Source organism: Stenella coeruleoalba (genome assembly GCF_951394435.1).
Source record: "Stenella coeruleoalba genome assembly, chromosome: X".
NCBI lineage: Eukaryota > Metazoa > Chordata > Mammalia > Artiodactyla > Delphinidae > Stenella > Stenella coeruleoalba.
In genome coordinates, this window is record NC_137152.1 from 67,738,625 (window position 1) to 68,026,982 (window position 288,358).

General features: G+C 36.9%; 2 protein-coding genes and 2 pseudogenes across 9 annotated transcripts; 3 read left to right on the forward strand and 1 right to left on the reverse strand.

The window, feature by feature from the left end:
- Positions 1-14,730: 14,730 nt before the first annotated feature.
- Positions 14,731-39,688, forward strand: ZNF711 (zinc finger protein 711). 6 transcript variants are annotated; one of them, XM_079909810.1, is made up of 10 exons: positions 14,731-14,861; positions 16,612-16,739; positions 17,687-18,418; positions 24,932-25,495; positions 30,715-30,870; positions 31,570-31,707; positions 33,846-33,983; positions 34,851-34,898; positions 36,313-36,456; positions 36,978-39,688. In XM_079909810.1, exons 3-10 carry the CDS (start codon positions 18,340-18,342, stop codon positions 38,153-38,155), a joined length of 2,445 nt encoding a protein of 814 aa, XP_079765936.1. In that variant the 5' UTR covers positions 14,731-14,861; positions 16,612-16,739; positions 17,687-18,339; the 3' UTR covers positions 38,156-39,688. The 6 variants fall into 6 exon arrangements, with proteins under 6 accessions (XP_079765936.1, XP_079765937.1, XP_079765940.1 ...); XM_079909811.1 differs by having other exon boundaries at positions 18,314-18,418; XM_079909814.1 differs by lacking the exon at positions 33,846-33,983.
- A 4,943-nt stretch (positions 39,689-44,631) lies between these two features.
- Positions 44,632-145,019, reverse strand: POF1B (POF1B actin binding protein; the record flags this gene model as incomplete). Its single annotated transcript, XM_079910980.1, has 17 exons — positions 44,632-44,637; positions 46,145-46,259; positions 52,731-52,772; positions 68,379-68,461; positions 69,277-69,405; positions 71,057-71,176; positions 71,519-71,671; positions 72,698-72,811; positions 73,641-73,733; positions 79,456-79,530; positions 80,698-80,725; positions 85,345-85,475; positions 106,530-106,631; positions 120,926-121,102; positions 123,444-123,524; positions 125,823-125,897; positions 144,735-145,019. 17 exons carry the CDS (start codon positions 145,017-145,019, stop codon positions 44,632-44,634), a joined length of 1,809 nt encoding a protein of 602 aa, XP_079767106.1.
- On the forward strand, positions 95,116-95,937 carry LOC307180996 (small ribosomal subunit protein eS1-like; annotated as a pseudogene). The gene has a single exon. The product of its transcript is annotated as a small ribosomal subunit protein eS1-like (transcript).
- On the forward strand, positions 112,760-113,841 carry LOC307180185 (etoposide-induced protein 2.4 homolog; annotated as a pseudogene). The gene has a single exon. The product of its transcript is annotated as an etoposide-induced protein 2.4 homolog (transcript).
- Positions 145,020-288,358: the final 143,339 nt, after the last annotated feature.

The window sequence follows — 288,358 nt, forward strand, 5'->3', positions numbered from 1 at the left end:
CTCTTTCTTGATCATCTCTAAATTTTATATTTCTGTCCTGGACTTTTCCCCTAAAATCCACACTACATTTGGATATTTAACGGGCATCACAAACTTAACCAGTCTACAACTGGACTCCCTAAAAGCATTCTTCCCTTCTATCAGTGTCTCCACTTCACTTGGTAGCAACTCCATCCTTTCAGTTATTCAGGCCGAAAATTTTGCAGTCATCCTTGACTTCTCTCTTTCTCTTAGCCCCATACCCAACCTATCAGTGAAACATATTAGGTTTACTTTAAAAATATATCTAGAATTTGACCATTTCTCACCACCCACTGCTGCCACCATGGTCAAAGCCATCATTATCTCTCATCTGGATTATTGTAATTCCTTCCTAAATGGTTTCCTTGCTTCATCCTTTGCATTGCTATAGTCTACTCCCAACACAGCAGCCAGGATGATAAACCATATATTAAATCATGTCACTTCCACAGTCAAAACCCTCCATTAGGTTCCCATTTCCCCCAGAGAAAAAGTCAAAATTATAATGATAAAAGGCCCATGATCTGATCCATTTTTCTCTCTCTTACTCCAACCACACTGGCTTCCTAGTTATTCAGTGATACACTAGCCAACTCTCTGTCTCAGGACATTTACATTTGCTCTTCCATCACTTGGAATGTTTTTATCCCAGATAGCCACCTAGATCACTCACTCATCTCTTTCAGGTGTTTGCATAAATAATATATTCTCAGCAAGGTTTCCCCTGAATATCCTATTTTAAATTGCAAACCATCCTGAAACCATCATCCTTGTTCCCTGTTTCATCACTGCCTATCACACTACTCATTTTATTTAGTCATTTGTTTACCTATTGCCCCTCTCCCTCCGCAACAGAATGAAAGCAATATGAAGTCATGGCTTTTTGTCTTTTTTGTTCACTGATGTACTCCCAGTACCTAGAACAGTGTCTGGCATACAGTAGGTACTCAAAAAATATTTGTTTGAATTAATCAATGAATGAATATAGAGAGTTATGATGGAGCTATATCACACTAACAGGGGTGACATACTCATTAAGTAAAATAGGCACCATGCCTAGGGCCCATGATACCTATAAAAGTCGTGAAAATGTTTTAACCTTATTTTAAAATCAGAAGAAAAAGAGGAATAATAATGAACATACAATAATGAATCCAGCCTGAATTATATTAGTCTTTATAACAACTCAGTCAAAAAATGTAATTTTTAGTATATTCTTACAGAGGAAGGCAGAAGTGCCTACGGCTCATGAAAGTCATGATGTGGTCTTGCACTAAGTTTTATAGGCCTGGTTAAGGAGTTGAACTTCATCTTGTAGAATACATGGGAATCATTGAAAGATTTAAATAGGATAGCAGAGTGATAAGATTTGCATTTTTAAAAGATCTCTTTTATGGACATGAAAAGGATAAACTAAAGGAAGGGGGCAGATGTGTTAGGAAATTATTGCAGTAACCCAGGTGAGGGATGATGACAACATGGAATATGGATGAGGAATATAAAAAATACTTAGAAAGTTGAATCAGTAGGATCTTTCAATGACTTCTCATTGTGAATAAAATAAAATACAAACTCATTACAGGGCCCTGAAAGATCTGAGATCTGCATGCTTTCAACTTCATCTTGCATTGCTCTCCCCCTCACCTACCATGATCCAGCCACATTGGCCTTCTTTCAATTTCTTAAGTGCATAAAGATTTTTCTGGTCTCAAGGTCTTCACATATACAGTTCTCTCTGGGTGTTGCTCTTTCTCCAACTCTTCTTCTGACTAAAATGTTCTCAAACTTGAAGTCTCAGCCTAAATACCACTTTCTCAGAGAGGCTTTATTTACCTGAATACTCACTCCTTTTCCTTCATAGCAGCTTTCACAATTTGTATATATTTGCTTGTTAGTTTATTTTGTTTACTATCTGTATCCCTCAGCTAGAATGTAAGCTCCAAAAGGCAAAGACACACTAGATAAGGGCCTGGCACATATTAGGCACTCAAAGAATATGAATGAATGAATGAATGAATGACTTGATGACATTTGGTTTGTTTCCAGTTTTTGACTATTTCGAATAATGCTGCTATAAATGTTCTTGGACATATTTTTGTTGTTATTGTTGTGCTTATGTATGCACTTTTGATGGGTATATACCTAGGAGGGGAATTGTTAGGTATCAGGGTATGCATATGTTCAGCTTTAGTAAATACTGCCAAAGTGTTTTCCAAAGTGGTGGTAACATTATGGAAAATAGTAATTCAGTGGTCACAAGTTGCCTAAGTTTTACCTGGTTTGAAGTGAGATGGATTCCTATATAGGAATTCAGGAAATAACAGGAGTATTTCAATGGTGTGCTAGAGCTGTATGTATTGACTCACTGAAGCCATTTTTAGTACATCTCTTTCAAGGCCACATTCAGTAATGTCACATTAGTAGTTTAAAATTACCCATGGTGGGAGTATTTACACCATGGAAATCAAGAAATACTATAATTCAAGGTTCCCATCTTCCCTCAGACTGTTTACCAGAATACCACTGGACTATTCTAAAGCACAAAGACAAAGCTTAAGCAAGTATATGGCCACTCACAGATATTTAGCCTTGAATAAATCATTTCAGATTCCCAGAGAATGTAGGAAAGGGACATATTCAAATTGTTCTGTTAGTAAAGATGATAACAAGATTAATAAAAACAGTAATATTTATTGAGCTTTTACTGTGTACCAAGCATTGGACTGCATTTATAAGGATTCCCTCTTTCAGTTCTCACATCAATTCTCACAACCCTATGAGGTAAAGTACTGTTTAAATCCGCAGTTTACAAATGAGGCACAGAGTTTTAAAATTTTGTCCTTAGTCTCTAAAATGGTAAGTGGTTCATATGAGTTCACTCCTTCTTTGGCTTAAATATTAGATCTTTAGGAGCATGTAAGCTCCATGAAGGCAGAGACTTTCTTGTTCATATCTCTATTGCCAGCGTCTAGAAGTGCCCGGTACTAAATCTTTATTGAATAAATAGGTGAATGAATGCGTGAATAACTGCTTGACTGAATGAATGACTAATACTAAGCCTCTATGCCTCAGGTTGATAAAGCCTTAACTTAGTAATCCAAGAGTTGTCCTTAGTCATTATATTTACTTTTTCTTATCTAATTCTCTCTTGAACCCATTCTAACTAGGCTTTTGTTCTCACCACTCTCCAAAAGACGTTTGGTTGAGATCACCAATAACTTTCATATTGCTCAATCCAATCATCAAATATTAGCTGTTATCATACTCAAAGTGTCTGTCAAGAGCATTTGATATTGATACAGTTGATCATTCCTTGCATTTTTGGTAAAATTTTTTAAAATTATTTTTGAATAAATTTCAAACAATTGAAAAGTTTACTTTCAAGCTTCTTCTCCCAGGTAAGATGGAGTAAACACATGCTTCCCTTTATCTCCTACTGAATTAAAATATAAAACGTGGACAGACTGCACAGAAAGCTGTTTGAGAGCTCTGAAAAGTAAACAACAACAAGAGGATCAGGGAAGAAAATCAGAAATCAAAGTACCAGTGAACCAGTGATTAAGTTTACCCTTTTTTACCCCATCCAGTATTCCCTGGCCTGAAGTTGATATAACTTGAAACCCAAAAGTGAGAACTGGGAGTGCAGAGATAGAGAGCCATGAGAAATCCACTAGCTCTAGCTTGAGAGAGAAAAAGAGAATTCTTAAAGCTCAAAGAGAGTAAGGTAAAACACCATTTGTTTTTTTCTCTCTCTCATTTTCTTCATTCTTCATTGACCTAACCAAAACAAGTCTTTGTTAAAACAAAAATGTCAACATACTCCATAGGATATAAACAAGACCCAGAGTCTCAATGTATTACTCAAAATGTACAGGACACAAACCAAATTATTCAGCATATGAAGATCCATGAAAATCTCAATGTACCTGGGAAAAGACAATCAACATGTGCTAATGATGAGATGAAGAAGATGTTGGAATTATCTAACAAGGACTTGAAAGTGTCTTTGACAAAAATGTTCAAATAAGCAATCATAACACTCCTGAATCCAATATTAAAATAAAGTATCATCAAAGAAATAGAATATACAAAGGAGAATCAAATGGAAATTTTAGAACTGAAGAACACAATAACCAAAACAATTACAAACCCACGAAAAACTCAGTTTCTGGATTCAATAGCAGAATAGAGATGACAGGGGAAGGAATCAGTGAACTTGATGTTAGACCAGTAGAAATTATCCAGTCTTAACAACAAAAAGAAAAAAGATTGAAAGAAATGAACAAAGCCTTAGGGACCTGTGGGATAACAACAAAGTGTCTAAACTTTATATAATCCAAGTCTCAAAGGACTAGAAAAAGTTGATGGTGCTGAAAGAGTATTCAAAGAAATAATGGCTGAAAATGTCTCAAAGCTGAGTGGACTCCAAACAGGACAAACCCAAAGAAATCCAAGCCCAGTCACATTATAATCAAAGTGCTTAAAGCTAAACACAACTAACAATTGGAAACCAAATTTAAAAAAGAAGCAACAGTTACCCCAAAATGAAATATTTAAGTGTGTATCTAACAAAACATGTACAGAAGCTGAATTCTGAAAAATACAAAATGCTAATGAAATAACCCAAGAAGATCTAAAGAAACAAACATACTGTGTTATATGAACTAGAAGAATTGACAAAGTAAAGATGTCTATTTTCCTCAGAGATCTACAGATTCACAAATATCAATCAAAATCCCAGCAGGTTTTTTTATAGATATAGACATGGTGATATTAAAATAAAGGAGAATAGTTAATACCATTTTGAAAAAGAAAAAGTTGGAAAAATTACACTACCCAACTTTAGGACATACTAAAAAAGCTAAAGTAATCAGGTCTGTGTTGTGAAGGGTTAGATATACACAGATCTATGGAACCTAATAAATAAGACAGATATATACCTACATAAATATGGCCATTTGATTATTTACAAATGTGTAAAATTTCTTTGGAGAAAGGATAGACTTTTTAACAAATGTTGTTGGACTCTTTACTCATCGATATATGTAAAAATGAACCACAACTTAAATCTCACACTTTATGCAAAAACTAACCCAAAATAGATCATAGATATAAATGTAAGGCCCAAACAATAAAACTTCTGGGAAAACACATAGGAGAACATGGTTGTGAGCTGAAACTGGAAAAGAATTCTTAGAATTCACACCAAAGTGCAATCTATACAAGAAAAAGTTGATAAATTGGACTTCATCAAACTTAAGAACTTTTGCTCTGCCAAAGACACTTTGAGAAAACAAAAAGACCAGGTGACAATGGAGAGAAAATATCTGCAAATCACAAACCTTATAAAGGACTTGTTTTCACAATATATATATTTAAAACTATGAAACTCAGCAATAAGGAAACAATCACATTAAAAGATGGGCAAAAAACTTGAAAAGACACTTCACTGAAGAGATTATGACAAATGAGCATACGAAAGATGTTTAACAATATTAGCTACCACACAAAGGCAAATTAACACCACAATGAGGTATCACTACACATATAATAGACCAGCTGAAATAAAAAATAGTGATAATACCAACTGCCGGCAAGGATGGGGAGAAACTGATTAGAGGGTCCAGGTTATGACAGCCTGAACTCCTTTATAAAGTTTTCCATCAGCACTTCATCTAATGTTTCACCCACTGATGATTACTGCCTGGATCTGTTACTTCATTAAAGGTTGTAAAATGGTGAATTGCTATATTTATTTCTATGTTTATTCCATAGTTACTATATTTCTTGTGAAAAAAGAACTTTCCCTCATCAACCTAGATTTATTTGGTTGTAATAAAATAGTGTGTACAGGAAAAGCAGAATAAAATACTGAGTTATTTTCTTTTAATTGTTAATTGTCAGAGAAAGGAGTTGATGTTTTCTTTATTTCAAATGGTATCCAATGAGGTTTATCTTTGGTGGGCATAGGGGGGTGACCTCTATTTCTCTTCCAGTATCCTTAATAAACTCATGATTTTTTTACATATTCAATGTGTTTCAATCACTTAATAATCATGCAGTTACTATTATTTTTTGATGCTCCTGTATATTTTTTTAACATCTTTATTGGAGTATAATTGTTTAACAATGGTGTGTTAGTTTCTGCTTTATAACAAAGTGAATCAGCTATATGTGTACATATATCCCTATATCACCTCCCTCTTGCACCTGCCTCCCACCTTCCCTATCCCACCCCTCTTGGTGGTCACAAAGCAAAGAGCTGATCACCCTTTGCTATGTGGCTGCTTCCCACTAGCTATCTATTTTACATTTAATAGTGTATATATGTCCATGCCACTCTCTCACTTCTTCCCAGCTTATCCTTCCCCCTCCCCGTGTCCACAAGTCCATTCTCCATCTCTGCGTCTTTATTCCTGTCCTGCGCCTAGGTTCTTCAGAAAAAAAAATTTTTTTTAGATTCCATATATATGTGTTAGCATACGGTATTTGTTTTTCTCTTTCTGACATACTTCACTCTGTATGACAGACTCTAGGTCCATCCACCTCACTACAAATAAATCAATTTTGTTTCTTTTTATGGCTGAGTAATATTCCATTGTATACACGTGCCACATTCTCTTTATCCATTCATCTGTCGATGGACACTTAGGTTGCTTCCATGTCCTGGCTATTGTAAATAGAGCTGCAATGAACATTGTGGTACATGACTCTTCTTGAATTATGTTTCTCTCTGGTATATGCCCAGTAGTGGGATTGCTGGGTTGTATGGTAGCTCTATTTTTAGTTTTTTAAGGAAACTTCATACTGTTTTCCATAGTGGCTGTATCAATTTACATTCCCACCAAAAGTGCAAAAGGGTTCCCTTTTCTCCACACCCTCTCCAGCATTTATTGTTTGAAGAAATTTTTATGATGGCCATTCTGACCGGTGTAAGGTGAACACTCATTGTAATTTTGATTTGCATTTCTCAGATGATTAGTGACGTTGAGCATCTTTTCATGTGTTTGTTGGCAATCTGTATATCTTCTTTGGAGAAATGTCTATTTAGGTCTTCTGCCCATTTTTGTATTGGGTTTTCTCTTTTCTTGATATTGTGCTGCATGAGCTGCTTGTAAGTTTTGGAGATTAATCTTTGTCAGTTGCTTCATTTGAAAATATTTTCTCCCATTCTGAGGGTTGTCTTTTCGTCTTCTTTACGCTTTCCTCTGCTGTGCAAAAGCTTTTAAGTTTCAGTAAGTCCCATTAGTTTATTTTTGTTTTTATTCCCATTTCTCTAGGAGGTGGGACAAAAAAGATCTTGCTGTGATGTATGTCATAGAGTGTTCAGCCTATGTTTTTCGCTAAGAGTTTGATAGTGTCTGGCCTTACATTTAGGTATTTAATCCATTTTGAGTTTATTTTTATATATGTTATTAGGGAGTGTTCTAATTTCACTCTTTTACATGTAACTGTCCAGTTTTCCCAGCACCACTTATTGAAGAGGCTGTCTTTTCTCCAGTGTATATTCTTGCCCCCTTTATCAAAAACAAGGTGGCCATATGTGCGTGAGTTTATCTCCAGGCTTTCTATCCTGTTCCACTGATCTATATTTCTGTTTTTGTGCCAGTACCATACTGTCTTGATGACTGTACCTTGTAGTATAGTCTGAAGACCAGGAGCCTGATTCCTCCAGCTCCATTTTTCTTTCTCAGTATTGCTTTGGCTATTCGGGGTATTTTGTGTTTCCATACAAATTATGAATTTTTTTGTTCTAGTTCTGTGGAAAATGCCATTGGTAGTTTGCTAGGGATTGCCTTGAATATGTAGATTGCTTTGGGTAGTATAGTCATTTACAAAATGTTGATTCTTCCCATCCAAGAATATGGTACATCTCTCCATCTATTTGGATCATCTTTAATTTCTTTCATCAGTGTCTTATAATTTTCTGCACACAGGTGTTTTATCACCTTAGGTAGGTTTATTCGTAGATATTTTTTTTTCTTACAATGGTAAATAGGAGTGTTTTCTTAATTTCACTTTCAGATTTTTCATCATTAGTGTATAGGAATGCCAGAGATTTCTGTGCATTAATTTTGTATCCTGCTACTTTACCAAATTCATTGATTAGCTCTAGTAGGTTTCTGGTAGAATCTTTAGCATTCTCTATGTACAGTATCATGTCATCTGTAAACAGTGACAGCTTTACTTCTTTTCCGATTTGGATTCCTTTTATTTCTTTTTCTTCTCTGATTTCTGTGGCTAAAACTTCCAAAACTATGTTGAATAATAGTGGTGAGAATGGACAACCTTGTCTTGTCCCTGATCTTAGGGGAAATGGTTTCAGTTTTTAAACATTGAGAATGATGTTGGCTGTGGGTTTGTCATATATGGCCTTTATTAGGTTGAGGTAAGTTCTCTCTATGCTTATTTTCTTCAGGATTTTTTATCATAAATGATGTTGAAGTTTGTTGGAAGTTTTTTCTACATCTATTGAGATGATCATATGGTTTTTCTCCTTCAATTTGTTAATATGGTGTATCACATTGATTGATTTGTGTATATTGAAGAATCCTTGCATTCCTGGGATAAGCCACACTTGATCATGGTGTATGATCCTTTTAATGTGATGCTGGATTCTGTTTGCTAGTATTTTGTGAGTATTTGCTAGTATTTCATCTGTGTTCCTCAGTGATATTGGCCTTTAGTATTCTTTCTTTGTGACATCTTTACCTTGTTTTGGTATCAGGGTGATGGTGGCCTCATAGAATGAGTTTGGGAGTGTTCCTCCCTCTGCTATATTTTGGAAGAGTTTGAGAAGGATAGGTGTTAGCTCTTCTCTAAATATTTAATAGAATTCTCCTGTGAAGCCATCTCGCCCTGGGCTTTTGTTTTTTGGAAGATTTTTAATCACAGTCCCAATTTCAGTACTTGTGATTAGTGTGTTTATATTTTCTCTTTCTTCCTGGTTAGTCTCGGAAGGTTGTGCATTTCTAAGAATTTGTCCATTCCTTCCAGGTCGTCCATTTTACTGGCATGTAGTTGCTTGTAGTAATCTCTCATGATCCTTTGTATTTCTGAAGTGTCAGTTTTTACTTCTCCTTTTTCGCTCCTAACTCTATTGATTTGAGTTTCTCCCTTTTTTTCTTGATGAGTATGGCTAATGGCTTATCAATTTCTTTTATCTCAAAGAACCAGCTTTTAGTTTTATTGATCTTTGCTATTGTTTCCTTCATTTCTTTTTCTTTTATTTCTGATCTGAATTTTTTTATTTCTTTCCTTCTGCTAACTTTGGGGATTTTTTGTTCTTCTTTCTCTAATTGCTTTAGGTGTAAGATTAGGTTGTTTATTTGAGATGCTTATTGTGTCTTGAGGAAGGATTTTATTGCTATAAACTTCCCTCTTAGAACTGTTTTTGCTGCATCCCATAGGATTTGGGTTGTCGTGTTTTCATTGTCATTTGTTTCTAGGTATTTTTTGATTTCCTCTTTCATTTCTTCAGTGACTTCTTGGTTATTTAGTAGTGTACTGTTTAGCCTCCATGTACTTTTATTTTTTACATATTTTTTTCCTGTAGTTGATATCTAGTCTCACAGTGTTGTGGTCAGAAAAGATACTTGATGTGATTTCAATATTCTTAAATTTACCAAGGCTTGATTTGTGACCCAAGATATGATCTATCCTGGAAAATGTGCCATGGGCACTTGAGAAGAAAGTTTATTCTCTTGTTTTTGGGTGGAGTGTCTGATAAATATCAATTAATTTCATCTTGTTGAATGTGTCATTTAAATCTTGTGTTTCCTTATTTATTTTCATTTTGGGTGATCTGTCCATTGGTGAAAGTGGAGTGTTAAAGTTCCCTACTTGATTGTGCTACTGTCGATTTCCCCTATTATGGCTGTTAGCATTTGCATTAAGTATTGAGGTGCTCCTATGTTGGCTGCATAAACATTTACAATTGTTGTACCTTCTTCTTCGGTTGATCCCTTGATCATTATGCAGTGTCCTTCTTTGTTTCTTGTAATAATCTTTATTTTAAAGTCTATGTTGTCTGATATGAGAATTGCTACTCCAGCTTTCTTTTGATTTCCATTGGCATGGAGTGTCTTTTTCCATCCTCTCAATTTCATGCTGTATGTGTCCCTAGGTCTGAAGTGGGTCTCTTTTAGACAGCATATATACAGGTCTTGTTTTTGTATCCATTCAGCCAGTCTATGTCTTTTGGTTGGAGCATTTAATCCACTTACATTTAAATTAGTTATCGATATGTATGTTCCTATTAACATTTTCTAAATTGTTTTGGGTTTGTTATTGTAGGTCTTTTCCTTCTCTTGTGTTTCCTGCCTAGAGAAGTTCCTTTAGCATTTGTTGTAAAGCTGGTTTGCTGGTGCTGAATTCTCTTAGCTTTTGCTTGTCTGTAAAGGTTTTGATTTCTCCGTCGAATCTGAATGAGATCCTTTCTGGGTAGAAGAGTCTTGGTTGTAGATTTTTCCCTTTCATCCCTTTAAATATGTTCTGCCACTCCCTTCTGGCTTGCAGAGTTTCTGATGAAAGATCAGCTGTTAACCTTATGGGGTTCCCTTGTATGTTATTTGTTGTTCTTCCCTTGGTGCTTTTAATATTTTTCTTTGTATTTAATTTTTGATAGTGTGATTAATATGTGTCTTCGTGTGTTTCTCCTTGGATTTATCCTGTATGGGAGTCTCTGTGCTTCCTGGACTTGACTATTTCCTTTTCCATGTTAGAGAAGTTTTCAACTATAATCCCTTCAAATCCCTTTGGCATAATCCCTTTGGCATAAGGTGTCCAGCACTGTAGCTTGCTGGTCACTGAGTGGAGCTGGGTCTTAGCGTTGAGATGGAGATCTCTGGGAAAGTTTCGCCATTTGATATTATGTGGAGCAGGGAGGTCTCTGGTGGACCAGTTTCCTGAACTCGGCTCTCCCACCTCAGAGGCACAGACCTGACACCTGGCCGGAGCACCAAGACTTTGTCAGCCACACGGCTGCTAGTGTTGGAGGGTCTCCTGCAGAGGCGGGGGGTGGCTGTGGCTTACCATGGGGACAAGGACATTGGCAGCAGAATTTCTGTGATGTACTCTTGGCGTGAGCCCTCCCAGAGTCTGCCATTAGCCCTCTCTGACCTAGGTTTTTGTCTTATGGGGTAAAATTTTCAACATGTAGTTAAAGCTGGTCTTCCTAAAGCTGGGCCGCCTTCAGCAGCAACTTTTTCCAGCCCCTCTTGCTCTTGTGTACTTTTGACATGATCTCACTGTCTTTGATGGTTGTTTTGCTCATTGACACAACAGTATAACACAATTTCATCTTGTTTATTTCCTATCTCAAACCTGGAATTAGCTATTACCCCCAGTAAGTCCTCATACTTTTTCTGTGGAATAGTATTTAGAGAACTTTTTGTGCATCATTTTGTATATTTTTATCATAGACTAAAGGAAAAATATTTGTAGTCAATGTTGATTTAAGCTAGCTTTATTATAATGTTACTTAAACATAAATAACAGTAGAGCTATGTATAAATAAATATCATAGGCTTATGGTGCTTATACAATTAGAAAACCAAAACAATAAACAACAAAACTAATAAATTAACAGCATTAATGCTATGCATTATATTGTTTTCCTGAAAGTAAATTACATTTCATAACATGAATATGGCTCCACAATAGCATATTGAGCAAAGCTTATCTTATTGTATACTATGGGATGACTCACTTGCCCCACCACTTTATTCCAACTACCAAGAAATTATACTATGTACAGCACACCTGGTATATGACCAGACCATACAATTTACAAAGTCTGACTCCTTCATTTCATATCAACCTAAAATAATTAAAGTGGTACTCTCTGGTGTTGATGTGCTTGTAAATACAAAAACAAATGTGAGTGTTGCTAATGTATGACAGTGTTCAGTTACAAAGCAGTCTTCCAGATGATTCTGAATATGCTTATGTTAATTTATTTTAGATTATTTCCTTGGGAGATGGCCAGGTGCTGGTTAAAGCAAGAAGTCTAAGAGTTTTCAGAGAACAGGTTGAAGTTAAAGGGAATATATCTGATGACAAACTGTGACTTCGGAAGTACATGAGGAAGGAGGGACAGCAACATGTGGTTTCTAAATGTACCATAGCAAAACACTATTAGTTAGCCAAGACTATCAAGGGAAGTAGAGGGAGTGAAGTGAGAAAGCTACAAAACAAAGCAAGCTACAAACTACAAAGAGTTTATAGCACCTAACTAATATTGGTCTAGGGGCTATAGGGTCTCTGTCACAACTATTCAATCTGCAGCTGTAGCCCCAGTGCAGCCATAAACAGTATGTACACAAATGAGCATGGTTGTGCTCCGTAGAACTTTATTTATGGGCACTGACATTTGAATTTTGTCATTTTAAAGTGTCTTGAAAAATTATTTTTCTTTGAATGTTTAAAAACTATTTAAAAATGTAAAAAACATTCTTAGTCTCAGGCCATTAAAAATGCTGAAGCATGACTATAAAAGCAACACTTACTAATTAAAATAATAGCACAAACAGCCATCCTTAACATAGTAGTTAATTTACCCTTCAAATAAATATTGACCAAATATCTAAAAGATGTATGTTGGATCGTCTTCCACATGGTTGCCCAGCTGGGAGTCCTACAAGTCTCCTTCATTCCTTGCCTGAATATCATCCTTGACTTCCAGTGGGAATTGACAGTAATGTTTAAGCAGGGGAATGAGGTATCAGTTTTGTTTGGTTTGTTATGCAAAGTGATCTTTGTGGTGGTGTAGACTCTACACAGTAAAAGATATCAAGTGGAGTAAAGAGAGACTTGTAGCCGAGAAATGAGTTAGGAGGCTATTGCACAGACCTATTTGCTGAGGGCCTCAACTGAAATGAAATTGAAGTCAGGAAGCTTTATTTGAGATATTTTTCTGATCTGGTGATTTTTGATTTCAGGATTTGATGGCAAATGGACCAGATGAACAAGTTAGGAAGGTGTTGCAGTAATCCAGGTAAGAAGGGATATGAACCCAAATAGGGTAACGATATTAGGAATGGAAAAAATTGGATGAATTACACAGATATTAAGGAAGTAGAAGTCTCAGGACAGTTTGATGGAAGAGGTGTTTGGAGAAAGAGAGAAGAGCAAGGATGATCTTCAGGTTTTAAAAATTATCTACCACAATGTACTGTTCACAAAGGTTTTTAATGTAGAAACCCCACATCTTTCTCAGATTTTTCCATGTCGCCTATTGGAATTGTCACTGGGAGAAGACCTTTCAAATAGTATTTGCCAGGGTATCCAATGCAGAAACACAGCATGGATGGGAATATACTCATAAAAATACCTTTCTTCATCTAGGAGGGAAAATAAAAGTGTAAACAAGTAATACCTACAGGGGTCAGCAAACTATTGTGCACAGGCCAAATCTGGACGGCTGCCTGTATTTTTAATGGCCTGAGACTAAGAATGTTTTTTACATTTTTAAAATTTACATTTTAAAAATAGTTTTTAAACATTCAAAGAAAAATAATTTTTCAAGACACTTTAAAATGACAAAATTCAAATGTCAGTGCCCATAAATAAAGTTCTACGGAGCACAGCCATGCTCATTTGTGTACATACTGTTTATGGCTGCACTGGGGCTACAGCTGCAGATTGAATAGTTGTGACAGAGACCCTATAGCCCTCAAAGCCTAAAATATTTACTACTTGGCTCTGTACGTAGACAGTTTGCAGACTCCCGGTCTTCTATAAGCCAGATACTGTTCCAGGGCTTTCACACCGTGTCTCTTACTTTTCTCAAAACCTTTAGTGGTATATTAGGTTATAGAGACATGGAGAAAATATCTAGCTGATGGAGAAAAATAACGTTTTATTTGTAAAATATTCAAATTATTTAGGCAAAGGTAATGTTACTTTTTCTTTTTCTTTTTTTTAAGGATCATACCCTTTCCCTCCTTAAACTCTGCTATTCATTCCAAATGCTCATAGTACTAAAGCTAAATTTCCAGAACATAAGGCCCTTTGCAAATGCAACCTTTTAGTCACATCGCATCACTCTTTTCCCCACCTTTCACCACTGAACTTCTCACTGTTCTCCCATTTTGTTCAGACACAAGCTGAAAGTGACACATTCAAGATATTTAATATTCACTTCATTTAGGTCCTTTGTCCACCTTTCCCTTCTATGCTTTTCTTCACTTTACTTTCTTCATCGAATTGTCTACCATTACGAAATATAAAAGAAATGAAGGAGGGAAACTGCAAAACACACAAGGGTTTCATTTGGGGAGGTAAACCTCTTATCACTCTGGTCAGCCTAATTGGTCAAATCCTCGAGGGTAGGGCCGATTTTTTCTTAACGGTATCCAACATCTATGAGAGGTTCAGTGAGTGGCCATTCAGATATTAATTCTCCCCCTCCCCCTCTTCCTCTCCTTTGAGAAACCTGGAAAATAGAAAATCTTCCCACGGAAACTCCTCAGGGTCGCGCCAAGATCGAGGCTTGCGCACTGGGTCTCGGCCGGTGGCACAGCCCCGGCTTGCAAGTCCGCGGGGTCTCCGGGCAGAAACCCAGCGCGGGCTTCTGGATCGACCGCGCGCGCGTGCGCGCTCCTCCCTCGGCCCCCTACCCTGCAGCAAGGGGAGCGTGACGTAATGCAACCTCAGCAAGTCAGCCGCTATATAAAGGAGGACTAGGCGGCGCGCCTCCCAGACGCAGAGTAGCTTGTGATTGGCTCGAGCTGCGGAACCTCGGAAACCCGAATGTGAGGAGCTTACGGATCCACAGCTGCCGCCCCCCGCAGAAATCCGGAGCGCGGTCAGAAGCCAACTGGCGGTAGCGGCTGCAGGTAAGGAGACTCCTGAGGAGAAAGTAGAGGGACTCGGGTCCGCTGCGCTCAGTGTCGTTAGCGTGAGTTGAGGAGAGGCTCCCACCCAGCGTGTAGTGTAGGACGAAGGGAACAATGGAAGTGGCGTCTAGTCCCTAAGCGTTCCCTCCCCCTCGGGCAGACAGTGTTTCTCCTCAGCAGCAGCGGGTGGCTGGAGGAATTGAGAGAATTACTTCCCCCTCAGCCGATCCGTTCTTCCCCAAGGCCAGAGCCCCCGGGGGCGAGAGCCGTCGTGGAGGCCGTCGGTGGTTTAGGGTGACGGGAAAATGGCGGAAAACAAAACAGTGAAGTGAAGAATGCGGCGGCCCCCTGGCATTTTCTCTCGGCGACCCCCGCCCCGCAATATTCCTCTCGGTTGCACTGCCCCTACCTCGCCCCCGCCCCCCTTCTGCCGCGAATGGTAACCTTGGAACGCGCGAGGGATGGCGGCGTTTGCGAGAAGGTGGCACCGAATCGGGCATTTTAGGGGCTAGGGAGCCGTCAGAGCCTGGGGTGGGGGTGGGGGGCCGTGTGCGGCAACTGTCGCCTCCGTTAAAACACCACCATTTTGGTTCCCAGCCGCCGTCTCCCGTGTAGCGGGGCAGAGGTAGCAGGAGGAGGATGAGGGGTTGGGCAGCACGGCGTGGGTAGCAGCGGTGGCGACCGCTGCACCAAGTGCGGGAGGAGGGGTAAGGGTATTCTTGTTTCTTCGCTCTCTTGACTTTCCACTGCGAAGGTTCTCTTGTTTGGTTGAAGATCCAGGCATATGGGTAATATATGGGAGGGCACATGTGTGCATTCTGCTCAAAATGATTGAAACTTGGCATGATCATGAGAAAGGGAGACTTCTGCGGGAAGAGGGCTGCGTCCAAAGCTGCAATACTGCTACTTGCCAGGGCTCCTTTGTCTCCTATCTCTGCTAATACTACTTTCACATTCTCTTGCTCTGCCGCCTTAGGATTTCTCTCCTGTCCTTCACCCTATTTACATTATTGAGAAGCTAGGTCCTGAGTGAACTATGTTTAGAGGAGACGAGGAGACAAATGAGAGTAAAATGTGGGGGTGGGGTTGTCTTGTTTTGATTTGTGATTTCTGCTCCCCACATATTTATGGAAAGATGTTTACTTGAAGAGTGCTTGGTGGGTACCTCCATTCAATAAGGATGGGAGATACACTCTTGAGAAGACTGAGAAGCCTAGCTATCTATTGGCTGCTGAATCCTTAACACACTGCTGTTCTCATACCTCATTCATTATTGATCTTATTGAAACTTCCTATATGGGAAAAAGGTGCTCCAATTTATTTATTTGGTATTCTTGCAGTGTGATACTTCCCGTAATAGTTGCACTGTGTGTTAAAATTTTTACACTTCATTGAGCACTAGTGCAGATTTTTCTCTATGAATTTGGCAAGGGTAACGCTTGCCCTTGGTTGGTTCTCTTTTACTTTCCAAAATAAGGTATTGCTAGTGATTATTAAAATATGCTTTAGGGAAGATTTTGGTTTAATCAGGTGGTCGAATTCTAAGTGAAATAACGTTGCTTATGTCGTTTTAGGTAGTTGTTTCTGTTGCAATCCCTTCGGTTGCTTTTTGGATTAGCAGTTTTGAGCATATGAACCCTTCCTAATCTCACCCTGAACATTAAAGTGTAAAGAAAAATTCTTAAGTTGTGTAAGAGATTTGGTTTAAAATGTTTTAAAATATCTAATTGTGAATGTATTTTTACAATAGGTAAAAAGAACGTTTTTCCAAAGAAAGTAATGTAGTTCAGAAGGAAAAATAACAAAAAGAAAGTGCTGCAGATTTTATTTTACAATATGTAAGAAAATCAACAGTTTCTTCAGGATACTCATATTAAGGTGATTAACAAATTACTTAATGTTTTATCTTTAATAATTAAACAAAATTAAGTGTTAAAACATTTTAAAGACATCTATAATTGTTCTATTAGTTATGTGATAAAGAAAGCAATTACTCTAATTAAATTTGGAATAGTACACTGTTTTAAATGTTAAAAATAAGTCCTTATGGCATTTTAATTTATCTCTCTGAAGCCCCAGGTAGTTTATTGTGAACTCTCTTGGCCCCTCTTGACTTCATTTTGAAGGCAGAAAATAATGTGGTATTTGAAAAAATATAGAGAAATATAGCTAAGAGTTTCTAAAAATTTGTAATTTTGCTCACACATGAAGTAATTTTGTTAGAATCATTTTAATATACAGATAAATAACCTACTGCTGTAGAATTTTGATATACATGACTCAAATGTTAATAAAGATTACTCTGTGAGACTTTCTTGCCTCTTTTACACCTATCAAATTTTGAGACAAGGGAAAAAATCTTAGTGATCTCTGGTACTTAAGGATAGATTAAGTTGTCTTACATGGCAGCTTTCTAAAAGTTTCTAAAACTTAATGATGCAACCTCATCTTTTGTGTGGTATAGCCCAATTTATTAAACATTCCTAACTAAAAATGAGGAAATGTTTTATAAAATTGACAGACTTTTTGGTTGATTTACTTAGAATCTTATGTTTGAAAGCAAAGTATACATGTAGTTGTAAGAAATACGTTGAGTTACAGAACCTGACTTTAGGTTCCATACGATCTGGTGATCTTAAATATAGGATAAGTCATTTGAAATGAAATAGGTTGAGCCCTTGCTTTCAAAACTAGCATGAGGCTAGTGTGACTTTATTAATCATTAATGAAAAAAATTAGTCATACAATTACAAGTAAAAGATATTCTGAAAGAACCAATTTACTAAATGTTTGTATGTGATTGATCTTATCTCCACTATATTTAGGAAGCAGTCATGTTTCATGAGTCCTCAAAACTGTGAGACAAGAGAATGTAGTAGAATAAGGCCAGACGTCCTTACTGGCTCAAAGAACTCCAGGGAAACTGGGATAGAACATTTTACATTATAAGTAGAACCCCGGGAGCCAGAGGTGAAACACACGTTTATCTGCAGAACTACGCTGCAGAGCTGAGCTGGGTCTGGAAGAAATGGATGAGAGCCACTGGATGAAATTCACTAATACTAGACACCTGAGTCCTCTAGTAATGTATAAATATCCCAACTATTGCCTGTTGTCATCTTGTTCTCTTTTTTCTTCTTATTTAATAACATTTTAAGTGGAACCTCAGTGCTACAGTTTTGTTCTTTTGCTTGCTTCTTTCACTTCCCTATGGCTCATCACCCTTACTGTGCTTATTCTCCATTATCTTTGGTTTACTTCCATTTGACCCTTCTTTTATTTATGGTTGTCACGTAAAGCATCTAATCAAGGTTTTTGCTTGTTTTGTTTTCCTTTGTAATAAGATTTGCACACCTGGTTGAGAGGCACATTTTCAATTGCATCATTTTCTCAAAGCAACTGACTTTGGCCTAAATGTATTTAAACTATTTTTAAAACCGTTTCTTTTACAGAGATTTGTGAATGAACTTTGCTAAGTATGGATTCAGGTGGTGGAAGTCTTGGATTGCACACATCAGACTCTAGAATGGCACATACCATGATTATGCAGGATTTTGGTAAAGCATTTTCTTTGTTATATTTTTTCTTTCTTTTTTAAAAGTCAAAACATACTAAATATCAAAACTGTATTGGGGAAGGGGAGAAATTACAATGAAAAATTGTTCTTTTGCCAGGAAAATACATTTGTAGGGCTTATTTTCTTAAAGTAAGGCGATTTGTCAGTAGTCTAGATAAAATCATTCTTATAATTTTGTGGGAAGGTTGAGGTAAGGAAACTTGGAATATAGTGGTAATATGTCATTGGAAATGAAAAACTCAGTTTGCATAAATACCTGCATCAGTTCTCATGTGTAGGAAATATTAAAATATAAAATACATTTTAAGTTGCATTGTTAATAAAGCTGAAAAAGGAAGTACTTCAGTCATTTCAAAGAAGTTAGTTAGATGCTTATATAGTGATAGAGGAATATCTTACATTATGTGATTAATTATATTCTGATGCCATATCCTCAGAAAGTTGTTACTAATAGCATTACCTTTTTATTTTTTTTGAAAAAAAAATTACCTACTTTTGTGGCCAAGTTTTTCAGTAGCCTCTTAACAGTAGTCATTTTGATGAAGATGATAAGACTCGCTTGACAGTCAACAAAGAAACTGAATTTGGACAGGTTCAGTCTGAATGATAGAAGAGAGAGGTATCTGAAGTGTAAGAGGCGGGCATAGAGTGGTAAGAATTAAAGAAAAGATCAGAATGAGAGTAAAAAAGATAAATGGTAAATTGGGACCAAAAGTAAACAGAAACATGAGATACTGTGGAATTGTTAAAGATGAAATTAGGAATGGGGGATTACAACAAGTGATACTTTACTCAGTTAAGAAAATGCTCCTACTGTTTTCAGATAATATGGTTGAATATGTTATTTTGTCCTCTGTTGTAAAGCCCACAGTAATGAGAGCCAGAAGAACTAGATTCTAGTCTTGGCAGGCCTATTAAATTATCTGTGTAAATGGGCAAATTACATATTTCACTTTTATGAAGGGGTTGGACTAGAAAACATTTAATGTCCTCCCCAGTTCTCTGATTCCTTGACCTTTCTGTCTGATGGTAAAGGTGCAATGCGTAGATTAAGATTTAATATGGTGGGAATCGAGATGACTGTGTAGTTCATGAAATAGAAAGGAATTATGGATTTATTCTGCTGAAAGAGTCAGAAGTGAGTTGTGTTGATTATTGATGACTTAGAAGTGATTTTATGTGAAAAAAAAGTATAGGAATAAACTCTAGAAGAAGGACAAAAGGCTGAAGCATAAGAGATTTCACAAATAATTTTGTGAATTCTTTACTAGAGATAGTTTTTCAAATTCTGGAACACTTGAAATTCAGTGTGATAAATTAAGTTTTGGTTGAAATTTCAACTTTAATTTTTTACCTTTTAAAAGTAAGATATTTTTAAATGGAAGAAAGGCAGTATTTTTTCCATTTAATACAAAATATTACCTACCCTGTAGTATCTGGTAAAGTGCCAGAACCACCCTCACTCCTGAAGAAGTTGCCCATTGGCAAGTAAAACTTGATTCATTTCAAAGAGTGAAAAAAATGTCTGATTGGTGCTGGTGAATATTTGCTTGGTGTTCCTCTTACCTTTCTTTCCACTGTTCCTCCTCAATGTCTTGAGGTTTAATTAATCCCTTATTTATCTAATACTAAGCTTTCCAAATTCTAAAAATTGATTAGAAATTAGATACATTCTCTTTAAATTTTTGCTAACATCAAAACTTAGATATCTGCAATGCCATAAATTAATTATACTTGTGAAACATAAGAGTTTAGCATACATAGGTAGACCTAGCCAAGTAAACACATTGTGTGGCTCAGGATCTCTAAATTCTGTAAGGTTTTTGGTTAATATGAAATGGCTACTATATTAAGAATCTAGAAACAATAAATGCCGGGGAGGGTGTGGAGAAAAGGGAACACTCTTGCACTGCTGGTGGGAATGTGAATTAGTACAGCCACTATGGAGAACGGTATGGAGGTTCCTTAAAAAACTACAAATAGAACTACTATATGACCCAGCAATCCCACTGTTGGGCATATACCCTGAGAAAACCATAGTTCAAAGAGAGTCATGTACCAAAATGTTCATTGCAGCTCTATTTACAATAGCCAGGAGATGGAAGCAACCTAAGTGTCCATCATCGGATAAATGGATAAAGAAGATGTGGCACATATATACAATGGAATATTACTCAGCCATAAAAAGAAACGAAATTGAGTTATTTGTAGTAAGGTGGATGGACCTAGAGTCTATCATACAGAGTGAAGTAAGTCAGAAAGAGAAAGACAAATACCGTATGCTAACACATATATATGGAATCTAAGAAAAAAAAATGTCATGAAGAACCTAGGGGTAAGATGGGAATAAAGACACAGACCTACTAGAGAATGGATTTGAGGATATGGGGAGGGGGAAGGGTAAGCTGTGACAAAGTGAGAGAGTGGCATGGACATATATACACTACCAAACGTAAAATAGATAGCTAGTGGGAAGCAGCCACATAGCACAGGGAGATCATCTCGGTGCTTTGTGACCACCTAGAGGGGTGGGATAGGGAGAGTGGGAGGGAGGGAGACGCAAGAGGGAAGAGATATGGGAACATATGTATATGTATAACTGATTCACTTTGTTATAAAGCAGAAACTAACACACCATTGTAAAGCAATTATACTCCAATAAAGATGTAAAAAAAAGAAAAAGAATCTGAACTATTAATTTAATTGAGAAGTTTATTGGACCAGTTTCTTTTGAAGGATACTTTAGAGTTTAAATTTTACAGTAGTATGATTTATGTAATAACTTGTGCGTGTCTCAGTGTAATAGTTGCCCTTGGAATCTGTGCCATTGAATTTAATTGTTGTTTAAGTTTTTATTGCTGAAAAGAGTCCATATTGCTTTGGGACTTAAGTAGCAGAAAACCTTAGATGGTGGCCCAAGATGGACCCAACAAATACCAAATTTTATGCTGTCCTGGTGAAATTCCAGGTATTCACATTTAAATTAAATAACTTTAGTAAAAAAGGAAATGCTTGAAATAATGACTTGTTTCTTACTGTTATCTGGTTATCTAATTGATTTCACACTTTTTAAAAGTTCTTCATATCATTTATAATTTGCTACCTAGTGAGATAAATTTTAATGCCCTTTAATGTTGCTTACTAAATGCCTTAAATTTTAAACGAGTGACTCTATGGTAGGTCTTCTTATTCTTTCTCTTTCAAACTCTTCCTTTAGTAGTTACTCACTTGATTAGCCCTATAAATTCCTTAAAAAATAGTCTCTAGAATAAGTAAATTCTATTCTCCTCATTTAGGCAAGTTTAAAAAAAAAGCCAGTCTGGAGTAAAACAATGAGTTCAGTTCCCAGCTTGAACCTTGGGCAAGGTTATTTATTTATTTATTTATTTATTCATTTATTTATTTATTAACATCTTTATTGGAGTATAATTGCTTTACAATGGTGTGTTAGTTTCTGCTTTATAACAAAGTGAATCAGTTATACATATACATATACCTCCATATCTCTTCCCTCTTGCGTCTCCCTCACTCCCACCCTCCCTATCCCACCCCTCTAGGTGGTCACAAAGCACGGAGCTGATCTCCCTGTCTGTGCTATGCGGCTGCTTCCCACAGCTATCTATTTTACGTTTGATAGTGTATGTATTTCCATGCCACTCTCTCACTTTGTCCCAGCTTACCCTTCCCCCTCCCCGTATCCTCAAGTCCATTCTCTAGTAGGTCTGCGTCTTTATTCCTGTCTGGGCAAGGTTATTTAATCTCTCTAAACCATAGTTTGTTCATATTTAAAATGGGGATAATAACACTCACCTTATTACAGAGTTCTGAGGCTTAAATGAGATAATATATGTAAATGTATTAGGTTGCTTGGTGCATAGTACTCAATAAATATAGCTAGAGTATAGCTAAAATAAGTGACTTTGTTTAGAAAGTCAGTGAAATCTAACAGATGAGTTGATAAGAGGAAAGTGCAAAATTTAATAAAAGACATCTTGGATCTTGGTCTGAGTAATGTGCCAGTACCCTGTGAGGAACCCATTAATTCTTGGTCTAAGATCCTTAAATTATTTAGTTCAGGGCAAACAAGGATGTTTGGAGTTTTTTTGGTTTAGATCTGATTTATTTTGACCTGTAATTTCCTGCTAGAGTTAAAGACTAGGTAAACTAAAAAACACTTATTCCTTCTTCTTAGAACCCTCCCAAACAGATTAATCTGAACCCAAGCCAGCACTAGCATTATTCTATCCTTCCATCCTTCCCTAGTGTCTATTCTCAGAAACCAAACTACTCTCCAGCAGTGTTCTAAAATAAATGAGATTTCCCATATTTTACGTCTAACTTATGAAAAGATTTTATAAAATACTAATTTCATTGTTCATATACATAGAATTGCAATCCTGTGAATTTTATAGGGTTAACATTTAACTTTTCCCTGGTAAAAACCATATTTCCAGTCTGGTTGAATACTAAATTTGAACCCTCACCTTCTCCCTGTCTCCAAAAATGGCCAGTGGAGTAACAAGTGAATAGAAAGTACTTGTTCTGTACGTACTCCCTTTGTCTACCAGATTTTCAAGGTTGAGGCTGTGTCCTTTTGGGTAATATGGTGGTTTAGGTGAGAGTTTGAGAATAGTGAGAAGGCTACAGAAGGGTTGAAAGGAATATAATTCTGAAAGGCAGCTTTTCCCTTCTCACCTTATTTTTTGGTGTGTTAGGGTATTAGTAGTGTTTACTGGTCTCCATCCTAACTTGCTAACAAACTTCCATAATGAATTGGTTAATAATAGTGAACAGTGTATAACAAATGGTACTCTTTCAGGTATTACTGTATAGAAAGTGATCATTATGAAGAAAAGGCTTTGTACTGGATTATTTCATGTAGGTAATTTTGTTGTAACCTGGTCCACAAACTCTGTTAATTTGTTTACTATACCACCTCAGGGAGAATGTAACAGAATTACTTATGAAGGAATTTTACACTCTTACAGTATTTACAAGGGGGGTAGGAGTTGGTGTTTACCGTGCTGCTCAAGAAAAACGTTATTTAAAACTTTATTCCTGCAGATTTACTAATTTAGAATTTAATGCAATTTAGAGTTTGTATGTATGTTTTTTAAATAAACCAAATCTTTGCCTAAAATGAGTTGGTTCTTTTTCTCCTCAAATCAGATGTTAAAGGATGCTTTCCATTTTTGAATATAGTAATTCTTGTACAATAAAGAAGTTCAGGGACTTTTATGTTTATAATATGTATTTCTAATGTATTAAGCTTGTCATATTTTATTAACTCAATTTAACATATTAGCAACCTTTTATGTTTGTGTGCCCTTTTTATTTTAATTTTAATTTTTTGAAATGTTAAACTCACAGGAAGTAGAAAAAATAGTATATAGGGTCCTGTATACCCTTTACTCATCTTCCTCCAATGGTGACATCTTTATAATAACTGTAGTACAGTATCAAAAGCAGGAAATTAACATTGGTACATTATTGTTAATGGGACTACAGATCTCATTCAGTTTTCGCCATTTGTGTGTGTGAGAGTGTATATAGTTCTATGCAGTTTTATTTCATATATAGATTTGTGTAGACACCACCACAATGAAGATACAGAATGGCTCCATCTCCATATATATGCTATGCCAAAATAGTCACACACACCCCAACCCTTGGCAACTGCTAATCTGTTCTCCATCTCTATAGTTTTAGAATTTTGAGAATGTTATATAGATGATTCCATTTATACATTATACAGTACAGTAACCTTTGGTAATTGACTTTTTTCATGCAGCATAATTTTCTAGCAGTTGATTCAGGTTGTTGAATGTATCAATAGTTTTGTCCCTTTCTTTATTGCTGAGTAGTATTGCATAGTAAGGATGTGCCAGAGTTGGCTTAACCAACCATTTACCTGCTAAAGGACATTTGAGTTGTTGTATTTTTGTTTTTTGCTACTAGAAATAATAGCTACTATGCACTGTTATGGATATTTATGTATAGCTTTTTGTGTAAACATATTTTAATATCTGTGGGAGAAATGCCACAGAGTACAGTTGTTAGGTTGTATTGGTAAGCACATGTTTTTATAAGAAACTGGGCAAATTATTTTCCAGAGTGGCCGCTGCCATCACGTATGAGAGATCCAGTTTCTCTGCATCCTCACCAACCTGTGGTGTTATTGTTTTTTATTTTAGTTATTCTAATTGGTGTGTAGTGATATCTCATTGTAGCTTTTTTTTTACTTGAAAATAAAGTACATTATTTTTAAGGTCTTAATTTAGATTTTACTAATATTGTTTTCACCCATCTCCACCCCAGTTCCTGGTTGGTGATGATTTTTATTACAGTTAAATTGTCAGTGGTTCTTTAAAATGATAGTTTGCCCAGGACTGTTTCATATTTAAAAACTATTTTATGTCATCTGATATATACATACAGTACTTTTAATTAATAAAATAACTTTACTTTTTTTGGATAATTGTTTGTATTGTAGTGGCTGGAATGGCTGGTACTGCGCATATCGATGGAGACCATATTGTTGTTTCAGTTCCTGAGGCTGTATTAGTTTCTGATGTTGTCACAGACGATGGGATAACTCTTGATCATGGCCTCGCAGCTGAAGTTGTCCATGGGCCTGATATCATCACCGAGACTGATGTAGTAACAGAAGGTGTAATTGTTCCTGAAGCCGTACTTGAGGCTGATGTTGCTATTGAAGAAGATTTAGAGGAAGATGACGGTGATCACATCTTGACGTCTGAGCTAATTACAGAAACTGTTAGAGTACCTGAGCAGGTTTTTGTGGCTGACCTTGTTACTGGTCCTGATGGACACTTAGAACATGTGGTCCAAGATTGTGTCTCAGGAGTTGACTCTCCCACAATGGTATCAGAGGAGGTTCTTGTAACTAATTCAGATACAGAAACTGTGATTCAAGCAGCTGGCGGTGTTCCTGGTTCTACAGTTACTATTAAAACTGAAGATGATGATGATGATGATGATGATGATGATGATGATGATGTCAAGAGCACTTCTGAAGACTACTTAATGATATCTTGTAAGTGAAACTTAAAGTCCATAATTACTTGGTAGAAACTGATTTATGTATAACACCGACAGGTTTTCTAAGATGGGGATCTATTCAATAAAAGTCATGGGGGTGATCTTTTTGAAAAATAATTTTTTTCAAAGCTGTGTTGTTGAGATGCTTTTTTGAATTTGTTCATGTTTTTAATTTATGAAAATTTATACCCACAATGGAGTAAAATAATGCAATTTATTAATATCTTAGAACAAAAATACAGATTTGGAAGGTTCAAAAAGAACATTAAGTGATGCAATATTTTAATGGTAAATATATATATTTCAAAATGGGAAGTTTATTTCATGCAACCACTGCTTTCTTTTTAATATGACAGGTACTGGAGATGTCAGTTCAGTTTTGCTTAGGAGTTTAAGCATAGTATGTTAAGAAATGTGTGATTAGTTTTTTGAATTAAATACTTGAAAAGTAAATAATCAACTCAGATTGTGTTCTACAGTTCTGCCTATGTTTGTTTTCTGTTGTCTATATATGTGTCTTTATAGTCCATGCAAAAATACTTTAAACATATTTATTTCAGACTGCTTTACGATGTCCTTAAGACATTCTATCTGAATGAGGAAGATAGAAATATCTTATTCTCATTTTAAGTGGTAAGTTTGCCTGAACAGCAACAATAATAAAAATCTCACGATAAGTTACTGATGGAGCTTGAGGAAGAAGTGGGTCTATTCTTTATAAAATTTGAAGGCATTCCTTTATTTAAAAAATCCCTTTAAAACTTAAATAATTTTTTATTTTAGAAAATAGAATATACAAAAATTAAATATTTTTTATATCATTCATTCTCTTGCCACCCAGATCCCTAACTTTTTATAATGGTTAGAATATTCAAATTGAGACTAGTTACTCTTTTTAACCATTTTCATTTATTTTATTTTATTTAGTTTTTCCCTTTTTTTCTTCATCACTTAATCTTTAATTCATTTTTTTACCTCTTGGTTTCTGTTGACCATTGAATCTTTCAGGAGTTAGAGAATAAATTGCCTTGAAATGTCTCAATGGTAATTTTAAAAGTCCTCTGTTTTTTCCCCAAGATATCTTCAAACTACTCAAGGGATAAAATTGAAGACTTAAAACAGACTGTTATCTTATTCCTAAATCCCTAACTATTCCTGTAAGGAAATCTTATCAGCAGCTGAGTTTGTCTTCTCTCAGTCTCTGAGGTGCATCTGAGATTTTTCCACTTTCAGACCAAATGTCACAATTTCTTTATCTTAGCAGTTGGTTAGGCTCTTCCACTTGTGCTAAGTAACTTGGAAATTAATATAGGATAACTGTATCTGTCTAAAGTTATCCCAGGTGTGCTTTTCTTTAAAAATACCTAACACCCTCAAAACATTTCTGGGTGATGATTTGCTTTATGAAAAGCTTCACCGGAGAAGGGAGGTTCCTTTAAATAATGAACCAATATAATGCATTCAAATTATTTTTTTTACCTATAAAATCAGTTTTTATTTCTTCCAGGAAAATAATTTTGTATAAAGCAAAACATATTGGTAGGGTCATTATGGGAGCGGTCATGAAACCTCACCAATTTCAGGGGTAAAAGAGAAAAGTTAACACCTTTGTATTTTTTTTTTTAGTATAATAGCTTTATTGAGATATAATTCACATGCCATACAATTCATTCATTAAAGGTGTGCAATTCAGTGGTTTTTCATATATTCACAGAATTGTATCACCATCACCATAATCAATTCTAGAATTTTTCTTCCCCCCAAAAGAAACCCCCATACCCTTGAGCAATCACCCCTGCCACTCCATTCACCCCTCAGGCAACCACTAATCCAAATTCTTTCTCTATAATTTGCCGGTTCTCAACATTTCATGTAAATGGAATCATATAATATATGGCCTTTTGTGTCTGGCTTCTTTCTCTTAGTATAATGCTTTCAAGGATCATCCATGTTGTAGCATGCATCAGTCCTTCATTCCTTTTTATTAATGAGTAATATTTCATTATATGGATATACAGTTTATTTATCAGTTCATCAGTCGATGGACATTTAGGTTGTTTCCACTTTTTGGCTGTTATGAATAATGCTGCTCTGAACATTCATGTACAAGTTTTTGTGCACATAGGTTTTCAGATGTCTTGGATATATACAGCTGGGAATGGAATACCTTTGTAATTTAAACATTACTAATTTTTGTTTGTTTCATCATTGCATAATACGGATCCATTACACATTGCCTCACCCCATCCCTGTGGTACATCAATACAGAGTTGACCCTTGAACAATACAGGTTTGAACTGTGTGGGTCCACTAATATAAAGATATTTTTCAATAAATATATACTACAGTGTCACATAATCTGAGGTTAATTGAGTCTGCAGATGCGGAACTACGGATACGGAGGGGCAACTGTAAAGGTATACATGGATTTTCGACTATGTGGAGAGTCAGTGCCCCTAAGCCCTGCATTGTTCAAGGGTCAGCTGTAGTCTATACTGATGTCATATTCACCATATAATTTTGGTAGATGTAACATGAAAGGGGTACAGTAAAAAGCCTACTTAGTGTTTAAAAGAAATATTATACTGTACATTTTGCTAAAATGAAATTTTAATCAAATTGTACCAATGGGCTATAGAAGAATATTGAACGATAGCAAACTTTGTAGGGTTGGCAAATAATGCACCTTACTGTTTTTTTTTTTTTAATTTTTATTGGAGTATAGTTGCTTTACAATGTTGTGTTAGTTTCTGCTGTACAGTAGAGTGAATCAGTTATACGTATACCTATATCCCCTCTTTTTTAGATTTCCTTCCCATTTAGATCACCACAGAGCACTGAGTAGAGTTCCCTGTGCTATACAGTAGGTTCTCATTAGTTATCTATTTTATACACAGTAGTGTATATATGTCAATCCCAATCTCCCAATTCATCCCACCCCCGCACCTTACTGTTTTAATGTTATATTTAGCACCAGTAGAATTCTGCATTTTATATACTATTACCCACTTATCACTGGCTGGGATGTCATGTGGGTTGGGAAACAACACCGTGGGACTTGAATGTTGTAAGCCTTATAACAAAAAGGTTAAGCTTGAATTTTGGGTATTTTGAGTATTATCTGTGTAAAGAAGAGTCTTTGAGGATCTATTTCTAAAATCTGTTGATTGCCTGTTAAATCTTTGTTAACTTTGTACTTTCTATAACAAAGGGTATAGAATAAATCTTGGTGAAGTTGATGGTTTATCTCTTAAAACTGTACACTAACATATTTAATAACTTTATCATCTTCTATGAACTTAAAATACAAAACAAGTTTAATTACTCAATACATTTCAAAATTGTTCATTCTGAGGAATCTAATTAAGTAGAAAATAATGGATGCATTAAACTGTGGACCTCGAGGAAAGGTGTAAATGGAATCAGAATAGCACCAGTAATTTCAATACTTAAAGCAAAAATTATGGTACAAAACTTTTGAGAAATGACCAAACAAATGTCTATTTCATTTCATGAGCTTTAGTTTTGTGAATTACAGTTTTAATTCAGTTTATCCCAGGAGGAACTCTGATTACTTTTAACCATTGAAGTGTAATAAAGTAGTATTTATCAGATGAGAGTATTTTTTTCATTAATTTACTGTTAGTCCAACCTAAGAAATTCATATTTTGGACACTTTTTGAGTGTTTTATATCCTATGTCTTTATTTCCAAGAATGAGAAAGTACTTTTTTTCTGAAGACTTAACTTGCCTCTTAATTTTTTTAATGATCTCATTGTTTTATTCAACGTATTTTAAAAGAGAGGCTGTTAAAAACCAGTAATATCAGATTCTTCCTCATCCTTTTTTCTTTCATTTTAATCTGTCCCATTGTGAAAAAAATATTTGCCAAAAAAGTACTAACAGAATTAGGTTTATGATGGAATGAAAATATTTTTTTCTGTTTATTTTGATCATTTAGGTACTCTCTTTCATAGACAATAAACTATTTGAACTCTTAAATAATGTGGAATCATTTATATTTAACCACAAAGTTAAAGTAGTTTTACATTGTAAGAAGAATTTCTGAAATTCTGGTGTTTTCACCATTTTGAAAGGCCAAAGGAATATTTTTGAATTTGCATGTATCAAATTTGAAACTGAGGTAGAGAAAATCTAGACTTTGACCCACTTAGATCTTACTGAAATTCATATTTTAAGAGTACTGAGTTAAAAACTTTTTAATGTCACTTTATTCTGTTTTCAGTAGCTCTGGAATTGTTTAGATATAGTCAAGTCTTCATGATTTTGTTTCATATATGATACTATGATACATATAGTAGGGAGGAGCAGATTTTCAGTTTAGGTTACATTTCAGTTTTTATGGGGACAGGACAAGCATTGAAATAAAAAATGGTAGGCATATAATCTTTGGGGGAGTATATTGTTTAATATTTATGTTCAAAGAGCAAACTTTATGAATATAATGTATTCATTGCATAGTTTATGCACAGTATTCACTTGAAACTAAATGCTATTCTTAAAGAATCAAATTTTTAAGTATACTTAAAATGTAAGTAATTATTGTTTCTTTATTTTATATATGATTTGAAGCAAATCATACAATGGTAAACCTGGAAGTATACAAAATTTCTGATTTGAAGTAGCCTTCCATTGACTCAACAAGAATTAAAAGTATTTACTAAGATTTTATTTTCATGATTTCTGAAAAGCCCTTTTTATAAAATAATTCAAGTGTTTTCTATTTTCTCTTTTTTAAATACTAGATTTTATATGTTAATTGGTTTTAGATATACTGCTATTTAATTTGGGAATTGTTTATGTCAGCTTATTTCATGAGTACTATATATTTTATGTTGTAATTTTTGTTATTAATTTTGGTGTTAGGATTTAGCTTAAAATGTTGAATGTAATGGAAGATTATTTAATCTTTTCCCAAACCACTTTAATTAAAGCTGTATGGTTAAGAGTATTTCATATACATAAATTGAAATCTGTGATTATGTCTTTTATATAATTACAATCATGTAGTATATCTGTCTTGTATACATTTTTTCATGAAATATACCATTCTTAATGGTTGCATAATAGGTCATTAATTGAATATAGTGGGTAGGTGGTTAACACATTATTTCACATTGCACTAATACTTAACACCGACTAAATGTCAATGGTACTTTTTGACTGAAACAGTTTCCCGTTTATATTTTACAGTGGATGATGTTGGGGAAAAATTAGAGCATATGGGGAACACACCATTAAAAATCAGCAGTGATGGTTCACAAGAAGATGTTAAAGAAGATGGATTTGGTTCAGAAGTAATAAAAGTGTATATATTTAAAGCTGAGGCTGAAGATGACGTTGAAATAGGTACAAATAATAATTTTAATTTATTGCTATAATGGTTAGGAATTAGAACTTCTCTTTTCTGGAGACTAAGTTCTAATATTGCCTTCAAAGTGCAACTCTTATAAAAGGTTTCTTTGGGGATGGAATATTTAAAAATTATATATAAATATAAATCACGGATAGAGAACAAGTCATCTTAGATATTTTTAAACTTGAGTAGAAGATTCCAGTTGAAATTTCAAAACATATGAGTGGAGGGGATTTGGTTTAGAGAAGGAAATTATGAGTATTTAAGGGCAGGCTAGAGGCAGGGTGCTTTGGATTTTAATCCTAGTTCTTCCATTTAGCTGAGTGGTCTTTGGTGAATTACTTAACCTTCTTCTGCCTCAGTTTCCTCATCCATAAAATGGCCATAATGGTAGTAACTACCTTATAATGCTATTGTGAGGATTAAATGGGTAAATACATGTAAAAGACTTAAATAGTGCTTGGCATATACAAGTGTAATGTAAGTGTTAACATTTGTTGTTATTTCTTAGTGATGACTGAAAATTTAAAGTGCAATTTATAAGAAAATTCTCTTGACACTTAGAACTTTATGTTTGAATATTTGAGGGGGAATATTTTTCTAAAGGAAAATATTTTTATGTATCCTTCTTATTAATTTAGGGAATTATTCCATGATACTTACTGATTTTGATACATGTTTTAACTTTTAAGGTGGAACGGAAATTGTCACAGAGAGTGAGTACACCAATGGGCATTCTGTAGCTGGAGTGCTTGACCAGAGCCGAATGCAGCGGGAGAAGATGGTTTACATGGCAGTTAAAGATTCTTCTCAAGAAGAAGATGATATCAGTAAGGAAAAAAGGCACTGTAGTGACTTATCAGTAGTCATCATGCGTTCTTAAAAAAAAACAATCTCATATTCAAGCACTACATAGGAACAAAGTTCAATAAAATAAATCTGACCCTTCTCTATAATTAATTTAAAGGAAAAGGGTCCTTTTGACAATCCGTGCATGCATGTATTGTTCAAATGAGCAAACGTAAAATACTGTGTCTGAGATACTAGGGATACAGAGATCAGCTAAATATGGTTCCTGACTTTAGGATAGCCCACAAATATGTAGGGAATTACTGAGAATCTACTTTGTGTGTGTTATTGAATATGTTGCATATGTATTATCTCATTTAATTCTCATAATTCATCTCTGAGGTAGGTGGTATTAGCCCTGTTTTATGGAAGGAAAAAGTGCTCAGGGAAATTAAGCAGTTGCCCAAGGCCATTCCAGTATTAAATGAGGAAGATAGGATTTGAACTCATGTCTGCCTAACTCTGCTGTCAGTAATCTTTGTACATGGCAGTGAACACTGTTGAACTCTCTCTGAATTTAGCAGTAGAAGGGCTAGCTGTTTGTTTTCCTTCTGCCACTGAGAGATTAGCTGAGTAAGTATTCTTCCAAGTCAAGCCACCAGGATTTTTACTTATTATGCCGTTGATGGTCTCCAAGTAGTTGCTGTTTAAGGTTTCTTGCGGCTGAGTACCACAGGGAGTAAAAAGCTCCTCACATTTCCTTTCCTGCCATGGTACACATTTCCTTATGAAGATGTTTTACTTTCTTCCTACTTTCTCCTCACCTCAGTGTAGGAATGCAGCCCTTCCTTAAGGCTTTTTCTGTCTTCTTGCCATGCTGAGACAAAAACGACTTTGTTTTGCCCTAGAAGAGCAAGAGCCTCCACTTCAGTGCATTACCTTGATAATAGTTAGCTTTACCTATACTGCACTATGATCCCCACTCCTCAAATTTCCTCCCCTAGAAGTCATAGGGAGCTGAATTCCAATCCCAAACAAACATGAATAATATACCACAGCTGAAAATGTCAAAACAAATGAGTCTAGAGGATTTGGTTAGAGAGAAAAAGAATTAATTTCTATTTGGTCTCTAGATTATTTCTTTTCTGTTTTGCTCATTGGTCAGGAGACTGAAGGTTAGGTTAGCTGATGCCAGAATTCCATAAGGATGTGCAAAACTTAGACCAATGTTTCCTTCTGGTTAATTGAAAGAAGGGAAACCTAGGAGAAAAGGGATACTTTTTCCCCACATTTTTTCCACATTTTTCAGTAGTGAGTAGGGAATTCCCTAGTGGTCCAGTGGTTAAGACTCCATGCGTCCACTGCAGGGGGCATGGGTTTGAGCCCTGGTTGGGGAAGTTCCGCATGCCGCACCTCGCGGCGCGGCCAAAAAAAGAAAAAAAAATTTAGTAGAAAATCCCAGTATGTGAATCAAAGGAAAAGCATAAATTCAAGCCAATTTTCTACTTAACACTTCAAATCCAAATGGATTATTTCACATAAAATATACTTACTGACCTTCTAGGTTTAAATTCTTTTATACTAATACTATGTTTTTTTAAATGTCTCACTTAACGCTTTTGTCTTCAGTAGGGTCTCTGAAAATCCTGCCTCTTAATGGGTGTCCACATAGCCTTGAGCCACCAGCATTTTATATTATAACCATATATTATGGTTTTACTTTCATTTTTAATTCTTTTTCAATTACTAATATTTTTGACAATTTTTCACTGCACGTACAGTACTGCATTTAATTTACATGTGGGATAGCATGGACCGCTTTTTAGTACTGATTCTATGGGAAATGCCTTCTGAGTTCTGAAGAACTGTCAGGCAGAATTATGGAATACAGCTTTTCTTATAAATTCCTAATGCCCAATGGACTGTGAAATCAGTCAATATATTTCAAGCGCACGTTTTATATAATCTAGAAGTCATTTTCGTAGGACTAGGTTTTAAGAGGAGGATAAGAACTTTGATAAATTACTGTTTCCTAGTGGCACCAGCCTGCGAAGTGCCTAATGTAATTTTTAAATTAACCAAATTGAAATCTTGAAAGTTGAAAGATAATCGTTTGGAAATTTTTACCCATTTATTAAATACTTGGGGTTATAAACAAGCAATTATTTCTAAAATTTAGGTTGCGCTGAAATAGCAGATGAAGTTTACATGGAAGTCATTGTAGGGGAAGAGGAAGGAACTTCTCTCCCTGAGACTCAGCTTGAGGACTCTGATGTTAATAAAACAATTGTCCCTGTTGTCTGGGCTGCGACATATGGTAGGACACTGGCATTTTTTCACCTGATAAGTACATAACATATCTATTTGATCAGCCTTTAGGTCATTAAATATGCTGTGCTAATGCCCCCATGAGTTGGCTAATACTATAAAATGTTTTGCTGTGGACTGATTCATCTCTAGTTACTTACATAATTTTTGTACCACATATCTTGTGTTATTTACAATGAACCTTGCTTAATGCATTTTGTTTTTCAGTAGGATTTATTTTAAATCCTACATGTATAAGTGAGTGCCATAAAAAGTTTTATTTTTCTAAAATAGGAATATCCTTTGAAAATTGATCCTTCCCCTTTTGGAAAAACTTATTTTATGTTTTAACACCACAAATAATAAGATATTGGGGTTTTGAAAAGGAACAGAAATCCAAGTGTGCTCTTCTAGGAAGTACGTAATGAAAGGTAAATTTATCAAGTTATTTTTTCCCTTTCTATTTTATCTCATTCTTACTTAATTTACAAGATGGTCCAGGTATACTCTTTACTTTGAAAAATTTTGTTGTTCAAATGCATTAATTTATCTTTACTTGGTTTTTCCAAAGGTTCATTCATTCAACAGTCATTTATTGAGCATCTTCAATTTTGAGGGTATTCTGCAGAAATATCTACCCAGGTTTTATTTGAAAAGTAAGGTTGTCCTAGATGTTAGTAGTTCAAAGGATGCTGACAGCAGCCCTTATTTTCAGTGTGTGATATTATCTAATCTATGGGAGTGGAAGAACTCAACAACAAAAAAGTTTAATCCAAGGAACGGTGATCAAAGTAAGATTTTGTAGATTTAAGATGTGATCTACTAGTAATCATTATACTCAGTCTATCAGTTTTTAATTAGCCTTTTTTTTTTTAAGGAGATGAAAGAAGAGTTTCTCGAAGGTATGAAGATTGTCAGTCATCAGGTGAGAGAGCATTATATGTGAGATGTAAGTTAAGTAGCTGGTTTTGTGTACTGCTTGGTAGATACAGAGTTATTAGTTTGTGTGTACAGACCCATTTGTTAGACTCTTACTTGCCCATATCTAGTTAGTTAGAAGAGTTTACCTCCTTGGGAAATTGATTAATTTATATAGAGACATAGCGTGTGTTATTCTGTGAATGCAGTTCATTTTAGATTTACCTCGTGATTTCCCTGGTGGTCCAGTGGTTAAGACTCTGCCCTTCCACTGCAGGGGGGCACGGGTTTGATCCCTGGTTGGGGAACTAAGATCCCATATGCCACATGGCATGGCCAAAAAATAAAAAATTAAAATTAAAAAAATAGATTTACCTCAAGATACAAATATCAGGCCACTTACTACATGGGCCATAAAAAAGTTACTATGGAAAAAATTATAAAATAGAAATTACTCTGACATGAAAGTAAAAGTTGCCCATGATATCAACCACTTGTTAATGTCTTCCTTGGGATGGAACTATTTTTTTAATTTCTATGGCAACCAGTAGATTTATATAGCTGTTACATAAAGCTCATGTGTCAGCGTAAATTTTTCTTTTTTAGTTTTGATACACTTCATATAGTGTTATTTATTCCATGGTTGATAGTTCTTTTTATTTTCTTACACAAGGAGACTTTTTCTAATGATAAAGTGTCTATTTTGTTTCTATCTTTAGGAGGTATTTGACTCTCTAACTGTAGATTTCAGGGGAATTAATGAGAGGCATATATATCACAGCATTTAAGCTAAACAGTTTCTTAGGGCTACATTTTTAAACTAAATTGCATAACACAAGAGACTGTGAGAACTGAGATTTTATTAAGTACTTTATTCCATATACACTGATCCCACTGAAATTGCAGTAGATTGCCTGCCACTTTTATCTTAACACTTAAAAAAATCAATCTTAATACTTTTAACATTAAGTAAACTATTCTAAAGCATAAATACAAGAAATCTGTTGTTTGTCATGTATTACAGTTACCATGATTGTACTGGATAACTGACATGTGTAAATTTCTTTGCTAAATCTCTTTAATTTCATCAGCCTTCATCAATGAGAAATTGATCTGATGTCAAGATTTTGTTTAGGATCATAAAATTCAGTTTCTTATGTTTCATTCACCTTATCAGTTTGTTCCTTTAGGATGAATAAATTGGGATATTTTAAAGTTACTTCCACATGGTATCGTATTTAAAGATTTGCATATACACGTGTGTGTAAGAGTATAAAAGACAGAGAAGGAGAAGATGGGTGTACTTTGTGAAATTTAGTACTGCAATGGCAACTGAATGCCATGTCTTCTCTAATTCCTCTAACTAAAACCAAAAAAGTATAAATATATGTAGTTTAATAGTGTATCGATTTTTTTTCCAGGAAATGCTTTGGACTCAACATTAGAAAACAGAAGTAGTACAGCAGCACAATACCTTCAAATTTGTGATAGCATTAATACAAATAAAGTACTTAAACAAAAAGCTAAGAAGAGGAGAAGGGGAGAAATGAGGCAGTGGCAAACAGGTAAAATACTAATACATTACTCGATGAATATTATAATTACTTGAAATGCAGTAGTATTTTTTGTAACCCAAGAATATGCCAGTTGTTTGTAGTGTAGTTAGTCCTACTCCCATGTACCTACTTGTGTTTGATCTAAATAGTTGGGGTTTTTTAAATGTTCTACTGGTACTTAATAAAACTGTGCTTGTTTGCTTTTTACCCAAATGATGTTTTTAAAGAGAATTTTCAGGTTGATTTAACAATAAAGGGTGCCTATTTCTAGTTTACAAAGTGCATGTGATATAGCATTTTGGCAGGTGAATAGTCTAGAGTGCTGCTCATTACTTTTTAGTGAGCTACTTTATTATAAATTGCTTTCAATGTGCATTTTATCTTACGGGATCTTATTCTACTAGTACAGTTCTCACATTGTGAATGTCAGCTAATTTTGCCGCCTTTGTGGTAAAACTTTAAAACAGTCTGGCCAAATTTCACAACTTCCCTGTTTTGTTTTGTTGTTGTTGTTGTTGTTTTTAATCTAGCTGTTATAATAGGTCCTGATGGACAGCCCCTGACAGTATACCCTTGCCATATTTGCACGAAAAAGTTTAAATCCAGGGGATTCTTGAAAAGACACATGAAGAATCATCCTGATCATTTGATGAGAAAAAAATATCAGTGTACAGATTGTGACTTTACAACTAACAAGAAAGTGAGTTTCCATAACCACTTAGAAAGCCATAAGCTTATAAACAAAGTTGACAAAACCCATGAATTTACGGAATACACACGAAGATACAGAGAGGCTAGTCCATTGAGTTCAAATAAACTTATATTAAGAGACAAGGAGCCGAAGATGCACAAGTGCAAATACTGCGACTATGAAACTGCAGAACAAGGACTGTTAAACCGACATTTACTGGCTGTTCACAGCAAGAATTTTCCTCATGTTTGTGTTGAGTGTGGGAAGGGCTTTCGACATCCTTCTGAACTCAAGAAGCATATGAGAACCCATACTGGTGAGAAGCCATATCAATGTCAGTATTGTGTCTTCAGGTGTGCAGATCAATCAAATTTGAAAACTCACATTAAGTCTAAGCATGGTAACAATTTGCCATATAAATGTGAGCATTGTCCCCAAGCATTTGGTGATGAGAGGGAACTTCAACGCCATCTGGATTTGTTTCAAGGACATAAGACACACCAGTGTCCTCATTGTGACCATAAGAGCACCAACTCAAGTGACCTTAAGCGGCACATCATATCTGTCCACACTAAGGATTTTCCTCACAAATGTGAGGTCTGTGATAAAGGTTTCCATCGTCCTTCTGAGCTCAAAAAGCATAGTGATATCCATAAGGGTAGGAAGATTCATCAGTGTAGGCACTGTGACTTTAAAACATCAGATCCATTTATTCTTAGTGGTCATATCCTTTCAGTTCATACTAAGGATCAGTCACTGAAGTGTAAAAGGTGCAAAAGAGGGTTCAGACAACAAAATGAGCTCAAAAAGCATATGAAGACTCACACTGGAAGGAAGATTTACCAATGTGAGTATTGTGAATACAGCACTACAGATGCATCTGGCTTTAAACGACATGTGATATCAATACATACAAAAGACTATCCACACAGGTGTGAATTCTGCAAGAAGGGATTCCGAAGACCATCAGAAAAAAATCAGCATATTATGAGGCACCACAAGGAGGCTCTTATGTAATAAGATCAATATAAAGAAAGAAGCTATTTAGAAAATATGACATGCTACATGGAAAGATAATTTCATGAACTGTTTCACCTGGTTACAAAGCTTGATATTAAATCATAAATTTACATTCTTTTTACTAAAGATCTTAAGATATTTGAATTGAGAGGGGATCTCATAGCCCTTTGAAATTAAAGAATTTAAGGAGCACCATAGAATGGTTGCAGAAAACCTTATTGTCTATTTAATAGTATTATAAGCATAATTCAGCTACAGGGGGCAAGAGCAAAGACAACCACTTTATTTGACTGATCATACTAGAGACAGATGTTTCTGAAAAGATCATATCTAATTGAGGAGTTTAGCAATGCTTTGCTATCGCAAGCGTCACTTTTATGCCGTTTTAGAAATGGAGTGGGGAAATAAAATGCAGTCATCCATTAGTCACTTAGTCATTGAGCCTTTATATGGTACCTGGAAATTGAATTCCAGAAATGGCAAAAGTTTTGTGTATTCATCAAAAGAAATTTCACTGGAAAACAGGTTAGATTAATTCAATACTATTTAAAAGAATTTCAGAGCTGCTAAGATTTTAACACAGGATAGGATGTTTAAAATATAGCATTCTGTACTGAAGTCTAAAGATTAAAGTTCCCCTTTTTCTGATGTTCAAGTTGATTGTTGTTCAGTGTGGCATATATGACAGAAGTATATTTGAGTCAAATGTGGCTTTCTAAAATGGATGCAACAGTAATGTTGCAAAGTTAGCACTATATTTCTTAATGATCTAAAGATTACATTGAGAGAACACAGTTTTCTTAAATATTATGTTTAGAGGTTTTTTTAGGACAGTCATAGCAAGTATGATTGTTCTAGTCTTACTTGCTCTAATGTTTAAAGGTGCAATTTTATGCCATTATTGAAAATTTTGATTTTTAAAATCTATATACCATATTATTAACATGAATTTTCAATATGAGGCAGTATTTATGCGGTATTTAACAAAACACTATGCTGCCAATAGAACTTGGAGGTGGATATTCAGTTTACAGTGTATAAATTTAAAATATGCATCCCTTTAACAATGCTTCATGTTAGCATGCTGCAAATCAACATGGCGCTTAAAATAAAAAGCAGGTTTAGGGAAATTTAATGAAAATCCTGTTCATAAATGTAATGCATATGATGTGTATTTTTAAGTTTTAGTTGCTTCATGTTTACACTCATCTGTTAAACATAACTAAAATGTAATTTTACTTCATGCTATATTGTGGCTTTGTGTTTTAAATAATGTTCACCTTTCTGTTTTTGCACCAGATAGGAATCAGTTCCTTGAGAATAAATTTTTTATCTTTCTTAACTTCAGAATATTAAATTTGGAAATCTAAAATTGTGTGTCATGTGATTGTAAATGATGTACACGCTGTAAAATAAGATTGTCACTGTTATGTGGGATTATTATTTCTAAATGTTACTCATTGAAATGAGCATACAATAAAAAGCATTTATTGCACTTCAGGGTTTTATGAGTTTATTTAAAGTTGTGTTGCAGTGTCCCTCATTAAAAGACTTCACTTAAAACTGCTCTTAGGCAATTTTGTCTGCAGTTTAGCGTCTTGTAGGATTTTGTGCATTAACAACATGAGCTAGGAATTTAAACAATTATGATGACTATGGCATGATTATTCCTCAAAATTTTGTGTTTTTGCTAAAACCGTGATGGAATGCTTTAAAGTTGCCCATCTTAAGACTTGAGACTTAGTATTACAGAGGAAACTAAAAATTCTTAACCTGCTTAAGTAACACAATCCTGAAAAATGAATCTAATTATATTCCCAATAGACCAATATACATTCAAAAGGAAAAGTATTAAATCAAGTATTTGGGAAATATTTCTGCAAATGAGCGTAAAAATAACGTGCTGTATTCAAACTAGTCGGCATTCAGTAGAATCCATGTACCTGGATAGAATATATAGCACTATTGCTAAGACTCTTTGTCAATTGTGTTATTCTTTAATGATCACTAAGAGAAAAAGAAGGAATCTGTTAGCCATTACATGTTAGACCGGTGCTTTAAGCTTTAATTCTATAGAGTTCATCTAGGGATCTTGTTAAAATATACTAATTCCATAGGTGCAGGCCGGGGCCTACAATTCTGCATTTCTAGCAAGCCCCCAATGTGTTACCACCATAGAAACAGTAAGGTGTTAGACAAAGCCCCCAGTGTAATTCCCGTACACTTTGCCAACTTTGCTTAAACAAATATCTATGGGTGAGTACATAGAGGAGATCCATACTGAAGACTTGGCATTTGAGCTGAGACATGAGTGGCAGGAAAGAACCAGTCATGAAAATCTTGTGCAAGTGCAAGAGCATTCAAGGCAGAGAAACACACATGCAAATGCGAACAACCTGAAATGGTACCAGCTTTGGCTGGATCATGGTGAAGGGAGACTGATAAGGGATGACACCTGTGAGAATTTGAAATGGGAAGTCATTGGAGGGTTTTAAGGAAAGGAGTGATATGATGTGATTTACGTTTTGAAGATCACTTTAGAGGCTGTGTGAGGAATGTATTGTACAGGGACCAGAGGAAGCAGGCAGCCATGTGAAGAGGTTATTCCAGTTGTTCGTGGTCACAGTGGTGCTGGAGAAAAGCAAATGGATTTTCTTTCTTATAAATTGGGCCTAGAAAACAGCCAAGATGGACACATAAGAATTCAGCCCATGTTACAAACAAAAGAAAAAAACAGCCAAGATAGAACACATGAGAATTCAGCCCATGTTACAAACAAAAGAAAAAAAAAGGCACTTTTCCAGGACAGTCCAGGGTCATTAGGGTCATTATGTGCAGATGAATTTGTCTGATTGTCACTTCTATGCGGCCTATACCATGATGGACAGGAAAATATTTAGAATTATTCAGGTAGACCTCTCCAATTCACGTCTCATACAGGACAACCACCAGTTTGAACCTTGGCCTTCCCTTAAAGATATGTATGATAGATGTAGTATGACAGATAACTTTTATTGTAAAATATCTTCAACCACATACAATATAATGAATCCCCATACAGCCATTACCCAGCTTCAGCAATCATCACCTTATGGCCAATTTTGTTTCACTTTTACTCTTCCTCACTCCTGCTTTCACCAACCTGCCTCTCATTGGTTTATTTTGATGCCCCCTTCTCTCACTGGCTTAATTTGAAGTAAATCCCAGACAGCTTTTTAAGAATTTTTGAAGGAAAACAGCAGAGATTAAGAACTGGACTTAACATCTCATCTACAAGAGACCAACCCAAGATTACCAAGACTGCCTGGCTATCATGTATTATAATTATGTCATACAACGATTCCAGTCTTCCTTTGTAGACTCAAAAGCAGTATGTCTTATTTTGTCACTAAAGATGAATGGTTTTATAAGACAGATGTAGTTGTTTATTCCATTCTTTGTTTTTAAAAAATATATTTTATTTATCCTAGGTTGGGCTTGAAATACGTTGCACTTTTTTATTGGACAAAAAAGTACTATGGAAATCCAATAAATTCAGTAATGGTGTGTGGTGGGAGAGAGAGACCTTGTAGGGAAGTTTTTTCATGGCTTATTATTTACTTTCGAGGGAATTATGTCTACATGTTATCTTTGTAGATTATAACAGGAAAGAAGTGAGAATGGCTTTTTGTTAAAAGTGATCTAAATTGGGTGGTGACATGCAATTTTTTGAGCTTTATTTTTTTCCTTTTGTACTGTTTGTGTAAAGACAAAGTATAACAGTTAAAGCCCCATTACAAAGATAGGAAGAATGCTTTATGGCATCTAGTTATGAACTTAGAGAATTACAGAACTTAGAAGACTAGGTTTGTAAGCAAATAAATTCTCATTTAAAGCAGAAACCTGCATCAACCAGAGGTCCAACTATGTTAAACTGCTGTCTCTAGTAGTCCACATCAGGATTATTTTTATAGTGGTGCTTGTTAGCTCTAACATAAACATTCACATGATAATAACTTCCTGACAAAAGTATACAGCTAAGCTAAAACTCCATTCCGCATGTTTCCTACTAGGACTTCCACAAAGACCATACAGATATATATATTTTATTTACACACTTAAACAAATTACTTTGCATGTCATTGCACAGTCTCCATTTTATTCAACATCTAAAGCAAAATATGCTGGGAATAGAAATTAGATAAACAGGCATTCCTCATCCAACAATATCTTTGCAATTTTCAGAGATAAGCTGTGCGAAACTTGTGAGAGGAAAAAATCACTAGTATTTCTATTGAGCTTAATCAAAAATTGGAAAAGAAATACATACATTTAACTTTGTTAAGTATAATAAGCACCTTGTTATGACCCCCATTTCTCACTATGCATGGATCAAGTGAGCCAATGAAGTGCTGACTTCTTAACTATCCCAAATTTTGGACACTTATTTTTATTTAAGAGTATTTTAGGAAAATCACACTTGTTCTAATTTTCAGACAGTTATGGTGGCACTTTTCTATCAAGCTACTAAAAACTTTCACTTATATGCAATGGGTAGATAACATGGCATAATTACAGTTACACATATGAGTAGTTAGCAGAGGAGAAACTACCCTGTTCTTACACCAAGGGAAAAAATGTAAGGACTACATAGCTCATAAAGAATATTAACATTTTCTATCACAAAATAACTAATAAGACTGGAATTGTATCAATCCACATTATAGAGCTTAACATTTAATATTTTTTAATATATTTTCTTTTTTTGGCCACACTGCACGGCATGGAAGATATTAGTTCCCCAACCAGGGATCAAACCCTTGCCCCCTGCAGTGGAAGGGCAGAGTTTTAACCACTGGACCGCCAGGATGTTCTCAAGCTTAACATTTTAGTTGAGGTATTAAAATAAAATAAGGCTTTTAGCTTCATGTCAAAACTTATTTGGATATTTACATAAGTATTAAAAGCATTTTCTCTCTTCATTTGTGGTTTGATTTCATGTAGTGCCTTATATGTTGCTATCTTAACAGTTTCTTAATATAATGGATAATTATTAGAATATAATTATAAGGAATGACAGAATTCTATATAGTTACTTGCAGAGACATTTCAGTGCAAAATCTCATTCACATGTAAACCCAAATTTATTTGTTATCTTAATCTATACTTTGTCAAATGCAAACAGTTTAATTTTTGCTAATTCTTAACTTTAACCAAAGGCCTTGACATTTTAAAAATTTATTCTTATCTACTACTGTATTTAGAAAATACTTTAGTTCACTTTTAGTAAGGTCATTAGAACCCAATTAATCAACCAACTTCTAAGTACATTAAATATTCTACTATAAAGTCTCTCCCAAGTAGAATACACATATCAAGTATTTGTTTTCGTTATTTTTATTCCTTAAGCTTTTACACAGTATTTCAATGTTGTTTTGTCTACTGCTATAAAAAAAAAAGCCCACCTTCCTTCCACCAGTTACTATAATAGTAGTGTTACAGGTTTTTTGTTTGTTTGTCTGTCTTTTTGCGGTATGTGGGCCTCTCACTGTTCTGGCCTCTCCTGTTGCGGAGCACAGGCTCTGGATGCGCAGGCTCAACGGCCATGGCTCATGGGCCCAGCCGCTCTGCGGCATGTGGGATCTTCCCGGACCAGGGCATGAACCCGTGTCCCCTGTATTGGCAGGTGGACTCTCAACCACTGCACCACCAGGGAAGCCCAGTGTTACAGGTTTTTAAGGAAGTGGGTGGGCTCATTTGGGGATGATATGCTTCAAAAGAACAGATTTGCCAAGCTACTGATATGTACATAGAACCATAATAGCATAATGTACAATTTAGTGGATTTAGGTATTATAAAAAATATGCTTCCCACTTCCCTGCTTAATGAAATTAATCATCACCTTTGATTTAGTTCTGTCTCCAAGAGGTATGAATAGCATGTAATAAATCACCTCTTTTATTCACAAAGTCTAATGTGAGAAAAGCAAATATATGCTGTATATACCATGCACTAAACTGTTGTTTTTAATTCAATAGTATTGCTTTTTGTTGTTGTTAAAACACAGTATTTACTCTTGTAGCTAAATTGCACATCTAATATCATAGAAAAATCTTCTAATGGAATAACTTGTAAAATCTCTACCCCAACAAAGTTAATTCAGTGTCTAGGAAGCACCCTATTGAAAAATAGTGGATTAAGTCCTACAGTGCCTGTAATTGAGTTTTAAAAGTGGTGTCCCTTGTAAAGCAATTATACTCCAATAAAGATGTTAAAAAAAAAAAAGTGGTGTGTTGCTATACTGAATACAAAAATGTGATAGAAAGGATTCAGGCCTTATAAATGGTTGGAGAAACTCTCATCTGTATATCTAATTAATTCCATTAGACTTCCTGGGTAGTAGCTTCGTTCAAAATATTGATTGGCTTTAGTTATGGAAAAATAACAAAGTACTAATGAAGACAAAAAAATTTCTTTTGAGTTGGAGATTCATTCACGGCTAGAAAAGAAAAAAAAAGTCAGTTTAGAATGGGTTATAATTAATTTAAAACATTGTAATTGTATGCACACAGTTGTAAAAATGATTTAAATTGATATGAATAATACCAAGGGAAATGTATGGCACAGTTTGGGCAGTTTTTATATGTATATTCAATGAAACAATGGTTTGTCTGACTTTAGCCAAAGTATATGTTTCAAATGATTTTAAGCACAAGGGAGGGAGATGTGAGTAGATTTACTCCTTGGTGTCATAGTTAGAAGTTAAATATGTCCAAAAGTCTCTGTTAATAAGTACAGATCTATCATCTGTGAATTTACTTAAATATATTTTGAATTTGCTATCAGTATCTAGTTCCTTCAGATATTGAGTTTGATGTTCATTGCTGTATGCTGTTAATGAAAGGAGAAGTAATGACTATTATTCTGTAGACCCTTTATTTGGTAGGTCTTCACATTGATGCCACCTCTGAGACACATGTGGTTAGTAGCAGCAATTGCTTCTCAGTATTAAATTTCAGAATCAAATAAACTTTGAGTGACAAATTTTAAATCCTATGCTGACTTTCTCTTGTTGCTCAACTGGTTCTTGGGCCACAAAGCACCCTTTGTCAATTAATAATTAGTAATAAATAATTCTCAACTAATTAATGACCTAAGAAGCACAATATATTTCAAAGCTTAAATTTTTATCTTAGGATTACTAAGTGTTGGTTGCTTTCAGTGATGATAGATAATCATGTATACAAGATTGATGGCTTTATTGTAGTCAGAGAAGTGCTTCAGAGCTATCAACTTTCTGAATTTTTTGGTTTATTCAAATATTTGAGCTTGTTCAACCAAAAGATAATTTTTTAAAAGTGAGTTATTTAACAGATATTTAATTTTATTAACTACATCTGTAGTAATTTATTAGTTATACATCTGTAGTATTTTATTAATGATAAATCTACATTTAAAAATTTCCTCAAAAGGTTGTACAGAATAATTGATTGACATACATTTATCTATTGCTCATCATGATATACTTAAGCATTTTAAGACTTTTATTGAAGTATAATAAACATAGGAAAAGTGCACATATAGGTGTACAACTAAATGAATTTTCCCAAACTGAACATGTATATGCAACCATCACTCAGATCAAGAAACAGCATATTATTAGTACCCCAGTAGTCCTCCTTTTGTTTCCTTCCAATCAGTACCCGACCTTGAGGATAACCAACCACTTCCTGACTTTAATAACCATGGATTAGTTTTACCTGCTTTCAGTACCTAAGAAGTTTTTAACATAACAAGACAAAGACTGTCATTTTCATAGTGTTAAAAGTGAGATTCTACATCATTTTAGAATGTCCTACAATGTGCAGGGAAGTCCCCCCACATCAAATTATCCAGCCCAAAATGTTAATAGTGCTGAGGTTGAGAAACTCTGCTAACACAACACAATGGCCTTAGGATTTTTTTCTCCCTAATTATATACTCGAAAAATGCCCAAGTGAACTTACACAAGTCCATTTGTCTTCTATTTTCTCAATCACAATAGTCTGTGTGTCACTACCTGGTGGTATATATTCATAGTCATCATACAGGAGGCCTAAGATAGGATATTGTGACCTGTACCTATATAGAAAAAAAAAGTTAGTTTACAAGCTGGACAAGAAAATAACTCTCATTACTTTTTAGTCACTCCTAGTTTGATCCTCCTTATTTAATTAATTTGGCTTTGAATGACTTTTAACTCTTTCTAAAAAGAAAATCACCTCTCAGTGGTACAAAGATTTACTACGGCTATTTTCAAGAGAGTAAGAGGGAAGTACTTTTGCTTCTGGCAATAATGGACCACTGGCTGCACAATACAGTGATCCCAGAGAAGGGAAGCAAATGACATGAGCACTACAAGTGCCTAGCTCATGGCCTGGAGTCAGAATATGTGGAGCAGAATACCAGACAGGAGAGAGCTACATAGTTGGAGAGAGGTCATGGGATCTGTAGAGAGTTCCCCCACAAGTCCTTGGGTGAGCACTGATCAGTATAGGCTTGTGAAAAAGCTACTGAGGCTAGGGAAAGAAGCACTGAAAAAGAGCACTCTTCAAATTCCTGGAGTTCACATAGTAAAGGGAACTCCAATCTGTGTTCCACTAACCAGAGTGGAAAGACCTCCTAATACCAGAGGGCATCAGGCAAATACTACAAAAGACTATCACCTTAGTAGTGAGAAAAATTACCAATGGCATTTTTCACAGAACTAGAACAAAATATTTCACAATTTATATGGAAACACAAAAGATCCCAAATAGCCAAAGGAATCTTGAGACAGAAAAACGGAGCTGGACGAATCAGGCTCCCTGACTTCAGACTATACTACAAAGCTACAGTCATCAAGACAGTATGGTACTGGCACAAAAACAGAAAGATAGATCAATGGAACAAGATAGAAAGCCCAGATATGAACCCACACATATGTGGCCTTATCATTGATAAAGGAGGCAATAATATACAATGGAGAAAAGACAGCCTCTTCAATAAGTGGTGCTGGGAAAACTGGACAGTACATGTAAAAGAATGAAATTAGAACACTCCTTAACACCATACACAACAATAAACTCAAAATGGATTAAAGACCTAAAGGTAAGGCCAGACACTATAAAATTCTTAGAGGAAAACATAGGCAGAACATTCTATGCCATACATCACAGCAAGATCTTTTTTGACCCACCACCTAGAGAAATGGAAATAAAAACAAAAATAAACAAATGGGACCTAATGAAACTTCAAAGCTTTTGCACAGCAAAGGAAAACATAACACCAAAAGACAACCCTCAGAATGGGAGAAAATATTTGCTAATGAAGCAACTGACAAAGGATTAATCTCCAATATTTAAAAGCAGCTCATGCAGCTCAATTTCAAAAAACAAACAACCCAATCCAAAAATGGGCAGAAGACCTAAATAGACATTTCTCCAAAGATATACAGATTGCCAACAAACACATGAAAGGATGCTCAACGTCACTAATCATTTGAGAAATGCAAATCAAAACTACAATGAGGTATCACCTCACACCAGTCAGAATGGCCATCATCAAAATAATCTACAAACAATAAATGCTGGAGAGGGTGTGGAGAAAAGGGAACACTCTTGCACTGTTGTTGGGAATGTAAATTGATACAGCCACTATGAAGAAAAGTATGGAGGTTCCTTAAAAACTAAAAATAGAGCTACCATACGACCCAGCAATCCCACTACTGGGCATATACACCAAGAAAACCATAATTCAAAAAGAGTCATGTATCACAATGTTCATTGCAGCTCTGTTTACAATAGCCAGGACATGGAAGCAACCTAAGTGTCCATCGACAGATGAATGGATAAAGAAGATGTGGCATGTATATTCAATGGGATATTACTCAGCCATAAAAAGAAACGAAATTGAGTTATTTGTAGTGAGGTGGATGGACGTAGAGTCTGTCATACAAAGTAAGTCAGAAAGAGGAAAACAAATACCGTATGCTAACACATATATATGGAATCTAAAAAAAAATTGTACTGAAGAACCTAGGAGCAGAACAGGAATAAAGATGCAGAGGTAGAGAATGGACTTGAGGACACGGGGAGGGGGAAGGGTCAGCTGAGACGAAGTGAGAGAGTGGCATGGACATATATACACTACCAAATGTAAAATAGATAGCTAGTAGGAAGCAGCCACATAGCACAGGGAGATCAGCTTGGTGCTTTGTATCCACCTAGAGGGGTGGGATAGGGAGGATAGGAGGGAGATGCAAGAGGGAGGAGATATAGAGATATATGTTTATGTATAGCTGATTCACTTTGTTATACAGCAGAAACTAACACACCATTGTAAAGCAATTATATTCCATTAAAGATGTTAAAAAAATAAAATGAAATAAGCTGTAAGGATATATTGTACAAAACAGGGAATATAGCCAATACTTTATAGTAACTAAAAATAGAATATACTTTAAAATTGTGAATCACTACATAGTGTACTTAAAACTTATTTAATATTGTAGATCAACTATACCTCAATAAAAAAATTTGGACTAAAAAAAGTACATATAAATGAAAAAAATAGCAAAAAATCATGAAGGGGAAATGGAAGTATACTACCATAAAGTTTGTATGCTACATATGATGAGGTATATTATTTGAAGATAGACTGTGATAAGATAAAAAGAAATACTTTGAAACTTATACCAATTATAAGAAAGTAATATACCCAATAAGCCAATAAAATAGATAAAAACAATAATGAAAGAACATTTAAAATATCACTAAAATTGATATAGTTCTAAGCAGACTAGTTAGCAAAGAAAGAGCACACAATTAACTGATATTAAGAAAGAGAAGCTATCACCTCACACATGTCTTAGAACGGCTATTATCAATAAGACAAGAAATAGCAAGTGTTGGCAAGATGTGGAGAAAAGGGAACACTTGTGCACTGTTGGTGCAAATGCAAACTGGTGCAGCCACTATGGAAAACAGTATGGAGAGTCCTTAAAAAATTAAAAATAGAACTAGCATATGATCCAGCAATGTCACTTCTGGGTATTTATCAAGAGGAAATGAAAACACTATAATATATCTACACCCTCATGTTCACTGTGGCATTATTTACAATAGTCAAGACATGGAATCAATGTAAGTGTCCATCAATATTAGAATGGATAAATAAAATATTATATATATAATAAATGTATAATATATATATACATATATTTACACACATACTGGAATATTCTTTTTAGTTTTTTAAAAATTTTATGTTTATTTTTAAAAAATACAGCCGGTTCTTGTTAGTTATCTATTTTATACATATTAGTGTATATATGTCAATCCCAATCTCCCAATTCATCCCACCACCACCCCGCCCCACACTAGAATATTATTCAGCCAAAAATGAAGGAAATCCTACCATTTATGACAGCATGGACGGACCTTGAGTGCATTAAACAAAGTGAAATAAGTCAGAGAGAGAAAGACAAATACCATATTCTCTCACTTATACATGGAATCTAAAACAAAGGAACTCATAGATAAAGAGAATATATTGATGGTTGCTAGAGGTGGGGGGTGAGAGTGGGCAAAATGGGTGAAAGTGGTCAAAAAGTACAAACTTCCAGTTATAAAATAAATAAGTCCTGGGGATGTAATGAACAGTGTGGTGACTATAGTTAATAATACTGTATTGGATAATTGAAAGTTGCTAAAAGATTAGATCTTAAAACGTTCTCATCACAAGAAAAAAATTTGTAATTATGGATGGTGACGGGTGTTAACTAGACTTATTGTGGTGATCATTTAGCAGTATACACATAGTGAATCATTATTTTGTACATCCAAAACTAAAATAATGTTATAAGTTAATTATATCTCAATTTTTAAAATTTTAAAGGAGATACTTTGTCTTGAAAACATGATAAAGGAGTATTATGACAATTTTATGCCAAGAAAACTTGATAACTTAGATGACATGCACCAATTCCTCGAGAGACACAAACTACAAAACAGAGCTGACAGAAGACCTCAAACTTCCGAAAAGACAAGAAAATCTCCACATAACCTGATAAGACAAAAGGAAAAAAAAAAGGAATCAGGACAGGGAGGGAACTGGGAAAGAAGAAAGATTCCCGCACCTTGGAAAGTCTGCTCACCAGTGGAGAGATCAGACTGGATGAAGGGGGAGTTTCGGAGCCTAAGAGGGGAGAGCAAACAACAAGTTCGTGTAAGGCAAAATGGAGAGTAACCTGCACAGAGGGCTGGAACTGCCACCCTGCACTCCCCAATCTGAAACACTCCTCTGTTGGTGAGGGTGGGAGTTGGGTGCTTAAGCTCAGACTCTGAAGTTCGGTCCCAGGGAGAGGACCAGGGTTAGGTGTGGAAGCAGCCTGAAGAGGTCAGGCAGTGGCAACTGAAGGTATACCATGAAGAAGCCTTGGCCAACCAGAGAAACAAGGCACCATTATTGGGAGGTGCATGAGGAGAGGGATGTGACCACAAGCTTCTTTCCCTATGAGTGCTCCCAGTCAACAGGACACTGCCTAGAGGAGTTCTCAGGGTGGGCGTGAGTCACCACCTCCATCTTGGTCTCCAGAGGCAGGCACTGGCCACCTCTTCCAGACCCACAGGCAGACACTGGAACCCATCTGACTGTCTCAGGAGTGCCCTGATAGCTCTCACTACAAGGAAATCCACCAGTGGGTGCTGGGACTGTCAGCGTGTGCTAGGACTTCACCCGCTGTCCCAGGAGCACACAGAAACCTCTCACTACTAGGAAATTCATCAGCGGGTGCCAGGACCTGCCCCACTATCCAGGGAGCATGTGGATAGCTCTCGCTACAGGGAAATCTGACAGTGGGTGTCCGGACCTGCCCCACTGTCCCAGAAGGAGAGGGATAGCTCCCACCACTAGGAAATCCACCCAGAGTAGGGGCTGAAACCACCACTGAGAGCCAGGGGTTGTGTGACTAAGGAAGAAGAGCTGAAATCTCTCCTCGGAGCTGAACGAACTGTGGAGTTACACCTCTGCTGATGGCTTCCTAAATTCAGCACCTGTGAAACATCCAAAAGGACAACAAGAACTCCTGCACTTGGATGGATATGGCACTAGTAGCTGTGGGATTTGTGGGCATGTACACATGGGGAATGTGCCAGACCAGAGTCTGAGCAGCCTCCATAGCTCCCATGGCAGGTTCAGGTGAATGAATGCTGCAGTCCTAGGAACTGACCTCAGTGGATCTGTGCCAGTGACTGGGTGAAAAGAATGCCTGAGAGTCACCAGGGCCAATTGCTGGCATACCCACAGTTAAGGTGGGACCAAGAGCAGTGCCAACAACAGTGTACTTTGTGAGTCCACACAACGGATGAAAGGGGACACAACAGAGCACATTCACAGTGAACACCTCCAGAGGAGGAACACTCATTAGCTTCTCTCTCAGTGGGAGTCCTCCAATCCCACATACTTCACATCACACCGCAGATCAGAATCACAGCAAAGAAAAAGATCTAGGGACCTCTACTCCAACAAATAGAGAAGACCCCACCCCTCACAGGGCAGTAACAGCCACTGGGAGCAAAGGGGAGGTCCTCTCAATATCCAGGGCAGGCTCTGATCACCACAACACCAATCAAACACCTTACCAACGGGATAACAGCAAAAGCCAATGGACCAACCTCACCCACCAGGCGGCAGACAACAGAAGCAAGAGGAAGTACAATCCTGCAGCCTGTGAAAAGGAGACCACAAACAGAATAAGTCTGACAAAATGAGATGACAAAGAAATATGTTGCAGGCAAAAGAACAAGAAAAAAACCTACAAGAACAACTAGATGAAGAGGAGATAAGCAATCTGTCTAAAAAAGTATTCAAAGTAATGATAGTAAAGATGATCCAAGATCACAGAAAAAGAATGGAGGCATGGATCGAGAAGATACAAGAAAAGTTTAACAAACACCTACAAAAACTAAAGAACAAACAGAGCTGAACAACACAATAATGAAAATAAAAATACACTAGAGGCAGAGGACCTTTAAGAGGGCAGAGGAGTAAAACGTGGAGAACACCTTCCTCCCCACAAATACATCAAAAATACATCTACATGTGAAACAACTCCTACACAACACCTACTGAACACTGGCAGAAGACCTCAGACTTCCCAAAAGGGTGTGTGAGGAGAGAGGATTCAGAGCACCGCCTAAACGAGCTTCAGAGACTGGTGTGAGCCTCAGTTATCAGTGCATACATCACAGACGGGCATGAAACGCTAACACTGCTGCTGCAGGCACCAAGAATCCTGTGTGCAAGCACAAGTCACTATCTACACCACCCATCCCAGGAGGCTGTGCAGCCCGCCACTGCTAGGGTCCTGTGATCCAGGGACAACTTCCTCAAGAGAACACACAGCACACCTCAGGCTGTGGCAATGTCACTGCGGGCCTCTGCCACCACAGGCTCGCCCTGCATTCTGTACCCCTCCCACCCCCTGGCCTGAGTGAGCCAGAGCCCCCTAATCACCTGATCCTTTAACCCCACCCTGCCTGGGCAAACAACAGATGCCAGAGGGTGACCTACATGCAGAGGTGGGGCCAACTCCAAAGCAGAATCCCAGGAGCTCTGTGAACAAAGAAGAGAAAGGGAAATTTCTTCCAGCAGCCTCAGGAGCAGCGGATTAAATCTCCACAATCAACTTGATGTACCCTGCATCAGTGGAACACCTGAATAGACAATGAATTCTCCCAAAACTGAGGTAGTGGACTTTGGGAGCAACTATAGAATTGGGGTTTTCTTTCTACGTCTAATTTGTTTCTAGTATTATGTTTATCTTAGTTTAGTATTTAGAGCTTATTACCATTGGTAGATTCGTTTATTGATTTGGTTTCTCTCTTCCTTATATATATATATATATATATATATATATATATATATATATATATATATATATATATATATATATGTATTTTGTTTGTTTGTTTTTTCCTTTTTCCATTTTTGTGAGTGTGTATGTATATGCTCCTTTGTGTGATTTTGTCTGTATAGGTTTGCTTTTACCATTTCTCCTAGGGTTCTGTCAGTCTGTTGTTTTTTACTATAGTTTCTAGCACTTCTTATAATTGGTGGATTAGTTTATTGGTTTAGTTGCTGTCTTCCTTCTTTTTATTAATTACTTAATTTTATTATAATAATATTTAAAAATTTTTTTTTTACTTTAATAACTTTAGGGTTTTTTTTTTCTTTTTTCTTTTCTCACTTTTCTTCTGAGCTCTGTGGCTGACAGGGTCTTGGTTCTCTGGCCGGGTGTCAGACCTGAGCTTCTGAGTTGGGAGAGCCGAGTTCAGGACAATGGTCCACCAGAGACCTAAGAGCCCCTCATAAGATCAATCAGCAAGAGTTCTCCCACTGATTTCCATCTCAATGCTAAGACAAAGTTTCTCTCAATGACCAGGAAGCTCCAGTGCTGGACACCCCATGCAAAACAACCAGTAAGACAGGAACACAGCACTACCCACTAGCAGAGAAGCTGCCTAAAATCATAAAAAGTTCACACACACCCCAAAACACACCACTGGACATAGTCCTTCCCACCAGAAAGAAAAGATCTAGCCTCAGCCACTAGAACACAGCACCAGTCCCCTCCACCAGGAAGCTTACACAACCCATTGAACCAACCTTACCCACTGGGGGCAGACACCAAAAACAAAGGGAACTATGAACCTGCAGCCTGCAAAAAGGAGACCCCAAACACATCCGGTTAAGCAAAATGAGAAGACAGAGAAACACAAAGCAGATGAAGGAGAAAGGTAAAAACCCACCAGACCAAACAAATGAAGAGGAAATAGGCAGTCTACCTGAAAAAGAATTCAGAGTAATGATAGTAAAGATGATCCAAAATCTTGCAAGTACAATGGAGAAAATACAAGAAACATTCAACAAGGACCTAGAAGAACGAAAGAGCAAGCAAACAATGATGAACAACACAATAAATGAAATTAAAAATTCTCTAGAAGAATTAACAGCAGAATAACTGAGGCAGAAGAATGGATAAGTGACCTGGAAGATAAAATAATGGAAATAACAACCACAGAGCAGAAAAAAGAAAAAGGAATGAAAAGAATAGAGGACAGTCTCAGAGACCTCAGGGACATTAAACACACCAACATGCAAATTATAGGGGTAGCAGAAGAAGAGAAAAAGAAATGGACTGAGAAAATATTTGTAGAGATTATAGTTGAAAACTTCCCTAATATGGGAAAGGAAACAATCAAGTCCAGGAAGCGCAGAGAGTCCCATACAGAAAATATCCAAGGAGAAACATGCCAAGACACACAGTATTCAAACTATCAAAAATTACATACAAAGAAAAAATATTAAAAGCAGCAAGGGAAAAGCAACAAATAACATACAAGGGAATCCCCATAAGGCTAACAGCTGATCTTTCAGCAGAAACTCTGCAAGCCAGAAGGGACTGGAAGGACATACTTAAAGTGATGAAAGGGAAAAATCTACAACCAAGATTACTTGACCCAGCAAAGATCTCATTCAGATTCGAAAGAGAAATTAAAACATTCAGAGACAAGAAAAAGCTAAGAGAATTCAGCACCACCAAACCAGCTTTACAACAAACGCTAAAGGAACTTCTCTAGGCAGGAAACACAAGAGAAGGAAAAGACCTACAATAACAAACCCAAAACAATTTAGAAAATGGTAATAGTAACATACATATCGATAACTAACTTAAATATAAATGGATTAAATGCTCCAACCAAAAGACATAGACTGGCTGAATGGATACAAAAACAAGACCCATATACATGCTGTCTACAAGAGGTCCACTTCAGACCTAGGGACACATACAGACTGAAAGTAAGGGAATGGAAAAAGATATTCTGTGCAAATGGAAATCAAAAGAAAGCTGGAGTAGAAATTCTCGTATCAGACATAATAGACTTTAAAATAAAGACTGTTATAAGAGACAAGGAAGGACACTACATAATGATCAAGGGATCAATCCAAGAAGAAGATATAACAATTGTAAATGTTTATGCACCCAGCATAGGAGCACCTCAACACTTAAGGCAAATGCTAACAGCCATAAGATGGGAAATTGACAGTAACACAATAATAGTAGGAGACATTAACACCCCACTTTCACCAATGGACAGATCATCCAAAATGAAAATAAATAAGGAAACACAAGCTTTATATGATACATTAAACAAGATGGACTTAATTGATATTTATAGGACATTCTGTCCAAAAACAACAGAATACACTTTCTTCGCAAGTGATCATGGAACATTCTGCAAGATAGGCCATATCTTTGGTCACAAATCAAGCCTTGGTTAATTTAAGAAAACTGAAATCGTATGAAATATGTTTTCTGACCACAACACTATGAAACTAGATGTCAATTACAGGAAAAAATCTGTAAAAAATACCAATACATGGAGGCTAAACAATACACTACTAAATAACCAAGAGATCACTGAAGAAATCAAAGAGGAAATCAAAAAATACCTAAAAACAAATGATAATGAAAACACGACGACCCAAAACTCATGGGATGCAGGAAAAGCACTTCTAAATGGGAAGTTTATAGCAATAAAATCCTACCTCAAGAAACAAAAAACACCTCAAATAAACAACCTAACCTTACACCTAAAGCAATTAGAGAAAGAATAAAATAACCCCACAGTTAGCAGAAGGAAAGAAATCATAAAGATCAGATCAGAAATAAATGAAAAAGAAATGAAGGAAACGATAGCAAAGATCAATGAAACTAAAAGCTGCTTGTATGAGAAGATAAACAAAATTGTTAACCATTAGCTGGACTCATGAAGAAAAAAAAGTAGAAGACTCAAATCAACAGAATTAGAAATGAAAAAGGAGAAGTAACAACTGACATTGCAGAAATACAAAGGATCATAAGAGATTACTAGAAGCAAGTGTATGCCAATAAAAAGGACAACGTGGAAGAAATGGACAAATTCTTAGAAAAGCACAATCTTCCCAGATTGAACCAGGAAGAAACAGAAAATATAAACAGACCAATCACAAGCACTGAAATTGAAACTGTGATTAAAAATCTTCCAACAGGGCTTCCCTGGTGGTGCAGTGATTGGGAGACCACCTTCCAATGCAGGGGACACAGGTTCGTGCCCCAGTCCGGGAATATCCTACATGCCACAGAGTGGCTGGGCCCGTGAGCCATGGACGCTGAGCCTGCGCATCCAGAGCCTGTGCTCCACAATGTGAGAGGCCACAACAGTGAGAGGCCCACGTACAGAAAAAAAAAATCTTCCAATGAACAGAAGCCCAGGACCAGATGGCTTCACAGGTGAATTCTTTCAAACATTTACCGAAGAGCTAACACCTATCCTTCTCAAACTCTTCCAAAATATATCAGACGGTGGAAAACTCCCAAACTCATTCTACAAAGCCACCATCACCCTGATACCAAAACCAGACAAAGAGTTCACAGAGAAAGAAAACTACAGGCCAATATTAGTGATGAACATAGATGCAAAAATCCTCAACAAAATACTAGCAAACAGAATCCAACAGCACCTTAAAAGGATCATACACCATCATCAAGTGAGGTTTATATCAGGAATACAAGGATTCTTCAGTATAGGCAAATCAATCAATGTGATACACCGTATTAACAAACTGAAGGATAAAAAACATATGATAATCTCAATAGATACAGAAAAAGCTTTTGACGAATTTCAACACCCATTTATGATAAAAAATCTCTAGAAAGTAGGCATAGAGGGAACTTACCTCACCATAATAAAGGTGATATATGGCAAACCCACAGGAAACATCATTCTCAATAGTGAAAAACAAACCATTTCCACTAAGATCAGGAAGAAGACAGGGTTCCCCACTCTCACCACTGTTATTCAACATAGTTTTGGGAGTTTCAGCCACAGCAATCACAGAAGAAAAAAGAAATGAAAAGAATCCATACCAGAAAAGAAGAAGTAAAGCTGTCACTGTTTGCAGATGACATGATATATACATAAAATATCCTAAAGATTCTACCATTAAACTAGTAAAGCTAATCAGTGAATTTGGAAAAGTTGCAGGATACAAAATACACAGAAGTCTCTTGCATTCCTATACACTAACAATAAAAGATCAGAAAGAGAAATTAAGGAAACAATCCCATTTACCATCACATCAAAAACAATAAAATAGCTAGGAATAAACATACCAAAGGAGGCAAAAGACCTGTACTCAGGAAACTACAAGATGTCGATGAAAGAAAACAAAGATGACACAAACAGCTGGAGATATACCATAGTCTTAGATTGGAAGAATCAATATTGAGAAAATGACTATACTACCCAAAGTAATCTACAGATTCAATGCAATCCTTAACAAATTACCAATGGCATTTTTCAAGGAAGTAGAACAAAAAATTTTACAATTTGTATGGAAACAGAAAAGATCATGAATAGTCACAGGAATCCTGAGACAGAAAAACAGAGCTAGAGGAATCAGGCTTCCTGATTTCAGACTATACTACAAAGCTACAGTCATCAAGACAGTATGGTACCAGCACAAAATAGAAATATAGATCAATGGAACAGGATAGAAAGCCCAGAGATAAACCCACATACCTATGGTCATGTAATCTATGACTAATGAGGCAAGAATATACAATGTAGAAAAAACAGTCTCTTCAAAAAGTGGTGCTGGGAAAACTGGAGAGCTACATGTAAAAGAATGAAGTTAGAACACTCCCTAACACCATACTCAAAAATAAACTCAAAATGGATTAAAGACCTAAATGTAAGGCCAAAAACTATAAAACTCTTAGAATAAAACATAGGTAGAATACTCTTTGATATGAAGCACAGCAAACTGTTTTTCAGTCCACCTCCTAGCATAGTGAAAGTGAAAACAAAAATAAACAAATGGGATCTAATTAAACTTAAAAACTTTTGCACAATGAAGGAAGCCATAAACAAAACAAAAAGAGAATCCACAGAGTGGGAGAAAATATTTCCAACTGAAGCAACCCACAAGGGGTTAATCTCCAAACTATACAAATAGTTCATGAAGCTCAATATCAAAAAAACAAAAACACCCAATCGAAAAATGGGCTGAAAATCTAAATAGACATTTCTCCAAAGAAGACATACAGGTGGGCAAAAAGCACATGAAAAGATACTTAGCATTGCTAATTATTAGAAAAATGCAAATCAAAACTACAACGAGGGAGGCTTCCAGGAAGATGGCGAAAGAATAAAATGTGGAGATCACCTTCCTCCCCACAGATACACCAGAAATACATCTACACATGGAACAACTCCCACAGAACACCTACTGAATGTTGGCAAAAGGCCTCCAACCTCCCCAAACACAAGAAACCCCCACGTACCTGGATAGGGCAAAAGAAAAAAGAATAAACAGAGACAAAAGGATAGGGACGGGACCTGCACCAGTGTGAGGGAGCTGTGAAGGAGGAAACGTTTACACACACTAGGAAGCCCCTTCGTGGGCGGAGACTATGGGTGGTGGAGGGGAAAGTTTTGGAGCCGCGGAGGAGAGCACAGCCACAGGGATGCAGAGGGCAAAGTGGGGATATTCCCGCACAAAGGATTGGTGCCGACTGGCACTCAGCAGCCCGAGAGGCTTGTCTGCCCACTCGCCCCAGTGGGCACGACTGGGAGCTGAGGCTCGAGCTTCGGTCGGAGCTCCGGGAGAGGACTGGTGTTGGCGCCGTGAACACAGCCTGCAGGGGGTTAGTTCACCACAGCTAGCCAGGAGGGAGTCTGGGGAAAAGTCTGGACCTGCTGAAGAGGCAAGAGACTTTTTCTTCCCTCTTTGTTTCCTGGTGCGTGAGGAGAGGGGATTAAGAGCGCTGCTTAAAGGAGCTCCAGAGACAGGCGTGAGCCACGGCTAAAAACACGGACCCCAGAGACGGGCATAAGATGCTAAAGCTGTTGCTGCCACCAGCAAGAAGCCTGTGTGTGAGCCCAGGTCACTATCCACACCCCCTTTCCAGGGAGCCTGTGCAGCCCGCCACTGCCAGGATCCCAGGATCCAGGGACAACTTCCCTGGGAGAATGCACAGTGCGCCTCAGGCTGGTGCAATGTCACACCGGCGGCAGCGCAGGCTCGCCCGGCATTCCGTGCCCCTCCCTAACCCGCCCCCGCCGGCCTGAGTGAGGCAGAGTCCCTGAAGCAGGGCTCCTTTAACCCCATCCTGTCTGAGCAAAGAACAGACGCCCTCTGGCGACCTACATGCAGAGGTGGGGCCAAATCCAAAGTTGAGCCCCGGGTGTTGTGAGAGCAAAGAACAGAAAAGGAAATCTCTCCCAGCAGCCTCAGAAGCAGCGGATTAAAGCTCCACAATCAACTTGATGTACCCTGCATCTGTGGAATACATGAATAGACAACGAATCATCCCAAATTGAGGAGGTGGACGTTGAGAGCAAGATTTATGATATTTTCCCCTTTTCCTCTTTTTGTGAATGTGTATGTGTATGCTTCTGTGTGAGATTTTGTCTGTATAGCTTTGCTTACACCATTTGTCCTACGGTTCTATCCATCCATTTATTATTTTTCTTAATAATTATTTTAATAACTTTATTTTACCTTACTTTATTCTATTTTACTTTGTCTTCTTTCTTTATTTTTTCCCTTCCTTCCCTCCTCCCTCCCTCCCTCCCTCCCTCCCTCCCTCCTTTCTTTCTTTCTTTCTTTCTTTCTTTCTTTCTTTCTTTCATTCTTCTTCTACTAATTCTTTCTTTCTACTTTTTCTCCCTTTTATTCTGAGAAGTGTGGATGTAAGGCTCTTGTTGCTGCAGCCAAGAGTCACTGCTGTGCCTCTGAGGTGCGCAAGCCAACTTCAGGACACTGGTCCACAAGAGACCTCCCAGCTCCACATAATATCAAACAGCGAAAATCTCCCAGAGATATCCATCTCAACACCAGCAGCCAGCTTCACTCAACAACCAGCAAGCTACAGTGCTGGACACCCTATGCCAAACAACTAGCAAGACAGGAATACAACCCTAACTGTTAGCAGAGAGGCTGCCTAAAATCATAATAAGTCCACAGACACCCCAAAACACACCACCACACGTGGATCTTCCCACCAGAAAGACAAGATAGAGCCTCATTCACCAGAACACAGGCACTAGTCCCCTCCACCACGAAGCCTACACAACCAGCAGAACCAACTTTAGACACTGGGGGAAGACACTAAAAACAATGGGAACTACGAACCTGCAGCCTGCAAAAAGGAGACCCCAAACACAGTAAGAAAAGCAAAATGAGAAGACAGAAAAACACACAGCAGTTGAAGGAAAAAGATAAAAACCCACCAGACCTAACAAATGAAGAGTAAATAGGCAATCTACCTGAAAAAGAATTCAGAATAATGATAGTAAAGATGATCCAAAATATTGGAAATACAATAGACAAAAGGCAAGAAACATTTAACAAGGACCTAGAAGAACTAAAGATGAAACAAGCAATGATGAACAACACAATAAATGAAATTAAAAATACTTTAGATGGGATCAATAGCAGAATAACTGAGGCAGAAGAACGGGAAAGTGATGTGGAAGATAAAATAATGGCAATAACTACTGCAGAGTAGAATAAAGATAAAAGAATGAAAAGAACTGAGGACAGTCTCAGAGACCTCTGGGGCAACATTAAACACACCAACACTCGAATTATAGGGGGTCCAGATTAAGAGAAAAGGAAAGGGACTGAGAAAATATTTGAAGAGATTATAGTTGAAAACTTCCCTAAAATGGGAAAGGAAATAGTTAATCAAGTCCAGGAAGCACAGAGAGTGCTATACAGGATAAATCCAAGGAGAAATATGCCAAGACACATATTAATCAAACTGTCAAAAATTAAATACAAAGAAAACATATTAAAAGCAGCAAGGGAAAAACAACAAATAACACACAAGGGAATCCCCGTAAGGTTAACCGCTGACCTTTCAGCAGAAACTCTGCAAGCCAAAAGGGACTGGCAGGATATATTTAAAGTGATGAAGGAGAAAAACCTGCAACCAAGACTGCTCTACCCAGCAAGGATCTCATTCAGATTTGGTGGAGAAATTACAACCTTTACAGACAAGCAAAAGCTGAAAGAGTTCAGCACCACCAAACCAGCTTTTCAACAAATACTAAAGGAACTTATCTAGGCAAGAAACAGAAGAGAAGGAAAAGACCTACAATAACAAACACAAAACAATTAAGAAAATGGGAATAGGAACATCCGTATCCATAATTACCTTAAATGTAAATTGACTAAATGCTCCCATCACAGAAACAGATTGGCTGAATTGATACAAACACAAGACCCATATATATGCTGTCTACAAGACACCCACTTCAGACCTAGACACACATACAGACTGAAAGTAAGGGGATGGAAAAAGTTATTCCAAGCAAATGGAAACAAAAAGAAAGCTGGAGTAGCAGTTCTCATATCAGACAAAATAGACTTTAAAATAAAGACTATTAGAAGAGACAAAGTAGGACACTACATAATGATCAAGGGATCGATCCAAGAAGAAGATATAACAATTGTAAATATTTATGCACCCAAAATAGGAGTACCTCAATACATAAGGAAAATACTAACAGCAATAAAAGGGGAAATCGACAGTAACACATTCATAGTAGGGGACATAAACACCCCACTTACACCAATGGACAGATCATCCAAAATGAAAATAAATAAGGAAACACAAGCTTTATATGATACATTAAACAAGATGGACTTAATTGATATTTATAGGACATTCCATCCAAAACAACAGAATACACATTTTTCTCAAGTACTCATGGAACATTCTAAAGGATAGATCATATCTTGTGTCACAAATCAAGCCTTGGTAAATTTAAGAAAATTGAAGTTGTATCAAGTATCTTTTCTGATCACATGCTATGAGACTAGATATCAATTACAGGAAAAGATCTCTAAAAAATACAAACACATGGAGGCTAAACAATACACTACTTACTAACGAAGTGATCACTAAAGAAATAAAAGAGGAAATGAAAAAATACCTAGAAACAAATGATAATGGAGACACGATGACCCAAAACCTATGGGATGCAGCAAAAGCAGTTCTACAAGGGAAGTATTTAGCAATACAATCCTACCTTAAGAAACAGGAAACATCTCGAATAAACAACCTAACCTTGCACCTAAAGCAATTAGAGAAAGAAGAACAAAAAAATCCCGAAGTTAGCAAAAGGAAAGAAAGCATAAAGATCAAATCAGAAATAAATGATAAAGGAATGAAGGAAACGATAGCAAAGATCAATAAAACTAAAAGCTGGTTCTTTGAGAAGATAAACAAAAGTGATAAACCATTAGTCAGACTCATCCGGAAAAAAGGGAGAAGACTCAAATCAATAGAATTAGAAATGAAAAAGGAGAAGTAACAACTGACACTGCAGAAATAAAAGAGATCATGAGAGATTACTACAAGCAACTCTATGCCAATGAAATGGACAACCTGGAGGAAATGGACAAATTCTTAGAAATGCACAGCCTGCCAAGACTGAATCTGGAAGAAATAGAAAATATGAGCAGACCAATCACAAGCACTGAAATTGAAACTGTGATTAAAAATCTTCCAACAAACAAAAGCCCAGGACAAGATGCCTTCACAGGCGAATTCTATCAAACATTTAGAGAAGAGCTAACACCTATCCTTCTCAAACTCTTCCAAAATACAGCAGAGGGAGGAACACTCCCAAACTCATTTTATGAAGCCACCATCACCTCGATACCAAAACCAGACAAGGTTGTAACAAACAAAGAAAACTACAGGCCAATATCACTGATGAATATAGATGCAAAAATCCTCAACAAAATACTAGCAAACAGAATCCAACAGCACATTAAAAGGATCATACAACATGATCAAGTGGGGTTTATTCCAGGAATGCAAGGATTCTTCAATATACGCAAATCAATCACTGCGATACACCATATTAACAAATTGAAGGAAAAAAACCATATGATCATCTCAATAGATGCAGAGAAAGCTTTCGACAAAATTCAACACCTACTTATGATAAAAACTCTGCAGAAAGTAGGCATAGAGGCAACTTTCTTCAACACAATAAAGGCCATATATGACAAACCCACAGCCAACATCATCCTCAATGGTGAAAAACTAAAACCATTTCCACTAAGATCAGGAACAAGACAAGGTTGCCCATTCTCACCACTCTTATTCAATATAGTTTTGGAAGTTTTATCCACAGCAATCAGAGAAGAAAAGGAAATAAAAGGAATCCAAATCAGAAAAGAAGTAAATCTGTCACTGTTTGCAGATGACATAATACTATACATAGAGAATCCTAAAGGTGCTACCAGGAAACTACTACAACTAATCAATGAAATTGGTAAAGTAGAAGGATACAAAATTAATGCACAGAAATCTCTGGCACTCCTATACACCAATGATGAAAAATCTGAAAGTGAAATCAAGAAAACACTCTCATTTACCATTGCAACAAAAAGAATAAAATATCTAGGAATAAATCTACCTAAGGAGACAGAAGACCTGTATGCCGAAAATTATAAGACACTGATGAAAGAAACTAAATATGAAACAAATAGATGGAGAGATATACCATGTTCTTGCATTGGAAGAATCAACATTGTGAAAATGACTCTACTACCCAAAGCAATCTACACATTCAATGCAATCCCTATCAAAACACCATTGGCATTTTTCACAGGACTAGAACAAAAAATTTCACAATTTGTATGGAAACACAAAAGACCCCGAATAGCAAAAGCAATCTTGAGAATGAAAAACGGTACTGGAGGAATCAGGCTCCCTGCCTTCAGATTATAGTACAAAGGTACAGTCATCAAGAAAGTATGGTACTGGCACAAAAACAGAAATATAGATCAATGGAGCAGGATAGAAAGCCCAGAGATAAACCCACACACATATGGTCACCTTATCTTTGATAAAGAAGGCAGGAATGTACAGTGGAGAAAGGACACCCTCTTCAATAAGTGGTGCTGGGAAAACTGGACAGGTACATGTAAAAGTATGAGATTTGATCACTCCCTAACACCATACACAAAAATAAGCTCAAAATGGATTAAAGACCTAAATGTAAGGCAAGAAACTATCAAACACTTAGAGGAAAACATAGGCAGGACACTCTATGACATAAATCACAGCAATATCCTTTATGACCCACTTCCTAGAGAAATGGAAATAAAAAGAAAAATAAACAAATGGGATCTAATGAAACTTCAAAGCTTTTGCACAGCAAAGGAAACCATAAACAAGACAAAAAGACAACCCTCAGAATGGGAGAAAATATTTGCAAATGAAGCAACTGACAAAGGATTAATCTCCAAAATTTGTAAGGAGCAAATGCAGCTCAATAACAAAAAAAACAAATAACCCAATCCAAAAATGGGCAGAGGTCCTAAATAGACATTTCTCCAAAGAAGATATACAGACTGCCAACAAACACATGAAAGAATGCTCAACATCATTAATCATTAGAGAAATGAAAATCAAAAGTACAATGAGATATCATCTCACAGCAGTCAGAATGGCCATCATCAAAAAATCTAGAAACAATAAATGCTGGAGAGGGTGTGGAGAAAAGGGAACACTCTTGCACTGCTGGTGGGAATGTGAATTGGTACACCCACTATGGAGAACAGTATGGAGGTTCCTTAAAAAAGTGCAAGTAGAACTACCATATGACCCAGCAATCCCACTACTGGGCATATACCCTGAGAAAACCATAATTCAAAAAGAGTCATGTACCAAAATGTTCATTGCAGCTCTATATACAATAGCCCGGAGACAGAAACAACCTAAGTGTCCATCATTGGATGAATGGATAAAGAAGATGTGGCCCATATATACAATGGAATATTACTCAGCCATAAAAAGAAACAAAATTGAGCTATTTGTAATGAGGTGGATAGACCTAGAGTCTGTAATATAGAGTGAAGTTAGTCAGAAAGAGAAAGGCAAATACTGTATGCTAACACATATATATGGAATTTAAGAAAAAAATGTCATGAAGAACCTAGGGGTAAGACAGGAATAAAGGCACGGACCTACTAGAGAATGAACTTGAGGATATGGGGAGGGGGAAGGGTAAGCTGTGAGAAAGCGAGAGAGAGGCGTGGACATATATACACTACCAAACGTAAGGTAGATAGCTAGTGGGAAGCAGCCACATAGCACATGGAGAGCAGCTCGGTGCTTTGTGACCGCCTGGAGGGGTGGGATAGGGAAGTTGGGAGGGAGGGAGATGCAAGAGGGAAGAGATATGGGAACATATGTATATGTATAACTGATTCACTTTGTTATGAAGCAGAAACTAACGCATCATTGTAAAGCAATTATACTCCATTAAAGATGTAAAAACAAAACAAAACCAACAAAAAGACTACAATGAGGTTTCACCTCACACCAGTCAAAATGGCTATCATCAAAAAATTTACATACAATAAATGCTGGAGAGGGTATGGATAAAGGACAACCCTCCTACACTGTTGTTGGGAATGTCAATTGGTACAGCCACTATGGAGAGCAGTATGGAGGTTCCTTAAAAAACTAAAAATAGAACTACCATATTACCCAGCAACCCAACTCCTGGGCATATTTCTGGAGAAAACCATAATTCAAAAAATACATGCAGAACAGTATTCACTGCATCACTAGTTACAGTAGCTGGGACATGGAAGCAACCTAAATGTTCATCAAAAGAGGAATGGATAAAGAAGATGCAGTACATATACACAGTGGACTCTTGCATAAAATAACAAAATAATGCCATTTGTGGCAACATGGATGGACCTAGAGATTGTCATAGTGAGTAAAGTAAGTCAGACACAGAAAGACAAATACCATATCATATCGCTTATGTGTGGAATCTATAAAAAAGTGTACAAATGAACTTACTTAGAAAACAGAAGTAGAGTCACAGATGTAGAAAACAATCATTGTTACCAGGGGATAAGCGGGGGAGGGATACATTGGGAGGTTGAGATTGACATAAACACACTACTATATATAAAATAGATAACTAATAAGGACCTACTGTATAGCACAGGGAAATCTACTCAGTACTCTGTACTGGCCTGTATGGGAAAAGAATCTAAACAAAGAGTGGATATATGTATATGTATAACTGATTCACTTTGCTGTACACCTGAATGTTAACACAACATTGTAAATCGACTATACTCCAATAAAATTTTTGGAAAAAGAAATTAAAGAGGATCTAAATTGAAAAGGATCCCATGCTTATTGACCAGAAGACAGTTTTGTTTACATGGCAATAATACCTGAAGTGTCCTACATATTCAATGAATTTTCTGTAAAAATTCCAGTGGGATCTTTTTTAACAGAAATTAACAAGCTTAACCTAAATCCCATATGGAAAAACAAAAGACCACAAACAGCTAAAGCTTTCTTGAAAAGAAAAGTTTAGAGACTCACACTCCTGCTTTCACAACTTCAATAAAATGCTATAATAATCAAGACAGTATGGTACTAGCATAAAGACAGATAAATAGATTAATGGAGTGAAACTGAAAGTCTACATATTTGCCCTTACATTTATGGTAGTTTGATTGACAAGGATGCCAAGTCAATTTAATGGGGGAAAGGATAGCATATTCCATAAATGAGTCTGGGACAACTGGATATCCCCATGCACAAGAATGAACTTGGATACCTAATTTACAATATATAAAAAATTAACTCAAATGGATCCTAAATCTAAATGTAATAGATAAAAATATAAAACTCTTTAGAAGACAATGTGGGTGTAAATATTAATGACCTTGTATTAGTCAATGGTTTCTTACATATGATACCAAAAGCACAAGTGAGTAAAGAAAAAAATAGATGTATTGGACTTTCTCAAAATTAAAAACTTGTGCTACAAATGATACAATCAAGATAGTGAAAAGACAATCCATGGAATGGAAGAAAATGTTTGCAAATCATATCTCTGATAAGGGACTTGTATCCAGAATATATAAATATCTCTTGCAATTCAACAATAAAATAGCAAATAATACAATTTAAAAATGAAGAAAGACTTTAGTCATTTCTTCAAGAAGATATACAAATGCTCAGTAAGCACATGAAAAAATACTATGCAACACTAATTATTGGAGAACTACAAATCAAGAGTGCAATGAGATACCACTTCCCACCCCTTAGAATGGCTACAATCCAACAGATGGACAATAACAAATGTTTGGGAGGATGGAGAGAAATTGGAATCCTCTTACATCACTGGTGGGAATGTAAAATGGTGCAGCTGTTTTGGAAAAGTCTAGCAGTTCTTCAAAAAGTTAAACAGAGTTACCATGTGCTCAGCAATTCTACTCTTCTTTATATACTCAAAGAAATGAACACATATGTCCACACAGATTTGTACCCAGATATTTACAGTAGCATTTTTCAAAATTGAAAACAGCCCCTAAATGTCCATCAGTTGCTGAATGGATAAATAAAAGGTTGTACATCCATAAAATGGACTATTATTTAGTAACAAAAATCAATGAAGTACTGACACATGCTAAAACATGGATGAATCTTGAAAACATGCAAAGTGAAAGAATTCAGCCACCAAAGACCACATTCTGATTATCCCATTTATGTGAAATGTCAAAAACAGACTTTTGCTGAAACTATTCATAAAGAGTCACTTTCTATTTGGTTTTGCTAAATTGTTGAGATGTAAGCTATGGTCGTACTGCTAACATGAGGAGAGACCCTGCCTAAGAATGACGTCTATCCAGGAAAGAGCAGAGCCAAAAGATATACAGATTTCTGAAGACATATTTTGATCACACAAATCCATCTGGACACCAAGCAATCCCAATTACGTGAATTAACTAATTCCCAGTTTAAGTTGGGTTTCTGGCATGTGCAACTGAAAGAGCCCTGACTAATATGGTTGGTTAAACAACTAATTATTTGCTTTTCACTTTCATTGTATTTACTGTATTGTAAATACAGTAAAAGTGTGCTCTTGAATTTTATTGACCATAATAGCTATGTTTTTTTGTGAACATTCATTCTTCAGTAGAATTATTGACCAGCAGAAAACACCAAACTCTGTCTAGGGGCATATATATCAGTTAAACATGCTATAACTTGGATTATAACATAACCAAAGTCATATCCAAATTTCATTAAAAATACATTACTTTCTAGTGGTAATAGTTGTCCTTCCACCACTGGAGGGTTGGTTATGAGATGAATATATTTCTTGTCTCAACTTCGAGAGTTCCTTACAAATAAAAGACAATATAATCATTTGAAAACCATAGAAACATGAGGTAAGAGGTATGTTTGATAATTTAACAACGTTACTAAAGAATAATTACTTTTTTCCCTTCCTTTTTAGCCTTGAGGTAAGAATGTTCCAATCCCACTTGTTGAATTCCATATAGTCTTGCTTCATGGTACCTAATCAGTTACATTATAAGTCTCTGCAGGAATCCACTAACTGGTTCTATACTTAAGGGATAACATGAGATAGAATGGGCATGATTCTCAAGATGAAGATGTGAAAATTTTTGTTCCAAAAAGATTTAAATGTGTATCTATAGCAGAAAAATATGAAATTTCAATATGGAAGTAGATATTGTTTCATAACAGAAAATCTATCACTGAATGTTACTACAAATACCATTTGTTCAATAACAGCAATACAACATTAGCCACGATTTGGGTAGTTTCTTCCTTCAGTACCTATTTTATGACAGATCTTGGGCTACATGCTACAGACATAGAAAGGAATATAACACAGTCCCTTGCTGAAGCAGCTCACAGCCTTATTGGGAGTTTGACTGCCAATGAGGTAGAAAATCAATGTCTTAAAATTATTAAAGGCACAATAGCACATATTTTTTGCTTCAATTCTAGCTTTCATTTGAATTATTTCTCCTGAAATGTGAGTCTTCTACTTCTCATAGGCACTCACATTCTACTTCATGAATAAAGTAAGTCTCGGAAACATGTCTTTTTATAGTTTGTGGGAAGTATTTATCCTACAGGGCTGAGTTGTATGGTTTGTCTCCACCTTGACCCCTTCTCTGTTACCTCCGATTGATGCTTTATAAGGGAATCCTTCTCTTCCAGCAAGCTTGTCAGTTCATGAATCTTGAATTGGAAGTCACTGCAACTTCCTTCTCTTCTTGAAACATCTTTTTGGTACTGATTTAATTGAGTCTAAGGATTTAAAAAGAACTAAGAATTATTATAATTCTCATTAACAAAATGGGTAACTGAGTTCCAGAGAGGTTAAGTGACATAAAGTCATACAGCTAGTTATGAAATGAAGAGCAAAATACCAATAGTTATAAACATTTAAAGAGCTTTATGAATGTAATATGTGAACTGAAATGCCAATTAGGAATTTCTCACTTTTTTAAGATTTATTGTTTATTTTTGGCTGTGTCGGATCTTAGTTGCAGTACATGGGATCTTCATTGAGGCTTCTACCTAATTGTGGCATGTGGGGTTTCTCTTCTCTAGTTGTGGCGCGCAGGTTCCAGAGCACATGGGCTCTGTAGTTTGTGGCAACGTGGGCTCTCTAGTTGAGGTGCACGAGCTGAGTAGTTGTAGCATGTGGGCTTTAGCTGCCCCATGGTATGTGGGATCTTAGTTCCCTGACCAGGAATCGAACCCGAGTCCCCTGCATTGTAAGGTGGATTCTTTGTCACTGGACCACCAGGGAAGTCCAATAAATTTCTCATTTTTAAAAGGTGACTTTACTATTTAGGCTTAAGCATTACTTAAGTAAAAGTCCTAGGCAACAAGAATTAAAATAAAGCTAAGAAAACAGGTACTTTATATTCCTTCAAATACTAATTAAGGAAAACTCAATAACAAATATTATATCATAATTTGCAGTTCACAACATATTCCTCCTGCATGACTCATCTCAGTCCTCACAGCAGCCCTCCGAGATAAGTATTATTATAATCTTTATTTACAAAACAGGTAAATGAGATCCAGAGACACGAAGGCACAACAGCTACTAAGCAACATAGCTGCAACTCTATGACAAGTCTTCTGACTGCAAATCCTGTCCATTTCCCTTTTTACTGCATTATGTGTGCACAGATGGCTGTTTAGGTTAAAGTGTTATTAGTAACGTTCAGATGGAAAATAAACCAGTGGAGGACATCTGCAAGAAACATCAGCAGACTTTTGAACAAATTCTATTTTGTTTCATTTTGATTTTTGGTAAAGACTGTACATTATATTTGGAGAGAAAAAACTGTGGTCAGTTTTTCTATTAAAATATTTGAGTTTATATAACTACAATTAGGAATCAGTAAATTAAGGGTTAGTCAATTTGACCTAGAATGACAAAATAAGGCAATGTATATTTATTCTCACAAATATCACCTTAATTTTGATGCCAATTACAGGTATATAATTCAACAGTTCTTATCCATGTGCTTGACAAAACTCTTGCTAGCTATCATCCTTCAAAATCAAGTGAGGATATTTATGAAGTCAAATGCGGCTTCACTGGATAATCTTGAAAGTTGCTTGGCTGCATAGAGCAAGCTTTAGGCAAGATCATAAAGTGTTCCCCTGTCACCATAAATAAATAAATAGAAATTAAAAATCAACAACCCTGCACTTAAGGTCTTCTTTTGCTTTCCTAGAAAAGATGAAGCTAAATTACAAGACAATTTAACAATATTCCCTACATAGTGATATGTATTTAAAGAAATGGTTCTATGGCATACTCCTAAAACTCTACCTTTGGTTGATTTTTCTTTGTAGCATTAAACTTGAGACTATCATTATCTTATTAGAAAGTTTGTGCTGAACTGTGTATTTATGCAGTGTAGGATCTACATACCCTTAGTTTGCAGATCTCTCTATCTTTCTCCATTCTTAAGCTTTTTACCATCTCCATGTAATGGTTGCCAATCTCAGCCATTTTAGCCTGCAGCATCGGGCCTGTGCAAGTCTCTGAGAGCTACACAAGACAAAATAAATTTCTGTAGTTAGACTGTTATGAAGGAAACACATATTATATTACAAGACATTAATAGATGAAAACCACTTGATTAAACAAGACATTGAAATAATGAGAGTGATTTTTAGGAACTGCATTATACAGCTCAGATGGCAGTGAGTTAAGACCTAACTGCATGTGAGATCATCAGAAAGCAGTCTACATATTTTCTCGAGATGAATTGGATATATGTATATATATATATATAATATATATATATATATATATATATATATAGCCAATGCTAGGATTACAACCATATAACTAAGACAATAACACACATTTAAAACAAAATTTGAATACCTGCACTCTAAGATTTTTATTCTCTTGCTCTAAATTACGCTTACAGTATTCCAGTTCTTTTAGTTTATATTCTATGTCTGATAGTGTATGCCGAAGAGAAAGATTGTTTTCTTCCAATGCTTGGCATTTTGAGGTTGAGTCTTGAAGTCCTTGCTGTAAAGACACAGTAAATAAGACAAATGGATTCTACTTTTTGGGAGAGAGTGCTTTTAGTTGATTAATTCAATGAAACAAAGCAAATATTGATATTTTTCCATGCCCAGTTTTCTTATATATTTAACCTTAAAAGGTAAGTTAAGGGCTTCCCTGGTGGCGCAGTGGTTGAGAGTCCACCTGCCGATGCAGGGGACTCGGGTTCATGTCCCAGTCCGGGAAGATCCCACATGCCGTGGAGCGGTTAGGCCCGTGAGACATGGCCACTGAGCCTGCGCGTCTGGAGCCTGTGCTCCGCAACGGGAGAGGCCACAACAGTGAGAGGCCCGTGTACCGCAAAAAAAAAAAAAAAAAAAAGGTAAGTTAAATCAGCTATGAAAGACATCATTACCCTCACTTGCCTATCTTGAGTGAGAAGGAATCAAGATCAGATGAATTTTCAGTGTACCAATCTAGCAACCTGACTCTTGCTGCTTTTTGACAATACCGTAACCTGCCTTTTAGTAGGCACCAAAATGACCATATGCCTGATTATGTGACAAATGAAAACTCAGCCAAATTTGGGACTGTCATGGGAATGAATTTTAAGAATGGACTGGCCTCAGAGACTCATTACGATTTCCTAAGAATCCTCTCTGCTCAGGTATCTGGAGAAATCTTCTAGAGTTCATTCATTCAGTTATTCATTGCACAAACATGTGTTAAGATCTACAAAAACTTTTTTATTGACACATTAGTAGATTAAATGAACGAGTGAACTTAGATTTTCAATATTTATACAATTTTTGTCACCCAACAAAACAGATAATTGTGGATAGTATATACTTTATATCTAAAATACTTGGGGTTATCTATTTTTCTGAGAGGGCTTCAGTATTTGGAAATACCTAAAGCCACTCAATTCCCATATGAACAAATTGTTCCATCATATTTAATTTTCTGGATTATATCTCATAACTCCAATGTGCTAGTAATTGTGCATATGAAAAACTATCAAATTTATTATCAAAGAAAATGTCAACTTACCTGCTGCTGGCGATTATTTGCTCTCACTGATGCTAAGAGTTCTTCATACTCTTTTATTTGAGTTTCTTTGAATGCCAAGTCTTTCTCAAGTCTTATCTTGTCATTTTCCAGTGACTAGAAGCAAAATTATTTATGACTCAGAATTACAGAATCCTGTCAACAGTTATGTAATACAAAGACCTGTTTACATTGGAAGGTTTAAATAAGCACTTGTTTCATTTGTAATTGTTTAATAAAACGGAATTCTTAAAAGTTAATCAAACTATGGGATACAAAGGATTGAAAATTTAAAAACCTGCATCAATGGACATTTTGATGAATTGACTAATTGTAAGTACAATGAAGCAGAACCTTTTGAATTATTTTAATGTTTTTCTTCAATCTACAAAGACCCTTGTTAATCCCAGCAGGTGGTGAATTTTCAAATTAAGGTCTAAATGTGTTCATCAGAACCCAGAAACAAGAAAGCCCACTCCAAAGTCCCCAAGGAGTTATTCATTGTATGGAAAGTATTCTGAATGTATCTAGCTGATGTCATGAAGAGCACCAATTAAAATAGAAAATGTTAAGTTCTTAGAGAAAGAAGTTTTCAAGTATTCAAATAAATTCAAAGTATGCTTTATTATTACAGAAAAGGGGAAATTATGAATCAGAGTCAGATTATTGTAATTTTACAAACTACTCCCTGGTTTTAAGCATTAAATTACCTTAGCGGTAAACTAAGTAGTAAGTGTTCACCCAACTTTCATTTTCACATTGGATAATTCTTTACTCCTCTCTCCCAACCCCAATTAACTATTTCAGGAAAATAACTATATCTGGGTGAGCACAATGTTGTTGTGTTGTATTAAATTTTAAAAAGGTATACTGAATGCTTTGATTTCTATGTTATGAAGCTAGGATCTAGAAAAGATTTGGAAAGAAAAATCAAAATAAATGTTACTGTCAAGTCATTCTGAAGATTTCCAAGCTCCTCCCGTATGTTGCTGAATGTGGACAGCACTAGCCGGAGTGATTTATCAGACATACCCCTCATCTGGAGGAAGAAAATTATTGATGGTTTATTTTTACTAGCATTTAAAAATAGGCAGTATAAGTAATAATAATCTTATTTTTTCTATTCCTACAAGCAAACTTATTAACAGTTTCATTTTTGATATGGCAATATTAGAATAGTGATGCAGGGCATTTGGTCAATAACATGCATTAGTAATCCAAGCAATATCCCTGAAGAGTACCTGAAGAGATCATAGCTATGCTATTAAAACAAGGGTCTCTTATTTTTTCCATGATAAAGTATCATCTTTCTCATGACAGAAATGTATCATCAAATTCTTAAATTTACTTTTCTTCTTTATTTAAAGATTAGAAAAGATGAGACAGTCAACCTTCAAGTAATAAATTGCATCTCCCTAAGTGTGTTGTCAAATGCATAGATTTTGCCTGAGTTGAGAAGAATCTAATACAAATTAAGTTTAACCTTGAAGTATAGAAATGTCTCAAAATTTAAAGAGGGAGAAAAACCCTTTAACTAGATTAAACTCATTTCTTCAAAGAAAAGTGGTTTTGAAAACAGGCAACTTCTGTTTCTGAAAAGATGGAGCAGAAATACTTTTCTCTATTTTTCCTGCTAAGTCTAACTAAAACCCCTGCACTTTATGTATAAAACAAACATAAAAAGACTCTGAAAGTTAAAAAAGAAGAATGAAGTCTGGTTGAGAACATTGGGAGCTAAGGAATAATACGGAAGTGATTTCCTGGGTTTTCTTTTTGCTTCATATATGAGTGGTATTGGGCAAACCAATAACAAAGAAACACCAGTGGATACAGACAACAAAAGTCCCTAGAAAAGCCTGCTCTTTCTACCCAAAGTACCATGAAAAGGGCAGCCTAGCAAGGCAGATAGCATTTAGATAATAACCAGTCTACTCCAGCCAAACACCACAGAAAAAACCTGCAACTCTATTCTACGCCCACCCAAACCATCAAAAGCCAAGAAGGGAACGTAGACTCTCTCTCTCAACCTCCCTGCTTGGGTGATGTCAGAGAATTCTTAGTGAAGTGTCAAGACTTTCATCATTGCCCAACAGAAATGAGGCCACTCACATTGCAGTGTCAGTAGAGGCCAACAAGGGAACAGTAACACAACACACCTCCCCATCCAAACCAGGGTGTTTTCAGTGGAAGCCTAGTAGAGAGCCACACTTCCTACACCTGCCAAGGAAGAACAAAGAGCTACTCCCCCAACCTGTGTCAACAGAGGCAGAATGGGAAACCTGGACTTCCACCCCCACGTGGCAGTAACAAGTCATGCCCCTACTTCCCCTGTTGCTCAGTATCAGAGGAGGTCTGCTAAAACAGAAGATGTGAATAAGATCCAAAGTCAGAAAACAGTACCCAAAATGTCCAGGTTTCAATTTTAAAAAAGTCACTTATTCTAAGAACCAGGAAATCTCAACTTGGTAAGAAAAAAGGGTTAATACATGCCAACATCAAGATATCAGAAAAGTTAGAATTATCTGATAAGGATTTTAAGGCAGCCATTTTAAAAAGGTTTCAAAGTGACTAAATGTCCATCAACAGAGGAATGGATAAAGAAGATGTGGCACATATATACAAAGGAATATTACTCAGTCATAAAAAGGAACAAAATAGTGCCATTTGCAGAGACGTGGATGGATCTAGAAACAGTCATGCAGAGTGAAGTAAGTCAAAAAGAGAAAAACAAATATCACATAATATCACTTATATGTGGAATCTAGAAAAATGGTAGAGAAGAACTTATTTGCAAAGTAGAAATAGAGTCACAGATGTAGAGAACAAACTTATGGTTACCAAGAGGGGAAGGGAGGGGTGGGATGAACTGAGAGATTGGGACTGACATAAATACACTACTATGTGTAAAATAGATAACGAATGAGAGCCTACTGTGTAGCACAGGGAACTCTACTCAGTGCTCTGTGGTGACCTAAATGGGAAGGAAATCTAAAAAAGAAGGGATATATGTGTATGTAAGACTGATTCACTTTGCTGTACAGCAAGAAACTAACACAACATTGTAAAGCAAAGATACTCTAATAAAAATTAATTTAAAAAACACACCAAATTAAAAAAAGTTTCAACAAGAAATTGCAAAGATTTAAAACAAATAAAAAATAGAAAGTCTCAGCAACAAAACAGAAAATCTCAGAAAACAAACAGAAGCTATAAAGAGTAACTAAATGAAAATTTTAGAACTGAAAACTCAATAATTAAAAAGCAAAACAAAAACAAAAACCTCAGTGGATGGACTAAAAAGCAGAAAGGAAAGCATAGAGCAAAGAATCAGTGAACTTGAAGACAGAACAATAGAAAATACTGAGTTCTGAACATCAGAGAGAAAATAGGTTGGAAAAAAATTGAACAGAGCCTCAGTGTCCAGTGGGAGTATGACATATATCTAACATTCATGTCATCAGAATCCTAGAAGGAAAAAAGAAAGAGGGGGGAGCTGAAAAAGTATATGAAGAAATAATGGCTGTAAACTTCCCCAAATTAGCAAAAAAAATACACAGATTTAAGAAGTTGAGCAAACCCTAAACAGGATAGACCCAAAGAAATCCATGCCTGGACATATGAGGCAAACTTCTTAAAACTGAAGATAAATTTAAAATCTTAAAAGCAGCAAAAGAAACCTTAACTATTGGGAATAGCAATTCAAATGACAGCCGATTTCTCATGAAAAATCATAGAGGCCAGAAGGAAGTGGCATACATTTTTAAAGTGATGAATGAAAAGAATTGTCAACTACAAATTCTGTATGCAATGAAAACAACCTTTAGGAATGAAGGGAAAATCACATTTTCAGAGGAAAAGAAAAAGAATTTTTCACTAGCAGACCTACCCTTAAAAAAATGGCTGAAGGAAGTTCTCTGAAGAAAAAGAAAATGATAAAAGAAGAAATTTGGAATATCAAGAAGGAAGAAGTAACACAATAAGCAAAAATATAGGTAAATACAGTAGGCTTTCCTTCTCCTTTTGAATTTTCTAAATTATATTTGAAGATTGAAGCAAAATATATATATATATATATAACACTGTGTGATGTGGCTCTCAATGCCTGTAGAGGAAATATTTTAAAAATTATAAATGTGGAGGTTAAAGAAAGATAAAAGAAGCAAAATTTTCTGCAGTTCACTGAAACTGATAAAATGTTGACACCAATACACGGGGATAAGTTATGGGTATATAATGTAATACTTAGAGCAACCCCTAAAAAAGCTATACTACGTGATACACTCAGAAGCACTAGAGGTAAATCAAAATGGAATTCTAAAACATATTCAAGTAATCCACATGAAAGCAAGACAAAGAAAACAGAAACAAAAAACAGAACAAACAGAAAACACAATGGCAGATCTAGCCCTAACATATCAATAATTACAACTTGGTCTAAATACACCAGTTAAAAGACAGATTGACAGAATGATAAGAAAAAACATGACCTCACTATGTGTTTTCTATAAGAAATTCATTTCAAAGATAATGAAAATTAAAATATACATAATGAAATTTAAAAGTTGGGAAAAAAGATATACCATGCAAACATTAATCAAAAGAAAGGAGTGCTATTGATATTAGATAAAAATAACTTCAGAGCAAAGAAAATTACCAGGAACACAGAGGGACATTACATAATAAGAGTCAGTCCACCAAGAAGACATAGCAATCCTAAATGTTTATGCACCAGACAACAGAGCTACAAAATGTATCAAACAAAAACTGATAGAACTGAAAGGAGAAATAGACAAACCCATAGATATAACTGAAGACTTTTATACCCCTCTCTCGGCAACTGATAGTACTGCTTAGAAGAAAATGAGCAAGAATACATAATACAATAATTCAACAATACCATCAACCAAAGGATCTAATCAGCATTTATAGAATACTTCATCCAACAACAGATGCACATTCCTTTCATATACCCATGGAACATATACCAAAATAGATCATATCCTTGACTATCAAACTTAGCCATTTCAAAAAAATTAATCTCATATGGAGTATATTTTCTGCCCACAGTGGAATCAAACTAGAAATGAATAACAGAAAGACAATAGGAAAATCTCTAAACACTTAGAAAGTAAACAATACACTTCTAAATAATCCACCAGTCAAAGCAGAAGTCTAAAGGGAAATAAAAATATATAAAACTGAAAGAAAATGAAAATACATATCATAACTTGTGGGACACAACTAAAGCCATGCTGAGAGGATATTTATAGCACTAAATGCTTACATTAGAAAATAGAAAAGGTGTGAAATCAATAATCTAACTTTCTATATCAAGAAACTAGACAAAGAAGATCAAAATAAACCAAAAGCAAGCAAAGGAAGGAAATAATACAGACGAGAAAAAAAATCAATGGAAGTGTAAACAGGAAAACAATAGAGATCAATAAACTAAAATATAGTTCTTTGAAAAAAATCAATAAAATTGATAAACCTCCAACAAGACTGACAACAAAAAAAGAAAGAAGACACAAATCACTAGTGTCAGGAGTTAAATAGGGAAGAGTAATACAGACCCCACAGACATCAAAAGGATAATAAGGGAATATTGTGAATAGTTACGCACATATAAATTTGATAATTTAGTTGAAATTGACTACTTCCTTGAAAAACACAGATTACCACAACTCACCCAACACGAAACAGATCATTTGACTAGACCTGTAACTACTAAGGAATTGAATTTAGAATTTTTTTAAACTGCTGAAAAATATATATCCATGCCCAGATATTTTCACTGAAGGATTATACCAAATGTTTAACGAAGAGTTAACACTATGTCTATACATTTTCTTCCAGAAAACAGAAAAGGAAGAGACATTTACCAATTCATTTCATGATACTAGATTATCCTGACACCAAAATCAAAGCAAATACAAGAAAACTACAGACTAATGTTTCTCAGGAACTTAGATGCAAACATTCTCAGAGTTTTTTGAGGAAATAGGCCTTGAATGCACTTTGGATGGACATCCTGCCACCAGAAATAATATCAAGGATGTATCCAAGATTCAGGTTCTGCAGAGCATATGTGTTCCCCATACCACTGTCTCTTTATAATACAGACTGTGTGCCACTAAAAATATTTCATTTAAGTTTCACAGATAAGATGTCAGGTCCAATATCTGGATGATCAACAAAGATTTGAGACCAAATATCAAACTTAGAAATTTGCCTCACTAGACAAAACTAGAGTATCTTTAGAATCCTTTCTTGCAAACACATGTACTCTTCATTTTAGCCTTATTTCTTTAGCACCTATCTTGATCTGTCTTGGTCTGTCTCTCCCTTCAGTGTAGGGGAATTTACTGCTGCAGTGGTCTCTAGCATTCCACAATTCAGGAAAATCAAGTCATTGGCCTTTCCATCTGCCAGGGGTAGGGTAGGGAGGTATAGAAAGTAGAATGGAGAAGAGGAGGGCAAATCCTATAAGTTAGAGTCAGGTTGTGCTACAGCAGTGAGGAGAGAATAAGGGCATTCCACAGCCCAGAATATTTCTATAATGATTTCCTGAATGCTAGTCATTCAATACTAGTGTTTGATAGTCTGACCAAACTATAATGCAACCCTTGTTTAATCAAAATGCAATCAACTCTTGTGAAATAGGAATTTTATTTGGGACTTTCTGTCCTTAATTAAAGGAAACATCCTGGGCTAGTGGTTTGTTAGTGTTGCCTTCACAGCCACTCTTGACCCCATCTCACCTGCAGAATATAGCGAATTTGCTGTTTTGTAAATTCTGACAATCCTTTAGGAATCAACGATTCAGTGTCTTCTGACTGTAAGAAAAGAGAGGCTTATCTTTCAACAGATACATTTTAGTGTTTTAATCAGAGGGTCAGCAGACTTTTGTAGAGAGGGACGTGTTTTTATGGATATCAGAAGATTACTTCACTTTCTGGGTAATAGTTGCCACAAACTTTACTTCTAGCATTATCAGTTCTTACTTTTTAAAAAAATCATTGTACTACATACACCATGGAAAGAACCCTGAATTACAGGAAGTTTAGGGGGAAGTTTGGGGCAATCAATCAGATGTCCCATTTCTATTTTTTTAAAAAGAGCAACTTAAAAACAAAAGGGTAGTCACTTAAATCCCATTACCACTTTATTTCCGTGTATTTTTTAACAACTGGAAGTTTAGTTGGGTGGTAGATATGACACTTTAAAGGCTGATTTTTTAAATAATGAAAATTTGAGTAAATAAAATAAAATTAAAGGTTTACTGAGAATTTGCATAGAGCTGTGGTGACTTTTGAAAGATTATGATGTTGCCACAGCAACATTAAGAAGCTTCAACAAATTTTAAGTGAGAAGCTGAATTGAATTCAGTACTTCATAAAGACAATTTAGGGCTTACTGAATTATTGTAACAAATGCAGTACGTCAATACTTTGGAAATAAAGATGAAAATTAACATAAAAGAAGCCATTGTGATTGTTACTTTGAAATCAGTTCTTTCTCTATTTGATGACTTATTCCATTAAAAGTAACTATTACCAAAATGTATATACATAATATTTAGAATTGATACTTGAAAATATTTACTTCAAGTTGCTGGCTATTTGGCATGGGACATACAAGTTTTCGAAATACATTAAAACTAAATTTGCTATTTAATTAGTTAACGTAGATTTCAGTTTTGTAAAACAGAGTATGTAGTCAATGAACTTTTAAATGTTCTCATAAGCAAAGACAAGCTAAATCATAAGGTGACAGCTGATAAAACATTTTTTGTGTGAATGATTATTACTTTTACAATTATCACCTTTAAAGCCATTACAAAGATATAAATGGTTATATCATTTTAAAGGCAAAAGGATCATTATTTCTTTCACTAACCTGTTTCCAGTCTAATAAAAATACCAAACTAAAAACAATATTATTAATGCAAGTATCTGCTTTGTTATCAACTGTATTTGATTTTCAACTCTTTTTGCACTTACCTCATCTGTAGACTCAAAGTCCTGTTTGCTGCAAGAATGAAAAAAAGAAACAGACAACCTTAGGAAAATATATACATTGATCATATATAAATGTTAGTGTTCTAAATATTTTACCTTACTTTTTGATATATAACATATCAAGTGAAATTTATAATCCTAATGAAAAATTTAAAGCTAACTAAAATGGCACTTGACAAAAATAAAGTTAATTTTCCTGGAATTAGCTAATCTATTAAAAATGAACAACATCCAAATAACAAGCCAATATAATATTCAGAATTACTACCATTCATTAACACCAGTTTATTTGTGACTAGATGTAGAAGTCTTCAGTTTGGCAAAAAATACTATCTGAGTGAACAAATAACAATAAGTCATTTTCTATTTCCACCTTATTTTTCTCCTTGTATTGCTCCCTTTTAATGCTGATTCCAGCTTCTCCCTACAGTGTCTTTAAGTTATTCATACCCTTTTAGTCAAAACCAAAACTTGTAAGACTTCGCAATCTACACTAATCATTCAATCTACACTACAGTATGTATAGCAATGACAAAGCTTAAAAGGATATTGGAATGTTTACATAGGGACATAGCCTTAAGCAACATCACCAAAATTCTAGTGGGAAAGTAGAATTTCCAGCATCAAAATGAAGGTTTGTCCATGAGGGTTGGAAGGCCCTTTGTGAAGCCATGTTAGGTAGGCAAATGCTGCAAGCGAATTGTTAGTGGTTATACCAGTCCGGCACTGGCTCCTTTGGGGAATGGTGAAAGCTGGGAAGGATACAGTTCTAGCGTTGCCAGTGGCAACAGATATGCCTTTATTTTTGCCTACTTGTTCCCCCTGCACTTCGTGGAAAAATTGGGTCCAAAATACATACGATGAACATACTTCTCAAACAAACAAACAAAAAACTGTACACATGTTCTGACAGCAAGACAAAGTATGTTAAAGTAAGACTATCTTAGGAAATCATAGATATATGACTGCCATATCGTCAGGTACAACAGAAACATATTTTAGAGATATAAGCTAGTACATTAGCTCCTACCTTTACCTTCTAAGTAAGTGCTTATGAGTAATATATTGCTTACAGAGATAAGTGGGTCACTCACTGTGCGAAACCTCTCGCATGCATTTATAGAAATACACAAGCTAATGTGGAGACTGAGAACTGAAGATTTCATTTCCTGAGGCATGACTGCATATGTGCAATTGTCTGTATGTATGTATGTATGTGGTATTTCCTGGGTTGCTCAAAATATAAGTTTTGGGGAGGCCCTAGCGAAAAAAAATGAAGTATCTTCTACTTTTTTAGTGTGTTACTGAAGTAACTGCATGCATATATTGGAAGCTAAAAGAAGTTAAAATATGACTCACAATGCAGGTATAGTAGTCTTGCATTACTGTTAACTGGAATTATTATCACAATATTAATAGACCTTTTATGTTTAAAATCCCAATTCCAATGCCAACCTAGTACACATGTCCCTAGCCACTTACTTCTTTCTACAAATAAGAAAACAAAACAAAGAAACAAACAAGGAGCAATCAACAGCACTTAATACTGGAATTTACAAATGTAACCAAAATGGTTTCATAAGACAACCTTTCTTAATTCTGACCTTCCAGTCTACTTATTGCTGAATTGCAATTTAGAAAGAGAAGAAAAGTGGAGACAAAGGGGTGGGAGAGAGAGAGAGAGTGGAAACAAAGAGAGCAGAGGCGGGAGGTGGAAAGACCATTGTGGATTATATCTCTATTCAGTACAAGGTGATGGTGACTATAATTACAGTGGGCAGAAAAAAAAAAGAGAGGCACTCACTATGTCATCTCACCTCCTAGGAAGGAAGGAATGTAATAAGGAAAAAAACAAAAGAAGAAATAAAAGGCGGGTGGAATGAAGAGAAAGAAACTGACAACCTTCTGACAAACAAAAACTCTTAAGCACCAAAATTTTATGAGACCCTCTCCACTCTGGAGTGTTTACTAATGTGGAGACCCCAGCTTTCTATTTTCTTTTTAGTATTTTTAGCTACTCTAGAAATTAAACTCAATGTTTTTCAGTGCTTAATTACACATTTAGGTCACCCATATACATTTATCAAAACCCTCAATGACAGGGAGTTATTTCAAAACCCCAGATTACATCTCTACCTGGTTGGTCATTATAAAACAATTTAACTTCCCTTGCTCAATTACTTTGTCTACTTCTAATTAGTATGAGACTAATACATTTGGAATATATTTAACTCTCATTCTATAAACCTTTATTGAGTAGCGACTTTGTCAAGGCCATGTGCTCTGAACTGGATTTCAGCAATCCAAACACAAATATTATCTTGTCCTGTACGTGACACAAACATAAGTGATCTAAGGCAAAATTTGAGCAATGTAAAATTGGTCTAAGTCCTCCAACGTTTTCAAATTTGATGATTCAAAAATTGATAATTTCTTTAATGTGTCTGCAATATGTTAAATAATTTAGAGACACATATCTAGTATGAAAGGTTAAGTGATTTGCCTAAGGTAAAAAGGTTCTCCCATAGGTTCTAGTCCCAGATTTGCCACTTTTGTGGCCTTAGGTCAGTGGTTCTCATACTTTAACATGTATCAGAATCCTCCAGAGGGCTTGCTGCTTGGCCTTACCCCAGAGTTTTTGATTCTACAGGTCTGTTTCCAGACCTGCATTTCACATGATGCTCCTGCTGCTTGTAAGTACATGTCTTAAATAAATCATTTATTGCTTATAACAAATCTATGAAATAAGCATTATTATAATCCCTATTTCACAGATGAAGAAACTGAGGTACAGAGAGGTTAAACAGGTTGCCTGATATTACACATCTAGTATGTAACAAAAGCTGGGACATGAACCCAGGGTATGAACCCTGCATCTACAATCAGCGTACTTAAGAATATATGTCTCTATATGCTCTTGATTTTACCATGTGATACTTTAACAGAAATATTCACAAGACATGATTAATACACAGAAGAGGAACATCTAGACAAAACAGTATCTAGAGAAGGCTTTGCAGAAAAGCTGAGTCATGGCTTATAGGTATAAGAGTACTCAAAACTGTTTGAATCCATCTCAAGCACTTAGTAGCTATGTGATCTTAATAACTTATTCTCTTTGGGTGTCCATTTGAAACTTTCTATGGTTACTGTACAAATTAGATAATATTCAAAAAGCACTTAGCACAGTGTCTGGCACAAGAGTGGACACTCAATACATAATAGAGTACTCAGAATGAGGGGAAAGATTTTAAGGTAGTGACATTATGCAAATGAATGAATGTGTGAAATAGTTGTTTGGATAAGGGGAGAGGATATTGATTAGTATAAAACACTGATGAAGGCCTAGCTGAAGATGGAAACCATGCGTTAATAATTACCATGCGCTTTTCTCTGTGCTCAACTGCATGGATGTAGCATAAAGAAGGCATTCATTCATTCATTCAACAAATATTTATTAAGCACCACACTAAATCAGTCACCACACTAGGCACCAAGGAAACCAGGGTAAATGAAACAGCCCTCGGGGGGTAGTGTCTGAATTCTAGGGGTAGTGGGCAGTGAGTACTGGATAGAGGAAAAAAAGAAAACAATAGATAAAGCAGAGAGCTAGACTGATCCAGAGTTGGGATTTTGCTAAGTGGCAGGGACAATATGATAAAGAGGCAAGGCAGTTGAGGGTGATGCTAAGAGAATGGTTGCAATCATGAATAAGAAAGCAAGAAAAGTTGGGGAGGAGGGAGCTAATAAACAGAATTGTAATAAGCAGAGAGAAAAGAGAGAAGAGATTAAAGATCTCTGAGAAGTAGAAGAATCTAGTTGGTGAAGTTTATACTGACTTTCCTTTAACCTCCAGATTTTTCTGAGTTTATGGAGCTTTCCTAAATTTTGCCTGACAGATGACCACATATATGATGTGACTATGTAGTAGAAGGCAACTTTTGGAGTATAGCTTATGAAATTCATTTCATGACATAATGTGCTCTCATCTACACATGAATAGTTGATAAATTGTTTATGTTTATATATTTAAATAAGTATTATATATTATTATATAATATTATTGTATAATATACATATTTACATTAACTTATAAATAGATATTTGTATAATTTATATTTCATACATTATATGTAATATATAATATTAAAATAATACATGACATTTATAATAATACACAACCCTAAATGTATATTAAACTCTGGTCTTCATATGTTGAGCACACATCAATGGAAGATAAACAGTAGTGTGTTGGCAATGGGACTGTATCTTATATCATCAGTGTAATATCTTAAAACAAGTCATCGTATGCCACACATTTTTGGAGCTCCTTGTCTAAGTGGTTGCATTTTTCATCAAAGTACGTTAGAAAAGAAGATCCACGTAATTCTTTACTGACCCCAAAATAGCTGGTAAGATATCTTCAATGATTTTCATTAAGTACATTAACTCTTAAAATGAGATATTTCCTCAGATCTGCTCATACAGTTGCCTGTTTCCCCATTAAAAGTACTCAAGTTTTGCTGTAAACCTAAAATTGCTCTAAAAAATAAAGTCTATTAAAAAATACCAGGGTATTGTAAAATGTTTGAAAGCTACAACGCCAAGCAAATGATATATTTACAGTACCTTCCTCCAATTCTCTGCAAATGTTCTAATAAGCAGTGATATAGATTTGTATTTTTACGGCATAGATCAGCAAGCAACTCTCCAAAATACTTGGGGTCCAATTTTTCAGGGCCATCATCCTGAATTATCACCTGAAGAAAATATCAATCACAATTATAAACAATATTAAGTTCACAGATATTTTGCTGTGAAATGAAAAAAGTGAAATAACCTATTAATACAAGTAACTCATCACAAAGTCATCACATAAATGAAGCCACTAAATTTTCTTTGTAGCTGATGTATACATTTTTCAATATGGGAGGAATTTAAAGGAAAAGCAACATTGTAATGGCATTTTCAGTTTCATTTCACTCAAGCCTAAGTGATCTAATGAATGCAAACCTTGAATAATTTACATAAAAATTCTTGAATATAGATGCTTAAATGAAAAGTAAAACAAGTAAATCAAAATCTCTGAGTTGCTCATTATCATCACATGGCTTATCCATCTGTCAGTGTCATTCCACTGATCCTCAGGTTATCTCATTGCTATAGCTAGCCAGGTAGATAACGCCTTCCTGCCTCACCTCTCTATATGTGTTCCTTCCAAAACCATTAAATTTCCCAAGTAGAAAAGGGCATTTCTTTAGCCAAGGACATTCAAGTACTGAGCTCCCTGTTAGAATCTGCACACAAGTAATTTGATACACTTAGTATTTTGCCTATTTTTCTCTCTTAGCCAATTATAATGCCCTCATAACGCTGTGAAAACCATGGAGTTTTTTTTTTCCTTCCAGTTTAATTTGACAGAGTAATTTTATAGTTTCAAATTATCTTAAAGTATTTATTCCTTTTTTTATTTTTGCACAAATATTCTCCTGTCATTGCACTGTACACTAGTTAACATGTTGGGTATACAATTCTTTGCCCACATTAGTAATTTGTGCCATTACTAAAACTCTTGCTCTTGTGATTTCAGTGTGGCACCCAAATAAAGAGTCACAGAGTCCAGGACGGGGAACGATTTGCATCAGCCTCGTGTCTGTGTTCATAGATAAAAAGAGGTGTTAAAAGTTACCAAAGGAAAAAAAAATAGTTACCAAAGGGAGGTGATTTTATTTTGAGAAATGATAACAATAACTAATATTTATTTAACTCTTACTATGTGCCAGCCATTGTGCTATGAACTTGACGTAAAGATTAAATGAGGTAATGTTCTCTTGTAACCACTACACAATATTGCCTCCCAGAAGACCTCTTGTGTTTGTTTTCTCAGCAACTTAGGAATTACACTGCCCCTAACTGCATTATTTTGGAGGTTAGCTGGGCTAGGAGTTGAAACAGTCAAGAGTTTGATTTTCTTATTGTGAAACCATGCAAAATATGGCTGAAATTCAGTTAATAAATTTTAATCAGTTAGAGAAAAGGTGAGAGCATTAAAATTGAAGAATGGGTTCTTTTGACCAAACAGCCATCAAGGTAGAATAGCAAGAAACAAAATTTCACTCCTTTGTATATATATTCCTCCTTAGTTGTATACAGTCCACAAGTTACAGTAACATTTGAGTAACACAGTAAAAACCAAAACCCACTTGGGTTCAAAAGTGTGGAGGGGAGAGGACAGACAGAAATCAGATTCTCTTCTGCTGTTAAGTCTTTGACAGGACTACACTCAATAATAAAATGAAATTTCCTAACCATAAACTATGACGTGCCAGTTAGCAATATTTTCATTACTAAATCACAGGTCGGTAGATTTTAGTTTTATTGGAACTGTTTGTAGGTGTGCTTTGACATTTCTTTTAGAGCTGGCTCAAAACCATGTTCTTGTTGACTTGAAAAAGCCAAGTCAGGGAGCCTCCCAAGGAAACATGAATGTTTTCAGTCAGAATGGTAGCTCTAATGGATGGAGGTTTTCTCTCTGTGACAATATTGAGTTGATAGGATACTTGAAATAAAATTACCTCACATCAGCATTTCTGCCTGATGAATGAGAGCTATCTTGAATGTCAATCTAAGATAATAGCTTTAGCTTTCACATAAAAATAGGGCAGGAATACAAACTGTGCTGAAGAATAGTTGTTCCAAGATACACAAAATGTGATATTTCTCAAAAAATTACAAAAATTATTAAAGATTCTTCAGCATGCATCAATCAAATACCTTTAATCAGATCACTATTTGACCATAATAATGGCTAAGCAGTCCAACTCCTTGCGTCTGATTGATAGTAAAAGCCTCTGATTAGAATTACTGCCACAAACCCAAGGCAAGCAACAATGTTTAAGTGTGAAACCAGAGGCAAATCAGCAGTCATTTTTCAGAAAATCTATAGAAAGGAAGTACCTTGTAAAGGAAAACCATGGGCTTCACCTCACTACTGCCTTGGAAGTTCTTGTCCTGTTTCTAGTCTGGAGTTTTGTTTCTTATTTGTGGTCTATGAGATTCCAGGTGTGGAATTTCTTTTGTTAGTATCTACATTATATAAACTTTGATATTCAAAGATGATACTTTTGACCAACCATATTTACAAAGTTCAGTGGTAGTGATTATAGAGTCCTACCGATAGTAGACACACAATAGTTGCAGATTTCAGCTGAGCTATCTATATTTTCTTCCCTGGCCCCCTTCAAGCTTAGTGACACACATTTTTGAGAATACTGTTCAGGACTAGGGATAGCCTGTGATGAAGGCACAAATCACAATCTAGTAGTAATCTCGTAGTAGAGGGTACTGGCTTAATTAAATTTATCCCCACTAGGTAACTGGCTTATGTATGCATTTTTCACCTATTTAGAATGGTTGCTTAGTGGATTCAAAAGTGCTTAAAATGCCATATTATATAAAAGCAATTATACATAAATGCCTAACCCTCTAAAAGGTCATGGACATGTTAACTAATAAGGTCTTCTGTGCTTAGACCCTCCTGGGTAGTAACTTTTTGCTACATGACAACAGAAAACATCACTATTAAGGAAAGTTTACAACGTATAGGTTGTAATAATAGGATAGGATAATAGGATTAATAATAATCCTAATAATAGGATAATAGGATTATTATTAATATAATATATATTATATTATATAATATATATTATATAATATATATAATATAATATCCTAATGATAGGAGAATAGGATTATTATCCTGCAAACCTTATATGGTGACACTTGTAGATAAATAAGGTTACTGCTTCATTAATTTTGCTTTGATTTGGGACGTTTAATAGCTGTCAGATAGATTGAAACCATAGTTAATCCAGTTGGCATTAATCCCCATGAAATGAAATGCATTTTATGTACAATGTCATTTAGCTAACAAGGTAAAAAAAAAGCAATAATTGGTCTCTTCCTATTTTGTACCACAAGAAGAAATCCTAGGAGAAAAAGTATCAGAATTTTAGGTTCTGAAAATCCTCAGTGCTATTTTAATCTCCATAGATATTTTAGTAAAGAAATGTTGCACTATACAGTACCTGGTACACAGAAGATTTTCAATAAATGTTGTCACTGAATTGAATGTACTGTACAATTATAATTCTAAAATGAAGACTTGACTCATAACAACAGTCCTGTACTTGAAATAAAGACCTAATTTAATTTCCTGTGAGTAACTCTAGGCAGAAAAGTGTTGCAATGAAGAAAGAATGGAAATTGGAGCCAAAAGTGGAGTGCCCGCTTCCTAGTTGTGGCCTAAGTGTATGTACTGCTTAACCTCTCTGAACCTCGGGTTGCTCAACTGTAAAATGCAGGTAATTTAGTACTTATTTTATAAAGTTGCTGGAGGTATTACTTTGGAGGGGGGCAGGTAAATTATTAAACTGTCATGTAAAAACCATCATATAAATAATGGTTTTATTTAACTTAACACATATGGACAATTGGTTATTTGAATAATGATAGGAGTGGAAGATGGTTATAAATTTTTTACATGACTCTCAGCTACTGGAAAGTAGAGACACTCTTTTTATACATTTCTTTAATTCCAGCACATACCATAGAGTCTGAGTATAGTAGATCCTCAGTAAACATTTGTTGCATGAGGAAGTTGTCATAAAGGATGCAATTTGGGCTAAATGTTAACTATAATAGATGGAAAAGCACTAATTGGAAGAGGTGCTTTAACAAGGCAACTGAAGGGCTTCCCCGGTAGTACAGTGGTTAGGAATCTGCTTGCCAATGCAGGAGACACAGGTTCGAGCCCTGGTCCGGGAAGATCCCTCATGCCTGGAGCAACTAAGCCTGGGCGCCACAACTACTGAGCCCACGTGCCACAACTACTGAAGCCCATGTGCCTAGAGCCCATGCTCCACAACAAGAGGAGCCACCGGAATGAGAAGCCTGCACTCCGCAACGAAGAGTAGCCCCTGCTCACTGCTACTAGAGAAAAGCCCGTGTGCAGCAACGAAGACCCAATGCAGCCATAAATAAATAAATAAATAATTTTTTTTAAAAAAGCAGCTGAAATTGACTTTATCCGAAACCTAGTCAATGCTGTCCTTGCTCCCTTTTTAGTGTATATGTATAGCTTGTGACATGTTATTATAAAACAAGATGATTCTTCCACTCCTCTAACAACTAAAAATAAGTAGATGGTTTGGATTGTCATTTTATAATGAATCCAGGTGACTAATTTGTAACTGCTTAAATTATTCTCTCTGACTGGAAAATAAAATATATTTTCCTATAACACACGTGACTACTGAAAACTTATGAAGCTTTTTCTCATGAACAATGGGAATTTTGCCACTAATCATGTTTTTCCCCCTTGTGGCTTCCAGAAATCTCAGAGCCAAGTTTTTAGCCCATTTTTACTAATGACATGGAACTCTGTGGCCTGCATTTCTGTGTACTCTATTTTCCTTCTGGTGTTATTGCCCCATTATATTTACACTGTCCTTGACATTTCTTTTTCTGTTCTATTACATCTTATTTGTTCTTTTAAGCCACTCTAAATACTTTTTGTAATGAAGCAGGAGATATATCCCAATGAAATTAATTTTAAATGAATATGTATTTTTTAATGCATAACTTCTTGGAAACATCTTTGTTGCTACTTTTGTCTCTTCTCCACCTCTCTGCCATTTCTCTATTCTGCCATTCCTTAGTATGTAATTTATTCAAGGAATGGAACCAGTTCTTTATTATGTAAGTAAAGCCAATGGAGGAACTCACTGCACATATGTAGTAGCTCTTTCAGTGTACTGATAATTTATCTTACATTCTAACATTTTTTCTTAACACAAAGGCTAAAATCTATACCCCCAAGCCACATGCAGGATTTAAAAGGTCTCAGTGGCATGATGCTTTCATTCATTCAGCACACATTTACTGAGAACTTACTAAGTACTGCCTTATGGTACAGTTTTAAGCACTACTGGGGGAAAAGACATAAGATACTGTCTCCTCCTCTCTCAAGGACCTTATGGTCTTTTAGAAGAGCTAAGATATGTATCTAAATAACTTTATATGATAGATTGCCCAGTTCATAAGAGATACGAAGAGAAGCACAGATCAAATGGTAAAAGAGTGCTCTCTTCTCTTCGGCAGCACATACACTAAAATCGGAACGATACACAGAATATTAGCATGGCCCCTGCGCAAGGATGACACACAAATTAATGAAGCGTTCCATATTTCTATGGGCGGGATGTGAGCCCCGGAGCCTTCTCCCCGTCCTGTGGTGTCTCCCCAGGTCTTCCACAAGCTGGCCTCCTACAAGGGCTGTTTGTTGTCTAGCCTCAGCACGATGCTGAAGACGTGGGTTAGACTGCAGCCCAGGGCAGTCTCCTGAGAGCCCTTGTTGCCGAGAAAGCCAACTGTGAGACACCTTGCTGGCTGCTTGGAGAAAAAACCCTAAATACCTGCTGGCCGAGTACTGCGAGTGGCTCCCGCAGGCCATGCAGGTTGACCTCGAGAAAGCCTGGCCACCCACCCCTGACTGCTGACCCAGTGCCTGCCTGAGGGGCCAAGGACTGGCCTGCGGTCCCAGGGGGACTGGCAGCGGCCGGTGTCCGGCACAGTCACCCTGACCCCAGACCGCGCCCAGGAGGCAAGTCGAGCCTCTGGACACCCTCGTTCATCATGGCTCGATTCTGCGCACGACGTGCTGCCTTCCCTGAGCAGTCTGACCCAGGGGTGACTTTTGTAACTAGTTATCACAGGGTGGATAATGGTTTTACCTCCCATGCTGGCCCCATTTTAAATGTGCTCTATGTACTACATTAGACCCTGTAGAGCAGCAGGGCTGCTGGGCAAAGGCAACCACAGGCCCTTCCTCTGCTCTCCGTTTCCTGTGAGTGTGGTGCACCCTCCCCACAGCCAGGGAGGGCCCCCAAAGCAACTGCTGGCTCCTGTGGAGTGGGTGTCTCCTCCCCAGGGGTCAGCCCCCCACTGGCTATATTACTGTAATAAACCTTAGCTATGATGACAACAACAAAAATGGTAAAAGAGTTATAGGAAGGAAACCCAACTTTCAGCTATATGAGAGTGGTTTTATGTAGGAAGATTCTTCAGACTATGACAACTGATTAGGTGTGAGGTGGCAAATGAGAGGGAAAGTAAAAAATAATCCTAAGGGACTTCCCTGGTGGTCCAGTGGTAAAGAATCTGCCTTCCAATGCAGAGGATGTGGGTTCAATCCCTCGTCAAGGAACTAAGATTCCACATGCCGCGGGGCAACATGCCAAAACGTGCCCGCATGCCGCCACTACTGAGCTCACGCACCTCAACTAGAGCCTGCGTGCTGCAAACTACAGAGCCTATGCACTCTGGAACCTGGGCGCCACAACTACAGAGGCCATGCGTCCTGGAGCCTGCAAGTCACAACTAGAGAAGAGAAAAACCACTGCCACAACTAGAGAGAGGCCTGTGCACAGCAACAAAGAGCCCACATGCCACAATGAAAGATCACACGCACCTCAACAAAGATCCTGCATGCCACAACTAAGACCTGATGCAGCAAAAATAATAATAATAAAATAAATAAATAATCTAAAAAAAATAATGCTAATTTTTTCTTTTTTTGGCGGTACGCGGGCCTCTCACTGTTGTGGCCTCTCCAGTTGCGGAGCACAGGCTCTGGACGTGCAGGCTCAGCGGCCATGGCTCACGGGCCCAGCTGCTCCGTGGCATGTGGGATCCTCCCGGACCGGGGTACGAACCCGCGTCCCCTGCATCGGCAGGCGGACTGTCAACCACCGCGCCACCAGGGAAGCCCAATAATGCTAAATTTTAAGTCTGGTGATTAGTGCACTGAAGATATCATTAATAGAAATGGAGGGCATAGAATGAAAAGCTGGTATATGGTCAGTTGGAGGTGACTGTGGGACAGCCAAGTAGAGACATCAACTAGTCCATTAAAAATTATGGATTAGGGCTTCCCTGGTGGCACAGTGGTTGGGAGTCCTCCTGCCGATGCAGGGGACGCGGGTTCGTGCTCTGGTCCGGGAGGATCCCGCAAGCCGCGGAGCGGCTGGGCCCGTGAGCCATGGCCGCTGGGCCTGCGTACAGAGCCTGTGCTCCTTGGCAGGAGGGGCCACAGTGGTGAGAGGCCCGCGTCCCACACACACACACAAAATTATAGATTAGAGCTTCGGAGGGAAGTTTGGGGAGTTGTCCATGTAAAGGTGATATGTAAAGGTAATAGAAGTCAAGCTTTTACACCATATAGTCAAGGCAGAAGGGGTAGAGAAAGGAGAAGAAGGCCAAGGGGATGTGTCTTTGGGGAAGATCTGATGAAAGAAGGAAGAGGAGCCTGAGAAGAATTAGAAGCAGCAGTACAGTATAATGGAAAGAAAGAATATCAAGAATACAATGGATCAACATTATCAACTATTCCATCTTATTCGAACTGGAATAAGATGAAAATGAAGCAAAAAAGGAAGTGGAATTTGCAACTTAGAGGTCAATAAAAGCAGTTTCAGAAGAATGTTGAAACTAGAAACTGGTTTTCAAGGTGTTAAGGAATCTGTGGGTAATGAGGAAATGGCAGCAGTGAGTATGCCTTCCTCCTTCAGGGATTTTGCAAGTGAAGGGAACAAAAATGATTGAGATCATAAGTCAGTAGATTGATAGGGTTGCTAATGGAGTCACCTTGAAGACAAGGTTAGATTATTAATTCTCAAAGATCAGAAGAATCAAAAGTTCACTGAAAGTACGGTGTTGAAGGAGTTCGCATAGTGAACTCAAATTGTGGTCCCTGGACCAAGTAGCATTAGGATAACGAGTGAACTTGGAAATGCAAACTATCAAGTCCCAGCAATCTATATTTAAGCAGGTCAGCCAACTGATTCTGGTACACATTAAAATCTGAGTCCACTGCCCATTCTTGGTAGAAGGGAAGGCTACCTGCAGAAAGTAAGAGAACAGCAATGGGACCTGGAGTGTGAAGAGGGAAAAATAAAGACTATATACTGAGGACTGGGGTGGCAAGTCAATCAGAATTAACTAAAAGGACTGTCTAGCAACAGAAGGAATCCAGCAAGACAGAGATAATCTGTACTAGACTAAATTGGCCTAGTTTGCGAACTTTCTCTAGCACACGAAGTCAAAATCTAGGTGCAGAGAAAGTGGATGGCAGTCTATCCAAAGTAAGAGATTAGCAAAATGAGGACTAATCAGAGAAGGCAACAATTTTAAGGGTTTCTAGCAAGAGCATTGTTGAATCAGCTGACAGGGGACACCAGCCTGGTTTGGAACTGAGGGCTGGAGAGCTTGTTGAGGGCAAGGCTCAATGGGAATTAGGGAGTAGGAGATGAAGTAAGAAAGTGATGATAAGAGAAAGAGAGATTCGGAATTCCAGATGAAACAGTTTCAAGTGATGTGGAGGTTCAAGGAGTGGCCAAAGTCTATGAGAGCTGAAGATGTAGTAGAAATGAAGAAATTAAAGGTGATGAAGAACCATGAGGACAGAGCATGAGAAAGATCTATCATTTGAGTGGAGAAGTTCTCATAGATGATTCCAGGGCAGGGGTCAGGGGAAAGTGGGGAGAAGATTGTAAGCGTGCCAGTGAAACTGTTGAAGGATGATGAGAGTGACTAGAAGGTCAGTAGTAGTGATAATATGAGCCAAGAGGAGAGGTGTATATGGATTGCAGGGTTTTAAAGAGAGGAAATGGTTGATCAACAAAAACCAGAAGACTTGACTGTATAAAATTGTACTGAGAGGGCTTCCCTGGTGGCGCAGTGGTTGAGAGTCCGCCTGCCGATTCAGGGGACACAGGTTCGTGCCCCGGTCCAGGAAGATCCCACATGCCGCGGAGCGGCTGGGTCCGTGAGCCATGGCTGCTGAGCCTGTGCGTCCGGAGCCTGTGCTGTGCAACAGGAGAGGCCACAACAGTGAGATGCCCGCGTACCGAAAAAAAAAAAATTGTACTCAGAAAATAATTAGCAATAGATACATAGAAAACCAAACAAATGAAAACATTTAGGGAATTATTAACACCAGCAAATAATAGTTATACTAATAAAAGCAGCAAAATAGTACACAAATTGGTTCAGCAGTAAATAATACTTTCATAGCAATAATAATATAAACACTGAATAATGATTTAGCCCAAAATATGGGGATTTAACTATACTGAGATGATGAAAGGGATGTAAACAGGTAGGTGGGTGATTAATAGAACTAAATCCTTATGTACCAGAATTACCAACAGATAATATACAACGTTGATAAATCAAAAAAATAGCAGCATAAGTATACCCATATTATTTAGCTATATGGAAGTAAAGACAAGAAGAAAAAAAGCTGAGTTGAAAATTGTTGCCTCTAACTTCCGCCCTTTTGGCTCTCTGAGCAACACCATGGCAGTCGGCAAGAACAAGCGCCTTACAAAAGGGGGTAAAAAGGGAGCCAAGAAGAAAGTCGTTGACCCATTTTCTAAGAAAGATTGGTATGATGTGAAAGCACCAGCTATGTTCAATATAAGAAATATTGGGAAAACACTATCACAAGAACTCAAGGAACCCAAATCGCATCTGATGGCCTCAAGGGTCGTGTTTTTGAAGTGAGCCTTGTTGATCTGCAGAATGATGAAGTTGCATTTAGAAAATTCAAGCTTATTACTGAGGATGTTCAGGGCAAAAACTGCCTAATTTCCATGGCATGGATCTTACCCATGACAAAATGTGCTCCATGGTAAAAAAATGGCAGACCATGCCTGAAGCTCACGTTGATGTCAAGACTACCGATGGTTATTTGCTTCGTCTATTCTGTGTGGGTTTTACTAAAAAATGCAACAATCAGATTCAGAAGACCTCTTATGTCCAGCACCAGCAGGTCTGCCAGATCTTCAAGAAGATGATGGAAATCATGACCCAAGAGGTGCAGACAAATGACTTGAAAGAGATGCTCAATCAGTTGATTCCAGACAGCACTGGAAAAGACATAGAAAAGGCCTGCCAATCTATTTATCCACTCCATGATGTCTTTGTTAGAAAAGTAAAAATGCTGAAGAGCCCAAGTTTGAATTGGGAAAACTCATGGAGCTACATGGTGAAGGTAGTAGTTCTGGAGAAGCTGCTGGGGATGAGACAGGTGCTAAAGTTGAAAGAGCTAATGGATGTGAGCCACCAGTCCAAGAATCTGTTTAAAAATCAGACTTTTAATGGTGACAAATAAAAGATCTTATTTGTGATAAAACAAAACAAAACAAAAGAGAAAATGGTTTCCTCTGGGCATCAGGCGTGCATGGAAAGGGTTGGGACAGGAACTTGCTGTTTGTTTTATGCCATTTAATAATATTTGACCTTTTATGCTATCTATATGTATTATTTTGATTAAAAAAATAAAAACTTTTTAAAAGAGTAAATAAATAACAATTCTTGTTTGCCACAGAACAAGAGTTCAAAAGGGCACAAGAGCAGGAGGTAGCTGGAGACAGATAAGGGTGGTGTTGGAGAAAAAATGGGTCCAAAACAGATATCAATTAAATTTGGGGAAAGGATAGCAGGGAATAGAGTTTTGCACAAAAGACACTCATTTTCAATAATGGGGATGGAGAAGGCAATAAAGATGGAGAAGAGGGCTTCACTGGTGGTGCAGTGGTTGAGAGTCCACCTGCCGATGCAGGGGACATGGGTTCGTGCCCTGGTCCGGGAGGATCCCACATGCCGCTGAGCGGCTGGGCCCGTGAGCCATGGCCGCTGAGCCTGCGCGTCCGGAGCCTGTGCTGTGCAATGGGAGAGGCCACAACAGTGAGAGGCCCGCGTACCGAAGGAAAAAAAAAAAAAGATGGAGAAGGACTGGAGTCACATGTGACTGAATGAGGGAACAGGCAGAAATGCTGAGTTTATTAAGCTAAGCAGCCCAGAGTTTCCATAATTAGTGAACGACTTATGTTAAATAAACATTGTAACAAGCTTCCTGGATACTTGTCAGAGAAAACACCTGACACTAAGATCTGTGCTGTCTTGATGTTGACAAAAATTAAATTTTCAAATGACAGAAGAAAGGCATCACAAGTTGGAGAATTTTCCATTGGCAATAGCACTATCCAAGTGAGCAGGACTCTTCCCTTGACATCTTCCCATGACTCAAAGTTTTCTTGGAAGCCTCAAGCCAAGTGCAAAAGAGTTGTACATGCAATATATATAATTATTTGAGTCTTTCTTATAAACACCACCTGTATAACAACTTGTAAAACGAGTCCAGCTGAGCTTTTCCCTGTCACTAACATATGTGAAATTATCTGTTCCTTGCTAATGGCAGGAAAATGATCACAGCATGTTATTCTTAATGTCCTCGGGGAAAGAAATGTGATTGGTGCTGTTTCGAATTTGAAACCAAAATAATGATCTTTCTAAGGAGAACCATGGAAAACATACATAAATTAGTTTTATTAGAAATATTTTGGAGCCAGGTTTTTGGACATCTAATTTTCAAAAATATTTTAATGCCTTTTGCTTCTTGGAAAGCACTTTAAAGGTGATTTAGTTTCATTTAAAAATATCATTACAGGGACTTCCCTGGTGGTGCTGTGGTAAAAAAAAATCCGCCTTACAATGCAGGGGACGCGGGTTCAATCCCTGGTCAGGGAACTAAGATCCCACATGCGGAGCAACTAAAGCCCGCGAGCCACAACTGAGCTCTTGCGCTTCAACTAGAGAGCCCGCGTGCCGCAAACTACAGTACCCATGCACCCTGGAGCCCGTGTGCCGCAACTAGAGAAGAGAAAACCCACACACCACAACTAGAGAGAAGCCTTCGTGCCGCAACGAGCGATCCCACATGCCTCAACTAAGACCAGATGCAGCCAAAAATAAATAAAATAAGGAAATAAATAATAAATAAATCTTAAAAAGAATATCATTACAATGGAAACCAATTTTTTATTTTGATGCTTTGAAAGATTTGGGGACTGGGGTTGGGGGAGGAAAAGGCAGAGAATCAAACATTCATTTGTGTACCTAGTATGTGCTTGGCACTAAGCTGGATACTTTACATATTTTACCTCATTTAATCCATTGTAGATACACTGCACATTAAGTGTGATTCTCCCCCTCTTTTATAGATGGGGAAATTGAGGTGCAGTCCAGTTAAGTCGATTACCTCAGTCCAGTTAAAGTCAATTACCTAGGATCATGCAACTCAGTAGAATCAGGTTTTATAAACCCAGATAATTGAATTGAAAGTCTGTGTTCTTTCTACCTTATTATACTACCTCTGAATTACAATTTAACTCTAAACACAAACTGAAAATGGGTCATCCTTTAGTTTTAAAGAAGCCTAACTGACATCTGCTCTATTACTCTTCAGAGACTCTTCCACTCATGTGGAAGACACATGTAAACACCAAGGAGCCTAGGTGAGACAACTCATTCTCTGCCCTACTTTGTCCATGGGATCTGCACAATCGGGTTACCCCATCCCTACTCTGACCAGAAATGGATCCAATCCTGTGTAATCCACATAGGTGGAAATTACCAGCTCTAAGCTTCCCAGGGCACTATTCCATTTTCAGAAGCACTTCAACTTTATCCATATAAAATACTGAAAAACCAGAAGAAAAGTATACAAAAAGCCTCCAGCCTTTAACAAAGCTAAGTCGGAATCTCAAACTAAAAGATGAATAATAAAATAGAAAGTAATATATTAGTTACCAATCTCTGCCTATTTTCTAAACAGACAATATCTGGTCTGGTCAAATATATTATTAGTTGCACTAAGCTAATGAAAGGATATCATAGCATTACCATTGTCACTGTACAAGATTCTTAATCCTATGATATTTTTCCCATCTCTGATAATTGTCCCTCACTCCATTCCTACTGTCATTTTCCTAGTTTAAGTTTTACACTTTGACTACTGGAATATTTAGCTTTTAATAATCTCTCTGCAACTTCTTCTCTGTGGTATTTTTTCATGTTGTAGGCTTTATAGTTTATAAAGCATGTCAAACATATATTTTCATTTAGTCTTTACATCAACCCTGTGAGGTAGACATCACTACCAAAATTTATGGATGAGGATATTTCTGAGAGATTTAGTATCTATTAAGAACACAAAGCTTAGAAGGGACATAGCTGGAACTGGAACCCAGGTCTTCCTACCCTGAAGCTAGTCCACTTTCTGTTATAGAATGAATATCTCCCCAGTGGCAGACTATTAATCCACTGTCCTATTCATGTTTACATTATTGACCAAGGACTCTCCACATTACTGACTCAACTTCCAGAGGGAACTCTCAATAAGCTCTGGAGTCAGGCTACCTATATATGAATCTTGGCTCTACCACATGCTAGAGATATGCAAGCCTTCACAAGTAACTTAACTTCTCTGAACCTCAGTTTCCTTCTCTTGAACAATAAAGGCAACAATGATACCTTCTTCATCTGATCATTGTGAGAAGAAAACTAATCAATATTTCAATCTATCTTGTGCAAAGCTTCTAGAATTAACCTCCTAAATCATACCTATCAATATTTTCCTACTCAATAACCTTCAACCTTTCTCCATTGTCTGCCAAATAAAGTTCAAAATTTTAAACTTAACATTCGGGAATTCCCTGGTGGTCCAGTGGTCAGGACTCTGTGCTTTCACTGACGAGGGCCTGGGTTCAATCCCTGGTTGGGGAGCTAAGATCCTGCAGTGGGAAGGACCTCATGATCTGGCCTTAAGGTATCATTTTAACCCTACACTCTAGTACTCTTCATCTCATGTCTTCCTTGCCATACAAACCAAACCACTATTCCTGAAACCCAAAGTGTACTTTCCCAAATATATGACTTTTTTCATGTGATTCCCTGTTCTTAGGATGTCCATGCCACACACCACAATACCACGTTTGGAAATTCTGCTCACTCTTCAAAACCCAGGACAATCTCTTCTTCCTCAACAAAGCTTTCCTAGATCTCCCAGCTGAAATTAGTTTCTTCTCTCTTCTGTTCCCAAAGCACACTGCATGATCCTCTTTTGTAACAGACAACACTTTGCTTTGTATAATGTTTTATGTGTTTGCGACTTTCCCCTATTAGACAATAAGCACCTAAGAGAAATGTGACAATGTCTTACCCACATTTGTATTTTTCATAGTACCTGGCATGAAGATTTAATGCTTACAAATAATAATTACTACTAAAAATTAGTAATTACCATTTAAGTACTTACCATCAGCACTCAACAATGGTTAAGTGCTTAACATACATGACATAATTTATTCTTACAATAACCCGGTAAGAAATGGATGATGAATCTTTATTTTATGATGAAGAAACTGAAGCGTAATGAAGTTAAGTATTAGACTGAACCGTATGAAACTGTTGCTCTTTGATCAACTTTGACCTATAAAAATGACAATTTCAAATTATTTAACCTAATAAAATGTCTTTCTAATGGCTATTACTAATCCATTTAATTTAAGAAATTCAACACCATCTGGACCATGTTTTAGAGTAATTCTAAAGACCAGTATTTCCATACATGATAATTTAAGGCTTTTTTAGATTGGAAAAACGTGGGTATTAAATTTTTTGTGCTTCTTTTTTGCCAATATGGCCAAAGTGTATATTTCAAGTTTCAGTCCTTAGAAATAATCTCTTTCATATTTAATATAAAACAATCATATTCTTATGTGGGCAGGCTCCCTCTTTATTTTTTCTTATTCTTTTTCTTTTGTCTTTCTGTAGGAGTTGCCTATGAGAGCGGTCAATTTGAGCAAGCTATTCTTTATTAGAAAAAAATATGAAAAAATACAAAGGGTGGATTATTCCCCACAGTTCCAGTTATAATTGTTAGTTTTTCCAAGAAACAAGACAATCTTTTTTCCTTTAACACATGTATAACAGAGGTTTACAAGATTCTAAAGTATTCAGAACATAAATTAGTCACTGATGATTGCATCCCAAGATACTTCTTCTTAGCAAGTAAGTTTTAGTTTCTATTTTGTTGATGTAACAAATAATAAAATGTATGCCTATTCTGACTTAATATGCCATATTTTCAAAGAAAACATAAAAAAAATAATGGTCACATGGTGACCATTATAATCATCTTAGACAATATCACTTCCAATTCATTATTCACTTAAATATCATACTTCATGAAAATATTTAATGTTGCACAACTGTTGGACCCATTTTAGAACTGAGGATCAGCTAGAAATTAAGTGTTCATTGATCAGTTCTTAACTCCCCTCATAGATTTAATGTATTAATAAACCTGAATTATTTTGTCTTCTGAGAAGAGATGGAAAATTTTGTTTTAAAAATGTCATAATACATATACCCTGAGAAAACCATAATTCAAAAATAGTCATATACCACAAGTTCATTGCAGCACTATTTACAATAGCCAGGACATGGAAGCAACCTAAGTGTCTATCAACAGATGAATGGATAAAGAGGATGTGGCACATATATATAATGGAATATTAGCCATAAAAAGAAACAAAATTGAGTTATTTGTAGTGAGGTGGATGGACCTAGAGTCTGTCGTACAGAGTGAAGTAAGTCAGAAAGAGAAAAACAAATACCGTATGCTAACACATATATATGGAATCTAAAAAAAAGTGGCTCTGATGAACCTAGGGGCAAGACAGGAATAAAGACACAGACGTAGAGAATAGACTTGAGGACACGGGGAGGGGGAAGGGTAAGCTGGGACGAAGTGAGAGAGTAGCACTGACATATATGCACTACCAAATGTAAAATAAATAGCTAGTGGGAAGCAGCTGCATGGCACAGGGAGATCAGCTCAGTGCTTTGTGACCACCTAGAGGGGTGGGAGGGAGACGCAAGAGAGAGGGGATATGGGGATATATGTATGCATATAGCTGATTCACTTTTTATACAGCAGAAACTAACACTACACTGTAGAGCAATTATACTCCAATAAAGATGTTAAAAAATAAATATATAAAATGCCATAATAAAACATGAATCTTCATGGTATAACTCCTCAATATTTTGATGAAAAAATAATGTGAGTACCTATACAGTGGTGTGAGCAGTGTTTAAGAGATTATTTCAGTTTTACAAGGAATCAGCTCATTAATCTTACCTGCTCATGTGTATGGTTTGAGTCACTATGATACAGTTCAATTCCAGTGTTTGTAGAAATTGAATCACTTCCTGTGATGGTTTGGATTTGCTGGCTAGAATGGGATTGTTGATAGTGTAGAGAGTGGAAGATCTGGGGCTGTTAGACAATGTGATGATGGCACTGAACCTGAGGATAGCATTCCTAAAATACATGCACATGCCAAAAACAGTCACTCAGAATAAAAATAACTAATAAAAGAAAAGCCAACTGAATCCACTTTAAAAAATTTAATGTGTTCTTTCACAAGATAATTCAAGCCCTAGGATTTATAGTTTTAATAAGTGATATATTTTTTTTTTCCAATTATTCCATTGCGAAAAATTGTATTGAACTCTATTTTTATTTGACCAGGTGGCTGTAAACATCCAAATACTTACCTAAGTTGGCTAGAGAATTGCATGTTCTGATTAAATTAATATTACAGTTATACTTAACACTAAAACTATAATGAATATTAATATTTCTTTGATGATTCAACAGGCACTTCAGGATCTAATTACAAAATAATACTGAAGATGTTGATGGATATAAATTAGAAAATAATATAATGTAGTGATTTTCAATGTCAGGAAGCATATTAGAAACACAGTGGGGGCAGGTGAAGTTCTTATGCTTGTGAAAATCAAGCATAAATTTAAAAAGATTGGAAAACAGTGACTAAGCCTTCAGATTCAGAAAACATGGATTTTAACTCTGATTCTACCACTTACTCTGTGATCTTGAGAAACTGTATATGCAACCTTTATAAGCTTCAGTTTCCTCATGTGTAAAAGTGGAGATAGTATGTACCTCACTGGGTTGCTATGAGGAGTAAATTAACTAATGTTTGTTAAGTGCTTAGTACAAAGTAGGTGGGTAATTAACATTTATTATTATTATTATCATATATTATCATTGTCATCATCATCATCAACTTAATAATCATCCACCCCATTAATTCTGCAGGTGAAAAAAAAATAACCATGAGGTCCAGAGAAGTAAGATGATTTACTTATAATGACACAAATAATTAATGGCAAAATTGGGACTGGAACTCACGATTTCTTGCTCAGAGTTCTGTCAGAACATTAAACTGAATTTGTACTGTCTTCAAAATATTTTGGAACTTCTTTTCAAACTAAATCTTTGCTATCTGCTTGCTTATTTACCATGGCTTTTTTCTGGTAAGTGTAGAGCACAGAATAAAAATAGATATCTGGTTATAGTTTGGGGGATTTCAGGTATGCTTGAATTTTCTATATTATTTTGTTATTATCCTACTTTGAAAGCAGGCACCCGAAAGCCAGTTTTCAAAGAAAAACATACTCTATTTGAATCATAATGCTACATTCATGCACGTACAATTAACTTTGAAAGTATAAATTCAATGCTCTATTTCCTTTTGACTGTTGGAAAGGTGACCTATATTAATAAAGTAAGGCACTTCAAATTTTAAGTTTTATATGGAACAATTTTCAAGCTATATTAAATGAAGAAAGCAAGATGCATAAGGATGAATATAATATGCTCCTTTTGTATAATATTTTTAATGTACATACATGTGTATTTACAAATATATACAGCTGCTTTTAAATGTATTAATAGAGCAAAAAACATTTTAAGAGTAACTGCCTCTGGGAGGAAGAACTGAGGGACAAGAGGATCAAGATAAAGAAGCTGTTTTTTCACTATATACATTTTAATTCTCTTTTCACACTATTTTGTACCTTTTTATACTTTTTATGCTTTGAAATTTTTTACCATGTATACAAATATCTTTTCATGTATACAAAAATTTTTTGAAAGAAAAAAATATATATATAAAGAAACACATTTTACAAGTAGACACTGCCTTGGTAGACATATAGATAATAAAGGTCATAGAATCAGTTCATAGAATTATTTTCTCTAGGCTCTTTTCAAATATGACCTACTTTACAAATATGCTAGCACTAAGTAAGAGCTCTACAGTTTAGAAGCCTGACTGTGTACTATCAGTAACTTTTGTACAAATTTTGGGGGTGAATGTATCATCTGTTCTTTTATGTTACAAAATACCTTCATACACTAGATTAGGATAAAGTCAGAGTGATAGTCAGAGAACACTTTCACCAGTGGGGAGCTTGTACACTACTGAAGTAGAATTCCTCCTGAAAAAATAAATGTGTCCCTTAAAAAGCAGATTAGGAAAAAACTTGAAAGGACAATAAATAAAACAAAACCCATTTCTTAATCATCTTTCTTTATTAACGCATCAGTTGAATAGAATGCTGACAGTTTCTCCATCTGGGATGTCTTGTGGTTTTCCTGAGCCTATTTGGCATCTGAACCACTCATTGGTACCACTAAAGTCTTAGCAGGTTTTCAGTTTCCATTCCTCACACCTGACTACTAAAATTATTGTTCCAAAGCAAGATATTCATACATTTCTCATACTTTTGAAGTATACCACAAGCTGAGTTTTTAATGTACAAAAGATCAAACATTTCTGATTTACCATATATCTTATCTTTTTTGCTCAAGAAAAATATACACAGAGTACAATTTATATGAATTGGATAATTATCTTGAAACTGACACCACTTTACCACCCTTCTACTATAAATACCTCTTTTTTTGGACAGGTCCCATCTCCTAAGAGCTAGTCCCATTTGGATTAGTCTCATATGACATTAAATAGGTTCATCCAGACTCTGGCTTTATCCAGCTCATCCCACTGTATTTCTGTCACTGAGGAAACTCAGTTAGGTCAAAGCAGTTGTATGCATGTTTCCTTTTACCTTGGGCAGCCTCCCATGGCAGTTCCAAAACTCCCAAATCATTTAAGTCATTAATAAGAAAAGTGGACATGTAAAAGTAAATATTCTAGTTAACAGTAAGTAGCAGCAATGTTCTATTAAAGGAATTCTTCTTTAATTGTTCCAGATGCATAGCAATAATAATGTATAGGATATTCAATATTTTCTTCTAGGGCCAAGATTTAGAAAAGCTGTTTATTCTCTTTGAAACAAGAAGTTGGAAGCAGCATGAAATGATGTGTCTCAAACATTCCTTCTTATTTAAAGTGTGTCAGACATTGTTTTGGTTGTCCAGTTAGATAAAGGACAGATGTTATAATCTGGTAGCTTGAGGAAAATGCCTTTTGAAGAACTAAAATATTTGGGGAAATTTTTCTATTTGGTATCATAATGTCCAGAAATATTCTGCAGTTCTTTTGGAAAATATGTATTTAATATGTACTCTACTAAACCCTTCAGACTATATACAGTTTTCCAAGCAGACTAGAATCTTAAAGATTTGGATGTTTATGATCCTGAGAGTTTACTCTTTTTCATTTTTATTGGGTATCAAATGAGTAATGATGTATTAGTTCCTATGAATTGGATAACAACTGCCCATAAATGCTCATAAAAATAAGACATGTTCTCATGCCAAGAAAAATGAAAAAAAGAGAATTTAGTATATTTTAATGTTTCAGTTGTATATGAGAAAAATGATTTTGTGATCAAAATTCATTTGATAATATTTAACTGCCTGTTTTGGGTTGAATTGTGCCTCCCAAAAAAAGATTCATTGAAGTCCTAACTCCCAGTACTTCGGAATGTGAACTTATTTGGAAACAGGGTCTTTACAGAGGTAATCAAGTTAAAATGAGGTCAACAGGATGGGTCCTAATCAAACATGACTGGTGTCCTCATAAAAAGAGGAAATTTGACACAGAGACAAACATGCACAGAGGGAAGACCAGGTGAAGACACAGAGAGAGGGTGCTATGTGACACTAGAGAATTAAAATTACACACCTACAACCTGAGGAACACATGAGGCCACCAGAAACTAGGAGATAGGCAGGGAAGAGTTCCTTCTATAGAGGCTCTAGAGGGGGCATCGCCCTTTAAACATGGCAATTTCATAGTCCTGGCCTCCAGAACTGTGAGACAATAAATCTCTGTTGTTTCAAGCCACCCAGATTGTGATACTTTGTTACCACAGCCCTAAGAAGCTAATACACTGTCCTAGTTCAAGAGATAAATCCCAGGATTTGTCTGGGCTGCGAATGCTTGTACCCACTGAGGAGATCAATGTGAAACCTCTTCTGGTTACAGTAACAACTCTGCTTAAAGGACGGAAGGGCAGGGGGAGAGAGGAGCTCTAGATGCCATGGAATTACCATCACCCTGCTGCAGTTTTGTACTCTGTACTTGGTCTCTCAATTTAGCTTAATGGAATTTCAAAAACTGACTTCAAGCTTTAGCTTTCTAGACCTTTTACAGTATACAGTATTTTACAGATCTGTTCATAGATAGTGTTCATTTAAAAATTCACTTCATATTAAATGAATTAAGATAAAATTGCAATGTTTTATGATTTTTGTGAGCCTCGTTTAAAAGAAACATACAAAGCATTGAGATATCTATATTAAGTTCAGATTCTTAATTTTCCCCGTGACTGGACATATCTTTATTTTAGTTTCCCTTTCAGTAAAATGCGGACAATACTTCAAATGAGGAAATGGAAATGAAAGTGTTAAGGATGATACAAAGGGCTGTAGATATAATGAGGTATCATTATATAGCGAGCTTGCCTGGCACTTGACAATTGAAGGTCATTTTAGCTCTATTAAAATATTCATAATTCAAAAGTATACACATAAAATAAGCCTTAAAACAAATTTCACTTACCGGATCCGTATTTAGCTTCTCCACTTTTTTTATGGTTTTTTCATAAATGACATTATTTCCTGGAAAGAAATGGCCTCCTCTTAGGAATGGTGACAGTGGTTCCTATAAAGACAGTAAAGACTGTGTTTTGCTTTGAAAGTTACCTTTTCAGAGGAATCTGAACTTAAGCAAATATGCATTCTCCAATAAAATCTGAGGTAGTGGCAGACTTTAGGAGGAAAGTGGAATGACATCCCAAAAAGGTTCTGAGAGATATAAGGATATAGTAATAAAAATAGTCCATTTTCTCAAACAGAGCAAAATGTATCTCCCACTACATTTTACTAAGCCTAACAGTGTTTTGGGGAAATTGGAAGAGTGGTAAAGATTTTTTTTCTGTTCCTAAGGCAAGATAAGTTTCCTCTGAGGTAGACAGGCATGAGGTCAACCTCATCTAAACTGCGTTCACTGGCAAGTTACTTTCTATGCCAAAGTATTATTAGAGAAATGCAAAATAAACATAATTCAGCACCACTGAGCCATAAAGTAGGTAGAACTGTATTAAAAATTTTTTTTCTTGGAACTCAATTTGGGTTCCCTTGAAGTGTACAATTCCTACTTGTGATTACAATCAAAGCTAAGGCTCTCAGTACAAAGTATGTTTTGAATACTGAGAACAGAGTAGAGGCTTTAAGAGCCACTGTATCTCCATATAATCAACTAAATTGATGTAGGATTATCCAAGTGCTTAGAAGTTGTCACCAATGTAATAATGGGTGGTGACATATCCAAGATCTGAAAGAAACCAGGAAGGGTTAATAAGAATCAGACCAGGAGTCCAAAATAAATGTACTGTGTATTATACTCCTCTCCTTTCTTTTGGTTTTCATATGACTTTTCACTTGTATAGGGAGAGTGAGGGTTATTTTGTTACAAACCAAAAATTGCATTCATTTATTTTTGTAATGCAAGGGAACAGTAGAGAAGGGGATTGGCTAAACCTATTACCAGTTAATGTGCTTAGGACCATTTCAAAACCAACAAAATATGATAGCATTTTTGTAGTCTGCTATTGTAAAAACTGTTAGAACTGGACTAAAACACTGGTTGTTGAGAAAGCAAGACACTCTTGAACCCAAAGTATATACTTCTTGTATTCAAGTTTGGATAAAGGGTGCTTTAACTTAATGTTCCTGGGATACTTTGGTAAAACAAACATATAAGTGATTCATTTTGACTAGCTGATGAATTACCAAATCTAAAGATGGATATATGTTTAAAAATTCCCCTAGAAACTATTTTGTGTTTGTTTTTGTAAAAAAAAGCCTCTTTGGTAATACATGTAACACATGTTTACATTCATGTAACATGTTTAAGAGCTTACTATGCACAATACACTTTGCTAAGTATTATAAGGCATGAAGCAAAGTTAGATTATTACTAGGAGCACTGAATATTGATCAGGGTTCAAACTGTAGCCAGCAGCCTATACTTGTAATATTCTGAAGCTAAGAATGGTATTTATATTTTTAAAGGATTGTAAGTAAAAAGAAGGAAGACCAAGACCCTATATTTCTAAAGGACTATAAGTAAAAAGAAAGAAGACCAAGACCCCATGTGGCCAACAAAGCCTAAAATATTTACTATATTGCCCTTTACAGGAAAAGTTTGCTAATCCCTAGTCTAGATGATATATGAACACAAATACCTATAATACAAGGGAGAAAGAGGCAAGGGCCAATAAAAAGTACAGAGAAATAACTTATGGGATGGAATTCAGAAGAAGAAAAACCAAGTTCCATTGGCAGTGCTTGGGTAGGTTACTTGGATCAGGTAGCATTTAAGAGAAGGTAAAGGTGGGCTTTAAATATAAGGAGGTGAAAGAAAATGGTATTTGAAGTGACGGAAACAAAGTCAAGACACCAAGGTTGGAAAAGTGTAAAGTTATATGTAGGGGTCATACTTGGCAGATGGAACTTGGTTCTGCAAGCAGTGAGATGCCTTTGAATGCTTTTAAACGGGGCTGTGATTTGAACATAGGTCTACTTCAAGAAGATTAATTGGGGAATGGAAAGAATACAGGTGAGGAGACCAGTTAGAAAATTATCCTAAATCAAGGACAGCACTTTTCAAAGAAGACTCCGAGGTCTTGAACCTGAGGAATCTACTATATGGTAAATGGGCTCAAAAACTAAAACAGTAAAAGTGGAGACACATGGAGTTTTCTGTGCTCCTGGTAAGAATCTAGGTCAGATTCATGTTTTTATTCCTCATAACACTTAGCAAAGTATATAGTGCATAGTAATCCCTTAAACATGTATTAACTTATGGCAAATAACTAGCAAAAGAACTCTTTTACAGCACACAGTTGAAAACACATGTCTGGAACTAAGTGGGGATTTCATGGCTATTGTTCTAGATTTCAGAATCATATGTTTAGAAGTTCTAGTTAAAACCATGCAATTGCTGAAAAGGGAAATGAAGATCAAAGACAGAACTACAAATCTTCAGACATATGAGAATCATAAGAGAAAAATGTCATACAGTCAAGAGAAGAGAAGTTTTTAAGAAGCAATAGGAAGGTGAGTGAAGGTATAAATGCTTCAGGGAGGTCAACAGGTGAGAAATACAAAGTAGATTGGATTTGAACTACTATGAATCTATTGGATTTGACTACTAAAATTAATGGAAATAGGTATAATAAAAAAAATTTCTGGGTTAATAAAACCTATATTCAGTTCTGCCTCTATCACCTACGTGCTGTGGAAAGTTAGGTAAGTCATTTACCTTCTCTGAGGCTCAGTTCCTTTATCATAAGGATAGTAATGCAGGGTACTTTATGCCAAGCAAAATATGTATGTTAAAGTACCTTTAATCTGTCATGTAAATATATAAAAGGCATTGGTTTTGAATAATACAGTAATATAATATTTAAAATCAATACTGGTTTTAAAATAATTTATGAGAATCTTGTTAGAACTTTTCTAGGATATCGAGTTTAAAAATACACAAAAGTAAGCTTGTTGAGGACAGGAACTTTATCCATCTTAAATACCCCATAGTGAATGAACAGATGATTGGATGAGAAGGGACGATATGAACTTTTATATAAGGATATAAGCATCTTCTAATAGGGGAAAAAAATTTAACAAAAGCATGAAATTTTCTTCTCTATGAACTAAAATTCACTCTAAATGCTGAACCATTATTTTTTAAGAAGAAAAAGGACTTAGGTGCTAAGAGTATTAATTCTCCCTAAACTGTGTGTTGGACTTATTTTAGACGATCTACTGAAAGAAAAACTTCTAAATTTAGGGAACTATTATTTTCCCCAAATCTATAAGAAAGTAAAACCAAATATTAATATGAATAGATCACTCTGCATAAAACAGGTCAGCAAAATTAATCAAAAGTTTTAGATTTCTAACAAATGAGTTGCTAAACAGTTTCACTATTTGGTAGCTTATTTTATTTTTCTACCTGTACATTGGAATTGGTGCCAGACCCACCCTAAAATTTAACAGGTGTTTTCAAAGATGGCTGATCTTATAATTTAATTGTTACTTTTAGAACCTCTGGGAGTAGTTCTCACATCTAACAAAGTACATATTCCCCAGCATCCACTTTACTGTTTCCAGGCCATGAAAACTTGTTGGAGAACATTTTTTTAAAAAGATTTGCTGATGTGGTTCAGTACGAATTCAAGTTATCCAACTTTAAGAGGCCCTCCGACATTCATGGTCATACTTGTATTCACCAAGTTCTCTATAACTACTGTTAACAAAAAGTTTTTTTTCCTCAAAGCCCCATGCTCATGTTCGTTCATTCACCTTCTACTTACTGAGAAAACCAATATAATCTGTCCGATGAGATTCCTCCATTTTCCTCCCATCTCAAAAATCTCTTCAGTTTCTGCTCGTTCCACTCATTATGGAATAACAGACCCCTCTTTTATCTGGAAGTCACTTCTCTGTCTGCACCTGGAATCCTATCCACTCGACTCTTCCAGAATTGTGTCCCCTTTCTTCCCTTTCTCTGCTGCATCGTAACTTTTCCTTACTACTAGTTATTTCCCTGTCTATAAATCTCTCAGATCTCCAAGATTCTGTGCTACTATCCCACCTCTCCTCCTTTGACCAATATCCTTTTTAGGAGAGTAATCCTCACTTATTTCCTCCACTTCGTGATCCAGTCACCCATTAACTTTTTGCATCTGGATTTTACCTCCACATGTATACCACAACTGCTCTCTCAAACATCACCATTGCTTTCTTAATGGTCAAACTCTATTTTCAAACCTCATCCTCCTTGGCCCTTTGGCCATTTGAGATGGTTGACCACCCCCTTTCTCTATTTGCTTCAGTTAGTCTGTGTTCACATCCCTCTCTGACCGCTCCTCTACCTGTGAAAGTGGTTCCTTCCTTCTGTTCCTTTAGAGTAGGCATTTTAGGTTCTGACCTCAACCCCTTCCATTACCCCTCAGTGATCTCACTCATTCCCACAGCTACAAAGATAACTTTAAGAGGAATAACTCCTATATCCTTATCACAAATGTGACCTTCCTCAAGTCACTTTTTAACTGCCTGTTGGGCATCTTCGCTGCCATGTGTCTCAAAGGCTACTGGTTCAAACAGATCTCAGTCTCCCTGTTTCCAAAACCAGCTTCTCCTCTCCCCTACTTCTTACTCCTTTTAATTGGGCTACCATGTTCCCTGTATCTCAAACTGAAAAGCTTAAGTCATATGTGACTTTTCTTCTTTTAACCCCAAATCCAATATAGGTTATCAAAACTTGTCAAAATTACCCCCAGAATAACTGTCAGAAAAGATAGAGAGTGACACATTTAGTCAGAAAACCTAAGCAAGTCACACTTATTTAAGCTTTTGTTTCCACATTAGTAAAATGGTACCAATAATGATGTTCATTTTAATATTTCCTTAAATACCACAATAAATCCTTTTCTGATTTCCCAAACAAATGTGTTATCTCCAGCCTCTGAACTTCAGTAAGACTTCATCTGTATTTCTCTTATGGCATCTATCATACACCTCATCATATATTTTACATAGCTGTTTGTGGACATAATCTTATTCCCCTTCCTGAGAGGAACTGTAAGCCCCTTTGATTCAGGAACCATGTCTTATTTCCTTTTATTTTCCAATTTGAAGGCTGTAGAGTGCCATTCTCAAAGTAGGAGTCTGTGAGTGGAAAATTAATGAAAATGACTAATATAAATTGGGTTATATCTACTGATTGAATAAAAATACTTCCCCATTTCTGAGTCATGTTATATACCAGAATGCATAAATCCCTTGACTAAAATGACAATAAATGGAAAATAAGGAAGATCAGGAGCAACCAAAAATAAAAAGGCTGAACAGAGTTAGGATATCATGAGAGAAGTGGATTGAGATCAGTTTAATTATGGGGAGAAGAAGTAAAGATTAGACAAACTGGAAGGTGAAAGAGGATAAAGTTGCCATTTAGGAGGCTCAGCTTATTATAAGTATTGTAATTTAGCCAGAATCTTCTCCTGAGGGAATTTAAAAGAACAAAAAGCCATATACTTAGATAAATAAAATGTATCTGGACAGGATTTTCAAGCTGCTCTGCAAAACCAGTTAGATTATTTTTGTTTACAAAGCATGGGGATTGAAATTTGTTTTACCCCTCAATAATGTAGAGTTAAAAGCTGAAAATGTTAAAGTTAAAATGATCATTTTTCTTTAACCCTCTGCTGCATCTTCTCCCTGAGAAACTATTTGCTTCTTTGCAGTTGAACACAACCATAATGAGGCAGGCTCAGTGTTACAAATATGTTATGTACTTGCATACATAATTCTGATTTCTCTGCTTTTGTGATTACACTCTAGCTGGTGAGGATGGGGGAGAGAAGTGGTATGTGGGTGGGTCTCTGGATCCTAGTTCACCTACATCATCAATCATCCTTAATTCCCAAATGTTCCTCTCCCATATCTGCATTGTTCAATTTCAGTCCCAACTCTGCTGTTTTGTAACCGAATGGTTTGGGGTCAATTAAGAACTTCAGTTCCAAGAAGGTTGCAACCTTGTTTTGTTCACTAGTCAATCTCCAGTTCTTGGGGTAATTTTTGGTGCATAGTGGGCAATCGATAAAAATTCACTGAATAGGTGGGAGCTTCAACAAAAATTCACTGATAGGTGGTAGTGGGCGGCCGGGCATGAAGGGGCAAAGCTGCCGGGTCCTTCATGGTGAAAGATTTGGGGGCATTTCTCTCTCCATTGTGTAGTTGATAGTTTGGGCAGTGAAGAGATGGCGGACAGTGTCAAAATTTTTCTACAGGACCTTGCCAGGGGAATCAAAGACTCCATCTGGGGAATTTGTACCATCTCAAAGCTAGATGGTCAAAGTCAACAAAAGAGAGAGGAGCAGCATCGAAGAAGGGCAAGCAGTGTCCTGGCTCAGAGGAGAGCCCAGAGTATAGAGAGGAAGCAAGACAGTGAACCACATATTGTTAGAATTTTTCAGTGCTGCACTTGGAATGGCGGAGTATTCTGGTTGTCTCCTCTTGTTTTATTGAGTGTTTATTCCTGTGCTTCAGTCAGCAGCGGGCCAAATTTTGGTGAACCATCACTCCCTCGGGATGTTTTGTTGTGGCTAGAATTCTTCCTCACGTCAATTTTCAGTACTCTTTGGGTGCTCCACGTTTGTGCTTAGCAAAGTTGTGAACGCAATCTGGTTTCAGGGTATAACTGATCTGGCATTCGAGGTATCAAGGATGAAGGCTCACCATTCGTTAGTTTCAGCAAAATAATTGCTGACATGCTCTTCAACCTATTGCTGCAGGCTCTTTTTCTCCTCCAGGGGATGTTTATGAGTCTCTTCCCCATCCATCTTGTTGGTCAACTGGTTAGTCTCCTGAACATGTCTCTTCTCTACTCGCTATACTGCTTCAAATATCATTGGTTCAATAAAGGAATTGAAATTCACCAACAGTTGTCAAACATAGAAAGAATTGGCCTTACTACTTTGCATTTGGTTTGCCCTCATCTTTCCTCAAAGCAATGCAGTACTCCTACGTTGTCAGTGCCTGCCTCTTCTCTATCCTCGTTCCTTTATTCATTATCAGTGTCTTCCCAATTGCACCTCTTCTCCTTGGTGGTTTTCTTAAGCAACAGATTCTTCTGCAAGACAGTCTACCTGCAGTCTGCCCTGAGTAGCTCAACTTCTGCAGAGAACTTCCCCTCACCTCACCCATGCCCTGCCAAGGCCACTGAGTCAACTGCCATCAAGAGGAGATGGGCGGGATTACAGGAGCACCATGGCAGCTCTTTTCCTTGTTCACCTCCCTGACCAGGGAAGGCAACAACTCTGCCAAGGGCCCTGTGCATATTCCGCTCTTTCTGAGAAATCGGGCATTTTTTGTTTAACATCTTTATTGGAATATAATTGCGTTACAATGGTGTCTTAGCTTCTGCTTTATAACAAAGTGAATCAGCTATACATATACATATATCCTCATATCTCTTCCCTCTTTCATCTCCCTCCCTCCCACCCTCCATATCACATCTCTCTAGGTGGTCACAAAGCACAAAGCTGATCTCCCTGTGCCATGCAGCTGCTTCCCACTAGCTATCTTTTTTATATTTGGTAATGTATATAAGTCCATGCCACTCTCTTTGACTCAGCTTACCATTCCCCCTCCCCGAGGCCTCAAGTCCATTCTCTAGTAGGTTTGAGTATTTATTCCTGTCCTGTCCCTAAGTTCTTCATGACAATTTTTATTTTTTTTATTCCATATATATGTGTTAGGATACAGTATTTGTTATTCTCTTTCTGACTTACTTCACTCTGTATGACAGACTCTAGGCCCATCCACCTCACTACAAATAACTCAATTTTGTTTCTTTTTATAGTTGAGTAATAGTCCATCGTATATATGGGCCATATCTTCTTTATCCATTCACCTGTCGAAGGACACTTAGGTTGCTTCCATGTCCTGGCTATTGTAAATAGAGATGAAATGAACATGGTGGTACATGACTCTTTTTAAATTATGGTTTTCTCAGGGTATATGCCCAGTAGTGGGATTGCTGGGTCTTATGGTAGTTCTATTTTTAGTTTTTCAAGGACCTCCATACAGTTCTCAATAGTGGCTGTATCAACTTACATTCCCACCAAAAGTGCAAGAAGTTCCCTATTCTCCACACCCTCTCCAGCCTTTATTGCTAGTAGATTTTTTTGGTGATGGCCATTCTGAACAGTGAGAGGTGATATCTCATTGTAGTTTTGATTTGCATTTCTCGAATGATGAATGATGTTGAGCATTCTCTCATGTGTTTGTTCACAATCTTTATATCTTCTTTGGAGAAATGTCTACTTAGGTCTTCTGTCAATTTTTGGATTTGGTTGTTTGCTTTTTTGATATTGAACTGCTTAAGCTACTTGTACATTTTGGAGATTAATCCTTTATCAGTTGCTTCATTTGCAAATATTTTCTCCCATTCTGAGGGTTGTCTTTTGGTCTTGTTTATGGTTCCTTTGCTGTGCAAAAGCTTTGAAGTTTCATTAGCTCCCATTTGCTTAGTTTTGTTTTTATTTCCATTTCTCTAAGAGGTGGGTCAAAAAGGATCTTGCTTTGATTTATGTCAGAGTGTTCTGCCAATGTTTTCCTCTAAGAGTTTGATAGTATCTGGTCTTACATTTAGGTATTTAATTCATTTTGAGTTTATTTTTGTGTATGGTGTTAGGGAGTGTTCTAATTTCATACTTTACATGTACCTGTCCAGTTTTCCCAGCACCACTTATTGAAGAGGTTGTCTTTTCTCTGCTGTATATTCTTGACTCCTTTATCAAAGATAAGGTGACCATATGTGCATGGGTTTATCTCTGGGCCTTCTATCCTGTTCTGTTGATCAATATTTCTGCTTTTCTGCCAGTACCATACTGTCTTCATTGCTGTAGCTTTGCAGTATAGTGTGAAGTCAGGGAGTCTGATTCCTCCAGCTCTGTTTCTCTTTCTCAAGATTGCTTTTGCTATTCGGGGTCTTTTGTGTCTCCATACAAATTGTGAAAATTTTTGTTCTTGTTCTGTGAAAAATGCCATTGGTAGTTTGATAGGGATAGCATTGAATCTGTAGATTGCTTTGGGTAGTAGAGTCATTTTCACAATGTTGATTCTTCCAATCTAAGAACATGGTATATCTCTCCATCTGTTTGTATTATCTTTAATTTCTTTCATCAGTGTCTTAAAGTTTTATGCATACAGGTCTTTTGTCTCCTTAGGTAGGTGTATTCGTAGATAACTTATTCTTTTTCTTGCAATGGTAAATTGGACTGTTTTCTTAATTTCACTTTCCGATTTTTCATCATTAGTGTATAGGAATGCCAGAGATATCTGTGCATTAATTTTGTACCCTGCTACTTTATCAAATTCATTGATTAGCTCTATTAGTTTTCTGGTAGCATCTTTAGGGCTCTCTATGTATAGTATCATGTCATCTGCAAACGTGACAGCTTTACATCTTTTCCGATTTGGATTCCTTTTATTTCTTTTTCTTCTCCGATTGCTGTGGCTAAAACTTCCAAACCCATGTTGAATAATAGTAGTCATAGTGGGCAAACTCGTCTTGTTCCTGATCTTAGTGGAAACGGTTTCAGTTTTTCACCATTGAGGATGATGTTGGCTATGGGTTTGTCTTATATATGGCATTTATTATGTTGAGGAAAGTTCCCTCTAAGCCTAGTTTCTGGAGGGTTTTTATCATAAATGGGTGTTGAATTTTGTCATAAGCTCTCTCTGCATCTATTGAGATGATCTTATGATTTTTCTCCTTCAATTTGTTAATATGGTGTATCACATTGATTGATTGGCATACATTGATAGTCCTTGCATTCCTGGGATAAACCCCACTTGATCATGGTGTATGATCCGTTTAAAGTGCTGTTGGATTCTGTTTACTAGTATTTTGTTGAGGATTTTTGCATCTATATTCCTCAATGATATTGGCCTGTAGTTTTCTTTCTTTTTGACATCTTTGTCTGCTTTTGGTATCAAGGTGATGGTGGCCTCATAGAATGAGTTTGGGAGTGTTCCTCCCTCTGCTATATTTTGGAAGAGTTTGAGGATAGGTGTTAACTCTTCTCTAAATGTTTGATAGAATTCCCCTGTGAAGCCATCTGGTCCTGGGCTTTTTTTTGTTGGAAGATTTTTAATCACAGTTTCAATTTCCTTACTTATGCTTGCTCTGTTCATATTTTCTATATCTTCCTGGTTCGGTCTTGGAGGGTTATACCTTTCTAAGAATTTGTCCATTTCTTCCAGGTTGTCCATTTCATTGGCATACAGTTGCTTGTAGTAATCTCTCATGATCGTTTGTATTTCTGCAATGTCAGTTGTTACTTCTCATTTTTCATTTCTAATTCTATTGATTTGAGTCTTCTCCCTTTTTTTGCTGAGTCTGGCTAATGGTTTATCAATTTTGTTTATCTTCTCAAGAAACCAGCTTTTAGTCTTATTGATCTTTGCTATTGTTTTCTTTGTTTCTATTTCATTTATTTCTGCTCTGATATTTATGATTTCCTTCCTTCTGCTAAATTTGGAGGTTTTTTCTTCCTCTTTTTATAATTGTTTTAGGTGTAAGGTTATGTTGTTTATTTGAGATGTTTCTTCTTTCTTAAGGTAGGATTGTAATGCTAAAAACTTCCCTCTTATAACTTATAACTCTTATAACTGCATTTGCTGCATCCCATAAGTTTTGGGTCATCGTGTTTTCACTGTCATATGTTTGTAGGTAGTTTTTGATTTCCTGTTTGATTTCTTCAGTGATCTCTTGGTTATTTAGTAGTGTATTGTTTAGCCTCCATGTGTTTGTATTTTTTACAGATTTTCCTGTAACTGATATATACTCTCATAGTGTTGTGGTCAGAAAAGATACGTGATTATGATTTCAATTTTCTTAAATTCACCAAGGCTTGACTTGTGACCCAAGATATGATCTATCCTGGAGAGTGTTCCATGAGCACTTGCGAAAAATGTGTATACTGTGGTTTTTGGATGGAATATTCTATAAATATCAGTGAAGTCCATCTTGTTTAATGTATCATTTAAAGCTTGTGTTTCCTTATTTATTTTTATTTTGGATGATCTGCCCATTGCTGAAAGTGGGGTGTAAAAGTCCCCTACTATGATTGTTACTGTCGATTTCCCCTTTTATGGCTGTTAGTATTTGCATTATGTATTGAGGTGCTCCTATGTTGGGTACATAAATATTTACAATTCTTATATCTTCTTCTTGGATTCATCCCTTGATCATTATGTAGTGTCCTTTCTGTCTTGTAATAGTCTTTGTTTTAAAGTCTATTTTGTCTGATACAAGAAATGCTACTCCAGCTTTCTTTGAGTTCAATTTGCTTAGAATATCTTTTTCTATCCCCTCACTTTGAGTCTGTATGCATCCCCAGGTCTGAAGTGAGGCTTTTTGTACACAGCATATGTACGGGTCTTGTTTTTGTTTCCATTCAGCCAGTCTATGTCTTTTGGTTAGAGCACTTAGTCCATTTACATTTAAGGTAATTATCGATATGTATGTTCCTATTCCCATTTTCTTAATTGTTTTGGGATTATTATTGTAGGTCTTTTCCTTCTCTTGTGCTTCCTGCCTAGAGAAATTCCTTTAGCATTTCTTGTAACGCTGGTTTGGTGGTGCTGAATTCTCTTAGCTTTAGCTTGTCTTTAAAGGTTTTAATTTCTCCTTCAAATCTGAACCAAATCCTTGCTGGTAGAGTAGTGTTGGTTATAGATTTTTCCATTTCATCACTTTAATATGTCCTGCCACTCCCTTCTGGCTTGCAGGGTTTCTGATGAAATATCAGCTGTTAACCTTATGGGGATTCCCTTGTATGTTATTTGTTGTTTCTCCCTTGCTGCTTTTAATACTTTTTCTTTGTGTTTAGTTTTTGATAGTTTGATTAATATGTGTCTTAGCATCTTTCTCCTTGGATTTATCCTGCATGGGACTCTGTGCTTCCTGGACTTGATTGACTATTTCCTTTCCAATATTAGGGAAGTTTTCAACTATAATCTCTACAAATATTTTCTCAGTCCCTTTCTTTTTCTATTCTTCTATGACCCCTATAATTCTCATGTTTGTGCATTTAATGTTGTCCCAGATGTCTCTGAGACTGTCCTCAATTCTTTTCATTCTTTTTTGTTTATTCTTCTCTGCAGTATTTAATTCCACTCTTTTATCTTCCAGGTCACTTATCCATTCTTCTGCCTCAGTTATTCTGCTATTAATCCTTTGTAGAGAATTTTTATTTTCTTTTATTGTGTTGTTCATCATTGTTTGCTCTTTAGTTCTTCTAGGTCCTTGTTAAACGTTTCCTGTACTGTCTTCATTCTATTTCCAAGATGTTGGATTATCTTACTATCATTATTCTGAATTCTTTTTAAGGTAGACTTCCCATTTCCTCTTCATTTGTTTGGTCTGGTTTGTTTTTCCCTTGCTCCATCATCTGCTGTGTTTTTCTCTGTCTTCTCATTTTGCTTAACTTACTGTGTTTGGGTCTCCTTTTCACAGGCTGCAGGTTCATAGTTCCCATTGTTTTTGGTGTCTGCCCTAAGTGGCTAAGGTTTGTTCAGTGGGTTGTGTAGGCTTCCTGGTCAAAGGGACTAGTGCCTGTGTTCTGGTGGATGAGGCTAGATCTTGTCTCTGTGGTGGGTAGGTCCATGTCTGGTGGTGTGTTTTAGGATGTTTGTGACCTTATTATGATTTTAGGCAGCCTCTCTGCTAATGAGTGTTATGTTCCTGTCTTGCTAGTTGTTTGTCATAGGGTGTCCAGCACTGTAGCTTGCTGGTCGTTGAGTGGAGTTGGGTGTTGATGTTGAGGTGGAGATCTCTGGGAGATATTTGCTGTTTGATATTACATGGAGCTGGATGGTCTCTGGTGGACTAATGTCCTGAACTTGGCTCTCCCACCTCAGAGGCACAGCCTGACAACTGGCCGGTGCACAAATAGCCTGTTATCCACACAGCTCAGAATAAAAGTGAGAAAAAAAGAAATAAAGAAAAAGATAAAATAAATAATATAAAATAAAATGAAATAAAATTAAGTTATAAAAGTTAAAAATAATTATTAAAAAATTTTTAAATAAAAAGAAAGAAGAGAGCAACCAAACCAAAAAAAAAAAAAAAAATCTACCAATGATAACAAGTGCTAAAAGCTATACTAAAAAAAAAGAAAAACAAAAACAGACAGAACCCTAGGACAAATGGTAAAAGCAAAGCTATACAGACAAAATCACACACATAAGCATACATATGCACACTTGCAAAAAGAGAAAAAGGGAAAAAAATATACATATCTTTGCTCCCAAAGTCCACCTCCTCAATTTGTGATGATTCATTATCTATTCAGGTATTCCAAAGATGCAGGATAGATCACATTGCTGGTGGAGATTTAATTTGCTGCTCCTGAGGCTGCTGGAAGAGATTTCCCTTTCTCTTCTTTGTTCACACAGCTCCTGGGGTTCAGCTTTGGATTTGGCCCCGCCTCTGCATGTAGGCCACCTGAGGGCATCTATTCTTCGCTCAGACAAGACAGGGTTAAAGGAGCAGCTGATTCGGGGGCTCTGGCTCTTTCAGGCAGGGAGAGGGAGGGATATGGGAATGTGGGGGAGCCTGTGGCAGCAGAGGCCAGCATGACATTACAACAGCCTGAGGTGAGCCATGTGCTCTCCTATGGAAGTTGTCCCTGGATTCTGGGACCCTGGCAGTGGCAGGCTGCACAGGCTCCCAGGAGGGGAGGTGTGGATAGTGACCTGTGCTTGCACACAGGCTTCTTGGTGGCTTCAGCAGCAGCCTTGGCATCCCACACCCTTCTCTGGGGTCTGCGCTGATAGCTGCACCTCGCGCCTGTCTCTGGAGCTCAGTTAAGCAGCGCTCTGTATCCCCTCTCCTTGCTCACCACAAAACAAAGAGGCAAGAAAAATTCTCTTGCCTCTTTGGCAGCTCCAGACTTTTTCCAGGACTCCCTCCAAGTTAGCTGTGGCACACTAGCCCACTTCAGGCTGTGTTCATGCAGCAAACCCCAGTCCTCTCCCTGGTATCTGACCTCCAAAGCCCAAGCCTCAGCTCACAGCCCCTGCCCGCTCCAGGGGGTGAGCAGACAAGCCTCTTGGGCTGGTGAGTCCTGGTTGGTACCAATCCTCTGTGCAGGGATCTCTCTTCTTTGCCCTCTGCACCCTGTTGCTGCTCTCTCCTCTGTGGTTCCAAAGCTTCCCCCCTCTGCCACCCAGTCTCCACCTGCAAAGGGGCTTCTTAGTGTGTGGAAACCTTTTCTCATTCACATCTCCTTCCCAGACGTGCAGGTCCTATCCCTATTGTTTTGTCTGTTTTTTCTTTTTCCCTACCCAGGTATGTGGGGAGTTTCTTGCCTTTTGGGAAGTCTGAGGTCTTCTGCCAGCGTTCAGCAGGTGTTCTGTAGGGGTTGTTCCACATGTAGATGTATTTCTGATGTATTTGTGGGGTGGAAGGTTATCTCCATGTCCTACTCTTCTGCCATTTTCAGGAATCGGGATTTTTGTCTCCAGTGCAGGTAAGGCAGAATCTTCCTGACATCAGTATGGATTTTAAACACCAGTGAGTATGAAAGGACCACAGGTTTTTCTGCAGTTCTTTTCTAGCATTTGCCAGCCCCCATGCCTAGACTGATTTGAATTTCTCCCTGTGCCATTTATCTTCCCACTTCCCCTTCCTGCCTTCCACCACCCTTTGATGAATGGGTTTTTGTAATTCTAGCTGTTGTATTTTGTGGACTTGTTATTTTTGTTTTTCTGTGAAGTACATATATTGGATGTGGGAGGTAAAGGAGGCTCTGCTGCTCCTGGTCACTCCCTTTATAGCCATCACTGTCTTGTTTCTTGTAACTCAGGTTACATTTGTTCTCTTGCTGCACTACAAGGAAAACAAGCCTGAAGAGATGGAACAGGAGTTAAGACCTCACAGCTAGATCCTCACAGCTAGATCTGCTGGGTTTTGAGAAGTGATTTTCTTTCTTCCCCTTCTAGCGGAAAAAGATTTTTTCACGGGTACATTTAACGTGCCCCCAACTATAGGGAGGTACCAATTTTGTACAAGTGCCATTGCAACACAGAATGCTCAGAGAACCTGAACTTTTAAACTCTGGAGGTCTGAACTTTACTGTTGGCCACTGATGGGTCTTTCTGGTATTGCAAAGGATATTGGGTGCTGCAAATAGGAACTGAAATGGTAAACTTATTAAACCCATTAAACCTGAGGGAAAAAAATTCACTGAATAAATGATAACTTCTCTGTGCTGCTGTTTTCTCACTTTTTTAGAACTAAATGAGATAAAATATGTAAATTGCCTAGCATGGAGTGTATATCCAATAAGTATTAATTCTTCCATTTCCTCATTAACTAAAGAATAAGAATGCATCCAAAGTCACATAAGAATCACTTGCAAAGAAGGCTGGAATTCAAATGATTCGATATTTAAAATCTCTCCATGGATATATCTTAGGCAAACACAATACTTCTCACATCGTGAAAAAAAAGTGCTATCTAGAACTAATTCTTTGAGAGCCAGGGATGTCAAGTGTAATATGAATTCAAATATGCATATTCCCCAGTTTATTTGTGAAAGGAAGAAAAAGAGAATGAGAGGAAAAAGGGGAAAGCATAAAGTGATTGGCTAAGTTGTAGAAAGAGGCACAGTCTCATCTCCGAGGCCTTCCTCATGTCTCCCTTCCCCCACGCACATTTTTCAGATTTTTTGCTTAAACATTTGATTCTGCAAAAGGAGCAAGCAGCTGCTTTACTATAATCACATTCTCTCTTGATTTTTACATAGATGTATGAAAACTCAAAGAAATGTCCAAAACAATCAACCCCTCCAACACAGAGCTTGTAAGCTCATAGGTTCACACATGCGCATGTGCACAACTGACAGCCTCTCTAGCTAAAGAGACATGAGACGATAATTTTTAAATGAATAAAGAAAAAAGATGGGAGATAGATAGATACAAGCAGAAGTATAGTATTAATATGTACTTCCCACTCAACTAGACTAGTACCAAGTGTGTTACCCTAATTTAACCCTTTGTTTTCCACAGCTGAAGAAAATGATCAGTTTTATTTTTGAGAGAGAGAACTGTTTCCTGCAGTAGTAGAAAAATAAAATAAAGAGAAAAGCAAAGAATTGTGGTATTATCCGGGGCACAGTTTCTATTTGTGAAACTTTTGTCCTTATAACCCCATAGAAGAACCTCCTTTTGCAGCTAAAATAAGGCCGTGTGTGTGTGTGTGTGTGTGTATGTGTTGAGGAAGGCTTATTACTATGGGAAAAATATTTTTCTTAATTTTCTCCTCAAAATGAATCAAAGAATAATATCCTAGTTTGTATAATATAAAGTTAAATATCTTTGTAGAAAATATAATAATGTAATTTTCAAAAGACCTCATTTCTAGGCACAAAAGTTCATACACTGTAGGAAACAAAGGCATGGAGGCATTTTTGAACTTTTGACTTTTCATTTTCTTCTTCCTAGCCCATATCTCAATGGCAAATCTAAATAGACTAAAGACTCCAACTGCCAATGCAACAGGTGATAGTTTTATATGAAGCCTGTGAAAGAACTTTGTCCCTTTTTTCTTTGGTTCAAAGTGCACAAAGGGTGGTGCTATAGAAGCAGAAAGACTTTATAACCCAACAATTTCCATGTTACTTGGAACTGTTGCATCTCTGAGGCACATGGTTGTCTGGAGCTAAAGATGACTTTGTTAATATTAATAATCAGAAAGTAACTTTATAACGAAGAACTCCAACAGTCTGATATTAGGAATCTAGTAGCTGACTCACCCTTCTTGTTTAAGCTATCAACTTCTGAGGAATTACTAGGTTGTGACAAGAGTTTGCATGATATAGCTTACCTGTTCAGGATTTTGCACTACATATTGCCTAATAGTGGTCTGCGGATATGTAGTGACTTTCACTGTTGGAGAATGGAGTTCCTGTGAAGAAAAGATAAAAGCTGCATATAATCATAGTTATTTAGTGACCTTGCAGCCAGAATAATAGGGAGCAATTTTCAGAGTGAAATTTTAAAAACCATTTACATAAATGATGACATATGAATTTATGTTTTGGTTAATTTCAGTCTGAAAAACATACATGAAGGAGTGTGTTTATGGGCTCAGCACCATGCTAGGTATTTCTATTATACTCATTGCATAGTAATTCATCACACATTCCAAACTATATTTGATGAGAGTTTCAAAATATTTGTTTCATTGTAAATGCCCCCACATGATTAGAAGAAAATATAGCTTAATATTTATTAATCAGAGTTTCTGTTTGGAAAGGACATCCTATATTTTAAAAAATGAAAGGAGACGCAAAGAGAAAACTGTGTGTGTGTACACTTAAACATTTAAATCTTCAGTGTGGTGGTGGGCGAGGGCCATAAATAATGTTAAAAGGGAGACAAAACACAAGAACAAAGTCATTTGTAAATTTTGGATGGAAAAAGAGTGGTATCATTAATATAAAGAGAGTTTTATACCTCGGTGAGAAAAAAAATCTTCACACTAATAGAAAAATGAGCAAACGGTATGAAAGCAGAAAAGAAGAAAAGCAAATGATTAACAAACAACAAAAATTATTCAAACAAACTAAGAATCAAGTAAACATAACAAAAGAATACCATATTTTAACTGAGAAAATGTTAAAATAATAATGCTGATGAGGGCACAGTAGGAGGAGCATTTTCCTGTGGAGAGGGGAAAGATTAAATAATCATGCATAAGCTGAAATATGTAGCCATCGAAATAATGATCTTGATAATACAAATTTACATTAAAAACTCATAACATTATGTAAGATTAAATGAGAATGAAGATATAAAACTGCATATATGGTATGATCTTAATTTTTTATTTGAATGGAAGAAAACACAACAAAATGCTAAGAGTACCATCTCTGGGTAGGGGATGGGTCATGAGTGAATTTTATTTTTTCTTCTTTATGTTCTTTTGTATTTCCAAATTTTCTAGAAAAAACATTTTTTGTCAGAAGTAAAATTTACAGCAAACTTAATTATAGAGCCATTTATTATGAAAAATAACAGTAAATACAATTTTATGACTGGATTTCAGTGTAGTGAACAGCTCTGTGATTTAAGTAGACTTACTTTTCTGAGCTAATCCTATCTTGGTGGTCCATCCCATGGGGCTCCACTTTTAACTCAGTTGTAACCTTTATTCCACTGTCCTATATTTTGTTAGTGTGTGACCCATGTTAGTCTGAGGTCTTTGGGAGTAGTGATTGGTTCCTATTCACCTTTGTGCAATATTTGGTACACACTTGGCAGTCAGCAAATGTTCGCTGAATAAATGCATGACTCTAACTGACCTAGCTCTAGGCCAGGCCGAATTGGTACATGGTAGGCAAACTTTTCTTTGATAATCTTACTTGTTCTGCATAATATCACCTTTTCCTCACTGTACCCCAGGTCTAGAGACCAGCTTTTGTCCATTTGTCCCTTCACTATTCAAGTTCACATCGTGACACTTCAGTCTGGGCAGGCATGTTTTCTCAGAACAGTATCTTTCTCCCTCCTATCTTCCAAATCCTGCAGCCTTTATACTCCCCTCCTGTGTACTAACAAACTTAAGATGTCATATGGTTTATTTACTCAGAATTTACTTTTTAATATGTGGGACTAGCTCATTAAACACATATTTGTTAATATGGTATTTAATTATTATTACAGGTACCTACCTTTTGGAGATATAATGTGTACACTCAAAAATAATCTTAAAAGTGGGATTATTAGGTCACAAAGGTTAAGGGAACTTGAACTTGTGTTTCTTTCAAATCATGCACCTTGGAGAAGGGCTAGTTCTGACCCTGTAAGTTATTCTTTCTGGATATAAATGTACAGTATTATCATTCACAAAGCCACGTCCTCACTCAATCCAAGATCTAGGTACTTCATTTCTGCTCAGATCAAAGACCCTTAAAATATACATAATCAGTGGGAGATCCTTGGAGAAAAATAAACTGCACTCAAACAAAAGCCATCAGATTGAGTAGATAATGAAATTGAAAAACCTCAATCCACAGCACTTGCTTCACATTCCTATAATGGGCTGAGCTGACTTTCATATGTAAGGCTCTCCTTTCCAGTTTTATGTTCCTGAATTTTTGTGAATGTGTAAAGTTTTATGAGGGCCTAAAGATCACTTAAACAGACAAGCAAGGTTTACACAAAAAGAAAGTAATCTGATCTAACCCATATCTTATTTTACCTGTTCAATATTTGGGGTTATATGTACAGTGCTTGGGGCACAAGTAGATATTTTCAGAGTTGTAGAATGAAGTTCCTGTTGATAGAAACAAAAGGGGGTTCAGAAACTGTTACTGAGCAGTGTCATTTAAATGTCTTAGGTTCTTGGGCTTCCCTGGTGGTGCAGTGGTTGAGAGTCTGCCTGCTGATGCAGGGGACACGGGTTCGTGCCTCGGTCCGGGAAGATCCCACATGCCGCGGAGCGGCTGGGCCCGTGAGCAATGGCTGCTGAGCCTGCACGTCCAGAGCCTGTGCTCTGCAACAGGAGAGGCTACAACAATGAGAGGCCCACGTACGGCAAAAAAAAAAAAAAAAAAAAAAAAAAGTCTTACGTCCTTAAGGTATTATTATTTCCTTTATTTTTATAATAATCCAAATTTGTCAGAAATAAGAACGTTATTTAGTGCTTTCTTAGATGATGTCCATCTCTCCAAAGAGCACATTACCAATTCCTTTGTCAGCATTGCAAGTAATCTAATGCAAAATAATTTCTAGAATGCTTTCATAACAGTACATACTTCTTTCACTTTTAGTTTGCATCCTTTTTTTTGCTTTTTTGAGAACTCGCCTGATGTATCCCCCAATGTTATTGTATGTCTGCAATTAACAAGATTTAAAGTTTAACAAACAAAAACATTAAATGTAAAAAAATCTGAAACCAATATAGGAAACTACCTTTGAAAACAACTAAGACTACTGCTCTTATATTACTTCAAGCTGATTTTTAATTATGCTTCATGTGATCTGCTTCTAGTTTAATTTCAAAGAGTAGATTCTAATGTTAAAGAATGATCCATAAAGATGAGAGTATGATTTTTGATAATGTTTAGATAAAATGTTCACTCTATCGATTATGCTGGCATTCTTAACATTTTTCCCAGATCAGCAAATTACATAACTTTATCAGTGTGCAAAGAGTCGACAGCATTACTCAATTTCTTCATACATTACTATAATTTACAACCAATTGACACAACTCCAGGATATATTCCTAAAACGATAAAAATAGTGTTTTCTTCAGATCAAGGAGGTATTAAAAACCAGAATCACAGACTTACAAGGGAAACACTGACAGACTCATATCAAAATATAGCTATAATGTAGGTGTAACGTGCTGTTCTTAAAACAGGACTGTGCATTTACTCAGACTGCCAAATGTTCTGCATGCTGTGGTTTTCCTTTTGGTTCAACTTGTAACATTTTCATCCTTCCTCCCTCTGTTACATCAACAGCAATACTGCAAGCTTAATGTTTCTAGGCAGACTTTGAATAGGTTCCCAGATTTCCTGCTGGTAGCTGAGGATAATTGCTCAGACAAATGCACAGAATTAAAGACTTTAGACCAAAAATGTACGTGTTCTTCAGTTTAGGAAAATGGTTACAAATACAACCAAGTGCAGGTGGATTTGGCCCAGAGATCCAACAGGAATAAGTTCAGAAAGACAAAAAATGTGATTTTTAGTTATACAACAGTGCATGAATACACTCTAACATAAAAATTTATAAAGTCAAAAATCTTCCCTTAACCATCCTCCCTTCATTCAAATCTCTTACCCATATTTATACATATATGTATAAATAATATTTACTGCTTTTATTATTCTGCAATATAAGCCTAACAATATCTCATATTATAGATTAATGTCTTAATTCATTATTTTAAATTATAGTGTTCCATAATGTTTGTTTGATAGTTTATTTATCTATCTTTTTAAAATTGTTTCCAGGTTTCCACTATGCTGCAAAGAGCATCCTTGTGCAATGTGAGTAATTCTCTAGAATCCCACAAAGTGGAATTACTAGAGCACAGAGTATGTGCATTATTCATTTTAATACATACTGCCCAATTGATTTCTCAAATGGCTATGCCAATTCCACATCCATCAGCAAGTGTAAAATTACTCATGTGTGAAAGATGCTTTTATGAAAACTTTTAGCCTTTTTAGGCTGTAGCTAGTAATACTAGGGTTATTTTGAGAATACAGTTAGTGCACACTGCCTGGTACCTGGTTCTATAGATGGTAGTTCTTTCCCCTTCCCTTTATCCTATTCAAATATGATGACATCAGAAAATTAAACAGAATGAAACTTCACTAGCTATGTGGAGTAACTTTTAAGATAAAAGAGTGTACTGAGAAGTTTTATAAACTTGCTGAAATTAACCCAAGTAAGAATACACACACATACACAAATATGTGTGTGTGTGTGTGTGTGTGTATGTATCTTACATATTTAAGGCATATATTGATAGGCAGTTACTTTACTCAGATGCCAAGATAGCAGATATTCAAAAGGCAAATTGGTGTATTTACACAAAGACTAGTCTAGTGCTAAAATGAAGAAATGATTCAATCTTCTTATATTTGGAAAACTGGTACATTAATTCCACAAATTATGCTTTACTTAATTGTTCTGAGCCTTCATTATTAGAATTGATCTAGGCAAATGTGGCTTTTCCCATACAATCCTTATGGAAACGAAGGACAAATGGAATGACTTCAAAAAGTAAAATATTAAGGTGGTAGCTTAATATGGGTCAAAGAGATTAAGACGTATGGCAGTGACCAGAATGAGTTTAAATTACAGCAGTATTAGACTTATCATAAGATGGGAAAAAACCTATCTGAATATAAGGTATATTAATTTCAGAAAAACTTGCTAAAGAAAACCCTTTTCCCCTGAAAGTCTACGGAATTATGTAAGTAGGGTGAGTAAAGGTCCAAAATGAACATTGTCTTGATGATGGAAGTTACTTTCAGTGGCATCTAGCGCTAGGCAGGATTGCAGCAAGTCATCCCACAAGTAGTCATTGCCTATTCTACAGGAAGTGATCAAAAATGTTTGTGAATGAATGAATGGATGAATGAAGAGGATGTCTTAGTTTTAAAGGCATCTCAGGAATAGAAATCTAAATCTCTCTCTTGATAACCTACATCAATGTTTAATTTTCAGCATCACTCATCTGTACAGAGCTTCCCTAAATCCTTCATGTTGAAATCATTAAATCTAATGAATAGTTACATCTTTTGTACTTATGCCCTCTATGCCATAGCCCCATGTTCCTTATAACAAAATAACTGAAGGCTGGGGAAGGGGTGGTGGTGACTATCATAATATAGTGGAAAGAGTTCTGTGCTTGAAGTCCAGAGCCCTAGGTTCTACTTCTAGTTATACCACTATACCACCAGCCAGTTATGATAATGAACACTCATGCCATCTTCCTGAGCTTGTTTCCTCATGTGAGAAACGGGATGTGGGTATGTTTAAGTGTGGACTGGAGGATCTTTAAGCCTCATTCTATTTCCGACATTCTGTGAATATAAGAGATCACTCTCAGCTTATTTTTCCATACAGACAAGACAATTTCAAATCCTTTCAACTTGTCAGTCTTGTTTTCCTTTGATGAAGATGATAATGACAACTAACACCTATTAAGAGCTTTCTATGCCAAATATATTACATAGATCATCTTATTTAACACTCAGAAAAACTGTCATCAGAAAAGTACTATTATAATAACCCCATTTTACATATGAGTAAAGTTAGACAAAGATAGGTTAAGTAGCTAGCTGAAGATCACACAGCTAATACTAAGGTGTTGGGATTCCAACTCAAATAGCATGATGCTACTTAATCACTAAATCCAGAACTCATAACCTTAATCACTATACGTTCCCACACCTATAGCCTGCCTCATTATATTTTCTGTTCAAGTTGTGGAACAAAATTCTACTGTTAGATTTGAGTAATTTCCATAATAGGAGACTAGATATTTGACTCTTTTTATTATTTACTATCAAAAGTAACTTTTTGGTGCCTGAAAACAAGAAATCCACCTATAACTGACCGTGTGAGAGAATAGCCCTGATTAAATATTTTAAACTTCTACAAATACAATAGGGTTTTTTTTAAAGTAGACAGCATTATATATTTACAGTGTACATACAGAACTCTAAACTTAATAAAACGTTGAATTTTTATTTAATTTTCATATCATTTAAGCCCTTTGATTTTGCAGGAAGGCCCTACATTTTCTGATCAAATATTCAGCCTAGTATTGAGTCGTTTATTCCTGTGGCTCATATTTGCTAAATACATAAATATTGCCTGTTGGCAACATTCTTTAGGTAGAGTTTTGTTGAAAAATAATTTTGTTTATAATTAGTAGATTTAGGCTTAGTATGAAATCCAAGGGTGTTTTTCCCACGATGACTAAAGTCATTTTCTACTTTGGGAAAGTTGTAGCAGCCTTCTTCCCTCTTCCTCCTCCTCCCCACCTTTTTCCTTCTCCTTCTCCTCCTCACCCTTCTCTTTCCGTTTTTCTCCTCCTTCTCCTCTTATAAGTACATGTGGCATTACCAATTTTAAGATCAGAGTGGATTAAAATCAGTCTGCTTTTCTGGGATAATTTTACAACATCACTTGAGATAATTGTTCATACCTTTGTTTAACCTAAATCCGAGTTGGGATACAGGAATCAGATATCAGAGACTGTATGACATAAATAAGAGTCAAATATATAGATCAGGAATATCCAGTATAGCATGGTGGTTACAAGCATAGACCTAGAACTAGACTGCTTAGATTTAAATCCCAGTTCTACCACATACTAGCTCCATGAACTTGAGCAAGTTACATAGCACTCCTGTGCCTTTGTTACCTCATCAGGAAAAATGGGAATGATATTTGAACATTACTTACTAAAGTTTAAAATTAATTCAGTAGCTTAAGGGACATAGGCAGTTCCAGAGAGGCTATGAAACCCAGATCATGTGCTAAAAGAAAGGGAGGTGCATTTTTATTGAGGAGGGTTATTTCATCATTTTCCTCTATTTAAATATTTACTCTTTCAAAAAGTAAGGTTCTGGGGAAATTATATAAAGGATAGATACAGTCACCCCTCCGTATCCACAGGTTCTGCATCTGCAAATTCAACCAACGAAGGATTGAAAATATTAAAAAAATCTGGAAGTTTCAAAAAGCAAAACTTAAATTTGGTGTGCTCTCTCAACTATTTATATAGTATTTACACTGTATTTACAAATCTAAAGATGATTTTAAATACGGGCAAGGATATGCATAGGTTATATATGATACTTGACAATCAGTTAGAAGAGGGCTTCCGGGAAGATGGCGGAAGAGTAAGACGTGGAGATCACCTTCCTCCCCACAGATACACCAGAAATACATCTACACGTGGAACAACTCCTACAGAACTCCTACTGAATGCTGGCAGAAGACCTGAGACCTCCCAAAAGGCAAGAAACCCCCCCACGTACCTGGGTAGGGCAAAAGAAAAAAGAATAAACAGAGACAAAAGGATAGGGACAAGACCTGCACCAGTGCGAGGGAGCTGTGAAGGAGGAAAGGTTTCCACACACTAGGAAGCCCCTTCATGGGCGGAGACTGCAGGTGGCGGAGGGGGGAAAGCTTCGGAGCAGAGGAGGAGAGCACAGCAACAGCGGTGCTGAGGGCAAAGCGGAGAGATTCCCGCAAAGAGGATCGGTGCCAACCGGCACTCACCAGCCTGAGAGGCTTGTCAGCTCACCCGCCGGGGCGGGCAGGGCTGGGAGTTGAGCCTCGGGCTTCGGTTGGAGCGCTGGGAGAGGACTGGGGTTGGCAACAAGAACACAGCCTGCAGGGGTTAGTGCACCACAGCTAGCTGGGAGGGAGTCTGGGGAAAAGTCTGGACTTGTCCAACAGGCAAGAGGCTTTTGCTTCCATCTTTGTTTCCTGGTGTGTGAGGAGAGGGGATTAAGAGCGCTGCTTAAAGGAACTCCAGAGAAGGGGCGTGAGCCGCTGCTAAAAGCGTGGACCCCAGAAATGGGCATGAGACGCTAAGGCTGCTGCTGCCACCACCAAGAAGCCTGTGTGCGAGCACAGGTTACTATCCACACCTCCCTTCTGGGGAACCTGTGCAGCCCGCCACTGCCAGGGTCCCTGGATCCAGGGACAACTCCCCCGGGAGAACGCACGGTGCACCTCAGGCTGCTGTGACGTCATGCCGGCCTCTGCCGCCGCAGGCTCGCCCCGCACTCCGTGCCCCTCCCTCCCCCTGGCCGGAGTGAGCCAGAGCCCCCGAATCAGCGGCTCCTTTAACCCCATCCAGTCTAAGCGAAGAACAGACGCCTACGTGGCGACCTACACGTAGAGGCGGGGCCAAATCCAAAACTGAGCCCCTGGGAGCTGTGCAAACAAACAAGAGAAAGGGAAATCTCTCCCAGCAGCCTCAGAAGCAGCGGACTAAAACACCACACTAAACTTGATGTACCCTGCATTGGTGGAGTACATGCATACATAACGAATCATTCCAAATTGAGAAGGTGGACTTTGAGAGAAAGATTTCTGATTTTTTCCCCTTTTCCTCTTTTTGTGAGTGTGTATGTGTATGCTTCTGTGTGAGATTTTGTCTGTATAGCTTTGCTTCCACCTTTTGTCCTAGGGTTCTATCCGTCCGTGTTTTGTTTGTTTGTTTTTTAATATTTTTTTTCCTTAATAATTATTTTTTCTATTTTAATAACTTTATTACATTTTATCTTACGTTATTTTATTTTATCTTCTTTCTTTTTTTCCTTCCCTCCCTCCTTCTTCCCTTCCTTTCCCCCTCCCTCCCTCCCTCCTTTCTTTCTTACTACTTCTACTCATTCTTTCATTTTACTTTTTCTCCCTTTTATTCTGAGCCGAGTGGATGAAAGGCTCTTGGTGCTGCAGCCAGGAGTCAATGCTGTGCCTCTGAGGTGGGAGAGCCAACTTCAGGACACTGGTCCACAAGAGACATCCCAGCTCCACACAATAACAAACGGCGAAAGCTCCCAGAGATCTCCACCTCAACACCAGCACCCAGCTTCACTTAACAACCAGCAAGCTACAGTGCTGGACATACTATGCCAAAAAACTAGCAAGACAGGAACACAACCCCACCCATTAGCAAAGAGGCTGCCTAAAATCATAATAAGTCCACAGACACCCCAAAACCCACCAACAGATGTGGACCTGCCCACCAGAAAGAGAAGATCCAGCCTCATCCACAAGAACACAGGCACTAGTCCCCTCCACCATGAAGCCTACACAACCCACTGAACGAACTTTAGCCACTGGGGACAGACACCAAAAACAATGGGAACTACGAACCTGCAGCCTGTGAAAAGGAGACCCCAAACACAGTAAGATAAGCAAAATGAGAAGACAGAAAAACACACAGCTGATGAAGGAGCAAGATAAAAACCCACCAGACCTAACAAATGAAGATGAAATAGGCAGTCTACCTGAAAAAGAATTCAGAATAATAATAGTAAAGATGATTCAAAATCTTGGAAATAGAATAGACAAAATGCAAGAAACATTTAACAAGGACCTAGAAGAACTAAAGATGAAACAAGCAACGATGAACAGCACAATAAATGAAATTAAAAATACTCTAGATGGGATCAAGAGCAGAATAACTGAGGCAGAAGAACAGATAAGTTCTTATTCCACAGATAAAATAGTGGAAATAACTACTGCAGAGCAGAATAAACAAAAATGAATGAAAAGAACTGAGGACAAGTCTCAGAGACCTCTGGGACAACATTAAATGCACCAACATTTGAATTATAGGGATTCCAGAAGAACAAGAGAAAAAGGGACTGAGAAAATATTTGAAGAGATTATAGTTGAAGAGATTATAGTTGAAAACTTCCCTAATATGGGAAAGGAAAGAGTTAATCAAGTCCAGGAAGCACAGAGAGTCCCATACAGGTTAAATCCAAGGAGAAATACACCAAGACACATATTAATCAAACTGTCAAAAATTAAATACAAAGAAAACATATTAAAAGCAGCAAGGGAAAAACAACAAATAACACACGAAGGAATCCCCATAAGGTTAACAGCTGATCTTTCAGCAGAAACTCTACAAGCCAGAAGGGACTGGCAGGACATATTTAAAGTGATGAAGGAGAAGAACCTGCAACCAAGATTACTCTACATAGCAAGGATCTCATTCAGATCTGATGGTGAAATTAAAACCTTTACAGACAAGCAAATGTTGAGAGAGTTCAGCACCACCAAACCAGCTTTACAACAACTGCTAAAGAAACTTTTCTAGGCAAGAAACACAAGAGAAGGAAAAGAGCTACAATAATGAACCCAAAACAATTAGGAAAATGGGAATAGGAATATACATGTTGATAATTACCTTAAATGTAAGTGGACTAAATGCTCCCAGCAAAAGACAGGATCAGCTGAATGGATACAAAAACAAGACCATATATATGCTGTCTACAAGGGACCAACTTCAGACCTAGAGACACATACAGACTGAAAGTAAGGGGATGGAAAAAGATATTTCATGCAATTGGAAACCAAAGAAAGCTGGAGTAGCTATTCTCATATCAGACAAAATAGACTTTAAAATAAAGACTATTAGAAGAGACAACATAGGACACTACATAATGATCAAGGGATCAATCCAAGAAGATATAACAATTGTAAATATTTATGCACCCAACACAGGAGCACCTCAATACATAAGGCACATACTAACAGCCATAAAAGGGCAAATCGGCAGTAACACATCCATAGTAGGGGACTTTAACACCCCACTTTCACCAATGGACAGATCATCCAAAATGAAAATAAATAATGAAACACAAGCTTTAAATGATACATTAAACAAGATGGACTCGATTGATATTTAAAGGACACTCCATCCAAAAATAAGAGAATACACATTTTTTTCAAGTGCTCATGGAACATTCTCCAGGATAGATCATATCTTGGGTCACAAGTCAACCCTTGGTAAATTTAAGAAAATTGAAATTGTTTCAAGTATCATTTCCGACAACAAAGCTATGAGACTAGATATCAATTAAAGGAAAAGATCTGTAAAAAAATACAAACTCATGGAGGCTAAACAATACACTACTTAATAACGAAGTGGTCACTGAAGAAATCAAAGAGGAAATAAAAAAATACCTAGAAAGAAATGAAAATGGAGACACGATGACCCCAAATCTATGTGATGCAGCAAAAGAAGTTCTAAGAAGGAAGTTTATAGCAATGCAATCCTACCTTAAGAAACAGGAAACAACTCGAATAAACAACCTAACCTTGCACCTAAAATAATTAGAGAAAGAAGAACAAAAAAAACCCAAAGTTAGCTGAAGGAAAGAAATCATAAAAATAAGATCAGAAATGAAATGAAGGAAATGACAGCAAAGATCAATAAAACTAAATGCTGGTACTTGGAAAAGATAAACAAAACTGATAAACCATTAGCCAGACTCATCAAGAAAAAAAGGGAGAAGACTCAAATCAATAGCATTAGAAATGAAAAAGGAGAAGTAACAACTGACACTGCAAAAATACAAAACATCATGAGAGATTACTACAAGCAATTCTATGCCAATAAAATGGACAACCTGGAAGAAATGGACAAATTCTTAGAAATGCACAACCTGCCAAGACTGAATCAGGAAGAAATAGAAAATATGAACAGACAAATCACAAGCACTGAAATGAAACTGTGATTAAAAATCTTCCAACAAACAAAAGCCCAGGATCAGATGGCTTCACAGGCTAATTCTATCAAATATTTAGAAAAGAGCTAACAACTACCCTTCTCAAACTCTTCCAAAATATAGCAGAGGGCAGAACACTCCCAAACTCATTCTATGAGACCACCATCACCTTGATACCAAAACCAGACAAGGATGTCACAGAGAAAGAAAACTACAAGCTAATATCACTGATAAACATAGATGCAAAAATCCTCAACAAAATACTAGCAAACAGAATCCAACAGCACATTAAAAGGATCATACACCATGATCAAGTGGGGTTTATTCCAGGAATGCAAGGATTCTTCAATATATGCAAAATAATCAATGTTATAAACTATATTAAAAAAGTGGAGGAGAAAAACCATATGATCATCTCAATAGATGCAGAGAAAGTTTTCGACAAAATTCAACACCCATTTATGATAAAATCCCTGTGGAAAGTAGGCATACAGGGAACTTTCCTCAGAATAATAAAGGCCATATATGACAAATCCCCAGCCAACATTGTCCTCAATGGTGAAAAACTGAAAGCATTTCCACTAAGATCAGGAACAAGACAAGGTTGCCCACTCTCACCACTGTTATTCAACATAGTTTTGGAAGTTTTATCCACAGCAATCAGGGAATAAAAGGAAATAAAAGGAATCCAAATCGGAAAGGAAGTAAAGCTGTCACTGTTTGCAGATGACATGATACTATACATAGAGAATCCTAAACATGCTACCAGAAAACTACTAGAGCTAATCAATAAATTTGGTAAATTGGCAGGACACAAAATTAATGCACAGAAATCTCTGGCATTCCTATACACTAATGATGAAACATCTGAAAGTGAAATCAAGAAAACGCTCCCATTTACCATTGCAACAAAAAGAATAAAATATCTAGGAATAAACCTACCTAAGGAGACAAAAGACCTGTATGTAGAAAATTATAAGACACTGATGAAAGAAATTAAAGATGATACAAATAGATGGAGAGATATACCATGTTCTTAGATTGGAAGAATCAACATTGTGAAAATGACTCTACTACCCAAAGCAATGTACAGATTTAATGCAATCCCTATCCAGCTACCACTGACATTTTTCAAAGAATTAGAACAAAAAATTTCACAATTTGTATGGAAACACAAAAGACTCCGAATAGCCAAAGCAATGTTGAGAACGAAAAACGGAACAGGAGGAATCAGTCTCCCTGACTTCAGACAATACTACAAAGCTACAGTAATCATGACAGTATGGTACTGGCACAAAAACAGAAATATAGATCAATGTAAGAGGATAGAAAGCCCAGAGATAAACCCATGCACATATGGACACCTTATCTTTGATAAAGGAGGCAGGAATGTATAGTGGATAAAGGACAGCCTCTTCAATAAGTGGTGCTGGGAAAACTGGACAGGTACATGTAAAAGTATGAGATTAGATCACTCCCTAACACCTTACACAAAAATAAACTCAAAATGGATTAAAGACCTAAATGTAAGGCCAGAAACTATCAAACTCTTAGAGGAAAACATAGGTAAAACACTCTAAGACATAAATCACAGCAAGATCCTTTTTGACCCACCCCCTAGAGAAATGGAAATAAAAACAAAAATAAACAAATGAGGCCTAATTAAACTTCAAAGCTTTTGCACAGCAAAGGAAACCACAAACAAGACCAAAAGACAGCCCTCAGAATGGGAGAAAATATTTGCAAATGAAGCAACTGACAAAGAATTAATCTCCAAAATTTATAAACAGCTCATGCAGCTCAATAACAAAAAAAACAAACAACCCAATCCAATGGGCAGAAGACCTAAATAGACATTTCGCCAAAGAAGATATACAGACTGCCAACAAACACATTAAAAAATGCTCAACTTCATTAATCATTAGAGAAATGCAAATCAAAACTACAATGAGGTATCATCTCACCAGTCAGAATGGCCATCATCAAAAAATCTAGAAACAATAAATGCTGAAGAGGGTGTGGAGGAAAGGGAACCATCTTGCACTGTTGGTTAGAATGTAAATTGATACAGCCACTATGGAGAACAGTATGGAGGTTCCTTAAAAAACTACAAATAGAACTACCATATGACCCAGCAATCCCACTACTGGGCATATACCCTGAGAATACCATAATTTAAAGAGTCATGTACCAAAATGTTCATTGCAGCTCTATTTACAATAGCCTGGAGATGGAAACAACCTACGTGTCCATCATCGGATGAATGGATAAAGAAGATGTGGCACATATATACAGTGGAATATTACTCAGCCATAAAAAGAAACGAAATTGAGCGGTTTGTAATTAGATGGATAGACCTGGAGTCTGTCATACAGAGTGAAGTAAGCCAGAAAGAGAAAGACAAATACCATATGCTAACACATATATATGGAATTTAAGAAAAAAAAATGTCATGAAAAACCTAGGGGTAAGACAGGAATAAATACACAGACCTACTAGAGAATGGACTTGAGGATACGTGGAGGGGGAAGGGTAAGCTGTGACAAAGTGAGAGAGTGGCATGGACACTACCAAACCTAAAATAGATAGCTAGTGGGAAACAGCCACATAACACAGGGAGATAAGCTCGGCGCTTTGAGACCACCTGAATGGGTGGGATAGGGAGGATGGGAGGGAAGGAGACGCAAGAGGGAAGAGATTTGGGAACATTTTTATATGTATAACTGATTCACTTTGTTATAAAGCAGAAACTAACAACAAAATAAAGATACTTGAGCATAAGTGGATTTTGGTGTCCGGAGCAGAGGTCCAAGTATCAATCCTCCTCAGATAGCAAAGGATGACTATACCTGCATACATACAGAAAAATATTTCATTCAGCTCTTTTCAAAAATTTTATGAATTTAATTCTTCTTCTACTGAAATTGTCATTCTAAACTTGTACTTTGAAAGTTTGTGGCTTCCTTTTTTGTTTCATTCCTATGTTTCCGTTAAAGCTGACCCTGTACTTTGGCAGCCCTTTGATCGCACATTTGCACCACCATGAATTTCTTTGAATTGTAATGATCTTAGAGGTAGTTCTATACGTAAATGAGTAGCTTGAATATATAGATCTGTAGTGTCCAGTAGAACTCTCTGCAGTGGTGGAAATGCCCTGTATCTGTGCCGTACAGTTCAGTAGTCACTAGCCACATGTGGCTGTTGAGCACTTAAAATGTGGCTATTGCAGCTGAGGAACTGAATAATTAGTTTTATTGGATTTGAATTAATTTAAATGTTAATGTAATTAACCACATACTACCCTACTGGAAGTGTAGCTCTAGAGGAAGTATTAAGTGCATTAGGTAAGAGGCAGACTGCAAGCAAGCTTTAATGTCAGCATCACTACATTTTAAAAAGGAAAAAACAACACACACACTAAAAAAAACTTCATTTCAAATATTGAGGTTCAAGTTCAAAGACTCTAAGAGCATGGGAACTTCCAAATTACTCTTTCTAAAGGATATTTATGCCAGTAAACATTATAAATACATCCCTGCTGCTCCAGTCTTTTGATCATATACCATGTTTCAGAAAATTGCTTTAATGGTTTTCCTTGTTAGTCTTTCTTAGCTAGTAGAGCCCTAATAAGCCTTTCAAGCATATGTGTTTACCTAATCTTCCCAGTGTCAAAGGAACCCTTACTTTATAGTCTATTCATTTAGTTTATTACCATAGTTTGTGCAGCTATCAGCTTTTGTTGGCTATATTTTTATAAATCAATAATACAAACAGAAAGAATTATCCAGTGCTAACTCTGTGCTGGACACTTCACATGTTATCTCAATACTCACTACAACTCTGAAGGAAGGTATTATTGTCCCCACTTTACAAATGAGGACACTAGGTCATGAGAGGTCAAGTCATTTATTCTGGGTAATACAACATTAACATGATGTGTCAGGCACTGTGCTGTGTAATTTTCACCGTATATTATCGCATTTGACTCTAGTAACAATCCTATGACTTAGGTGTTATTATCACCCCATTTTATAGATGAGGCAACTGAAGCATATAGCTAGCAAGTCCCTGAACCAGGAATTAAACCAAAGAAGTTTAAAACCTAAGCTTACACTATTAGCCACTACACTTGACTGTTTCATAGTTCAGTTCTCCCCAAGTCTACCTCATCAATGCACATTTATTATTTGTAGTTCTCTCTGGGACACTACACATAGATTCATTTGCATGGGCACTTTCTCCACACAATGTTCTCTGTGACTGATCTTTAGGCTCTACGTAATATGAACATTTTCAGTCAATACCTATTGGCTTTCATTTTCCTATTGATAGCTCTGATCAAAGAGTTCAAGACCTCGGTGCAATATGTAAGGGAGAGACAGCAAGACTGCTGGGAACGAGAATTAGGTAATAGAAAAGATTACATGCATAGTACAGGACTTTGTTCTTTAAATATTTGGAATCTTGTTGAAATAAACATGGCACTCTTTCATGTTGCCTAATTTGAATTTTAAAACTTTACTTAAAAACTAATACATAATATAATGTTCCAAGAAGGAAAACCATGGGAGCCTTCTATACGCTTCTGTCAGTTTTAATGACTATGAGAATCACTGAAAGTAATAAGAGTGACTTAGGAAAAGGCTAGGCTGAATAGTTTCAAAAGAAGCAGTATCTTTAAAAACCACCTGAAATTTATGCTGACAGAATTTGCCAAGGCAAACGGCCATTTAAATAGGCCATTTAAATAAATTTTCGGAATAGTTTGGGAGATGCTTTTGTTAGAAACTGTCAAAGACAGTAACATGGTTAAACACTTGCCTTAGGTTATTGTTGAGATGCTGTTCTGAACTTTGTACATGAAGAAACATGTAAATTATAATGACCTCTGTTTATATGAAACAAACACTTCCTTAATTTAGGATAAAATCTGTGATTCTGTTCTCATGTAAAGAAAGCAATAGAATGTAATAGTAATAGAACTCCTTCCACTCATCCCTTCCCTCCAAGGAAAATCTCTCATTTAAGAGACCCATTTCTGGATTCTTTCTTTTCTTGAAGGCAACTAGGAGAGAAAATAAAGTATACAGTCCCTTTGTAGCGCATGCTTTTTGACTTAATTTAAAAACTCAAAGTACATACGTTCCATTGGAAGCCAAAAAAGGATGGCTATTAAGATAGCTGCTGTTGTGAAGAAAAAGTTAGCTCAAATATACCTGTTTAGAAAGGTTTTCACTTTTAAGTAGGGTTTAAGAGCATGGCAAACTTGCAGTTATTTTACCAAGAATTGTCAAGAAAAAAAATTTGGATCACAACAGTTAAAGGAAAAGTTCACCTCCCTCCCCTTTGCCCCCACCACCTTTCTCTCTCTCTCTCTCTCTCTCTCTCTCTCTCTCTCTCTCTCTCACACACACACACACACACACACACACACACACACACAATGATAGCTCATGAGTGCCATTGACTCAAAACAGGCCTAGCAATTTATCAGACCTCCCTTAAACAAGAGACAATTGGCAAGGACATTTTCACCCAGCAATTACTTGCACTCAATTTCTATAGCTTCATTTAATTGTAAGTACAAAAGGGATGACCAAAGCTGAAAACTGGGCCTCTTTATCCTTTAACCTCATTGCTTTCTCAGGCAACCTACTTCCCTGAATAATCATTCACTTTAGTGACCACTCCTTTGAACAACAATTTTTCAAAGCAACACACCCATCCCCACAGAACAGGAAAATTTTATGATAGTGTATATAAATCCTGGCACAGTAAGGGAACTAGCCACTATCTCTGTAACCAAAGAAAAAGGAAAAAAGTCATGTAAACAAAGAAAAGCCCAAGCTGGGTAATTATTGAGAGCAGAGGCCATTCATAAACTCACTCACATTCTCCCCTGGGCTGCTTTCTGGAGCTAAATTTGGTTGCAAGTTTCAAATTTAAGAAAATGGTAATCCATAAAACACAATCTCTAAGAGATCCCTTCTTGCACCAAAATGTTTTATTCAATAAAATATTGATGGCAAAAGCACAAAATTATATTTTAAAATGAAATCTAAACATATAGGACACCTACAGATCAGGTCGTGTATATCTGTCCTCAATATGAACTCTCCCTGGATAAGCAAATGGTATTTATCCAGATAATCATGGTGCTTCTTATATAATAGGCACTTAATAAATATGTGTTCAATTAATGAATGGTATTAAAAATATTTTATTTTGATCAATTTCTCTCTCTCACAACAGAACTCTTCTGTATATGTGGAAAATATCTTGAACTTCATAAAAAACTAAAATTAATGGAAGAGAAATACATACGTTCAATGCATATTAACATCAATGCTGTTCATCTGAGGCAGTGTTTCATTCTGAGTTAATGACGGTTGTTTAATATTTAGGCCTTTTAAAAGGTTGAGCCATAAGGTTTTTGTTTTCTTTAGTTTTATGTAGTTTCTAGAATTCCATTTATTTACAAGACTATATTCAGTTCTAAAATGCACATATGACCTTGATTACACCTGCTTTTGATTTTTTCCTGTTCATATGGATAAACTTAGTAATTTTAATTCTACCATCAATTTAGACAATTTCACCATACCTGGTTTCTATAGTCAGTTTTCTCTGAGAAACACTTTATCAGTCAGACAAAATAATAACTGAGGGAATCATAAAATATATCTGATAAATTTTAGACAAGAAGCAAAGCAACATTATATCTGGAGAAATTTAAAATATGTTTATGTCCATAAGCACTATTTTAGTGCACAAGAAAGGAAAAACGTGGGCCAAAAAGCCAGAAATAGAAAATACTAAAGTGCTGCAAAAAGCATTTGGTTAAATCCAAAATGTCTATTACATAAGCGAAAATTAAGATTCAGGAAGCAAAGCAGAGTGACATCAATTTCGGTTTCTCAAAGGGAACATATTTTACTACTGGCAATTATATATTTTTTTAATCTTAGGAATTCTTTTACTATCATCCAAACACAAAAATGCTAAAAACAATTCAAGTAAAAGTTTAATTGAATTCATGATAACTAACAATTGATTATAATACTTATCTTCCTAGCTGCCATGGTCACAAACTTTAGCATCAGAATAATTGCTATATACCAACTCAAAATGTCATTGAAACATGGCATATTAAGGAGAGAATTTTAAAGCATAAAACAAAAAGTGTTTTAAGTAATGTGTACTACTTGCTTGTGCTTGGCATGGTATATAATAAAGCTGCCACTACATTTTACTCATTTTGTTAACATGAAGGTAATTTCAGATCAATTTTAGGTTCTACTTTATATAATGCCATCCTGCCACTAAACAGGGAGAAAAGAAATAAAATAATAGACTAATAGTTTCCTAGTCACATTCTTTGTGGCAGCTATCTAAAAGTTTTCTTGCCAAATTATCTTTTAGTGGATTTATGAATGCCCATTGATATCGAACTCAGTTTGAAATTTTATAGTCAAATTTTCTTTCTAATTTCACTAAGAGAATGAAGATTCTTATTTTTTTTCCTTTACCACATATCTAGAAGTTCACCTCCCTCTTCCTTACCCAGCCCTTTTCTTTCTTTTCAATTATAAATCACTTCAGACTTCACAACACCCTCCATTCCAATTTCTTTTCCCTGTTTCTGAGGCCATACTTTCTGTCCCTAAGGCTCTTTATAAACTCCTTTGGGGAACTACATTTCAGGATAGAGCTAGTCTTGTGAGGATCACTTAGCAAATATCAGATAGAAAGGTGAGTCTCGTAAAAAGCTCAACCAGCTTGGTCCCAAGAATATTAAAAAGGAAAGTTGAACCATGGAGTATACAATAAAGTGTGACCCTAAAAGTTATTCTGTGGTCAATGTTTATAATTTGCCAAATTTAAGCTTTTTAAATTTTTATCTATTTATTTTTCTTTTACTAGAAGTTGATAAGAAAAGAGGTTAACGTATTTAAATAACTACGCCAGATAGGGTGATTTTAGCATTCGTATGATAATGATAACTGTTGTTTCAACTTCCCCATTGTTTTGGGGCTACTCAGGAACATAGGTGACACCCACTTTGTTGTTCATTAATATCACTGAATACTGGAATGTACATTTGCACTATTATTATCACAAACTAGTAGTTTTGACCTTTTATTTTTCTTCCCTTTGACTTCAATGCAGGTGGAGTTTTTCTCAAATAGGAAATTACTGACAGTGAATACTGGGTTTTTCTTCATATTTTTCCCTCAAATTAAGCTAGGAGTGAAATAAAACAGGAAAATTGTGGCCTTTGTAGTTGTTGGGTTACCTGTATCTTTTAAAACTTCTTTTTAAAATAGTTTCATTATATACTTTAGAAATATTGCTTCATATCCTAATTAAAATTATTGTTTTGGGAAAAATAATCCATTTTATTCCAGATCAGCATAACAATGCAACATAGGATATCATCCCGATGGTTGCTTTTTGAGCTTTTCACAGTACTACTTGTATCTTGAAACATAATTTTAGTTTGGACTGAAGTTTCCAGAAAGCTTAAAGACATGCAAATTTAATATAAAGAGAGTCAAAGATGAAAACAGACATAGAGCTGTTAATTTTGTATTGTCTTACAGTGTTCTTTCATACTCATTGGCAAGTTTATTAACACAGATACTGATGTTAAACTAACCCCTTTAAAAACAAATTTGTTTCATTTTAAAGGGTGTCTTAGACTTCCACAATTTTTAGCTTTCATGTAACAATTGCTTACATCTTGCCTTCCTCAATCTTATATTCACTCTTTCAATATTCCTTCTACTAATATTCATAAATTATCCACCTTGACTATGCAAGAACAAATGCATCATTTTCAAAAGATGAAACACATATGACAATTGAAATAGACATTGTGCCTGTCACTTATCCTGGAGTAGCATCCTATTTGCTAAACACAAATAATTGCTCGTCACTCCATACATGCCATTGCCCCTGCACCGCCATATTTGATACAAAAAAACCTGTTTACTTTTGATATGAAGTGAATCAGTGGGAACCTATTTTATAAAAATGATGGTATTCTAGTTGAGGATTGCTTTGTGGTAGGAGCAAAAGAATACCTCAGGTCATATATTCCAATCTAATTCAACAAAAAATGAACCATCCTATGCTCTAGTTAGATTATGAAAATCACTGGAACTCATAAACAAATGGCTACAAGAACTAGTAAATGAAAGAACAGCCAAGAGATGGAATTTGGGTGACCGTACATTGCGTATATAGCTGCAATCCAAGAGATAATATCCTGTAGAACAGAGCCAGAGAAGCAGAAAGAAAAGAAATGAGGTTCAAAAGCAAACAAAGGCAACAAAGATTTCCCTTTTCTGGCATAGCTGTCTTTGTGGTACCTGGGAACGGTCGCTCCAAAGCAAGCTTTGGTAGGAGGAGGCAGTTTTGAGAGGGGAGCACACTTCCCGTGAGCCGATGGGGTCCAAGGCCTCAACCACCTTGTTCATGGGCCCACTGTAGGTCCTCACTCGCTCATACACTACATTTTTTTCTGGAGGCTGCTGGGCTTGTCTTGACTGATGGTAGCAGCGGTAATGCTGGGGCTGGCACTGCAGCACTTCTGGGGATTGCTGAGTCCCACAGCTGCTGCTGCTCATCTCACTCCAATAGTTTGAGCTCATCATCTTCTCAGTGGTCACCAAGGTACTCCCCAGATGCTCTCCCTAAGGAACAAACAGAGAGAGATCATGAAAGAAAGGGGTAGGAAAGCAGGCAGGCAGGCACACGTTAGAAGCCTTTTATCAACCACCTCTGCCTATAGTGGTGCCAGGGAGAGATGGGAGTTACCTGAGCAACAGCAGAAGCAGGTCTGGCAGCTACAGAGGAGGCAGCAAATAAAGTAATTGAGTGCAAATGCAAAGTGGAACCACCCCGTGAGATTGCTCCAGGAAATAGTACTGCCACGCCCCTGAGGGGAGGAATCACTGGGTAGGTTTACCTGCCGGGAGAGGCCCTGCTTTGTTATGGAGATAGCTACTAGGCTGTCCAGTAGGGTAAGGAAGTCTGGAAAGAGCAGGAATGTGGAATTTCAGGGCTAAAGCCAGAGCTTCCAAATTCACAGTCTTGGAAATTCACTTGAACTGTAAATAGGCAAACAAAGACATGCCCATGCCAAAACTTACTGCAGAAAAAAGGTCACAAATATCACATGAAAGTGGCTTTCCCATGGTTCTTAAGCTTAGCAAAGGTAATTACAAACATGAGTATTATCATTCCAGAGTCCCAGACCAAAATAAGGGGTATTAGCCTAAGGACACATTAGTTTTCACAGATAAATCTGCATTCTTTGCAAAACCCAGCTAGTAATTGCAGTTAAGGGAGATTGCTATGAGGTTTCCTTCTAGCAACACTCTCTAATTTGTGGACCTGTTTATCTTGCTCCAGGCCTCGTGTGGCTTTCTAATTTAAATTGAGGAAGATTTGTCTAAATGATTAAATTGCTGTCTGTAGGTGGGAGATTTGGTCAAGAAAAATCTAACCATTCCAGAAACCCTTTGCATTTTAGCACTTATATTTATTGTTTCACATTTTTACAAAGGAATGTACCCTGACTTGATTTGTGCCTTAGGAAACACTGAGTTTGATTGCCTTTTTAATATCTAGTTGTTAAGGGAGCTGCAAGTCCTGAGAGGTGCCTTACCTGATATAATGAGATTAAATATGCTCAGCACTTATATTTATCACTACTTGAAATTACAATCATAAGGCCTACTTAACCACCAGGTTTTTCCCTGCAAGATATTTCAGCACCACGGAACTCTAGAATATTCACTGAGGGTGTCTTCAGAAAAGGGACATCTTCCTAGTGTGTATATATACCATAGAACCCAAGCACACCACCACCATTCTGGAGAGGAAGAGAATATCATCAAGCTGTCTAGCCAGGTTTTTAATCTGCTAAGTAAACAAAAGGTAGTGACTTACTGGTCATTCACTCTGACCATGCAAGAAGCTTTACATGGAATATCTGTCATCCTCACAAATTTATGAGGGTTTATAGGTGAGGAACTGAGGCAGAGACACAGAGAGGCTGAAAAACTTCCCAAAGTTAAACTACTAGTAAAAAATGAGTCTGGGATTTGAACATAGAGCCTATAGCTCTACTATATTATACTGCTAAGTAAAAATTTAAATTATGTTCTGTATCTGGGCATCCAATACATCTTCTAAGTGGAAACCTAAAACAGTTTTGAACCATTAGCACGTTAAGTGACTTTAAAAAGAATCTATGGATTTTTTATGGAGGAGAGGTATGCAAAACCGACCTTAAAAACTCTTTAAAATAATTTATTGTATATTTATGTTTATATTTGCATACTGTGTGCAAAGCTTTCAAATCTAATCCTTGTTCATTATAATGCTGTTCCTCAAGGATCAATGAAAATTTAATTAGGAACACATGACCTGCCAAACAGCCTGGCAAAATATCAGATCAATAACTTGTTAATATCATTAGCAGTATCATTTTGAATAAGCTTTATATGTGAATAGGGAATGGGTATTAAGTGGGGTAATCCAGTCAGCTCTGATTGTTGAAATCTGAACTTAAACTACACACAAACACATATACACAGTGCTGTTAATATCTGCATCCAGTGCTATTAATATCTGTATCCTAGTAACTAAAGTAAGAGATTGAGATGAAGAATAAAAATTCCTTCATCCATATCTGCCCTTCACATTTCTTGGATATATAGCATTTTGAGGCAACCACCTTAATGCAGTTGGGCAAAGAGTAAAGTGTGAAACTGACACCCTCTTTCAATTCCTGAGCCTCATCCATCACTTTTCCACATGCCTGGATATGAGGAAAAGAGAGCTTGAAGCTCAGGGATACTATATAAGAAATGAGATTAGACACTCTCTGGCAGACCGACTACATCTAAATATGAAACAGATGCTGACCACCCTTGCACACCTCAGAGAGACTTACCAATCATTCTCACCAAAGTTTGTGCTCCTTCTCTGAGAATGCATTTGTGCCTTCGTTGATCTGCTTCTCCAATTGTTTTATTTCTCCTTTATGCAGATAATGTTAATACTCACCTATTTTTATTAATAAATGCATATAAATTATTTGACCATTTAATAATGGTAATTGCTCTGTTTTCTACTTGAAAACCCAAGGGCTTGACACTCTGCATTCCTCAGGCTTCATGATTATGCTACACTTCTTACACTGGTGGATGAGACAGTAAGAGTTGATTTCTTATTCTCAGCTCCAGACTTGTTCAGAGAATCCTTAATTATATTTCTGGCAGTTATTTTGTTTCACTCAGTAATATGGATATTTTATGTTTAGTACTGAAAAAACCTCATTTATGATGATGAATTTGATTTCCCCTTAGACGTGATATCCCTTTAGAAGCTAATTCAGTTCTAACAGACTTTTAAAATCCTTTAGTGTTTTTGATTATAAAAATAATTTATTCTTTAAAAATTAAAATAACTGAAGACATGGAAAAAGTAGAAAATGAAACTTCCCATATTGATGGTAAGAGCAAGGGATAGAGTAAGGATCAGGAATGTCTGCCATATACATTACTGGTAATAAAAATAACAACATATATACACTACCAAACGTAAGGTAGATAGCTAGTGGGAAGCAGCCGCATAGCACAGGGAGATCAGCTCCGTGCTTTGTGAAGGCCTGGAGGGGTGGGATAGGGAGGGTGGGAGGGAGGGAGATGCAAGAGGGAAGAGATATGGGAACATATGTATATGTATAACTGATTCACTTTGTTATAAAGCAGAAACTAAGACACCATTGTAAAGCAATTATACCCCAATAAAGATGTTAAAAAAAAATAACAACAGTGATTTGCATTTTGACTAAGCTGTTTCGAAGGTCATCTGAAGTCTTGACTTTACTTACCTCATAAAATTGTTATTAGGTTTAAATGAAAAAGTGCCTGCGAATTGTAATGCACTATCCAGATACAAACATTTTTAAATATACTATTAACAGATGGTGTTGTGTGATTTTTGTGAAATAGAAGGCTTTGAAAAGCAAAGCAAATATGAATGTCCCAAGAGGCTATAGGTCTGGTTTTTTAAAAGTTTAGCTACATAAAACCATTAAGGTAAAATAGTTCAGTTATTTATCAAAATTGATATACAGAACTATCTTAGAATATTAAATAATAACACTAATTATAAATTTAACACCAAATGAATTTTATAAGCATCAGCAGTGGAGTTTTCATTGTATAACTAATCCTGTACTCCACCTCTTGTTTTATGAGGCTGACTCTCAAATCTATCTCTAGCCCTGACCCATTGCTTCAGGCTAATGGTGTAATGGTAAAAGATAGAGTTAAAAGCAAAGTTATTCAAATATTTTTACTTTTGATTTCTCTATGATCAGGGAGAAGTATGTTCGTATAAAAAGGGTCGACAAACAATGGTCAGAGGGAGCTAAAGGCCAAGGTAGTGAGATGATTGTAGGAAAGCACCTATGTTTTATTAAATAGGTCCAAGTCACTTGATCCAACAGAACTCCATTCCAGCCTTCTGACAGAACTAAAAGTTGAGCTTGCTTAACTGTTGTTGGGAAAGTTTAGACTAGGCAATGTTTCAGAATATCAGATATGAAAAATCATTGTCTTGATTTTTAAAAAACTGAATGGCGAAGTTTACATACTGAACAGTTTAGTCTGATATCAATTCAGGTCAAAAGTCTGTATAGTATTATCAAGTGTCTGATGATACACATACTTAGAATAGAGATAGTTGATACCTGAAAGTCCTTTGGTATCCCCTATTATGGTTTCTGAATCTCTGTCCTTAAGTAAATTTTAAGTGTGACATAATTTTGCTCAGAAATAACTAACTCCGACATTCTAAGAGTCACACTAGAGAAAATCAGACCTCGATTCTGAACAGAGTAAATAACTCCTCTGTATGATATGAATGCAGCTGAACAGGCACAAAGCCACTATGATTCTGGCAGATCCCCAGGGATGCCTGACCTTTCCTGTGAAAGAGATTATTTTAGAACAGCATTTCTCAAAGTGTGTCCTGAATAACACTAGTGTACAGCATGTTATACCTGGAAAAGTGTTTTATGACCAAATAAGTTTAAGAAACACTTGGTTAAATATATTGCAAGAAGTAGCTTTATTGACATAATTCTTATAGGCTTTCATAAGCTAATGGACACTGTGATATTCTAAATGGGTCAACGATGTTTAGATATTTTCAAGTTTTGTTGGTGATGAAATATATTTTGTGTGGAAAAACTTTAGTGACTGGTGCTTTTCAGACTTTTTTCTTCTCTATGTTTTTTTCTTGCTTTTTTTTTTTTTTTTTTTTTTTTTGCAGTACGTGGGCCTCTCACTGTTGTGGCCTCTCCCGTTGCGGACCACAGGCTCCGGACATGCAGGCTCAGCTGCCATGGCTCACGGGCCCAGCCGCTCCGTGGCACGTGGGATCCTCCCGGACCGGGGCATGAACCCGTGTCCCCTGCATTGGCAGGTGGACTCTCAACCACTGCACCACCAGGGAAGTCCCTTCCATATGTTTTAAACTAAACTCATTAGGTGGAAATTCATAACTAGTTTATAATTCTACCAATATTATGAAAACGTACCAAAGACCATTTGATCAGCCATATCACTATTCCAGTGATACTTGAAGTTAGGTCCCTGAACCAGAAGCAGCAGCTTCACCTGGAAAATTTTCAGAAATGCAAATTCTTGGCCCCCACACCAGATCTACTGAGTCAGAGACTCTAGTGGTGGGACACAGCAATCTGTTTAACAAGACCTTCTGGTGATTCTGATGCACAAAAAAGTATGAAAATCCATGAATTATACCAATATGTTGGGGGCAGGCTTGGACAAAAGAGGAAGGCAGTAGTGCCAGAGAGATGAGACTTCCTGTGTATTGGGTAAGAAATTCTAAGCAGCTCAGGAGTGGGCGATTAAAAGTCTATGAGGTGATATCTCATTGTAGTTTTGATTTGCATTTCTCTAATGATTAATGATGTTGAGCATTCTTTCATGTGTTTGTTGGCAATCTGTATATCTTCTTTGGAGAAATGTCTATTTAGGTCTTCTGCCCATTTTTGGATTGGGTTGTTTGTTTTTTTGTCATTGAGCTGTTTGTAAATTTTGGAGATTAATCCTTTGTCAGTTGCTTCATTTGCAAATATTTTCTCCCATTCTGAGGGCTGTCTTTTGGTCTTGTTTATGGTTTCTTTTGCTGTGCAAAAGCTTTGAAGCTTCATTAGGTCCCATTTGTTTATTTTTGTTTTTATTTCCATTTCTCTAGGAGGTGGGTCAAAAAGGATCTTGCTGTGATTTATGTCATAGTGTGTTCTGCCTATGTTTTCCTCTAAGAGTTTGATAGTGTCTGGCCATACATTTAGGTCTTTAATCCATTTTTACTTTACTTTTGTGTATGGTGTTAGGGAGTGTTCTAATTTCATACTTTTACATGTACCTGTCTAGTTTTCCGAGCACCACTTATTGAAGAGGCATCTCACACCGGTCAGAATGGCCATCAACAAAATATCTAGAAACAATAAATGCTGGAGAGGGTGTGGAGAAAAGGGAACCCTCTTGCACTGTTGGTGGGAATGTAAATTGATACAGCCACTATGGAAAACAGTATGGAGTTTCCTTAAAAAACTACAAATAGAATGACCATATGACCCAGCAATCCAACTACTGGGCGTGTACCCTGAGAAAACCATAATTCAAAAAGAGTCATGTACCAAAATGTTCATTGCAGCTCTATTTACAATAGGCAGGACATGGAAGCAACCTAAGTGTCCATCAACAGATGAATGGATAAAGAAAATGTGGCACATATATACAATGGAATATTACTCAACCATAAAAAGAAACGAAATTGAGTTATTTGTAGTGAGGTGGATGGACCTAGGGTCTGTCACACAGAGTGAAGTAAGTCAGAAAGAGAAAAACAAATACCATAAGCTAACACATATATATGGAATCTGAGAAAAAAAAAAGGTCATGAAGAACCTAGGGATAAGATGGGAATAAAGACACAGACCTACTAGAACATGGACTTGAGGATATGGGGAGGGGGAAGGGTAAGCTGTGACAAAGTGACAGAGTGGCATGGACATATATACACTACCAAACGTAAAATAGATAGCGAGTATGAGGTAGCCGCATAGCACAGGGAGATCAGCTATGTGGTATGTGACCACCTAGAGGGGTGGGATAGGGAGGGTGGGAGGGAGGGAGACACAAGAGGGAAGAGATACGGGATCATATGTATATGTATAACTGATTCAGTTTATTATAAAGTAGAAACTAATACATCATTGTAAAGCAATTATACTCCAATAAAGATATTTTAAAAAAAAGTCTATGAAGAAGTAGAGGTGAGCTACAAACTTGGGTAAGAGTCTCTCTGTTCTATGTATATAAAGAAGTTAGAATAAGAATGAACTACAGTGTAGTACATTAATTATAGCTACCTAAGGTATTCTGATATTAATATTTTCATCTTAATAAAAGGAGAATATTGAAGGTTATATAGTGTAGTGTCGATGAGCATAACTTTGCATTCAGACAGACCTGGATTTAAAATTTTGCTCTACCACGTATTAACTCTATGGCCTGGCAAATCATGTTACTTCTCTGAGCTTCTGTTATTCTCAATGAAATGGATAATAGCGCCTAACAAATGGCTTGCTGTGTAGATTAGATAAAATGCATGTAAAGTGTTTAGCATGGTGTCTGGTATCTAGTAGCTATACAATAAATGGGAGTTCTTAACATTATGTTCTAGATTTGGCTTGGGATAAAGAAAGAAAGGGCTTGCCATGGCTTTGCAGATAGAAACCTGCCTATAGTAGAAAGTATCATATGATACAGGTCTGACTTGAGAAAAGGGAAAACATCAAAAGTGGGGAAATGCCAGATGACATAGCCACAGAGAAGGCTCAGTCAACTTAACAAAAAGGAGAGATAGAATGACGCTTGATTGTAAGGTTTTCATTTATAATTTTAAAAGCTTGGCTAGAATGGAAGAGCTTAGCTAGAAGGTAAAGTCCCGTAGTGTCTGTTCTAGGTATCTGTGTTGTAATGTAGAGAAACTATAAGGAGTAATTTTAATGTAATCAAATTACTTAAAGTATATGTACAAAAGTATCCAAAGCAAACATAAGAAGGGAAATAATAAGAACTGAAATCAATAAGATTGAGAACAGAAAAACAATGGAGAAAATCAGTAACACCAAAAGATGGTTCTTTGAAGAAAAATCAATGAAATTGATAATCCTCTAACAAGGTAAAGAAAAAAGTAAAAATAACCAAAATCATGAATAAAAGAAGAGATATCACTACTGACTCCACAGACATTAATAGGATAATAAAGTACCCTATGAACAACTCTATGCACATACATTCTCCAATTTAGATGAAATGGACCAATTCCTTGAAAACCACAAACTACCACAACTCAGACAAGATGAGATAGATAAACTGATTAACCCTATATCTATAAAAGAACTAGAATTCATAATAGTAAACCTTCCAAAAAGAAAAATGCTGAATTTCACCAAATATTTAGGGGAAAAATCAATACATTTTCTATACAATCTCATCCAGAAAACAGAAGAGGAAGGAACACTTACTAATGCTGGTAAGTGTTTTGAGACCAGCATCAAAAGAGACAAAGACAATACAAAAAAGAAAACTATAAAACAACAACCCTCATGAATATAAACTCAAAAATCCTCAACAAAATGTTAATTCAAATCCAACAATATATAAAAAGAATAATATATTATCAACAAGTAGAGTTTATCCTAGGAATGCAAGACTGACTCAACATTTGAAAATCAATCAATATAATTCACCATATTAACAAACCAAAAAAGAAAAAAAATGTATAGTCGTCTCAGTTGATGCAGATAAAGCAGTTGACAGGATCCTACATTCATGGTTGATGATAAATCTGATAAAGGATATCCAAAAAAAAGACCTACAGCAAATATACTTAATGGTGAAAGCCTGAATGTTTTCCCCCTACAATCAGAAACCAGCAAGAACCTCTGCTCTCATCACTCCTTGAAGTCACTGACAATGGAAAAAGGGAAGAAAACAAAATAAAAGAATTCCAAATTTGAAAGGAAAAGAATAAAACTCCCCTATTAGCAAATGACATGATTGTCTATGAGAACAATCCCAAGGAATCTGCAAAAAACCTCTTGGAACTAATGTAAGTAAGTTTGGGATGACTGCAGGTTGGTAAGATGAACATACAAAAATCAATAGTATTTCTATACACTACTAGTGAACAAGTGGAAATTGAAATAAAAACAAACAATATCATTCACAATACCTCCCAGGGAAATATTAAAGTATATATCAAAAAATATATGAACTGTATGCTGAAAACTACAGAACACTGATGAAAGATATCAAACAAAGCCTAAGTAAACAGAAAACACCCCATGTTGATGGACTGGAAGATTCCATATAGTTATAATGCCAATTGTCTCCAAATTCATCTATAATTTTTTTAACATCATTATTGGAGTATAATTCCTTTACAATGGTGTGTTAGTTTCTGCTTTATAACAAAGTGAATCAGTTATACATATACATAAGTTCCCATATCTCTTCGCTCTTGCATCTTCCTCCCTCCCACCCTCCCTATCCCACCCCTCTAGGTGGTCACATACCACCTAGCTGATCTCCCTGTGCTATGCGGCTGCTTCACACTAGCTATCTATTTTACGTTTGGTAGTGCATATATGTCCATGCCACTCTCTCACTTTGTCACAGCTTACCCTTCCCCCTCCCCATATCCTCAAGTCCATGTTCTAGTAGGTCTGTGTCTTTATTCCCATCTTACCCCCAGGTTCTTCATAACCTTTTTTTTTTTCTTCTTCTTCTTAGATTCCATATATATGTGTTAGGATATGGTATTAGTTTTTCTCTTTCTGACTTACTTCACTCTGTATGACAGACTCTAGGTCCACCGACCTCACTACAAATAACTCAAATTTGTTTCTTTTTATGGCTGAGTAATATTCCATTGTATATATGTGCCACATCTTCTTTATCCATTCATCTGTTGATGGACACTTAGGTTGCTTCCATGTCCTGCCTATTGTAAATAGAGCTGCAATCAATATTTTGGTACATGACTCTTGTTGAATTATGGTTTTCTCAGGGTACATGCCCAGTAGTTGAATTGCTGGGTCGTATGGTAGTTCTATTTTTTAGTTTTTTAAGAAAACTCCATACTGTTCTCCATAGTGGCTGTATCAATTTACATTCCCACCAACAGTGCAAGAGGGTTCCCTTTTCTCCACACCCTCTCCAGCATTTATTGTTTCTAGATTTTTTGATCATGGCCATTCTGACCTGTGTGAGATGATATCTCATTGTAGTTTTGATTTTCATTTCTCTAATGATTAATGATGTTGAGCATTCTTTCATGTGTTTGTTGGCAATCTGTATATCTTTGGAGAAATGTATTTAGGTCTTCTGCCCATTTTTGGTTTGGGTTGTTTCTTTTTTTGATATTGAGCTGCATGAGCTGCTTGTAAATTTTGGAGATTAAACCTTTGTCAGTTACTTCATTTGCAAATATTTTCTCCCATTCTGAGGGTGGTCTTTTGGTCTTGTTTATGGTTTCCTTTGCTATCAAAAGCTTTGAAGTTTCATTAGGTCCCATTTGTTTATTTTTGTTTTTATTTCCATTTCTCTAGGAGGTGGGTCAAAAAAGATCTTGCTGTGATTTATGTCATAGAGTGTTCTGCCTATGTTTTCTTCTAAGAGTTTGATAGTGTCTGGCCTTACATTTAGGTCTTTAATCCATTTTTAGTTTAGTTGTGTGTATGGTGTTAGGGAGTGTTCTAATTTCATACTTTTACATGTACCTGTCCAGTTTTTCCAGCACCATTTATTGAAGAGGCTGTCTTTTCTCCACTGTATATTCTTGCCTCCTTTATCAAAGATAAGGTGACCATATATGTGTTGGTTTATCTCTGGTCTTTCTATCCTGTTCCATTGATCTATATTTCTGTTTTTGTGCCAGTACCATACTGTCTTGATTACTGTAGCTTTGTAGTATAGTCTGAAGTCAGGGAGCCTGATTCTTCCAGCTCCATTTTTCATTCTCAAGATTGCTTTGGACATATGGGAGCATATGTATATGTATAACTGGTTCACTTTGTTATAAAGCAGAAACTAACACACCATTGTAAAGCAATTATACTCCAATAAAGATGTAAAAAAAAAAAAAACGATTGCTTTGGCTCTTTGGGGTCTTTTGTGTTTCCATACAAATTGTGAAATTTTTTGTTCTAGTTCTGTGAAAAATGCCAGTGGTAGTTTGATAGGAATTGCATTCATCTATAAATTTAATGCAATCTCAGTAAAAACTCCAACAATATTCTTTGTATATATACACAAGTGAATTATAATACTTATATGGAAGGATAATGGTACTAGAATAGCCATAACCATACTAATTTTGAAGAAAAAAGCAAAGTTGGAGGGGACACACTACTCAATATTAAGATCTATTGTAAAGCTACAATAATCAAGACTGTGGTATTGGAGAAAAGATAGATACATAGATTGATGAAATCAGAAGAGAGAGTCCAGATACAGACCCAAGATGTAAAGACAATTCTATGGAGAAAGGCAAGTCTTTTCAACAAATGGTACTGGAACACTGAATATACACATGCAAAAATAAAAGATGAACGTAAACCTGAACTTTTCACTATATACAAAATTTAACCCATAATGAATCATAGGCCTAAATCTATGAAACTATGAAACTACAGTTTATAGTTTATAAAAAAACTGTAAAACTGTAAAAACTCATAGAAGAATACATAGGAACAAATTTTCATACCCTTGGGTAAGCAAAGACTTCTTAATTATGACATCAAAAGCAAAATTTGTAAAAGAAAAACTCACTAAATTGGATTTCACCAAAATTAAATCCACTAAATTGAGTTTCACCAAAATTAAAAACTTTGCTCTGCTAAGTACACCATAAATAGAATGAGAAGACAAGCCACAGTCTGGCAGACAATATTTGCAAATTGCATATCTGATAAAAGACTTGTATCCAGAATACGTTTTAAAAACTCCCGAACTTCAACAATAAGAAAACAAACAACCCAATTACTAAAGATGGACAAAAGATTTTGACAAACAATTCACCAAAGAAGATAAAAGGATGACAAATAAGCTTGTGAAATATGCTCAGCATCACGAGTCATCAGGGAAATTTAAATTAAAGCCATGAGATACCATTAAATACTTATTAGATTGGAAATAAATAGTAATAAAAACCTGACACTAGCAAGTGCTGACAAGGATGAGAAACAATTGGAACACTCTACCATTGCTGGTGGAAGTACAAAGTGGGTGCAGCCACTTTGAAAAAGAGTTTGGCAGTTTCTTACAAATTTAAATATAGACTTACCATGTGACTCATCAATCACACTTCCAGATACTTATCCTAGAGAAGTTAAAACTTATGTTTACACAAAAGCCTACATGCAAATGTTTATTACAGCTTTATTCATAATTGCTCCAAACTGGAAACAGCCCAGAGGCCCTTCAACTGTTGGACACCCATACAATGGAACACTACTCAGCAGTAAAAAGGAATGGATTTTATACATGTAACAACATAGATGAATCTTAAGTGTACTTTACTAAGTTAAAGAATGCAGACCCAAAAGGATACATATTATATTATTCCATTTATGAGTTTATGGAAAAGATAAATCTATAGGACAATGGATACCAGGGGTTAGTGCTGAGAAGAGGGTCTGAATACAAAACGGGTAGCATGAGGGAATTCTTTGGGGTATTGGAATTGTTCTTTATTCTATCAGTGATGGTGATTTCAAGGATTCATGCATGCATTAAAATTCATAGAACAGTACACTAATAGAAAATTTAATTTTACTGTATGTCAACTAAAAATAATAGTAATGAACACTTTTTTAAAAAAAAATCCAGATAGCCATTAGCACTGGGATTATGACTTCCTGATGGGCAGGTCAGGCATACATGGCCCAAAGTAAGCCTTCAGTCTCCTTGGTGAGTACTTTCTTGAAGGAGAGGAATAGTATTAACTGTGAGGTCATGAATTACTAACAGGGTATATCCAAAGAAAACAGTTATCTATTATCAAGTAGGCATTCCTTACTCTGATGATAGGAAGAAGTCATTGGGGGGGGGGCATTTCCCCCGGTTTTCTGTCCTCTCAGACCTTTTTTCAAGACTCACCAAATGTGCATTTGTGTAGCTACATAAAAAGGTTGATATTTGTCAGTGTCATTCTTTGGGAGAAATTAACTACTTGTGAGTAGAGTAACCATGACTACCTTTCATTTTCTTCTTCTCCCTTCTCCCTTTTAAAAGCAAAACAAAAATATTAAAATTGTCATATGCTTCTGTATAGGTAATTCTGCAACCGATTAGAAATGACTATAAATATACACACGAGTCAGAGGTGTTACAGTTCATTCATAGTGTACCCTGCTAATTTTTATGATTTAAACAATAAAAAGTATGGCAATTAGTCACTTTCATTTTCTGTCAATGTTAAATGCAGCAGATTATTTAGGATCTAAAATAAACAGGTTTATTTTATTATAAATCAAAGTCAGATGGACATTCCAAGTGGGCTAACAACTTTCTTTTTAAGCATGGCATTTGCAACATCAAAATCTTCTATCTGCTTTATTTTTAGTTAAATTAGATAAAATTGAAGTGATTCCCTTAGAAAGGACATTTTTCTAAAGGAGCCATTTTCTCTAAAAGTCCAGATAGTAAATAATTTAGGATTTACAGGCCATAGAGTCTCTTACTTAACTACTCAACTTTGCCTTGCACTGCAAAAGCAACCATAGATGGGGCTTCCCTGGTGGCGCAGTGGTTGAGAGTCCGCCTGCCGATGCAGGCGACATGGGTTCGTGCCCTGGTCCGGGAGTATCCCACATGCCGCGGAGTGGCTAGGCCCGTGAGCCATGGCCGCTGAGCCTGCATGTCTGCAGCCTGTGCTCCGCGGCGGGAGAGGCCACAGCAGTGAGAGGCCCGCGTAGCGCAAAAAAAAAAAAAAAAAAAAAAAGCAGGCATAGATAACGTGCAAAGAAATGAAAGTGGCTGTGTTACAATAAGATTTTATTTACAAAAAAATGTGTCAGCCATAGCTTGCCAACCCCTGCAATATAGGGGATGATAAGTTTTCTTTGATGTTGCTGCAATGGATAGAATGGCTGAACAATGAAAATGGGTCTTTTCTCATACCGCTCAGAAAATTTAACTCCAAACGGGTCAACGACTTAACATTAGACCTGATGTCATAAAACTCCTGGAAGAAAATGTAAAGAAGAAGCTCCTCGACATTGGTCCTGGCAATGATTTCTTGGATATGACACCAAAAACAGAAACAACAAAAGCAAAAATGAACCAGTGGGACTGCATCAAACTTAAAAGCATCTGCACAGCAAAAGAAGCAGTCAATAAAATAAAAAAGCAGCCTACAGAATGGGAGAAAAATTTTGCAAACTGTATATCAAATAAGAGGTTAATATTCAAAAAAGAACTCACACCACTCAATAACAACAACAACAAACAGTCCAGTTAAAAATGGGCAGTGAACTAATTAGACATTTTTACAAATATGACATCCAAATGGCCAACAGATACATGAAGAGATTCTCAACATCACTAATCATCAGGGTAATGCAAATCAAAACCACAGTGAGATATCACCTCATACTTGTTAGAATGGCCATCATCAAGAAGACAAGGAAGGGACTTCCCTGGTGGTCCAGTGGGTAGGACTCTGCGCTTCCACTTGCAGGTTCGATCCCTGGTCAGGGACCTGCAAGCTGTGCAGCATGACCAAAGAAACAAAAATGAAAAAAGAAAAGAAAAATGGAGGATTCTCAAAATTTTAAAAGTTCATCTACCATATGATCCAGCAATTCCACTTCTGGGCAAAGATCAACCCAAATATCCAAGAATGCCTTGCTCTATTTGTAATATGGACAATTATGCAACCATTAATATTATATCATAGAAACATTTAATTTCATGGATAATGTTCATAAAATAATAAATTAACAAGTGGAAAAGTAGGTCACATAAGATGTGATTTCATTTTGGTAAAGAAAAAAATATGCATATATAGAAAAAAGACTAGAAGGACACAGCAAAATGCCATTTTGAAATAATGTATTTATAAGAATTTTTATTTGCTTTGTGTTTTACTGTTTTCCATATTTCCTACAATTAATATATGTTTATTTTGTAATATGAAATATTATTTTAAAGCAACATTTATTTTTCTTTCCTAATTCTAGCAGTAATTCATGTCTACTGTAAAATATTTGGAAAACCTAGAAAGTTATAAAAAAGAAATAAAGCCTCTGTAATACCACCACCAGCAAGAGACTGTTTTGCACATTGTATATTAGGATGGTTTCATCCACAGGTAATAGAAAACTTGACTCAATGTGGCATAAACAATAAGGATATTTATTATCTTAATAACGATCCCAGAGGTAGGAAGAGATTCAGAGATGGTTGATTCAGCAGCTCAATGATATCATTATGTTGTTAATTCTGGAGGCAGAGGTGTCTCTCGAACCTGTTCTCCACAGTATCCTACAGCAATTTCCTCTTATGTTTATATGATACTTGCCAGTAGCAACCAGGGTTACAGGCTTCCTCATTCACATCCAGCAGCAGAAATAATATCCCTCTCACACAATCTGGAAGAACAAGTTGATTGGAAGCCCTTCAGTGGAACTGGACCAACTTGGGTCATATGCTCAGTCCTCGATCTATTAGACTTACCTCTGGAAAAAGAGGTAAGGTCTGTTTTCCCTGAGGCATATGAACTGAAATGGGAAAGAATGGATACCTAAACAAGATTGAGATTATTTAGAAAAGAGGAAGGGGAGAGTGATTATTAGAGAATCAACAATGTTTATTACATATATATTACTATTATAAAAATACATCACTTATGTATGTCTTAACATCTTCGTACATCTCACAGATCCTATAATCCTCTTTTGCAAAAATAAAAAGTAGTACTTGATAAATGTTTGATAATTTCTTGAAGACAAGTCTTTTATTCTACTTATGTATCTCCCTTGTCACCTAGCAGACTACTGGGAGCTAGAATAATAAAATCTGAGGGTTGGAAAGTAACCTAACTATCATTTTATTCTATGCTACTATGTTCAAGAGGTTCTCAAAAGTATGCAGCAAATATCTTTTTTTTTATGTGGACCATTTTTTAAAGTCTTTATTGAATTTGTTACAATATTGCTTCCATTTTTTATGTTTCTTTCTGTTTTTTTGGCCCTGAGGCATGTGGGATCTTAGTTCCCCAACCAGGGATTGAAACCCCACCCCCTGCATTGGAAGGCAAAGTCTTAACCACTGGACTACCAGGAAGTCCCTGTAGCAAATATCACTGAATGACTTCTTGGTTGGTTATTTCATCTATTTACTATCTCTTTAATTGAGAAGTTAGTGACTAGCTTTCCAGATGTTCCCACATGATACGGCTTCATCTCCTTCCCAAACTCCCTCCCTCCTTTCTTTCTTCCTCTCTATTTTAACATTTACTTATTAAACTGTAAGAAAAATGCACATTTGGTTAGAAAATTCAAATGATACAGTAGGGTATAAAGTAAAAACTGAAATCCTCCTGATCTTCCCCCACTCACCCCCCCATAGGTAAATAATGTTAGTAGTTTTGCATGTATTGTGTGTATTCTCCTAGAAATTTAGATAGATAGATAATGTATGTATACATATATATTTATATGCATAGACACATATACAAGTATTCTGAAATGTGCTTTCTCCTCCAAATAATTTATCATGGGACATTTTTACATAAATATCATATTGAAAATTCTCACTCATAAAAAGCTGCATAATATTCCAGTGTATGGAGGCACTATAAATCAATCTCCATACTTGTGAACATTTAAGACCCATGTGCTTTTTCTGTATTTCAAGCAATGTTGTAACATATTCCAAATTATGGCCAAATTTTCAAACTCTGTTATTATACTAAATCTATAACAAATAAAATTTTATGCCTGAAAATCCTTGAAAACTGAAGAAAATGAATCTGAGGGATGCTTATCAATAAAAACGATTAAGCCTAAAAATATTGATTGTATACTAAGTTATATAAACAAGATTTTGTTTAAAAACCAAAATATTAAATAATAAAAGCAGAACTATTTAGTTGGGTAGGACCATTTGAAACAGATATTACTGAGCAGAAAATGACTCAGTTACTAAAGGCAAAAACTGCACAATCAAAAATTGCAAGTATACAAAGTATTCAAATTTAATAGAAGCAATAAACAGTGTGCAGTTGGATGACAAAAGCTAGATAAATGTGGTAGGGGAAGAGATAAGAATACTGAGAAAAAAATCACCAACACTCCCAAGGAGAATAGATTGACCACATTCTTGAACTTTTATAGCAAGAGGTGATATTCATTAAATGATAATGTTCCCAGCATTGTCCCAATGTAAGTGTAATATTAGGTACAATCACCCTACAAAGATATATTCTGTCATAAAAGCTACTTTTCAAAAACAATCACCACTACACATAAGTATATACCATACATAACAGGAGATTGACTTGATCTAGATTGACAGGGAATTCCTTGAGGGTAGCAATGGTGTCTAATTACGTTTCTATCATCAGGAATATGGCTGGAATTGGCTTCTTTCTCCTATAGATGAATGTGCTTCACCAAGAGCAAGCATATAGACTCACAAGATATAGGTACATCACAAGCAATCTTAAATTTCTGCCTCCTTTTTGGTCTAGACCTAATGGAGGAAGAAAGCGAGAATCCATAGCTGAGCTAATGATTATAGCCCTCACCGCTACAGGTGGATATGGGATATACCCTGTGGCAAAGAATTGTGTAGTCTTCCTGATAGCCCGAGAGTTTCCAAGGTAATTGAAACCTTTCATATGTAGTTGGAGGAGGAATAGTCACTGAGTGAAATGTTGATTTTCATGGATTTTTAATGAGGGTGGCCAGAGAATTAGAGACTTGGCTGCCATAATAAAATTAGCCTACCAACATTTTAAATCACATAGCCAGAAGCCAAATGCAAACTTCTATTTCAAACTTAGCATTGATATTTAAATTCAAACTTCTTTATTACAAACATGTTGCCTTAGTGGGCTTTATTATTTAAGGACTATAGCTTCAATTCATTTATGGAAGTATCTGATAATCAAATAAAGAAAATGACATCATGAAGTAACATTTACTTCAGGAGGTGTAGAGTCCATGAAGGAATTTGTCTCAGGAATACCTTACTAAGACATAGTTTGAGAATGTTTATTACTTGTCTCATATCAAACCCTGAAACATAAGAGACTGGTAGAGACTCAATTTCCTTATCTAACTCCACTCTTAAAGGAAGTATTTAATTTGTGCCTCACAGGCCCAATAATTAGATATAAGGCCAAGGGGAAAGGGAAGGAAATTAACATTATTTTAAGAACCTACTCTGTGCTGAATTAGACAAGTTTTTTAACCAGAAAAGTATATCTCCTTGCTTTTGAATCCCTATGAATCTTTGTCTGATGATCCTGCATGAATTCTTGTAATAAGCTTAATTGGTCTCTCTACTTTTAAATTCATGTCTCCCACACCATCACTCTCCCCAACCATCCATTGTATCAGCACCATCTTTCTTTAGCTAGGTATCTGTTCAAAGCTCTTTAAAATCTCATCATTCTGCATAATCAAGTCTGAACTCCTTAGCTTTACTTTCAAATACCTGGTACTTTGCAATCAATCTTGATGTTTACTCACATATTCTCTCCCTGCTTCCAACTCCTCCCCACCCACCCACTGAACCTCCCAGCCCATGGATGCCTTATTATGGATGGCTATTGAATGTTATAAAGAAATCTCAACACTTATTTCTAACATAGGATAGTAATTAACTATCTCTTTTAAAGAGGTTATTTGCTGAATCAAACATATAGTGTTCTTTTATTACATATTTTATAATAACATTGACATTTCATGTTTTATACTTTCAAGGAAAAAATCTCCATTCTCCTTTCCAGTCCCATGGCCTTAATACCATCTAATTGCTGATAGCCCTCAACTTTACATCAACAGCCTAGTTCTCATATTTCCACTGCCTACTTGGCATCTCCACTTGGATATAATAGACATTTAAAACTGAACATAACCAAAACAAAACTTTCATTTCCCTATGAAAAACTCCATACCTGGTCCAGTCTCCTTCACCTCAGTAAATACTACTACCTTCCTTACAGTTGCCCGGGAAAGAATCTTTTCAGTCATTCATAATTTCACTCTTTCCTTCATAATCCACATATAAGCTGTCAGCAAGTCCTGTCAGAAATTTATTAAAATATATCTTGAATTCATTCACTTCTCTCTCTCTCCAACTGTATTATCCCTGTCCAAGTCACTATTATTTCTCCTCTGGACTACCACAAAAATCTCCTAACTTGTCTCCCCGTGTGTTATAAGCTGAATTGTGTCATTCCTACCCCAAATCTGTATGTTGAAATCCTAACACCCAGTACCTCAGAATGTGACTGTATTTGGAAGCAGAGTCTTTAAAGAGGTGATTAAGTTAAAATGAGGTGATTAGGGTGAACCCTAATCCAATATGACCAGTATCCTTATAAGAATAGGTCAGGGACTTCCCTGGTGGTATAGTGGTTAAAACTCCACACTTCCACTGCAGGGGGCATGGTTTCGAGCCCTGGTCTGGGAAGATCCCACATGCCACAGAGCAACTAAGCCCGTGCACCACAACTACTGAGCCTGCGCTCTGGAGCCCATGAGCCACAACTACTGAGCCCGCATGCCACAACTACTGAACCTGCGTGCTGCAACTACCGAAGCCCACGCACCTAGAGCTCATGCTCCACAACAAGAGAAGACACCACAATAAGAAGCCCGTGCGCTGCAATGAAGAGTAGCCCCCACTCTCCGCAGCAAGAGAAAGCCCACGAACAGCAACAAAGACCCAACACAGCCATAAAAAGAAAAAAGGGAAAAAAAAGAATAGATCAGGACACAGACATACACAGAAGGAAGATCATGCGAAGACACAGGGAAAAGACAACCCATCTACAAGCCAAGGAAAGAAGCCTCAAAAGAAACCATCCCAGCTAGCACCTTGATCTCAGACTGTAAGCCTCCAGAATTATGAGAAAATAAATTTCTTTTGTTCAAACCACCCCAGTCTGTAGTACTTTGCTATGGCAGACCTAGCAAGCTAACACATTTTATATTGGTTTTCTGTTGCTGCATAACAAAGTACCACAACGTTAGCAGCTTAAAACAACACCCATTTATTAGCTCACAGTTCTGTAGATCAGAAGTCTGGCATGACATGACTGTGTTCTGTGCTCAGAGTATCAAAAAGGCTGAAATTCACGTGTCAGCTGGACTGAGTTCTAGTCTGGAGGCTCTGAAGAAAAATACACTTCTGAGTTGATTATTGTTTTTGGCAGAATTCAGTAAGACTGAGGTCCCCATTTCCTCGCGGACTGTCAGCCAGGAACTGCTGTCAGGTCCTTGAGGCTACCTGCATTTCTTGCCATGTGGCTCCTTCATCTTCAGGCTAGCAATGCTACCAATCAAAGAAGACTCTGCTTTTAAAGGGCTCACCTGATGACATCATAGCCACTCAGATAATCTCTGTATTTTAAGGTCAGCTGATTTGGGACCTTCATACATCTGCAAAACCCTTTCACAACATTACCTAGATTACAGTTTGAATAACTGAAAGAAGGTACATCTTCCTCAGAGGCCCACAGTCTTGGGGGGCCATATTATTAGAATTTTGCCTAGCACACCCTGCTTTTTCTCTTGTCCTCATATGATCCATTCAGCACATGATTCCTTTAATATAGCTTTTAAAAACATAAAACAGATATAACTCCCTTGCTTGAAACACTCCAATAGTTTCCTATTGCACTGGGAATAAAATTGACCCCTTAACTATAGACTGGACATAGCTTTTTCTACTACTGTATCAACTCAGATAGAGTGCTTTGATCTGCAGCTGTGACAATATCTTAACATTGAGACTGATGCTTTTTTAGAATCTTCCACTGTCACACTCTGATCCCAGAGATTGTATCATATTTTCATTTATAATTTCTATATTAGTGACTCCTAAATGTACTTCTACAGCCCCAACCTCTCCTCTGATTTCTAGTCTCATATATTCAACTTCCAGCTTGACATGTCTGTCTAGATATCTGATAGGAATCTCAAATTTAAAACATTCAAAACAGAACATTTTTTTGTCTCCCTCTTCCCTCAATAAAAGAACCTATACTTCCCCATCTCTGTAAATGCTTCTATCTTCAATAAAATTGCTCAGGGTACAAACTTCAGTCTTTCTTGATTCCTCTTTCCTTCACAGTCCATATATAATCCATCATCAAGTCTTATCAGTGATATATACAAAATATATACTGAATGCATCTACTTCCCTTTATCTCCACTTCCACTGCCCTGGTCCAAGTCACCATCTTCTCTTGTCTAGATTAGTGCACTATTACTTTAACTGGTTGCCCTGCTTCCACTCTTGCCCACTAAAACCCACTCTCTGCATAATAGACAAATCCTAATTGCTTAAAATGTAAATTAGATCATTCATCTTCACTATAAATTATCCAGTGGCTTTCCATTGGAATGACAACAAAATCCAAACTGCTGACTATGACTCCCCAAACCCTAAGTGGTCTGTCCCTCTACCTACTTCTCTAATGATCTAGCCACATTGGCCAAACTTGTTTTCATCTCAGGGTTTTTGCCTTTGCTGTTCTTTCAGCCTAGGTCTTCTCATGCCTGCCTCCTTCTCATCACTAGGTCTCAGCTCAAGTGTCCCCTTGATCTCCATACGTAAAATACCCTCCCAAACCTACCCCCATTCTTATGCTAGTCACTCTCTATCACATTTCTCTGTTTCATTTCTTCAGTATTACTTATGTCTATCTGAAATGGTCTTATTTACCTATTTAGTGTCTTTCTCTTCCCACTAAACTTATAAGTTCCATGAGAAGAAGAATACTGGCTGTCTGGTTCACTGCAGTATCCCCAGCACCTGGAATAGTGCATGACATGGAGTAGTCACTCAACAAATACTTATTGACTGAACAAACACATGAATGATCATATGGATTTAAATGTACTCCGTCACATTACCAAAACTTGTTTTTTGGACAGTGTTCTTCCCTAAAGGCAGCTAGTCATTTTGCCCTGACTCTCTCTACTCTCCACTTTTGGCCAGTCTCAGCTCCCATCAGTCTTAACATCTTCCCTCCTTACCACTGAGAACTCCTAAAACGCTAAGTGATCAGGGCTGAGACTTTTTATTGGCTTTTAACATTATGTAAGTTTTGTGTGTACAATATTATACTTTGACATCTGTATACACTACAGTGTGCTCACCACCAAAGGTTTAGTTTCCATTTGTCACCATGCAGCTGATCCCCTTTATTCATTTTGTCCCTACCCCACTTCTCCTCTGGTAACCACTACTCTGTTCTCTGAATCTGTCTGTTTGTATTTGTTTAGTTTGGTTTGTTCATTTATTTTGTTTTCTTTTGTTTTGTTTTTATATCCAAAGAAGGCATACAGATGGTCAACAAGCACATGAAAAGATGTTAAACATGACTACTCATTAGGGAAATGTAAATCAAAACCACAGTGAGATATCACCTCATGCCTGTTAGAATGGCTATCATCAAAAAGGGCAAGAGATAACAAGGGTTGAAGAAGATGTGGAGAAAAGGGAACACTCATACACTGTTGGTGAGAATGTAAATTGGTGCAGCCACTATAGAAAACAGTATGGAGATTACCCCCAAAAAATTCAGAATAGAACTACCATATGATCCAGCTATTCCACTTCTGGGTATTAATCTGAAGAATACAAAAACACTAATTTGAAAAAGTATATGCACCCTTATGATAATTGCAGCATTATTTACAATAGCCAAGATATGAGAATTTTAATAGTTTTTTTTTTTTGTGGGTTTTGGTAAATGTCTACAATTAACTCCAATCAATAATGCACTTTTGGGCTTCTCTGGTGGCACAGTGGTTGGGAATCTGCCTGCCAATGCAGGGGACACGGGTTAGAGTCCTGGTCCGGGAGGATCCCACATGCTGCAGAGCAACTAAGCCCATGCACAACAACTACTGAGCCTGCGCTCTAGAGCCCCCGAGCCACAACTACTGAAGCCCCCACGCCTAGAGCCCATGCTCCGCAACAAGAGAAGCCACTGCAATGAGCACGCACACCGCAACGAAGAGTAACCCCCATTTGCCACAACTGGAGAAAGCCCGTGCACAGCTATGAAGACCCAACACAGCCAAAGATAAATAAATTTATTAAAAAAATAATAATAATGCACTTTTTATCAGAACCATGCATAAGACAAGTATGGTGGAAGTCCCTGTTCTCAAACAGAAGATCCAATGTAAGGGCTGTTTTATTGTGATTTTAAATATATATATATATATATATATACACACACACACACACACACACACACACACACACACACACACACACACACACACACACACATATATATATATATATATATATATATATATATACACACACACATAATTTTTCAGCCAAAATGGTTTTCTCTCTTAATAAAGGATTGACACCCAAGAAAGCCAGGGCTGTTATTGAAGAAAAATAGTGAGATTATTATGATACTAGAACCAATGGTTTCTAACTATTAGAAGCAACTATAGACACAACCTTCTCAAGAGAATCACTAGCAACCATGTTATTTGCCATCTTTGTGCTTTCAGGAAGGGACAAAAACAACAGCTCTGTGTTTGGTTAAAGGTCATAAACGCTGTCAATTAAGAGCAATATATCTGGGGCTCCCACCTGCCCACAAGCATGGGTTTCCATTCAACTATCTCCATTTTAACAAATACCCATCTCAATGGCTGGAAAAGCACTAAATTCTAGGTAGCAAACCTAATCATGTGCTGAAATACAAACTTCTCCTTTATAGTAGTGATACAGATGATTGATTACTTAATGAAACCATAGCAAATAGTGTAGTGTTATACTGAAATATTGAAGCTGTTTCTCACCTAAGGATGGAACAGAATCAAATATTATTAGCAGGGAAGAATAATTAGGAAATTAATGACATTGATTGTAGTTTGTAGCTCTATTGTAAAAAAAAATAATCATCTGTTAGCTTAAGATTCTCCAGGATTTGGGATGTTTTACAGCCTATCCAGGGCCACTAACAGAGAAATAAATATCAAGGCCATATAAGTAGCAAGTTAATCACCTACTTATTTTTTAATATCATGCAGTAAAATTGATTTTTTTTTCTTTTGTTGTACAGTTCTATGAATTTTTTTTATTGAAGTATAATTGATTTACAGTATTACATTAGTTTCAGGTGTACAACAGAGTGAATCTATATTTTTATAGATTATACTCCATTTAAAGTTATTATAACGTATTGGCTATATTCCCTGTGCTGTACAATATATCCTTGTAGCTTATTTGGTTTTTACATAGTAGTCTGTACCTTTTAATCCCCTAACCTTATGTTACCCCTCCACCCCTCCCTCTCCCCACCCACTGGTAACCACTAGTTTTTTCTCTATATCTGTGAGTCTGTTTATGTTTTGTTCTGTTTTGTTATATTCATTTTTCTCATTTTTTAGATTCCACATATAAGTGGTAACATAACATGTATACATTTGTGTAACCACCACAACAATCAGTGTACAAAACTGTTCCATCACTCCCCAAAATTCCATTGTCACCTCTTTATAGTCACACCTACTCCTAACTCCCATCCCTGGCAACCACTGATCTGTTTTCTGTTCCTGTAGTTTGATCTTTCAACAATGTTATATAAACAGAACAAAACAGCATGTAATCTTTTGAGACTGAATTATTTTACTCATATAATATTCTCCAGCTTTATCTAAGTTGTTCTTTCCTTTTTACTGTTGAGTATCATTTCATTGTATGAATGGACTATAGTTTGTATACCCATTTACCAATTGCAGTACATCCTGGTTGTTACCAGGTTTTGGCAATTATAAATAGAGCTGCTATAAATATTCTTTTATAGATATTTGTGTGAACATAGCTTTCATTTCTCTAGAATAAATACCAAATAATGTTCAGATTTAGGTCTACCATTTAATTATTTATTTTCTGTTTGTACCATCCATCTTTCTCTCCTCTGTTTCCCATTTCCTGTCTTCTTTTGGATTATTTGAATATTTTTTTAGTTTTCCATTTGGTTTTATCTATTGTATTTTAAGTATATCTCTTTACATAACTTTTTAAGTAGTTGCTTTAGGGATTACAATATATAGACTCACCTATTTCACAGTATATCTAGAATTAATATTTTACTACTTAGAGTGGAATGTAGAAACCATACCACCATACAAGTCCTTTATACTCCCCCTTTTCTGATGTTATTCTCATGTATATTACATCTACATACATTAGCAGCAGCATAAGACAATGCTATACTTTTTGCTTTCAACAGTCAAACATATTTTAAAGAACTCAAGAGAAGAATTGTCTATTATGTTTGCACATAGTTTTACTCTTTCCCTTGCTCTTTCCTTCTTCCTGGTGTTCAAAGTTTCCTTTCCTTTCTGTTTCAAGAACTTCCTTTAGCCATGCTTTCAGAACATTTCTGCTGGCTATGAGTTCCCTTAGTGTTCCTTCCTCTGAGAATGTCTTTATTTCACCTTTATTTCTGAATAATATTTTAGTCAGATATAGAATACTGGGTTGGCAATTCTTTTCTTTCTAGAACTTGAAAAAAAATGGCCACTTCTTTCTGACCTCAATTGTTTCTGATGAGAAATCTGCAGTCATTTGAATCATTTTTCTCCTGTAGTTAATGTGTCATTTTTCTCTGGCTGCTCTCTAGTTCTCAGCAGTTTGATTATGATGTGTCTGGGCATAGATTTCTTTGGTTTTATCTTGTTTTGAGTTTGCTCAGTTTCTTGATTCTGTGTGTTAATATCTTTCATCAAACTTGGTAAGCAGTCAGTCATTATTTCTTCAACTATTTTCATCACCACATGGTTTCTTCTCCTTTTCTGGAACTCCAATGGCATGAACATTAGCTCCTCTTGTTGTTGTACAGGTCCCTGAGGCTCTATTAACTTTTTTCAATCTTCTTTCTTTCTATTGCTCAGATTGGATAATTTCTATTCATCTATCTTCAAAATCACTAACTCTTTGTTATCCTCCTTCTACTATTGAGCCCTTCCAGTGATTTTTTTTATTTTGGTTGTAGCATTTTATGTTCTAAAATTTCCATTTGGCTTTTCTTTTTGCTTTACGTTTCTTTGCTGATTCTTTCTGTTTATATTGGTTTAAGAATATCTATGATTTTGTGTCTGAGCACCATAATAATAGCTGCTTTAAATACCTTGTCAGATAATTCAAAAATATGTGTTACTTTGTCTTTGGCATTTGTTAATTTTTTTTCCTCTATGAGTTGAGATTTTGGTAATCTCAACTGGTAATTCATACGCTGAGTAATTTTTTGTACTTGTATTGTAAGCAATACTTTATGTGACTTTGGTTCTTGTTTATATCCTATTGATAATATTTATATTTTTGCTTCAGCAGGCACTTGATTTGGTTAAGTCAAGTGAATGGAGAAAAAACCCAGAGGATTTTTCAACAGCCTCTGAACTTTAGGGGTTCCCTTTTCTTCTTGAGCTAGAACTAGTGGGTTTCTCCTGGATCTCTTTATCTATGTCTCTATCTCTCTGTCTGTTTCTCTCTCTCAGTACTCACTTCCATTTAAGGCATCGTTGAATTCAGGCTACAGGATACCAGAGGAAAACAATGGTAAACTCACAATTGGTTCAGTGACATTTCAAATTCAAGTGTGCTTTCCTTTTCCTCCTGTTGATATTTACTTTTCAGAGACCTCAAATAGCTGTATCATGCATTATGTGCAAGTTTTATTGTTGCATCTATAAGAGAAAATGATTGCTATGTGTTTACTCCATCTTACCTAGAACTGGATTCCTTGCCTGTTTTGTTTGTTTCCTTGTTTAAGGGACAAGCATGAAACATTGTGGTGTAATGAAAATGTCCCATGATTCAGAGTCAGACTACCTGTGCTTTGTCTTATCAGTTGGGTAATTTTTGTAAAGTAGCAAACACACTGTGTCTTGTTTCCTCAGCTGTAAAACTGAAATAACAAAAGTATCTGTCTCAAAGCATTGTTGGGAGATTAAAGGAGATAAATGACAGAAGCAGAGGATATATTAAGAGGCATAGAGTAGACAGATTGAGAGACAGACAGAAACAGATGAAAAAAAAGACAAACAAAGAAATTGTAAGAAACAAGGGGGGACAGAAGCTACAGATATAAAACATTCCTTTTCCATCTTCTGCCAAACACACACACACACACACACACACACACACACACACACTGCAATACAGTGTAGGTAAAGACACAAAGAGAATAAAGAGTGATAAGAGAATAAGAAGAACAAAGAGAGACATGGAGTCAAGAATGAATATTTGTCTTGCACTCTTTTGAAATATAACAGCCTAAACATTTTACTAAATTTCTTAGTGACATGGGCATTTAAAAGGCTATTATTGCCTTTGGGCTAAGTGTTTTTCATGTTCATTTCATTTCTGAGGTAATTAAAGTCTCATGAACCTTCCATGCTAGAATGTAAGCTCCACGAGGACATGAACTTTTTGTCTGTTTTGATCACTAATGTATCTCAAGTACGTGGACTATTTCTTGACACTTGCTTAGTTCTCCATAAAATGCTTATCAAATGCATGAATAATTCAGTTTATCTTAATTTAGGAATTTTTGCTATTGGCCTTTGATTGTTTAGTTTCTTGATGTTTATGCAGGAAATCTATGCAAATTAATAATGTAAATACATTTTTTAAATGTTTATGTTATACTCAAAGAACAAAGTGAGATTTAAAATCCCTAAGTATCTTTCAAACATTTGTTATGTTAACTTTAAACTCTTTATAAAAAATCTATACACTAAAACAAATTTTATATGAAGTCCTTTATAATCTGTAGCTGAATATACTGGCTATAAAGTTGCACATCATAAAACTGAATTTCTATTTAAATGATTTATAATCTTTTTGTACCTTCAGATTCATGTCTCCAAATAGTCCAAAGAAGAGCTGATTTATTATCTACTAAAAGAAAAATATGGACTGAGCTTCAATTATAGTTGCAAAATATAGCATGGCCTAATGTTTATGTGACTATGCAGGTATACATTTCATTCACTGATAATATGAATCATTTAATATTCGATCTACTCAAAACCAGTCAAAGCTCTTAATGGTACTTGGAACATTTAGCTTGTGAAATTTAATTTTATACCTACTGGTATGCTGCTTTGTACCATTGTTAATCAATTCTTTGAAAATTTGCCAATCTTTTCTGCCCAAGCTAGTTTTTAAATTTCTTTACAAGATGGATCCAGTCACTGTTTTCTCTTGAGTCTTCCATAAGACCTCTTCCAAAGCTTGGTTCAAAGTAGTTTCTCAATTAAACATGTATTCATTGATCAATCTGGTCAACAAATATTCATTGAGGATCTTCAACTTTGTGCCAGTTATTTTTCTAGGTATTACATGCAAATTAGTGATTAGAATCCTGCAAAAATGTGAATAATGCACTAATGGATTATCTTAGTCTGATTAGAAACCAATTTATAGTTTCAAAAGTGGGAAAGTTGGTTGTGCTCCCTCTAAATGAGAGGGCCTTTACACAGAAAACACAGACTTACACTGTATTAGTGAAATAAAAGCAAATTCTAATTTCACCTAGCCCGAAAGTAAGAAAGGAATTCTAGTCTCTTATTACTCCAAGAAGGGTAGAACATATTCAGACAGCATAAAAGGAGGGTGGGCATCATTACAGGAGCCTTCAATTTGGCAGGGAATTTGGCCTGCTTTGTCAAGTTGGTCCAGTCAGGGGAAAAACAGCAATCCTCCCAGTGGGCCTCTGTAAATATATCCAGAAAACCTAGACTCAGGTCTCCAAAGAGAAAACAAGCCACAGGATCTCTTTTTTTTTTTAAGGCTGAGTGTAGTCATAAGTTTTATATGGACTGTGCATGTAAAATTCTTTTAACAATCTTTAAAATTATGTTGCTAAGAATCAATCATACTCCTATATTTAAAAAATAGCCTTTGCACCTAAGTTCAGATCACCTCTCATAATAAAGTAAATTCAGCCAGATTTTAAGGACTATGGTCTTCACCTAATTTAGGTGACAGTATAATAACCAAAAGGAAAAGATAAAAGAGTAACAAATGAAAGAGGAACTCAGGTGTTAAAAAGGGATTATTCCAGGGACCAGTACCAATATTTGAATTAATTTATTATTGACCTTTCCTGCTATACACATTGATGACTATTCCTTCTTTAGCCATAATTATAGCACGTGTCCTATTCTCACGCTTCCCAAGTTATTCAAAGGACAGTACATTCTGCTAAGAGCTGACATAGAAATTCTTTTCCAGTAATTTAAATTTATATCCTAAGTTTTTTCGCTCTGTTTGGTTTATTATTTTTGGAACCACAGGAATAAAAGAATGCAGGGAGGAATTACCCAAATTACACAAAACTAACTTTTTCACCCACTAATAGATTAATTAATAACTTAGCAAATTAATCAACCTTCAATTTGAGATGTGGTCAAATCTTAAGTGAGTATTTTGATGTTTGCTACTTTAGCTGCCTTTCCAGAGTAGCAAGTTTGTTAGCTACCAAAATCCCAGCCTACAACAATGTAGTGATTATGATTTTGGGATCTATATTCAGACTTCGTGGGTTCAAAGTTCAGATTTAGAATCACCTAATTGTATAATATGGCAAAAATTTCTGAAGCTTACTAAGAACAAATTTAAAAAGTTCAGAACAATAACTGGTTCAAAGTAAACCCTCAGTGAATGCTAATCATCCTCCCTCATTTCCCACCCTCTTCTCCTGGCAAACTATTTCTCCTCTTTTAAGATCCATTTCAAATGTAATCTTTGTAAGGTTTTCCTCAGACTCCCAGGTATACTTGGTGCTCACATTGCCTTTTGTGAATGATTAAATTTGAGCAATTCCTGGGAATTCCCTGGCAGTCCAGTGGTTAGGACTCTGAGCTTCCACTGCAGGGAGCATGGGTTCGATCCCTGGTTGGGGAACTAAGATCCCTCAAGCCATGTGGTGTGGCAAACAAACAAACAAAAGAACAAAAACACAAACAAAAAACAAAACAGAAAACACCCCCAAAACTTTAGCAATTCTTATGATACTGAACTTGAATTATTCATTTGTATATCTGCTTTATCATTTGACTGTAAGCTTTTAGCAGCATGTCTGGATGAGTTGGTCATGCCTTTTTCTGGACTTTTGGAACTAGCATATATTTCAGTTATCCCTTATCATATTTTATCACAATTTGTTGTTTTTCTATCTATCTCACTAGATTATGAGCTGTGCCTTCAGTGATCTGCTCAGTACTTAGCACACAATAGATGCTTAATAAATCCCGGTTGAATACATGGATGAATGCTATGTAAGTAGCAAGTGGGGTGAGATGAGAATGTAGTACTAGAGATGGTACCAGGCATTTTATAAGCCATAAGAATTGCCGGGCTTCCCTGGGGGCGCAGTGGTTAAGAATTTGCCTGCCAACACAGGGGACATGTGTTCAAGCCCTGGTCCGGGAAGATCCCACATGCTGCGGAGCAACTAATCCCTGTGCCACAACTACTGAGCCTGTGCTCTAGAGCCCACAAGTCACAACTACTGAGCCCATGTGCTGCAACTACTGAAGCCCGTGAGCCTAGAACCCATGCTCCACAACAAGAGAAGCCACCACAACGAGAAGCCGACACACCATAACGAAGAGTAGCCCCCGCTCACCACAACCAGAGAAAGCCCATGTGCAGCAACAAAGACCCAACACAGCCAAAATAAATTTATTAAAAAAAAAAGAATTGCCATTTCAAGATCAATCAATTCTTTGACCCAGTAACCATGATTTAAGACAATGGTTCTCAATTCTAGCTGCATGTTACAATCACCTGGGGAACTTTTAGAAACTAATGATGACAAGAACTTACCCCCAAGTGTTCTTATTTAATCAGTGTAGGAGGAGACCAGATATTCATAACGTTTTAAAAAACAGTTTTATTGAGGTATAATTTACATACCATAAAATTCACTCATTTAAAGTGTACAATTTCAGTAGTTTTTAATAAGTTTATGGAGTTGTGCAACTATCACCACAATCTAATTTTTGAATATTTCCATCAACCCACCCTCAAATCCCCCATCCATTTGCAGACACTTCCTATTCCTACCCCCAGCCCGGGCAAACACTAATCCACTGTGTCTGTATAGATTTTCTTTTTATTGAGGTATAATTAACATACCACACAATTCATCCATTTAAAGTATACAATTAAGTAGTTTTAGTATATTCTTGGATTTGTGCAACCATCACCACTATCCAATACCAGAACACTTCCATCACCCTGAAAAAGAAACCAATACACATTGGAAGTCATTCACCATTGTCTTTCCATTCCCTGGAAACTATGAATCTATTTTCTATATTTATGGATTTGCCTATTCTGGACATTTCATATCAATGGAATCTTACAAGCCTTTTGTGTTTGGCTTCTTTCACTTAGCATAATATTTTCAAGTTTCATCCATGTTTTAGCATGTATCAGTACTTCATACATTTTTCTGGTTGAATAATATTGCTTTGTATGAATATAAAACATTTGGTTTATCCATTCATCAGTTAATGAACAATTACTTGGGTTGTTACCACTTTTGGGCTATCATGAATAACGCTAGTATGAACTTTTGTGTATGCACTTTTGCATGAACATTTGTGTTTTTATTTTTCTTGAGTAGAGCCCTGGAAGTAAAATTCCTGGGTTAAATGGTAATTCTATGTTTAATTTTTTGAGAAATCATCAAAATACCTTCCAAAGTGGCCATGCCATTTTACATTCCCTCCAGCAGTGTATGAGTGTTCCAACTTCTCAACATCCTTATCAACACTTGTTATTTTGTTTATTTTTTCTTATAGCCATTATAGTGAGTGTGAAGTGGTATTTCATTGTGTATTGATTTACAATTCCCTAGTGACTAATAATGTTGAGTATCATTTCTTATAGCTTTTGAAGCTCCAGAAATCTGTGTTTTCTTCAGCCAGAAGTCAAGAATCACTTATTTAGAAAATGCAGGTCCAAGATTTGAAGCAAAACACTGTGAGATACTGTGTCTCTGAACTGGAGTTTGTTTGGATAAACGTCAATGATCCTCATGTGTGACAATAACTGGATGAGCTGGGGTCAACAGATGCCTCCTCAGGCTAAGGACATATATAGTGTAAAAGAATAAGGGTGACCTCTTAACTTATACCCTTTCAGAATGTTGACTTAATAATGAAGGTACTGACTTACTTCGAGGAAAATGAGAGTCAAGATAATGAAACTTGGTTTAGAAGTCTGGTGGGGGTAGCAGGTGAAGAATGATTGTAAGTGCAATAATGTGGGTGCCAGTGAGGGCCATATGATGGTGATGGCTTCTGGTACTATCATGGGAAACAGTGACAGATCTCTATGGCAAGATGACCTGTAACTGACTCAAGAAGTAAATGAAATGAAAGAGCTATATCTAAGTTTTTAAATTAGACTAGAAACAGAAAGCATGAGGTGCTTTTGTTTGTGGTCCTGTAATTGAGCAGATGATGGGTAGGAGATGAAGGAGGAAGTTTTTTCTCCCACTTCAGTGTCATGATTGTTAAATAATATCCTGGCTATCCATCTAAATGAGGCATAAGGAACCGTGGAAAGGAATCGGTAGCCAGGAAAGGTGATTTCATAGGCTATTATAGAAACTTAAAATGACCAACAAGCCAGAACAGGAACAGCAGACAGAGAGGTGAGAACCATTCATAAATGTGGGCAGCACGTGTGATTTACTAATGCATGGAAAACACCACAGGGTCTCCCTGCAAGAGAGATACCAGAAATAAGACACTTAACAGGACTAGATTTTAGTTGATGATCAAGAGACTATTTTGTTACAAAGTCACCCTATTTTACTATCATGCTGATGCTACCTGAATAATGGTTATGCTATCCTATTGAAATTCGTTCAGTCAAGGCAGATAGGCTACCTTCTAGCCTATTAATCAGTAAGAGCTATTTTCCTTCTCTTTGCTTCTTCCTCCTTCCCTCTCTATCTTCCTGGAAACTTCTTCTTCTTGAACATCTGAGGTAAATTTAAATTTGTCTTTTCCTTGTGGACTTTAGCTTCCTGGTGCCTATTAGGTAACTCCCAACCATAAGCACACTCCAGACAACCTGCCTCTCCAAATCTTGGCTTTGATTAAAATTTCTTCTAGTTTTCAACTGACCTTTTCTGGGCCATTCCCCCAAAGTGTTCTCTGTTACAATTTTAAAGAATCTATTGATAATATACTTCAGCTACATCATGAATTCAACTGGCTATTGTGTGCTAGCTGGGGAATATAGTCACTATTTATGTCATTATTCTTGGTGGGGGATTGCACTGTTATTTCTAAAAACTGGCTGATAAGGGATTCTTTAGAACAATATTGTTCAAGGTTGAGATTTTCCAATATGGAAAATATAAGAGCCAACAATAAAATAAATCAGGTGTAAATCTTGCTGGTGCCTATGTTTCCATTCAAGAAAATATACAATCAGAAACAACATTTTCAAATACAAAGGATAACCTTTCAGATAAAGATTTTTCCTTTTCTAGCTGATTTTAGCCCACAAGGATAAAAATCTACCTAGGTTGATCTACCCAGTATTTGAAGTAAGTAGATAAATTCTCGTGTAGGTTTGGATAGATTTAATCATTCTTACACTGTATTCATATTCTCTTGACAGAAAATCATCCAAATATGTGAATTCAAGCAAAAGTTTAAATACTTTCTTGCATTGTATCTTATGTTTGATTGTGATTCATTTTCTGAATTCTTTGTTGAATCTTATATTATTTTGTAGCCAAAGAAATGCATCTCACTTTCAAGGAGACATACATTTAACTCATTAAAAGACTGAGAACTTGGGACTATCCAATAGGTGGGAACAATGTTTCTCCTTACTACTAGAGAACTTAATAAATATGGAAGCAGGAGTCCATGAGGAAATTATTTAACAGAGGAGGAAAGAGGCCTCAGGTGACTTTGTCAATATCATACAGCTAGCTAGCAGCAGAGCTAGTGCTAAGAACTGTGACATCTTGACCCTTAGAGTTTTCTTCCACAACACATTGCCTCCATGCCTCCATATTTGTGAGAGATACTTGACGTCTATCTAGGTGGTGCATTGCCAGGACTATGGTGAGAAATTCAGAAAACCCTCCCAAGTCTGAGCAGATAACAAAGTATGAGTTTCATCACAGACAAGTAAGAATAAATGAGTTTGCAAGAAAATTACACAAAGTCCAAAATATTGGTAAAGAATTAGGGACTCATTATGGAAATATAGACATTATTAAGAAATGTGTTGGGAACAACCTAAGTGTCCATGAATGGAAGAATGCATAAAGAAAAGAAAATGTGGTATACACACACACACACACACACACACACACACACACACACACCACAATGGAATATAATTCAGCCATGAAAGGGGAGGAAGTTTTGCCATTTGTGACAACGTAGATAAGCCTTGAGGGCATTATACTAAGTGAAAAAGGGGGAACGAGGGGAAGATGGCGGAAGAGTAAGACGCGGAGATAACCTTCCTGCCCACAGATACACCAGAAATACATCTACACGTGGAACAAATCCTATAGAACACCTACTGAACGCTAGCAGAAGACCTCACACTTCCCAAAAGGCAAGAAACTCGCCACGTACCTGGGTAGGGCAAAAGAAAAAAGAAAATACAGAGACAAAAGAATAGGGAGGGATGGGACCTGCACCAGTGGGAGGGAGCTGTGAAGGAGGAAAGGTTTCCACACACTAGGAAGCCCCTTCACGGGTGGAGACTGCGGGTGGCGGGGGCAGGGGGAAGCTTTGGGGCCGCGGAGGAGAGCACAGCCAAAGGGGTGCGGGGAGCAAAGTGGAGAGATTCCCGCAAAGAGGATCGGTGCCAACTGGCATTCACCAGCCTGAGAGGCTTGTCTGCTCACCCGCCGGGGCGGGCGGGGCTGAGCGCTGAGGCTCGGGCTTCGGTCGGAGCGCAGGGAGAGGACTGGGGTTGGCGGGAACACAGCCTGAAGGGGGTTAGTGCACCACGGCTAGCTGGGAGGGAGTCCGGGGAAAAATCTGGACCTGCCGAAGAGGCAAGAGACTTTTTCTTCCCTCTTTGTTCCCTGGTGTGCGAGGAGAGGGCATTAAGAGCGCTGCTTAAAGGAGCTCCAGAGACGGACGCGAGCCGCGGCTAAAAGCGTGGACCCCAGAGACGGGAATGAGACGCGAAGACTGCTGCCGCCGCCACCAATCAGCCTGTGTGCGAGTCCAGGTCACTATCCACACCCCCTTTCCGGGGAGCCTGTGCAGCCCGCCACTGCCAGGGTCCCAGGATCCAGGGACAACTTCCCCAGGAAAACACATGGTGCGCCTCAAGCTGGTGCAATGTCATTCCGGCCTCTGCCGCCGCAGGCTCGCCCGGCACTCCGTACCCCTCCCTCCCCCCGGCCGGAGTGAGCCAGAGTCCCCGAAGCAGCTGCTCCTTTAACTCCGTCCTGTCTGAGAGAAGAACAGAGGCCCCCCGGCGACCTACATGCAAAGGCGGGACCAAATCCAAAGCTGAGCCCCTGGGAGCTGTGAGAACAAAGAAGAGAAAGGGAAATCTCTCCCAGCAGCCTGAGAAGCAGCGGATTAAAACTCCACAATCAACTTGATGTACCCTGCATCTGTGGAATATATGAATAGACAACGAATCATCCCAAATTGAGGAGGTGGACTTTGAGAGCAAGATTTATGATTCTTTCCCCTTTTCCTCTTTTTGTGAGTGTGTATGTGTATGCTTCTGTGTGAGATTTTTGTCTGTATAGCTTTGCTTCCACTGTTTGTACTAGGGTTCTATCCGTCCATTTTTTTATAATAATTTTTTTATTTTAATAACTTTATTTTATTTTGCTTTATCTTCTTTCTTGCTTGCTTTCTATCCTTCCTTCCCTACTGTAGACAATGGATCATCCCAAATTGAGGAGGTGGACTTTGAGAGCAACATTTATGATTTTTTTCCCCTTTTCCTCTTTTTGTGAGTGTGTATGTGTATGCTTCTGTGTGAGATTTTGTCTGTATAGCTTTGCTTCCACCATTTGTCCTAGGGTTCTACCCATCCGTTTTTTAAAAATTTTTTCTTAATAATTATTTTTTATATTAATAAGTTTATTATATTTTATCTTTATTTTACTTTATCTTCTTTCTTTCCTTTTTTCCTTCCTTTCCTCCTTCCTTCCTCCTTTCTTCCCTCCCTCCCTCCTTTCTTTCTTTCTTTCTACTTCTACTAATTCTTTCTTTCTACTTTTTCTCCCTTTTATTCTGAGCCATGTGGATGAAAGGCTCTTGGTCTGCAGCCAGGAGTCAGCGCTGTGCCTCTAAGATGGGAGAGCCAAATTCAGGACACTGGTCCACAAGAGACATCCCAGCTCCACATAACATCAAACAGTGAAAATCTCCCAGAGATCTCCATCTCAACACACATACCCAGCTTAACTCAACGACCAGCAAGATGCAGTGCTGGACACCCTATGCCAAACAACTAGCAAGACAGGAACACAACCCACCCATTAGCAGAGAGGCTGCCTAAAATCATAATAAGTCCACAGACACCCAAACACACACCACCAGACGTGGACCTGCCCATTAGAAAGACAAGATCGAGCCTCATCCACCAGAACACAGGCACTAGTCCCCTCCACCAGGAAGCCTACACAATCCACTGAACCAACCTTAGCCACTGCAGACAGTCACCAAAAAAAACGGGAACTAAAAACCTCCAGCCTGCAAAAAGTAGACCACAAATATAGTAAGATAAGCAAAATGAGAAGACAGAAAAACACACAGCAGTTGAAGGAGCAAGATAAAAACCCACCAAACCTAACAAACGAAGAGGAAAGAGGCAGTCTACCGGAAAAATAATTCAGAATAATGACAGTAAAGATGATCCAAAATCTTGGAAATAGAATAGACAAAATGCAAGAAACATATGACAAGGACCGAAGAACTAAAGATGAAACAAACAACGATGAACAACACAATAAATGAAATTAAAAATACTCTAGATGGGATCAATAGCAGAATAACTGAGGCAGAAGAACGGATAAGTGACCTGGAAGATATAATAGTGGAAATAACTACTGCAGAGCAGAATAAAGAAAAAAGAATGAAAAGAACTGAGGACAGGCTCAGAGACCTCTGGGACAACATTAAACGCACCAACATTCGAATTATAGGGGTTCCAGAAGAAGAAGAGAAAAAGAAAGGGAGTGAGAAAATATTTGAAGAGATTATAGGTGAAAACTTCCCTAATATGGGAAAGGAAATAGTTATTCAAGTCCAGGAAGCACAGAGAGTCCCATACAGGATAAATCCAAGGAGAAATATGCCAAGACACATATTAATCAAACTGTCAAAAATTAAATACAAAAAAAATTATTAAAAGCAGCAAGGGGAAAACAACAAATAACACACAAGGGAATCCCCATAAGGTTAACAGCTGATCTTTCAGCAGAAACTCTGCAAGCCAGAAGGGACTGGCCGGACATATTTAAACTGATGAAGGAGAAAAACATGCAATCAAGATTACTCTGCCCAGCAAGGATCTCCTTCAGATTTGATGGAGAAATTAAAAACTTTACAGACAAGCAAAAGCTGAGAGAGTTCAGCATCACCAAACCAGCTTTACAACAACTGCTAAAGGAACTTCTCTAGGCAAGAAACACAAGAGAAGGAAAAGACCTACAATAACAAACCCAAAATAATTAAGAAAATGGGAATAGGAACATCCATATTGATAATTACCTTAAATGTAAATGGACTAAATGCTCCCACCAAAAGACACAGATTGGCTGAATGGATACAAAAACAAGACCCATATATATGCTGTCTACAAGAGACTGACTTCATACATAGAGATATATACAGACTGAAAGTAAGGGGATGGAAAAAGATATTCCATGCAAATGGAAACAAAAAGAAAGCTGGAGTAGCAATTATTATATCAGACAAAATAGACTTTAAAATAAAGACTTTTAGAAGAGACAAAGAAGGACACTACATAATGATCAGGGGATCGATCCAAGAAGAAGATCTAACAATTGTAAATATTTATGCACCCAACATAGGAGCACCTCAATACATAAGGCAAATACTAACAGCCATGAAAGGGGAAATCGACAGTAACACATTCATAGTAGGTGACTTTAACACCCCACTTTCACCAATGGAAAGATCATCCAAAATGAAAATAAATAAGGAAACACAAACTTTAAATGATACATTAAAAAAGATGGACTTAATTGATATTTATAGGACATTCCATCCAAAAACAACAGAATACACATTTTTCTCAAGTGCTCATAGAACATTCTCCAGGATAGATCATATCTTGGATCACAAATCAAGCCTTGGTAAATTTAAGAAAATTGAAATTGCATGAAGTATCTTTTCTGACCACAATGCTATGAGACTGGATATAAATTACAGGAAAAAATCTGTAAAAAATACAAACACATGGAGGCTAAACAATACCCTACTTAATAACCAAGGGATCACTGAAGAAATCAAAGAGGAAATCAAAAAATACCTAGAAACAAATGACAATGGAGACACGACGACCCAAAACATTTGGGATGCAGCAAAAGCAGTTCTAAGAGGGAAGTTTATAACAATAAAATCCTACCTTAAGAAATGGGAAACATCTCGAATAAACAACCTAACCTTGCACCTAAAGCAATTAGAGAAAGAAGAACACAAAAACCCCCAAAGTTAGCGGAAAGAACGAAATCATAAAAATCAGATCAGAAATAAATGAAAAAGAAATGAAAGAAATGATAGCAAAGATCAATAAAACTAAAAGCTGGATATTTGAGAAGATAAACAAAAGTGATAAACCATTAGCTGGATTCATCAAGAAAAAAAGGGAGAAGACTCAAATCAATAGAATCAGAAATGAAAAAGGAGAAGTAACAACTGACACTGCAGAAATAAAAAAGATCATGAGAGATAACTACAAGCAACTCTATGCCAATAAAATGGACAATCTGGAAGAAATGGACAAATTCTTAGAAATGCACAACCTGCCAAGACTGAATCAGGAAGAAATAGAAAATATGAACAGATGAATCACAAGCACTGAAATTGAAACTGTGATTAAAAATCTTCCAACAAACAAAAGCCCAGGATCAGATGGCTTCACAGGCGAATTCTATCAAATATTTAGAGAAGAGCTAACACCTATCCTTCTCAAACTCTTCCAAAATATAGCAGAGGGAGGAACACTCCCAGACTCATTCTACAAGGCCACCATCACCTTGATACCAAAACCAGACAAGGATGTCACAGAGAAAGAAAACTACAAGCCAATATCACTGATGAACATAGATGCAAAAATCCTCAACAAAATACTAGCAAACAGAATCCAACAGCAGATTAAAAGGATCATACACCATGATCAAGTGAGGTTTATTCCAGGAATGCAAGGATTCTTCAATATATGCAAAACAATCAATGTGATAATCCATATTAACAAAGTGGAGGAGAAAAACCATATGATCATCTCAATAGATGCAGAGAAAGCTTTTGACAAAATTCAATATCCATTTATGATAACAACCCTGCAGAAAGTAGGCATAGAGGGAACGTTCCTCAACATAACAAAGGCCATATATGACAAACCCGCAGCTAACATCATCCTCAATGATGAAAAACTGAAACCATTTCCACTAAGATCAGGAACAACACAAGGTTGCCCACTCTCACCACTATTATTCAACATAGTTTTGGAAGTTTTAGCCACAACAATCAGAGAAGAAAAGGAAATAAAAGGAATCCAAATTGGAAAAGAAGAAGTAAAGCTGTCACTGTCTGCAGATGACATGATACTATACATAGAGAGTCCTAAAGATGCTACCAGAAAACTAATAGAGCTAATCAATGAATTTGATAAAGTAGCAGGATACAAAATTAATGCACAGATATCTCTGGCATTCCTATACACTAATGATGAAAAATCTGAAAGTGAAATCAAGAAAACACTCCCATTTACCATTGCAACAAAAAGAATAAAATATCGAGGAATAAACCTACCTAAGGAGACCAAAGTCCTCTATGCAGAAAATTATAAGACACTGATGTAAGAAATTAAAGATGAAACAAATAGATGGAGAGATATACTGTATACTTAGATTGAAGAATCAACATTCTGAAAATGACTCTACTATCCAAAGCAATCTACAGATTCAATGCAATCCTTATCAAACTACCTTGCATTGTTCACAGAACTAGAACAAAAAATTTCACAATTTGTATGGACACACAAAAGACCCTGAATAGCCAAAGCAATCTTGAGAATGAAAAACGGTACTGGAGGAATCAGACTCCCTGACTTCAGACTATACTACAAAGCTACAGTAATCAAGACAGTATGATACTGGCACAAAAACAGAAAGATAGATCAATGGAACAGGATAGACAGCCCAGAGATAAAGCCTCGCATATATGGTCACCTTATCTTTGATAAAGGAGGCAGGAATATATAGTGGAGAAAGGACAGCCTCTTCAATAACTGGTGCTGGGAAAACTGGACAGGTACATGTAAAAGCATGAGATTAGATCACTCCCTAACACCGTACATAAAAATAAGCTCAAAATGGATTAAAGACCTAAATGTAAGGCCAGACACTATGAAACTCTTAGAAGAAAACATAGGCAGAACACTCTATGGTATAAATCACAGCAAGATCCTTTTTGACCCACCTCCTAGAGAAATGGAAATAAAAACAAAAATAAACAAATGGGACCTAATGAAACTACAAAGGTTAGGCACAGCAAAGGAATCCATAAACAAGACCAAAAGACAGCCCTCAGAATGGGAGAAAATATTTGCAAATGAAGCAGCTGAAAAAAGATTAATCTCCAAAATTTATAAGCTGCTCATGCAGCTCAATATCAAATAAACAAACAACCCAATCCAAAAATGCGCAGAAGACCTAAATAGACATTTCTCCAAAGCAGATATACAGACTGCTAACAAACACATGAAAGAAATCTCAACATCATTAATCATTAGAGAAATGCAAATCAAAACTACAATGAGATATCATCACACGCCAGTCAGAATGGCCATCATCAAAAATTCTAGAAACAATAAATGCTGGAGAGGGTGTGGAGAAAAGGGAACACCCTTGCTCTGCTGGTGGGAATATGAACTGGTAAAGCCACTATGGAGAACAGTATGGAGGTTCCTTAGAAAACTACAAATAAAACTACCATATGACCCAGCAATCCTACTACTGGGCATATACCCTGAGAAAACCATAATTCAAACAGTCATGTACCAAAATGTTCATTGCAGCTCTATTTATAATAGCCCAGAGATGGAAACAACCTAAGTGTCCATCATCGGATGAATGGATAAAGAAGATGTGGCACATATATACAATGGAATATTACTCAGCTATAAAATGAAACGAAGTTGAGCTATTTGTAATGAGGTGGATAGACCTAGAGTCTGTCATACAGAGTGAAGTAAGTCAGAAAGAGAAAAACAAATACCATATGCTAACACCTGTATATGGAATTTAAGAAAAAAAATGTCATGAAGAACCTAGGGGTAAGACAGGGATAAAGACACAGATCTACTAGAGAATGGACTTGAGGATATGGGGATGGAGAAGTGTAAGATTTGACAAAGCGAGAGAGAGGCATGGACATATATACACTACCAAACATAAGGTAGGTAGCTAGTGGGAAGCAGCCGCATAGCACAGGGAGATCAGTTCAGTGCTTTGTGACCACCTGGAGGGGTGGGATAGGGAAGGTGGGAGGGAGGGAGACGCAAGAGGGAAGAGATATTGGAATGTATGTATTTGTATAACTGATTCACTGTGTTATAAAGCAGAAGCTAACATACCATTGTAAAGCAATTATACTCCAACAAAGATGTAAAAAAAAAATAAGTGAAATAAGTCAGACAGAGAGAGACAAATACTGTGTGGTCTCACTTATATGTGGAATCTAAAGCAACAACAAAACCAAAACAAAACAATAAAACAATCTCAAAGATACAGAGAACAACAGCATTGGCGGTTGCCAGAGGCAGGGGTTAGAGGTGAACAAAATGAGTGAAGGGGGTCAAAAAGTACAAACTTTCAGTTATAAAATAAGTCACGGCATGTAATGTACAGTATGGTGACTATAGTTAATAATACTGTAGTGTATGTTTGAAAATTAAGAGAGTAGGTCTTAAAAGTTCGAATTTAAGAAAAAAAGTTTGTAACTACCTGTCATGATGTATGTTAACTAGACTTATTGTGTTGATCATTTTGCAATATATACAAATATTGAATCATTATGTTGTACATTTGAAACGAATATAATTTTATGTGTCTATTACATCTCAACAAATATTGAGAATGGATTGTCTTAAAAACATAATAAATGTATTAGGAAAAAACTACAAAGCTTTAACATTGTTTAATACAAAACCATAATGTATGTAACTGGAACACTATATCTGAGTTTAGTCACTATGTCAAGTAAAACAGAATAGAAATTTCTGGGAAAAGTTATAGGGTGGATAAGAAAATTATCTAAGGTATAGAGACTTCTGTAAAAAATCTTTCCAGGCTAGGAAAGTACAGAGTGGGTGGAAATAAGACAAGTATTTATTAAATTTTATGAGTTTATGGTTTAGGTGAACATATTCTATTAGAACTGGAAACTTGAAAGATGTAGTTTTAGGACTCTTTTTTTTTTTTTTAACCAGAGATTTAGTATGTTAAATGAATTATTTCTTGGCCACATATTCCCTGTCCTTGTTACAGTCCCCTCAGGGGCTCTGGCACATGCATCGAGGACTTAAAAAGTAGGCAGCTTTAAGGAGCCACCGTAGTAATGAAAAGTGTAACATGAGGTGCAAAAATACCATTTGTAGCATCAGAGAGTAACAGATATCCCCCGAATTTCACACCCAACTTCCTCCCCAAGTTAGTACAACACATGATATGTGAGTATGGGTTTTATTGTGTGACACATCCATGGTTTAGCTAAAGTGGTTAGACTGATTGATTCCACAGATGTAATAGTGCTCAGCTTTTATGCTCTATCTTATTGAAAATGTGAATTTCACACTGTCACAGAACAAATAGAAGCATGATTTACATTAAGTACCTGATTTCAGGTATTTTTGATAAGTCCATTGCATTTCCAACAGTTACAAAATTTTTACTCTGGGAAATGGGGGTATGTGATGTGATGTGTGGCCACCTCTCTTTCCCACACTTATGGTAAAAGCAGTGAGAGAATTATAAAAAGATTTATTCCTCTTCTATGTTCTTTGTTTTAAAAATAAATTTATTTATTTTATTTTTGGCTGTTTTGGGTCTTCATTGCTGTATGCAGGCTTTCTCTAGTTGTGGAGAGCGGGGGCTACTCTTCATTGCAGTGCACAGGCTTCTCATTATGGTCGCTTCTCTTGTTGTGGAGCATGGGCTCTCGTCACGCAGGCTTCAGTAGTTGTGGCACAAGGGCTCAGTAGTTGTGGCACACGGGCTTAGTTGCTCCGTGACATGTGAGAGCTTCCTGGATCAGGGCTCGAACCTGTGTCCCCTGCACTGGCAGGTGGATTCTTAACCACTGGGCCACCAGGGAAGCCCCTCTTCTATGCTCTTGTTTCTCTCGGTGGTAATACAGGGAGAGGCTAATTAGGTGGCCCGAGTGGGGGGGGTGGTTATTCTGTCTGGTAAGTGCCTTTAACTCTCGAGAGAGGGGAGGGAGGATCTAAGAAGATGGAAAGCAAGGCTTTCTTGCTAGAGTTGTCCTTAAGCTCTAAAGGTTTCAGGAAGGACAGTAGAGGGAATTTTATTGACCAGCATTGTTAAGCAGAGCAGGAAAACAGACACAGTTTAAGACCAGGGTCCCTGTCCAGGAAAAGGTAGCACATCTGGCAGAGGTGGAGCCAGTGAGGTATTTCTCAGGAGCCAACCAAAAGACATAGACTGGCTGAATGGATACAACAACAAGACCTGTATATATGCTGTCTACAGAGACTTACTTCAGACCTAGGGACACATATAGACTGAAAGTGAGGGGATAGAAAAAGATATTCCATGCAAATGGAAATCAAAAGAAAGCTGGAGTAGCAATTCTCACATCAGACAAAATAGACTTTAAAATAAAGAATGGGGCTTCCCTGGTGGCGCAGTGGTTGAGAGTCAGCCTGCCGATGCAGGGGACACAGGTTCGTGTCCCGGTCCGGGAGGATCCCACATGCCATGGAGCGGCTGGGCCCCTGAGCCATGGCCACTGAGCCTGCACATCCGGAGCCTGTGCTCCGCAATGGGAGAGGCCACAACAGTGAGAGGTCCATGTACCACAAAAAAAGAAAAAAAAGAAAAAAAAAAGAAAGAATGTTACAAGAGACAAAAAAGGACACTACATAATGATCAAGGGATCAATGCAAGAAAAAGATATAACAATTGGAAATATTTATGCACCCAACATAGGAGCACCTCAATACATAAGGCAAATGCAAACAGCCATAAAAGGGGAAATTGACAGTAACACAGTAATAGTAGGGGACTTTAAACACCACTTTCACCAATGGACAGATCATCCAAATTGAAAATAAATAAGGAAACACAAGCTTTAAATGACACATTAAACAAGATGGATTTAATTGATATTTATAGGACATTTCATCCAAAAACAACAGAATACACTTTCTTCTCAAGTGTTCAGGGAACATTCTCCAGGATAGACCATATCTTGGGTCATAAATAAAGCCTTGGTAAATTGAAGAAAATTGAAATCGTATCAAGTATCTCTTCCAACCACAACACTATGAGACTATATATCAATTACAGGAAAAAAAAAACTGTAAAAAATACAAACACATGGAAGCTAAACAATATGCCACTAAATAACCAAGAGATCACTGAAGAAATCAAAGAAATACCTAGAAACAAATGACAATGAAAACAGAATGACCCAAAACCTATGGGATGCAGCAAAAGCAGTTCTAAGAGGGAAGTTTATAGCAATACAATCCTACCTCAAGAAACAAGAATAATCTCAAATAAACAACATAAGCTTACACCTAAAGCAATTAGAATAAGAAGAACAATAAAACCCCCAAAGTTAGCAGAAGGAAAGAAATCATAAAGATCAGATTAGAAATAAATGAAAAAGAAATGAAGGAAACAATAGCAAAGATCAATAAAATGAAAAGCTGGTTCTTTGAGAAGATAAACAAAATTGATAAACCATTAGCCAGACTCATCAAGAAAAAAAGGCAGAAGACTCAAATCAACAGAATTAGAAATGAAAAGAAGTAACAACTAACACTGCAGAAATACAAATTATCATGAGAGATTACTAGGGGCCTGCCTTGAATGAGGGAGTCAGACTTAGGGTAGCAATAGTCCAGCAGCTTTAACCCACTTCCTCTCCCCAGTCCACCTAATGCTCCTCAGCACCTTTTATAATACAGAGGAAGGGAAGCTGAAGAATCATAAAGCTGGAGTAGAAACTCCTCCAGGCATCTTCCATGCCCATGCTTTCACAGGTAAAAGGGACCAGTTGCTATATTTTCCCCCCTTAATTTCTAAAATAATACATGCTTATTGTAGAAAACTGGGAAAACACAGGAACGAAAAAAATAAATTAAATCATCCATAATCCCACTACCTAAAGACAAACGTCATTCCAGTCTCCTTTCATGCATATGCATAGGGATTTAAAATCATATAGTAATCTGAACATGCTGTCTTGTTATTTGCTTTCTCAACTAGCAATAGTTCACAAATATTTCAATGCCAACACATATTACATTTCAAGTTTTTAATAGCCATGTACTAAAATTGTATCAGACTTTATTCAACAGATCTCTTGTTGCTAAACATTTACTTTGATATTATAAACAGATTTTATAAATATTCCTATAAAGAAGGCTTTGTGCCTTTCATAATTATATCCTTAGAATAAACTAACTGTAGTGGGTAAAATGGTATATATTATTTTGTTAAATATTTTTGATTTGCCCTTTGGAAATACACAAAATTGCACATCTACTATTAGTGTATGAGTGTGCCAAACTCACTGTACCTTTCCCAAAGAAGCACAGATTTTGTTCTTTGAGGAGAACATACAGATTACTGAATTGGACACTACTTCATTAGACATTAATACTACTAATAATAGTTACCATTTGTTGAATGTGTTTTCTAAAAAGCATATATTTTCCCCTAATTTTTAAAATCATCTTAAAGGAGAATACAGATTAATGAGATACTAATAGTACAGATGTGTAGTGAAAAACATATATTGCAATCTATGCTAATTATATGTGTTCACTAGGAGAAATAGCTCAAGATGAAAGTTGACTTTGAAGGTTACTGCAGGAAAGCTTCTTGCATAAAGAATAGTCATTATTATCATCTTTACCTAAGTAATCACCAGGCACATGCTATTGAATTAAGTGCTTCATATGCTTTACTTAATGAGAAAGGAAATAAATGACTATTAATTTTCCACATCATGGAGGTTGCAAGAACTCAATTCTGAAGATAGTATTTATCTAGCCTCTCCTTTTTCCTAGTGCCTTACCTCTAGCATGGTTTTATTAACTTCTTAAAATCACTGAAAAGGTAATTATTTTGAAAGAGGTCAAAGGCCTATTTGATTCATTTCTGCACTGACACACCAATTAAAGGCACGAATGTAATCAAATGTTGTGCTTAGTCAGAAAAAGCTTGAAAGAAATCTATTCTAAAAAATAAAAGTCAACCTCACAAATGGGTGAAAGATGTTTTATTTTTAATTAACATCTCTATTTGGTTTGAAAAAGGAAGCTGACTGTAGGCTATCTGAGAATGATTCTTATCTGTTACAGTAACATGGATTGAGTAGAATGGTTGCCCATAAGGGTACTGAAAATTGAACATTAAGAAATTATCTTTGACTCAGTTACTATTAAAGTTAACACCAAAGGTCATTCACAGTTATTTCTATATGTCTAGGTATTTTCTCATTTCTCTAAATTTTGAACTAAGACACAATATTTTCTCAATGTTCATAATATCTCCTGGAACAGCTTACCAAATTATGAGAAACTGGCATGTTATCTTACTGGTTAAAAGATAAACACATAACCTGTGTAAGATTTAGCAAATAAAGCTTTTATTAAGGAACTAGGTGGGGCACTGTTGTTTAAGGTGAGTTCCTAAATTTAAGAACTGCCTTTGTCCTACCAAACACTTCATTAGAAATTTGTTTCCAACTGGAATGTTCTACCACATTAAGGGAAATTTCAGACAAAGTGTTAGTAATTAGCTGATGGTGTGCCACACCCAAGCATGTTCTCAGCCAATTTTTTCTAGGTTTGTGAAAACAGTCACACACCAGACATTTATCTCAGATAGGTACAACCATAATCATGTATTTTATGAAAGGTCATGCCGTCTCTTTTTTAAAAGATTATCTGACTCAGAGCTCAGCAAAGAGGTCTTGTGGAAGTACAGCCTAAGATGGGAGGAAACAAACATGGATTAGTAGTTAAATAGCGCAGTCAGTTCTCAAATATTCCTATTCATGGAAGAAAAATAATAATGCAGATTCCAAAAAATAGAAGATAATTAAAGCTTCTCTACATGAGTGTGAATAACTTAGGGTAAGACAATTTTGAGAAACTGGTGAGGAGGGTAAACCTCAGTCAACTGGATGTCAGGTCCTGTAACTAAGACCAAAAGATGATGGGGTCCCTGGAAGTCAGGGAAGAATTAGAAGTGTATGTAATTATGCATTTGTGTGTTAGAAGGATTAAGACACCATGATTTGGGTTTTCACTAGTGGTCTGGGGCCAAATGGAATAGAACTGCCTGCTATCTATCTTTGGGACCACATTCTCATTATATATTTCTTCATGCTCCAGGCATTCATCCTTATGACACGCTCAGTCCTACCACATTCTTGTTGATTGGGACCCTTTTGCAGATGAATTAAGAGCAAGATAAATAAAATCATTTTCAGATACAAGACATTATTCATCCCTTTAGAATTTGGGAAAAAGAATTACAGGGAGAAGAAATACTAGTATTGCTACTATGGAAATTGTATGGCCAAAAAGTCACTTCAGGTTTTCCCTCAATTTCTATAAAAATTTACCTTCATTATTCCCAAGTCCCTCATTGTGATTTCTGAGATATCTAATAACTCAATTATTTTTGACTTTTAATTCATTACAGTGTTGCTCCTTCCAGTGTCCATTCATCATCAACTGTAAGATCTTTGTCTCTATTATGTCTCATAGTTTTTTCTGCTTGCTTTTGAGACTTCTTTTGTTATTTTATTGGATTTATTTCACATTGTTTTGGTGTCTCACTTTTTACTTTGGTGACTTCCCCCATTCCAATGTTTTCCTTTCTTATAAACATAGATTTTGATTTACAATGGTTCATAGAATCAAATTTGTTTAATGTGCTTAGATGACATCAGATTTATTCTCCCTTGATTGTAAATAAAAGTGAGAGAAGATGGCACCATCTAAATATTAAAAAATTCCTCCTACCTTGAGAACATTCTCATTTAGAATCCATTTTTGTTTAGATAATTGCCAACAATGTATATATTTGTCTTGCCCAGTGAAAAACAAGATAGGACAGGAAGAGAATTAAGATGTCAATACCAAAAATCAGCCTATATCTTTGAAGTAACTAAAGAAGAGAAGAATGAGACATAGGGGACAATAGCAAGGTATCACTGAGCCCCATTTTATAGGTTTAACTCAACTCAGACAAATTAAATAGAAAAAAATTTACTGATTGGATTGCTGAACCACTCTTAGTAATCTTGAGCAAATCATGAAAATCTGTAGATGCCAAAAGCCTGGAGTGTTTGATTCTGGAAATAATTGACAACCAGATTTAACCTTGATCCTTAAAGAAGTCAAGAAAATAATATTGTGGATGATTTATGCATACTTAGACGAGCTCTAGGAGACAGCAAAGGTCTGTTGGTAACAAGTCATACCAAATGAGTCTATTTTCTTGAGTTTCTTTCCTTGATGGGGTGACAAGATAGGTAGTAAAGGAAATGCCCCAGATATAGTATATCTTATTCTCAACAATTCATTTGACAAAGTGTCTCATGATGTCCTAGTAAATAAGATGACAAAAGAAAAGCTGGATTGAACAACTGAACTTCAACAGGGTTGATTTGTGTTATTCTGGAAAGACCTCTAAAATGTTGTCGTACAGAATGCTGTTCTCTTTGGCATTTTTATTATTATTTGGATGAAGATGCAGAAAGCAAGTTTATCATGTATGTAAAAGTAACAAAGCTGGGAAGGATAGTAAACATTCTGAATGATAAACTCAATATTGTAAAAGATGTTGAATGTTTAGATCAAAATAGAACTTTATGAAAATGCTAGAAAAAATGCACACCCATCCAGAAAAAAGAAGAGGAAGAAAAATGATATGAAATTGATAAAAAGAAATGTAGTAAGTATAAATGTAAAGTTCTGTGTTTAGTTTAGAAAATCAGAGACCTGAGAGAAACTTGACAGCAATTCATGGGGAAAAAGATATAGAATTTTATTGATCACAAACATCCTTTGAACCAACTAATACAACAAAATGAAACAAAACAAAAAAGTGAATAGAATTTTAGGTGGCACTAGTAAGAGCCTAGTGTCTAGATCTGTAAAATCGGGATAATAATAATAATAAATAATAATGATGATGATGATACCTTCCCCATAGGGCTCTTGCAAAATGAGAAAATCCATGTAAAACGCTTGGCACTGGGTTAAGTATAAACATTCATACACTAGTTATTATTATTATTAACAAGAAATACGATAGTCCTACTTTACTTGTGTCAAATCACACCTGGAACAGTATGCCCATATGAAAGTTACTGAGGAGGGTAGAAATATTGGAACCAATACGAGGCCTGGAGAAAACTTGGAGTGGGGAAGATGAGATAATGATAGCCTTCCAAAATATTAAGAGCTAGTGAAGAATAATTAAATTTACTTTTCATGACTTCAAGCATTACCAGTAGGAGAGATAAATAGGTAGAAGGCACAAGGAGACTCATTTTAGTTCTATAAGGACAAGCTTTCTAATAATCAGGGTTATTCAAAGTTGGGATGGATTACTCAGGTGGTGGTGAGTTTCTTGTCACTTGAAGTAGTCAGACAGATGCTGGATGACCACCTGGCAGTAAACTCTGTAGAAGGGATTCTTGAATGTGGTGTATTTATGCATTCATCCATTTATCAAGTCCATCATGAAACAAATAGTTAAGGAGCCCCTACAGTAGGTCACTATTCTGATAAGCTCTAGCGGACATCTAAGGCTCTTTCCAAGGTAATGATTACATGATTTTGAAGAAACATGTTATCTTAAGCTTTCACAGAGGGACACCTAAGCTCCATGTAGGGGCTACTTTTCTTAGAACTTACTTCTGTTCCCTACCCGCAACAGCCCCTAACATCACTTATTGCAAGAGTAAATAACCCGGTCTCTTATTCCATTGTCTGCACTATAAACCAATGCCTCACGAATCACATCAAGTTGAAAGCTTTGCCATTTCAGCAGTGTGACTGTTTTTTCCAACTCAGCTGTGCCAGAAGGGTCATCCATAGTTTCCAATTCAAGTTTTGCTGCTCCTGTGTGATGTTTCATGTTGAAATGACATTTTCTTTTCAATGTAAACATTTTTAGAAACATGGTGAGGAGATTTCAGTGTAACAAATGTAGCAGAATAGCTATGCCTAGGCTGCTGGGTGAAATCCTTTTTTGAAACAATGTTAGAACAAAGAAATTCACTCTATGTAAAAGGAGAGCTAGCTTAGAAATCATAAACGATATTCACACACTGTGTTCCAGATGAGGTAGTCTTCCTGCTGTTGTCAGCAATATTTGCTGCCAAATCCACTAACTGCTTTAGCCTGACCTTGAGTCGATAAACAATATAATCTTTCATGCCACATCTCACCAGCCTCTGCTAGTCAAGAAAAGCATGCTTCTTTCATAATTACATCACAAATGAAGCTTGCTGTACTAGAACAGCAAAGCACTTGAATTGAAAATCTCTTGTCCAAGACTTCCTAACCAACAAAGCAAAACAACCCCCCTCAAAGCCCCAAACACACAAGGGAAGAACACGGCACTGGGTGATGGGTAAGAGCAGTTTGAACACACACAATATGCCTTAGGAGTAACAGGATAGCACAGAGGTGAGAAGACTGTGACAAAAATAGTCAGTGGAATGAAAGCATAAGAAACAGCTGCAGACTGTTCTTATAAGACTTATAAACAGTCTTATAAGAATAAGGCTTCTTATTCCCAAGAGAGACTTGGAAGTAGTTTAAATGTTGGTGCATGTTCTTTTTTCAAAGGAGGCAAGTAAGAAATTTAACAAATTTTAATGTAAGTGTAAAACATTAAAATAAATAGAAAATATTGTGAACAGTTCACACCTTCTCTCCCCACCACACTCTCAGGCCATTTTCTATGCAGCACACACATAAGTAGTAAAATAATGGCAATTGTCATTCTTCTCTATTTGCTTGGAGTAAGTTGTTCCTTGCCCTGGTCGAGTGACTATTTGCAAGGCTATTCTAATACATTTTTAAAAACTGGGTAGACATTTGTATCCACTCAGCAATACCTGTAATGTCATCATTTCCAAAAGAGGCAGCAAAGTGAAAGGTTATCAATTTAGAAATATTAAAATAAGTCAACAAAGCAGAACTTTCTAGCATAAAACAAAATGAAACGGCTTAACACTGCCACTTATTCTGTCCCTTGTATGAAGGACCAAATGATCCTATCATTTTGTTTCAGGAGGAATATTAGGATGGTATAACGGAGTTGTCCTTGGTGGGAGGGTAGTATGACTGGCATAACTTTGCCTCCTTGAGTGAACAGTAAACGAACAGAAGGGAGTATAATCAGTCACAGTTACATAGAGCTTCATGGCCAACAGAGAGGAGAAAAGTTAATGGTTAAAAGGTTATAAAATGCATATAACATGAAGATCAGCAATGTGTGTTCTTCCTCCACAGAGACTGTAGAAATAGGATATAAGTTTTGAAATGTTGGTTGATGAGGGTTTTTTAAAGGGCCTTGATTTAAAACATCAAATAATATGCTAATACTTAAAAATGGGTAAAATGCTTGAGCAAATAATTCACAAAAATACAAATAATTAGTGAATATCTGGGAAAAAATCACCCTCACTGGAAATCAAAGGTAAAAATTAAACCAATAATAGGATATTGTTTTCCCCTGTCAACTAACCCAACATTGTCAGTATCACTATCATTATCTCAGCCAGTCTTAAAAATGTTGGCGTCCCACTGACTCTTCTCTTTCCCTTACCTCCAATATCTAATCACCAAGTCCTTTAGACTCTTTGCAGTGCCTCATTATGTTTCATTCCCACTGTAAGCACGTTATTTAGAGCCTCAAAACTTCACTTCTTGACTATTGCAGTTGCTTATTAACTGGTCTTTCTACCTTTAAATCTATCCTATACAACACTTTCACGTCAATCTTCCTAAAACAACATTTTATATGGGACACTCCTCTGCTCAAGGGTGAATGTTCCATGAACTAGTGGTTAAAGTAAAAACCACTCCAGCATTTACAGCCAGTACTTATTTAGTGCTTACTATGGGTCAGACACACACACACACACACACATATAATTTCCCAACACTATGAGGTAAGCAGCATTATAATCCACTTTTACTGGTGAGAAAGCTCAAGATAACACAGTGAGAAAGTGGTAGAACTATGTCTTGAAGTTTCCACTCTTATAAGATATTTCTACTTCCAGTTCCCTGAACACAGCCCTTGAATCCCTGCCTTGGCGTCTTTGTTCATTCCATATTTTCTGTCAAAACAGTCATTTCTTCACTTTATTTAACAAAATTCTGTCAATCTTTTGAGACCATGTTCAAGCTTTCTGTGACTCTTCCAGCCCAGACTACTTCTTCCTTCTTCATAGTCCTCCTTCATTCATAGTCCCATAGCTCTTGTCCTTATCACATTTGGCACTTACTGCAGGGTACCTATGTTGTTATTTATTTGTATATCTGTTTTTTTATTCATTCTGTTACCTTAATTAGATTAGAGTCCACTTGAGGACCAAAATCATGTCATATACTTTGTTTGACTTATCCTGTACCTAGCACAGTGCCTGAGAACAGTAGATGCTGAATAAATTTTTACTAATAATAGTAATTCATTTGTTTATTAATCAATATTTACTAAACATCAAATATATGTCATTCTAGGTTCTGAGGAAATAAAGATATAATTAGAACGTTGTCTCCTCCCTGCCGCCAGGGTCTCACAGACTGGAGGGAAGAAAGACTTGTAAATGAAATATTACAGTGATATGATGAGTGCTGTATGTATAAAGCACTATGGTAGTACAGGAGAAGTGTTAATCTCTGACTAGGGAGATCTCATAACCTTTCATCTGGTTGTTACATTAAGTCCAGTCTTGAAACAGAAGTTCATCAGGTAGAGAAGAGATTTCTAGTAGGGAGAAACAGCATATACAAAAATTTGGGGGCAAAAAATCATTGTACACTTGAATTGCAAATAGTTGAGTGTGGTTGGAGGGTAGGGTTTGTAGATGGAGGTAGGGAGATGAACCTAGAAATGTAAGTAAGGGCCACAGCATCAAGGGACTTGTATGCTGGACAAAAAAGTATGTTTTTTATTGAAACATTAAAATTTCTCCATTCAGTTTGGCAGCTGGAAGGCCCATTGTGACCCTAGCAAAAGAAATTTCAGTGGAGAACCCTAAGCCCAGCTTACTCTGGACCCTTGGCTCTTCTGGAGGCTAATGTGTCATTTTTCAAGTCTTTACTCCCTACGGAAAGCTAGTTGGCAATTTTCTTTATCAGTTATGGTAGCCACACCTGCAAATTTGGAATTTCCTAAAAGTTTCATACACATTCACACTTACACGTTTTACTCAAGCTTTTCCAGTACATTAGCTTCCACTTTCTGCCCCACAGTCAGACCCTGCTCCTGCTTCTAGACTCGGCTTAGATGTGGTCTCCTCTGGGCAGCTTTCAATGATATAGACCTTGGTGGCCTGACTCCATTCTGCATAAGAGGTTATTCATAATGAGCTCTCAATAAGCTTTTATTAAATTGAATTTACCAGAGCAAAAGTTTTGTTAAAGAAATAGAATATATCAATTAGTAAAAGATTCTTTAATGAAAGCAGTGTTTACTCAATTTTAGTCATTTAATTATCACCTGTAGGATATCTGCCATCTTCACATACCACCTATGTTACCTACTTAATATTCATGAAAATTGACTCGCTTTATCCAAATTGCCAACAAATATATTAACAAGTGCTCAACAACACTAGTCATGAGAAATACAAACTAAGACCACATTGCACTCATGAATAGACCTACCAAAATGGCTAAAATGTCAAAGACATGGCATGAAGTATGGTGATAAGGAGCAACTGGAATTCTGGAACACTGATGGTGGAGACCACTTTGGAAAAATGCCTGCTTAGCTGAAGGCATGCATCTTTTGACTCACCAATTCTATTCTTAGAATTTATCCTACAAATATAGGCATGTTCACCAAAAGACCCAGTTGAGAGTATTCACAGAAGCACTATCTGTAATATACAAATATCAAAAACAGCCCAGGGCTTCCCTGGTGGCGCAGTGGTTGAGAGTCCGCCTGCCAATGCAGGGGACACGGGTTCGTGCCCCGGTCCAGGAAGATCCCACATGCCGTGGAGCGGCTGGGCCTGTGAATCATGGCCGCTGAGCCTGCACGTCTGGAGCCTTTGCTCCGCAACGGGAGAGGCCACAACAGTGAGAGGCCCGTGTACAGCAAAACAAAACAAAACAAAACAAAACAAAAAAACCAGCCCAAATGTCTTACCAACAGTAGAAATACATAAGTGAGTTATGATGATACTTACATAATGGAATTTTATACAGCAATGGAAATGAGCAAACTACAACTACTTGCAACAACATGGATGGTTTTCATAAAAATAATGTTGAGAAAAGGGGACAGATACATAAAGGCACATGCTGTAGGATTCCATTTATATAAAGTTCAGATAGAAGCAAAACAATCTATGATATTAAAAGTGTGGGTAGGATAACTGCTGGGGAGTTATTACATTGATAGAGACATGAAGGACTTTCTGGGATTCTGGTACTATTTTGTTTCCTGATCTGGGTTCTGCGTACCAGGATGTATTTACTTTGTGAAAAATCTAATGATCTATGGTTTTTGCATCTTTTCTGAGTATACCATATACTTTAATAAAAAGTCTCCATCTGAAAAAAAAAAAGAAATTTCAGTGGAGTTACAATGTGGAAGCCAAATCCAAGGAGGCTGAAGAGTGGACAGACAATGAGAGAGAAGCAGTGGTGAATTTAAAGTACTATTTCTACACAATGGCTATAGAGAAAGTAAGACATATGACAGAGAGAATAGAGGATTGGGGGGGGGAATTCTCTGGGGAAGCTTGAGGGAGGGGATATGTGATGGACTTTGGGTTCTAAAAAAATGGGAGAGGATAATATACAAAGCACAGGCAAAGGGATTATTTAGACTGGAACAGGAAGAGAGAACAGGAAGATGGAAAACAGGAGAAAATGGGTATGGATGTAGATAAGTCTATAAGTATGGAATGATTTACTTAGAGATTATAGCCTAGTGGCTTATGAAGGAGGTGAGATATTTTGCTGAGACTGGAGACATGGGAGTTTGTAGGTGACTTGAAAGGAGGGATAGATAGAAGGAAGAGTCTTGTGGATGGATGTCAGGTAGTAGATGAGATGGTGGATGGTGCTGTCTGGGCTGAGGGATGGAGGAAGGAAAGATCAAAGGAGTCTGGTAATCTGATAGAAAAGCTATGGGGAGTCAAAAGACCAGAGATATTCATAAGGTGGAATATGAGTGTCGCAGAAGGAAGGAAAGGAGAGAACAGAAAGGTTAGAGGTTATTATAGTCATAGAGTGGGATAATGAAGTTTAAAATTTCAGGAGTCAACCATTCCTAGGTAAAGATGAGTCCATGGTTTGATCAGCAGATGTGGCGGTAATAAGGAGAGCTGGGAAATAAAGAACTGTGAAATCTCAGTAGATGCTGGATAACCTTCAAAATATATCTCAAATCAGACCATTCCTCACCAATTTCACCACAACTACTTAGTGCAAGCTACCATCAGCACTAGCCTCTTAGTTGATCTCTTGGATTCCTCTTATGCCCACTCCCTATCCCCCACTCTTGTCAGCTCCTCACACATTGGCCAGAGTACAAATTAGATGTGCTCATGCTCCCTCCCTCCTTTTCTCAAAGCCCAATATTCTACTGCCTTCCCATTACACTTACTTGCCTATAAGTCTTACATGATCTGACCCCCAACCTTTTCAACATTACCACCTAGCACTTTTCCTGTCCTGGTTGTGCTTCAACTGCACTGGGCTCCTTGCTGTTCTAAGAGCACAGTATGCATGCCTTACAGGCCTTAGGGCCTTTGGACTTGTTCCCTATGCCTATAATACAACCTCACAACCATCTCTGCAGATCTCCGCATGACTCCTCCTCTTAACTTCATTCAAGTTTATGCTAAAATCTCCCCACAGAGAAGCCTTTCCTTAACTATCCTATATTTTGGATACTAACTCCTTTTCAGATATATGATTTGTAAATATTTTCTCCCATGCAGTAGGTTAGGCTTTCATTTTGATGATGGTTTTCTTTGTTGTGCAGAAGCTTTTTAGTTTGATGTCGTCCCACTTTTTTATTTTTGCTTTTGTTTCCCTTGCCTTTGGAGTCAGATCCACAAAAACATCACTAAGACCAATGTCAATGAGGTTACCACCTATGTTTTCTTCTAGGAATTTTATGGTTTCAGGTCTTACATTCAAGTCTTTAATCCATTTTGAGTTAATTTTTGTGTATGGTGTTAAGATAATGGTCAAATTTCATTCTTTTGCATGTGGCTGTCCAGTTTTCTCAACATCATTTATTGAAGAAACTGTTCTAGTATAATTTATTCTTATTTTTGTTGTGTGTGCTAGAGATATCTTTATGTATGTCCATACTTATCTGCATCATGGTGTGAGTGAGGGAGAATGGAGGCAAAGTTAAAGGAGAAAATTTGATTCCCATAGGAAACAGTTAAGTTGCAGCTGAAGCCACTTTTAAGCAAAACTGTGGAACAGTGCTTAATGTAAAGCATCCTCTATCTAATTGGTGTAGTTCCCAAACTCTTATTCAAGCCGCACTTCTCATTGGTTCCATGATCTCATGCACTTGACTAAATGAGTGACAGGTTTATTGTTCCAGTTTCGTGGGTTAGCTTACTGTGAATCTGGATAATTGCAATAAGACTACATGAGTTACCTGTTTTCTATTTTCCCTCTAACAAAGGTAGTGAAACCAGAATGGCAAGTACATTAAAAACAACCCAAACACTAAATGTACCACTCACTTCCTTTTTGTGATCTTAAATGTATGAAATGGCAAATATTTAAATTAACTCTACACAATACAATCTCAGTTACAAGGTCTTTATCAAGAAGAAGCAAATCATGCCTTTTCATTAACCTTACTTTCCCAGATCTTTCAGGAAACTCTACATTAGCCTCACCTTGTCTTCAAATAAATGTTCATTTTTTACCACCTTGGTAAACATGTTAATTTATATTAATTTATAACCACCTGTACAAACCTTTATATTTGTAAACATTCCAAAGGTTGTCCTGCAGACCTATGTTGTATGTTATGAATTCCATTGAGGTTTCCTGATTGGCAGTGCCTTTTATTATTATATTTTTAGTATGCACCTCATGGTTCTTAATCTAGAGTCTATCAAAAAGTGGTTGCTTAATATATATCCATCTCTGGCCTCACCCCCTGTCCCCAAGACTTATATATCCAACTGCCTATGAAAACTCTGCTTGGAGGCAACTCAAACTTAGTATGGACAAATAAAACTTTCAATTATCCCCATCTCAAACTGGCTCCTCCTCCAGTACTTCCTGAGTCAATAAATGTCACTACCATTTACTAAACTGCTAAAGTTAAAAAATCTAGGAGTCATTTTTGACACTTCTTTTTTTTCACATCTTTATTCTAATCCAATCCATCAACAAGACGCGTCAGTTTTACCTTCAAATTTTATCCAAAATCAAGACACTTTTGACCATCTCCACTACTATATCCCCAGTCCAAGCCACTATCAACTCTTGCCTAGACTTGCTTACATACTTTCAGTAGCCCTTCACAGGTCTCTTTGCTTCTACTCTTGACCCCCTACATTCTATCCACTACACAGAAATTAGATCAATCTTTTAGAAACACACACCATGTCATGCCACTCTCCTTCTTTAAATACTCCAATTGCTTCCCATTGCACTGAGAATAAACTCCAAACTCGTCTACTGTGGCTTACAAGACTTTACATTATTTAAGCTCTCTGACCTGTTTCCCATCAGCTCCCACCACTCAATCTTCTCCAATCCCCATGGCATTCGTACTGTTCCAAGAACACAAAAACTCATTCTCTGATTTAAATTCTTTCTACTTGTTTTCCTTTATGTTGTGCAAACTCTCCCCTCAGACTTTTGCATGGCTTGATAACTTTCTTCTATCAGATTTCTGCTCAATTATCACCTCTTCAGAAAGACCTTTCCTGACCACCTTTTTTTGTTTCTTTGTTTTTACTTTTCCCCCTAGATTTATTGAAGTATGATTGAAAAATTAAAATTGTGTATATTTTAGGTGTAAAATGTGATATTTTGGTATACACTGTGTATTCATGTATACACTGAAAAATGATTACCACAGTCAACTTAATTAACATATCTATCACCTCACATAGTTACTTTTTTGGGAGGTGAGAAAGTTTAAGATCTACTCTCTTAGCAAATTTTAAGTATACAGTACAGTATTATTAAGGATAGTCAGCATGCTGTACATTAGCTCTCCAAACTTATTCATCCTGCGTAATTGAAACATCGTACTATGACTAACATTTCCCTCACCCCCAGTCCCTGGCAACCACCATTCTAATCTCTGCATTTATGAGTTTTAAACAGCCAATGGACAGCAAGTTGCATACAGTTGCATGTTCACAGATGTTTCTTACTGGGTTTGTAAACTAATGTAGTGTTAGGTTCCACATTTATGTATCTTTTCAGCCTAGTGACTTCATTTTCTCTCTTACTAGAGAGAAATCTGGAGAGAGAGGGAGAGAGAGAGAGAGTGACTAAGAGAGACACAGAGACATGTTGACAGAGTGGGACAGTCAAAGAGACAACAAAAGTGATAGGAGATAGAGGTGGATTGCAAAGGTTCATGCAGACTTTACACGAAAACTCTCAAGAAAATGGATAAACTTCGTAATGTAAAGTCTACTGAGAGAGAAAAAATGAGGGGCATGGGGAAGATTCCTGAGGAACAATTGACTGGTTTTTTTTGCGGTACACGGGCCTCTCACTGTTATGGCCTCTCCGGTTGCGGAGTGCAGGCTCCGGACGCGCAGGCTCAGCGGCTATGGCTCACGGGCCCAGCCGCTCCGTGGCATGTGGGATCTTCCCAGACTGGGGCACGAACCCGTGTCCCCTGCATCGGCAGGCGGACTCTCAACCACTGCGCCACCAAGGAAGCCCACAATTGGCTGTTTTATATTCCATTGCATCCGCCACACTGAGTCTTAGATATGAAGCAGAAACAACACATAATTTTTCACCAGAACTGCAGTAATATCAGAGTTACTTAATAGCTTTATAACCTTCAGTAACTTTACTTGGTCTTCTTAAGTTTTAGTTTCTTTATCTGTAAAATAAGGATATTCCCATAGACCTGGTATAGTAACATTTCCTAGTTCAATAATACTTGTTCAATAAATGGTAGCTGGTATCACCATCATCAACACGAAGTTACCTGGAATGCCCCCTAAACTGACCCCTATGACAGTTATCTTGTCCTTAAAACCACAATTCTTTTCCAACAAGGAGTAAAAGCTAGATTGGATGAGAGTTATCCTGGGACAATCTCGTGTAGCACAACTGTCAAGTATTGTTCATTTGCTCCCTAAGAAATATTTTCTCCTTACATTTGTTAGCTGTTGTAATTCATATTTGTGTGAGTGAGCAAAAGTTCATGTGTGTGTGTATATGTGTGTGTGTGTTGGTTTTGTGAGCTATTTAATCAAGAACCTCTAATTAAATGTCATCATTATTACTGTATTTACTGAAGTGATGATATTATTTTACTCTGCAGAGCAGTTGTCTGTTTTGTAGATTCATTTATTCAGAATATGAACCCTCCTTACTTCATAATTAAGCAACTAAGTGGGCTTTCAATTCCTGATATCCCATTATTTAACCTAGCCATTTATGAAAAGGGAAAAAAGAGAAAACTAGAAAGAAAACCACAGAAAGCAAATGAGGCAAATACTTGCAAATCATGGAATGTTAAGAGTCTAAAGGAAATATAGCAATTATCTAAACCATCTAGTTATACAGGAGAAAAATTGAAGTCTATATAAAAATAAAGAGTAAATTTTTAAAATCAAACCAGGCTTCAAATCCAGGGTTTCTGATGTCTAATATAATGATCTTCCTTCTACCTAGCATCCCTGCTTAAAGATATGAAACTGAGCAGTAACAAGAGTTCTGAAAAGGAACTATTCATTGAGAGCACTTAGGTCCACTTCAGGTTGCAGAACAAATGAGTAGAGGAGAACACCATGGGAAAACAGATGGGAAAATAAGAGTAGAGAAGGGGTGAGTTCATACCCTGCATTGTTAGCAACTGGCTTCTTTAGTTTGAGGATGGGGTAGGAGCAGCAGCCTTACTGTATGATCGCTCCCAGAACTTAAGTTCTGGAGTGTAATTTGTAACATGAACAAATGAACTTCCAATGCAAATTAAAAAAAATTCTATCAACCTTGATTTTATTTTCTTTATTTTTTTATCACAGTTTCAGTTTTTGGTGTGTGTCCCCTGAAGTTGGAAAATATGTACCAAATATGGATTGAAAAGAATCTTCCTCTTTCATTCTCACTGGGCTAAAAAATAGTACTTTGTGTGTGAGCGTGTGTGTGTATGTCTGTGTGTATAGCAGTAGTAGTAGAATTCGTAAACAAATTAGAATCCCTAACATAGTCTGAAGATAGCTTCTTTTGAGCTTAAATGATCATCTTAAAGATTTTATTTAGAGGTATTAAAAGATAAAATTTTGCAGAAAGCTCAGGTTTTGCCTGCTTGTTTGCTTTTCCTTCCTTTCCCACAGAATGAATTCTGATGGTTGACTAGATGACTGATGAATTGTGATGATATCTAAGTTATGACTGCTTTGTAAGAAAAAAAGTAGAAAATGTAAGAGAAATTCTGTGGATGAGATGGGGAGGGAACTGTCCTTTCAATGTATTATAGTTTTGCTAGTCATGGCATGATGGCATTATAGGGAGACAGTGGGTATGTAGAAGAATTTATGTTCACTTACTCTGAGACAAAATAGGGTTTTTCTTCAGAAATTTATTTTTATATAACATAAGTCAGGCTTCAGCCTTTCACGTTTGTGGTTGAAGTGGAGACAGGGTGCCATGAAATAGTTGGACCGCTTAAATTCTTGATGGATCTCTAGTTTACTGTATAAAGTAGGCTTTTTCCAACCCACAGTTTTTAGTTATTTATAATTATGTTTATTGCTGTGGTAATGTACTATACGGGCCTACATAAAATTGCTTTATTTGATGTACTTTATCCTAAGTCCCTATATTCCTAAAAGAGAATCACTTAAAAAGCAAACTATAGCGACTCCCATCGTGGTGCAGTGATTAAGAATCTGCCTGCCAATGCAGAAGACATGGGTGCGATCCCTGGTCCAAGAAAGTCCCACATGTCGTGGAGCAACTAAGCCAGTGCGCCACAACTACTGAGCCTGTGCTCTAGAAGACACAAGCCAAAACTACTGAGCCCGCATGTCACAACTACTGAAACCCACGTGCCTAGAGCCCATTCTCTGCAGCAACAGAAGCCACCGCAATGAGAAGCCCAAGTACTGCAACGAACAGTAGTCCCCACTGGCTGCAACTAGTGAAAGTCTGCTCAGAGCAATGAAGACGCAATGCAGCCAAAAGTAAACAAATTAAATAATTAATTATTTATTTTAAAAGTGACTACTTGAGAAGATAAACAAAACTGATAAACAATTAGCCAGACTTATCAAGAAAAAAAGGGAGAATACTCAAATCAACAGAATTAGAAACGAAAAGGGAGAAGTAACAACTGACACTGCAGAAATACAAAGGATCATGAGAGATTACTACAAGCAACTATATGCCAATAAAATGGACAACCTGGAAGAAATGGACAAATTCTTAGAAATGCACAACCTACCAAGGCTGAACCAGGAAGAAATAGAAAATATAAACAGACCAATCACAAGCACTGAAATTGAAACTGTGGTTAAAAGTCTTCCAACAAACAAGAGTCCAGGACCAGATGGCTTCACAGGCGAATTCTATCAAACATTTAGAGAGGAGTTAACATCTATTCTTCTCAAACTCTTCCAAAATATAGCAGAGGGAGGAACACTCCCAAACTCATTCTATGAGGCCACCATCACCCTGATACAAAAAACAGACAAATATGTCACAAAGAAAGAAAGCTACAGGCCAATATCACTGAGGAACATAGGTGCAAAACTCCTCAACAAAATATTAGCAAACAGAATCCAACAGCACATTAAAAGGATTGTACACCATGATCAAGTGCAGTTTATCCCAGATATGCAAAGATTCTTCAATATACACAAATCAATCAATGTGATACACCATATTAACAAATTGAAGGAGAAAAAAACATATGATCATCTCAATAGATAGAGAAAAAGCTTTTGACAAAATTCCACTCACATATGATAAAAATTCTCCAGAAAGTAGGCATAGAGGGAACTTACCTAAACATAATAAAGGCCATATATGACAAACCCACAGCCAACATCATTCTCAATGGTGGAAAACTGTAACCATTTCCAATAAGATCAGGAACAAGACAAGGTTGCCCACTCTCACCACTATTTTTCAACATAGTTTTGGAAGTTTTATCCACAGCAATCAGAGACAAGAAAGAAATAAAAGAAATCCAAATCAGAAAAGAAGTAAAATTGTCAATGCTTGCAGATGACATTATACTATACATAGAGAATCCTGAAGACTCTACCAGAAATCTACTAGAGCTAATCAATGAAATTGGTAAAGTTGCAGGATACAAAATTAATGCACAGAAATCTCTTGCATTCCTATACACTAATGATGAAAAATCTGAAACTGAAATTAAGAAAACACTCCCATTTACCATTGCAACAAAAAGCATAAAATACCTAGGAATATACCTACCTAGGGAGACAAAAGACCTATATGCAGAAAACTATAGGACACTGATGAAAGAAATTAAAAATGATACAAACCTATGGAGAGATACACCACGTTCTTGGATTGGAAGAATCAACATTGTGAAAATGACTCTACTACCCAAAGCAATCTACAGATTCAATGCAATCCCTATCAAACTACCAATGGCATTTTTCACAGAACTAGAACAAAAAATTTCACAATTTGTATGGAAACACAAAAGAACCCGAATTGCCAAAGCAATCTTTACAATGAAAAATGGAGCTGGAGGAATCAGGCTCCCTGACCTCACACTATACTACAAAGCTACAGTAGTCAAGATAGTATGGTACTGGCACAAAAACAGAAATATAGATCAATAGAACAGGATAGAAAGCCCAGAGATAAACCCATGCACATATGGTCACCTTATCTTTGATAAAGGAGGCAAGAATATATAATGGAGAAAAGACAGCCTCTGCAATAAGTAGTGCTGGGAAAACTGGACAGCTACATGTAAAGGAATGAAGTTATAACACTCCCTAACACCATACACAAAAATAAACTCAAAATAGACTAAAGTCCAAAATGTAAGGCCAGACACTATAAAACTCTTAGAGGAAAACATAGGCAGAACACTCTATGACATAAATCACAGCAAGATCCTTTTTGACCCACCTCCTAGAGAAACGGACATAAAAACAAAAATAAACAAATGGAACCTAATGAAACAAAAGCTTTTGCACAGCAAAGGAAACCATAAAGAAGACAAAAAGAGAACCCTCAGAATGGGAGAAAATATTTGTGAATGAAGCAACCAATAAGGGATCAATTTCCAAAGTATTGAAATAGCTCATGCAGCTCAATATCAAAAAAACAAACAACCCAATCCAAAAATGAGCAGAAGATCTATATAGACATTTCTGCAAAGAAGACATACAGGTAGTCAAAAAGCAGTTGAAAAGATGGTCAAGATCACTAATTATTAGAGAAATGCAAGTCAAAGCTACAATAAATTATCACCTTACCCCAGTCAGAATGGCCATCATCAAAAATCTACAAACAATAAATGCTAGAGAGGGTGTGGGGAAAAGGGAACCATCCTACACTGTTGGTGGGAATTTAAATTGATACAGCCACTCTGGAGAACAGTATGGAGGTTCCTTAAAACACTAAAAATAGAACTACCATATGATCCAGCAATCCCACTCCTGGGCATATATCTGAAGAACACCATAATTTGAAAAGATACATGCACCCCAATGTTCATTGCAGCACTATTTACAGCAGCCAGGACATGGAAGCAACCTAACTGTCCATCGACAGATGAATGGATAAAGAAGTTGTGGCACATATATACAATGGAATATTACTCAGCCATAAAAGGAAATGAAATTGAGTTATTTGTAGTGAGGTGGATGGACCTAGAGTCTGTCATATAGAGTGAAGTAAGTCAGAAAGCAAAAAACAAATATGGCATGCTAACACATATATATGGAATCTAAAAAAAATAATGGTTATGAAGAAACTAGGGGCAGGACAGGAATAAAGACGCAGTCGTAGAGAATGGACTTGAGGACATGGGGAGGGGGAAGGGTAAGTTGGGACGAAGTGAGGGAGTGGCATGGACATATATACACTACCAAAAGTAAAATAGATAGCTAGTGGGAAGCAGCCTCACAGCACAGGAAGATCAGCTTGGTGCTTTGTGACCACCTAGAGGGGTGGGATAAGGAGGATGGGAGGGAGACACAAGAGGGAAGAGATATGGGGATATATGTATATGTATAGCTGACTCACTTTGTTATACAGCAGAAACTAACACAGCATTGTAAAGCAACTATACTCTAATAAAAATTAATTACAAGAAAGAATGAAATAATGCCATTTCAGCAACATGGATGAACATAGAGATTGTCATACTGATTGAAGTAAGTCAGACAGAGAAAGACAAATGTCATATGATATTCCCTCTAAGTGGAATCTTAAAAAAAGGCTACAAATGAACTTACCAAAAAACAGAAATAAAGTTATAGATATAAAAAACAAACTTATGGTAACCTGGGGGTAAGAGGGGTAGGGATAAATTGGAAGACTGAGATTGACACATACACACTACTATATATAAAAGAGATAACTAATAAGGACCTACTGTATAGCACAGGGAACTCTACTCAATACCCTGTAATGGCCTATATGCGAAAATAATCTAAAAATGAGTGGGTATATGTATATGTTTCACTGATTCACTTTGCTGTACACCTGAAACTAACATAACATTTTAAATCAACTCCAATAAAAATTTTAAAAAAACACATAAGCTATCTGAGAGAAGTTTTCTAAAAGGAAAAGGTTATGAATTCTAACATAAAAGTTATACACCTCATAATTCCGTCCAGTTTCACTTCAACTTAGCTGAACAACCAACCAATGGACCTCCACATGCAGAGCTTCCTGCCTAGACATCATTAGGAAATGAGATGCAGTGGAGAAAACAAAGACATTAAGGGTGTGTCTGCATCATGCATTGTGAAATAATTAATTACTGCTGCTTCTGTGATCATGAGAATTCCAGGTGACATTTCTGCCAGCCCATTAAAGCTCATACTGTGACATTAAAAATATCTGAGCTATTACCTCTTCTCCAATATAAATTTTCCTCCATCTCTTTCAAAAACACCAAAAAGTGAACTACAAAGGGCCCTAATAGATTTTCACATAGCTTTGGAGTCTCTAAGATGCTCCCTCACTCACCATGGGGTTCATATTGAAATATAAACTGGTCCAATTGGCAAAGATACTCCACGATGGTAATGCGTGAAAAATGTTGAGTGCAGGTAACAACTGGAAACATAGGGGGTGTGTCACAATTTTAACACTTGAGTGTAAACCCAGATATAGGAGTCAGAAAGCATCAAACCAATTAATTCATCTGCTGCCTCATTTTCTGTGTTTAGTTGCTTAATTTCAGGGCTTAAATCTTGTATGATCTTACTTCGTTTTAGATGGAGTCTCTGTTTTGTAGATATAGAAAAAACTACTGATTGAACCTGTGCTAACTCTTTCAAAATTCTTTGCCCCCGAAAAGAGAAATGACAGAGATAACAGAAGATGATCACAGAAGATATGATAAGATGAATCGAGTGCTTACCATATTTTGTGCTATGCATAACCTTGACACTCTATGCCTCATTTAATCTTCGAAACAATTATATAATGTAGATAATGTAATTATCTGCATTTTACAGATAAAGAAAACAAGGGTAAGCAAGATTAAATTGATTGTCCAAAGCCACACAGCTTTAAGTGGCAGAGCTGGAATTCAAACCAAGATCTATCTGAGACTTGGGACAATACACTGAAAAAGTAGATATCATAAAAAAGAATTATTCAATTAAAATTAGTGCTTGTATATGGTGCTACTATAAATGAACCCCAAAGAGGTCATCTTCATAGCATAATAGTCATACTAAGTTATTAAATTATAGAGTAATGCAAAACCTAATCCAGACTACCCACTCAGATTTTAGATATTGCTGACAGTCATGGGCCAGCTCTTCAGAGCATGATATACTGAAGTTATATCCCACTTCAGAAACTTTCTTCCTCTTCTTTTAAGTACCCAACTTTGAGTTTTATAGAGGCTGCATTGTAACACTTTGCCTATTCTATATGTTCCCATATAGAACCGGGCTTCCCTGGTGGCGCAGTGGTTGAGAGTCCGCCTGCCAATGCAGAGGACACGGGTTCGTGCCCCAGTCTGGGAAGATCCCACATGCCGCGGAGCGGCTGGGCCCGTGAGCCATGGCCGCTGAGCCTGCGCGTCCGGAGCCTGTGCTCCGCAACAGGAGAGGCCACAACAGTGAGAGGCCTGCATACCGCCAAAAATAAAATAAAATAAAATCTGTCTATGAAATGATTAAGGACCAAAACAATTCCTAAATTCTTACACTAAAGTGTCGAAACCAACAACAATGTGTTTTAAAGTTAAGGCCCTATTGATACTTATTTTTAAAGTGTTATTTAAAATAATCTGTTTATATTTCTATTACCTATTCTAATGATTAACTTGAACTAAGTTCTCCTTTGATTTCCTTAGAATCATTAATACTTATCAGAAAACAATGACCATGTTTGTTAATTTGTATGCACAGCTTGCTTTGTAAATTTTTAATTTCTTACATATTTTATAGCAGAACACTTCTTATACTTAAGGTACAATGTAATATTTATGTTCATAAATGACTACCCAGCACAATAGATGTTAAAATGGTAATCTGTGTACAGAATATTGCTAACAATACTTTCCAGTCATCACTTTGTCTTTTATCTTGAACAGTATACATCCTAACTAATAAAAAAAGGCAAAATTCTCTGAACAAAGTTTATCCCAGTATGAAGGGTTTTATACCTGATTAATATAGTGACTCTGGGTCATCAATTGAAGGCTAAATTATCATTATCGTCATCATTGTGTAGGATGGTTCCAGGAAACTTCTTGAAGCATAGTGCTTAATCAGTGCAAACAAGTTCTTCAAACACCCTCTCAATGATGACATGAAGTATGCCATGAGTGGAGCCATAAGCAATCTGATGCAATGGCACAGACAAGCTAGGTTTCATTTTCTCTACCTATTGTGGTACAAGACCTGAGTTGAATTTTGTCTTTCACAAAAAATTGTATCATGATATTTCTATATTCTACTACAGGCAATGCAATTGAAACCATTTCTATATTTTCATTTTCTTTTTTAAATTCTTTTTTATTTATTTATTTTTTAAACATCTTTATTGGAGTATAATTGCTTTACAATGGTGTGTTAGTTTCTGCTGTATAACAAAGTGAATCATCTATATGTATACATATATCCCCATATCCCCTCCCTCTGTGTCTCCCTCCCACCCTCCCTATCCCACCCCTCTAGGTGGTCACAAAGCACTGAGCTGATCTCCCTGTGCTATGCTGCTGCTTCCCACTAGCTATCTATTTTACATTTGGTAGTGTATATATGTCAGTGCTATTCTTTCACTTTGTCCCACCTTACCCTTCCCCCTCCCTGTGTCCTCAAGTCCATTCTCTATGTCTGTGTCTTTATTTCTGTCCTGCCCCTAGGGTCTTCAGAACCTTTTTTTTTATTTTTTAGATTCCATATATATGTTTAGCATACGGTATTTGTTTTTCTCTTTCTGGCTTACTTCACTCTGTATGACAGACTCTAGGTCCATCCACCTCACTACAAATAACTTAATTTCACTTCTTTTTATGGCTGAGTAATATTCCTTTTTATATATGTGCCACATCTTTTTTATCCATTCATCTGTCAATGGACACTTAGGTTGCATTTTTCTTTATTAATTTTGATAAAAGAGTTGGATTGCAACACTTGATTTTCTTTTTAAAAAGATTATTTCGGACCATTTGTCAAACACTTTTGTTGAAGACAAATGGGAACCTTCATGATAGCCCTTGGTTTCATTTTCTCAATACCCATGAGTGTTGTCATGGTGACAGCATGTGTATTTTTTATACTTGTCTATGTATGGCCCACAGTAGGCACTTGATAAAACCTCATTGAATGAATGGGTACATAATCTATTAAGGATTCAGATGAAAATATAGATGAAAATATACAGTATGGGAGATGTGTCACCCCTGTAAATTGGCTAGTATATTAGTTGGGTCCATGTTGGTATCCTGGATCTTTTTTTTCTTACTGTGCACATTCTCCATAGATTATCTCATATGCTGTCATAATTGGAACAACTATCTCAGTTTGTGACTCTCAAATCTCTATCACTTCTCTTAGATATTTCTCCTAGGTTCCAGATTAACTATCCAGTTGCTTACTGAACACTTCCACCTGGATATTTATCTCCCATTTCATATACAACACATCCATATTTGAACTCAACTCTATCCTCACATCTCAAATCGGTTTTTCTGTGTTCCCTGTCCCAACAAATGTCACCACTGTCTATCTAATTGTCCAATTAATAATCTGGATGTCATCTTTGATTCCACCTTCTCCCTCATCTCCTACATTTAATCAACTGCTGACTCAGGTTGATTCTATCTCTTTTTAAAATTTATTTATTTTTGGCTGCATTGGGTCTTCGTTGCTGCGTGCAGGCTGTCTCTAGTTGCGGTGAGTGGGGGCTACTCTTCGTGCGCTGCATGGGCTTCTCATTGAGGTGGCTTCGCTTGTTGAACTGCATGAGCTCTAGGTGCGCGGGCTTCAGTAGTTGTGGTGCGTGGGCTCAGTAGTTGTGGCTGGCGGGCTCTAGAGCGCAGGCTTGGTAGTTGTGGTGCACGGGCTTAGTTGCTCTGTGGCATGTGGGATCTTCCCAGACCAGGGCTCGAACCCATGTCGCCTGCATTGCCAGGTGGATTCTTAAACACTGTGCCACCAGGGAAGCCCTGATTCGACCTTTTTAATAAGTCTTCAGTTTATCAATTTCTTTTCATACTCACCTTAAATAAAAATAACATTATTTCTTACATGAACTACTGCAAAAATCTCTTAACAGGTAGCCTTTCTTACAGTTTTGCTCCTCCCCAAATTCATTTTCCACAGAGTAGCTAAATAGAAACACTCAGTTAATAAACTCAAAAAGCATTTTACCATATAATAACCAATAGACCAGCTCATATTTATTCACCAAGCTTCAGCTTTATTTTCTTTTTACTTTGATTTTGGATAAGTACAATTTTCATGCTTACAGAAAATCCCATACTTCACTTATCCTGGTACTTATCACATTATATCATAATTATCAATTTACTAGCCTGCATACCCCCATAGATTGTGAGCTCCTGGAAGGCAGGGGCCAGGTCTGTTTCATATACATGTCACCTAGCCAGTACTTGACACATAGTAAGTACTTAATAATGATTTGCCCTGTGAATAAAAGAAGGAAGAAAGGAATGAGGAAAAGAAGGGAAGGAGGGAGGAGGAATGATGAAGGAAAGAAAGAGAAAAGAAGAAAGAAAGAAAGAAAGAAAGAAAGAAAGAAAGGGTTAAAACCATCCATCCAATTATTCCAGTTTTACTCGAGGCTGAGAGACAAAGTAGTGGAGTCTTTAAAAGGCATGGATGTTGTTCAGAGTCTATACGTCATTGGAATCAATCAACTGAGGAAATGGGGGAATTGGATATGCCTTCAAAAGAGGCTTTTGTTCTTTGTTTTTTAACATCTTTATTGGAGTATAATTGCTTTACAATGGTGTGTTAGTTTCTGCTTTATAACAAAGTGAATCACCTATACATATATATATACATACATATATCCCCATATCTCCTCCCTCTTGTGACTCACTCTCTCCCACCCTCCCTATCCCACCCCTCTAGGTGGTCACAAAGCACCGAGCTGATCTCCCTGTGCTATGCGACTGTTTCCCACCACCTATCTATTTTAAATTTGGCAGTGTATATATGTCCATGCCACTTTCTCACTTTGTCCTTCCCCCTCAAGGAAGGGGGAGGGGGAAGCTTATCCTTCCCCCTCCCCATATCCTCAAGTCCATTCTCTACTAGGTCTGCGTCTTTATTCCCGTCTTGCCCCTAGGTTCTTCATGACCATTTTTTTTGCTTTCTTTTGTTTTGTTTTTTAGATTCCATATATATGTGCCAGCATACAGTATTTCTTTTTCTCGGTCTGATTAATTCACTCTGAATGACAGACTCTAGGTCCATCCATTTCACTACAAATAACTCAATTTCATTTCTTTTTATGACTGAGTAATACTCCATTGTATATATGTGCAACATCTTCTTTACCCATTCATCTGTTAATTGACACTTAGGTTGCTTCCATGTCCTGGCTATTGTAAATACAGCTGCAGTGAACATTATGGTACATGACCCTTTTTGAATTATGGTTTCCTCAGGATATATGCCCAGTAGTGGGATTGCTAGGTCATATGGTAGTTCTATTTTTAGTTTTTTAGGGAGCATCCATACTGTTAGCCATAGTGGCTGTTTCAATTTACATTCCTACCAGCAGTGCAAGATGGTTCCCTTTTCTCCACACCCTCTCCAGCATTTACTGTTTGTAGAGTTTTTGATGATGGCCACTATGACCAGTGTGAGATGATATCTCATTGTAGTTTTGATTTGCATTTCTCTAATGATTAATGATGTTGAGCATTCTTCCATGTGTTTGTTGGCAATCTGTATATCTTCTTTGGAGAAATGTCTATTTAGGTCTTCTGCCCATTTTTGAATTGGGTTATTTGTTTTTTTGATACTGAGCTGCATGAGCTGCTTGTAAATTTTGGAGATTAATCCTTTGTTGGTTGCTTCATTTGCAAATATTTTCTCCCATTCTGAGGGTTGTCTTTTGGTCTTGTTTATGGTTTCCTTTGCTGTGCAAAAGCTTTTAAGTTTCATTGGGTCCCATTTTTTTATTTTTGTTTCTATTTCCATTTCTCTAGGAGGTGGGTCAAACAGGATCTTGCTGTGATTTATGTCATAGAGTGTTCTGCCTATGTTTTCCTCTAAGAGTTTTATAGTGTCTGGCCTTACATTTAGGTCTTTAATCCATTTTGAGTTTAATTTTGTGTATGGTGTTAGGGAGTGTTCTAATTTCATACTTTTATATGCACCTGTCCAGTTTTCCCAGCACCACTTATTGAAGAGGCTGTTTTTTCTCCACTGTATATTCTTGCCTCATTTATGAAAGATACGGTGACCATATGTGTGTGGGTTTATCTCTGGGCTTTCTATCTTGTTCCATTGATCTATATTTCTGTTTTTGTGCCAGTACCATACTGTCTTGACTACTGTAGCTTTGTAGCATAGTCCGAAGCCAGGGAGCCTGATTCCTCCAGCCCCATTTTTTATTCTCAAGATTGCTTTGGCTATTCAGGGTCTTTTGTGTTTCCATACAAATTGTGAAATTTTTTGTTTTAGTTCTGTGAAAAATGCTGTTGGTAATTAGATAGGGATTGCATCGAATATGTACATTGTTTTGGGTAGTATAGTTATTGTTACAATGTTGATTCTTCCAATCCAAGAACATAGCATATCTCTCCATCTGTTTCTATTATTTTAAATTTTATCATCAGTGTCATAGTTTTCTGCATACAGATCTTTTGTCTCCTTTAGTTAGGTTTATTCCTAGATATTTTATACTTTTTGTTGCCATGGTGAATGGGAGTGTTTTCTTAATTTCAGTTTCAGATTTTTCATCATTAGTGTATAGGAATGCAAGAGATTTCTGTGCATTAATTTTGTATCTTGCAACTTTACCAATTTCATTGATTAGCTCTAGTAGATTTCTGGTAGAGTCTTCAGGATTCTCTATGTATAGTATCATGTCATTTGCAAACAGTGACAGCTTTACTTCTTCTTTTCCGATTTGGATTCATTTCATTTCTTTTTCTTTTATCATCGCTGTGGCTAAAACTTCCAAAACTATGTGGAATAATACTGGTGAGAGTGGGCAACCTTGTCTTGTTTCTGATCTTAGTGAAAATGGTTTCAGTTTTTCACCATTGAAGACAACGTTGGCTGTGAGTTTTTCATATATGACTTTTATTATGCTGAGGTAAGTTCCCTCTATTCCTACTTTCTGGAGGCTTTTATCATAAATGGCAGTTGAATTTTGTGAAAGCTTTCTCTGCATCTGTTGAGATGATCATATGTTTTTTCTCCTTCAATTTGTTAATATGGTGTATCACATTGACTGATTTGCGTATATTGAAGAATCTTTGCATTCCTGGGATAAACTGCACTTGATCATGGTGTATGATCCTTTTAATGTGCTGTTGGATTTTGTTTGCTAATATTTTGTTGAGGAGTTTTGCACTTATGTTCCTCAGTGACATTGGTCTGTAGCTTTCTTTCTTTGTGACCTATTTGTCTGTTTTTTGTATCAGGGTGATGGTGGCCTCATAGAATGAGTTTGGGAGTGTTCCTCACTCTGCTATATTTTGGAAGAGTTTGAGGAGGATAGGTTTTAGCTCTTCTTTAAATATTTGATAGAATTCGCCTGTGAAGCCATCTGGTCCTGGGGTTTTGTTTGTTGGAAGGTTTTTAATCACAGTTTCAATTTCAGTGCTTGTGATTGGTCTCTTCATATTTTCTTTTTCCTCCTGGTTCAGTCTCATGAGGTTGTTCATTTCTAAGAATTTATCTATTTCTTCCAGGTTGTCCATTCTATTGGCATAGAGTTGCTCGTAATAATCTCTCATGATCCTTTGTATTTCTGCAGTGTCAGTTGTTACTTCTCCTTTTTCACTTCTAATTCTATTGATTTGAGCCTTCTCCCTTTTTTCCTGATGAATCTGGCTAATGGTTTATCAATTTTGTTTATCTTCTCAAAGAACCAGCTTTTAGTTTTATTGATCTTTGCTATCATTTCTTTCATTTCTTTTTCATTTATTTCTGATATGATTTTTGTGATTTCTCTCCTTCTGCTAACTTTGGGATTTGTTTTTTATTCTTTCTCTAATTGCTTTAGGTGTAAGGTTAGGTTGTTTATTTGAGATGTTTCTTGATTCTTAAGATAGGATTGTATTGCTATAAACTTCACTCTTAGAACTGCTTTTGCTGCATCCCATAGGTTTTGGGTCAACGTGTTTTCATTACCTTTTGTTTCTAGGTATTTTTTGATTTCCTCTTTGATTTCTTCAGTGATCACTTGGTTATTAAGTAGTGTATTGTTTAGCCTCCATGTGTTTGTATTTTTTATAGTTTTTTTCCCCTGTAATTGATATCTAGTCTCATAGCATTGTGGTCAGAAAAGATACTTGATATGATTTCAATTTTCTTAAATTTACCAAGGCTTTATTTGTGACTCACGATATGATCTATCCTGGAGAATGTTCCATGAACACTTAATAAGAAAGTGTAATCTTCTGTTTTTAGATGGAATGTCCTATAAGTATCAGTTAAGTCCATCATGTTTAATATATCATTTAAAGCTTGTGTTTCCATATTTATTTTCATTTTGGATGATCTGTCCATTGGTTAAAGTGGGTTGTTAAACTTCCCTATGATGATCGTGTTACTGTCTATTTCCCTATTATGGCTGTTAACATTTGCCTCATGTATTGAAGTGTTCCTATGTTGGGTGCATAAATGATTACAATTGTTATATCTTCTTTTTGGACTGATCCCTTGATCATTATGTAGTGATCTTCTTTGTCTCTTGTAATAGTCTTTGTTTTAAAGTCTATTTCTTCTGATATGAGAATTGCTGCTCCAGCTTTCTTTTGATTTCCATTTGCATGGAATATCATTTTCCATGCCCTCTCTTTCAGTCTGTATGTGTCCCTAGGTCTGAAGTGGGTCTCTTGTAGACAGCATATGTATGGGTCTCGTTTTTGTGTACATTCAGCCAGTCTATGTCTTTTGGTTGGAGCATTTAATCCATTTACATTTAAGGTAATTAATCAATATGTATGTTCCTATTCCCATTTTCTTAATTGTTTTGTGTTTGTAATTGTAGGTCTTTTCCTTCTCTTGTGTTTCCTGCCTAGAGAAGTTCCTTTAGCATTTGTTGTAAAGCTGGTTTGGTGGTGCTGAATTCTCTTAGCTTTTGCTTGTCTGTAAAGGTTTTAATTTCTCCATCAAACCTGAATGAGGTCCTTGCTGTGTAGAGTAATCTTGGTTGTAGGTTTTTCCCCTTCATTACTTGAAATATGTCCTGCCATTCCCTTCTGGTTTGCAGAGTTTCTGCTGAAGGATTAGCTGTTAACCTTATGGGGATTCCTGTCTGTGTTCTTTGTTGTTTTCCCCTTGCTGCTTTTAATATGTTTTCTTGTATTTAATTTTTGATAATTTGACTAATATGTGTCTTGGCCTGTTTCTCCTAGGATTTATCCTGTATGGGACTCTCTGTGCTTCCTGGACTTGATTAAATATCTCCTTTCCCATATTAGGGAAATTTTCAACTATAATCTCTTCAAATATTTTCTCAGCCCCTTTCTTTTTCTCTTCTTCTTCTGGCACCCGTATAAGATGAATGTTGGTGCATTTAATGTTGTCCCAGAGGTCTCTGAGACTGTCCTCAATTCTTTTCATTTGTTTTTCTTTATTCTTCTCTGCAGTAGTTATTTCTACTATTTTATCTTCCAGGTCACTTATCCATTCTTCTGTCTCAGTTATTCTACTATTGATCCCCTGTAGAGAATTTTTAATTTAACTTACTGTGTTTTTCATCACTGTTTGTTTGCTCTTTTGTTCTTCTAGGTCCTTGTAAAACGTTTATTGTATTTTCTCCATTCTATTTCCAAGATTTTGGATCATCTTTACTATCATTATTCTGAATTCTTTTTTAGGTAGACTGCCTATTTCCTCTTCATTTGTTAGGTCTGCTGGGTTTTTACCTTGGTCCTTCATCTGCTGTGTGTTTCTCTATCTTCTCATTTTGCTTACCTTACTGTGTTTGGGGTCTCCTTTTTGTAGGAGGCAGGTTCATAGATCCTGTTTTTCTTTTGGTGTCTGTCCCCATTGGCTAGGGTTGGTTCAGTGGGTTGTGTCAGCTTCCTGGTGGAGGGGACTAGTGCCTGTGTTCTGGTGGATGAGGCTGGATCTTTTCTTTCTGGTGGTCAGGTCCACATCTGGTGGTGTGTTTTGGGGTGTCTGTGGCCTTATTATGATTTTAGGAAGCCAGTCTTCTTATATATGGGGCTGTGTTCCTGTCTTGCTAGTTGTTTGGCATAAGGTGTCCAGGAATGTAGCTTGCTGGTCATTGATTGGAGATGGGTCTTGGCGTTGAGATGGAGATCTCTGGGAGATTTTTGCCGTTTGATATTACATGGAGCTGGGGGTCTCTTGTGGACCAATATCCTGAACTTGGCTCTCCCACCTCAGAGGCACAGCACTGACTCCTGGCTGGAGCACCAAGAGCCTGTCATCCACACCACTCAGAATAAAGGGGAGAAAAGAGAAAAAGAAAGAAAGAAAGAAGATAAAATAAAAATGTTATTAAAATAAAAAATAATTATTAAAAAAATATTCTAAAAAGTAAAAACAAACAAAATAATGGATGGACAGAATCCTAGGACAAAAGGTGAAAGCAAAACTATACAGGTAAAATGTCACACAGAAGCATACACATACACACTCACAAAAAGAGGAAAAGGGGAAAAAATAATCTATCTTGCTCCCAAAGTCTACCTCCTCAATTTGGGATGATTCGCTGTCTATTCATGTATTCCACAGATGCAGGGTACATCAAGTTGTTTGTGGAGCTTTAATCCTCTGCTCCTGAGGCTGCTGGGAGAGATTTCCCTTTCTCTTCTTTGTTCTCACAGCTCCCAGGGGCTCAGCTTTGGATTTGGCTTTGCCTCTGCGTATAGGTCGCCTGAGGCCGTCTGTTCTTTTCTCAGACAAAATGGGGTTAAAGGAGCAGCTGATATGGGGGCTCTGTCTCACTCAGGCTGGGGAGAGGGAGGGGTGTGGATGCGGGGCGAGCCTGCGGCAGTAGAGCCCGGTCGGACATTGCAACAGCCTGAGGCGTGCTTTGTATTCTCCCCGGGAAGTTGTCCCTGGATCCCGGGACCCTGGCAGTGGCAGGCTGCACAGGCTCCCGGAAGGGGAGGTGTGGATAGTGACTTGTGCTTGCACACAGGCTTCTTGGTGGCTGCAGCAGCAGCCTTAGGGTGTCATGCCCGTCTCTGGGGTTCGTGGCTGGCGCCTGTCTCTGGAGCTCCTTTAAGCAGCGCTCTTAATCCCCTCTGCTTGTGCACCAGGAAACAAAGAGGCAAGAAGAAGTCTCTTGCCTCTTTGACAACTCCAGACATTTTCCTGGACTCCCTCCGTGCTAGCTGTGGCTCACTAGCCCCCTTCAGGCTGTGTTCACACAGCCAACCCCAGTCCTCTCCCTGGGGTCTGTCCTCCGAAGCCCGAGCCTCAGCTCCCAGCCCACGCCTGTCCCGGCGGGTGAGCAGACAAGCCTCTCGGGCTGTTCAGTGCTGCCCGGCACCAATCCTCTCTGCGGGAATCTCTCTGCTTTGCCCTCCACACCCCTGTGGCTGTGCTCTCCTCCGCGGCTCCGAAGCTTCCCCCATCCACCACCCACAGTCTCTGCCTGGGAAGGGGCTTCCTAGTGTGTGGAGACTTTCCTCCTTCACAGCTCCCTCCCACTTGTGCAGATCCCGTCCCTATTCTTTTGTCCTACCCAGATACATGGGGAGTTTCTTGCCTTTTGGAAGGTCTGAGGTCTTCTGCCAGCGTTCAGTAGGTGTTCTGTAGGAGTTGTTCCACATGTAGATGTATTTCTGAAGTATTTGTGGGGAGGAAGGTGATCTCTATGTCTGCTCTTCTGCCATCTTGAAGCTCCTTTCCAAAAGAGGCTTTTCATGATACATTTAAGAGTGGGATGAGACATGGGTAGGTATTCTGGAGAAAACATTTTTGACTGAGGACACAGGTTTTATTTATTGTTGTTGTTCTTGCTGTGTTTTGTTCTTAATTCCAAGTCAAGATAATAGCTGCAAGATCTTAGTATATTGAAAGCCAAGATGTGCCATAAGAGCTGTACCATGATTGTCATCCTTTTGGTCTGGAGTGATGAGTGTATCTGCTCTTTGTCTCTCTCCAGCAAGGGCTAGAGAGTCCTAGCTGGGTTCCTAACTTTCCTAATCCAGAGTGTCATTAAGTTGATTGTTTTTGAAGTCTATTGAATGATTCATGTGGGCTATGAGGGCCTATATTTGTAGTTTGTTCTATCACTTTACATGGCTATTCTGTGATTGGCACTTCTTGTACTTTTACATTTATGCAAATTATATGTTTAAAGTATGTTTCCTAAGCAAGGACCCCTGATTTTTGTAGTAAACATGGTGAAAGATCACATCCTAGAGGCCGACAAAAAAACCCTATAATATGTCATGATATCCTTTAGGGGCAGGTCAGAGACAAAGTGGGGATGAGAGAGGAAGAGAATGACTGCTTAACTCTTTCATTTCCTGAAAGCAAATAAGACAGAGTTGCTTGTTCATCTTATTTAGGGAAAGGGAATTTAGAATTATGTAGCTTTGCTACAATAAGGATGGCTTTGTTTCTCTTCTTTTTGTTACTCCTGGCCACACCACTTTCTTTGGAAGGAACATCTGAAAATAATCAACTTGGAGCCTCAAGTTGGCTTTGTGCCCCAACAAAATAAGCCTTGAAGTGAGGACTTCTTACAAAACCACATAGAAAGTATTCACCAGGTGCTAGAAAACGACAGATTCTACCTGTCCATAAAAATAATTCAAGCAGAGAAGACCAATCAATGTGAATAAATAAATTCAAAAAATGAAGACAGTAGAAACTTTGCATCTGGATTAGTCTGACAATACAGATTCCCTGCCTTTTTTTAATATCAAGAAACAAAACTAGAAAGTCTCTTTCTTAAATTTTTACTTGAAAAAATTTCCCATTACTTTTCTGACTACAAATCTTGATTTATTTAAACACCATTTTCAAACTCAAAAATACATAAACCGTAGAACAACATTCACAGTTAAAGTTTTGGTTCAACTGAAAAGCTCAGCTATTTAACCAGCAAGTCTTTTGTCTTGCAAAATCTGTTTCAATTCTTTTTTTCCAAAGTGCGGTTAATCTGACAGGAGGGAATGAGAAGAGGAAAGAATGTTTAATGAGGAAAGTGAAACAGAAAGACAGACAGACAGAGAGAGAGAGAGAGAGAGAGAGAGAGAGAGAGAGAGAGAAAGAGAGAGAGAGGGAGAGAGAGAGAGGAGAGAGAGTTAGTTTGCCAGGGAAGCAGGGCTTCCCTTCACTTTTTCCTAGCAATACTTTCTACTTACTCCTTTTCATCAAAATCTGTCACCATTTAAAGTAACAGTTACAAAGCTAGAAAGTTTCCTTTTATTTTAAATGACTGGTTTAGTTTTTTTTAACGTAACACAAATAATGTATGAACATATTCTTATTGTAGAAAATTTAAACACTACAGACATATATGCTGTAAAAAGTGGCAGGTCCATTAGACATGCCCACCCCATCCGAATCCACTCCCCAGTAGTAGCTATTGCTAACAGTTTGATGTTTATCTTTCCTATCCATCTTAGAAAACATTTTTAAATCTTAAAAAATATTATACTTCCAAAAAGCAAGGACCATGTTTACGTGTTTTTTAATTTTTACCCAGAACTTCATACACTGCAATCCCGTAAAGCTTTTGGTTTCATTTTGCAGAGGAATTTTACAAAAGACATGTTTATCTTAGTTTCTCAGGCAACGAAGTACCAAAAGGACCTCCACAGAAGGCTGTTTCAATTATTAAACCATTTCACTTGGACCCAGAAGAACAGTGGGTTATTATAGGCTTCAACATACATATTCTTAATTAAGTGGGCACAACACATATTTTTCATTGATACCAGAAATATATTTTCCTCAGTAAGTCTACTCAGACAGAGTGTAGAAGAGCAAATACCTAATGAGTTTAATCAATTCACTACTAATGTTGGTTCTCAAATTAAATGTTTTAAACCCTCAATTGCTGAGCTGTTTGTGTGAGGAATTTACAAAACTGCCTCAAGTCTCTTCTTTACTGTTGTTGGATCGATAGGCTATATATTAATAATAGTGAATTTTCCTGAAGAGTCAATTAATAAACATGTATTTATTAGGCATGTGCTATATGCTTGTTCATGAGCTAAGCATTGTGGGGGATGCAAAGGGGTCACTTACTCACATTCTCTTTGTCCTCAGTGAGTCTAGCTGGTAAGATAAAGCACAAATACATCAAAAAGCTAAAAACAAAACTGTGTGGTATTGAGTATCAATGCAAAATAGGTACCTGGAGATGGCCTCACAGAGGCAGTGGCACATGGGCTAGGGCTTAAAATTAGGTAGGTAGAATTTAATTAGCTTATTAGAAATGTTAAAAGCAAGGTTCTTGGAATCCAACTACCTGGATTACATACCCTGGTTTCAAAACTTGCTGGTCATGTGATCTTGGAAAGGTACTTATTAATCTTTTTGCTTCAGTTACCTCATCAGTAAAATAAAGATGTTAATAATACTACTTACCTCATAAGATTGTGGTGAGTATAAATTGAGATAATACCTGTAAAACACTTAGTACTAGGTATATAGTACATAATTGATAACTCTTAGCTATTTCTATATAGATTATCACTGTGATGAAAGAAATATTGAATTGCCCAATCTCTGTGTAGCATAGCATTATACAGCGACATTCTTTCATTCTTTTTAAAGCTCTCATTTAATATACTTATTAATTAATCTTAAATTGTACCTTTTACTTTTCACTCTGTACTTTTCTTTACAATTTGGATTTTTTACATTCAACTCTTTTTTATACAGCTTTATTAGGATATAATTTACATACCATACATTTGCTCATTTTAACTGTATGATTTTAAGTGTATGATTTAATGAGTTTTATTACATTTACAGAGTTGTGAAATCATCACCACAATCGAATTCTAGAACATTTCCATCACCCCTAAAAGAAACATCATACCCATTTGCTATAGCAAACTATTATATCTCATGTGCATGTTTCATTGTTTTTAATTTTTAAAAAATTAAGAGAGAAAAAATTTAATAAACGAGAAGCTGATGGTAAACCTAGGAATCAATTAATAAACTATGACTGCTTCTTTCCAAAACAATGCCACCACACAAAATTATACTTTTAAAACTTGGCTCACTGTGTCAAATTACACTATTTCAGTAGTAAGTTTGCCTCCATTTCTAAAAAAACACTTCTAGAGCTTAAAACAACCCCTTTATGTAGTTTAAAAATACACCTGGGGAAGTTGTTCTAAAATATTTTCAGTCGATTGGCCCATTTAATGGGGCAAAAGAACTACCCACTCCATTTGCTCCTGCTTTTCTCCAGAAAACCCAACCAAATCTCCACAGAATTAGGAAAAGGCCTACTTTTGATGAGATGCAATGAGGTAATGTCTGCATTTTTATTAAAAACAGAAATTCTGAATGTATAACATTAACTGAAGAATAGGAATTGTTATATTATTTTTATTAATGGTATAAGATAGCCTATGGGCCACTTGGAGGACCCATATGGACCATGAATTGCAAACCAAAGTTCTGTGTCAGAGTGATCTCAGAAGTGTGACATACTGGGAATGATCACATAGGCATAGAGTCAGGCAAACCTAGGCTTGAATTTTGAGCCACTCAGTAACTGCAAGACCTTAAGCAAATCACTTAACCTTTCTCAGCCTGTTTCCCTTTCTTAAAATAAAGGAGTAATACCTACCTTGTTGAGTTATTGTGAGCATTAAGTGAGAACATGCATGGAAAGAACATAGCATTTAGCAGAAAACAAATATTACTTTCTTTCCTCTGCCTCCTTTATTTTCTTCCCTCCTTCCTCCTTTATCCCTCTGTCTTTCTCTTCCTTGTTCCTTCCTTCTTTCCTTTCTTTTTTCTTTTGTCATGGCATTTGTTTTCTTTCTAATGGCTCTGAGGAAATTGTATAAAATGTCCCTTTTAAAAGATCAACACTCAATGAATCCATTTCTGTACACAAAAAGTCACAAGAATGTGATCATAACATTCAAGCTGGCTCATTTCATATCCAAAACTTTTCTCATCATCTTCTGCCACTACCTTTTTTCCCCTTAAGTATAGCTGAGCTTTGATGATTCAAATCAAGTTTCATGTAAAAACAGGTTCTTCAAAGTCGTATCATTACATATATTCTTGTGTTTTCAAACCACTCCCTCTCAATTCCTGCTTATTTTATGTTAAATTATATTTTGATGATTGGTTTTTGGAAGGTGCCCTGTACAATACATTATTTGCAGAAGTATACCTGATTTGATATTTGAATACTCGACAGTTCTCTGAGGTAAGAGTTGTGAACCTGGAAAATGACTGAAATCTCTGTTTTATATTCACATGATGGCAGTAAAATGTTAATGGAAAAATCTTTGCTTATGAGTTTCTCACACTTCACTGTGTTGTAGTAAATATGGCTTAGCATGAACTCACATTGTTACTGGAACTGTGCCTACAGAAACTGCCCTGGTAATGTGTTTGCATGGCACATAATTCAGTGCATGTTGTAACTTGTTCCTAACTATTGTACATACCAGTTTGAACAATGTGCAATATCCAAGCATAAAATTAAGGCCTATGTTTTTCATTATGTCTGTTGAATTTCCCTGATTTTAAGAGTAGTGTGACCCTCAAATCATAAAACAATAAAAATCAACATAAAACATAAAAGTCAAAGGTGCCTGGGAAATACTAGATAAAATGAACAGGTGAGACTTGTTAGTTAATTTCACCACTACTTGGTTACCTGGGAAGTCAGATCCACTTCTAGTCAAGCCATAGCAAAGAGAGTGTTCTTATCAAAGAGTTAATGCCCTGCCCTGAGATATGAGCTCTGGCACTTAGGAAGTGCCCTCACTTGTTCAGACCACTCTAACTTATTGAAGGGTAGCTACAGAGAACAGCAGCACAAAGTAACAACACCTCCTGGAAACTAAAGTTCCAAAATTAGAGGTAGGCATGGCTGAAATGTAAGGACCAAGTGGAGGGAGAGAGTAATAAACAGAGAGGTAGAAGGTAAGGGGAAAATCATGAGGGCATTCGACCATTTGAAAGACTTGGATTTTTACTTTGAATGTTATGTCATTTGAGAGTTGTGAGAAGGGGAATTACATGATCTGATTCCTGTTTTAAAGAAATTATTCTGGCTTGTTTGTTGAGAATACACTATAGTGGGGACAAGGGCAGAAGAAGGAAATCAGTTTGTAAGGTGTTGTAATATCACAGGCAAGAGATTATGGTAGCTTGGATCAGAAGAAGTGGTGAGAATTTGTCATATTCTAGACATATTTTTAAAAGGATGGAGGGTAGTAGAATAATAAAGACCTTATATTACAAGCCCTTAAAAGCTCAATACCAATATAGTTAACAGAACTTATACCACCACAACTCATAATCACAAGATAATAAATGTTTATGGGAATTAGGAACATAAAGGTATATTTCTGTTTTGAAACCACTGTCCTATCAAATCTCCCACCCTCCCCTGATTAGTTTCTTAGATGATAATACTCAAGCTGGTTTTACATGACTTCTCAGATCAATTGTACTATGGGTCAATCATTACCCAGCCAATTGGCGTACAATTAATCAGTCCTATCCTGTCTTAATGATCGAATAAGGCCTGATTTGAGTAATAATTTCATAGAATTTTCAAGCTCAAAGGTGCTTTGGAAATCATCTAGTTTAGAGATTACCAACCTTTTTGAGTATAGAGACCCTTTTTAACTTTGCAAAATGTGGTGGCTCTCCCAAGATAATGGTGGCACTTTTAGTAGCTGTTGATTGAGAAAATACATAATAACAAAAAGCTACAATTGATTCAATACCAGTTTTGAATGAATGTGTATTTTATTAATCTCAACAGCATTTACATACACATATTGCAATACCTATTATTTACGTACTATACAAACTATGTTCAATGGACATATGAATTCATGTACTCCTCCCCCTCTCCTACCTCAAAGACTCCTTGGTTCACAGGTTCAAATCACTAAGATTCAATTCTTACTTTCTACATTCCATGGCCAATTTTGCAGGTGGAAAAATTTACATTCAAATGGGCTGAGTGATTTGAGGGTGTTAGTTAGCATCAGTACTGGGACAGGAGAGCAGAACTGTAGGGAAAAGGACAAAGTTTTATACTTGCTAGGAGAACCTAACTTGAAGCACAGCTCTCAAGCTAGTCCCCTATTCTCTTCAAGCCTCAGTTTCTTTATCCATAAAGAAAAGATAAACCTTAGAGAATTGTGCTGAGCATTAAAAGAGATGACGCACATGTCTTTTCATAGAAATGTGCTATACAATGGAAATATTTTACCATTACTAGAACTGGACTCCCTGTTGAGCCATTATGAATTATTTCTATCAGTTTTATGACAACACCTGGCCATGTCATTGTGATGATTCTGATGCTGAAATCAAATGAAACACATGACATCAATTTGTTCAACACTAGATAACAGCTCAAACCACCATTCAAAATGAAGAAGACTGAATGAGTGTCATGATGTGGACGTGATCTCAGTTAATGACCAATATTTATATTTCCTTGTTTTCTCTGCTTTGCTGTGTCTGTTTCTGAATTCAGGAAGACTCAGTTGGATTCATTCCAGTGTCACAAGGATGGTTCAACATACACAAATCAATCAATATGATACACCACATCAACAAAAGAAGAGACAAAAACTGCATGATCATCTCAATAGATGCAGAAAAACATTGGATAAAACTCAACATCCATTCATGACAAAAACTCTTAATCAAAGTGGGTATAGAGGGAACACAATTCAACATAACAAAAGTTATTTATGATAAACCCACAGCCAACATAATATTCAATGGTAAAAAGCTGAAAGACTTCCTGCTAAAACCTGGAACAAGACAAGAATGCCCACTCTTACTACTTTTATCCAACACAGTATTGGAAGTCCTAGCCACAGCAATAAGACAAGAAAAAAATTATCCAAATTGGAAAGGAAGAGGTAAAATTGTCATTATATACGTTACTATATATAGAAAACCCTAAAGACTACACACAAAAACTACTAGAACTGATAAACAAATTCGGCAAGGTAGTAGGATACAAGATTAACATACAGAAATCAGCTGCATTTCTTTACACTAACAATGAAATATCAGAAAAGGAAAGTAAAAAAACAATACGTTTTAAAATCGCATCAAAAAATACTTAGGAATAAACCAGATCAAGGAGGTGAAAGACTTATATGCTGAGAACTATAAAACATTAATAGGGGCTTCCCTGGTGGCGCAGTGGTTGAGAGTCCGCCTGCTGATGCAGGGGACACGGGTTCGTGCCCTGGTCCGGGAGGATCCCACATGCCGCAGAGCGGCTGGGCCTGTGAGCCATAGCCACTGAGCCTGCGTGTCCGGAGCCTGTGCTCCACAATGGGAGAGGCCACAACAGTGAGAGGCCCGCATACCACAAAAAAATAAATAAATAAATAAAAATAAAGTAAATTGAAGATGATTTGAAGAAATAGAAAGATAGTCTACCCTCTTGGATTGGAAGAATTAATATCGTTAAAATGACCATACTTTTCAAAGCAATCTACAGATTTAATGTGATCCCTATCAAGTTACCCATGACATTTTTCACAGAACTAGAACAAATATCTTAAAATTTATATGGAACCATAAAAGACCCAGAATTGCCAAAGCAACCCTGAGGAAACAGAACAAAGCAGGGGGCATAACGCTCCCAGACTTCAGACAAAGCTACAGTAATCAAAACAGTATGGCACTGGCATAAAAATAGACATATGAATCAATGGAACAGAACAGAGAGCCCAGAAATAAACCCACACACCTGTAGTCAATTAATCTTCAACAAAGGAGGCAAGAATACACAATGGAGAAAAGACAGTCTCTTTGGCAAGCGTTGTTGGGAAAGCTGGACAGCCACATGTAAATCAATGAAGTTAGAACACACTCTCACACCACACACAAAAATAAACTCAAAATGGCTTAAAGACTTAAATATAAGACATGACACCATAAAACTCCTAGAAGAGAACATAGGCAAAACGTTCTCTTACATAAATCATACCAATGATCTCTTAGGTCAGTCTCCCAAGGCAACAGAAATAAAAGCAAAAATAAACAAATGGGGACCTAATCAAACTTATAAGTTTTTGCACAGTAAAGGAAACCATAAAAAAAAAACAAAAAGACAACCTATGGAATGGGAGACAATATTTGCAAATGATGCAACTGACAAGGGCTTAATTTCCAAAACATGCAAACGGCTCATACAGCTCAATAACAAAAAGAAACAAACAACCCAGTCAAACAATGAGCAGAAGACTGAAACAGACATTTCTCCAAAGAAGACATACAGATGGCCAATAGGCACATGAAAAGATGTTCAACATCACTAATTATTAGAGAAATACAAATAAAAACTACAATGAGGTAACACCTCACACTGGTCAGAATGGCCATCATTAAAAAGTCTACAAATAGGACTTCCCCAGCGGTCCAGTGGTTAAGACTCCACGCTTCCACTGTATGGGGCATGGGTTCAATCCCTGGTTGGGGAACTAGGATCCCACATGCCACGAGGCATGGCCAAAAAAAAATGTCTACAAATAACAAATGCTGGGGGTGTGTGTGGAGAAAAGGGAACCCTCCTACACTATTGGTGGGAATGTAAATTGGTGCAGCCACTATGGAGAACAGTATGGAGGTTCCTCAAAAAACTAAAAACTGAGTTGCCATATGATCCAGCAATCCCACTCGTGGGCATATATCCAGAGAAAACTATAATTTGAAAAGATACATGCATGCTTATGTTCATTGCAGCACTATTTATAATAGCAAAGGCATGGAAGCAACCTAAATGTTCATCAACATATGAATATATATATATATATATATATATATATATACATACACATATACACACATGATGGAATACTACTCAGCCATAAAAAAGAATGAAATAATGCCATTTGCAGCAACATGGATGGACCTAGTGATTATCATACTAACTGAATTAAGTCAAAAGGGGAAAGACAAATACCATATGATATCATTTATATATGAAATATAAAATATGACACGAATGAACTTATCTATGAAACAGAAACAGACTCACAGACATAGAGAACAGACTTGTGATTGCCAAGGTTTGGGGGGTTAGGGGAGAGATGGATTGGGAGTTTAGGATTAGCAGATGCAAACTATTATACATAGAATGGATAAGCAACAAGTTCCTACAGTATAGCACAGGGAACTATATTCAATATCCTGTAATAAATCATAATGAAGAAGAATATGAAAAAGAATTTATATATATATATAAATATAACTGAATCACTTTGTTGTACACCAGAAACTAACACAACACTGTAAATCAACTATACTTCAATAAAAATAAATTAAAAATAAAAAGGAAGACTCAATGGTGTTTCTCTCATAATCGGAATTCTTCTTGGGTGTTTCTGGTACTATTTCTGTTACAAAGTGGTCAATAAATTATATGGACTTTAGAATCAAAGATAGTGGTTAAATGGAACTTTCTGAAACTCAGTATTGGGGGCATATAAATTTAGGTTAGAAGAAACTTCGAGCTGGTTATTTGCCTGTGATGATCACATGTTATGTCAGTAGCCATTGCTATTAGTTAGCATATATGAGCCAAATCACCTTTGCTATTTTCTAAGGTGAATTTAAAACAATATTTCCATAATTAAGAGCAAATAATATGAAATCTAGACATTTTGTTTTAGTCATACTCTCAAATCAAGCATATCATGTTTTCCAGGCAACTACACTAGACTATGCAAACAGATTTTAAATATGTGGATATGAAATCTAATGACATCCTGGTAAGTGTGTATCTTGGAAATATGTAAAGTGGGAAATAATGTCCAAATTGTGTTAAGTAATTCCCTAGGTATGTGTACAGCCTGTGATGCACACACATATGAATGCTTTGTAACAGATGAATTAAGTCATTAGATGCCATCATACCATGCAAAAGCTATTTCTCTAGACTATGGATAAGAAGTTTGAAGCTTGAGGGGGAGCAGGTGGGGAGCAGTTTGGAGAACATGGTGAGTGAGTACATGGATAGACTTCCTAAAGAAGTTATATAACACAACTTTTTTGTTGCTCATAGTTTGCTGGTGCAACTTCCTTCCTAGTCGAGGATGAGGACTATGCAGGTTCTTTTCAGATTTTAGCTAAATTGAAGGTTATTGAGTGTGAAGAACCAAATTCCTTGGAATATGTGTTCCTAAGAGACAGGAAACTTGCCTCAGACATGCCTCAACATTAACAAGCAATCAATCCTTTGATGTCCACCCCATATTTCTGACACAACTCGATATTTGAAAATGAGAAGAATCTTTGGGCTACTGTGGAGAGAGAGAGATAGAGAGAATATTTACAGCAATTTCCCCCCAAAATTAATCGCAACAACAGTGGATAGTTCTAATGTGATGTGATTTTTGATCTCTCTGTATTTCCTGATACCTATTGCAAAGTGTCCATACTATATGGTATTGAAAATGTCATTGATAGAGTGTCATTTCTTTAGTTTAAAGTTTATTCTCTTTAAAATATAAATTCCCTGGAATGAGGTAGCATTTTAAATTGTCAATTGTCATTTACACTTTGGTATTTTAGGCACTGGAGCTTGGGGGATGTTTCTATCTAGACGAAAAAATAAAAAGTTATCAAAGATAGAGGTCTTCCTTCACAATTTTACTCTGCAATATGTTGCAATTTGGAATATTTCCTTTTCCCCTGCTGCCATAGACCTGTAATTAAATATCCATCTCATAAGGCTATCATGGGACTAAGTGAGGTAATGCATGTAAAGCACCAAGCACAGTGCTTGGCAAAGAGCAAATTCTCAGTAAACGTTAGCTATAAAAATCCCTTAGCCATTTAACAACCAATAGCAACTGGGAATCAGCGGACTATGCCTAATGGAGCTGAGAGAAAGGGAAAAATAATATCCTATGCATTCATAAGGTATTTTTCCCAAAGACCTCTACAACACTTTCTGTTTAATTAGTGTGGCATCAACGTGAGGTAAGTAAGAGGAATTTTACTTTTAAGCTACTAAAAGTAACTAGGCAATTTATTTAGGGTTACAGAATAAGTCACTGGCAAAGTCTGAAGACCCTCAGGTCTTGTAACTCTTATTCCAATGTCCTGTTATCCATGCTAAATGGCTTCACTGAGGCCCAAATTCTGGAGGTATATGGACTTCTATATGGTGTCAATTTTATGAAAGTAAACTGGGCCTTATGACACAATCAGGCAAATCGTTTTATTCACTGAAAGTATAAAACTGAGAGCAGCAATAAAGATAATGGTTTAACAGTCAAATCTAAGGAACAGAATTTTAAAAGGCAAAAATAAAAATAACACATTAACACTTTATCTAGAATTTGATGCAATCAAATGCTGAGGTGGGGGTTGCTGTGTAGGAAAGGAAAATGCCTGTCAATAGAAATGAATTATTTTCTAGAAACAGTTATTTTATTTTTTCAAACATTTCTTTTTCTTTGCGGTACGCGGGTTCCTCACTGTTGTGGCCTCTCCCGTTGTGGAGCGCAGGCTCAGCGGCCATGGCTAATGGGCCCAGCCGCTCTGCGGTATGTGGGATCTTCCCGGACCGCGGCACGAACCCGTGTCCCCTGCATCGGTAGGCGGACTCTCAACCACTGTGCCACCAGGGAAGCCCTTTTCAAACATCTTTATGCTTAAACAATTTGTAGACTGATTTAGCAGAGTGGTCTCAGAAACATGATTTCCTATTTTCCACCCACAATTTTTTTTTTACCATTGACTAATTGGCCTACGATCACACTATAGTAATGTAAGGTGATCTCAGGATTAGAAAGGTCATGTGGAGATGGGGCTTTTCAGAACTATATGTTAACTTTGAAAAGTTTGTTCTCTCTTTTTTTTTTTTTTTTGCGGTACACGGGCCTCTCACTTTTGTGGCCTCTCCTGTTGCGGAGCACAGGCTCCGGATGCGCAGGCTCAGCGGCCATGGCTCACGGGCCCAGCCGCTCCGCGGCATGTGGGATCTTCCCGGACCAGGGCACGAACCTGCGTCCCCTGCATCGGCAGGCGGACTCTCAACCACTGCGCCACCAGGGAAGCCCTGTTCTCTCATTTTTAGTTAGAGGAACATACAGCATTAGAGTGGAAATTTTTAGTAATGCTTTCCAAAGGTCAACTGTTCTTAACAAAACCTCTAGTGTTCAGGTATGGACCTTGCACAGACCAGCAGTTATTAGGGCTGGAATTATAGCATCAAATCAGGTAGTTGAGTAATGGTCCAAGACACATGCCAAGTACTACTTCTGCAAAAAGCATATTTACTAAACAAAGGGTCACTCCTTGAACTAGAGTTCTTCCTATGCAAGGAAACCCAATAAATTATCAATATATTGGATCATATATTCTGCCACTTCTCCAAAGTACCTACACATTGAGATCTACTTTCAGCTCAGTGTTTACCAACTGATGCATATTCCAAACATATTCAAAATAAGTTATAAAGTGTTACATTTTAAAATTTCAGTTTATCAGTGTCATCTTTCTCTGACGCACCTTTTTTTTTAACATCTTTATTGGGGTATAATTGCTTTACAATGTTGTGTTAGTTTCTGCTTTATAACAAAGTGAATCAGTCATACATAAACATATGTTCCCATATGTCTTCCCTCTTGCGTCTCCCTCCCTCCCACCCTCCCTATCCCACCCCTCCAGGCTGTCACAAAGCACCGAGCCAATATCCCTGTGCCATGCGGCTGCTTCCCACTAGCTATCTACCTTACTACGTTTGTTAGTGTGTATATGTCCATGACTCTCTCTCGCCCCGTCACAGCTCACCCTTCCCCCTCCCCATAACCTCAAGTCCGTTCTCTAGGAGGTCTGCGTCTTTATTCCTGCCTTACCCCTAGGTTCTTCATGACATTTTTTTCCCTTAAATTCCATATATATGTGTTAGCATACGGTATTTGTCTTTTTCTTTCTGACTTACTTCACTCTGTATGACAGACTCTAGGTCTATCCACCTCATTACAAATAGCTCAATTTTGTTTCTTTTTATGGCTGAGTAATATTCCATTGTATATATATGCCACATCTTCTTTATCCATTCATCCAATGATGGGCACCTAGGTTGTTTCCATCTCTGGGCTATTGTAAATAGAGCTGCAATGAACATTTTGGTACATGACTCTTTTTGAATTTTGGTTTTCTCAGGGTATATGCCCAGTAGTGGGATTGCTGGGTCATATGGTAGTTCTATTTGTAGTTTTTTAAGGAACCTCCATACTGTTCTCCATAGTGGCTGAACCAATTCACATTCCCACCAGCAGTGCAAGAGTGTTCCCTTTTCTCCACACCCTCTCCAGCATTTATTGTTTCTAGATTTTTTGATGATTGCCATTCTGACTGGTGTGAGATGATATCTCATTGTAGTTTTGATTTGCATTTCTCTAATGATTAATGATGTTGAGCATTCTTTCATGTGTTTGTTGGCAGTCTGTATATCTTCTTTGGAGAAATGTCTATTTAGGTCTTCTGCCCATTTTTGGATTGGGTTGTTTGTTTTTTTGTTATTGAGCTGCATGAGCTGCTTGTAAATTTTGGAGATTAATCCTTTGTCGGTTGCTTCATTCGCAAATATTTTCTCCCATTCTGAGGGTTGTCTTTTGGTCTCTGACGCACCTTTTTTTTGAGATAACAAAGTTCTAGTCAAGAGTAGATAAAATGACTAAAGGATTTCTGTGTTTTGTTTTTACCTACTCAGTGAATCAACAGCATCACTTAAAAATAAGTATATGGGTTATACATACAAAGAGATACTGTACATACATATATCTCAAAAGAGGAGGCACAAACTTCTGTTGCAAATCAAACACCAATCCTAGCTTTCTACTATTTTCAACTGGATGTTATCCAGATGCTTAGATAAAGAAACTGTTTTGACAAAATACTTAAAATCTGATATTTTGGTGAAAGGTTAGTTCAAGGGGAAAAAAACCCTTTCAATTAGTGACATTATTTTCCATATGCCTTTTGCATAGTCAGATCACTCTGCCACTACTTTCTGTTTTCAAGATGAGTTTAAGGCAACATCATAATAAAACAGTATTATTCCATCAAGTTCCAGCTTTCAAAATACAATAAAGCTGTATATTATTTTATACTCCTCAAATTCAAAGTATGCATTGATTCATATGAAGGTTGGAATGAAATTTATTTATGAAGAAACGATTTGCTTCGGAAAATAGCGGAACAAAATATAAATGTTCAAATTCCTTTTGATGATTTTCAAGAAATCATCTGCTTACTTACAACTTAAAATACTTGCCTCTCCCTCACCTACTTCCGCAGCACTTTATACTTATTTCAACCATCACTTTTATTTTGTTATCTTATGAACACCGTTCTCATAAATGTCTCCCTAGTAGATTATAAGCTCTTTGTCAACAGGGAATGACACCTTATTTTTTTTTTTATTATTTTATATTTTTAGTTAAAATGTACTGTTTACAATGTGCCAGGCATGGTTCTAAATGTTTTTACATTTATCATCTCATTTTTACGCTTCACAAAAATCTATCCAGTAGATATCATCAAGAGCTCTAGTTTTGAGATAGGGAAATTGAAGCTTGAAAAAGTTAAATGAGCTTGTTTAAAGCCTCAGCAGTCTGACACAAGTGCCTTAGTGGGCTGTTTGGGTCCCACTTGGGAGGCAAGGGTGAACCAGAAGAAAGGACCACCTATTAGATCTAAATAAGAGCCACCCAAGAGTACCATATGGGTCTTCTGTAGCCAGAAAGTAGTTTATCCCCATTTAACAGGTATTTAGTCGTCTTAATTCACTTGCAAACCCCTCAGGTAGAGGTAACAGGAAGAGTAAGTCATTTGGGTGCTCAGACCAAGCCTTAGGATTAAAGTGCTTCAGAAGGCCAATAGAAATGCAGGGGGGGGGGGGGGAAGGATAGCTAACTATTTCCACTAGCCCCTGAATGTGGGAGATAATAGGGACAACTTTACCATAATTTCTAATCTCAAGCTTGCAAATAGACAGGTTTTCAACAAAGTACCTAGGAAGAGGTTCTCCAGTATCCAGTTTTATTTTTAAAATCTTATATTTTATAATGTATTTATATCTTGAAATGTGTGTTATCTTGAATTAGCTCATTTAGCTTAATTGAATCAATAAATGAGAACATTTTATAATTAGTACAAATATTTTATATGTAAATGAGTGCTTTTAAAATGCTTGAATATTTTGTACTCTTAATTGGCATAATTAAGATTGCAAGGGGAGGGCTTCCCTGGTGGCTCAGTGGTTGAGAGTCTGCCTGCCGATGCAGGGGACACGGGTTTGTGCCCCGGTCCGGGAAGATCCCACATGCCGCGGAGCAGCTAGGCCTGTGAGCCATGGTCGCTGAGCTAGCGCATCCGGAGCCTGTGCTCCGCAACGGGAGAGGCCACAACAGTGAGAGACCCGTGTACTGCCAAAAAATAAAAAATAAAAAAAAGATTGCAAGGGGAGAAATTTTCTTTGTTAATTTTCTTAGTATATTTTTTCTCTTATACTGTAACTAAAGACCATTGTAAAAGATCATAGATTCTATTTTTGTGGTGTTTTCTCTTTATATTTCTTGTGAAATCTTGTCAAGTATCTGATGCTTTGATTTAGCTTAGTTCACTACATAAGACCAAATACTCAATTGTTCTACCTTATTTTTCCCATCCAGATGAATAAATCATTTTTAAAATGAAAACATTTTTCTGCTTTAGAAGCTTTTAGCTTCACAGTAGATGAAGAGATTCATGTCTTGATTTTTACAATGTACAATTTCACTCTTTTCATGATAAAATGTCATATTGGAAGAAGATAATATTTCTCTTTGATCATGATTCTTTACTCTTTTCACAATTTACAATGTGAATGAACATTTTTATATACATTTATTTTTAATTTATCATGAAAGCCCAGCATATTAGAAAGTGAACAGAAAATAAAGAAAAGTTTCTACTTATCTCTACTTTATTCACATAAATGATTAAACATGGAAGTTCTGGAAATGGACTGTTTAGGTTTAATTCTGAACACAACTAGTTATGAGCTGTGTAACTTTGGACAAATTATTCTCTCGGTGCCTCAATTTCCTCAATAAACTGACAATAATAGTACTTAATCTCATAAAACTGATGTGAGAATTAGCCAAAGTATGCATGTAGAATAGTGCCTGACACCACACAGTAAGCACTTGATAAATGTTAGCTGTTATTTTACTCAGGTGGACATATGCACATTGTGGTGGTGGATAGACACTGGGAAAAATGAAAATAATTAGTAATAAACTTTGACCTCAGAAACAAAGGTCAGGTGATTGCTAAGTTTTTCAGTCCTTTTCTCCCCACCTATTATTGGGAATCAAAACTTTGGTTATTGATTTAAAATTGAATTACTTAACCAAAGTAAAGTTTTCATAGCAGTTAATGGAGAGATATCTGAATCATACAGCTTAATTTTATTGTTTCCATTTTTAGCTTAAGAGAAATATTTTTTTCAGAGTAGACATTGCTGACCACAGTCCAGTCTCACTCTCTCTCTTTAAGAAACTATCATTAGAAAGCACTTATCCCAGTAATTATATAATTGCATTAGTGGGTTTTTTTGTAGCAAGGCTCTTCATAACTTTCCATAATTACATGTATCTATCATTATATAATCATCTTTTAGAAACAATATTGATAGAATATGGCCTTTGATATCTTTCACATAAGAAATGCAATGCATGAACTTATTCATAGCTACATGAATCTTGGCAAGTCACTTTACTTCTCTGGACCTCAGTTTCTCCATTTGTAAAATGTGGAAATTTAAACTAGACTAGACTCTAATTATTTTTTTCAACTTATAAACTTCTAAAATTTAATCTATACATTGACTAATACATATTTGAGAGCCTAGTGCATGCAAAGCATTGGTCTGGCTGCTATTGATATATTTTTTTCACGATTTCCTGTCAATATTTTATTTACAACAGTGGGAATCAGGCTTTTTTAGAAAATCTCAGTTTAAAATCCATCATTAACATTTTATCAAAACATTTTCTGAGATTTAACTAAAAAACTCTACTCTTTCCCCCTCCCCACCAGGCATTCAACACAAGTTTAAACCTATACAAAGAGAAAAATTTACCAATTCCTATCAGACTACATTATTTTCTGAGACCATGCTGTTCTTTTGATATATTCTAGGGAGGATAATTGATCATTTTTCAAGTTGTGCTATTTTGCTTCTATTTTGAAGAACCAAATACTTCATTCTGTTTTCTATCGTTTACCAATTGTTGCCAAAGACTGAATTTTTTGTTTCTGCAGACACTTCTACAATCAATTTCTAATCGTTAATGGCACCCTCAAATCAGATAGCTGAAGGGCTAATTAGAGGGCACTGCTCCTCTGTTGCTTCATCACTTAACTGCTGGCTTACCCTTCCTCTACCCTCGCCAAACCCGTGCTTGTGAGAAAGATGGGGTGGAAGGAGAGAGGGAGGAAAGGAGAGAAGAGGGAAAAAGAGAAACCTTATCATTCAAATCTCGGTGCCAAAGTGCTTGCGGTTTCTTCGTGTGTGTCTGTGTGTGTGTGTGCCTGTGTTTGTGTGTCTGTGTGTGTTTGTGTGTGTGTTAATAGTAGTACATAAATCTGAAGTAACACCAGCCTTTCCCTAGTGGTTGCTGGAGGAAGGGGTTAGACATGGTATTTAGTTAACAAATTATGAATAGGTTTGCCTTCATACCCACATCTAGAATACCAAAGGATTTAAGTAAGCCAAAACTGTGTGGAAATTTTACATACCTAGAATTATATTGCAAAAAAGAAAAAAGAATTATATTGCAATGCTGTATTTTATATAAACTGAATAAAGCAATGTCCCTTAAACTATCCTTTGCCTCACTACCCATTCTCAGAACAGATACACCTTCTGATGCTTTATAAAACATGGTGGTAAATAAAGCCCTATTCATTTGATGTTTCAAGAAAAATTAGAACAATTCAAGCTCTCAAAAAAGGTAATAGATTGATCAGAGCCTATCAGATCCAGAAGGGACCTTAGAGATAATCTATTCCAATCTGTCATTTTATAGACAGAGACCAACAGAAATTCACCCAGCTGATTAGTGGCAATGCCAGGACTTTAACCCAGAATTCATGGCTCCCATTTAATGCTCTTCAGACCACAATATGCTGTCTCATAGCTATTCAATTTTGAGATTTGAAGTTTCTCTCCAAATTTATTTTCCTGGATTTTTTTCAATTCCCCTTTCTGTGTCCATCTTTATGAAAGCCGCACAAAGAGTTATTTGACATTGACTCCTAAGTGCTCACTATGTCAGTGGAGTTTTCAGATTTTAAATTAGATAATGTCAGTACAGTTTGAGTGTGTAGGGAAATGTCTCTGTGTAACTATGGTAGAAGATGTTATTATAATAATTTGTGGAGAGGCAGCACCTTGATTACTTGTTCATGTTATTAAACTCTTCATCAAAGTTCTCATAATGAAAAAAATGCACTTGTCTGACTTACAGGTAAGACTGATTCCAACTAAATTCATTCTACTCTAACAACTCCTCCAAAGCTGTATCTTTTTTTTTTTCTTTTTTTCAAACTTGCCTCAGCTTTTAGCATTGTCTTAAAATTACTTGAGGAATGTAAAGGCCAAAATAACTGCACACACCCATAATATAAATGCAAAGTTATGAACTAAAATGTAAAATAACTCATATAGAAACTTGGGTCTCCTACTAAAGTGTCCTCACAATAACCACAGGTCCTTCCTAGATGGTCCCACTTTATGGCAAAAGGAATTCCATTGATAGCATCTAATTCCCTCCCTGGAGATTTCAAACAGTTTGGAACAAGATTTTCTAATGGTAAGTAAATGAAGTAGCTGGTGTTTTATTAATGAACAAGGAGGTGTTTTGTGAGAAGATGCTTGGAGGATAAAGGATTATCTTGTGACAATAGAGCCATTCATGCAGCTTTCACTCCAGGCACTCAGAGTTACAGAAACTCTGTGGCAGAAAGATTCAAGCCTTAGGGGTGAAATTACTCAGGCTAAGGCTGGGCCTCAAGCTGATGCTGACATTTAATGAATATCATTCATATAAAATATAGTACATGCTTTTTATCACGGAGATAGTAAATGGAACAATATTTTATTTTCCAATATAAACATCTATAGATACTTCAATAGATACATCCTATAGAATGACTCATATTTAAAGATTGAATGCATTTGTGTCAGATGCTTCCCCAGTTCTCTCTCATCTCTGCCTCTTCCCTAAAGCCATTCTGAAGCCCCTCGACAATCAACATGGCTGAAAATGGAAATGATTAGGTGATCTAGACAAGTGAGAGAGGCTATCTTATAAGTCACTTGAAAATTTGTTTGATGGAGTACTAGACAATGGCATCAAGAACATTAAAAATGATCTGATTAGGGCTTCCCTGGTGGCGCAGTGGTTGAGGGTCCGCCTGCCAATGCAGGGGACGCAGGTTCGTGCCCTGGTCCAGGAGGATCCCACATGCCGCGGAGTGGCTAGGTCCATGAGCCATGGCCGCTGGGCCTGCGCGTCCGGAGCCTGTGCTCCGCAACGGGAGAGGCCACAAGAGTGAGAGGCCCGAGTACCGCAAAAAAAAAAAAAAAAAAAAAAAGATCTGGTTAGTATCTTGTCTAATAAATCAGCTTCTCTGATTTAACCAACTTTTCTCACACTCCGGCTCTTTTTTATTCCACATAGTTAATTGGATTGGGGTACCCTGTGAAGGAATACGTGTTCCATGAATGCTGGTTCCCTCTCTTGAAACACTTTATCTGTATTCTGTATTTACAGGCATTTTGTTGCAATTGCATTTTCATCTTAAGGTTTAAAAAAATACAATACCCAACTGAGCTCTGTCACAAGAAGAAAAGAGTAGGAGGGCTTTTGCATTAGTAGAGACTAAAAATATGTGGAGAACACCCAGGCAATAATGAATTCTAGGTTTCAAAATCATTTCTTACAGTCCTTTGTACACACTGCTTGCTACCTGCATCTGAAACACCCAACTCATTTCATTACTCCTGGGTTTACATCTAAACTTAGATGTCCCTTCCTTTAAAATGCCTTTCCTGACTTCTCAAGACTAGGTTAAATTCTCCCCTTGCATGCGTCAACAGCACCCCATAATTAAACCCATCATAACATTTACCACACTGCATTGTAACTGTTGAGTTTTTCTTACCAGGATGTTCTCAAAACCTAGAACAGGGAATCACACAGAGGTGGCTGATTCCAGAATATGTTGGCTGCATAAATGAACAGATGAATGACTGGATGGAGTATGCCCAGACCTTTGAGAAGGCTTATCCCATTATCTTGTACTCTTTTTTCTCAGTAAAAATCAATGGATAATGATTTCAATAATGTGCTCCAATCCATTTTCATTTGCAAAACAACTTGTGAAGTGTTAACAATTTTTCAAATCATCTTGCTTGTTTCTGTGTAGTGTTTTCTGTACTCACCATGCCTTGTAGAATTAACCCAAACTCAGTGGTTTAGAAGATTTGGGTGTCAAAACTGGCTGCTTAGTTTAACTAGGTAATGAAAAATATTTTACAGAGGCTTAAGGGTGACATCTAAGTCTACTGTTGAAATCAGTTATTCTACTTAATGGTAAAACTCTGAACAAGGAGGTGTTTTGTGAGAAGATGCTTGGAGGATAAAGGATTATCTTGTGACAATAGAGCCATTCATGCAGGTGGAGATAAAAAAGCATTTTATTTCTTACAGGCAAGCATATTTGAAGTAATGCAACTGATGATAAAGATGAGATGTAATTTTAAGTGATCTGACTTTTGAATAAATCAATTACCTTTCTAATTATCATCTGTGCTGAGAAGGTGGATTTCTAGTAGTCTTTTTCAAAAATTTTTGATGACTCATGGATGTACTAGAGACTAGAGCATGCTGCAATTTGTAAATATGAGCAACGCAAGTGTGTACAAATTCAAAACCGGTTTAGTTGGGTGTGTCTGACATTCATGAAAACTTAGTTTTACTCACATGCTGAGCAATGAAATTAAGATCTTTAGTCCAAATACCTTGTGGTGGGAACTGAATCTGGGAATTGGGTTCTAGTAAAGTAACTTCATTGTAAATAAAAAGCTTTTTCTTTTACCAATAATAATTTAAATTTCACTATAAGAAGAAAACTGTGGATGTGACTTCTTATGAAATACCCCAGGATTTATAAAACTTTTACCTTGTCATCTAATCCAAAAATAATATGCAAAATCCACTATAATATTTTAGAGAATTCATGATTTTCTACTTATGACACTGCTAAATCAGAACACCAAAGGGGAATTTGGTCAGGGAACTATAAATCAAATCATTAAGCTAAAATTTGTATTTTAACACCCAAATCCAATTGCAGATTCAAAACCCTAATTTATAAATAATATGCAATATGTCACAGAAATAAAATAGCACAATGAGCCAAAATTTAAAAACTTTTAATACATAATATATTGGAATAGTCTACAATTATTCTGTAAGATTTAATTAGAGGCATTAAATTGTTATAAGGAAATGTAAATCCTTTCAGAGAATTCAGAGGTCTTCATGAAGGAGATTAAAATAATGATTTCTAAAACCTTGTAATTTGTATTTAATTTTAGGCTTTATATGCCAAGAGAATAATATGTGGAGAAACCCCAGGAAACAGTGAATAAATGCACTAGTAAATTATATGTATACACACCTATATCTATATGTATCTATCTACCTATGGAGAGAGAGAGAGAAAGTGGGGAAGGGAGTCTTGAAGCAATACAGTTCTTTCAAATTTGACTGTTCCTGACATAATAGATATGTACATACACACTACAAAAGCATCTTGACATTTCTAATAAGCCAGACATGAAAAATGTAATGCTGTGGTCTTTATTCTTCAATACTAAGCAGGGCCGTGTTGACCCACAAAAATGTCAATCTTGTGATGAACCATTGTGAAGTGTTTTCATGTGTGGGGTTTCCTCATTTTTTTGGTGACATTCCTAGGGTCAGTTTAGGGTTCATAATAGGTGTTTTGTTCCCTGAATCAGCATCTCTATTTGGAATATTTCTAGTTTGACCTTGAGTAGAAGGGAATACTTTGGGCTTAATTAATTTATCTATGTAAATATCAGAAAAGCCTGTGGATCATGGATGGCTTCATAGAAAAGGCTATAATATTTTACAGTTCTCTTAATTGTCACTAATACTAAGCACCATCTAAAAGCAACTGACAGAAGCATTAGTATAAGTGAATATTGCTCAAAATCTGGTTGTCATCTGAAAAAAATTTTGCAGTCTAGAAACTTCCAGAATAGATCCCTCTGTTTTCTTTTGGTAGGCCAAATGAAACTTTTTGAAGAAATGAATAAACAGATAAATGAATGAGTAGAATGGAGGAAGAAACACTGGTTCCCTCAAGAGAGATGTATGTTGGGGCAGCTGTTAGATTTCTGTTGGGAGGTCTTGTCACATATTTCGTCTGAGTATTAAGAGTGCACAATAAATATCTATGAAGTTCAAGAGGACTATAAGATGCGTAAAAAAATGAACATGAAATTCTACTTTAAAAAATTCCACCCACCTGAGTATTTCCCCCAAGTAATACTTCAGGAACTGGTAGAAAGAGACCTGGTTTTTATGTGTGAAGCTATAAAATACCATGTAGATATTGCATGGCACAATAAAAGTAATTATCAGTAATAACAAGAACAATGCAATGGCAGAGCCAGCTTCCCCTCAGTTGAAACGAACCCTAACCAGCTGGGGACGTTCAAGAGAATGATCTTTGTTACAAAAGGTTTATTTCAGTGTTATTTCTACTGCTACATAATTCCTGCTATGTTTAGGGGAACTTCCCAGTTCCTCTCAATTTGCTCTGGTAACAGCCAATTGCAATTCAGCTCCAAACTCCCTTGTCTTTGTTAATCCTTTAAAACAGTAAATTTTTTAGGCATCAGGATAAAGGGATAGAAAGATTATTACCAATTAAATGAAAAAATAAAGGCTGAAAAACTTAAGACATCCAATTCAAACATTGTAAAATATGTTTCTACAGGATATTTGTTGTGTAACCTTTATATCCAGTCATAAGCATAACTCACACCATATGTATCAAGAAACTTAGATGTTGCAAAACTTCCAATGGTCTGTGTAGTATGAGAGCCCTAAAAATATTCCAGGCAGTATGGAAAAAACATTTCTAGAAGTTGGAAGGACACTCCTTTATAAAATATTATTTAATTTTACCCTTACTCATTTGCTTAGGTGTTTAAAATTCACAGCTCTGGACTGAGCGGTATAGGTGGAAATCAATAGTTATATTCAGATAAGTCACAAATTCTTACAGTGGTGTTTATATTGCTGAGTACTCATAAACACCCCCACATATCATTATAAAAAAGATTTGTAGGGCTTCCCTGGTGGCACAGTGGTTGAGAGTCCGCCTGCCGATGCAGGGGACACGGGTTCGTGCCCCGGTCTGGGAAGATCCCACATGCCACGAAGCGGCTGGGCCCATGAGCCATGGCCGCTGAGCCTGTGCGTCCGGAGGCTATGCTCCGCAACGGGAGAGGCCACAACAGTGAGAGGCCAGCGTACCAAAAAAAAAAAAAAAAAGAAAAAAAAAGATTTGTAATTGTTTGAGTGAGGAGTTAGTTTCATGTTTTCTGTGATTACTATTTGGAACACTACAGCTTTGAGATTCAGATTCTCACTGAATGAAAGGATGGTTTTGAAGTTCTTTAGAATTGCTCTTAGGTTTTGGGAGATGACAGTGAAATAATTGGTGGATTTGGGGCAAAAGTTGATTCATTAAGAAAAATACAATCAGTCAAATAGACATGTTAGTGCTGATTAACAAAACACATGGATCTATTGGCCAAATTTTAAAATGTCTCTTCTATACTTAAAACAGAGGCACAACTTTGTATTTCTAAATACAATATAATTTTGCTGGTAAGATTCCAGGAACCCAGACTACAGATTCATTTTCATTTTTTCATTCACATTCATTTGTTCTTTACAAAACTATTCTTTTTTAGATTGATAAAACATAAGTATATTTAAAAGGCTTAATGTGTGCTTTCTGTCCATACAAAATCTCGTTACACACACACAAATGTAAAGACAATCAAAATTGTATTCACCTGATTAAAAACAGCCAGTGTACATTACATTACATCCTGATCAATTAACCAGCCACATCAACTTTTACTTCCAGAACTTCTCTATTATCATAGACTAAAAAATGATAGAACAGGGCTTCCCTGGTGGCACAGTGGTTGGGAGTCCGCCTGCCGATGCAGGGGACACGGGTTTGTGCCCCGGTCCCGGAAGATCCCACATGCCGCGGAGCGGCTGGGCCCGTGAGCCATGGCCGCTGAGCCTGCGCGTCCGGAGCCTGTGCTCTGCAAAGGGAGAGGCCACAACAGTGAGAGGCCTGCATACCGCAAAAAAAAAAAAAAGATAGAACAAAGGCCAATTCAAACATGCTGCAAAAATGAATTAATGTTATATTAGAAGGCCATAGTCACTTTGAAAGGTTCCTCTTCTCTTAAAACCAGTTTCACTCACATTTACTTAAAAATGGCTGTCTGCTTAGCAGGTAACAGAACAGTGGGTAATGACTTAAGACGCTTGGGGAGGAAATTGTGGGCCTGATTCATATTCCTTTTCCAGTTCTCAAACCAATTCTCAACAACGTCAGGGTGAGGCCACAGTCTGACAGTTCACCGAAGAAGGCTGATCTAGGATTCGCTGTGAGCCTGCAAATAAACCTTGTACAGGCTGTGAGTCTATCACGGCCTCACTTCTTCTCTCCCTCTTTTGTCCTCCAGGCGCCCCGCGAAGGTGAGCCTGTGGCTGTGCCGGGAGGACAGCGCCCAGGTGTTAGCAAGGCAGGCGCAATTAGCGTCTCCCGGCTCCGCGCCTCCACCCAGCGGCCCTCATACCCAGCGCTCCTCCGGCGGCGGGCGGGGCGGCCGCCAAGGGAAACGTCAGAATGTGCGACACGTCACGACAGGCTGTCGTCAGGGTCTTGAGAGGGAGGGGAGCCAGGCTCGTTCGGGCAGCACAGGCCCCCGTCAGGAGTGGGGTTCGGGGTGTGACGGGGAGAAACCCAGCTCTGGCTCGTCCAGGGAACCCAGGCCGCCTCAGCCAGCCCGTGGCGCCGGGTCCCCGACGCGGCCCAGCGTCCCCGACCCTCGGCCGGGCCCGGGCCCTGGCGCCCCCTGCCCCGCCGCCTCCTTTGGTCGCAGGGGCCGAGGCGTTACCTCGGGTCCTGTCGGGCAGCAGCCGACGACACTTACCTCCTCTGCGCCCGAGACCCAGAGGCCTGAGACCCCGAGGCCCGAGGCCCGCTGCCGCCGCCATCGCCTCAGCCGTGGGGCCCGAAGGCCTCGCCCCTCCCCTCCCCCCAAAGTATTTATTGACCGTCTACTGTATGCAAAGCCTGTGGTGAATGTTGTGATTCTCTATCCTCACAGTTTATATGCTAGTAGGGGAGGTAAAACTTGTTCAAACACAATCACAATACAGGCAGTATGAGATAACTGCCAGAAAATGGTAGTAACAAAGGCCACAAAGTGAGAGATGATTTTTGTCTAAATTCAGTCAGACAGGCTTTAGAGATGTTTGATTTAGGTCTTAAAGAGTGAACAGGATTTCAACAGAAGAAGAGGAAAGACCAAGACTTCCTTAGGGAAGGAATGGTATGAACAGAGTTACCAAGTTAGAAAAGTATTAGGAATGACCCATGAAAAGGTAAGTGGAGCAGTTTGGCTGGAGCATTGAGCATGTATGAGAGTAGAGACATGTCTGAAAAGTATGTTGGGGCTATATAAGAAAAGAACCTTTGTAGTGGACATTTATTGTGTAGGGATATCCAGCATGTTTTACCTCTTTTAGAAATTCTGTGTCAGAATTAATTTTCCTCTAATATGGCTAGTCTTGATAGATATTTAAGTCAAAGTGTCCTACCCTTCCTAGCTAAGGAGTGGACATGTAAACCAAGCTAGGTCCATTTAATGTTCTCCTGGAGGCTGGGTTTAAGCAGAGTAAAATAATGAGAGAAAAACAGTTGATTGGTTCGTCCATTTTTTTCTTCTGCTTGAAATTCTGGATCTTTCCTAGTTTATGTTACTTCTAAGTCTGATTCTCTTCAGTTGGTCCTTCAATTCTGTGAGCTACCCTCTCTCTTTCCAATAAGTATTTGATTTTTTCTTTCTTTTTTTCTCCTCGGCGAATTTTGTTGCTTACACCAAAGAACCCGATGAAACCTTGAAGGCAAACCGGTTTTACACTGAAGGAAACCTTGAAGGCAAAGTTAAGGAGGGGTAATTATCTAATCAAACTGCACATTGGAAACAGTATTCTGGAAACACTATGTTGGATGGGTTGGGAGAGAGACTCAGTGAAGGATACCAGTTAGGAGGCTGTTCTAGTAGTTTTAGAACTAGGCACTGAGGACCTGGACTAAGGTGGTTGCAGTGATAATGAGAAGTAAGAGATATGTATGAGAGACATCATTAATAAGAGAGAAGAGGTTTTGGATACTGATTTGACATTAGCTTTGCAAGAGACAGAAAAGTCAAAGATCATGCTGAGATTTCAAAACTGAAGGACAGTATGATGAATGAGAAATCTGTGAGAGACTGAGGAGAAACAACTAGAGAAATACAATGAGAATCAGGGTGTTGCAATATCATGTGAACGAGTGGAGGAGAGATTGACAAGTTGTAGGGGATGATCAACAGTGTCAGAGGCTATGGAAGAAAAATTTCTAGAAATAAGAAAAATTCTCATCATTCTTCAATTTAGCTGAAATCTCAGAAGAACAAGAAGAGTTTTCATTATTGACCGGGAGAAAAAGCTATTGGATGTAGCATTATTTGTGACCCTCCAGAGCAGTGGTTCTTAACTTTTTTATGTTCCATGGATCCTTTGGCAGTCTGGTAAGGCCTAGAGATCCCTTCTCACAGTAATGTATTTAAATGCATACAATAAAATATGTAGGCTTTTAAAAGAAGTCAATTATATAGAAATGTAGTTATCAAAATATTTTAAAATTTGGTGATGCAGTAACATATGTCTAATTTATCAGTGGACTGAATAACAAGACAATGCACTTAAAATACAGGCAATTTAAAATTAGGTTTTATTTTCCAAAAGACATATCAGTGTGAAGGTTGTTGTTGCTTAGCTTGAATAAAAACACTAAACTTTGGAGTGGTCTTTGGCTCACTTCCTTCTGTGTGTTGATCAATTATCAATTATAGATAGGGAATATCAGAAGGTGACTTATATACTTGGCTCACCAATGTGAGAACATGTGACTTCAGTGTTTGGTGGCTGAATGACCAGTAGGAACAGAATAGTCCAATAGTTGGCTATCTATATGGACAAAGCATCTGTAGGCAAGAAGACTGCAATCATGTACAGTCTAATAGCTACCCTAATTCCAAAGTAATGATGAGTATAAATGGTATTTTAAGATATATTCAATGACAGTTATGTGATATGAAAATATCTGTGGCTCATGTTGGTGACAGACTCACAGGTACTACTAATCCTACTGTGATTTTCTACCTATATTCATAATAGAGGCACATGTCAATTTTCAGTTAGAGGTTAGTGAAAATCAAAATTTAATTTTTTCTGATGCAAGTTCTGAGAACCCTGAATTCTTGTGGGTGAATATCATCTTAGGAGCCCCTGCTTAGAATGCAGTTTCAGTTACAAGAAAGAAGTGGAAGTAAAATGAAGTGGGATGGTAGCCAAATTGCAAAACGGTAAGTGTAGATTATTGAGAAGTTTAATTATGGGACAGAGGAAGAGAAATAGAGCTCAAAGAAGTCAGCAGATCAAGACAAGAATGTATTTGTTTGCCTGTTTTAATTTGAGGGTGAGGAAACCAAAGCATGCATGTGGGTTAAGAGAAAGGAAGGGGTAGAAAAGATGAAATAAAAGATCACAGACAGAGAGAAGGCAATTGATGGAGCAAGGCTTCAGAGATGTTGAGATGAAATGTGATCAAGGGCATAAGTGAAAAAGCCTGGAAAGGATAAACACACTTCCTCAGATATAAAGAATAGAACATGGTCTTCTGTAGATTTGGAAGAATGAAACATTTATTTCCCTGCAATTTCCTTTGCATAAAAGTTGTTTCAATTTATGAGATGTTTCCTAAGATCAGCTTTAGAAAAAGTTGTGTATAACTGATTATTTCATAGTATACTGGCACCTTAGAATATTATTTTTTCTATGGCAATGACTTTTAAAAATCTCTACTACTTCACTATAAACAAAGATCATACATTTCCTTAACCACACAATTATGATTCCCACAATACCCCAATACCGTAAGACTTCCCTTCTACCCAGGTCCTACTTACTTTCCAAGTAATGCATTCTCTCTTGTAGCTATTCTTTCCTCTTGATATCTTTCTGTTTCCCATCTACATAAAAGTTTGCTCCAGTGAGCTTTCCTTGATTTCTAAATGTTACTTTTCTATTTTTCTATTAATCCAGCCTCTTTGATTATTCTCTTAGATTAATTTTCAAACCACATAATAGAGTAACAACATAATCTATTAACATCTTGTACAATCCCTAAGGTAGATGTTTTTATAATGGGAATTGGTCATCTTCAAAAAGAATTGAAATCTTGGAAAACTTGGATTCAATTTGACTTTTTCTGATGAGCCTTCTCTGGAAAATTACTGCATTGCCTCTGCTCAATGGCCAGACATGAACTGGATTCACATCATTGATGATTAAATGTTTGAGGAGGGGAAATAGAACCTACTGTCTTGTCATTTGTTCCATTTGCCTATGTTTGATCTCACTGTACAGCATGAGGAGTAGTTTCTGGAACATTATTATTGCTAGGATAGTCACTATTTATTGAAAATAAATACAATATTGATATTCCCTTACTAAACGGGTAGAATATATAGAGTTTTGTTTCCCTGAAATCTTTCTAAGAATTCCCGCTGCTCTGATAATACACTTCAATTTTTTATACCTAAGATACTGCCTAATAAGAGATAATCTGTTTAAGGAACTGGAATAAATGTTTTGTTGGATTTGTGTAATGTGTATTATTATTTGAGCAGGCTGACTCCTAGAGGGCAGCAGTCTTGAATGACACATAGCACTTAAATATTTCAATAGTAGGTCAATTGACTCAGTAAAGGGGTTATTTTCCATTCTCTCAAAGTTTGTGATCATCCATCTGCTTCTCATTGTGTTTCAGGTCATCTTAACCCTTCAGAGACAATATTATCATCATCAATATATGTTTATTGCACCTGAGGCAATATGGGGTTACAGACGACAAATTAAGAATGGCCTTTGCTCTTGAATAACTTATAGTCCACAGAATCCTGAAATGACACATGCCTTAGCCAATTGGTTTTGGCTTCCCATTTCCCTCCCACATTCTGGAACATCTCATTGCTGTCCTTCCTGCTCCAGGCCAGAGCCAAAAATTCACATAAATAAGAGGGTGTTATAAATGTTGATTTTGCAATCAACAAAATTTTCTGTCAAAGGCACCCACCATTAATTATTTTTTAGGTCTATGACCAACACATACTGGGCCAGCCCTGACTTTTCTAGTAAAACTCATATCCTGGGCATCAACCAGGTTATCAGTCACAATAATTACATACTTCATTTGTTACTTTAACTTCAAATTGAGAGGCCCAACCCAGTGTCACTTTTAGTCCAATAAACAATGAGCTTAGGGCTTACTGGCTTAAGTTTAACAAAGGATGAGACATAATTTCATAATTAAAGTGGCATCTAAATGGTGATTTTAATACATGAGAATGTTCCTTGTCATCTCCATCTGTGTTTAACTGTATGCCCATGTGTGCATAAGAACACCAAGACTAAAATGACATTTTGATTATGTTAATTTTTTGGTACCATTTTGACTGAACTAGCTTAAAGTGACAAACTACATTAAAATGGCCCTTCTGCAAAGAAGATATACAGACTGCCAACAAACACATGAAAGAATGCTCAACATCATTAATCATTAGAGAAATGCAAATCAAAACTACAATGAGATATCATCTCACAGCAGTCAGAATGGCCATCATCAAAAAATCTAGAAACAATAAATGCTGGAGAGGGTGTGGAGAAAAGGGAACACTCTTGCACTGCTGGTGGGAATGTGAATTGGTACAGCCACTATGGAGAACAGTATGGAGGTTCCTTAAAAAACTACAAATAGAACTACCATATGACCCAGCAATCCCACTACTGGGCATATACCCTGAGAAAACCATAATTCAAAAAGAGTCATATACCAAAATGTTCATTGCAGCTCTATTTACAATAGCCAGGAGATGGAAACAACCTAAGTGTCCATCATCAGATGAATGGATAAAGAGGATGTGGCATATATATACAATGGAATATTACTCAGCCATAAAAAGAAATGAAATTGAGTTATTTGTACTGAGGTAGATGGACCTAGAGTCTGTCATACAGAGTGAAGTAAGTCAGAAAGAGAAAGACAAATACCGTATGCTAACATATATATGGAATTTAAGAAAAATAAAATGTCATGAAGAACCTAGGGGTAAGACAGGAATAAAGATGCAGACCTACTAGAGCATGGACTTGAGGATATGCAGAGGGGGAAGGGTAAGCTGTGACAAAGTGAGAGAGTGGCATGGACATATATACACTACCAAACATAAAATAGATAGCTAGTGGGAAGCAGCCGCATAGCACAGGGAGATCAGCTTGGTGGTTTGTGACCACCTAGAGGGGTGGGATAGGGAGAGTGGGAGGGAGGGAGACACAAGAGGGAAGAGATATGGGAACATATTTATCTGTATAACTGGTTCACTTTGTTATAAAGCAGAAACTAACACACCATTGTAAAGCAATGATACTTCAATAAAGATGTAAAAAAAATGACAAATTCCTCCTAGAAAAATTAGCTATCAAAAATAGAGAGGATAGGGCTTCCTTGGTAGCGCAGTGATTGAGAGTCTGCCTGCCGATGCCCCGGTCCGGGAGGATCCCACATGCCGCGGAGCGGCTGGGCCCGTGAGCCATGGCCGCTGAGCCTGCGCATCTGGAGCCTGTGCTCCACAACAGGAGAGGCCACAACAATGAGAGGCCCACGTACCGCAAAAACAACAACAACAAAAAGAGGATAATTATGAATTATAGAATTGTCTAGGAAGAATTCATAATTCTATTTTCCATTCTTGCTAGCTGAGCTAACTAGTGAGGGATGGAAAAGATGAGGCAATAATATTTATGACACAATGAAGGGTAATCCATTAATATTTTGTATTAATATATAGGTTAACATTGTATTCTCATATATTTTCCAAGAGTTCTTCAATTGGGCCACACACATGTCACTGGGGCACATCTTGGAGATGCTCAGAATCCTTTGAAGACTACAGGGTGAATGGTCAAGTTTTCACTTAGTATAGGTGTAAGTCAGTAAAATTGAGGAAAAAAAAAAGAAAAGAAAAAAAATGGCCCTTCTGTATATGCTCCCTTTAGATCAAAAAGAAAATAATATATTATTATTTCTCCCTTTCCCCTTCACTTATTAAATCCAACTCAACAGCAGTTGCACTAAAGGAATTGTGATATAGTTCTATTTAACACTGTTTTCTTTGTTTAAACTCAATTTTATGTTCCATTAAGCAGGGACAGGGCTGTATACTTCAGTGTTGTCATAGGGTTTTATAATACTGGTTGATACAAATATTTTTTTTCCATAGAGAACAGTTACTTATATGTAAATGGTTAATTTCTTAGAATGTATCCCATTTGAACTCGGTATGCCTACCTCTTCAAAGTCCTAGGCAGGTAGGATTTATCTTTCAGATTTGACACATATAAAACATATTATTCACCAAGGGGATTATTTTCTGATCTTAAACTATAGCTATTTTAAACTCCAAATTAGCTACTTTGATACACTAGTATCAATGTAAATGTTAAGAGTCCAGGCTCTTACTGCTTGAGGCAGGGCAGGCCAATAAATTGAGAGACAAGTTGTTGGGGCAAGGAAAAGTGACTTTATACAGAAAGACAGCAGACGGAGAAGATGGTGGACTAGTGTCCCAAAGAACCATTTTACCCGAGTTAGAACTCAAGCTTATTTTATATTAAAAAGGGAGGGGGTGTGGTTGGTTGCTGCAAACTTCTTGGTGCTGGAATACTTTGTTCTAGCAGCTGTCCACATAGGTCCAGTCACAATGTTTCTATAAACCTCCAAGACAAATGTTATTCTCTGTTCTGCAACTTTTTATCTCTATATGAATGGAAAAGTGTTATACCTTTAAAGGTCAGAGCCTTGAGAAAGGGCTATCCTATATATTTCAGGCTATAGGCATTATTCTTAACCTGTAGTGAAAGCAATCAAATACAAAGGTTAAAGAAAAATAAACAGATCCAATATGGAGTCAAATTTGTTCTACCCTATTACATAAATCCATTTGTCCTATATCCTACTAGTATCTGAGGTTTTTGTTTAAAACAGGAACATAAAAATCAATTTTCTTAAACTCTTTCAGGGTATTGTTTTCCACTAATAACAACCATAGATATCTATAAGTGAGATAATAGATATAAAGCACCTAGCAAAGAAACTGGTTCACAATAAGTGCTCAAAAATATCCATCCCCTCCCTCCCATTCTTTTTTTTTTTTTTTTTTTTGCGGTACGCGGGCCTCTCACTGTTGTGGCCTCTCCTGTAGTGGAGCACAGACTCCGTACGCACAGGCTCAGTGGCCATGGCTCACGGGCCCAGCCGCTCCGCGGCATGTGGGATCTTCCTGGACCGGGGCACGAACCCGTGTCCCCTGCATCAGCAGGCAGACTCTCAACCACTGCGCCACCAGGGAAGCCCCCTCCCATTTTTTAATGAAGGACCATTGCCCCCTTTAAACCATGATTATCTATATACATACATTAAATTAAATACATGCGTTTAAGGTGCTATATTAAATGGAATGACTTATCAAAATGAGTCCAAGTAAAAACATGTTTTTTTCTAAATCATTCTCTCCCTCCTCTTTTCAAATATATTTTCATATTAATAATGTGATGATAGTATAGAATGGGAATGTGCTTCCTGGGTGACAGCCATATTAAAACAACAGCATGGGGCTTCCCTGGTGGCGCAGTGGTTGAAAGTCCGCCTGCCGATGTAGGGGACACGGGTTCATGCCCCGGTCCGGGAAGATCCCACATGCTGCAGAGCGGCTGGGCCCGTGAGCCATGGCCGCTGAGCCTGCGCATCCGGAGCCTGTGCTCCGCAACGGGAGAGACCACAACAGTGAGAGGCCTGTGTACCGCCAAAAAAATAAAAATAAAAAAACACAACAGCATGACATTTGGCTATTTTGCTCCTGCTTAAAATTCACAGGACTAGGAATGTAAATTCTTACTATTGTTATTCTTAATATTTTAAGTCATTTTATATATTGAGGTCTTGAAATTTTCATAGTCATACCGCCTAACAGTAATGGTATAGTGTCTGTGCTGAGCTCCATATGACAGCATTTAGTTTAATTCTTATTCCCTCTGCGTTATATTTCCAACGTGGACTTTCAGAGAATAAACAGATAATAATGTGAAATAAATGAGGCTTTACTACTTTAAACACAATAGTCAGTTTTGCAAGTTAGAAAAAAATTAGAACTTTCCATTCTGTTAGAATTCTCACATAAAACTGTATACATTTTCTAGTAACAGGAGGAATTGTACACTTAATTCACTCCATTGCATATTACAATTCAGGGCAATTTCAAGAATTAGTCTGGAACTAGGGGTTTCAGGTAAAGCAGTTAGAAGAACACAAGACAAAAAAACCCCTGTTTTCTAATTAAATCATTATGGTGGTTTCTGTAATGGTGAATTAAAATAAATTATATGCAACACCTCCAAATTCATGATGCTTTCCATATGGGCTCGGTGGATTATTTACAAAAGTGTCTTGAGAACAGAGTTTTCATTTTGCAAATAGTCCAAAATGCTTAGGAAGAAAAGATGGCATTCTCCCAAGTTTTATAAATTTGAACGTTTCACTTTGCCAGTGTAAAGTCTTAAGGTCCCAAGGATACTGAAAAATTATGTCCTAATGGCTCTATTTATTACGTGGAAAATGCTTTCGTCATTTTTCACAAATCAAGATAGACTATAGAATCTTGATTTTTTCGACTGTTTAAACTTGCTTGCTTAAAAAAAAACAAATTCAGTGAAGCAACTGGTTTTTGGCAGAGGATTAACTAGTTCATTTTAATAAACTTGTGTAAATGTATTCCTTCATTTTTTTTCCTCTCGAGTATAATATTTGTAGGCAGGCAAGAATCAACTTATAATAGTTTCCATAAGTGTACCTTATTGAGATGTGAATGGGATTTTGACAGACTATGATCGTTTTAAAAGTTTAAAACATGTTTAAAACTTTGTTTTTTAAAACTTCACTAAATAGTTTTGACATGATTAACATTCTACTACTTCCATGGAGACACATTAGTTTAGTTCTCCCTAGGGGGCACAAAAACAGTTCAACATTTAAATGCTGAAAAACGCTGGAAGAAAATAATGAGCTATTTCATGTCTCTTCATCTCCCTCCTAGCCTAGACAAGCTCAAACTCCCCAGGACCATATGTGTTTAATTTTAGAAATGCATTGGGAAATCCAGTTTCCAAGAAAGTGAATAAAAAAGAAATGGAAAGAATGAGATTACTTGTAACTTATGACTCCATTATAATATATCTCAGCCAAAAATATTTTCAGAAGCACAATCACCAAATGGTAATAGCCATTGCTATTATCATATTATCACACAAATTTAATGCATTATGAATCCCAAAGGAGTTTCTTTTTTATGTGGTGTATTTCCATGGAAACTTCACAATTTTAAACGGGTTATTCCTAAGAATAACAATAAACGGAAGTTACATTTTTGTTAGCCATTTCACATGAAGAAAAAAGTAGCTTGATTATTTCTCAGTGGTCACACTAAACTGCAAATGCTTGTGACTCGTACGTATTATTTCTTCTATTCAGAGCACGCTAATGATTTGAATGTACACTTTTCAACATGCCACAAAGACCCTTCCGAGAGTTACCTTAGCAATATTCTAAGAGCTCTTTTCTCTATAAAAATAGTCAGGAATTTACATTTAGATCCATATTTTATCTAAAAGTATTTTCATGACATTTTCAGGTTCAAAATGGCACTGAAGTCAGAGAAAAGAGATTTGATATGCTACTTTTTTGTAGCCCAAGTAATAAATGTTGATGTTTTAACCAATTAATTTAGTAGTTTAACTTTAAGGCTTTTTAAAATCTTAAAACTTTGGACATTTGTTCAAGTTGTGACTCATCCAATTTTCCCCCCATTTTGTAGTATTTATAAATTTAAGGGTAAAACGATTTTGTTAGAAAGTCACTAAGTCACTAGCACCACCTAGTGACTTAGTGTATTTGGAATTATTTTGAAATACTGTTTTTCTACAAGTATTTTTTGAAAATTTTATTTATTTATTTATTTACTTATTTATTTATGGCTGTGTTGGGTCATCGTTTCTGTGCGTGGGCTTTCTCTAGTTGCGGCGAGCGGGGGCCACTCTTCATCGCGGTGCGCGGGCCTCTCACTGTCGCGGCCTCTCGTTGCGGAGCACAAGCTCCAGACGCGCAGGCTCAGTAGTTGTGGCTCACGGGCCTAGTTGCTCCGCGGCATGTGGGATCTTCCCAGATCAGGGCTCGAACCCGTTTCCCCCGCATTGGCAGGCAGATTCTCAACCACTGCGCCACCAGGGAAGCCCTCTACAAGTATTTTTAAGAAAAACCCAGTTGTACAATGATTGCAAGAGATTTGGAATTTTAAATGATTGGAAGAGATCTGGAGTTTTTACTAAACATCATAGAAAAATTTAAATAAAAAGTGGAACTTAAGGGTGAGAGTCTGGGTGGGTCAAAAACTATAAGAAAACATTTATTGGGACATAAATAAATCACTAATAAAAATATAATTATCTCCAGGGATCCAAAGGGAAAGAAAAAATCATATTATCTAGAACCATGTGAATGAATGTAATTTTCTGAAATGGTTTTGAGATTCTGGGATTTCATGGGCCAGTAAAATCCATGCCCCTCCCCCCAAATTATAGTGACCAACAAAAGGTTGCCAGCTTTTAATTTTGCTTATTAAGATAATTACAATTATAATTCACTTTTATTGTCATTTCACATGCATAAAAATGACACAATTTTAGAATAAAAGACAGCCTATTAAATAATGTAATATGATTAGCATTATGAAAAACTCAATATATTGTCCTTATTTTTCTCATTTTGCTGGACTGGCACTGGTCAAATAACAAACTGTTTTTGGGAGGAACCATTACACAGTATCCCAGACAAAAATAAAATAATAAAATTGCAAGAAGAAAGGGTTAGGCTATGGTATTTTAAAGGCATTGTAAGGCAGTTTTCACCCTGTGGGGTTGGGGCGGTGTGATTAGTTGTCTTTCACGACATTTTCCCCCTGTCACTTAGCTAGCTTGGCATCAAATGAGATCCAGAGTTCCATAAAGAAAATAAATAGAAAGCCATCAACAAAGCGAAAAGATAACCTACTGAATGGGAGAAAACTTTTGCAAATTGTATACCTGATAAGGGGTTAATCTCCAAAAAATATAAAGAATTCATACAACTCAATGGCAAAAAAACAAACAATCTGATTAAAAAATGGGCAGAGGATCTAAATAGACATTTTTTCCAAAAAAGACATACAGATGGTCAACAGGTACATGAAAAGATACTCAACATCACTAATCATCAGGGAAATGCAAATCAAAACCACAATGAGATATTACCTCACACCTGTTAAGGTGGCTGTTATCAAACAGACGTTAAATAACAAGTGTTGACAAGGATGTGGAACCCTCGTGCACTGTTGGTGGGAATGTAAATTGGTGCAGCCACTATGGAAAACAGTATGAATGTTTGAACTACCATTGATCCAGCAATTCCACTTCTAGGTATTTATCCAAAGGAAATGAAAACACTAATTTGAAGAGATATATTTATCCCCATGTTCATTGCAGCATTATTTACAATAGCCAAGATATGAAAACAATGTGTGTCCATCAACGAATGCATGGATAAAGAAAATGTGAGATATACATATTATCCCCCCCCCAAAAAAAAGAGAATGAAATCTTACTATTTGTGACAACATAGATGGATCTTGAGGGCATTGTGCTAAGTGAAATAACTCAGACAGGAAAAGACAAATACTTTGTGATCTCACATGTGGAATCTAAAACAAAAACAGAAAAGCAAAAAAAAAAAAAAAAACAGCTTGTAGATACAGAAAACATATTGGTGATTGTCAGAAGTAGGGGGTGGGGTTAGCCAAATGAGTGAAGGGAGTCAAAAGGTACGAATTTCCTGTTATAAAATAAATAAGTCATGGGGATGTAGTGTACAACATGGTGACTGTAGTTAATAATACTGTATTGCACATTTGAAAGTTGCTAAGGGAATAGATCTTAAAAGTTCTCATCATGAGAAAACAATTTGGAACTATGTATGGTGACTGATGTTAACTAGATTTGTTGTGGTGATCATTTCACAATGTATACTAATATTGAATCATAATGTTGTGTACCTAAAACTAATATAATGTTGTATACAAATTACACCTCAATTAAACAAGAGTGAAAGTATATTAATAAAGTGATTTATTGGAAAAATATTGAGTGTTCTAGCAGCAGTTAAAATATATATTCAATGATATAAAAAGGTTCTGAACTAAACAAGTTCTTTGCTTTTTATTGACACAAATAAAATTTCTGTCAAAGGAAATGAGCATTTGCATGTGGTTCAATTGTGTGCCCTAACTGCATTTTCACTAAATCTGTTGCCATCACAGGTGTCATATTTTGATCAGGTTGTCTTATGTTATAAATTAAACCTGTGGTTCTTTTTAGTGGCCTAGAAAAATTCCATAGTATTCCAAAATATGATGTAGTGTTACATAGAGTTCTGATGAGACTCAAAGACTCGTTTAGTTCATCCATCTGCCTCTTGGCTACCTTGAAAAAGGATAGAATGCTCCCTGCCTAGGAGATGAGATTTAAAAGAATAAATGGGAGAGGAGATAAAAACATGTTTCTTTTCCCCTGTGAGCCAAGCAGTAAAAGGAGTTTGGGATTTTTTTTTCTTTTTTGGCCAATAAAGACTTCTAATTAGCAAAACGTGTAAGAACTTGATTAGAGGATTGCTCATCTTAAATGAGTGTGAGATAAGTAAAATTGTGGTTAAAGAAAATGATAGTGGGGCCATGTTATAGTTAGGCTGCTTGGTGTGACTTGAAAAATACTGACAAAATGTTTCTCATCCCTTAACTCTCTCCCTTCCTAGTGACTTCTTGGGGTACCTAAAATTCAACCATTAGTAAATCATTCCTCTTAATTAATTAAAATGTCCAGAGAATCCTCTTTTCAAATACTCGTTTTATATACTGCTCCTGAGTATCTGGTAACACGAAATAGTTTTGCCAGTTGTGAAGATATGACGTTCTAAATAGTAGGTTCTAATGCAGCATGTGGAGTTGGGGGACTTGAAAAGGAGGAAACAACCAGAAAATGAGACGAGGAAGAAATAAAATTACATTTATGACTACTTTACAGTTTTGTCTAGGGATAGCTCTTGGTACTAGGTAAACTTATTAATAAATTATTTAAATTAGACAGAATGCTTGGGGCAGTGATTGGAAAAAACTAATTTTGTCTTCACATTGTTTTATATTGTGTCAGGTCTTTGCTAATCTATTTGACGTGAAATTTGCTGATTAGAAGAAAAGCTTTTCTAGTTTATGTAAGTTAAGAGTGATTTGAAAAGGAGGCTATTTAACATTATTGAAAATACTTTGCAACTGGCAGAGAAATCACTGCTTGGCTTTCAAAGTGCTTAGTAGACAATTTTGGATCCAAGCCATACATTACCTTTTCAGAGAATGCTTCAGGGCAGAACCAGGATCCATAGGGTTGGAAATAGCAAATAGCTTTCATTGGGAAATCCAGAAAGGCATCTGTCAGATGTGACTAGTGCTACAAGACACAAAATGTCAACTTTCATTCCAGCTGAGATAACCTTCTCACCAGTGACTTTTAGAATACCACGTGGCTCTTAAGCAGCAGGCATTCATTTGAGTCTTTGGTGGCAAAAGAGGTCTTTCTTTCACATTTCCCTACTAACCTTCTCCTGCCACTCTTCACGATCTTCCATTTTGCACTTAAGTTTCCGAGGAGAGGCGATTTAAGAGGGGTAACTTTAAAGCAGTGATTCCTAAACATCTGACTGTTTCAGAGTCATCCGGGGAGTTTGTTTACCATTTTAAAACCATTTTAAGTGCATAGTTTAGTAGCATTAAATACATTCACATTGTTGTGAAAGCATCACCACAATTCATTTCCAGAGCTTTTCTCATCTCCCTAGACTGGAAATTCTGTACCCGTTAAACAATAACTCCACATTTCCTTCTCCTCCCAGCCCCTGGAAACCACCATTTTACTCTCTTTCTCTAAATTTGACTACTCTAAGTACCTCATGTAAGTGAAATCATACTTTGTTTGTCCTTATGTAACTGGTTTATTTCATTTAGCATAATGTCTTTAAGATTCATCCATGATGTAGCATATGTCAGAATTCCCTACCTTCTCAAGGCTGAATAATATTCCCTTATATGTATATACAACATTTTGTTTATCCATGCAGCCATTAGTTGACATTTGCAGCTGTGCCTGCTTCTTCCTGTGGCTTTTCCTATCCTGAGATTTGAGTTAGGTTACACAGAGGCCAATCTCTCAGGCAGCCCACAGACAGGTTACAAAGTTTCAAAAGTTGGTCAACTCTGTATTCTCCAGTTCTGGGAAAGGGATTTGGAACCATCTCCAGGGAGGGAGTGGACAAGCACAAGTAAAAATGTTACAAAATTTCTCACCAATTTGAATGTGGCTTTTTCTTGATTGGACATTCACTTGGTTACTGTAAATCTTTGAATGATTTTTTAGAGCTCCTATAAAGTTATTTTAGTCAGTATCTAGTTGTGTTTTTAAAAAATATTTCTATAGGAGAATGAGGGCCTGGAACTGCCTAGTCTCACATCTTGCTTATGTCACTCTAAACTCTAACCCAGGTAGTTTTTTTTAAGATGAGTATTCTGATTAAGAAGGGCTGGGGTAAGACCTGGAAATATACATTTTAACAATTTCCTGCAGTTTCTGGTATATAGCCAGATTAGGACTCCTCTGTCTTGGAGTACAGACATTTATTAGAATAGTAGAGGCAGTACAAGGCCCAATGGCAGCCCTTGGCCTAACTGAGATTCATAGCCACAGGTCCCAATATGGGGACATTACGAAGAGGAGAGCATTTAAGCAAGTATGCACAGTATAATCCTTTTAAAAAATTAATTTTTAATGGAGTATAGTTGCTTTACAATGTTGTATTAGTTTCTTCTGTACAGCAAAGTGAATCAGTTATACATATACATATAGCCACTCTTTTTAATATCTCCTTCCCATTTAGGTCACCACAGAGCACTAAGTAGAGTTCCATGTGCTATACAGTAGGTTCTCATGAGTTATCTATTTTATATATTACAGATGTAGGAAACAAATTTATGGTTACCAAGAGGGGAAGGAGGGTGGGATGAATTGGGAGATTGGGATTGACACAGTACACCCTTTTAAAATGTTCTCCCACAATTTGTGAGAGTCTCTTGGGTCTATATGCTCAATAGAAGAAACTGAACCTATGTATGATTCATAGGGCTATTTTGTGAAGACTATGTGTCAACTGAGTTGCTGCTCTGCCTCAGACTGATGTGTTGAAAAGCAGTTCTGAGAGGAAAAGCTTCCGTCTGGCAGTTTAAAACCAAACAAAAACACCCTAGTAAAGAACAAAATTCTAGCTGGAGGAGCTCTGGAGCAGTTGTGGTGATGTTAACCCTCTTAAAATACATTGGTCAGCCTTTGCTGTGCAAAAGTTTTGAAGTTTCATTAGGTCCCATTTGTTTATTTTTGTTTCTATTTGCATTTCTCTAGGAGGTGGGTCAAAAAGGATCTTGCTGTGATTTATGTCATAGAGTGTTCTGCCTATGTTTTCCTCTAAGAGTTTGGTAGTTTCTGCCCTTACATTTAGGTCTTTAATCCATTTTGAGCTTATTTTTGTGTATGGTGTTAGGGAGTGATCTAATCTCATGCTTTTACATGTACCTGTCCAGTTTTCCCAGCACCACTTATTGAAGAGGCTGTCCATTCTCCACTGTACATTCCTGCCTCCTTTACCAAAGATAAGGTGACCATATGTGTGAGGGTTTATCTCTGGGCTTTCTATCCTGTTCCATTGATCTATCTGTCTGTTTTTGTGGCAGTACCATACTGTGTTGATTACTGTAGCTTTGTAGTATAGTCTGAAGTCAGGGAGCCTGATTCCTCCAGCTCCATTTTTCATTCTCAAGATTGCTTTGGCTATTAGAGGTCTTTTGTGTTTCCATACAAATTGTGAAATTTTTTGTTCTAGTTCTGTGAAAAATGCCAGTGGTAGTTTGATAGGGATTGCATTGAATCTGTAGATTGCTTTGGGTAGTAGAGTCATTTTCAAAATGTTGAGTCTTCCAATCCAAGAACACGGTATATCTCTCCATCTATTTGTATCATCTTTAATTTCTTTCATCAGTGTCTTATAATTTTCTGCATACAGGTCTTTTGTCTCCTTAGGTAGGTTTATTCCTAGATATTTTATTCTTTTTGTTGCAGTGGTAAATGGGAGTGTTTTCTTAATTTCACTTTCAGATTGTTCATCATTAGTGTATAAGAATGCCAGAGATTTCTGTGCATTAATTTTGCATCCTGCTACTTTACCAAATTCATTGATTAGCTCTAGTAGTTTTCTGGTAACATCTTTAGGATTCTCTATGTATAGTATCATGTCATCTGCAAACAGTGACAGCTTTACTTCTTCTTTTCCTATTTGGATTCCTTTTATGTGTTTTTCTTCTCTGATTGCTGTGGCTAGAACTTCCAAAACTATGTTGAATAACAGTGGTGAGAGTGGGCAACCTTGTCTTTTTCCTGATCTTATTGGAAATGGTTTCAGTTTTTCACCATTGAGGATGAAAAGCTTTTGCACAGCAAAGGAAACCATAAACAAGACCAAAAGACAACCCTCAGAATGGGAGAAAATATTTTCAAATGAAGCAACTGACAAAGGACTAATCTCCAAAATTTACAAGCAGCTCATGCAGTTCAATAACAAAAACCAAAAACCCAATCCAAAAATGGGCAGAAGACATAAATAGACATTTCTCCAAAGAAGATATACAGATTGCCAACAAACACATGAAAGAATACTCAACATCATTAATCATTAGAGAAATGCAAATCAAAACTACAATGAGATATCATCTCACACTGGTCAGAATGGCCATCATCAAAAAATCTAGAAACAATAAATGCTGGAGAGAGTGTGGAGAAAAGGAACACTCTTGCACTGTTGGTGGGAATGTGAATTGGTACAGCCACTATGGAGAACAGTATGGAGGTTCCTTAAAAAACTACAAATAGAACTACCATATGACCCAGCAATCCCACTACTGGGCATATACCCTGAGAAAACCATAATTCAAAAAGAGTCATGTACCAAAATGTTCATTGCAGCTCTATTTACAATAACCAGGACATGGAAGCAACCTAAGTGCCCATCAACAGATGAATGGATAAAGAAGATGTGGCACATATATACAATGGAATATTACTCACAATAAAAATAAACGAAATTGAGTTATTTGTAGTGAGATGGATGGACCTAGAGTCTATCACACAGAGTGAAGTAAGTCAGAAAGAGAAAAATAAATACCGTATGCTAACACATATATATGGAAACTAAGAAAGAAAAAAAAAAGGTCATGAAGAACCTAGGGGTAAGACAGGAATAAAGACACAGACCTACTAGAGCATGGACTTGAGGATATGCGGAGGGGGAAGGGTAAGATGTGACAAAGTGAGAGAGTGGCATGGACATATATACACTACCAAACGTAAAATAGATAGCTCGTGGGAAGCAGCCGCATAGCACAGGGAGATCAGCTAGGTGGTTTGTGACTACCTAGAGGGGTGGGATAGGGAGGGTTGGAGGGAGGGAGACTCAAGAGGGAAGAGAGATGGGAACATATGTATATGTATAACTGGTTCACTTTGTTATAAAGCAGCAACTAACACACCATTGTAAGGCAATTATACTCCAATAAAGATGTTAAAAAAAATTGGTCAGGAGAAACACAATTGGTAGAGGAGGTGGCAGCTGCCCCAGAAGTCTGGAGAATAAGGGAATGGCAGTCCTAGTAGCATGCAGTGCACCAACAATTGTTGGTCATACGTCAGGCAGAAGCAATGGCCTTGGCTAAGCCAGCCCTTTTCTTCAGATGTGTTAAAACATATCTTTTTTTTTTTTTTTTTTTTTTTTTTTTTAAAACATATCTTAATCTTTGCAGTTGCATAAGGGTGAGTGACTTCTGTGAAGGAATGTGTATTGGGATGAAACTCCTTTTATGCAGAACAGGGTTGATAGGCACTGCGTCCTTCCAGTGAGGCCTGGATTTTTGTTACAAGAACAGGTAGGTAAAGAACTGTATTTTAAAAGCAGGGAATATTTCCTAAGACAAAGGTGACAATGTTAAACATTATGAATGGGAACAACTCCTAACAAACATCCTCAAGATTAGCTTCGGTATTATTAGCTGATTACTCTCGTGTGTGTGTGTGTGTGTGTGTGTGTGTGTGTGTGTAAAGATTATTCAGAATCTTTTCAGTGCTAAATATGCATCTAATTTGTTCTCTGGTTAGCAGCTGTGCATGTCATGTGCAAGGCCTCTTGTTGGTTGGTGACTTTGTTTGCCCTGCTCACTGAACAAAGTGATGGAAATGGAAATTGTTTACTATGGTAACCCTAATTCTATTAGGGTTAAGTTATTTGCATGAGAAGTATAAGACTGGAACATCTCATGAAGTACCAGTGGTGTCTCTTTCTCTGGAGAGTTTTTTAAAGAAAGAAGAAATAATTGCTTTAGCTTTGTGGGATAATTCTGCTATAATCCTGGCTAGAGATAGAAAGGTGAACTAGACGCCCTCTCAAAGCTCTTTTAAACTTTAAAGGCTTTCATTTGATGTGCTTGGCACAATTGCTCATATAGTCAATCGCATGGCTCTACATAAATTGGAAATCTGTCTTTATTCCTCTGCAAGTGCTGACCATTTTGCTCACCACAGAGTATTTTAGACCTTGAGAGAGGTCAGGATTAACCTCCCCAAGCTACCATGTTGTGTGCAGTTCCGGCTTTAGCAACACTTGTTATGTATCTGGATCTGTGAGCAAGGTTTCTCTGCCATTTCCAACATTTGTGCAGAGATTTGCTAAAGCAATAACATATCATGAGGTAGGGGCCCCCTTTGGCAGAAAGTCAAAAGTTATTTTATTACAATTTATTTTTAATTTTTAATTGATGTATACTTCATTTAAAATACTATATTAGTTTCAGGTGTACATCATAGTGATTCAGTATTTTTATAGATTATACTACATTGTAAATTATTAGGAGATAATGGCTATAATTCCCTATGCTGTACAATATAAACTTGTTGCTTATCTATTTTATAGATAGCAGTTTGTATCTTTTAATCCCATACCGCTAATTTGTCCCTCCTCCCTCCCCTCTCCCCTTTGGTAACCAGAAGTTTGTTCTCTATATTTGTGAGTATGTTTCTGTTTTGCATATGTATGTATATTCATTTGTATTATTTTTTAGGTTACACATATAAGGGATATAACACAGTATTCGTCTTTTTATGTCTGACTTATTTCACTAAGCATAATATTCTCCAGGTCCATCCACATTGTGCAAATGGCAATATTTCATTCTTATTTATTGCTGAGTAATATTCCATTGTGTATATACATATATATATATATATATATACCACATCTTTTCTTTTAATTTAACATCTTTATTGGAGTATAATTGCTTTACAATGTTGTGTTAGTTTCTGCTGTATAACAAAGTGAATCAGCTATATGGATGACTGTATTAAGAAGATGTGGCATGCAGCTGCTTCCCAACTAACAGCTGCATATCACATTTCTTTTTTTTCTTTTTTTTTTTTTTTTCGGTATGCAGGCCTCTCACTACTGTGGCCTCTCCCATTGAGGAGTGCAGGCTCCGGACGTGCAGGCTCAGCGGCCATGGCTTACGGGCCCAGTCGCTCCACGGCATGTGGGATCCTCCCAGACTGGGGCATGAACCCGTGTCCCCTGCATCAGCAGGCGGACTCTTAACCACTGCGCCACCAGGGGAGCCCCCACATTTCTTAATACAGTCATCCACTGATGGGCACTTGGGTTGCTTTCATGTCTTGGCTATTGGATATAGTGAACATTATACTATGAACATTGCTATGTTCATAGTACATGAACATTGGGGTGCATGTATCTTTTTGAATTAGTGTTTTAATTTTTTTCCAGATATATACCCAGGAGTGGACTTGCTGGATCATATGGTAATTCAATTTTTATATTTTTTTGAGGAATCTCCATACTGTTCTCCATAGTGGCTGGAAATTTACATTTCTACCAACAGTGTACAAGGGTTCTCTTTTCTCCACATCTTCTTCACATTTGTTATATGTAGACTTTTGATGATAGGCACTCTGAGAGGTGTAAGGTGATATCTCATTGTGGTTTTGATTTGCATTTCTCTAATCATTAGAGATGTTGAGTGCCTTTTTGTGTGCCTGTTAGCCATCTGCATGTCTTCTTTGGAAAAAAAGTCTATTCAGGTCTTCTGCCATTTTTTTGATTGGGTTGTTGTTTTTTATGATATTCAGTTGTATGAGCTCTTTGTATATTTTGGATATTAACCCCTTATTGGTCACATCTTTTGCAAATATTTTCTCCCATTCAGTAGGTTGTCTTTTCGCTTTGTTGATGGTTTCCTTTGCTGTGCAAATGTATTTAACTGTTCATACTATTCTCTTTTGATTTTTTGTGTCTCTGTGGTATTGTTATTTCTCTTCTTTCATCTCTTATTTTGTTTATTTGGGTCCTCTCTTCCTTTTGGTGAGCCCAGCTAAATTTTATTAATTTTGTTTATCTTTTCAAAAAACCAGCCCTTATTTTCATTGATCATTTCTATTGTTTATTATTACTATTTTATTTATTTACTCTCTGATCTTTATTATTTCCTTCTTTCTGTTGATTTCAGGTTTTGTTTGTTTTTCTAATTATTTTAATTGTTAGGGTAGGTTGTTCATTTGAGATTTTTCTGGTTTCTTGAGGAAGGTCTGTATCACTATAAACTTCCCTCTTAGAACTGTCTTTCTTCATCCCATAGATTTTGGGAAATTGCGTTTCCATTTTTATTTGTTTTGAGGTATTTTCTAGGTTCCTCTTTGATCTCATCATTGATCCATTGGCTTTTTAGTGGCACGTTGTTTCATTTCCACATGTTTGTTCTTTTCCCAGTTTTCTTTCTGTAGTTGATTTCTAGTTTTATGAAGTTGTAGAGATAGAAATCTGGAGATAGAATAGCTAGAGCCTGTGCAGGGTGTGAAGTGAGACTTCCTCTCTGCTCAGTCACTGTCACAGCCCTGTCAGGGACAGGTTCTCATCCCAAGTTGCTGGAGTGGAAGCCCTGCGGGTGAGGCTTGAACTGGCTCTGTTCCCTTTAAGTGTGTGTTTTTCCTTTCCCCCACCATGCACTGGACCTTTGCCCCAAAAAGTAGACTGCTGAAGCAAGCGGGGCTTGTGTGCCTACAGAGGTCAGATGCTCTGCCTGTGTTTGCATCTACGGCTCCACTTAGACAGCCCACAATTGCATATCTTCCCAGTCATGGCTGCCCCAGATCTAGTGCCACACTGTGATGTGGAATTTGCAGGGCTGGGGTATTTGCTGGGTTCGGGCTAAGGAGTGCAGTGAAGCAGTCATGGGAAACTTGGCAGCAGCTAGGGCAGACCTCTCCGCCCTGCCTGGGAGCAAGCCAGCACCCGTGCACTCCTCGCACATGAAGTCCAGGCTTCTTTAGCCTTTTTATTTTTCCTAGCAGTTTTTCAAGCCAATAAGGGGGTTTGTGTCCTCCATGTAGGATCTCAGAAGTGGAAGAGCCAGTCTGTGGCTTGACCTGCTCACTTCCCAGGGCAAGAGTCTACCCATGTGATCTCCCTTTTCCTCTTAGTCCCCTCCCAGCAGCAGAGACCCTGACCCGATTGTTTCTTCCCATCCTACCCAATTACGTGCGTAGTTTTCTTACAGCCTCGGTTTTATAGGAGTCCTTCTGATAGTTTCCAGTTAGTTTTCCATAAAAGTTTTTCCACATGTAGCTGTATTTTTGGTGTGTCTTTTGGAGGGAGGTGAGCTCCACATCCTCTTACTCCATCATCTTGATTTCCGAATCCAAAAGTCACTTTTTAAACTATAAGAACTGAAACCTTTTCAACACCATCACCCACCTCCACCTCTTCCCACACCTAAACCAGTGTACCTTTGATTGTTAGGTGTTTGTGTTGGTTTAGCCAATGGTTACAAAAAAAGCCTGGGCTGAACAGAGGAGGAAACAGGCTTTGAACAAACAGTACTTTAGTAGAGCAAAAGCTGTGGTAAGTTAAACCCACCTTAAGCCACTGTAGAACAACTAAGGAGCCCAAGGAGGAATGGGATTGGGGGAGAGCGTGGAATTAGAGTATCCCTATATATGTAGTGCGGGGTAGGTATGGCTTTCTACAATCAGATAAATGAGCAAATAAATGAATGAATGAATAAGAAGTTTCAAAAGGTTCTTGACACTTATGATAATGCTTTTTCATCAATATACAACACTACTGAATACAGTAGCTCCTTGCTTCACTCGTTTGCCTTACACAAAACAACAGGAGCAGACAAGAGCTCTTGCCTTACAAATCTCTCAGATGACGAGATGTAATTGTTGGTATAATTGAGGGGGATTATTCTGAACTAATCATTTTTCTTTGGCAAAGTTGATGGCAAAATTCAAAATAGTTTTCTAAAGTTTGAAATGAAGTCACAGTGCTACTTAATTTCTATTGGGGATCCCACCCTGTAGAGGAGCAACACCTAGTGTTGGAATTTAACTATTGTCCTTATTCACTTTATATATTTTTAGCTATCTTCTTCTTCTTTACAATTTCTTGAAGATATACTGTTGCATTCACTTTAGTGGGGGGAAGAAGAGAATGGATTTGGAAGCACTTTGAGCTCTCAGGAAATGTGCTTAATAAGAATGAAGCATTATTGTATTTTTCATTACCTTATTTTTATATGTTAGAGCATTTTGCTTGTGAATTGAATAAGCCGTGGAGGAAGACAGTTATCATTTAAGTATAGATCTCCTTCATATTTTTGATGTTATCAGAATTTATTTTATTTTTATTTTGGGATTTTTCCCCAACTTCATTGAGGAATAATTGACAAATATAATTTTACATGTTTAAAATGTGCAAGATGTTTTGATATACATATATATTGCAGAATGATTACCAAGATCAAGATTATTAACACATTCATCACCTCACATAGTTAACTTTTTCCTTTTTTTTGTGAGTACACTTAAGATCTACTTTCAGCAACTTTCAAGTATATGATACTGTACTATTATCTATAGACATCATGCTGTACGTTACCTCCTCAGAACTTATTCTTCCTATAACTGAAAGTTTTTACCCTTTAACTTACATGTCTCCATGTTCCCCCCTCCGCAGTCTCAGCAACCACTATTACATTCTCAGTTTCTTTCTTTTTTGAAAATTAATTAATTTATTTATTTTTGGCTGCATTAGGTCTTCGTTGCAGCACGCGGGCTTTCTCTAGTTGTGGCGAGTGGAGGCTACTCTTCGTTGTGGTGTGTAGGCTTCTCATTGTGGTGGCTTCTCTTGTTGGGGAGCATGGGCTCTAGGTGTGCAGGCTTCAGTAGTTGTGGCACATGGGCTTAGTTGCTCCGTGGCATGTGGGATCTTCCCAGACCAGGGGTCAAACGCGTGTCCCCTGCATTGGCAGACAGATTCTTAACGACTGCACCACCAGGGAAGTCCCTATTCTCTGGTTCTATGAAATCAACTTTGTGCCCAGATTCCACATATAGGTGACAGCACACTGTGTTTGTCTTTCTGTGTCTGCTTATTTCACTTAGCATAATGTCCTCCAGGTTCATCCATGTTGCTGCATATGGCAGGATTTCCGTCTTTTTATGGCTACACAGTATTTCATTATAGTTGTATATATATATATATATATATATATATATATATATATGTGTATATATATATATACATATATATATATATATATATATATATATATATATATATACACATCACACTTTCTTTCGCCATTCAACAGTTGATGGCCATTTAGATGTTTCTGTATCTTGGCTACTGTGAATATTGCTGCAATGAACATTGGAATACAGATATCTCTTTGAGATACTGATTTCATTTCCTTTGGATATATATCCAGAAGTGGGATTGCTGGATCATATGGTCATTCTATTTTTAATTTTTTAGGGACATTCATATTATTTTCCATAATGGCTATACCAATTTACGTTCTCACCAACAGTATATAAGGGTTCTCTTTTCTCCACATTGTCACTAACATTTTTTATCTCTCTTGTCTTTTGTTTTTGTTTTGGCCATGCCATGTGGCTTGCAGGATCTCAGTTCCCTGACCAGATTGAACCTGGGCCCTCCGCAGTGAAAGTGCCGAATTGTAACCACTAGACCACCAGGGAACTCCCTCTCTTGTCTTTTGATAATAACTATTTGAAAAGGTATGCAATGATATCTCAGTATGGTTTTGGTTTAGAGTTTCTAATGATTAGTGATGTTGAGTACCTTCTTATGTACCTATTGACCACTAGTGTGTCTTCAGAAAAATATCTATTCAGGTCCTTGCCCATTTTTAATTAGATTATTTGCTTTTTTTTTTTGCTATTGAGTTGTATGATTTCTTTATATATTTCTGATATTAACCACTTATTAGACACAGAGTTTGCAAATATTTTCTCTCATTTTGTAGGTTATATTTTCTATTTATTGATTGTTTCCTTTGCTGTGCAGAAGCTCTTTAGTTTGATTTAGTCCCACTTGTTTATTTTAGTTTTTGTTGCCCATGTTTTTGGAGTTTTATTCAAGAAATCCTTGCCAAGACCAATATGAAAGAGCTTCTTCTCTATGTTTTCTTCTATGAGTTTTATGGTTTCAGGTCTTACAGTTAATTCTTTAATGCATTTTGAGTTGATTTTTGTGAGTGGTGTAAGATAGGAGTCCAGTTGCATTCTTTTGTATGTGAATATCCAATTTTCCCAACAACATTTATTGAAGAGATTATCCTTTCCCCATTGCATGTTCTTGGTGCCTTTGTCAAAAATTAACTGACCATATATGCATTGGTTTGTTTCTGGGCTCTATTCTTTTCCACTGGTCTGTGTGCTTGTCTTTTAGCCTATACCATTCTGTTTTGATTACTATAGCTTTGTAATATAGTTTGCAATCAGGAAGTGTGATACCTCCAGCTCTGTTCATCTTTCTCAAGATTGCTTTTGAGATCTTTTGTGGTTCTATAAAATTTTAGGATAGTTTTTTTTATTTCTGCGAAAATGCCACTGGAGTTTTGATAGGAATTGCTTTGAATTTGTAGATTGCTTTGGACAGTATGGACTTAAAAAATTAGTTTGTTCTATCAAAAACATAGACTATCTTTCCATTTATTTGTGTCTTTGTCAATTTCTTTCACCAATCTGTTAACAATTTTAGTGTGCAGGTCTTTCACCTTCTTGTTTAAATTTATTTCTAATTATTTTATTGTTTTTGATGTTATTGCAAATGGGATTGCTTTCTTAATTCTATTTGAGATAGTCCATTATTAGTGTATAGAAGTACACTTTTTTTTAACATCTTTATTGGAGTATAATTGCTTTACCATGGTGTGTTAGTTTCTGCTTTATAACAAAGTAAATCAGTTTGCCAACAAACACGTGAAAGAATGCTCAACACCATTAATCATTAGAGAAATACAAATCAAAACTACAATGAGATATCATCTCACACCAGTCAGAATGGCCATCATCAAAAAATCTAGAAACAATAAATCCTGGAGAGAGTGTGGAGAAAAGGAACACTCTTGCACTGTTGGTGGGAATGTAAATTGATAGAGCCACTATGGAGAACAGTATGGAGGTTCCTTAAAAAACTACAAATAGAACTACCATATGACCCAGCAATCCCACTATTGGGCATATACCCTGAGAAAACCATAATTCAAAAAGAGTCATGTACCAAAATGTTCATTGCAGCTCTATTTACAATAGCGAGGACATGGAAGCAACCTAAGTGCCCATCAACAGATGAATGGATAAAGAAGATGTGGCACATATAAACAATGGAATATTACTCAGCCATAAAAAGAAATGAAAATGAGTTATTTGTAGTGAGGTGGATGGACTTAGAGTCTATCATTCAGAGTGAAGTAAGTCAGAAAGAGAAAAACAAATACTGTAAGCACACTGGTTTTTGTATGTTGAATTTGTATCCAGCAACTTTTCTGATTCATTCATTATTTTGGTAGAGTCTCACAATTTTCTATACATAAGATCATGTCATCTGCACACATTTATTACTATTATGGAATTGTTGTCTGTGTCTACCTGTAGATCTGTTAATAATTGGTTGATATATTTGAGTTCTTCTATATTGGATGTGTAAAATTTTACATTGGTATATCCTCTTGATGAATTGACCCATTTATCATTATATGATGATCTCTTTGTCTCATGTTACAGCTTTGGAGGTAAAGTCTATTTTGTCTGATATAAGTATAGCCACCTCTGCTCTTCTTTGGTTTCCATTTTCATAGAATATCTTTTTCCAACCCTTTACTTTGAGTATGTGTGTGTCCTTAAAGCTTGTGTGAGTCTCTCCTAGGCAGCATATACTTGGGTCTTATTTTTCAGCCACTCTACATCATTTAACTGGAGAATTTAAACCACTTACATTTAGGGTAATTATTGACATTTTGTTAATTTCTCTCTTATTGTTTTGTAGTTCCTTTCTTCCTTTCTTCCTCTCTTGTTATCTTTCTTTTTGAATTGATGTGGGTTTGTTTTTTGTTTGTTTTTTGGTATGGTAGTGGTATTCTTTGATTATTTTCTCATTATCATTTAGGTATATATTATGTTTTTGCTTTGTGATTACCTTAAGGCTTTCATAATACATCTTATAATTTTAACAATCCTTGTAAAACAACCATTTAACTTAAATTGCATACAAAAGCTCTACACTTCTACTTGTTTTCCCTGATGTTTTATGTTATTGATGCCACAATTTACATCTTTTTATGTTGTGTATCCAATAACAAAATATTGGAGCTATAGTTATTTTTAATACTTTCGTCCTTAAATCTATATCATAGAGTTCCAAGTGATTTACACACCACCATTGCAGTATTGGATTATTTTGAATTTGACTATATGCTTACCTTTACCAGTGAATTTTACACTTTCATATGTTTCCATGTTATTAATAAGCATCCTTGTTTTTTTCAACTTAAATAACTCACTTTTACATTTCTTGTAAGACAGATCTAAGGATGATAATTTTCCTAAGCTTTTGTTTGTCTGGGGAAGTCTTTTCCCTTACTTCATTTCTGAGGGACAACTTTGCTTCATAAAGTATTCTTGGTTGGTAGTTTTTTTTTTTTTTTCCTTTGAGCACTTTGAATATATCATTCCATTCTCTCCTGCTCTGCAAGGTTTCTGCTGAGAAATCTGCCTATAATCTTATTAGGACTGCCTTGTATGTGATAAGTCTTTTTTCTCTTGCTGCTTTCAGAATTCTGCCTTTGGTTTTTGAGTTTGATTATACTGTATCTTGTTAAAGATCTTTTTGAGTTGAATCTGTTTGGAGATCTTTGAGCTTCTTGTACCTGGATGGTATAAGATTTCTCCAGATTTGAGAGCTTTTCAGACATTATTTCCTTAAATAGGTTTTCTGTCCTTTTCTCTTCTCACTCTTCTCCTTCTGATACTCCCATAATGTGAGTTTCCTTTCAGTTGATAGTGTCCCATAATTCGTGCAGACTTGCTTCACTCTTATAGTTTAATTTATTTTCTCCTCTTATTGGATAATATCAAGAGATCTGTCTTCAAGTTTGCATATTCTTTCTTCTGCTTGGTTGACCCTACTATTGAAGCTCTCTATTTCATTTTCATTTCGTTCATTTTATTCTTCAGCCCCAGAATGTCTGTTTGGTTCATTTTTATGATTCCTATCACTTCATTGAACTTCTCATTTTATTTATGCATTGCTTTCCTGAGTTAATTGAATTGTCTATATTCTCTTGACTCTTGCTGAGCTTCTTTAAAATAATTATTTTGGATTATTTTTCAGTTAACTATCACATTTCCATTTCTTTGGGGTCAGTTTGGGAAATTATTATGTCTCTAGTGGTGTTAATGTTTTCTTGCTTTTTCATGTTTCTAATGGCTTTACATTGACGTCTGTACATTTGAGGGAGCAGTCACCTCTTCCAGCCTTTTCAAACTAGCTTCAGTGGGCAAAGATTTTCACCTGAAGGTGGCTGAAGGGCACTGACTGGGTTATGCACAGTCTCTAGTTCCTGGGGGAGCACAGTGGCTGGTCTCTGTGCATCTCCATCACCTGAGGTCAATGTTGGCAAAAACTGCAGAGATCCTGAAGGTGGCAGTGGTGGCTAAGGCTATTGGGGTCCTCAGAGGCAAAGACTGCTGGGGTTCTCTTGTTCTTTTTTTGGCTTATGGGAGGAAGTTCTAGTTGAGGAGTTCTCTCTTGGCACCAGATTTTGTGTGCTTGCACTCTGAGTGGCATCAGAACTGGGATCCTGGAATTAGGCACACATAGAAGTACCATAGCCCCTGTGTCCTGGGGCACAGGTGTACTTTCTATGGCAATGGTACTAGTTTTCTGAGGTGCAGGCATGTAGAGATGTCCCATAGAACTGGATCTCAGCTCTCTGGGTCTTGAAACTGTGACTTGGTCCTGGGGGATGGGGATGCAGCAGTGGCAGAGACTCTAGGATGACAGGGTGCAGCAGTGGCTTGGGTCCAGGGGACAAGGTGTAGTAGCATCACACCCTGGGGAAGGTGGGTCAAAGTCAGACTCTGGCCCCAGGGTGATAGTCGTAGAATAGCAGCAGCTTGGTTATGGTGGTGGCAGATCAAAGCTGTGACTTAGAATCCCAGGAGCAAGGCCCAGAGCTGCTATAGTGCATCCCAGTGATGGTAGGTCAAAGCCATGGTTTAGAATACATGGGTAAGTTGCAGAACAGCAGCAGCTGCGCCTGATGCTGGTCCATTAAAGCCACATGTTGGGAACACCCAGAGGATGGCGTGCAAAGTGGCAGCAGTGTGGATGGGGCCACAGCCCTGACTTACTACCTGAAGTCAGGGTGCAGAGCAGCAGCAGTGCAACTCTGATTATGGTGGGTCAAAGCCACAACTTAGGACCTGGAGGCAGAGTACAGAGCAGCAGCAGCTCTTGTCCTATAGATTCAAGGCACTACAGTGCCCTGATCCTGGAAGGCTGGGCACAGCAGTGACTGGGACACTTGGGAGCAGGTCTCACTGCAACAACAGCTCCAGCCCCAAGGAGGAGACACAACAGTGGGGACTCTAGGCAGCTCCATCAACTCGGTTTAGTATTGGTGAAGATGTTTGGAGTCCTTAGTAGCAAATGCTTCAAACATCCATGGTGTGAGGCTTGTTGGGGTTCTACTGCTCTTTTTTACCAATGGGTTGAAATCCTTCCAAGGTGGGGCCCTCCTGGTGCCAAACTTCTCTGGACTGCTGGCAGTGGTGACACAGGTAAAATGCTTCCTATGCTTTTCTATGTAGCCACCTTCAGGGTTTTTTTTTTTTTTTTTTTTTTTGTGGTATGTGGGCCTGTCACTGCTGCGGCCTCTCCCGTTGCAGAGCACAGGCTCCTGACGCGCAGGCCCAGTGGCCATGGCTCACGGGCCCAGCCGCTCTGTGGCACGTGGGATCTTCCCGGACTGGGGCACGAACCTGTGTCCCCTGCATCGGCAGGCAGACTCTCAAACACTGCGCCACCAGGGAAGCCCCACCTTCAGTTTTTTAGCTCCTCAGAGTTTCTCCTGATTCTTCATCGTAGTCCAGAGTTTCTAGGGCTATTTTTGTCAGTTTTAATTTTATTTATTGTTCATGTAGTTTTTTGTGTGAGAGACAAGTGTTGTGACTTCCTAGCCCTCCATCTTGCAGATGTCATCTCCCTATTTTTAAAATTTTGTTATATTTTAATTTTTTACCTTATTTTATTCTTTCTTATTTTATTTTATTTATCAAGTCACTTAACCTCTCTAAGGCACAATTCCTAACCTGGAAAATAAGAACAATTGTACTTACCCCAAAAGCATTACTTTAAAGATAAATCATGTAAATTAATACTATATCATGGAATTAAATTTTTGTTCTTATTTATATTTGGATATATTTAGAGACCTGACTATACAATTTGCAAACTGTTGTTTGTCCCTGTTAGGCAATTCTTCAAATATATTTGAATCAATTCTTTGCTTCTCTAACTGTACAGCAATATCCTCTGTATATGTTTCTTCAGCTGGAAAATGAGAATGATTTAGATTGCCTCACAGGGCACAGTGAGATAGGCACCTCAAATTTATCCCTACAGTTGTTAGAAATGAAGTCCAATGCTTCTTGCTCCCCCTCTGGTGCTCCCTTAGCATGGTAAGAAAGGAATAGAGTAAGGGCTCAATGCCTAATCCAGAAAATAAGAACAATTGCACGTACCTCAAAAGCATTATTTTGAGGATTGTATGAAATAAAGCTTGTAAAGTGCTTGATACATGCTTAATCAATGTTAGTTACCATTATTCAAAGACACCTCTCCATGCTGAAAAGCCCTTTCTTCTTCCTGAGATCAATGCCTCTCCTTTGCTTCAAAACTCTAGTCAAAACCTTTCGTCTAGAGACAATGAGAATAGTTCTCAAAGCAATTGGTACACCGACCTATCCTACTGAGCAAAGGAAGTGTCCATTTTTAAAAAATTCCATGTGTAAGGAAATGAGAGTAGAGAGAATTTGTCCATTTCTTGGACCAAGATGGTAGAGGTCTTCAGTGAATATTTTTCAACTGACCAACCAAATATATATATATATATATATATATATATATATTTTTTTTTTTTTTTTTTTTTTTTTGCAGTACACGGGCCTCTCACTGTTGTGGCCTCTCGCATTGTGGAGCACAGGCTCCGGACGCGCAAGTTCAGCGGCCATGGCTCACGGGCCTAGCCGCTCCGCGGCATGTGGGATCTTCCTGGACTGGGGCATGAACCCCTGTCCCCTCCATCGGCAGGCGGACTCTCAACCACTGCGCCACCAGGGAAGCCCCCAAATATATTTTTTTAAAATGGGGAACGGAGCCAAGGGTTTGACAGATGTGGTCCTTTGTGGAAAAGATATGCAAATCCTATAGAAAAACATTAATCAATTTCTTAGTAAAACCTGGAGCCTGAAATGGGTAGTGGATTTGAGCAGTTAATTCATTTATTTAAAAATATTATTGCAATTACACTATTATATGTATAATCCATGCTCATTATTGAAAATATAGAAAACACACATAAGCAGGAAAAAATCCTCAATGATTATTTAAATAAGAGATTACCCTTCTCAAAAATTTGGTATATGGATTTCCAGATGTTCTCAGGTGTGCATGTGTGTGTGTGCACGTGTGTATATGCTAAATAAATGAATAAATAAAATTTTTAACAAAAATGGGATATTATTCATTGTTCTTTGTGGTTTTTCACTTATATCTATCTTGACTATCTGTCCATGATAAAAGTTCTAAGCATCTTAAAAGCTTATTTTTATAAAGTTACTTTTTTCATGCAATGTTTCAGGCTGGAGGAATCCTTTAATAATGCCTGCTGGAAACTTCATTTTTGTGTCAGCTGCAATATCTGCAATCAGCCAATTTTGCTACTTAACTAGGGGGACTCTACAGAACTGATTTTGGTCAAATAAGAAATCTAAGTATTGAGGAGGTATCAGCTTCCCAAGTGTAAGTGGTCTTCTTTCTGCTGCCCTCAGCAGTCCTGAAATATTTTTCAAAAGTAAGCATAAAAAAATAGAATTTGCTTCATCCCTTCAGGGGGTAATGACTCAGTTAAGAAACATCTCTCTCAGCAGTAGTTATGTTGGAGGTGCTCATAATAATTTTCTGTTCTGTAATAAAACTTCACTTAGAAATAGCTGGAAGGATTTCCACTTCCGTGGGAATGGGGATGGGGAGAAGGCAGAACCTTTGAAATGATAGAACTACTGAGTGACACCCATGTAACTGCCAAAGAGGACGTAGGCTCTTATGGAGAACTTACTAACTACCTATACTGACATTTCTTGGGATTCTGGGCCTGCTGGGCCCAAGGCTTTGCTAGAGAAACATTCCCCAAATCCTGGACTGTCAGTCTTCATATGAGATACTGCATATGTCTTCCCATTCAAAAGAATTCTAGAGAAGACCTGAGGCTTCTGGAATCTGTTTTTAATGTCCACAATCTTAAGTTTGTGGAGCTTTCATGGCTGTTAAACTTCAAAGAGTCTAAATATGTATGATTGCTTCATATCGTTTTTGAAGATGCTTCATGTTCTGCCAAATCAGAAAAAAAGTCCCTACTTCTTCCCTGTGGTATGGTTTTGTGCTATTGAAAACAGAGAAAGCCTGAAGAACTCTCCAGTGGCAGGCCTTCATTTTATGATTTATGGGTGATTTTAAAATTTGAGGTTCCTAATTTCCATGCCAAAAAGAAAAGTATTCTTTTTCTTCTGTTTCCCTAAAATCTACAAAATGTTCACACTGCTCTTTTGAGGTCCCTGTACCTCACTATTTTTACATATAGTGTCCCTTTTTCTTTATAAACACCAGAGTGTTAGAGACTACACAAAGGATTAAGCTGAATATTAGGTCATCTATAACTTATTGAAAAATTTCTCTTATTTCAACTCTTAGACACACCCACCTTTCCTCATCAGTAGTAAGAAAAGGAAGTGGAAAAATAAACCATCATTTTCTGGGTGGTTATTAAACATCAGACACTGTACTGGAAAATTTGCATATGCTATCCAGATGTCAGCTGATATTATCCTGTGCTTTGAAATTTCCATAATTTTGGCACAAGTCCTCTAATATACATTGTGAGGTCTACTGCTCTCCCTGTAATTTCTGTGAATCCTCAGGGAATTATGGTATCATAATCACATCTGTTTTTGAGTTCCTGCTTCCACTAATCTATTGCATAGTTTTTCTAACATCCAGCCAGTTATGGAACTCTGTTCCTATCCCTTGATTTCCTCCCAAATTGCTTGTAGAAGCATTGTGTAGCAAAGAGCACACTTGACTTGCAACTTGGAATCAAAGAGAGATTTTCCACTGATGCAAAATGAGCAACTTGGAACTTTATTTTAGGAATGCCTCTTTTTGCAAGTCTTTTGGCCATACTGCTATGAGGAATTTCTCACCAGTCATCATATTCCACAGGTTCCAGCATGCTTCCATATTGCTCAGCCCTCTCTCCCTCAAGGCTCCCCTTATATCTCCCTGCTACTCTGTTTGCCATGCTCCTCCAGAGCCACTCTCCCTGAACTTAATTCTCTTATTTTGTTACATAAAACAATGGTTCTCTGTCTATTTACTCATTGTATTAGTATGCTACTGCTGCCATAACAAAATACCACAGCTTGGATGGCTTAGACAAGAGAAACTTATTTTCTCACAGTTCTGGATGCGGAAGTCCAAGATCAAGGTGCCAACAAGGTTGGTCTCCCTCCTTGGCTTGCAGATGTCACCTTTTCTTTGTGTCTTTGCATGGTCTTTTCTCTGTGATCACATTCTCCTGGTATCTCTTCTTCTTCTTATAAGGACACTAGACCTGTTGTATTAAGGCCCACCCTTATGACCTCATTTCCCTTAATTGTCTGCTTAAATGCCCTGTCCCCTAATACAGTCTCATTGGAAGTTAGAGCTTCAACATGAATTTTGTGGGACACAATTCAGTCCATAACACTCATCTTAAGACCTATCATTTTTTATCCAAAGACAAATTAACATAATATGAAAAACATAAGTCCGCACATGCTGGGGGCTCACTCTTCAGAAGAACCTACAGATTAGTAGATGATGCTTTGAGATTTCATTCTCTCCATTCACCTCTCCTCTCCTCCTTCTCCTCCTCCCCCCTCTCTCCCTCCTCTTCCTTATTCTTCTTCTTCTTCTTCCTCTTCCTCTTCCCCTTCCTCTCCTCTTCTCCTTCTCCATCTTCACTCTCTCTTTCTCTCTCTCTCCCTCTCTCTCTCCAGCCTAGCAATGGATGATGTAGTAGACTAAATAATGGGCACCCCTAAATACCAGGTTCTAATCCCAGGAACTTGTGAATGTTACCTTACTTAGAAAAATATACTTTGCAGATGTGGTTAACTTTATGATTTTGATATGGGGAAATTATCCTGGATTATCGAGGTGGGTCCTAAATGTAATTATATGTATCCACATAAGAAGAAGGCAGAATGAGATTTGACACACATAGAGGAAAAGGTGATATGAAGATGGAGCAGAGAGAGATTTGAAGATTGAAGTGATATGGCCACAAGCCAAAGAAAACCAACAATTATCAAAAACTGAGTCAAGAAATTGATTCTACTCTAGGGCTTACAGAAGGTGTGAGACCCTGCTGACACCTTGATTTTAGCCCACTGATACTGATTTTGTACTTCTGATCTCTAGAGCTGTGAGAGAATAAATGTATATTGTTTTAAGCCATCAAGTTTGTGGTCATTTGTTACAGCAGTCACAGGAAACTAATACAGATGGGAAGAGAATAAAGCCCAATTTTCTTATTGATGGAAATTTATGCCACCACCAACTCCACTCCCCAACCACGCACACTTTAGGAGGCAAGAGAAACTATATTTAGGGTGGGGTTTAAATATTTTTTTCACCTTGATACACATACATTATTTTATTCATTTTTATAAAAATCTTTTGAGATAAGAATTATGATCCCTCTTATATTGATAAGGAAATGAGACTTGGAGATCTCATGTAATTTGTCAGAAGGCACACCATTAATAAGTAGTAGAACCAGGATTTAAACTTAGAGGAAGAAAGTTCCAGGTATTAATGTGTGAGGATATATGAGGGTAGCACTACCAAGTAGAAACTGAAGTAGGAACTAAAGTTTAAAGGAAACTTGGCCCTTTATTTAATGGTTTCATTAGATGATTGTAGACATTGCTACTGATACAGAAGACATAATAGTAGTCAATCTTCCAAACAGAAAACTTTCATCAGTTTATACATTATATAAAATATAAACTTTAAGAATTACTTAGAAATTAGGTTCTCGTGGAAACACGCACAGGAGTGAAAGAATTTAATTCCACAACAGTGATTATGACACAGTCTTGGAACTCAAGCAGTGCATATTCTAGTGTAGGGTGGTGGGGTGTGGAATTAGCATAAGGATAACTTACTATGATGCAATGTAGCTTATAGGATATAATGTTATAGTCCGTATGATAGATTTGGATCACTCCTTTCTGTCCCTCAGGATTCATCTCTGGATATCTTCTGTGGATATAGGTAGGATTAGAACTATAAGTATGTTCTCTCCTAATATATTTAATGTAGATCATATCTGACACATTAAAATGAATCTTCTTCCTCCAATCCACATATGCATTATATGACAAATTTAAATATTGTAAACATATTTTATGTGAACTATTAATTTTGACTTTATTATACTAAGAGATCTCTGTCCTACTCCTTGCTCTGTAATTGACTGTGAAGGACACAAGGATCAAACTTCTACCCTCAAATCGCTCATTTTCTTCACAGACTACAGAACCATATCAGGGAAAATCCCATTTCACCTCATCATAAAAGGTGAAATGAGGGGTGGAATTCTTTTTTTTTTTTAACATCTTTATTGGGGTATAATTGCTTTACAATGGTGTGTTAGTTTCTGCTTTATAACAAAGTGAATCAGTCATACATAAACATATGTTCCCATATGTCTTCCCTGTTGCGTCTCCCTCCCTCCCACCCTCCCCATCCCACCCCTCCAGGCTGTCACAAAGCACCGAGCCAATATCCCTGTGCCATGCGGCTGCTTCCCACTAGCTATCTACCTTACTGCGTTTGTTAGTGTGTATATGCCCATGACTCTCTCTCGCCCTGTCACAGCTCACCCTTCCCCCTCCCCATAACCTCAAGTCCGTTCTCTAAGAGGTCTGCGTCTTTATTCCTGCTTTACCCCTAGGTTCTTCATGACATTTTTTTTCTTAAATTCCATATATATGTGTTAGCATACGGTATTTGTCTTTTTCTTTCTGACTTACTTCACTCTGTATGACAGACTCTAGGTCTATCCACCTCATTACAAATAGCTCAATTTCGTTTCTTTTTATGGCTGAGTAATATTCCATTGTATATATGTGCCACATCTTCTTTATCCATTCATCCGATGATGGGCACTAAGGTTGTTTCCATCTCTGGGCTATTGTAAATAGAGCTGCAATGAACATTTTGGTACATGACTCTTTTTGAATTTTGGTTTTCTCAGGGTATATGTCCAGTAGTGGGATTGCTGGGTCATATGGTAGTTCTATTTGTAGTTTTTTAAGGAACCTCCATACTGTTCTCCATAGTGGCTGAACCAATTCACATTCCCACCAGCAGTGCAAGAGTGTTCCCTTTTCTCCACACCCTCTCCAGCATTTATTGTTTCTAGATTTTTTGATGATGGCCATTCTGACCAGTGTGAGATGATATCTCATTGTAGTTTTGATTTGCATTTCTCTAATGATTAATGATGTTGAGCATTCTTTCATGTGTTTGTTGGCAGTCTGTATATCTTCTTTGGAGAAATGTCTATTTAGGTCTTCTGCCCATTTTTGGATTGGGTTGTTTGTTTTCTTGTTATTGAGCTGCATGAGCTGCTTGTAAATTTTGGAGATTAAACCTTTGTCGGTTGCTTCATTTGCAAATATTTTCTCCCATTCTGAGGGTTGTCTTTTGGTCTTGTTTATGGTTTCCTTTGCTGTGCAAAAGCTTTGAAGTTTCATTAGGTCCCATTTCTTTATTTTTGTTTTTATTTCCATTCCTCTAGGAGGTGGGTCAGAAAGGATCTTGCTTTGATTTATGTCATAGAGTGTTCTGCCTATGTTTTCCTCTAAGAGTTTGATAGTTTCTGCCCTTACATTTAGGTCTTTAATCCATTTTGAGCTTATTTTTGTGTATGGTGTTAGGGAGTGATCTAATCTCATACTTTTACATGTACCTGTCCAGTTTTCCCAGCACCACTTATTGAAGAGGCTGTCCTTTCTCCATTGTACATTACTGCCACCTTTATCAAAGATAAGGTGTCCATATGTGCATGGGTTTATCTCTGGGCTTTCTATCCTGTTCCATTGATCTATCTTTCTGTTTTTGTGCCAGTACCATACCATCTTGATGACTGTAGCTTTGTAGTATAGTCTGAAGTCAGGGAGCCTGATTCCTCCAGCTCTTTTTTTTTGTTCTCAAGATTGCTTTGGCTATTTGGGGTCTTTTGTGTTTCCATACAAATTGTGAAATTTTTTGTTCTAGTTCTGTGAAAAATGCCAGTGGTAGTTTGATAGGGATTGCATTGAATCTATAGATTGCTTTGGGTAGTAGAGTCATTTTCACAATGTTGATTCTTCCACTCCAAGAACATGGTATATCTCTCCATCTATTTATATCATCTTTAATTTCTTTCATCAGTGTCTTATAATTTTCTGCATACAGGTCTTTTGTCTCCTTAGGTAGGTTTATTCCTAGATATTTTATTCTTTTTGTTGCAATGGTAAATGGGAGTGTTTTCTTGATTTCACTTTCAGATTTTTCATCATTAGTATATAGGAATGTCAGAGATTTCTGTGCATTAATTTTGTATCCTGCCACTTTACCAAATTCATTGATTAGCTCTAGTAGTTTTCTGGTAGCATCTTTAGGGTTCTCTATGTATAGGATCATGTCATCTGCAAACAGTGACAGCTTTACTTCTTCTTTTCCGATTTGGATTCCTTTTATTTCCTTTTCTTCTCTGATTGCTGTGGCTAAAACTTCCAAAACAATGTTGAATAATAGTGGTGAGAGTGGGCAACCTTGTCTTGTTCCTGATCTTAGTGGAAATGCTTTCAGTTTTTCACCATTGAGGATGATGTTTGCTGTGGGCTTGTCATATATGGCCTTTATTATGTTGAGGAAAGTTCCCTCTATGCCTACTTTCTGCAGGGTTTTTATCATAAATGGGTGTTGAATTTTGTCAAAAGCTTTCTCTGCATCTATTGAGATGATCATATGGTTTTTCTCCTTCAATTTGTTAATATGGTTTATCACGTTGATAGATTTGCGTATATTGAAGAATCCTTGCATTCCTGGAATAAACCCCACTTGATCATGGTGTATGATCCTTTTAATGTGCTGTTGGATTCTGTTTGCTAGTATTTTGTTGAGGATTTTTCCATCTATGTTCATCAGTGATATTGGCCTGTAGTTTTCTTTCTTTGTGACATCCTTGTCTGGTTTTGGTATCAAGGTGATGGTGGTCTCGTAGAAGGAGTTAGGGAGTGGTCCTCCCTCTGCTATATTTTGGAAGAGTTTGAGAAGGATAGGTGTTAGCTCTTCTCTAAATGTTTGATAGAATTCGCCTGTGAAGCCATCTGGTCCTGGGCTTTTCTTTGTTGGAAGATTTTTAATCACAGTTTCAATTTCAGTGCTTGTGATTGGTCTGTTCATATTTTCTATTTCTTCCTGATTCAGTATTGGCAGGTTGTGTATTTCTAAGAATTTGTCCATTTCTTCCAGATTGTCCATTTTATTGGCATAGAGTTGCTTGTAGTAATCTCTCATGATCTCTTTTATCTCTGCAGTGTCAGTTGTTACCTCTCCTTTTTCATTTCTAATTCTATTGATTTGAGTCTTCTCCCTTTTTTTCTTGATGAGTCTGGCTAGTGGTTTATCTATTTTGTTTATCTTCTCAAAGAACCAGCTTTTAGTTTTATTGATCTTTGCTATTGTTTCCTTCATTTCTTTTTCATTTATTTCTGATCTGATTTTTATGATTTCTTTCCTTCTGCTAGCTTTGGGTTTTTTTTTGTTCTTCTTTCTCTAATTGCTTGAGGTGCAAGGTTAGGTTGTTTATTCGAGATGTTTCCTGCTTCTTAAGGTGGGCTTGTATTGCTATAAACTTCCCCCTTAGAACTGCTTTTGCTGCATCCCACAGGTTTTGGGTCGTTGTGTCTCCATTGTCATTTGTTTCTAGGTATTTTTTGATTTCCTCTTTGATTTCTTCAGTGATCTCTTCATTATTAAGTAGTGTATTGTTTAGCCTCCATGTGTTTGTATTTTTTACAGATCTTTTCCTGTAATTGATATCTAGTCTCATGGCGTTGTGGTCAGAAAAGATACTTGATACAATTTCAATTTTCTTAAATTTACCAAGGCTTGATTTGTGACCTAAGATATGATTTATCCTGGAGAATGTTCCATGAGCACTTGAGAAAAATGTGTATTCTGTTGTTTTTGGATGGAGTGTCCTATAAATATCAATTAAGTCCATCTTGTTTAATGTATCATTTAAAGCTTGTGTTTCCTTATTTATTTTCATTTTGGATGATCTGTCCATGGGTGAAAGTGGGGTGTTTAAGTTCCCTACTATGAATGTGTTACTGTCGATTTCCCCTTTTATGGCTGTTAGTATTTGCCTTATGTATTGAGGTGCTCCTATGTTGGGTGCATAAATATTTACAATTGTTATATCTTCTTTTTGGATCGATCCCTTGATCATTATGTAGTGTCCTTCTTTGTCTCTTTTAATAGTCCTTATTTTAAAGTCTATTTTGTCTGATATGAGAATTGCTACTCCAGCTTTCTTTTGGCTTCCATTTGCATGGAATATCTTTTTCCATCCCCTTACTTTCAGTCTGTATGTGTCTCTAGGTCTGAAGTGGGTCTCTTGTAGACAGCATATATAAGGGTCTTGTTTTTGTATCCATTCAGCTAATCTGTGTCTTTTGTTGGGAGCATTTAGTCCATTTACATTTAAGGTAATTATCGATATGTATGTTCCTATTCCCATTTCCTATGTTGTTTTGGGTTCGTTATTATAGGTCTTTTCCTTCTCTTGTGTTTCTTGCCTAGAGAAGATCCTTTAGCATTTGTTGTAAAGCTGGTTTGGTGGTGCTGAACTCTCTCAGCTTTTGCTTGTCTGTAAAGGTTTTAATTTCTCCATCAAATCTGAATGAGATCCTTGCTGGGTAGAGTAGTCTTGGCTGCATGTTTTTCTCCTTCATCACTTTCAGTATGTCC

Excerpts from the sequence above, each read along its gene's own strand:
- ZNF711 (XM_079909810.1), top strand. The coding sequence starts at position 18,340 with ATGGATTCAGGTGGTGGAAGTCTTGGATTGCACACATCAGACTCTAGA. Across the intron at positions 34,899-36,312 it reads TGAAGATTGTCAGTCATCAG|GAAATGCTTTGGACTCAACA; the intron begins GTGAGAGAGCAT and ends TTTTTTTTCCAG. Across the intron at positions 36,457-36,977 it reads AATGAGGCAGTGGCAAACAG|CTGTTATAATAGGTCCTGAT; the intron begins GTAAAATACTAA and ends TTTTTAATCTAG.